This window comes from Callionymus lyra, chromosome 15, assembly GCF_982586985.1.
Source record: "Callionymus lyra chromosome 15, fCalLyr1.hap1.1, whole genome shotgun sequence".
NCBI lineage: Eukaryota > Metazoa > Chordata > Actinopteri > Syngnathiformes > Callionymidae > Callionymus > Callionymus lyra.
This window is the reverse complement of record NC_141832.1, coordinates 23,909,752-24,198,109: the sequence shown is the minus strand read 5'-3', so window position 1 is coordinate 24,198,109 and position 288,358 is coordinate 23,909,752. Positions and strand designations below refer to the sequence as shown.

The window sequence follows — 288,358 nt, the reverse complement described above, 5'->3', positions numbered from 1 at the left end:
ACAACCATGGATAAGACTTGGGAGTGTCCTGTGTTCCTTGCCTCAGGTTTGCCACCAAATACTACCGTATTTTCCGCACTATTAGGCGCACCGGAGTATAAGGTGCAACTTCAATGAATGGCCTGTTTTAGAACTGTTTTCATAAATAGGGTGCACCGGATTATACGATGCATAGAATAAAAGATACAGTCAAACGTTTGACTGGGGTTGTGTTATTCATCCAACAGATAAAGTTGGCTTAAGGGAATGTCAACAAAACAGTCAGATAAAGTCAAACTTTATTAAGCGTTCTGACAACTCTGTTCACTCCCATGGTAACAATGTTCAAATGATGTTTAAAAGGCTTCAAGCAGCAGCGCGTGAGACTGGTGTTGTGAGCAGACAAATGTTGAGAAAGCAGCAGTGAAGTTGAGCGCGTGTATGACGTATTGAACGCACATGTATGACTGGTTGAGTGCCCAATTTTTGCGCAAAAAATGTTTTGAGTGAACAACAACCAAGAAACACTCGCTCAAAACGGTGGCAGTAATCTTACTCCATAGACGTCCGCCTTTGCCAAAGAAGCCCGGGCCTCTCCGGACTTAAGTTGATATTGTGTTATAGACCAAAGCACACTTTCTCCCAGTTAGTCCTAACTTTCCTGTCTCATTCACTCAAGCCCAGATGATGTAATGGACGTGTTGGAATCTTTCTTCTCAGAAACGATTAAGAAGCATTAAGATACATCACAGCATCGCTGCGGTTGTTGTCACTCATCTTTTTATGACCACTCTTCTACTGGCGGCCAAGTGTTGTACCACAATGACCCGCAGAACTCATCTCATGTGGATTGGTTTGTCGATCGTAACCAACGGTGTATTGACGTTCTTTAAGATGATAGACTAATAGATTTCCCAAGAATTGACACAATCTGTTTCACAGCATTTACATTTGTAGTTTCTACAATTCATATTTACAGCTTTTGGTGCAAAGGGTTAGTTTAAGCTCAGGATTGGTCCAGTGACACATTTTATTGACCAGTTAGCGTCTCTAAATTCTTGGCTTACTCAACACTAAATATATCGCGTGCAACTGTATTTAATAAACAAAAACATTTAACTATTAAACCATATTAATGTGAGCATGAATTGTGTGTGTAAATTGTTGAGTGTGTGGGTGTACTTTCATGGAATCGGGTGGTGGCAGATGTCGCTCAAGTTGTTGTGGGAATAAAAGGACCACGGTGTTAAACTGCAAATCAATTGCGCGTCATTAGAGTTGCTGCTAATTCCAGCCCCCTGAGTTAACTGCTAGCTCTGCCTCTATGTTTTCATTAGCTCTGATTAAAATCAGATCTGCTGTGACATATACTTTTAATGAATCTGTTTCTTGAAAATTGATTGTCTTTTACATCTAAACATGTGAAGGGTACTGACTTGTTTACGTAATAAACAAGTTTTATTTAAAAAAAAACTAGCTTCTCACAATCATACCATGTAAAAACATACATATTGTCTTAGTGTGTTTCTTTTTCTCTCTCTTGTTTTCTACCACCTCAATAATTTACTTGCCCCTGACATATTCTTGCTTTCAGTCAGCACATTAGGGAGTCCAGTCTGGCGGGGCAAGGGTCAGTGCAAATCCATTAAGCGATCACTAAACATTGTAACCTTGTGGTGAATTTAATTTTTCTCTGTCTCATGAGGGCCCTTTGGTTTTCACTTTGCTGCACTAGATGCTTTCCCAAATACATTGACGAACTGAAGCCTAAAACAAAGTATTCAAGATAGAAGACAACATGGCTGCCCATGACTATATCATGACGATCATATTTGAATCCCTTTCTACATTATTTAAAAGTACAATTTTTTGTATCAGGAGATAAGACACATTGGTCACCGTAACATACATGCAAATATGTTTTATAATATAAATGTAATTTAAATGTGAGTTAAATGAGATGCAAAATCCTTCAGTTTAATTTTATTCATAGTGTCAAATCACAATGGTCCTAACTAGGCTTAATCAAAAAAGAGAGTTTTAAGATTACTCTAAAAAAGATAGAGAGAGTTTCTGTTCTCCAGACAGAGACCAGCAGATGGTTCTACAGCAGAGGGGCTTGATAACTGAAGGCCCTGGCTCCATATCTTCATTTGAAGATTTGTTGTAAAGCGTTGTTCTCCGTGTTATCTTGACCTTTTAAGTATATATTTTATTGAGTATTGTTTTGATTGTTTAGGCGCTTTGTGACCCTGGTCTGGAAAGCGCTCTATAAATATAAATTACTTACTTACTTACTTAATATAGGTCTGAATCGAGAGGACCAATAAAGCTTACATATTTACATACCATAGCATCCTAGAGCACAGGGTCTTCAACCTCTTATTCTACTGGTTTAATATCAGCATTTTTTCATGGACTGGCCTGAAAATAAATATGGCAAAAATAAGGATCTGCAAAAACAAAACATTAACACCTTTCAAACAGCAATAATCAATGCAACATAAATGAAATAATTAATTTTCTCCTTATTTGTGGCCCGGTATCAACTTCCTTGCTGACCAGTACTGGTCCACAACCCGGTGGTTGGGTACCACTGTCCTAAATGGCTGTTTGGACGAGATCTGAGATATATTGATGGATCAAACTTCATTGATCCTTTGGAAAATTCATTTGGAAAATTATTGTGATGGTGCTCGACCATCTAAGTCAAACTGGTCCAGAAAAGAGAGGGTGCAGGTTTTTGTTCCAACCAGTCAAGCACACATGAGTTACAGAATCAGGTGTGAGTTTAAACAAGCAACAACTGACTGACAATTAATTGATTACTGTCTTCAGATGCCTGATTGGTTCATCTATATTTGCTTGACCGGTTGGGTCCAAAACCTGCACCGTCTCAGCCCTTTTCTTGACCAGTTTGACACCTGTGATCTAAGCCTTTGAAGGTTGAGAGAAGGATTTTAAGTTGTATTCTAAATTGTCCTGGAAGTCTATGTAAAGAGAACTGCAGAGTTGGGAATGAGCTGAAGAGTTCTGAGAGATTTTTTTGATCATTGAGAGTTAGAGTACTCGGCAGCGTCCAAGGAAAGGAAATACCAGATTTCTTTAAATGTTACGATTGTGTAATTAAATAGTTTTTTAACCAAGGAGGTGTGTTGGTAGTCCACCTGTTTTTCCAGTTTACTGTTGAGCATTAATGTAGCACAAAATCTTGTTTATTTATTTTTTTTATTGCTGATATGTATTAATAGAAATATATAGGCTGCATCTGCATTTAGCTTAATAGGATCATTGTGCTAATGGCTACATTCAAACATCAAAGTAATTCAAGTTAATCTCTAATTTGGGTTACTTGTGACATTCTCATCCTGTACTTTTTGGAGGTTACACTTTGTGAACAGCAGGTGCTCAAATGTCACATGCTACATCATTTTCAAAGTGTCTGTTCTGAACTTTGTGTAACAGTAATTCCTGGTAGACACACCAATACATCCCATCTGATGTGAAGGCACGGTGAGTCCTGGTACCATCTGGATTGGCGTCTGCTCTTTGGCAGATTTAGAGCCCAATTGGATTACAACAACCTCCATAAACAACAGAGCGTCGTCCTGTAGATTAAATTACAATAATGATATTCATGAGAATAATAATCCACAGTCGACATCTTGTTTCAGTTTCGGATGAAGTTATGATGCTACAAACTAACCATTTCACAGAGATTTATATGATGAAAAGGGGAAAATATTTCTTCCAGTTAATTTAAAATTGACGTCGGAAGTTATTTTGCGACCGTAAACAATCATGAGGAAAGGCGGGAATTTAATAGAAATGCATCCGTAAAAATGAACTGGATTCTCAGATAGAAATAAAGGTTTTAAATGATTAGATTACTGGATGGTTTGTGAATGAAACGTTTGATGGACATAGCTCATTGGGGAAAATCATTTTAGCTTAGTCATTTAATTAAAGTCAATAAAAGAAAGTTAGTGTCTCTAATGAATATGCCATCAGTCTTTTTTTGGGGTCTAATGGTAGCATCAAATGTCTCTGTGGTTTACCACTGATATCCTGCATTGCTTTTTTAGTGTTGACATTTTTAATCTCTGCTTTCCAGGAAATAATCTTTTAAAACACTTTATGTTGTTAATAAGCTTTTCATTCTTTAGTATATTATTGGTGTTTACAGCTTTTTCGCTTCGCAAAAAATGACTTGAATTTTGCTGCAGTACCTTGGGTCGACCCATGTTTTCTTGCAGACATGTATGTCTGTAGCTGTCTTGCCGCTGTTTCTTCAGCACTCATGCTCTTTAGAAATAGAAACCACTCTATTGCCCAAAAGGCCCCATTATCCTTCAAACCCCCTACAGTGTGTTCAGAAATCTTACCTTTGATGGTCAGTGTGACAGCAGCTGCAGATGCCTGTAAATCACCACAAGTGTTTCGTTCGCCGCACAAACACAAATCAGGAGGTTTGAGGAGGGTTCCAAACAAGCTACATGCTACCGTCCGAGTCCTGGGGAGTAGAAACAGAGATTTGATCATCTGGTTATTGCAGTCATGTTTGTGCATTTCCTGTAACGTTGAGTGAGTCACGCTGCAGAGTCTCAGGTGGTGGAGAGGAGAGTCCATTTATAGTTTCGCTAGGAGATCAAAGCTTCCTCTTCTTAGATGCTGCTACTTGTTCTGCTTTACATTTATTGAAGCTACAAATTAAAACATGCATAACAACCTGCACTAAAATTCGAATACTTTGAATTTTTAGTAGTCTTTATGGGCAGCCGTTTATTCTTCCCCCATGGGATAAGAGGCATGGGACACACTGGACAGCTCACATGTCTATAGCGCTAAACTATGATAATTTCAGAACTTCAATAACACTGGGGTTGCTGGTAAGTTCAATTTTGTTAATGGTGGAAAAGGGCATCAAAGATACTTGTAGTCGTGTGAAATTCTTTTTTTTTTAATGTTCTTATATGCTTCATCTTATCAAACTTTGAAATTAAGGTTTTTATTATTGCAATGAATCTCTTTCTGTGCTCTTGAGGGTTTTGGGCCACACTGCCACATTGGAGGATTTATTCCAGCATCAACCTTCTTTTAAAGGTCATGCCACAGGCATCTCAATGGGACTTTGACAGGGCCACTCCCAAAGCTTTATTAGGACTTTCGTCAGACATTCAGAGGTGGACTTCATGCTGTTTTTTGATGATTGTTCCCTTTCAGACCTTTTGGACATTCTCCTTTAGGATTTTTCAGCACTTAAACCAATTTTACACTTTCAATTCAATTTCTCACGGCAAGTCCTGAAGCAGCAACTCAGTCTAGACCGTCATCACACTTCAACCTTAATATGTTTCTTGTGTGTTACTTTTATGTAAGATGTAATTGGACACACACCTTGTCTTTTCAGACAACAGTATTTTCCTAAAGGTTTTGGGATCATCAAGATGTTTTCTGGGCCTGATGGTTTCCGTCCAGGAACTGCCGTTTTGGCCCAGTGTCTTTTTTATGGTTGAGTCATGGCTGACCGCTTTGGAAAGGTTCAACACTGTTCCATAATTTGGCCATTTGTGGATAATAGCTCTCACTTTGCTGTAGGAAAGGCTTCATACTCCGACCAGAACGATAGATCTCAATTACTTTCTTTCTCATTTGTTCTTGAATCTCTTAAGATATCTCAGCATGATGTGTCACTTTTGAGGATCTTTTGGTCTTTTTCTCATAATAATAAAAATGCATAATTGAAATAAAAAAAATAACATTCAATTTTGCTTGATGATTTCAAACATTCGAGCGTGACAAGTATATAAAGAAATAAGAAATCAGGAAGGGGTCAAGCACTTTGTCACACCACTGTATATACATGACAAATTAAATAGAAATTACCCACATTTGAAAACCCTTTGGCATTTCCTATTATACAGTGGTGAACCTAGATGGTGTCAGAGGTCATTTTATAGTTGATGCTGCTGATGGGAATTGACGTGAAAAGTCTTCAAGCAACATAATAAAGATTGGTTGTTAATGAAAACTGTAACAGGCTGTCATACATTTGAATGCCATATGGTATACATTTGCTTTTCAAAATCATATATAATTGACACTTTGTGTAACACAAATTTACAGTCGAGAGAAGAAGAAAAAACAACCTTCAGGCACTTCAAAGGAGAGAAGAAATCAAAGCTCAACTCAGATTACTGAGCTATAGGCCATCTGTTCCTGGAAACTGCTCTGTGATTGGTCAGATCCATGAGATAGGGATCATTGGATGGTGTGTAGGTCAAGCCATCCAGCACTGTCAACCTCTGTAGGTCAACTGTCCGCATGTGTGTGTTTGTGAGTGAGTAGCAAGTGTGTGAGAGTAGCAGGTTCTCATGTGAAAACTGAATTCAGATTACATCTCACCAGCGGCCACTAATCCTGCTCTGATGAACATACGTTTTAATCTGACACCCGCCCACACTTACACATGTGAACACACGACCAGATGAACTGGTGGAGTTGTGTATGAAACAGAGTTAAGGAAGCAATAAGAAGCAAGAGAGACCTTTTGGCCGCACACACTCGGAGACGCCGGAGAGTGGATTAGTGGGTGGGCTTGTTTGGAGGCAGTCGGTGATTCAGAGTGTGCCCAAGAGTGCGCCTCCTGAGTGAGCGTGTGTCACCATCTCATTAGTAAGAGCAGTAAAGCCAGGTCCGGGGAGGCGACGGAGTCACGGTCTTTAGGAGTTTTCACCCAGCCCCCTGCACTTTGTATATTTGTGCTTGGATGACAGAGTAGATCTCTGCAATGATGGCTGTGAAGCTGCTGCAACAGTTCACAGATGTCACTCCCAGGACTTGTAACACATTCCCATGCTGCACTACAACAGTTGAAATACAAATATAATATAATATAATTCAAATTGTTATCTGTATTAAATTAAAGAAGTGGGGCTGGAGCCTCTCCCAGCTAGTTTGGGTGAGAGGCAGTGTAAGCCCAGAACAGCTCAACCAGCCTGTGCAACAGTTTGGACACGATTAAGCCTTAAGACAATTTAAAATAAGTTCACATATCTTTTGGATTATCGGGGAAAAGTGCCCTGAGCAAACACATGCAACCAAGAAACATCTTAAAACCACAAACATTGAGAGATAAAATGATGTCAACTCTGACAAAATGACAAAAAACTATTTACAATTTACAGTCTCCTGATGCTTCAGAATCATTTCTCTGATTCGGCTCTTGCTGTCTGGGTGACCCTCGGACAACATGTGCTAGCAGGAAGCTCCTCGGCTAATTCCCTGAATCTTCTCGCAGACATGTATGACAGGATGAGTTTTGTCCAGATGGTTTCAAAGCAGAAGGTATTAGTGACGATTGAGAAATGGTGGTGGTGGGGGGGGGGTGGCTGAGATAGAAAACCTTGTCTGGCGAGTGCGGGTGAAAGGGTTAAATCGCTCTGATTGGAATGTGCAGCTGTGCTTATTTGCTCACACGCACACACATACAGACAAATGTACACAAATGCACATGCTTATGATCACACAGCTGAGAATGTGAGCCTGCACAGGGATTCTTGAAAGTGTGACTCAGCGACACGTCCTTCTGGAGATATTTATCACTCGTTTTTATTGGCTTCCTGCCTCCTGCATCTGTGTCACCCTCTGAAGTATATTTGGAGCGAGTATCAAAACACATATTGCATTAATACATTGAATAATAGATGGACATATTAAAGGAAAACAAGGTTTATTAAGGTTTGGTTTATTTAGAAAGAAAAAATAGAAGTTATTTTCAAGTTAATATATAACTAAAGAAAGAAACAATTGTTTGTAACTATTATCTAGGCAGATTAAACGTTTAATAATTTTGTCAGGTTCACATTATAACTTCTCAGTGTGATTCAATTATTGTTATTATTATTAGTTTTTTAAGTGAAAATGTCAGACTTTTTATTTGAATTTATTGTTTCTTTTTTTTAATTTATTTATAATTAGCTCATGAGTAGTTATGCTATTACCATCAGCTGCTAGCATGTCCAGCTATTGTAAAATTAATAAAACAACTAGTTTTGTTGTTGTATTTCAGGATGAAGTGGTGTTTTCTTGATGCATTGTAAACAGATTAAAACTAGAAAGATTGATAAAGGAAAAGAGAGTAACTTGGAAATATTTTGAAAACATTTGATTGTTTGGACATTTTAATCAAAGTTAAAAACATTAGTCTTCCTCTTCTTCGTCTTCATCTCTCACACTCCCCCTCTCCTCTGCTCGGGCTCCTGCCTAAATGCTTCTGTGTGCTGGTTTGAAGTCTGCCAGTAGGAGTGCATGTGGGTGATGACACCCTCTGACCTCTTTGTAACTGAAATGAGTTTTGTATTTTTCAAAAGGCCAGCGTGCAGCCAGCGCCTCTGTATACACAGCTTTTTTTTCCAGGCGAGATGAAAGGCGAGCGGCTTCAGACACAACAGAAACACCCCACTGAAGAAAAGCACCAACCCCTCGTACACGTTCCTATGTGTGGGTTTCTGACATGAGAGAGCTGTTCGAGTGCTGAATGTCTGCACACATTTGACATGACACAAACACACACACACACACTCACAGATTAGGGGCTCTGGTTGAACAGAAAAATCATTTATTGAAATACGGATTAAGCAATGATATGCATGGTTGCGTAATACTAAGATTTAATTGATTTTCTTCATGTGAAATGAGATGAGTTTGTTCACAGGCTACATTAAACTGTGATGTCACAGTCTGGAGTTCAAAGGCACTACAAGAAATGCTCCAGGATTTTTAAGATCCCGGAAAAGGGTGTGTAGACATCTGCCAAGCAGCTCATTTACACTCATGTTTAATAATATCATCAGAGCAAAACAAGTTTATGCGACTGAAAACAAACATGGTAGAATTAATGAAGAAATGGGCTGAGGCCACCAGCAATGTCCATCAATCAGCTTCCTTGTTTCAAGATTTACTGAAAGAACTGAATATATTCAAAGGCATTTTCTGCAAATTTTAATAAATCGATGATTATATTTGTTGTTTTTTTGGAATATCGTATGGATTAGGAAGGTTTGAAGGATATATCTAACTTTTATTGCTTTTAACTAACACTCCCTGACTTTATGAAACAGTAAACAATCCAGTCACATGAATAAATGAACTTTAATTGGCGACAACATGTTTTGTTATTGGTCAATCAATATTGTTTTAGGGTTGCTAGATTAGCTTTAAAGACCTGTGACTGCAGCTAAGCTAGCATCACACAATTGTTTTTCTACCATCAAATACATTTTGGTTGGGTCTTACTAGCCTAGTTTTGAGCATTTCTATATACCCACTGTAAAGTAGAGATTCTACCTGCTGAAATGAGGGAATCTCTTTTTTCTTTTTTATTTGGAAAGGGTTTTGGAATCCTAAAAGTGATGAACTTTTGCTCAGAAGCGATTTCCATCTTGTGGCCCACATTAGCCTTTACCTTCGTGTAAAGGAGCACATAAATCTCAGCAAACGAGAGGTTACAAGAGCAGGATCCATCATGATGTATTAATGGGCTTCATTCCTCTTATAGCCAGTTGTAATCACACCCTGCTTTGTTTATACAATGTGTCGCTTGGAGGCATTTTCTAATATAAATATTTCAATGAAAAGAGAGTTTTGTACAACCAGACACATGCTGATGATACAATAGATGTCCAACATCCGTTTAAGAGACACTTAAATCAACACATTCGATGCCCTTCAAAAATTAAATTTAAACAAATTACCAGACAAAATGAATTCAACATCAAACGTTGTCGCTAACAAAGCAATGGGTCACCATCAGACCCTCATTTATTAAGCTGCCTCTACCTTATTAAAATGTCTCTCCTTTTATTATTTTATAATTTGTGCAGCTTAAAGCGGGAACGGAAGAAAACAGGACAACATGCCGACAGTTGGATATGAGACGGACCTCTTGAACCGCAGCAGAACGATCAAAGGCACGACAATCATCAGGAGAAATGAAGCCTGGATTTGACTTCAACAAACAAAAGCAAGAGCGCCCCGCCGTACGCACACTTGTGATCACGGATAACACGATCAGCAGCGGATGCAGCAGATGAGCACGAATCAAACCCTTCATTTGTGCCTGGAAGCCAGAGCTTTACAGGTGTATACATCTCCACGTGGAGTGTGTTGCAGCTGAGTGCACTGAAGCATGACGGATCTGAAAGTGTCTGATTCTGTTCCATACGATGCAAGTTGTTGTATAATGTCCTTGTTTTTTTTCTAAGCTATATGTTGTTTCCTGCTGAAGATCGAACAATGTTAAATCGAACATGTGTGCTGCATTTTCCTAAAAGCTGAAACCATTCTCTTTTAAGGTATAATTGACACCCAGCAAAAGTTTAAATTCTGTTCAACCATTTTTCAAGCTGACGCCATTTGCACCGTGAGTTCATTTTTAACACTTGTGTTATCTGTGGGTCAACGTGACCCCGTAATCTCCGCCACTGCACAAGTATTTCTGGGAGCCAAGGAGGTTGTTCACCTCAACCAAGAGTCAACGCAGGGGATACCTCAAGCACATTTGTTATCGAGACAGCGGGTCACCTTGACCCAGGGTGACACAAGGGTCAAAGTCAGTGTTTTGAGGAGAAGAAGTGCATTCAAAAGTGTGTAGCACTTCAAATATTGTTTGACAAACAGTAAGTCAAGTTTATTTGATACAAATATTTCATGTGATTCATACACTATTTTATTTTGTTAAAGTTATTTGGTGTCATTTCGAGTTGGTCGCATAAAATGACTTGTTGGGCCAGATCTGGCCCCCAGGCCTTGAGTTTATGCATCTTTACAGTTCTATCCATCTAAATAAAACATGCACACCCTGCATATTTCAGTGGGTTTGTATGGAAACGTGATACACACTTGCTGCACATGTGCTGTGCAGCTCAGGGAAGCCCCCCCCCCCCCCCACACACACACACACACAGACTCATGTACGTCAGAAAGCCTAATGAGAAGTGAGACAGGCCGAAGAAATGAGGTGGGATGTGATGAAATAAGGAAAGAGAATCTATAAAAGTCATCTCTGCTCTTGAAGACGTGTCAGTCCAAACTCTGCAGGAAGCTGTGCAACGTCAAGAAAGATCTTCTGGGTTATTTATAATTGATCACATCTTGGCTGACAATATACATAGAAATAATATAAAAATGTAATGTATTTCCAACTGGTAAACTGAGAACTAAAAGTCAAATCAATCTTTTATAGGGACATCATGAGAGAACTGGTGAAAAAGCAACAACACAGCTGTCGTCTGTATAAGATATTTCAAGACCTAAAAACTAAATGAACATGATATAAATAATGGAAAATAGATTATGTTGATTGAATTGTCTTCCTATTGCATGATAAACAGAATATTGACAGTCCAGACATAAGCAATACATTTTTTTTTATCATGTCACTTTTTTAATCATATCTTATTTTTATGAGATTTTCTTAAAATTGCAACTTCATAGATTTACTTGATTAGCAGTTATTTTTTAAAGTTATTCTAAGTATTCTGTACTTAAAAAAAAATATATTTTTTTAACATTATTACTTCAGTCTTACATAGTTTCATACTTCCATGACTACAATTGCTAGTATTTAAAGATTGTATTTGTTGGTATATAGTTAATATATATATAATACATACATACATACACACATAATGGATGATTGGGTCATAAAAACAAGAACAACAACAAAGTGCAAGGATGAAAAAGTGAAAGTTAAAAGAACAAGGAAAAAAGGAAATAACGCAATATATTTATTTATTTATTCATTTTTATTTATAGTTTATAGTATATTTCTTTACTTATCACACACGAATACTGAAGTGATACATTTGTAGCTCAATGGTGCTAAGAGGAGTTCTTAGCGTGTATTTTAGTGGTTCAATCATTGCAGGAGAATGTTGTTTTTGTTGTGCCTGTGAGCCAGAACCATGTTTCCAAAAATGATGCCTGTTATGTTGGATCTGGACTTTCACTTCTGCAGGCAGGCTAGAGCGATGGTCAGTGGTGGAGAAGTGATGAGGAAAGCAGGAAGCAGGGCTGGAGGACGAGGGCGTAGGAGTGAAGGGGGGATGGGGAAGTTGGGTTGACCGAGGAATGAGATGGAAGGCAGGAGTATTGATCATCTCCTGAATGCACTTGTGATTTACATGTGATTCATGGTCTGCAGGAAGACTGCCTCGCATATCTGAGCAGATCATTTGGAAGAATTGGAACCATTCTGATGGTGTCTGTGACCGGAGCTCCACTCGTAAACGCCTCCAGTGACTCCCGTCCTGGGGAGTGGAGCCAGCATTAGCATGATCCTCCTGGGAGCCATAAGCCTGTGGCAATCAGGCCGCCAGCGACATGTCTGCGTATGACGGAGGGAGGGTCGGTGAGACAGGTGGGGCGGTGAGACAGGTGTCAGAGAGCCTGTGGCGGGGTGAAGTTTAGTCTGTCGGCTGCTCGCTGGCCTTCGGTCACAGCTGAGAATGACGGTGCGCTCGACAACTGCTCACGCACAAACAGATCCTCCGCAGGAGTCACTGCAGACGCTTCTGGGAATCATATCCAGTCAGCGTCGCCGCTTAAGTGGAAATGACCCTCCACTTTGAACACACGAATCAGACACGATTTCGAACAAACCTCCTCTCATTGCACCATCAAATCACTCCCTAATTGGCCTTCCCAAACAAGCCTCAGCTGCCAGGGCCTGCCAGCAAAATGCCATTCTCCAGGCAAATTATTATTTATCAGCTTGTCAGGCGAGAAGGTTTGAGGCAGTTTCCAAGTACTCAAATGAGGCGCAGTTATGAGACCAGAATAAAATCATAATCATCTAGTTATATGGTACTTGTAAAAGATGAAAAAGACAATTATTATCACATTATTATGGATCAATTTGTTTTTTTGTTTATGAATAATTGTATTAATGTATATACCATATTCCCATTTAGCAGAAGCGAGAGAGTCTACGCCAGACCTGGGCAAATTGCGGCCCGGGGGCCACATGCGGCCCTTTGACTGTATTTATGTGGCCCTCGTAATGTCAAAGTATGGTCATGTATAAATGGTTCTAATGCATTTAAAAAGTGTATTTTGTATTTATTATTCATTTACATTTTCACATAACACTTTACTTTTTCTCTCCTTTTTGTGTGTAATTTTTGGAGTATATATATAATCCCTTAAAAAAATGTTTTAAAGCTAGTTGAAGAAATGTTTTGAAAAAACATACAACATACATAACAAACAACATTTATACAAGAATAAAATGGCAGCTTATTTAGCTTAATAAATGTAACAGCCTAATGGCGAATGTCTTTTTTTGGGGGGGATTTTCTCGTCTTTCTTTTGCTCGACGGGCCCTAACAACATTCACAGAATTGGCCCTTGAAGAACTTTAATTGCCCACCCCTGGTCTACGCACATACCGGTACTTAAAATTGTTTAAATGTAAATCAAACAACAAATTAAAATCATAAAACATACATTTTAGAGACGAGATGCTAGCTAAACATCAAAAAGTTGAAAATAGAAGAATTATTTCTTTATTTCAATAATTAAAAAAAACATCTAACCTTGTATAGTTTCGGTTTATATATTTTTTGCACAACCGAAAGTACTTTTTTTGAATAAATGTCTCTATTTGCGCGTCAGACTATTGTTATTTGTCATAGCTGGTGATGAAAGACGAAGTGAGTGAATGATGTTAGGATGTCGCTGCATACGCTGACGATGCAGTGTTGTGTGTCACTCGCCTACTGCTGGAATTCTGCGCCAACACACTGCGAGCCGTCAGCTGAGATTAGCCGCTGACATAGTGGCCGACTGACCGCACTGAATGACCGTAAGTGAGATCCAAAATAGTGCTGCTCAGATCAAGTGTGCCTTTTGTGCCAAACACTTATACAGTCTATTAACCATCTACTCCTCATTTGTCTTTACAGCCGTGAGTTATTGCCATCAAAATACATTTTAGTAAGATCGCTGAGATGCCTGACCATGTTATATACACTACATTCAAATCGCTATTTTGGATCAGAATTTAGCCTTTAGTTTCTAGATTTTTTGATGACATTGATTGATAACCAACTATATAAGATGTTAAAACATTTAAAAAAAGGTCCATGAGTAAATCCTTTCTAATATCTTCAACCACATCTTTTGTTTCTTTTCCTTCGGCCAAACTGTATATTTTGAAATAAATTGTGCTGCTAAAAAAGTGCTTGATCACAGTTGACAACAATTACACATCAATTCACTGTAAGTGGTGCTTATCTAATCCCAGGTAAGGTACTCGTCTACGTGAGGACAGCGAGCAAGCCTATTGACCTGCGAGCCGATTGGCTAGCGCATTTTTTTCTGCAGGCCAGCAATCTTGATTCTGCTGGCCTGTCAAGTGATGTCAGTGACATCACCAGCTAGCTGAAACATGATTGGATAAAAAGAATCCCACTGCTAAATTATCATTACTATTAACATATTCACCTCCTGGTTATTCTGTAGAGTCCCCTCTCAGCCTCATCCTACATAAATGCTATTCATTAAATATAATGTATTTATAATCGATCATCCTGGAGCCGGGTCGTTTAATTGAACGTCAAATCAGATCACCTATAGAGTTGTTGATGTACAACAGAGGCAGCTGCAGCTTGATAGAATACAGAGGGCCGGACACACACCAGAAGATAATGTCCATTATTAAGCATTAATCCAATCCAGGAGGAATCACAGTATGGATTTCAAGAAGAAACCTCGTTAATTTTCTCATCGAGGCCAATCATGCAAAATTGAACGTCATTTTCACTGTCCAAGAGGAATTAGAGGTAGAAAGTGACACGCTGACCTGAAACCACAAGCTTTGTTTGGAAAGTCAATACAACATTCAGCACAACAATCATTACGCATTAAACAGTTTGAGGTAGCGTCCTCCGGTGGACGAAAGAAAAGGAGAAAACGCCCAGTTTACTTCCTTTTTACTGATTTTATCATCGCTTCTATTCCTCAAGGAAGGTCCTGTGGTCGGGTTTCGGTTCAGCTAAAAATAGGCTCGTCTGAAAGTTCCCATCTGGAAGTGAACTGAATGTTGTGTCATCACTACTGAAGTATAGATGCTGAACTTGTTTTCAGAGTTTTTGAGGCATTGGATGCCATCAAAAATAGATAGAAGACATCATTCCATGTGATGGAAACCAACAGTAAAAACTTAGAAATGTTAATTTCTAGATACTGAAAAGTTTTAATTTAACTTTTAGGATAACCTTTAAAATAGATTTTAACTTTGTGACAGAAGGAAATAAGAAGGTAATGATGACTGTATAAATGTACTTTAAGAATTTTAAATGGAAATATAGTGCAAATCAATGTCAGCGTTTACTTTACGTTTACTCCAAAAGCATTTAATTATATTTACTTTTTGTGACTATTAATTAAAAATATATTCCAGAGTTGACATAGTGACCAGGGCTTGATGTAAATGTGAAAGGGTCGAAACAGTGAAACATTTGACACAAACTGTAAATTGAAAAAAGAATAATCAAAACCAAATTACTGTTATTTGAAAGATGTGTTATGACTATTTACATTTTATATTGATATACTCCAGAGGGATTAATAAAGTGTATCTATCCATCTATTATATTGGATTGTACATATCTACGAAGAAAACTGATATTCCATCGATTAAAACAGTTTTAACGCCATTAGATGTTTTGTATTTGTTATGTTTTTAAGGCCAGTGTTAGTCTTTGAACGGTTTTTGAGTGTCAGTGTCTCCAGTGGTTCGTGTCTTCCTCTCTCTCTCTCCCAGCTAATATATTTTTCATCCAGGCTCCATTATCCCTGCATGTGTGTAACCCAGTGTGCGTGCTGCGCGCACTCAACTGGGCGTGTGGGTCTCCTGCTCAGCGCTACGTCTCCATATCCCGGCATCGCGTCACATGTCAGGGCTCCCAAGTTTTTTCTTTTTTTCCTTCCCTTCCTTGGAGTCAGATCATCCACGGAGCTCCAGCCCACACAGTCCAGAGTCTCCAGCGCGCGTCTCCGCTCCGCGCTGCGTAACCAACCTCAGCCATGGACGCGGATAGATGCTCGCGCACAACTCTCAGTCAAAGCCTCGCCAAGTGATCCTTGGACTCGAGATCCAACGGAACCAGGATTGGATTAAGATTCCAGAATTAGGATCATTTTGGGACAAAGCGTGCGGAGAAAGAGAAGGAGCCCCGGGTTGCTGGGAAAAAGGCTGCAAAGTCGCGGATCATGCTTATGGGAACTTTTGATTCCATCTTGATAAGGTTTGCTTATTTCACTTTTGTCGATTATTCCAGTATTTTGTCATCTCGTAGAATACTTTAGAGGCGCAGGTGAGAGGCGCTCCTCTTCCCTCTTCTCCAACTACCTTCACCGTGTTGAGATGTTGTAAGATCTCAATGCTTTGGATCATTTCTGCTTCACATGTTCTTCTGTGTGCTTGTATGACCGTCATGGTGTTTTTTTCCTGCCTGATGTTTTTTTTTGCGCATTCTCCGCCCGCCGTTGCGCCGTGTGGGCAAAAAAAAAAAAAATCCTCTAGTAGAGCAAAGACAGAGCAGACCATCTGTTCCATCACATAGCAACAGGAAGAGAGGGGGAGCCAGAGAGAGACAAATCCTACTGTTCCCATACAACCACACTGGCACTAGTTTACTTACCTGGCTCTTCTTTTTTTCACAAGCTGAGAGTGGATTTCAAACATGAATATATGGACATTTAGTAAATGATGTGGATTCTGAAGCAACACAACAAAAAACAGCTCATAATCACGAGGGAAGAAAGTAGAGCTTGTGATAATGTGACTAGCTTGACCACGTGTTCTATCAAAGAGCTGAGCCAGAAGGTAAACCTCATTAACTAACACCAAATAAATACATCTCAGTATAGCTATTTAAATGCGTTGTCATCTATTAGGTACTCAGTACAGCTCTCATTTATATTTTCAATAAGAATATTATGTGAAATTCAGATTATGAAAATAATATGTGAATCGAACAGTGAAGCTTAAAGCAAATATTTTAGGACATTAGAGTAAAGTGTAGCAACTCTGATGTGATGTAGAGGTTTAATGGTGCTTTAAAACTATGAACGCTTTTAAACCAGACAGTCATTATAACTGCTGTCAACAAATAAACTGTCAGTATTTTATGTAATGTCTTATGTTTCAACAGGTCTTCAAAAAGGTGGCTCCAGAAGCTCTTATCTGCTATTTAAAGGCAAGGTGGTGTTGTTGCCTTCAGAATGAAACTCTGGTTTCACAAAGGATCATTTGGGATGAACATCACCTCTTCTTATGTTGTTGGTCACAGAACACGTGTGATCTTAACGCACCATATTCAATGAATAATACTCCAAAAAGTTCCTGTCCTGATGAAAGTTGTGTGCACGAGGCTGCCCCTTTGACTCCGTCCAATCTTCCTCTCCAGCGGCGGCTTGAGTTCACGCCGACGCTTGCATCCCTGTCCAGCTGCAGATAAGCAGCAGCAGATAAGCCATGATATATTCTCTGCTGCTCAAGTTCCTCTTCAGCAGTTGTTACAATTGGATTCATTTCTAAAGATTAATTCGCTCGGTTGAAAGGTGTTGGAAAGATAAACGATTCTGAAAATCCATTTGTGTTGGAAAACTGAAAGATCCACATTCAGATTGATTGGAATCAAAATTCTTCTGCAGCGAAGGGACCGGATGATGATCAAGCCAGTTTGTTTGGCTCATTGTGTGATTTGGCCTCAGCTAAAATCTCTCCATCACCATCCAGATCCGTCCTGTTCCATGTCCTGTTCTTCCACCGTTATTTTTTTTTTTTGCCTCTCAACTGTTTCTACAATCTTCACACGTCCCACTTATAACCTCTCTCCCTCTGACCTCCTTTCCAGAGTGGCTCTGCCTGATGCTCTATCATGACTGATGGCGAGGGGAGAGTGCGCTTTCACGACGCAGAGTGCCAGGAGGGGCACGAGAAGGAGCAGGAGGAGGTGCTGGAGGAGGTGAGGCTCGCCATTCCAAGGTCCTTCCGGAGGGACGCTTCAGGCTGTGATGCCGACGGCGGAGGTGGGAGCGATGAGGAGGAGAACCACAACATGGAGGAGACGGGACAGGGCGGTCGTGGACCAGCGGAGTGGGATTCTGAGGTCCAAGAGCACGACGGCGGCGAAGAACCAGATCTGGAAGTGGAAGTTGCACCGAGGTTGGGAGTTCGCGTCACGGCGCCGATACGTGATCCTGACTGTGTTTCCGTGGAGGAAGAGCAGCAGCCGTACCCGGCCTTGGCCCCCGTGGCCTTCTTCTGCCTGAAGCAAACAACGAGGCCTCGCAACTGGTGTCTGCGCATCGTATGTAACCCATATCCTTTCACAAATCTGGAATTGTAAAGCTGCCTCAGGTAAGACAAAGTCTTCTCCAAGTTGCTCGCCTATAGACCAAACACACAAGGTTGGTGTAGGTCCAACCATAGCTCCAGTCTAATGACCTCACAGGATGATCTTCAAGAATGGTCAATACATTGTTGTTTTGGATGAGAATCTCAAGTCTGCTAGTGTGTAGTGCTGTTCCAAACCCCTTTCCAACTGGTCTTGAGTTTGCCCATTAACTTTCTTTATCAAAAACTTTCCTCATACTTCCTGCTGGTGCGCAACTATTTATAATCTTATCTGTATTGTGCAGTTAGTTTGTTCTCATGCTCATGTGGGCTTTTATCGGGCACTCACTGAGTGCTTGTCCGACAAGAGAAAATTTGTCAAATTTAGGCTAAATTGGTGCTGCAAAATTGTATTATGTGGACGAAAAGGGATTGATTAACTCTTACCAAAAACAAGGGGCTACAATGTTGGCTCATATTTAGTTTTTTCATTATATTTGATTATTTCCTAAATATATGTTTTACTACCTCTAGGTCTAACGAACACTTTAAGATTCATGGAGTAAAATTACCATCCAGAATCAAAAATACGTAACTGCATACTTTGTCTGCCCATTGACGATGTTGCTGTGAAAAAAAACGTTAAAATAAGATCCTTTAAAGTTCAATAACCTTTACGAGGTCAAACATGTGATATCTCTCGCCAGTTAACAAGCTTTTGTTCGTACTCCTTCAATATTATGCAGCACGTTAATCCAAATATTTAAAGCCTGACATCCATTTCAGAGTTCAAACGCTTCTATTCACGTGTTATGTTTCCTCTCCAGATGAATAATCCAAATCATCTTGTTGCTGCTCATGTCTGGTTTCTTATTATCCCCCCCAAAATGAACATCCTGCAAGGATAATTTTTATCTGTCTGAGCGTTGCAAAGCAGCCGCAGAGGAACATCATACACGTCCAAATCCGCTCTATTAAAAGAACTTGTGGATGAACCCCTGCAGGAGCTTCTTTGGAGGCTGATGAAGCCAAATGGCTGTTTTTAAAAAGCAGAAATTAGGGTTTATTTGTCAAGTGCAATTATCTGGATATGAGTGTTTTTCGGGAGATTATAAAAAGTCAACTGACCGCTGAATGAATTTGAATTTGGTTTAAAGTTATTGAGGTAGCCAGGACATGTAGTCAGATTGACGGCTGTGTAGTCAAGCGGGTAACTGGGAGGAGGTCCTGGAGCAGACCACACAGTTTTTTAGAAGCGATGTATGGGAATCAGCCTCATTCAAAGATCTACATAACTTGTTTCTAAATGCTCTAACTTCACCATGAACCCCTTAATTCACAAATGTTCTCCATCGATCACGCTCATTTGGGAACACACTGTGTAACATCTGCTCTTTGACTACACTGGGCCAACAACAGCAGACTTACACCCCTGACAGAAGCCGAAGGCGCTGAGCGTGTGTTCCTACTTCTTTCATAAGCTCATGGTTGTTTTACGTAACGATCAACAGTGAGGACTGTTTGTTCCCCGAAAAAAAGAAGCTGTGTCATTAATAAGACGCGCCATTACATGCTCCACCTTCATTAGAAGTGCTGCAGTTATGGTCTGTGACGAGGTTACATCAGAGTATTCAGAGCACCATGAGAGCCATTCACTTTCATGATCCTGATTCACAATACTGTAAATCGCCTATGAATTGTCATTTTTATACCTTTTCTCTTCGGCTGTTCTCTGTAACACCGCTTCATAAAAATATACTTTCTGTAGTACTCTTGAGACATGAACTTAACCAAAAGTCTAAGGTGCTCTATATTTCACCTCAGAACCAGACTTTCTTAGTAAAGTTGGCTAACCTGGAAGTGATTTAATTTGAGTGATATTTTGTACTTCCATTAACATTCATTAAGCTAGCATTTACATTGCACTAGCTAGCATGAACATTTTAAGAAAGCACACATAACCAAAATGTGAACATTAAGCCTAAAACTTAATTTAAAAAGCTCTTTACAAACAGAAATATTTTAGTATTCAGGCATTAACTCAACTTTCACTTGAGTGTGGGATAAAAAAAAGTTTTCTTTTCAATTACTTTAATTTATTTTACACTTTCTGGTTCCTGGTAGATTTCAATGTTTTTTGTAGTAAAACAAGTAAAACAATCCAGTTTTCCTATATACAAATAAATAAATAAAATGAATGATAAGGATATTCATAATATATATATTGATACTTTTAAAAAACTCTTTTGCCGGGCACAGGAATACACAACCGTTTACACACACCTACGGATGATTTTAGAGACCTCTGTATGTTTGTTTTTGGACTGTGGCAGGAAACCAGAGTGCCCACGCAGACACAGAAAGGCCGAAGGTTGTCTTCAACTGGGAGCAGACCCGCAACCTTCATGCCGTGAGTCGGTCACGCTTACCACTGCACCAATGTATATCTATATCTATATATATAGATATATATTTTACAATCTAAATAATATTAATTTAAAAACTATTGACGTGTCAAGCAGAATTTATTTTATATTTTTTAAGAATTTTGTAAAATACATTACTTCATATTATTTAAACATTCTTATGTGGGCTAGAGGGGTTTTCCAATTAAAAATACAATCATCAACTCTGACTTTCACCAAAAAGTTGTAACTGATCATCTGTCAAGTTTGTTATCCTGCAGCAACTGTTCCTAAATGTGCTGTTTACCTTCAGGTGTCTCTCAGACTCTTAAGCAGCTCACTGAAAAATGCTCAGTGAGGTTTTGAATCCAATGGTCACACTGTTGTCACTAGAGTTGCGTAGTTTATCATTGAAATGTGAGCTGCTGCTCAGTTGATGTGTCATAATGAGAAGTGAGTTCAGCGTGAGTAAGCAGTCCTGGGTTGGTGGTCATCATGTGTAAATATTATTCTCAGAACCAGCTCTCTGTAACTCTTGTTTAGAACAGAAGCGACAAAAAGATTTATGCACCAGACAAACCTTCGGGAAAAACAGTCAAAACACTCTCCACTTCAAGAGCCAGAGCGTCAGATGGTCCCCCTCCAAAGAAACAGCTGTCCACATTCTAAATTTAAGAAAGACGATCAGTCGGAGAACAACAGTTGTCCACAGTTTATGGCGTTCCAGCACGTTGGCGTTCTTCGTTCATCATGTTTATGGCGCTCATCTTTATCGATCTCCCGTCCGACTCTCTGGTTGGTACATAACATCTGATGATTTCAGGCAGCAGTCAAAGCAGTCGGCCATTACACTTATTCGCTCTTTGTTTAATGCGCTCGTTACTCAAACGTCCGAGTCGCTGCACTGAAACAAAGCAGGAGCACTTTCATTGATTTGTTTGGAAATTTGATTCAGAGGGTTCACGCGGTGCATCCCAGTGGGTCAAGTTTCTTCGTGGAAATATATTCTGTGGAGCCGTGAGTGGCAGGTTTGCTGTCAGGATGGAAATGTAATCTAAGGAACCTTGTTTGTGTGCCAAAGCATTGTCTTCCCTAAACATATGTGACAGTCCTAATGAAGAAATGGTGTATGGCACAAAAGACCACTCCATCACCCCCTTCCTTCATACTACAGGTCCCACAATGCAATTCATATTATTCATAAAACTTTTTTACAATCAGACATTTCCAGCCACAGCAAGTGATGGTTTGTATGTCGTGTTTTCATTTTTTTTTTTTCCTTTTCTAAATTTGCAAATTAAATCTGTACTGTATAACATATTTAGTTGAGTCATAGACAAAATTATTTTTAGTTATTATTAATAATCATTGGCCATGAATGGAATATAAATTAAAAGCAACACACAAAACATATTCTTTTAAAAACAACCCATTTTTGAAAGAAAATTGATATATAATTACAAATATAAAAAAAACTTTTGTATTAAAAAAATGTCGTTTTAAGGATATCACTATTAAAATTAAGTTTTTTAAAACCACAATATGATGTGATCACATTTAGAACCATCAGATCAGACTTTGGGGGGCAGACAAGGTTAATCCATCACAGATGAGTGGATTCTTCGCATCTCTGTTACCGTTAGTCATTCTAAATGACGAGGGGGTCTTTCCCCTCAATAAACAAATATAAATCAACAGTCTCACCGAGGGAAGACTATTGGACTCAAATACAAATCTTGTGTCACTCTTTTTAGGCTTCCCTGCGACATGAGTTCTGCAAAAAGCGTATTAAAACATGGATGAGTGGCAATGTCAGAATGATGACTTGTTATCTCTAATCAACGATCGCGTCTAGACTTTAGAATCATCGCTGTTGTTTGGACGCTTTATTCTTTTTGGCTCTTCGTTCATCTTGCAGTTTAAATGACTTCCCTTCTGGCAGCGTGACAGATAACGGTGGTCCGACTGCCAGCAGGTTGTGATTCCACTCAGACACAAATCCTGATGTGTGCGTGTTTGTGATACACTTTTCTTTCAAGCACTCGAGGGTATTGAGTTCGCTCTGGAGACATTCTTGGCGCTAGTTAGCGGCTCTTAGCGTATAGCATGTCACAAAAAGCTCCTGTAGAAATACATTCATATGGGTTTACATTCCAAAATTCCAGCCCATAGACACTAAGTCCAACAAACACCACCACATTTTTTTATTCTAAGAATTTAAAAGTGTGTAAATAAGTGTAAACTGTCCTGCTATGTCTTGGACATGCTTATGTTACGGCTAAAGCTAATAAGCAACTATTTTGTGATTCTAGATCATTTTATCATTTTTATTATATAAAAATCCTTTAAATTCTATAGATGCATGACTCTATCTATATTCATGTCTTTAGGTCTCACTTAAAATTATGTTTATTATTTTTTATTTTTTTTGTTACACATCTTTATTTGTCTTCAAAATATAATTTGAACTGATATGTTGTTCTAAATAAACTATTACTTGTTAACCATGCAACTACTACTATGTTTTTCTTGTTAAAAAACAGTTAACTAGTACGTAACTAATGTATTCAACATTGAAGTTATGAGCATTTAAACTACTATATACCGTACATAATTGTCTTTTGTGTTTTTCTGTCTCCAGATGGATGTGAGTGAACGTTAAGGTCTGCCTATGGTCACCTTCATTATACAATATTTAAGCTTGACAATCACGTCTCAAACATTTGAGCAGGGTAGTTGAGTAAATGACAACTCTTCCGGCTGCATATATGATAAGCAGACAATCCTCTCAGGTGTTGGCAAAACGTTGTGAGTCCACGTGTGCGTCGAGTCTCCTTGTGTGTGTGATTAAAGTACAGTCATCTCCAGACTCTCTGTTTACAGGCGACTTTGCAAATGATGTGGAACTAATGGCAATGACTTTCATGTGTGCGCTCGCAGGATGTGTGTGTGTGTGTGTGTTTGTAGTCAGTGCAGGAGGTTGTGATCACGCAGACAAGCCTGTGTTTAGGCTGTGACCCCACGATGCCCCCTGGCACAGTCAAGTGTTTGACTCTACACATTACACCAGAGAATTTAGCTCCTTATTCTTTGGTCTTCTGAGCAACTGTTCTGTATTCACGCAATAGAGACGAAGACATCCTGCCCTTCCTGCGATGTTAACACTTTGAATTCAAGATTAAAGCAACATTTCTTCGGGAGGATTCAAAATGAATAATATTTAACACACAGTGTTGGTAACACAGTGACTAAAGTACTAAAGCCAGAAAACTCAGGCACCTTTCTGTGTGCAGTTCTTTTGCTGTCAGGGACTCTGGATGCTCCACCATTGACTATAAATTAAAAAAAATCAGGTTTTAGAACATGGTTCTGATCTTTTCATTTTCAGAAAGTAAAATTCTAGGACTGCCACACCTCTCTAAACCAGTGTCTCATATTCTTGATTTTTAGGTCAACCCCCAAATGTAGTTGGAGGAGCAGATTAAAAATGCATGCCTTCTTTGTTGCGGTCTCGCTAGACGAGTTCAGAAAAGACATGGAAGCTTCTCTGTTCAGCCGATATAAGTTTAAAAAAATGTATTTCGTCAACCATGATCCCTGCAAAAGAGTCAAACATGATAGCAAAGGGGTGGCAGCCCCTTCCTGATTGGCCGTCTGTCGGCTGTGGGAGGATTATGGAGCAGTTGTTTCCATAGTTACGCATGATGTTGATGATGGCTGGGACTGTTTTCACAAACCAACTCAATGAAATCAATGTGTTGGTGTTATCTAACAGGACTTGACTGAGACGATGTCTGGGATACGGGAGTCTGAAACGATGTTTTAAAGAGAGGGAGACGAACCGATGAGAGTAAATAGAGTGATGAGTCTGGGGAGACGTGGAGGGGTGAGGAGGTGATGAGAGATGATGGTTGAACAGAAAGAACAGCAGCACCAGAGGAAGAAACACAAATTTAAATAATTCAGAAGCAATCTATTCCAGTGTGAGTGCGTGTTTGTGTGTGTGTGTGTGTGTGTGTGTGTGTGTGTACTAGCATGGGGCCTAGCTCAGTAAATTGTACTTAGTGATCAGCAATCAAAAGTGTAGTTTATCTGCAAGTTTCTTTGTGTTTGTGTTTTTTGTGTTGCATGATGGTTGCTGCAGTCAAGATGCAGCGAATTTTTCATCCTCAAGAGTCTTTCTCTCCACCCCTTCTCTCCCTCCCTATGAACGTCTCTCTCCCTCCGTTCCTTTCCCTCGCACTCCAAAAAGGGCTGCAGCTGAATAATGTGCGCTCTCTTTGTTTCTGTCCCTCGTGTCTGTGCTGCAGTTGGACTCCTCACTGCAAAGCCCAGACACTTGTGGATTGTTTTTTTTTTGCTATTTTAGTGGATTTTCATGTCGCTGGGTCGGAGGAGGAGCTCAGTTGGGCATGATTTTAAAAATGCTGCAGCATGAAATATGGATTTGCAAACACAAAGACAAACATAAACAATGAAAAGACGAATGTGATTGACAATTGACACATTTTTCGGACTAGTTTGACTAGTAGGTCATTGATCAATGTTAGCGAAGATTGTTAGCTTTGGAGTCAGCCATCTTGTTTTACTGAGTACCTCAGTTAAAAGGTGAGGCAGGTTTTCTCCTAATATGTTACTATATTTTTTTTCTTGTATTTTTTTAAATACAAAAAGCTCCATTAATGTGTTATTATTATTACGATTATAATTATGGTTGTGCTAATAATAATAATAAAAACAATTATAATGATTATGATGATGATGATGATGATGATGATATTATTATTATTATTATCGTTATTATTATTATTATCATTATTATTATTATTATTATTGTTATTATTATTACTATTATTATTATTATTATTATTATTATTATTATTATTATTATTATTATTATTATTATTATTATGTTGTGTTAACAACACTAGAAATACAAGTTTCAGATTCTGATTTATTTTTTCTATTTTCATTTTAATTTTTTTTTTTTTTTCTAAGACAACAGTGATTTTGTTGAATCTAAAGACAACAAAATAATGAAAAATGGTAAATAAAAATGTGGAGGATAAAATATTAAAAACAAATTACAAAGGCAGATGGAAATATCTGCATTACAGTAAAGGACTGCTGAATACAAGAGTCGACTTCATCTCACTCAGTGGAAAACCGAACTCAGTGGGTGCCGTTGAGTTTCAGAGCTGCAGCAGCATGAGGGCATCTTCTCATCACACAGAAACATCCACGGAACGAACAGAAATGGTGATCATTTCTCTTCTGAAAGAAACGCCGTGGAGATCAATGTGTCTGTGGGGATTGTGTTACGTGTCAAATGTTGTAATTGGTGAACCACCCCCCCCCAACACGCCTACGGTTTTTAATATTCAGTTATGTTTTTGGGTCATAATGCCTTTCTGCTGCAATAAATGAGCTTTTGTATGTTTGTAGGTGGTTGATATTGTGTATGTGTGTTTGTGCGCCTGATGTTTTGAGCTTCACATGAATTACACAGCAGCCCTCGCCCCTCTGCTGATCACATTACTGTCTGAAAGATGGTTGGAATGGCAGAAACACACATGAAGCAGGAGAGGCCTGTTGGCTCTGGCCTACTTTGTATGAACAGCCTTTTATTTCCCTCATTGTCCTGGGAGTAATTCCACTTGCTCACAAACAATCTGCATGAACACCCGCAAGGATAATTCCTCTCGCAGGTTTCAGATATCCTGGAGTATGCATATGAGTAAAAATTTTGATGACGGCAGATTGAAAAAGAGCGTTCGGGGAGCACGTCTGTCTCTTCACATCTGTAGGTCTGTGTCTATGAAAGAGCAATGGATGGATAAATACAAGATCTGGGAAAGCCATCATCATCCAGCACCCGGTTGTCATGGCGATGTAGACAGCATAGTGTAAGCATGAGAGCGAGGTATCAGATGACTGCAGTTTTTCAATGTAACTTTGTTCCAGCTCTACTAAAATAATCAGCTTCTGTCTTTCTGTGATTCATCGTGAGGGCCTTCGAGCTCTTTGAAACAAAAGTGTTCGGCTTCAAGTGTAGCGTAATCTTTGGTGTTGGACACGACAACACATCTTCAACCAATGGTGCAAACTTAAGCTTGTGGGCCATGAGTTGTAACTCTGACTTGAAACTCTTTGGTTAGATTACAGGCTAGGATTAGAGGCTGAAGAGATGGAAATTATATCGTATAGTCGTTAAAAAAACAGATGTGACCCCAGCCTCACCGCCACAGTCCGCATGACCTTTTAGAAAACAAAGGAAATGCGCTCGTTGTGACTTCACCAGTCGCAATAAAATAAACCACCATGTCTGACGACACCACCGTAAAGCAGTTTTAGGGTCATGGTGACCAGGCGGGTCGTCCAGGAAAAGTAAAATAGTGAGGAACACTGTTAAAATAATAGCTAGATTGTTCTACTGTTATGACAACACTGTACGTTGAAAACAACATTATAGAAAATGTGCTGACTAAACATGATGTATGGGTCTTAATGTGGATTTTATTTGGTATATTTACTCTGAAATCTAGCATGTTTGTCCATCTTCACCAATGTTTTACTAGACAAAAAGTAATCTAGTTAAAGCATAAACATCCACATGCTTTTCGTCAAATCAATTTGAATCGTTTTTTTATTTTCTGTATTATACTTTTTGTTTATTAGCTTTGCTTTAACACTGACTTTTAACATTATACAATATCAGCATGAATATATCAGCATCAACAAAACATTGTTTACTTTTGAGCCTACCATCTCATAGGCTAAATAAAAAGTGTCTACTACCGGATTCACCACCACTAAAAATACTATAAAAGTGTTAAGATTATGAAAAGAAAAGTGGAAAAATTGGAAAGAGAAACCATTTTAATAAATATTGTATCATGTTAATAACAAGCAAACTTACCCAAAGCACTTTGACACTAGCACTTTATTTTGTCTTCACATCGTAGCTAGGATAGTCAAAGCACAACAACTTGCTAATAAGAACCTTCAGGGTAATACCAGGAAGTCTTTTCATATTTCATGTTCATTGTTTTCGCTTTGATGCAGTTGAAAAAGTTTGTGTTCATCAGTAGATCAACTCATCGTAGCAAACTTCACAGGACGAATGTGCTCTGAGCGATCGAAAATAGTTGTGTGTTTGCAAGTACTAGAGAGGCTTTCACGGATAAAGCCTACCACTTGAATGCATCTCCTCTGAGACCTGGAAACTGCAGCTTCTGTGGTGCAGCACATGTCTCTCCTTTGTCCACGAAATGGGTCTGAAGACAGACGAGAGCGAGGGAGAGAACGAGGGAGATGATGCATGGAAGTGTAGTGTGACCGTTGAATTAAGGCAACCTAGTTCTGCATCCGATGAAGGCTTGATAGTGAAATAAAGTGCGAGGTGACTTAAAAGTGTTCTATATGTGCTTTTCAACTTTAAAAGGTTCAAATCCCTGCTTCAATAAATTGTGAGAGAGAAAGAGCTGGCGGGGAAGAGGACGGCGAGTTTCTCTCTGCAAAGAGGATCCAGGAACTCTACCTGGTTACTAGGCAACAACACATAGTAGCATAGTGTTAAGGGGGGGTTAACGTTGACTGTTGAGTCAATAACTATATTATTTATATGTTTTTCTGTCAAGAGTGTGGTGGGAGCCAGAATTGAACAAGAAGTGACTACACAGATATGCTCAAAGGTTCTGGACGAGCGAGAACAAAATGTTTGTACAGGTACACTCCAGAGACCCACAAGTGAAAACACTGTGTTCAAATGTTATTCCTGAATTAAGTGATCTTAAAATGACAAAAACGTATTCAGAAAACAAATTACAAAAACATTAAAACCATTGCAGGGAAATCATAGAAACTAAAACTAAATAAAAGATATAAAAATAAGTAGAAATTCAAAGGTTGGTTCGGACATGCAGAGGCAAGAAAAAACAGCTGACACAGCTGTTATCCTATACGTTTATTGATACGAAGCTAACATTGAAATGTCTATAACAGGATTGTTACACTCTATTGTCAATAGGACAATATTCTCCAGCCGTCCGTGGCCAACCAAATGTATATTTGCTTTGTGTAAAAGTTAGTATGAGCCTGATTAAGATGTTCTTTTTTTTATTATTTATGAACTTTATTATCTGTGTGTCTGTCACCATCTATCAATCACTAACCAATTAAAATTATTTCCAAATGGTGCCTTAGCACTAGCATTTGTATAGGTTATGAAATCAACCAAAAATGTATCTACCTTGATGTGAGACAAACATCTCGTCGGCCTCATAAAATGACTTTGATGGCCTGATTTGGGCCCCGGTCTATAAGTTTGACACATATGGTCTAGAACTTTCTCCTTACTTTTAGTTATCCTTTCAAAAATGGGTGTGGTCAGCAGGAAGGTTACATGGTCAGATTAACCTGGATGAATGTACTGATGTTGTGCCCTTTAGTGGACTGATAACAGCAGCAATGAAAAAACAAAAGAAGACAAAATAAAAGACGGCTAGGTAGTTTTGTGGTGAGGTTTAAAGCCAGAGAAGCCTACGATGATTCCTGTGAAATCTTCCTAAACCCAGATGAAATTCCAGAACACCAACAAAATCCAGCCATCAACATTTCACTGAGGTTTGATGGAACCATTTCCAATGTTTAATGTACTGTAATGATAGTGACTGGTGTAACTGACGTGAAGATAAAACACAATTTAGTGTTTGAGGTCATAGTGGTCAAGTATACGCTGCACACACCATTGTCCCTCTTCACCCCAAAACGGTGACTCTGACGCCAACAGTTGTTGGATTGTCGCAAACATCCATCAAATTGACACTGATTTGACAAAGCAGCGCGCCGACAACCAGTCGAGACGTCAGTTTTGTTTGCTCTGATGCTTCGACTGAATTAAATAGACAGCGTGATTCACGTTCATTTCCTTTTTTTTTCCGTCAGTGGACTTGTGTGATTTCAGGGATGCAGAAAATGATGATGTTGTGTTTCATCTCTAGATAGAGGAGAAGTTGTTGTTGGGAAATACAGAGCTGTCATGGTGGTAAATGATGCATTGTTGTCTGGCATCGAGCTTGGCATTGTTTCCACAGAGACACACACAATATTAAATACACATCCACTCACTTCAGATGAGAGGTCAGTCTGGATTCATTTGTCTTCGTCGCCCAGTCCAGATAAGAGTGTGTGCCTGATTTGTGCTGGACCTTCATTACAGCCTAATGTCCATTTAGCTGTGATGAAAGTATGCAGCTCTAGCTGGCTTCTGTCTGCCGCCTAATGGACCTCTATTATCTGAGTTCACATGGACGCTGTGCCGCACACGTCATGCACACTCAGACACTTTGCCTCCTAGTCAGATGAAAGGGTATCTGAAGAAGCTCACCAGAATCAAGAGAAGGCAGCTCAGGGTTGGTTAATGGGGCCACCTTCAGCTCAAGTGCATAATGATTCCATGTTGGCAGACACTTGTCACAGTTCAAATCACTCCTATAGAAACATGCTCAACATGTTTCAACCCCTCTTCTCGGTTTCGTTCAGCTCTAGATTGTTCCCTTGTTGATGTCTAATGGACGACCAGGACGTCTGAAACAGACACGAAATTCAATGTTCGGCATCTGTTCGAAAACCGCAGTCGCCATTCTGAGAGGAAGTCATCAGCATGAATCTTCAACACCGGCTCCTGACAGCAACTCTAGTCTGGTTTGTTCACATTAAATCTAGATGCACTTACATCTCCAGGTCAGACTTCACGGCTTTTATTGTAATGTACATTTAAAACCATGTAAGTTATGCTCAAAACTTTGTTTGAATGTAATAATGATTTTCTGCATCATAATGTTATGATGTCAACACAAATTGTACACAAGTATACACATCGGAATGAGGTTATGTGGATTGCTCTTGTATTTCAATATAGGAAAGTCTCACTCACAAGAGAGTCAAACCTTTACGGAATTTCTATTACGTATCTCAGTGTGTTTTGGAATGTAGGTGTTTTTATTAGGCTACTAGATTTTGTGCATTTCCACATGTTACACCTTAAAGAATAATTCCTGAAAGTGGTTGGGAAAATGACCAATTGAAGGCAGAACTACAAACATCATCTTCTATGCTGACTTTTGTTTAGTCCCATTCATGCCCAACTCTAACTGATACGACTCTGCATTGGCAAGCACCTGGCATGCTTCTTGTCCACAACATCCTCACAACACAAACCATACACACACATGTTCTTTGTGTGTGTGAACCAAGGTAAGCCCCGAAGCTTGAATTGAATTTCGCTGGGCGAGGTCCTAGTTGTGTGTCCTCTGGTGCTACTGAAGACATTCTGGACAAGCACACCAGGGTAACCTGTCTTGATAGACGGTGAACCCTAAAACTGGCTATGACCGTGAAATAGTGGTCCCAGCAAGAATGCTCTTCCTGGACGGATGCTTGTTTACTGTGTGGTTTCAACCTTACAAAGGTAAATTGATTGACTCTTAATTACTTGTTGATGCGAGTGTATGTGTGTGTGTGTGTGTGTGTGTGTGTGTGTGCATTCACTGTTACACTGTTGAGGGAATAAATGTCAAAAGATGAATCAATGCATTCATTTAGATTAATCCAATGCCACTACGTCCATAATCTCGATTAACCTTTTCTGTCTTCAAATACGTCTATTTGAACGACCACATCAGTCTACGAATGGTAAGTGAGCAGGTCAGAGGATGTCGATCGAAAACTGCTGAACCAGTTCAACCATGAATTTCTTTTAAGAGACCTTAAGGAAATGCTGCGCTCTCCTGTGAGTAAAACACAGTATTCACAGTATTTCTCTTCCATTGAAATTACTTCAGTTCATAATCTAAACCACTGGCTCCCAAACCTACCATGCAAAGGCACCATAGACCCATGAACCTATGACAAGGGACCCCATCTGAAAACACATTAGATGCTTTCAATCAGTATTATTGTTATTATTGTTAGACATTTTAGGCAATCATGGCCATTTTTCTTTGTGGCTGTACATTTGTAGTTTATGTATGCTGCCTCATATTTTGGAATCCTAGATTACTATGAGACCTTCATTTTTTTAACAGTAGAATCTTCCAAGGCAGTGCTGTTGGTTTTGCTCTTTTGGTGCCATATCCTGCTCACTAGACAGCTACGAGCTACATGATTTACAGAGAATGTGACTTCATCACCGGGGTAGTGTTTAGGTACCATCAGAAACATGAGAATCCAATGTTCAAGGAAGCAAGTGTGTTCTTTGTTATTGACAAATGGCTATAAAATAGTGTATTTAATACAGTATTATATCATACTATATTATCTTTCCTTCTCTCGAATCCCCTTACAGTCATCTGAGTATGTTCGGCACGCTGCTAGAGGTGCTAACATGGTTGTGGTTTAACAAATCCTCCCCAAACATGCACTGGTATGTTCAGGATGAAGCTTCATGTCCTCAGTCTGACCATCTGAAGAGACGCTGAACTAACAAGAAGATTAGAGAGTGGCGGCCTGGACAGTGATATCTGTGCGTGGGTGAGCTGCAGAGCAAGAGGACGTTTTGCTGATATTCGTACACGCGTCAGAGTCATCTGTCAGTGCAGTCCAGGACAGCTGAATCACTTTTCAATTAAAAACACAAAACTAAATCATAGTTTTTTCCAGGTTATGGAGGTCTACAGCACTTCAGTCGACGCCAGTGGCGTTCAAGTGCAATAGAAGGATTCAGTCTTTGAAAGTGATTAGAGAAAAGCATGTCAAAGACTTCAAAGAGCAACTATTTCACAGCACACCAAAATCTCTAACTGTTTTGTGCTCTTTTAAGCCGGCTAAACCTCAACACTCTTGCAGCAGGTCTATTTTACACTGGAGAGCTTTTACCACCATCTTGTGTGAAATCATGCTTTATCGCAATAATGTGCAAAAATAAGACATATTGCTTGAAAAACATTATTTTTACTTTGTTTAAGCAGTTCACTTTATATGTAATAATATAATCTATTGTAGTACTATAGATTTAAATTTGTGTCCTTAACAGTAAAGGGAAAATCCAGTAAGTCCTTAATATCTGAAAGATGTTCTTTGACTCAAAGAAATGAAGATATTACTTGTACTCCTCTTCATTATTTTCATTCTTGTAAGTTTTAGAGAAGCGTTCCCATGTTACATAACTTTATGATAGTTCTGGGACGAGAAAGGTTAACCTAGATCTTGAGAGAGATACAAATAGATCTACTCAATTTCTCTCAGATGATTACTCAGATTTATACATCAGTTCGAGCCAATTTTTGGGGGAAATGACCGATATAACCAATCGTATGGATATACTAAGCAGCCAGAATCTGAAGTCAGTCCAACAGCTGGATATTTTGGGTTCCTTTCCTGTGAATTTCAAGCATTTGTTTCCTGTGTGTGTGTGTTTCCCGAACTAATCAGAACATTGTGTTTGTGCAACCTTGCATATTATTCCCTAATTTGGTAGCTGGCATGGTAAGCCCTGCTGCGTGTGTATCCCAATGTGCGAATGTGTATTTGCCTAAAAGATTTTCTGAATGATACTATCAGGTAGAGCGGATGCTGTGTGAGCGAGTGTCTTAACACGTTCGGGGGTGTTGTTAATAGGAGCCACTGCCGCTTCCTGTGTTGCAGCAGAGTGAGGTGGAAAACATAAAGCCATCTGAGAGTGGGTGGAAAGACTTGTCAAACCAGTGACACAAGGACAGAAATCACACAAGGCTTTTTTTGTTGTTTCCTGTTGAAAAAAAGATGCTAAATGTTGCTGTATCACTTTGGTGCTGAGTGAGTTAGCGTCGCGGGCTGTGACCTCCACCTCATTTGTCTGCCTCTGCTACAGCAGTTGATGCTAACACAGTGAGATGGATAAGACATTGTTGTCCCGTGGGTGGAGATGTGGCATTAAAGCGCTCAGCGTGGATGTCTGCCACCAATTTAACACTTTCCTACCTCCAGTCATGTTTGTTCTTGTTTGAAAAGCTTGTGTCTATGAAGAGGAATCAGACGACCAGGGCTGAAGGATGCATAGAATTCTATAAGGAGAGATCCGTAGGCAATAAAACTGTGATGTCAGTAGATATTAGCCTTAATTTCATCACCTTCACCAGCAATTCAATCAAAGGGTCGTCAAGCCAGAAGAACACATCAATGTTTACAGCTTTAAAAGGACGGTACAGTGTCAGTTGGTTGTCACACAATCAAGATTGGTTTCAAGGTTGCAGTTTATCTTGGTCTTCCCCTTATATTTCTATTTGAATGGCACTGTTTTTACTTTAATAACAATACAATATTCTGGGTTTTATCATCACAAAGACAATAACAATGTTCACTAGTCACCAGTGAGTTAACAGAAGACCAAGGAGCGGAAACAGTAAAAAAAAGTCAAACAGTCTTTAATCACAATCCGATATATGAATCCAAAACGTTTTCAGTCAATAAATCTAAAATGGTTCGAAAGGGACTCACGTGAGTAAACTAAAAACGCTGACAACGTCAGGAACTGCCAAACAGGAAACACAATCCAGAAAGAACGAGATGAAGCCAAACCTCGGTGAGGAGTACTCTATTGCAATACTCTGGCTGATTCTTACGTGTAGAGATCCTCCTTATTATTTAGAAGAACTGAATCATCTCCACCCATGCACACCTGCTTTCGTCTGTCAAGGGATCAACACAACAGAAAACCAAAACGTACAAAGAAAATAAAACCATAACATTGGAAACATGACATAAACTTGCTTTTCCATAAAAGGTTCTAGTGCCGCTCTACTTCTCCTTCAGCCAATTACAGATGAATTCACCACCACTTAAACTAAATAAGCTAGACTATCTGCTAATACAACTTCCACAAAATATAGCATTTATGCTAACAATATCCTGGGTTGCCCGCACATAAAGCTCTTCATAGTAGTGTGGAGGTCACAGTTTAAGCTATGCTGAAAAGTAAGTGTTTCCTTTTCAGATGTATCCTCTCCCGGGCGCACAGTTTAATTTCTTCAGTCACAGCATGAGCTCTTAGCTGTGCAACCTACCTCACAAGTCAAGCCAAGTAGTCTTCCCATTATTGGGTAAAATATTATATGTATAATATATATTAATATAGTCGAGGAATTGTTGGCCAGTGAACCTCTGCAAGTGATCTATAGAGATATTTAAGCACAGTGTGCATCGAAAATGAATCAGGAAGTTCATAAGAGTAACACTCCTGGTCTGACGTTAATACTCGCGTAATGTTTCCAATCAGTCAGTAAATGTGTCGTCTGTTTCACTCTTATAAATTACATTTTAGGCTGGAGAACAGAAGAAAACGGACCAGTTGATTCAAAGCTCTGCAGGGAGAATTCTGACCCTTTATAGTAGAAGAACTCACATTTCTCCAATCCTTAAATCTCTTCACTGGCTTCCAGTTTCTTTCAGGATCAACTTTAAAATTCTCGTTCTTACTTTCAGATCTATTCACTTGGTTCTTCCTTACACCAGCCTTACACCCCAGCTCGGGCTCTGAGATCTGTGGATCAGAATCTACTGATGGTTCCACGCACACGGTTCAGGACCAGAGGAGAGAAATCCTTCCAGGCTGTTGCTCCTAAGCTTTGGAACGAACTTCCTCTCCCTCTGCACTTGATGGATCTACTGACTCCTTCAAGAAACATCTTAAGACTTTCTTATTCATTATCTTGATCTTTTCTAGTATGCATTTTTCAAGTATTTCTTTGATTTTTCAAGCGCTTTTTGACCATGGTCTAGAAAAGTGCTCTATAAATATAAATAACTGACTTACTTACTTACCACTTTTATAAAGGGTTTCCACTTGAGACAGCTTTAATTTTCACTTAAACTTTGGCAGGTAGTCACTGAATCAGTTTGAAAGCTCTTAGACCCTCAATAGGCTGGCGGCCAATTGAAAAGCAGCACCAAGCAGAATACCTTATTAAATGGTTTTCTAAACCGGCTTCTTTAATTCATCCAAGCAGCCCCTTTCAAATCACAGCTAAACAGAAGACATAAGCTTCCAAGACAACGCAAAGTGATCTGGGCGTCTAAGCTGCTGTTGCAGATGATTAACAACTGAGTCACGGCCCTGTGTTCCTGTCGTCCCTTGTTGTCAGATCCCACAGAAATTGAGGGAGTAAAGAGTCATTTAGCAAACATTTAGTGGTATCATAGGTCATCTAGTAGCACTCTTCAACACTGGCATCTGGGAAATAATATGGATTCCCAACCTTAGGTTGAAACGAATCATGGTTGTTAAAGTAAGTCAGAGAGAGAAAGTTGTGTGTGCAGTGGAGGGAGAATAGAAGCCTTAAAATAAGAGACTGAAAGATTTAAGCAGGGGATGAAAACAGAGGCTACGTGAGGTTTTACTTTCCTGCAGTAGAGTCCGACTGTGGCTAAGCAAGCGTGGATTCTATGAGACAAACCCGTTTTTAAAAAGAACCTTCTTAGCTGTGATGAAGCAGAATTTTTTATTGTTACTTATGTTGGACAAATTAGCTGTTTTCTTTAATTGTTTAGTACTTGCTCTTTAATCTTTAAATGCTTTGTTGAACAAAAACACCACAGAAAAGCAGATGAAATGAAAGTTAAAAAGTAAAAACATTTATATGTATATTTGGTATTGGTAGTTATTGAGATAAAAACGGTATCTTAATCAGGCATTTAAAATGTCTTTTCATACTGTAGAGTTAAAGTTAGAACCTTTAGATTTATTTACAATAAGTTTGGATACAAAATAGATTCATTCACTAATATTTTCTTTATCAGATAAATATAGTTAATATTTAAGCGTTTTGTTTTAAATCTACAGCAAATGCTCTTATATTTAAGGATGTAGAAATAAAACTGTTCTTTGTTTATTATGTTATTGCACATTATTTTATGTTGTGATAAAATACTGCAGCGCTCTCAGGCCAATTAGTTTTCTCTGCCTTTGAGGTTGAATAGCTTTTCCAATAGGAATCGATCGGTGGCCAATTGAATACAATAGTGCACTGGTCGGATTGTTCCGTGTCGTGAAACCATTCGGTTCCCCCGCGAGAGAACCTAGTGAGACGGAATTTTGTCGGGTGTTTTGATCCCAAACCAATCTTGTGATCCAACATCAGCCTCATCAAGAATAAATGAGGACGATGGGCTCAAGACATGAAACAATTGATTTAACTTTAGTGTGTTTTTGCTGAGCTGCCTAAGTAAGTGCGTAATGTCATTAGGTGTTTCAGGAATCATTTTGCATAATGACTTCTGTCATGCTCCTGCAGGTATTAACCCAAAGTCTAAAAGTTTCCCTTCGGTGGCTTTGTAACACATCAATATGTAAATTGCTCATTTGTGTGGAGAAGAAGGGGACAAAGTCTGAAGTGTTAAATTGTAAATTCCTAATGTTGCAGAAGAAACCTCAACCTCTGAATTATTTAAGTATACTTTTTAATTGTTCATGCTTGGTTAGTTCCAGAGAATCGGTGTGAGGAAAACACACACTTCCCATGCAAGAGATTCCTGGCATGGCAGGGGAGATAAACAGGAACATAAAAATGCCACCAGCTAGTGAGTCACACACGGGCAAAGATCAGGAGACGGATAGAGAGCAGATAGAGGATGGGTCATGCTGGGAAGGGAAGAAGGCGAGGACGTATGAGATATAATTAAAGACGGAACATAAATAACCCTGTGAGCTCCATGTAGATAAAGAGTCGGTTCATGTGAACAACATGAACACACAGTTGAACAAACAGCAGGGGTCACAAACTCCTTTAACCAGAGGGCAACAACTGCATTTGCTTAAAAACAAGAATTAAGATGTGTGATAAAAGCTATCCCAACAAATAAAGCAGGATCCTATTTCTCCTGTGAATGTCAAAGCTTGTTCTCAACACCAAACGATCACCAAACTCTTCAGATAAATGTTTACATTCTCCAATGTTAGAGATGGAATTCTGCCTTTCCAATACATCATTTTGACCTTACACTAACTTTAGACCCCTCAAATTCGGTGTGAGCACACAGTAAGGGGTCAAGAAAGGGTCAAAACAAATATAAAATGAGATCCAGAGAAGAAGGGCGGAAACAATATTCTTGTGAAAATACTTTGAAGCAGGGAAACAGATTAGAGTATCTTCTGTGCTTTTGTGGTCAAGAACCAACTTGAAATACCTTCTCATCATCTTAAAGTCAAACCGCTAAAAACGCTTTCTCTAAATCCACCGTGTCTGAGTTTCTTATGCTGCCTGTGGAAGAGACACTAAGAGTGACGACAGCGAGGATTTTGGGGATAATAACAGCCGACGAGGTAAAACTGAGGAAGCTGCATATATCGAGGCGGGTATAGGTTCCTACACGCTGACAGGTCCGACTCTAAAAAGGTACCGAGAGGGAATCTGTAATAGATGCAGCCGATTCGCTTTCTCCAGTAATCTGCTGACAGGAAATGCAGAAAGTAAACTTGAATGTACAATATCTTCTTCTGCTCATAATCCAGTATGTGAACTGTTCCAGGGAAAGGAGTTGATGAGGCTTTAAACACTTTAGTGGTCGGGGGGGGGAGGAAGGGGGGTTGTATGACTCCATTATGGATAGATATCATTTTTATTCTTTAATAAGATAAAATGTGAAGTACAAACCTCTTTTTAATGAAAACTGCTTTCTCAATTTTGAGCTATGCAAGACTGAAAACTGCTTTTGCTCTGTGGATTCAATAGACTTTATTAACACAATGCTCTGTGTTGTTGTGAACACAGAGATGTGTCTGCAAGACTCCAGTTCCCTGCACTGATGACGGCAGCGGAACGGCCTTTTCTCGGCTTCACTCATTATAAGTAATGGTCATGTTCTGTAAGTGGAGTTACACACACACACAAACACACCCCCCCCCACACACACACACACACACACATACACACACACACACACACACACACACACACACACACACACACCCCACACACACACATACACACACACACACACACACACACACATGGCTGAGTGGACTGGGCTTAGCTGGATTTGATAACATTTGATTTAAAGACGATTAGGAGCATTTAGAAAGAGGGAGTGGAGGCACAAGTTGACAGTAATGATGATGCAGCTGGAAAACACTTTTCAAAATGTCGACCATGATGTTTCGATCAGGCAGTGTCTGTGGACGCGCATTAGCTTCTCCAGAACGTCTCTGAATCCCTCAAGTCCTGCGAACGGTATTGAGGTAAACACTTGCACTTTGATTGGCTCTTAATGCTCATAATGTTGATTGACAGGAACTCTGGTCTCCAGGTCTGTCGGGTCGTAGCTGGTCGTGTCGGATGTTGTCAGAGGTGGGATGCGAGAGTGAGGCCATCGTGAGAACAACAACCCCATGACTTCCTTAGTGGAAAGTAAAAGATGTGCGTCAGAGAAGGATATCAACCTCTCGGCAAGGATCACGTTCTCCTATATAGACACTTATCTTGTGGTTAAATTCCATTTCCAGCTCTCGGAGAGTATCTCTATGATTCAATAGAAACTATAGTATCTGCTGATCTCTCTGCCAAACCCTCCAGCTCTTCTCTCTTAAAACCACGGAGCAGAGACAGACTCACTGTGGCTAATTAATATTTACTCACATCACAGGAAATTGTTAATAAAAGCTGATGACGAGAAGTTTGACCAGATATGAAACCCCATCCGAGCGTGTTTGTGTGTGTGTGTGTGTGTGTGTGTGTGCACGTGAGCGTTTGGTACGTGACGATGTCCCGGTCGCATGTTGAACAACAGACGCCGCTCAGAGACTTCAGTGTGTGTTTGTGACGCAAGTGTTGGGTTGGGCATGAATACGAACACATGGTGATCTGATGGGAGCTGATTTATCTCCGCAGCAGTGGCAGGTTTGACCATTCACTTCACCGGCGGGCTAGAAAGGAAGGGAGGGGGGGATGTTACCTGCTTTTTGATACGACTCTGTGAGGGTTAGTCATGCATGAACAAATAAGCTGGAGTGAACCATGAGTGGTAACAGGTGTGAGTCTCCAGATGGATATTTCAGCATGAAAATAAGTCATTAATAATTGAATATAGATGAATAATCAAGAGCGATGATTTATACCATCATTCTTCATATTGCATCATAAATCATGCATCAAAACATGTCATATATGACTGTTACAAATAGTTTTCTCATTAATTCAAAAATTTAATAATTTAATAGAATGTATTTATACAATTAAGAAAAACAAAACTAACATTTTTTTGTCTTACATATTTCAAATAATAAATAATTATTGTCAAAAAAATATAAATTCAAACAATAATTACATTTGTACATGTGTTTTATGTTGTTTCCTATTATTTTATTTTTAAATATGCACATATTTTGAGATATGATATAATATTATATTCTATGATTATGTTACTTACTAGAATCAATAATATTATTTATAATATTGCTTGCAATAGTGAAAGAACCTTGAAGGATTTTTTCTCATGGAGGAATACGTCCAATTAGACACACGTACAACATATAATTTGTTTTTAATTGAATGTATTCTTTTACAATGTATATTTTTTTTAAATGAAAGATTAAAGCTGTCAAAATCCAACTGAACTGTTTTTCATCTGGTAGCTGTCAGTGGAAAGTGTGTGTCTGCGGTGAAGAAAAGAGTGTGTTCACGTACAAGATTAAAGCTAATCCTGTTGTACTCAGCTGGATCAAAGTAACTTTCTAAACCTCTTTTGTAAAAAGTGTGATTAGGCTAATGGACTCGACTTATCTGTGTCTCGCTCCTACATTCCTCATCTCATCTCATGGAGGCTTGTTATTTACTGATTAGATTAGATTAATCTTTCATTTTACTTTGTCTATTTATGACTGTAGTATTTTACAGGTACCTGCAATGCTTCTCTATCAAAGTAGATGCCTGAAATGTTCGTACAACAATCTTTTAGCTTTGTTAGCAAAATTAGCTAATTCCTAATTTGAAATGCACTAATTCAGGTTCAGATCTATTGCACATTTGCAAATATAATTAAATACAGTATAAAATTCATGATGTTGCAAAGGGAGTTACGCATTTGAAAATATAATTAAAAACAGTATATACAATTATGCTGTTGCAAATGGAGGTACATTTGCAAATGGAGTTAGAAATGTGCAAATATAATCAATACAATATAAAAATCATGATGTTGCAAATGGAGTTACACATTTGCAAATATAAATACATACAATAGTTATGATGTTGAAAATGGAGTTAAACATTTGCCAAAATAATCAAATACAGTATAAAACTATGCAGTTGCAAATGGAGTAATACATTTTCAAATATAATTAAATACAATTTTATAATGTTGATGTTGCAAATGGAGTTACACATATGTAAATATAAATACATACAATAGTTATGATGTTGAAAATGGAGTTAAACATTTGCCAATATAATCAAATACAGTATAAAACTATGCAGTTGCAAATGGAGTTATACATTTTCAAATATAATTAAATACAGTATATAATTATGTTGTTGCAAATGGAGTTACACATTCTGCTAAGTGTATAATTATCGACATTTCAAAATTAAGTTATAGATATACCTAAGCATTTGTGATTGGAGTTATATTTTAAAATCACATATAATTACACTTTGCAAAGGAGTTACAAACATGTTAAACTACCATTGCCCCTTATGCAATATTTCTGAATGTTAAAACAATAACCGATTTTATGCACATTTCTAATTTTTTTGTCAATAAAAGTGGACAATGATGTCATCCTGTCACAGACTAACTGCATTTTTATAAGGTTAGGTCTTTTTTTTGCTCTTTCTTTCTTACAAACAGTTGAAAATGACATCATAACTAACCAAACTCCAACTTGTCAACGTCAGACTCAACATGGATCTCACTGTTTCAGAGACAAACAGCACAAAGACAATCATCCTCTCTCCAGTTTAATATGATGTCGCGTCATCACTGAGCCACAAACAATAGAGGAAAGCAATTGCGCACACAAAAGATTGGCCCGTGTTTTGTTTCTCATCCCTTGTGCTTGACTGAGAGTCACAAACCAAACTTGTTCTCGGATTATTGCTCTCCATTCCCACCTCATCCATATCTCTCAGCCAATTTAGCCACATTTCTTCTTCTCCTCTTCTTCGCTCCTGCTCCCCAGCAGTACTGCTCGCTGTCCCCTCGCTCTCCCTCCACGATCCATCCTTATCTGCCTCTTCCTGTCTGGGAGCTGTCACATGCTTGAGGAAACTGAACAGAACACCACGGCCCGTACTTGACAGCCTCCTGCTGTACATGTGGCGATGTGCATAAGTGTTTTTCAGTGCAGTGTGTGCGTGTGTGTGTGTGTGTGTGTGTGTGTGTGTGTGTGTGTGTGTGTGTGCGTGTGTGTGTGTGTGTGTGTGAGAGAGATTGGTTGTGTATTCCAAATCATCACACCACACAAGGGCCCGACTCTAAGTGCAGGATGAATAATTTCTTTTGTGATTCTTGCTCATACACGTCACGAGTCAAGTTTTTTCTTATCTAAACACATATTTGGTTAATCACGTGTTCACTTTTTTTTATTTCAGCGTCGCACAAATGTGTATTCTGATTCTGTTTAACTTGTTTTAAAAACACTTTATTGCTGTTTTATTTTGGAATGTTGCCTCAGAACTTGATTGATAGTTACTCTCAGTTATTTGAAGGTACAATTACAATATTTATATTATACTGTTATGAAAGACAGATACTCAACAATTCAACCCCAAAATGACACTGACACAACTGAACAGAAACATTCATTAGGGATGGAAACACATGCAGAGATCAATATGAGTTTAACTGCCAAAAACGGTTTATTAATTCTGTTTTATAAGCTTCAGGAGGACCCAAAGAAAACCCAAAAGATACCCATCCATAATAATGCTAGTTTGTCCTTCGTAGGACAAGATGCTGAGAGTCCCACCTGGAATATTTATTCACAGTCCACTGGACACATGCTATTCCTCACATGAGATGGTGAGAAAATGTATCATTCACTACTGACGTGGGTTGTTAGCATGACATTGGAACTGAAGTCAATGATCAAATACTCGTTTGTGTCCTCTGGTCCAACCAACCGTCATCATGGGAATATTTATAGTCGGTTACTTTCTCTGAGGGTAGAAACGTCCTCTGCTGCACTAGCCACATAAATCAAACATGATGACATGTATGTAGAACCACTTCTCTGCTATTTCCATGGACAGGAGGAGTCACTCTGAGGGTGTGTTGAGTCGTCCAGCTCAAGAACTAATGTACGACTTTGATGCTCCGATGGTAAGAGTAATATAGAGATAATGGAGCTGTTGTGTAGATTCACAAGACATGACTCTTGTTGCATCTATTCTTTAAGAGAAGTGAAGTATATTTAAGGCTGTGTTGACTTATATTTAGACTTCCTAATCCCACTTTCAACACCATTTTTCAAAGAAACCTGCTCCTATATGACCTTGACCTCCAGGTTCCCGTGGGGAAACCTGCTCATTGAACCTTATGATTTTTCTGTTTAGCTTATAGGTAGCTTGTTTATCATTTTTTATGGATTTGCATGAGCTTGTGGGAGAGAGAGTTTATTTTATTGTGTTGCATTTGTGGAACATGGCAGGGTTGGAAAAGAAAAAAGATGAATCTTCTCAGCTCAAATGGTCATCAGAAGACTGTTGACTTGTTCCTAGATCTTATGTTGACTTAATTTTAGTTAATAAAAGAAGTTAAAATTTAAACTCCTGAAGCCGTCGCATTGAAAGACAATAAAGAAGCCAAAAAATGTGAAGGACTCGCTTTTGCATATTTTCACTCACTTTCTGTTTTCCCTTTGAAAATAAAAGCCCTTCAGAAGTGAGTTCAGGGATGTTCACATTTAATGAGCCAAAAGAAAGAAGTTGTTGATGCGTTTGTTTTCAAGTTGCTGTTCTTTTTAAATAAATAACATAAAATGTGTTTCTATTACTGTTATTCTACACATCCCTTCACCTTCATAATGACTTAATAATGACTGCTTCTTAGAGGTAGGCTTGTATTAATGCTGTTGGTAATTTCACACTCACAGACCCACAAACACATTTATATTTATGGAGTTAATCACAAATGATTTCGCTGCTTCTCCAGCCGAACATAATTGTAATTTAATTTAATCCTGCTTCGCAGCATCGTTGCTGTTTTTTCTTCTTCTTCCTTTCTTCCAATTATAGAAGCCAAACGCAGGTTTAATGGACTCACAAGTTGTGGAACATGAAAACATGCTTTTAGAGACACTATAAATATTCAAGGAGAAGAACAGTATCTTAAGAATTCATGAGTTCACGTCACCGATGATTGAATCAGTCTCCCTTCACTCTTGTTCTTTCAGAGCATGAAATTGGTTACCATGGGAGCCATCTGCATTTAGTCTGTTGACCGATGTGTTGATATATGCACAAGCCTGCAATATTGTTTCAATCTTAGTGACACTAGTTAATATTAACCATCAGTGTGTTGTCATGGCGGTTCTATCAAGTACTGGGGGTTTTACTGCGCCTGTGATTAAACACACTGGTGTGTGATGTTCCTGTTGTTGGTGAGCTGATCAGCAACACAATATCGACGAAGAAACAAACAGTCAAATCATGATTTAACTCTTGCCGTCTGCTGCAACATAAATCAATCACATCTTGATCTATCCTCATATTTACCCCGAAAATTGATGATCAATATTTTTGTTATCTCAGGTACACATCTCACATTCGATAAAGCCACACATCGTCCAAATCTTTAGCTATGAGACTCTTTAACGATGGAAACATCATAGGATTTCACTGTTAACATCCAAGAACATGAAGCTTATTGACGATTCAACTTGTTTCACTATGGAGCAGTAATTCAAATTTCACTGTGACCGTTAAGCCATTAAATGTCGGGGGAACAAAAGAAAACAGCTGAAAATGTTATTTGTCACAACGATTAGATATTGTGAAGAGATTATATAAATATGAAGATTGTTAGCTACATATGTGTAAAACATAATAATAAAAGACAGTCATTTTAAGTAGCAAAATAAGAAGAGTATTCACCAATAGGTCAAAAGAAAACCCAAAAAACATCGCTTTTTAAAGAATCTTTTATTAAAAATAAAATTTCAATATTACTGGGAAGAAGTTGGAAATAAAATGATGGCTCGCAAGATTTATCAAAGAAAAATATAGAATTAGGTCAGTAACCAATAACCATATTAAGATTTGCCCATGTTAATTAAAAAATAAACAGCAAGTATGTAAGTTAGTTAGTAGTCAGATTTCCTTAATGGTTTTTTTAAATGTTTGTTTTTAAGTTTTATAGTGTTACTCCGACCATAAATACAGGCTGTTAAAGAGCAAGGGCAGGCAAATTAATATTTAAAGTAACTTTTTGGGGACGTCAAAGACAGAAATAAATCACATGATAATCGTTCCTCGTACACAAGGTCGTTTTTTAATAACATTTTTTATTTGTTCCTCCAACAAACAACCACAATACACCCCCCCTCCCCCCCGCAACAGTCCACATTTGTCCGCAACAGTCGCACACGTTCAGAGTCAACAGGTAATGGAACACAAGGGGAAGCTTGGGAGTTGATTGCGTTAACTGGCCCTAATAAATCACAATTACAAGATACGTGCTGCTGTTTCCTCTCCAGTGTGTGGAAGGCAGAAATGTGTGCTGAAGGATATGCAGCAGAAGTAAATGTGGTTTCTATGGCAACTCCAACATGAAAATATGGACAAATTCAATTGCTCTTTTCACAATTCTTGCCCTCTGCAAGGTTTGATTCTGCGGCTTGTTGACTCTTCCTCGGTGAAGAAGGTGATCTGGAGAGAACCTGGCGAACAGATTCCACCAATCTGTGGATTAACACAATTTGGCTTCATAAGGTTGTGTGGGAGTGTTTACACTTGTGTCTGGGCTCTAGATGAATGAATCCAGTGCTACTGTGGCTATAAGCTAAGAGTTCCAGGGCCAAATGATTGGATTCTGGCACTAGCTCATTTGCCACCTGAAAGCAGGTTCAACTCTGTCCTTCAGTTTAGGAAGCGTTGTCACAAACGTGTTTTGGAGAGAGGAGGAATATCTGAGTAACTGGGAGGTTCGGTTTGTCGACTATTATCTATCCTGTGATTAAGAAAAAAAATTGATGAAATTATAATTTCTTTGGCCGGAGGTGAGAGTGACTTTGGGGTGGTCGGCGGCTGATGAAACTAAAATGAGGTTTCTGGTCCCACATTATCTTGTGATTTGCTCTAATGTGAAAAGTTTTCAATAGTGCTGCTAAAAGCCAGTATGATGACAAGAGAGGTGCTTTTAAATAATTGACCTATTCATAGTGCACATTTTTCTACATAATTCAACACTCACAATTTCTCTCTTCAATACTCGGGGAAAAAAACAACCTCAAATAGATGAAAAATAATAAGGATTTGTGCAGTTTGTTACTTGTTAAAAAGTTCATAATTTAAGTTCTGTATTTTATTAAAACTTTTTTAAAGTTTTGATCATGAGACGCACACCAGCTGTTGACAAAGTTCCATCTGGAACCTTGAATGTTTTGAGGAATTGGAAGGATGTGCTGTTTTTTAATGTTTCGTCCACTGTCACATTAATTCCTGAATCTCTTCATGGGCAAACTGGAGTTTTACATTTTGTTACATTTTCTTCTATAACGTTATTCAAATTGAGCTGCTTGGAAGATGTATTCACTCTCCATGTGCTATTATAGTTTCCTATTCAATCTATGTTATATAAAAGCTCTTTTATTAAGGCTGTTTTTCTGGTTTCTCTGAGACTTTGTCTTGGTTCTAGGTGACTTGAAAATGTAACAGGATTTATCCTATGAAGTTTATCGATTTAAAATGAAGGTTATCCTGTTCTTTTTATTGCGCATGTCTTTGTTATTTACTGTATACTCTATATATATGACTGATTATAAATCTTTTTCCCAAGCAGCTTGTGAATCACCTGTGAAATATGTTTAATGTCGGGTCTGTAGCTTGTGATATTGGAATGATCTTGACTGTTCATGCATGTGAAGGAAGATTTTAAAAATGGCGAGGCGAAGGCTTATGTAATAAAAGCTTGTGATTGTAATTCAACCCTCTCTCCGAGCGTCAGGTGAGCTCAGATAAAGCTGCCAGGTTTCACTGCTCACACTTGGCTTCACACACACACGTGCACACACTGCAGAGATGCACGCTGGGTTCATGCAACGGCTAAACATGGATGTATCGCAGACTCATGGCTCCTTGATACGACACAAATGTTGCATCATAGATGCTTAAAATCAAGTCAATGACGTATGTTGTTGGTCAAATTAAATAAATGTTTGCTTGTTGTGATGCATTCAAAATGTTTTTGTATGTGTGTGTGTGTGAGTGTGTGTGCTTGGCTCATCATTTGGTTGCAGTCCAGATGCCCGTATGCTACCAGGCAGGGCAGGGCAGATGGCCATCTGGTCCAAAACAGAAATACAACTGAAAAACTGTGACCTTTTTATTTCTGCTCGTGTTGTCTATACAAACCCCATAAGACCTAACCGACCCATGATTAATTCATCAATATGTAGTCTGTAGGGACATTTCCATTGTATATATTTTTTGCTCAAATGCCCTTATAAAGAACGCAAGAAACTGTAACTGCGCTAAGAAAGGAAAATCAACGTATATATTCAGAAAAAACTGCGCAAATATATTCACATTATATTTATGAAATATTGATTAGTGCTCATAGTTGACTGTGTTTCATATAGAGTGTAAACAGATGTTTTATTATTTATGAAATAAGCTTTTTTTAAGCTTTTTTTCATTAAGAATATGAATCTAAATAAAATGTCAACAATAAATATCATTAGAAGGTAATCATTCTTTAAAACAACATGACCTATTTATCCTATTTAATGTGCTAGTACATTATGTCATATTTAACTATAACAGAATACTTTATGAAAACCATTTATGTAGGTATATTATAATAATTGATTAACCTTAATTTACATTTCTGAGTTAACATCAAGTTAACATTGATATTGTGTGTTTAAGACACCTTTTATAAGTGTGTTAATTGAAAGTCTTAAAGTAAGAAATGCTCTGATTGGATTTCATTTACAATTCAAATTCACCTTCACAATCGTATTTTATTTTAAGATATTTAAAAAGAAGATTGGGACTAGAGTCTTCTGGAAACAACAACAAAAAATGTGACTGGACTTGTTAATCTAGCTCTTCATCAAATAAAATAAGATTGATTTTATTTTTATAAAAGCTTTCTTCAATTTTTTCAGTGTATTTCCGATCCCCAAAATGTATTGGTGTTTTCTTCTCTGTCTGGCAGTTGTGTGTTTGTGCTTTTCTTTTCTAGCCAGCAGTGCAGTACTTATGAAAACACAGTAAGGCAGTAAATACAATACTGTGGGGTCAGCACTTCAGCCCCCAAGAGAGCCGTGCCCCCCACCCCTAGAACTACCAGAACACAGCAATAAAACCCTGCTGCCATTACTTGAACTGCTACTACTGATTTTGGGGCTTTTGTGAGCCGACTGAGCGTTTTGTTTGGCGAATTGGTGACATTTGTTGTGGACAGATTGCAGCTACACCAGTGCAGGTGGCTTACAAACACTCTACGTGAAGTTCCACAGGACTTCTAACATGCGTGTAACATGAGTGTATGTTGGCTGTTTACATTGTATTGGCCTGGATCATAGAAGGATTACATGTATTTCTGTGCTGGGAGAGGAGTCGGGAACAGAAGGGAGATGAGCCTTTTTTCAGCTTCTCCCATGACAGTTGGAATCGTGAGATTTGTTTAGGGAGAAGAAAAGAGGAGGAAGAGAGGGAGGAGTAGACGGATAGTAGCTCAGCAGAAGCAGTAAATAGAGAGAAAACAGTCCAAATGTAAACATAGAGATTGATTTTTTTAGTTAGACATCTCCACCTTCATTGTTCTCAACTCTCTGCTCGACTGCGTGGACAGTTTGGACCGTGGCTGGTTACTTAGCAACCAGATTTTCTCCCGAAACTGTGTCAGACAGAGAGCTGTGATCGCTCACAGTGTTTAAGTCTCATTTACCTCATCAATGTGTGTAAATAAGACCATAGTTATCCTCATTTAGACATTGAGTTTCTCTAGACTGCAGTTGGAGGGTGTGGTCAGTAGTTGCTCTTTGTTCTTTAAATTAATCTGATCATGTTAACGAAGAAAAATAACATAATATTTACTTGAAATTTAGCTCAACTCAATCAACAATACTGAAAAAAAGATTAAAAATAAAGAATTATAGAAAATCCAGTAAGTGTGTCAGAGCTAGACAAGCGAGAACAGGGAGGTGTCAGCGCAGAGTCACATGTGACGATTATTCACCAGTCGTGATGATGAGTCAAATATGCGCTAATGCTGTTCAAGGGCTTCACCTTATATTGTGATAGTTGTGACTCAGGCTCATACTTGTTCACACAATGTAATGAAAGCAGCTGCAGCTCACTGACGTGTAGGTGGGAACGGCTCAAAGGGATTCCCTACCAGGTTCGGCACGCGAGCGAGCGAGCTTGAAGGTTGTTGAAAGAAATGCTCAAGGTCGAGTCGAGCAGTTTCACTGGAGCCCTACATGTGTGAAGGGGGCCAGACCCCTCCAGATGTGAATGCTCCATTTAGAGTGCCGCACTCTTCTCCCCTCTAATTCGTCCTTTTTCTTTCCTCTATTTGACATCCAGCGACTCACACGCATAAACATGAAGGTGACATGGGTCGTCTTTGAAGTGTGTCTTCAGAGAGGGCACGTTTTTTTAAAAACTACAAATTAAACATAATATAAATGCATAAAAATATGTCAAATATAAAATCGTTCTGACAGGGTGCACCCCTGCCAAGGAGTTCATTTAACATAACAACAGATCAATAACAACAACAAAAACTAAACCCGGTGGCGTAGTGATTCTTGCAATGTTTTGGCGACCTGTGTTGTTTCTTGTGCTCTCCCCCAGGCACTCTGGTTTCCTCCCACATCCAGGTTAAGAATAATCGGTTGATGTGGGTGTGCATGTCCTGTGACCACCTCTTCTCCCATCCATCCATCCATTTTCTGCGGCTTATTCCCTTATCAGGGTCGCTGAGGGGCTGGAGCTTATCCCAGTTTTGCGGGTGAGGTGCGGGGGACACACTGGAGAGGAGTCGAGTCTGTTTCAGGACACACACAGACACACACATACTCATACCAACAATCAATTTCCCCAACTTCCCAACCTCTGTATGTTTATGGGTCTGAAGTTCCACTGGAAACGGGAATGCAATGGAAGATTTACACGCCCATGAAAAACAAGTGGGAGATGAAAGCGCTCGCAGTAATGAAGCCAGAGGACGAGGGAATCCTGGTGTAACTGCGTCACTGGTGCCTCCTCCCCGGAGTGTTGTAGGCGGATGGATGGAGGGATGCGGAGAGAGAAGTGATGAAAGAGAGAATGAGGTGAAATAGAGAAGAGCCAGTTCAGGGACAGGCTGATTTATGAGTTTCTGTTTCTGACGCGTGCTGTCTTTAGGGACTTCTCTAAGATGAGCTGAGCGGGAGTAACACACACGCACAGACACACACACACACACATGCACGCACACACACACACTCCCTCTGTTGGCTCAAACCTGAAAGCTGAGAACGCAGCAGGAGGGATGGGTGGTCTTTCGGTGTTTGAGGTGCTGCTATCCCTGTGGCAGATGGTGAGATAAATGAACAATCGTCCCAATCAAACGGTTCCGGAGTCTGGCATGGAAGCGCTCCACCGCCACGTCAACAGACCGATATGGAGAAGAACCAGGACACAAAATGGAGGAGATTTGAGCTACGACGAGAGTGTACTAGATGAGAGAGGGACTCATTAGCCGGATGGAGTGATGGAGGAAGGAGAAGAAACACTCTTGATGCCAGATCTGACACCGGGAGTGAGGAGGAGGGTGAGAGACGACTGAAGGGTGGAAGAAATTCAATGTCTTTTCGGGTGTTTTCCTAGTCATATAAAACTTCTACATTCCCACCTTTAACAGTTTTGAGCCAACCAAAATCCTAAACCTTCACATGGTGTCCGAGGAGAGAAGCCGAGTCATCCAGGAGAGACTCAGAGAACATCAAGAGGAGTGTCTCGGATAAGCAAAAGAAAATTAAAGAATCTTTTAAGACTTCTCCATCTGATTCCAACCTATTTATTTTAAACCTTCCCGCTAGTTCTTCCCATCCCTCCCGCAGTCTCTCTCTCTTTTGTCCCAATTCTTTCCATTTTTGTCACTTCTAAATGAAAACCGTGGCGCCATCAACGCTGCCACCTCCGACTCTGCTTCCCGTCTCTTTGTCATCCGTCACGACTGACATGTGCGCCGCCACATAAACTTTCCCTTCCATCCTGTCTTCTCTCACTAATCCCTGTGACACTCACAGCTTTTTCCTCCAACACTCAACACGTTTCTGTTCCTCACACTGGATCTGAAATACTCTTTATAATGCACTCATGAATAGATCGCCTTTAATCTGCAACAGAAATACCCGTGAGGGGGTTTGATGTGTTTGCGCTTGCCTTCTATTTCACCAGACCTCTGAGGTCATTTACATTTCATGGCTGTTCAATCGTTAAATATGAGCTACGAGTGTGTGTTGATGTTTTCCCCAAGATATATCACATCTACAATATTTTCTTTTAACATAACTGTTGGTTTGTTGTTTGTAGACACAGCTATTTAACATGTCTGATGTCTGATGATTTTACATTTTTGTATACACACGTATACCGTATTTTCCGCACTATAAGTTGCAATTAAAAGCCTTTAATTTTCTCAAAAAACAACACTTTCATGACTCTGCGCCGATACGCCGTGGGCTGGATTACGTCATTGCGTCATCACGGGGTGGGATTTATGACGCACGTCACATCATGGCGGATGACTATGGAGTAAGATTACTGCCACCATTTTGAGCGAGTGTGCCTTGGTTGTTGTACACTCAAAATCCCACTGCTGCAGGCTCAAACAGTCATACACACGTGTTCAACATGTTAAGCCCGCGCTCTAGCTGTCATACACTCGCTCAACTTCAATGCTGCTTGCTCAACATCCGTCTGCTCACAAAACCAGTCTCGCACGCTGCTGCTTAAAGCCTTTTAAACATGATTTGAACATCGTTACCATGGGAGTGAACTGAGTCATCAGAAAGCTTAATAAAGTTTGTCATTATCTGACTGTTTTGTTGACATTCCCTTTAGCAATGCTTTATCTAGTGGATGCATAACGCAACCCCAGTCAAACGTTTGACTGTATCTTTTATTCCATGCGCCTTATAATCCGGTGCACCTTATTTATGAAAACAGTTCTAAAATAGTCCATTCATCGAAGGTGCATCTTATAATCCGTTGCGCCTAATAGTGCGGAAAATACAGTTCAATGTTGTTAAATTAAGTGAAACAACTGGCTATATCTTCTCACTGGGTTCTCTACACTGCACTGTCTCTTAAGCACATCCCCTCTCATTGAACTCATCAATGCATTTTCCTGAACATAGAAGATTTGACGTACTAGATTGAGTTTTTAAAATGATGCTTCTATTATCTGAATGCTCTTCATAAGGTTAACCTTCAATGAGTCACAGTCATGCTCATGTCATATTTTATTGTCCTTAAAGGAGATTCTTAAAATAGGAAATCCAGTTTCCTGAAAGCAAAACCAATCATGAAGCAAAACACCACTGGTGGTTTTAACCTAATCGAGTTTGTATACATGAAGGTTACTGGTCGTCCTCCAGCATAAAAAAAAACACGTTGATATGCGTGTATGAACTGTCACTCACTCATGTACCTTTCCATGGAAATAAATAACATTATCTCATCAGTTGAGATTGAGTTTACTCTCTCTAATGAAAGAGGGATGGAGTGAGCCTCATGCAAGGAGGGGCAGATTGAAGGAAAGGGAAGGATAGTGGAAGAAAATGAGGGAAGGTGAAGGTGGTCAGGTGAGAGTAAGTAGAAGGTGAAATCGATATTCTGGCCTTTTTCAGAATCATCAGCGTTTCCTGTCAGTGGATTTGATTCCCTAGGAATGTGTTCAGTGGAATGAAGAGTAAAAGAGTCAAATTGTAGGAAACGTGAGAGAGTTTCGATCAATATGTGGCTTGATTTTTGTCGACTTAAATCCAATTTTTACGAATATTTACTTTAAAGTGTCATTATCCTCATATACAGTTCAATATTGTCTTTATTCCTCGACTGAAAGCGCAGAAGAATACTTCTGCTCTGTAGATCATCTCACTCCCTTCATGTGCCCAGAGCGTGACGTGCAGCCTCGGGCAGTGACTCGCGGTGACCAATGGCATCCACGCGGGTCTCACATTTCAAATCTACATCTCCCATAGTGGACTGATACGCCTCGGTACTAAATAAATAGCAAACGTTTAAATCCAGATCTGGCAGCATCGCTCACGGTGCAGCGAAGCTGTTATCGCAAGAGCTTTTCGCCTTCACGTTTGACTCTGCCCGGCTTTGTGTGTGCGTCTGTGTCGCCGCACTTGTGTGAGGCGGATTGAGTGCAATAGTGGCTTTTGGGAATATAGGGGCGTCTGAGCCCGTTGAACAGATAGAGATAAGTTCTGCTTGGGAGGCAAGAGTGAGAATTGTAGCTTCTCTCAAGTGGGGTGTACAGAGACAGGGGGTGGTTGGGGAGAAGAGACGCTCGAACCTTTGGTTCCCCTTACAGTTTGTGATTAATGATGTTCGGTGTGATCACCAACATAAGGAGGTTAGAGTAAACAACTTGAAATTGACTGCAAATAATTTACGTTTTCAAACACCTATAAGACACTGGCTCCGCTGTTCATGAAAACAAAGTTGCACTGTTGAATTATAATGGTGTTCCTTAATCTGCCTTTTAGTACTATCGTTATTCCAAGTTGAAAAAATATATATATTATGATGTCAATTACTCAATTAAAGACATTTCTTGGAAGATATCAACAGGATTTAAATCTAAGATACATGTATTTATAGCAATGATTTGTATGGAAAGAATCACTAGAATCACTCTCCTAAATAAAAAAAAAAGTACTTGGTTTAGAGAGGGATATATCATCACAATTGACTCAAATACTTCAGTTATTTGTATTCACTGATGATGAAGGTCCACTGTGAGTGTGTGTGATGCTACTTTTTCATGTTACAAAACATCACGTATCACATTTCAAGACTAGACAAACCAACAATGAGGAGCGATATCTGCCATGCTTTCCTTGTGTGAGCCTCTTTGCCACTTCAAACATAGTTTTTTGTAGTTGAAGATTCTTGCTGCAACATCCCTCAGTCTGTGTCACACTCGGCTCTGACAGCTCAGCGTGACTTGTCTCTGCGTCTCGGCGCATCCAAATCGAGTGCATCAGTGTGTCAAAATACATCTTTGCATAAAAGTGCGAGGTGTTTGTCGAGCTCGGTCGACCATGTAAAAGCATTTGGTGTCCCTATAAACATTGTGTCCTTGTTGTGCCTCAAGGTGTGGTGTGTGTGCATGTGTCTACGTGAGCTGACTTGTGTTGGCTGTTATCACAGTTAGACTTGGTGTGTAAAGATTTCTTCATGTTGCATGCTGCCAAAATCACTGCAATTCCACTTGAGAAAAATCCATGTTTCATAGAGCAGTTGAATTCCACTTTAGCACAACGTATCAGATTCTCCGAGTCTTTATTGTCAAACATTGTTTCAACTTGATATTAAATCATGGGTTTGTTATTTAATTGAATTTAGACCATACTGCTCTTAATATATGTATTACGGGGTGGAAAAATTTAGCCTGCTTCATTACAGTGGAACAAGATATCTTCTTTATGGAGCTTTCCTGTTTGAGACCTTGGCTCCTGCAGATGTTTGAGTGATGCCTTGTATTTGTTGTTTCATAAAAGACAGTTTATTTCATTTTCATTTCTTAGAGTCAGAAAACATGTTATTGTTACAGGGGGTTTCGTGTTTTGTTCATTTTTTATGTTACTTGTGGCTTCGTTACAGTTCTTAACAGGCTCTCTCGCTCCGTCACCAAACTCCACCATTAGGAGGCGACGAATCCTCTGGTCGCGAGTGTCATCCCACCATCCAGTGTTACCACGGGGCTCTGACCGACTGTGACTTGACACAGAAGTAATTTGATTTGCTGCTACTGCTGAGGCATAAAATGACCTTAACAAGTGAGACCGGGGCCGCCGTGTGCCAGGCCCGGGATCCGTTCCCGCCACCGGGCTCCTAGACCCAGGAAAATAAACAATGTGACACATGTCAAACATTTTTGGAGAAGACACCAGTGTTTTACCAGCGTGTGTGAGCTGTGGAGGTGTCAGAGGAATTAGAGGAGAAGAAGGCTCGGAGCAACGTTCCTTGAATATTCAAATCTCTCATTTTAATTCCACTGCAGATTTCTCTCTCGTCTGTGGAGAGAAAACTCCACCTGCTGCTGTTAATGTTGTTTGTCTTCATGTCGGCTGACAAAACTGGCCTGTGGCTCTTTCTTTCAATTACATTTTCTGGACGATTGCGCGAACAAAAAAACAATGTTGTTGACTCCTTGATGGCCGTGTCAGACGAGATGTAGCGACTAAATACTTCGGGTGATGTCGGTAGGTACGAGCGTTTCAAGAGTATTCTCACCCTAACCTCAGATCTTTAACATTCTGATGCATTCTCTGCCTTTCTGATGTCTCTCATAAGACGTTCTATTCCCTCCTCCCAGAGCTCTTTGTCATGGCCGCTGTTTTCACCTCAGTTCAGGGAACATGAACGTGACTTTGGAGTCACTTGTAAAGAGATGGTTATCAATCTTCTGCTTCATCCTCTCTCAAGATGATCTTGACATTGAAAATATGTAAAGTCAGACCTTGGAAGCATGTGAGTCCCTTCAAATACTATTTATACAGCCCTCATGAGGTCAGATTAGTTAACAAATATTGTTTTTTCTACCTAATTATTATACTAACTACCTTATTATATATTTTAAAGAAGCTCTTTCTCTTCCTTTTATTGTCTGTCTCGATGCCACATCACAACAATCACTATCTGGGTTTCTACTAGATGTTAAAAGTATGTTTTAATACACATTAAAATACTCCTTTCTCACTATGACACTGATCATGGTTTGTTTAAACGTCCAAAGCAGCAATGGACTTTGTTGAAGATGTATAAATGTCCCTTTTTTGGAAACAAACATCTACTGAAATTCCACTTGTGCCTTCTCTCAGATGTCATGGTAGCGTGGAAGCTTCACAGAGAAATAAAGGTTACAGAATGGTTTCACAGCCAATCCGGCGCGAGCGCGGGGTATTTTCGTTGGACTCTCAGATTTGTTTTGCCCTTTCCAAGTTCTGAAGAGGCTTCACAGTGTTCACTCGGTTCTTATCTTCTTCATTTCCGTCAGGATCTTCCGCTTTAACCCCTTCCCTCCTCTTGTTGCTTCGATGGTCCACTTCCTTCCCATCGACCAAGTTCATCACTCATGAATCCGACACGTTCTCATTAACAATGACCTTCCGCCTTCCACGCTACTCTACGAGCTGAAACTGATATGAGCTTTACATCTCTTCCCACACACTTGGACAGATGACTGAAGTACCTGCAGCAGATAAGTGGGTTACATAAAAGATATTTTTAGATGCCCAAACTTTTTTTTTTTTTTTTTTGCTGATGCTCTCTTTTATCTAGGCCTCAGTCACCGCAGAAGGTCTCCCAATAGTGTGTGTGTGTGTTCTGTAATACAATCTCATGAATATCTTGGTCTGCCCGGATGTACATTTGTGTATGTGATAGCGGGATGAGTCATACTGAGCAGTCACAAATGTTTTCTAGACTTAAAGTGTAATTAAAAGGGAAGGAACCACAGGGAACATTCCAGGACCTGAGATTGGTGTGTGAGTGTGTGTGTGTGTGTGTGTGTGTGTGTGTGTGTGTGTGTGTGTGTGTGTGTGTGTGTGTGTGTGTGTGCGTGTGTGTGTGTGTGTGTTTTCATCGGAAGGTGTCACAGCCTCTTTTGTCAAATACTGCAGCATTTTAAAATTGAAATTTGAATCCTGGTCTCATGCTGCGTTCAGGTTCAACCCTGAGTTACCGTTAATGTATGTTTTAGAAAGTTTGTTACTCTGTTAACACTGTGAATTCCTATGTAACATGAATGTAGCATGTTCTAGTGTCTACTGTTTAATAGTGTGTACTAATGGAAATTTGATAAAGAAAGGGTGCCAAACTCAAGGCTGGTGGCAGAAATACATTTTATATCCTGCAGCTACAGTGCTGTTAAAATGACTGAGGTTACAGCTGGATCATCCAGTTCATATCAACACGATACTGTAAAAGTGAAGTTTCATCTTGGATTTGTGGTGACTCACAATGACAAATGTTTGGACCTTGACCTTCTCCCTCACGTGGTTCGAGCATGTGTCCATGCTGGTGATTCTGCTCAACTGTGTGACTCTGGGGATGTTCCGGCCTTGCGAGGACGTGGCCTGTCAGTCAGAGTGGTGTCGCATCCTGCAGGTGAGTGAAGGCGCCTCTCGCTCCGATTCTTGCTGACCCAGCACTTTTTTAGTATCACGAGTTGTGATCTTCTGTGGTAACCTGAAAGCAGACAACACAACCTAGTGAGCAATAATTAAATAAACACATCTCAATTGTTGTAAATACACAGAATGTGAATTTATCACATTTAAAAAATGGATTATACATATGGATTTGTGACATTCAAATTCAAATTTGAATTTGAATGTTACAAATCCATCCAGCTGTATCTAATGTACAATAATAGCTTAAACTTGTTATGTCATCTTTTGCAATATTCATCCAACATTATTTTTCATCTTTTTTCCAGCTCATACCTCAAACATCTTTACTAGAAATCACTACATAATCAGACAACATCATGGTCTATAGAGACTTCTCACTAAACTCACTAAATCGTCAGTCTTACTATCGCCATAGTAACAAGTGGCTGATAGTAGTATAATAACAACATCCTGAAATAATTCAACAATCATTAAGTAAGTAAGTAAGTAATTTATATTTGTATAGAGCTTTTCCAGACCAGGGTCACAAAGCGCTTAAACAATCAAAACAATAAAATATATACTTAAAAGGTCAAGATAACACAGAGAACAACACAGGAGTTCCAGAAAATCAAAGAAAAGCCTGACTTGTAATAATTCATTTTAAAAACTGAACAGGAATAGACACACATATTTTAGATTTTGAAAATATTGTTTTTCAGATATTTCTTTGGGGGTTTTTGACGTTTTTTGTGTGATAATGAGTCAAAATCCCATGATGCATTGGGATGAGACTGAAGCCAGTGAAAATAAGAAAGGTTGACCCAGATTCGATCTGTTGCAGATTCTAGACGACTGTATCTTTGCATTCTTCGCCGTGGAGATGGTGATCAAGATGGTGGCCTTGGGTATTTTCGGCGCCAACTGTTACCTCGGCGATAGGTGGAACCAGCTTGACTTTGTCATCGTCATGGCGGGGTGAGTCTCCCTCCGTCCTCGGCTGTTGTTCCTCCCCGCAACAAAATGATTCAAGTCTCACCGTCATACCCGTCCAGATAAAAGCTGTCGCCTCAGAAAACAACGACACTTCATTTCCTGTGTGTCACGCAGACGACAAACATTTGTGCGCCTGAACAAACATGGGGTCAATTTCCTGTTCTTACGTTGTAGAGTTTCTCCTTTTATTAGTTTGAACTCAAATCATAACAAGGTTTTTATAAAACATCTTTCTGCAGATATTATGTAGAAAAAAAAACAAAAACAATAAACACATATGATAGAAAAGCAGTGAGGTGTCAGTTATTAGTTGTTATATGGTCTCTTGTATATTTGGCTTTTGTTTGTTTATTTATTTCTGATTAATTTGATTTTTGGACCGAAAAAATAGCATTTTTTGGATTTAATATATAAATCTTTCAAGGGAATCTTTGATCTAAGTCAGAAATAACCGACAATATTCAATTCCTAATAGGAATTATATGCCATACTATTCGGCTGCCAGAAAGGCAGATAAGCATAATTATAACCTCCTTGGCAGAGGAAATCAAGAACATGTGTTTTTTAAAATAAAAGTGTGGGTGTCAGTGGGAACTCTTTTCTATCTAAATATCCTGTTTTATCTTTTTTTTTTATTTGGCCAGAAAATCAGGAGACATTCCGAGCAGTAGAACAAATATCACACAATGTAACGTCTGCTGCAGACCTTGTTCAACTACAGCTGAGGTCTGGCTCAGTAACCAAACACACAATTCTAACCATACATAGAGCAGCGAGGCTGTCGGTACTAAACAAACCTGTAAAAGTATTCATTTACTTGAACGTCATTATAATGCTCAATGTTGTGGCTACTTTCTTCGATTGCTGCCTGCCTGGATAAGAAGTCATGGTGTCTCCTCAGGGTTCTTGAGTACTCTCTGGACGGCCACAACGCCAGTCTGTCAGCCATCCGTACAGTCCGAGTGCTGAGACCTCTGCGGGCCATCAACAGAGTGCCAAGTAAGTACGACTACTGCGTCCAATGATTTAATGATTTCAAAATGCAAGCAAAGTGTGGCCCTTCGCTTGCATTTTTTTTGGTCCTGATAACATTTTAAGAACATCTTTCATCCTTAATGTTTAGTAAAGTATGTCAATGTTCAATGAATATGTTTGTTTTTAAATAATTATACTCTAATTTACTGTAAAATGTTTTAAAATTGGAGAATATCTTTGTTAATTTCCTGATCATATGAGTCACAATGAGACACGTACATTTATGAAAAACTGTTATGAATCTACACCGTAATGCCTGGGATAAACGGGCAACACAGTTTAATCTAAGACATGAGCTTAGTACCTTTGATATGCTCCTAAACATCTTTATTGTTGCTGCAATGATAAAGATGAAATACAATAATGAAGTAAACATGCTCCAACTGCTGACAGCTTAGATCCTGCTGTTTGTTTATGTAAATATGTTTTTCTTTACGCGGGAAATGTCATAATGTGTTAAGATTATAAATATATGTTTGTTAAATAGACAGGAGCTTAGTAACTGGAAAACAAATCTGCAAATAAAATGTGATCACACCGTGAAATGTCTAAATTACATTTTTCTAAATTAAAATATTAATTCGACTTCCAGATTCTTAATATAAATAAATACATACATAAAGAGTTTATATTTAAATAGTAGACACTGAAGTAATTGAATTAGATGTAAGGATGTAATAGAAAGGCGATTTATGTTTTTATTGTTTTTGTCGACCAAGTTACATAAAAAGTTGAATTGATGATGAAAAAAAAACGTGTTAAACTTAAACTGTTATTACAGATAATACCAGAAATAACTAAGTATTTTATGAAGAAAAAAAAAAGATATATTGATATTAACAAGGAATCAAAATTATGAACTTAACAATTATTTAAAAGAATGATGAGCAGCACATGAACTCATGATGTGTTTAGTATTTTAACTCTGACTCTATGAGGGCCACATTAATACAGGCCAAGTGACCTTCAAGAAGCTCCAGCTTGACGTCGTAAATAGTGTTTATAAGTGTTCACTTGCTGCTCTGAAGATCACACCATCATAAATCATGCCAGCCTCTCTGTGAGGGTGAAGAGAGACATATTTATTATCTCTCATGGACCCAAAATAACTGGTGTTGTCGCCTCTCTGTGAGGACGTCGGGCGACCAGAGCACCATCACCTCAGACTCACTAAATCAACAGATGTTTTGAGCCCAGAGCTCCTTGTTAGTCTCCCTTCCTTATCTTGTCAGTGGTGATGTGCCGTTCATTTCACCTTCTGTCGTTGTCTATTTGTCTTCGCTGCTAAGTGGTGCGAGCAGCGATCATGAGGCAGATGTTGGACGTGACTCTGCGCTGCTGCTTGGTTACCAGCTGTAGCAGGCGTGTTTGCTCCATGTTTACTGGGCGGCGGCGCGTGTGGAAGCTCTTCTGCTCGCCGTCATCTGTGTGTGTGTCTGTGTGTGCGCTTGTGTAGACCTGGACTCAGTTTGTTCTCTCCAAATAAAAGTGTCATCATTATGAAGAAGATCAGCGCCAAATAAACAGGACTGTATTATTACTGCCCATTCCACTTCATTTTCAAGTTTCAGTTGAAATATAGTGGGTAAAAAATTAATTTAATAATAAATGACAGTTCCACAAAAGACAATATTTGGTTTAATATTTACATAAAGACATTGTAAATAACATATATAATTTCTTATAACATATTTCATGTTATAAAAAAAAGTATTGAAAACAACAATACGATGAAAAGTAGAAAGCGTGAAACTGTTTAAGTAATTCATTTATTATTATAAAGGGTTTTTTTTTTTACGTGAAAGTGTTTATATTAAAACTGATATTTGAAAATAATAAAATGGTAACTGTAATCTGGACAGAATTAAGGCATACATTGAAAAAATTAAATGAGAAATACACATCTAAATAATATTCCATACATAAAATATAGGACAATGAAAGAGTATAATGGCATGGTTCACACAATAATTAAATATTGAAGCACATGTGTAAAATAAAAAAAATAAAAATGTTCTACTAAACTTGAAAGGACTACTGTATTATTAATAAAAAAAGGACATGTGTAGTGTTTAAATATAATAAAAAGAAAAATACATTCAAATTAATCAAGAAAGTAACATTTTATTAAGATAAGTATAAATAATAAATAAGGCAAATAAAGTAAATTATCTGGTCATTATGTTCCGCCTCCTCCTGGTCATAACGATGATAGTATGACTCAGTTCTCCCTACAATAGCAAGTTGACAACATTTCGCCGCTAAATCTACCAAGAACACTTGAAAGTCACTTTGACTGTGGCGAGCGTGAAACATTCATTCTTGCTGCTGGCTGAATGACAAGGGAGGACGAGAATAAATGTTTAAATAGTGATCAGAGCCTGCTGGGGAGATAACAAGGAGCGGTGTGTTGGAAATGTCGTGTGTTTATTGTGGTGAGTGGGCTAGCTTCGAAGAACACAATGATGCGTCTTCAGCTCCTGGAGATGTGAGCAGCTCTGACAAGTGGAGATGTCTTCTGAACACACGTGGTTAGATAACAGAGAAGAGCTCCAGTCCCAGAGGATGATTAATGTCAAAGTGCCACTTCCACTTTCCTCATAATTCGATCCCGGGGCGTTATGAGCTCAGGGTGGAGACCGTCGGTGTGACACCGTGTCTTCCACAGGTATGAGGATCTTGGTGACGCTGCTCCTGGACACCCTGCCCATGTTGGGAAACGTCCTGCTTCTCTGTTTCTTCGTCTTTTTCATCTTCGGCATCGTCGGGGTGCAGCTGTGGGCGGGCCTGCTGAGGAACCGCTGCTTCCTCGGAGAAGATGTCAATATGTAAGTCAAAACATTGTCTTTTTTTCCATTTCTCAGTCATGCTTAGTGGAACAAAAAAAGCCCTGAACAAGTAGTTGACGATCAAGAGAAGGGGAATGAGATAAAAAATAAGAGAGCTGAGCAAAAGGCAACCGGTCAATCACCTAGACATCACCTATGGTCAGATGAGGGGGGGGGGGGAGTTAGGATAAGGGGACCAACCAGATCTGAAAACTCAGATTTACTTACTTGATAATAAAATATATGTTTTTATTTAATATTATGGATCACAAAAGCCCCATATGCACTATGTCTTAAACACAAACACAATGTAATCCAAAAATAATTCTGGCAGAACATTTTGAATTTTGGAAGTGAAACAGTGTTCAGAAAGTTCTCAGATATGATAAGGAGGGACTATGGAAGCTTTGAAGGTGAATAGTCGGATTTTAAAATGAGCTCTGAGATGGAGCTGGTCTGAGGTCTGCAGTGATAGGTTGAATGTGGAAGCGGTGGAAGATCATCAAGAGTTTTGTATACAGGTACACAGGAAACATAGTGGCTGTGAAGACAAAAGTACATTTCTATTAATGTAACGACGGATGCACACAGATTCAACCATCATTTTATCTTCTCAGCTCCATTTCAAAGCTTCACTTGCTCCAAGATCAAAAACCAACATGCAGTAGTTACATCACCCAAGAGAAGCTTCATGGTCTTCTTTCTTGAATCTGTTCCAGATGTCAGGAAGTTTAGTTTCATCCTATTTATTTCCCTCTCTGTTCAGTTTTTTTTAAAACATTTGTTTGTTTCATCAGAAATGTAACACAGCTTCAAGCTGACATATTTATAGTGTTTTTTAAAGGGTAATTCTACATAAGTCCCTTCATTTTTAAATAATTCACTTTCAATGTATTTTTAAGTTGTCTTGTTTTAACACCAAGCACAACATAATTCAAATAATTCTCTATAATTTACCCAACATACAACAAGACTTAATTTTGAGACGAACAAGTTAATCTATTTCAAAACGTAAATAAATGCTAGGTTTTTTATTAAATTAGTTGTTTATGGGATTTTGATAATAACCTTCAAAGTAAAGTAAGATTGAAACTGTTAAATGGTGTTCATCTACCTGAAGCTGGTATGTTATGGTATCTTAATCCAGGTAGAAAGTATATTTATATATTTGTATTTTCATTTCTGCTGTTGTCTTTGTCTCTCCAGCATGTACAACTTGTCTCTGAGTCCCTACTACCAGTCGGAGGAGGGCGAGGACAGTCCCTTCATCTGCTCTGCTCCCCAAGAAAGAGGGGTGCGGCGCTGCCAAGACATCCCGCAGTACACGGAGGACAAGCTCTTGTGCAATCTCACGGCCCCCCACTTCGGCTTCCTCGGCCCCGAGGGGGGCGGCGTGAACGGATGTGTTAATTGGAACCAGTACTACAACATTTGCAAAGCTGGGGAGATGAACCCTCACAAGGGAGCTGTCAACTTTGACAACATCGGCTACGCTTGGATAGCTATATTCCAGGTAGGAGATTAAAATGTGTGAGGAATGTCAAGAAGGTTCCTCCAGCGTGATAGTTTTATTGTGAGTAACCGGCCCCAGTTCACGAGAGAGCGCTCAATCTTCTCTGACATGAAGCTTCTCTGGACGCTCTCGTTGTGAAGATCTATATTTTCGGCTGATAATGGCTCTACAGGAGATCTGGGCCGAGCGGACCGTCACAGCCTGAAGGCCAACGCCGACTGTGCAGTTATGAAATAAGTTCTTATAGTTCTGTCCCCAACATTATAATGGATGTCTCTCTCCGTCCAACTCGTGCTATTGTTAGGAACAGAAGATGATTGTTGTCATCGACAGCTCCGAGCATTAGAGCCGACACAAACACACACTAACACACCCATAGAAACTTTAGTGGCTTTCTAGCTTGATTAAGACACTGTTGTGTTCAGGAGGAGCTCAGGGATTTATCGAGGTAAAGACTCATGATGTTTTACTTTCTCAGGCTTCATAATTTGTACATCAACGGTCCACAACCAACCGGTACCGGTCCACAATGAATTTGATACCGAGTAAGAGATTGTTAGTAAAGAAATTATTTCTGTTGTATTGATTATTATTGTCTTCAAGATGTTTTATTTTGAACAAAAAACCAAAAGGATTTTTTCCAAAGTCATATAACCATGTGACTCTTGACATGTTGAGATACTATTTAGGTCAAGTTTACTAAAGAAAATAAGCAGTGAAACACAAACTCTATATCTTATTGTAGAGATACCAGCCCGAGGCTCTTTCTGACTCAACGTTATGGCGAAAATTGTATTCATGCTCTAAAAGGTTTTTGCAGGTCGTGTCTTTTTATTTATGTTTTATTTGTAAGCCGATCCGTGAAAATAATGCTAACATTAAACCGGTTTGTGCTGCATAAAAGGTTGGGCTAGATCAAGAAAACCCATCTACACCGGAGGCTTCTCAGTTGATAGCAATACATACAATGTGGCTCTTAGTTCACCACAGAGTGGCTTATCTGAAATCTATAAGGTTTTTTTCAGTGGATTTCTGCATGTTAAAGTAACTTAACTCTATTATTTAAGACCTAAAAGAGTTAAGATGGTTGCTCTAATATGAGTTATAACCTCATAACTGGGCATCAACAGTGTTCTAGGTCCTAGAGTTCTATGAATAATGGTCCAGCAGCCACAAAGAGGATCGGAGGAAGTTACAGTTTTGTCTCTGGTCCTCTTCTCCAGTCACACAATTCAGCAGGTCCTTCAGCCTTTGTCTTTTTGCAGAAGAAGACACAATCCACACAGACACAGTTGTTTCCATGGGTTTACATCAGGAGTCTTTTCAACTTTATGGGGGAAGTCCTTTAACCTTTCAAGAAAAGAAAACCCACACAACTCTTCAATTCTTTCTTTTCTTGCCTCCGATATCTGTACAAACCTAGTTACGACAGTTCCAAAAGAAATATACGGGCCTTACCTTCTAATTCAAAAGTGAAGTCCAAAACCATTAATAAATCAAGTCCACAAAAAAAAGCTTTGAAAGATTTCTGCACTTTCTTTGACTCGTTGTCCGACGGAGAAAATTATTCGCGAGAGCTTTTCATCATCTTTAATAACTCCATGAAAGAAACAATTGACCACAAAGAACCTCAGAGTCGCTCAATTCCAAGTAACTAGCCAACAAAAAAAACAACCAACTGTTGCTCAGACCTTATTACGAAGCAATTAAAACTCAAATCAACGAACATTTGAAGCTTGTGTTTGAATCTCAGCTGACCCTGATTCAATGGCGGACCCCCGGGTCTGTTCTGTATGCATGTCATTATCATGAATGACAAGACTGGAGCGCCGTTGATGGATCTAGAGCCAGAAGAGAAGGTGATCTTGCTCCATCTCCCCAAGGTCATGGAAGAAGCACTATTTATCAGTGCATATGTTTAATTGAGTTTTATGGCACAATCTTGACGGCGATCAGGATTTAGAGCCAGATGTGTCCTTGACCAAATGTTCAATGAGAAAATGGTTTTAACTGGTGTTGGTTTTTTAAGTGCTACTATGAAGGTTTCATGGGCTGAAACCCCTGCACGGTTCATTAGGTTAAGAGAGGGTAACTCACTCATTTAACTCTGACTATATAGTGGGTTCATCACCGTCTGGTCATCTGAGGTTACGTTCAGGAGGTCGAACCTGAAATGGATGTCCTTAAAGCCCCCTAAACATCCTTCGACCACAGCTAGCTCGTCCTCACACAACGAGCTGACTCACTTGCAGATCCAATGAGTGCAAGATGACTCTGTGATCCTGCATCTGTGACTCTCAGCCGAAGCTGCTCTCACACTGGCTTCCTTCTCTTCTCAATCGATCGATCGCTGTGGCGCACAAACACATAAACGGTGCTTTAAGGAAACTTTGTTGAATTTGTTTCTAACATATTTTTCTTTCTCTCCATGTGCAGGTCATTACACTGGAGGGATGGGTGGATATCATGTACTATGTCATGGATGCTCACTCCTTCTACAATTTTATATATTTTATACTGCTCATTATTGTAAGTACCATGAAGTTCCATCACTCAGATTGACCGTCTGTTGTTTGATTTACTACCAACACAAACTGTTCAGTTGCTTTTGAAGTAAAATCATCTTTTTAATTTAGATTAATGTGGTTGAGTCCATTATCTCCTAGATCAGTGGTCCCCAACACTCAGTCCAGGTACTGGTACTGGTCCGTGAGACATTGGTGACCAAGCCACAAAGAAAGAAAAATCATGGTCTATGTATTACTACTGCCTAAAAGGTGTTTTATTCAGAAAAAGAAAACTGATTTCATCTAAAATAACATTGGCGTAAACTCTTGACTATTTTAAATGAATAAAACACAAACATAAGAAACAAAACTTTTGTTTCAGAGTCCTCATTCCATATAATAGAGCTTGACCCTTGTGTATCGGGTCACCTTGACCCTGAGATAACACAAGGGTTAAGTACAAACTCGCACATTGGCAGAAAGTCCATAAAAGTTGGAGAGAAAAACATGCAATATACCATCGTCGGAATACAATCAAATATACATAGATGCAAATACACAACCAGTCCAGAGATCTTGCTGATTCAGCGTTTTTTTAAGAGCTTTTTTTCATGCACCTAATTTAAGTTTTTCGCTATTGAATCAAATTATGTAAAAATATTTTTCCTCCAATTTTGCATGGTTTTATAATTCATCACATGTAATAAATAAATTAATATATAAATTCCCTGAAAATATTTTTTTTCTTCTAAATAACTGCTAAAAATCTTTTTTTTTAACTTTTTCAAAAGTCTTGGGTTGATCACGTAACTAAGTTTGAGGCAAAATTCCCAGCGTGACGTGCGCAGGCGTCTTATCGTGTCTGGCTCGGGTCTTGTTGCGCCGCTGTGGAGGTTTTCAAAGACCCAGCAGGGTCCGTGTTTAGCGATGCTCTGTTAAATCCATGCCAGCATGTCGTTTGATCCGAAAGTGCTCATGATGCTTTTCTTTTTTGATAGTGGGAACACAAGTGGGCTAGGAAGAAGTGGATTAAGGACACGACTGAATAGAAAATTTATCTAAAATGTAAATTGTAAGAAATATAAAAATGTCTCACTGAAGCATTGACAGGGTTTTTTAATTTCCTGTCCAGACATCTTGATTAGATGTTTAAATAACGTTCCAAAATTACTTTTTACTCTCACATCTTCTTAACAATCTCTATAGAATTCCAGATCTATTACTCTTTAAAGAGAGAAATAAGATGAATGGAAGAATACTTATTGTTATTATAAAAAAAAGGTTCATTGTTAATACATTATTTTGGACGAAATAATATCTTTTGACGTGCTGATTAATTCAATATCGACAAGAGAGACAGTTGAGAGAATGTTTTGTGAATTGAAAGTTTAGTTTTCACTAATCTTATACATTTGTGAAGAACAAAATTAAATAAAATTAGTTGAACAAAGATTAAATAACTTCCATAATTCATTTCTCAAACCATTTTTCCACATTCATTGATCAATATTTAAACATTATTGCTTTATTTAAGTGTTTAATTCAAAATTACTACTTTGATATATACATTATGTAATAATGAAATTACTATTACTAAAATCAAAATAGGTTCTTTATTCAACGAAGACAATCATGTGTTTTTACCAACTTGTTGACTCAACATTGATGTACTCACGATTATTTAGGATACATATAATGTCTTTTTCCCCGACGTGGAAATCATTGTTATTCCTACAATAATGCTGACTCATCACGGCCACTCCTTCGTCCAGGTGGGCTCTTTCTTCATGATCAACTTGTGCCTCGTGGTCATCGCCACCCAGTTCTCTGAGACCAAGCAGCGGGAGAACGCGCTGATGAGGGAACAGCGAGCTCGATACATGTCCAACGACTCGACGCTCGCCAGCTACAGCGAGCCGGGCTCGTGTTACGAGGAGATGCTTCGCTACATCAGCCACCTTTATCGGAAGTTCACGCGTCGGCTGCAGAGAATATACTCCGGCTGGCACAGGTCGGTCACACACTAGAATATCGGTCTTTGATTCAAGCGATGGCCTTTTAATGTCTTCACTCCCTTCATTTCTGATAACAGAGCTGAGCCAGAAGGCAAATAGATGTCCGATATTTACCTCTCATTTTACTTTCTTCTGTAGTAAGCGGCGTAAAAAGGTGAACCCCAACAGCGGTGGCGGGGGCAACAATGGTGGGGGGAACGGACACGGACACGGGTCCAGCAGGGGCTGTGGGGGAGCGGGCAGCACATTGTGGCTCAGACCGATCCACAACCTCCTGCAGCACCATCAGTACCAGCACTGCCGCCTCTCCAACGGAGGTCAGCACACGCTCGGGGCGGGTCAAGTGGAGGGAGGCGAGGGGGGAGTCGGGGGAGACGTGGAGCTGGAGATGAAGACCATCCCGGTGAGGAGAGGAAGTGCAAATGGAAGCGGTGGCCATCAAGCCGCCGGGACCCCGGGCCCTGGGGGGCTGCTGGGCAGACTGAACGGAGGGATGAACTATCCCACCATTCTCCCGTCGTTCGTGAGCAGCTACAGCAGCAAGACGCCGCCGCCGCACTGCCAGCAGAGTCCAGAGCAACAGGCGACGCACCAGCCGGCATCTGAACACGCAGAGACGCTCAACAAGCTCTACCAGCTCATGGGCCAACACAGTAAGACTCCGTCGCCTACTGGTTTCTTCCTCCAGAAATAAAATGTAGTTTCAATGTTTAACCATGAAATACACACATTTTCTCATTTATCAAATAAAACAACAACCTTGTGACTATTTTCTTTTTCTTTAAAATATATACTTTTGTGCTATTGGCTATTGGTTTGCTTTCCTATTTTCATTATAATTTGATTCAAAACAATGTAGACTATATAATGTGCCACAATGATTTGCAACATGTTTTAATTATATAACAAGAATAATAAGGAGAATTGCAGCAATATCTAATAAAATATACTTACCGGTAATTAATATAAATACTACTGAAAACAAGTAATTATTACTATTACTATTACAAATACTGTTACTGTTACTGTTACTGTTACCGTTACCGTTACCGTTACCGTTACCGTTACCGTTACTTTTACTATAACTATTACTATTACTATTACTATTACTATTACTATTTATATTTATATTTATATTTATATTTATATTTATATTTATATTTATATTTATATTTATATACTGTTACTATTACCATGCTATTATTACATTTTATTAATGAATTTATTTTTTCTTTATTTTCAACTTCAAAAATGGACCTGAAATTGGAAACTTTAAAAGTACAAAATACTATATCCTTTTTTCTCTAATTTGTTTCATAAAATTGAAAGTAAAGTCTTCAATACTAAGTCAAACTTTTATCAGACTAAATCATTACAATTTTAGCAAAAGAAAAAAAAATTAAGCATATACTAAATATGAAAATATATTTGATTTCCTGCAGCTGAAGTCACCAAACCACAATCAATGTAATTTCTTTAAAATACTAATAAAAATATATACTTCAACCATCTTGATTGACAAGTACAGTTGCTAAATTAGCTGAAAATCTAACATCATAGTTAAATCTCCACTCTTTGTTTCAGTGTTGTGTGCCCGGATTATGAGTTAATCCGTCAAATTTGTGTTTTTCTACAAGCTATGTTACACAAGTAAAAAAAACAGTCACTGAGCAGCTTTATTAGCCGCTCATAATAATTTTAATTACGTGTGAAATGACTTTCATCGTTTGCTGTGTTTTTTTTTTCTGGCAAACTGGTACTTTGTTGTTGCCACGGATGATGCGAGAAAGCTTCAGGGAGCGTTTGTTGTGTTTGTGTCTGGAGCTGACAGGAAATCCATGCGGCAATTATACCTGCAGTGGAGCAAACGCAGCGGGAGATTTGGGGGATCATCACTTGGAAGCATGAGCAGCGTTAACTGACAAACACCTGACTTTGTTTACCTTGAAAATAGGGAGTTAAGATGAAGAGAAGAATGAACTGGTTCGTGGTCACATGAACAGGGAATAATGACTGTCTGTTTGGGTAAAAACATCAAACACGCTTTTTTTTTTCCGTCGCTGCAGTTTTTTCTCATAATCAGACAATTTTGTGGCATCAGACACCCCAATTCAATTCAATCCAACTTTTTCAGATGAGATGCTTTGATATAGAGTCCACAACCACTCAGTGCAGGGGGCGCACCAGCCCAGAAAGCAGAGCACTTTTCCATCTCCTTCTTTGTCCTGTCACAACAAGCACTGTTCTTACTACAATCTCATCCCTCAGGTCGTCAGCGGTTGCTCCACCAGTTGGCTGGCATGGTCCCTAGTCCTCTTCTCCTGGAGCTGCTGAGCTGCCCCATGTGTGCCCGAAGTCTGGAGACCTTGGAGCTGGAGATGGGGGAAATGGAAGGAGGACGAGGAGACTTAGATGGGCTTCATCACGACTTCTGCCAGGTCAATGAAAATGTCGTCATGTCACCGCACGTGTCAGAGTGAAAGTATAAAAGTGTAAAATTGTGCATTATGACCTTTTCGAACATTTTTTAACATTATTTAAACTTAATTATCCCTTTTTTCTTTGTTCTGTCATTAAAAAAAAAAAGAATAGTTACAAAATTAGAAAGAAGTAATACAGCATTTAAAGCATTATAATGTTTTTTTTTAATGATTTTTATTATTCAATTATTAATTCATTTATAATGACAATCTTTAAGTAAAATTCATTTAAAATGCAAAACAGCTCATTCATTTTCTCCATCTCTCTTCTCATCTGTCCGTCACTCTTCTGTGTTCACGTGGAAGGTTAATAACTGAAACTGCTCCTCATCCTTACCTCAGGGGGATCTCAGGGGTGCACGAGGTCGCAGCAGGAGACGAGGGGTCGTCGACTACAAGAACGTGGTGGTCCGGGCCTGGATGAGCTTCCGGGAGAAACTCAAGAGAATCGTGGAAAGCAAATACTTCAACAGAGGAATCATGATTGCTATTCTGGTCAACACTCTCAGCATGGGCATAGAGTACCACGAGCAGGTAGGAGTCACGTTCTGTGTTATGCTTTCATTTTTCATTGGCTCCCGAGATCAGAGGTTATCTGGATCTGCTCTTATTGAACGTCCTGCGGGCCAGAATGAGTTTGTTGAGATGGAAGAAAAGACACACCAGACAGATAATCTTCCTCTCCATCATTTTCTCGCTCTTCCTCATCGTCACCTGATGAGTATCAGAGCTTGTGACGCCATCGAAGACGACTTGATATCGTTTTCACACACCTTTAGGTCTTTACAACTTCTTTACTCAACGATGTCTACAATCTTAACCTGTTAAAGGAAGAAAAAGTACTAGTTAAATGCACAATACTAGCTCGCCATCATCCCACCAGCTTTTACTTTATTATCATTATGATGTTTAAAAGAATAAACTACACTATATATTTATTTAAGCATTTACTGATTCATTTATCATTTATTTTTAGCAGTTGTATGGCCCTTTTTCTTAGCAAATACTGACTCATTCCCTATCAGAAATGTTTAGATAATTTATAGATATAATTATTAATTTATCGATTTACACATGGATTTTTTTAGTCTCATATTTCCATTTCTATTTGTTTTATAATTTTCCTTGGTTGAAATGTTTTTGTTTTTGCTCAGAAAATACATTATTTTGTCTAATTTTATTTGACTTTATTATTTATGTTATTTATTGTAATTGTTCCCAAGTGGCATTAATTAATTTCTAAATGTATGCTTTATTTTGGCTGAGAGAAATGTAAATCAAAAATATAATCTCTCATGTATTATTTCATCTATATTTAATAATAGACCGAGGCAGGCAATGAAGAAATAAATGCAACAACTAAAAATATTTTTTTAATCCTAGTTGAGTAGTTACACCGACTTGTTTTATTTATTTGTTTATTGGGATGTTTGAAAAATAATCCTTCTCCAAGCACAGGGAGGAACTCCCTCCCGTGTCCTTTCATGTCCTGTGAAGCTGCTCTAGTGTGTGTGTGTGGGTGTGTGTGGGTGTGTGTTTTAATCTCAGTGCTGTAAACATGAGAGATGACTGGATGAACGGTTGCCTTATTGGGCCAAAAATTCACATGTGTCTCATAATATTTCCTCTTCTCCTGAGTACTTCAAGCTGAAGCTCAGCCATGAGTCCGTTCCATGAGCTAAAATTGAGACTCCTTGAGTCATTAGAAAAGAGAGACTCATGAGCTGCAAGATGGATCTTTATTCATCCGCCAGACATGTGGAACTCTCATAGAAGTTGAGCCACCTCAGAAGTGGTTTTCTTCAAAGCACTTGGAGTCTGTTCCACCTCGGCTTAGCGATCGCCAGGTTCCCATCAGGAGAAGCTTTATGAGTCAGTGATCAGCTGGATCACTGACTGTGACTGTGTCGTAAGTGGGGTAGATCAGTGCTGATAGATCGTCCGATGGATTCACCCCGACTGCAGCTCCCAGCGTGATTGATAACGGCCACGATCACGGCGCAAATAGGATTTTACAGCCAAGGAGTCACAGCAAGAAGATGCAAACTGACTTACTGCTCCCTGCATTTAGCACAAGTCGATCTCTCAACCCCCCCAATCTGCTTCTCCTGCAGCCGGAGGAGCTGACGGACGTCCTGGAGATCAGTAACATCGTCTTCACCAGCATGTTTGTCCTGGAGATGTTCTTCATGCTGCTGGCCTTCGGTTTGTTTGGATACATCAAGAACCCGTACAACATCTTCGACAGCATCATCGTCATCATCAGGTAATCGACTGTGATCCGTCGCATCTCATTCCAGCCCCAAAATAAAGAGCCAAGCAAAGGCTTACACTCAAACAATCAGTCAAATTAAGAGGCATTAAGTTGTCACACTCTTCTAAGCACTTCAGATTTGTCGCTGCCTTCTGCTCATATTCCTCATGTGAAGGATCTAATCTGCAGCAGTGTTGGAATCGTGGTTAATTGAAGCACCCAATACATGCTATTGTAATCTGCACCATGTACCAGTGTGATGAAAAGCTAACACAATCCAATTCAGAATACTTTTATTTTTACATTCTCTGACGTCCTCTTCAAATAGAAATATAAACCAACTACGGAAATGCACACAAGATGGTGTCTCCTGTGGAACATGCAAGAACACCTACCCCTCCTTTAACACAATCCACTATGAGTGCTTCCTGATAAGTTCATGGGTGTTGCTATTGGCTGTGTGTTTTGAACTGAAGTACTTCTCCGACAATGCTTGTGAGACTTCATATTTTGATCACTAAACACTCCAGTCCAGAACTTTTCTTTGTCTCCTGCTGGTCACAAGTACAACAGCTCACTTCTAAACAGGAAGTACATCTTCAAAGTAAATCATAGACTTGTTATCCTGGCCTTTGAAGGCAGTTTGTCAGTCTTGAAAAGTGGAACAGTGCTCTTGATCTAGCTTTGAGGGGTTCATCCGAAGGCGAGGGAATTTAACATTAGGCCAAATAAAACACAGGGTGCGATTCCGGATAAATCCACAGGAAACGGGGAAGAAGGAAAGCCAGACGCACAACCAAACTGTGACCAGAAAAAAGATTGAAAAGTCAAGAAAATAACTCAATTTACCAAGTAATCAGACAAAAATCTCGATTTATATTGACAGTCGTGTATATGTTAGCAATACATTTAAAATATATATAATTGTATATTTTCTCTATTTGCTTATTTTTCGTTATCTATTGTTTTAATTAATAATATTAAACACGCATATAAAAAACAACATCTAATAATTGGATAGGGTTGTTTATGCATTACAACTGTCTTGGCTTCAAACATAATCATCAGATCTAGTAAATAAAAGTTAAAAAGCTGTTTATTCCATCACTATTTGAGTCCAATTTCAGATTGAATCCACATTTTAGTGTCTGTTTCTTACACTGCTCCTCTAATGTTGCATTCTTCAGCTTCGGTGTGTTTGTGATCCTCAGTGTGTGGGAGATAATTGGCCAGGCAGATGGCGGACTGTCAGTCCTGCGTACATTCCGTCTCCTCAGAGTTCTAAAGCTGGTCCGCTTCCTTCCTGCCTTGAGGCGACAACTGGTGGTGCTGATGAAGACCATGGATAATGTGGCTACCTTCTGCATGTTGCTGATGCTCTTCATCTTCACGTTCAGGTGAGTCCATGTGAACCCGTGCAGCCGCCCTGCAGTAGATTAATATCTCCTGACCTCTCTGCAGTATCTTGGGCATGCATCTGTTTGGGTGTAAATTCAGCCTTCGGACGGAGAACAACGACACCATTCCCGACCGTAAGAACTTTGACTCGCTGCTCTGGGCCATCGTCACGGTTTTTCAGGTGAGCTTGATATGTAGACGATCTTTTTGACTCTTCAGCTGGGTTTGGATGACCCACATATTTTACACCTCGAGAGAAATTTTGGTTTTTATTAAAACTGTCTCGCTTAATGCATAAAAGTATGTTTAGAAGAGGATGGGATAAATGATAGGGCCACTGTGGCTCAGAGAAGAAGATTGAAAACCACTTAGTCGGCCCATTAATGCAGGTCCACTTGAGTGGATCCGGCTCATCTAGGTGATTCAGTCTGAAGCTTTCAGTAGAAATTTGTTGCATCTATATAACATCGTTTCGTGATCACAAAATTGAAACAGACTGAGACCAAGATAGACAAAGAGTTCAGGTAGGGTGGAACAGCACTGACTATGTCTAGACAATGTTTCAAAACAAACAACAACAAAACACTGCAGTGGTACGCACCTTAACAGTTGCAATCTACCAACAAAAGAACAAGAAGACACTAAGGTAACAGCTGACAGTGAGAGGGTCGGCGAGAATAACTCCAGTGCATCAGCACATTTCTTTGAGGCTGTTTGAAATGACCTAGGTAAGAACAAAACAGCGTCTTAAATAACAAATAAAAACGATGTTGGATTTAGAAAAGAAAAGGCAGCAGAGAGTGAGACCTTCTGCCAGAAGCTTCCTTGCTAACATCAACCACCACCAGTACGTCAAGTATGGGAGTGCCAGCCCACATCCATGACAGCCGTGATTGAGAGTAAACAGCACTGAGAGAATCCCATGCAATCCACAAGTAAACGTATTTAAATTGTAGAACCAGAGGTTGGTACCTGTTGAACTTAGGTTGTAAGACAACCTGCAAATAAGAGATGTAAAAAAATAATATCATGCTAAATTGCGATCACAATTGTACCTTAAAAAAAGACATTTTAAAAGTATTTTTCTCTAAAATCAGTCCTAGCACTGACTGACAAGTGTGGTCACTGACATCACAATAGAATCTCTAAAGACAGACATGATGTATTGTTCAGAGAACAAATGTCCAAACCCAGGCCGTTGTCTAATTGGATTCATTTGAATCTGCTGCTGATTATCGGTGTTGTTCGATGCACTTTACACCGGCTGTATTTTTGGGAGACGCCTGTGGTGGTTACAAACCTGTTCACCCATGTTAACACTTCCCTGTGAGTTTCCTTCCTGCCACCGGCTCCAATAAGTCGGCAGCAGACAGCTTTTCACACTGCATCATCAACAATGTTCCACTTTAGAAGGATGCTGTTTTGTTTTCATGATTTAATAACCCTCACACACACAAACACACACAGACTTTGTGTCATCTTAAAGTAGTCCCGGGTGGAGGAAGTTATTGCAGCATAATGGCTAAAAATGTGTCTCATGACTGGCTTTTTAGAAAACTTGCTGAACCTTAAAAAATCATTAAAAACTTGTCTTTTTTCATGACAACTTTTTTCTTACTACAAACTTCTTTTAATAGATCCTCACCCAGGAAGACTGGAACGTGGTGCTGTACAATGGCATGGCCTCCACCTCGCCATGGGCGGCGCTCTACTTCGTGGCGCTGATGACTTTTGGCAACTACGTGCTTTTCAACTTGCTGGTGGCCATTTTGGTGGAAGGTTTCCAGGCAGAGGTTGGTTTTTCTTCATGGGCTCGTGTCCTTTCTTTTTTAAGGTTTATTTTTTAACCCTTGTTTCAAGAAAACAAATGTGTGTGGTATCCCTTGTGCTGTCTCTGGGTCGAAGATTATATTGCCACTTTTCACAGCAAGTGTTTTTAAAGATAAAGTAAAAGTGAAAATAATCCAAACCAGATGCTAAACAAAATAGAAATAAATTAAAGCGATTTGATAATAATTATCATCTTAAGTAAGAAAATGTTTATCACGAGAAGAAGGTTAACATAAACAAGAATGAATAGGAAATAAATGGTCAAGTAAGTGATCATCTATTAGATGTTGGATTGCAATCATGTCTCCACTGTCTCTTTTAGATTGTATTTTATTTCCAGTACAATTCCACTGTCGTATTCGGGCAGTCAGTCTTTCCATGAGTGGTGGAGTCGTGTCATGTTAGTCCTGACATCACTCATCCTCCTCTGAGGTTTGAAGGCCTTGCTCTGCTCTTTAATTAAGTCCCGGAAGGGTCATTAAGGGAACAGCAGGAACTCACCAATAAACCACCACATCAGGTGGAAAATTTGTTGCAGAGAGAATCAACCTTTTTTTTACCTGTAGATTAAACCTACCTTGTCCTCATCGTCAAAACCTACCGCTGATTTGAGTTGTGTGTCTAAGTTTGTGGTCTCCTGTTTGTTTCAGGGTGACGCCAACCGATCCGAGTCAGACGATGAGAAGAAATCCGACAACTTTGAGGAGGACGAGAAAGTGGAGGAGCTCCGAGACACTGGTAGATGAAAAGTCTTCCAACATATTGTTGCTTAAAATAACCACTTGTATAACCGACAGAGCTAAAGATGTACTCGCTCATGATGACTGCCAACGGCCACTTGGACACCGGGGCCACGATGGCTCCTCCCATCATCATGCGCACAGCAGCCACGCCTATGCCCACCCCGAAGAGCTCCCTGGGGCCCGATTCGATCCTCGGGGACGAGCTCTTGTACAAAGAAGCGGTGTCACGATGCAGCGAGGGCGGGCTTGGATTTTCCGAAGCGGGGATGAGTCGTGCAGAGTCTCGTCGGGGAAGCTCCGCCTCCATGGAGCCTGTGGCGTTTGACCAGCGCTCGATTGTGAGTGTCCAAAACCTGCCCGCCAAGTCTTTTTATGTGGCCTGCCAGATGGCTGGCTCCAAATGAAAGTAGATGAATGAACATGAATAATGTTAGAGTAAAGAATTTAATGAGATAATTGCTATAGTTCAAGCCTTCAAAATGAAAATACAACATCATATAAAATGTATTCTTCTTGTTTGGTAAATACATTTCCATCTGCCCGCTACCCTACAATATTGGCCCCTCAAGAATGAGTTTGACACCCATGCTCTAAATCCACATTTTGTTGTTGTAAAGTGATGTTGCTGGTGTTCCCACCATCCTCCAGAGCCACTCCAGTCCGGGCCGACGCTCCCCTCTCCCGCCCCGGGGCTCCTGCAGCTCCTGGGGCAGCCGGCGCTCCAGCTGGAACAGCCTGGGACGAGCTCAGAGCCTAAAGAGACGAGACACGAGTGGCGAGAGGGAGAGTTTGCTATCCGGGGAAGGCGGCGAGGAAGAGGAGGGCGGGGAGGAGAACGGAGAGGGATACAACCGTCTACGACCTGCGACCCTGGAGCTGCTGCAGGCGTCCACTCTCTGCCCGGCTATAGTAGCAGAGTACGGCGACTGCAATGGCCGTAGTCTGACTTATGAGCCGGAGCTGACGACCGACAGCAAGGACGACTTGTCACCAGAAGACGACCTGGATGATGATGTAAGTTGTCGTGACTTGTCAGCGCTTGAGAGACGTGCAGACAACAGATTTTATTTTTAGAATCATTGTTCTTCTCTTAAATATTTGAGGTAAATTTGGTAAATTGTATATTTAAAAATCACTACTCAGCATTTCTGTTTTTTCTCACACAAAGAGAATTAAGGTATAGGTTTGATAACAGAAATTAGTTAAATAAATGTGCATTAAATACAAGGGAAAAGACAATAGTCTCATTGAAGGAAGTAACATTATATATATAAAATACTTTTGATTTAAAAGAACATTTATATACTTTGTAATATGCACTATTTGAACAATTAACATTTAGCTTCATAAAAATGTCAATTCATTCTATATTCTATTATCTACTAATCCTGCCCTTCTTAGTGTTTTCCTACCTAACTTTCTCCGTCGGCTCCGAGCTGGATTAACATCGGCGTCACGCTCTAATTAATCACTCCGTGAGCTAATGGGGAACAAAACAATTGTGTATGTACATGCAGCGGGTGCACACTGGTGTATACAAGGATTCAAAAACATTCTCCCCAGACGTTCAGGGCGACCTCAGTGGATTGTTTGTTGCTTCTAAATTGAAAACAAGACTTTCTGCTGGTGCACTGATATTTTATGTAGTGAGTCCGGAAAAAGCTTGATAAATGTCATGTGTACAAATACTACTTAATATATACTTTATTGAATATTGTTTTGATTGTTTAAGCGCTTTGTGACCCTGGTCTGGAAAAGCGCTATAAGATAAAAATGACTTACTTACTTACTAAAGTAAATACACTACTTAATTTATTTCAATCTTTAGATATACCTAAAATACAAACCTGAGATGGCTTTTTATGTAGCTACTCAATATGGTGGACTTTTTTTTTATTAGTATCAAACTTGCTAGTGAGCCTGCTTTTCCATTGTTGTAAATACTTAACAAAGTAGGATTTATTTTTACACTAGTATCAATTGTTTGAATGTATTTTTATTATTTTATTAATCACTATCTTATACACAATTCTTTTTAAATGATTTGAAAGTGTGTATTAAATCAGCCAAGCTTATCGATATATATATATATATATATTGATGTACCAAGATAACTTTGGATTAGTATATTGTTTTCATGACCAAAAAAAAAAGATTTAAAAGTGTGGAATGAAAGCAACCATTCTAATAGATAGCTTGTTAGCTACTTGAGTTGTATGACTGTTTTGTTTATGTGAGAGTGAGAATACAAACCTTTAGTAACTTAAAAGATTAATATTATTTACATTTTAATTATGTTGCTAATATTTCAACTCTTTGCAGAGTTCTTTCTGCTTCTTGTTTAAAAAGGAGCTCTCCAACCTGAAGCCACGCTGGTGTAAAGAGCACGAGGACTGGAATCTCTACCTGTTCTCCCCAGAGAGTCGGTGAGCAGCACATGTTCCACTTAATGCTCGATGGTTTCTCTGCTTTTCTTTGGTCAACGAATTCATCTAAAACGTTTCCAATTTCCGTTTGTTCCTTTGTTCCAGAATCCGAAACTGGTGCCAAAGCGTGATCACTCATAAAATATTTGACCACGTGGTTTTGGTTTTCATCTTCCTCAACTGCATCACGATCGCACTGGAGCGACCAGACATAGCTGAGAAAAAAGTATCCCAAGAGGTGACATTGATCGCAGACCACAGTGTGGAAAGAAAGAAGCAATGTAACATGAGAGTGACTTAAAGTTTGTAAAAACAGGCATTTTCAAATTTAAATCAATACACGTGAATATATTTGATTTATGCAATACTGTTTGTTAATAATTCAATTTAGTTTGTCTCAGTATTTGATTATTACACTTTGCAGTTTTGACTATTGAATCAATTTAAGGGATGTATTCTCTTTTCTAACCTCCGAAAATTGGAAATTAACTTCTCCTTCTGTGTGAATGTGTCCAATTCATGTAGGAAAGACTCTTTCTTCGGATCTCCAACTATGTCTTCACCGCCATCTTTCTTGCAGAAATGGCCATTAAGGTAATATTCCTCCCCTCATGTTGAGAATGTCAAGTACAGTATGTGTTCACTCTATTTTATGTGACTCTATTTTAGGTGATAGCTCTGGGATTCTGCTTTGGGAAGCAGACTTATCTTCAGTCCAGCTGGAATGTTCTGGACGGTTTGTTAGTGTTTGTGTCCATGGTGGACATTTTGGTTAGTCTTAACACGAACGTTAACAAGGGGAACAATAACAGGGGGATCTTCGGAATTCTCAGAGTTCTACGTCTGCTGCGAACATTACGCCCACTGAGGTTTGCTTCTTTTATTTTACTCAAACACGCTCTCAGGGATCACATTTGTTCAATGACATGTGCGTGTTCTAGAGTGATCAGCAGAGCGCCGGGACTTAAACTGGTCGTGGAAACTCTCATCACCTCCTTGAGACCCATTGGGAACATCGTCCTGATCTGCTGCGCCTTCTTCATCGTCTTTGGAATTCTGGGGGTTCAGGTAGTTTTAATATAAGTTCTGAAAATGTATGCTGATCTAAAGATGATAATGTAACTTAAAGCACGGCTTTATCTTCTTTTTAACAAGAAGCTATTATGTGCAGCTGTATAAATTATTTGACAAATAAATTACATTCAATCACAAGAAAAACATTTTATTTCCTCATACTTGTTTAGTCTGTAAAAACAACATCAGGTATTGTAATTCATGATTCCCAGGGCCACTTTAGTCAGCACCTGCTCAGGTATAGTCTAACATCCCCCGGCCGGTGTAGTAATATGCACCGAGAGAGTCTGGAGCGTTGCCTAAATCCCTTTAGTCAGCACTTCTGACACTGAAGCAGCTGTACATATTCTCAGTGAAATCAGGAGCGACGTCAATCCTCTTGCAGTTTGTGATGATTAGCTATGAGCTTTTTATTCATTATGTAATTAATCGATTTATTATTATTTTATTACATGATATGTATTAATGTTTCAGATTTTTTACATCTTATTTTGTAATAAATTCATCTCACCAATATGGGACGAATAAAGAAGTTCCGTATCTTGTACAATACTGATCAAATGTGACACTAATTCTGTTACTGTATTTAATTTAATTTAATTTGGACATCATTTATATTTTCATAACAAAATATGGATCAAATATATGCAGTAATCAACATTGAAAAAAGTGCTAGCTAATTGTGACATTGAATTTTCACTTTGGCTCGCTGATATGATATTTGGACAATTTCATCCGGATTTTCTTTCACTGCGTCTTTTATTTTATTTTATACGTGAGTACTCATGTACATTCAATGTGTCGTATCATGATTACCTGTAAGTTGGTAGTTTCTTAATAACCTTTTGGTTCATTAATCAATACAGCAATAGCTTAAAGTACCAAAACCATATTCAGTTTCACTTTTGAGCCATGAACCGGGAATAAAAATGCTCCCCAAATACACTCTTATATCCCTGGCACTAACAGTTGGATGATGAAGAGTCACGAGCATTGGTGGAATCCAGATAGTGTGTAATAGAGAGCCAAACTGCAAGACTTAATCTTTCTCTCTCTCCCTCTCTCTCCCACTCTTTAGCTCTTCAAAGGGAAATTCTACCACTGCCAGGGCCTGGACATGACAAATATACACAACAAGTCGGACTGTCTGCTGGCCAAGTACCACTGGATCAGACGGAAGTACAACTTTGACAACCTGATTCAGGTAAGACATCCAAAAACGTTGTTACATGAAGAGTTCATTAATAAAGTTATCCGAAAAACTTTGTCTCTGTACTACCATGTAACCTAAGCTCAAAGGCTCTTCAAAATCTCAAATATTCACACCTTGTTGTGTTTCTTTGTTTGTATTAAACCTGGAGATACATCACTGATGCTAGCAACTTATGTCTGTAATTGGTTATGTCCAATTTTCTCAACCTTTTTCACCCCTCAAGAAAGGGCGACTATTATTTATTAGATTTTTTATTTATTATGGCCACTTTAATTCCCTGCCACGGTCCAACATACACAATCTATGGATGATTATTAATTGCTCTTGGGTGTGAGTGTGTTTTTAAATGTTATGCCTTCCTAATCTGTCCTCGGCTCTCCCTGTAAGTAGCTTGGACAGCTCTTTAGAGGATTCATGAATGGCTTAAGGAAGATGGAAAAGAGAGATTTGTCTCAGGTCACATGCTTACCTGCGGTTATAGTATATTTTCAGGGGTGACACTGACTTTAAAGCAGGGATCAAGTTGAGAAGTAAAATGGAAGCCAACATTTGTTTGGACAAAAAACATCTGAATTAATCACATTTTTTGTTTGTTGTCACTCCTACTTTAAATGGTTGTTTTTTTGCCTCCTGTTCACTGTTAGCAAAATTATCTCCAGGTGCTCAATCTTTATTCTGGAAAAGCAGGACTCATGTGAGTCCAAGCAAGTTCTGTTCTGCCAGATGAGTTTAGTTGATATATTAATGAGTTCTGAAGCTGCGTAAACACAGGCTACGACACATGAGCTGCCAAAGGGTGCAGAGGTGAGATAGATGATACATACTGTGTTGATGATGCGCTTGGAAAAAGAATTGAGCTATTCTCCCGAGAGGGGTTTTTAAAGGTTAATTGTTGCTGCGCCGATGAATCCTAGAGGTCATACCATTAACCCTGCTGTGTTCTCGCTCAGGCGCTGATGTCGTTGTTCGTGCTGTCCTGTAAAGACGGCTGGGTCAACATCATGTATGATGGTCTGGATGCAGTCGGAGTGGATCAGCAGGTAATGTATCAAAGACATCAAATCCCTTTTAGAGTCTGTCTGTGATGAAGTAGTTATCATAGATGTGGTAAATTCGGCTCGGAACAAAAACAGCTGTATTTTTCAATTACTTTATTTGGTTTAGTGATATAAAATCTAACATGTCATATATTTTTTATATATTGACCTAAATTTAAGTGTATATTGGAGTGTTAATGAGCAACAGACGTAGAGAACTATATTCCGATAAATAAAAATACCCTGAAATTATACTAAAAAGTAACATTTAAATATAATTTTGAATTTCATGAGCAGTCACTATTAGTTGTATTATATTTCATGTTAGAAGTTATATTAGAAGTTTAAAAGGTACTATCATGGTACTCAAGTGAAGACTAAAAGTGTTTTATAATCATAATCTAATTAATTTAATTATAATGAAAATAATAATAATAATAATAATAATAATAATAATAATAATAATAATAATAATAGTGAAGAAAAAAGAAAGAAAAGGCAAAAGAGTTACTATTTAATCTGAAAAAAAATGTAGCTTTAATAGTGGAAAATTTAATAAAAAACAAACATTTAAAGTAATTGTGGACAAAGTCAACATGGCGAATTTTGTTTGAGATAATACAAATTTTATTTCAAATTAAGATGAATGTCATGTAACTTGCAAATTGCACATGTAATTGTCATTGATTCTTCCAGGCAGAAGTACAGTTTGAATGTAGCTTGAGAAACGACAGAAAGTATAACTTAAACAGTGAAGCAGCAGGTTCAGTTTCTCCTCTCTAGTTAAAAAAAAAGTGAAATATTCCTCTTTCATTACAGTCGGAGCTCCCAAACCATTTCAAGACCAAAGGATCACTATTCCTTCTGTGAAATCTTCTGTAGAAATCCTGTGATCTGAATAATGTGAAATATTAAATTCGCTCTTCCCTGAAGGCAACTTTTTAAACTACTGTTGTATCTGCTGAGTCAGCAGTTTGTGATGTTCACTGGTTCTGATTGCAGCCCATCAGAAACCACAACCCGTGGATGCTGCTTTACTTCATCTCCTTCCTGCTCATCGTCAGCTTCTTCGTCCTCAACATGTTCGTGGGCGTGGTGGTGGAGAACTTTCACAAGTGCCGGCAGGACCAGGAGGAGGAGGAGGCTCGCTTACGGGAGGAGAAGAGGCTGAAGTTGATAGAGAAAAAGCGCAGGAGTAAGGAGAATGGAGGGGCTGGTCGGTAGTCTATTTTTCTGAGCACTGCCTGCTTACAGAGCCTGAGAAAGTGCGAAAGAATGACAAGAATCAAGGGAAATGTTACGGGTCCTCAGACGAGACAATAGAGAACGATGGAGGGAATGGCGAGCTCACACCGACAGTGATTGATCACTGACAGCAGGCGTGGGCTCCTCCATTCTGACGCATGTAACCGCATGTTTGCAGCCCGCCCCCCCGACTATCCCCCTTCTTCAAGCATGCAAACTTTGGACAACCATCATCACCATCACAAACTTACAGCACATCTGAACTATAATCCTCACACCTTTTTTCTCCTCCTAACCCAGCAAACGTTCCTTCTGTGCTGTGCATGAGCAGCTTTAAATTTCAAGCATTAAAGTCCAACAACAGTGACCAACACGCTTTGGCTGGCAGACTAAGAAACATAGCAGATGCTGTCACTGCTGCACCTGCACTGTGGGCTTCATGCTTCTCTAAGCATTTGACTTAATAATGACCTCACGTGTGAGCAGCGCATGCCTCAGGCCGCTCAACCGCTTCGATTTGAAAAGCAAAATGACACCCGAGATATTGAAGATGGCGTCCTCTTAACTGACGAGACTGGAGCAGCAGTTAGGAGTTGAAACGTAATTGCAGAAGAGAGTTGTAGTTTGTGTGTTTAAAAACTGCAAGTATTGAAGTATTTTGTAGGTTGTAAAATAATCACTTTAGGTCAAAATAACATTCTTTTCGATACGACCCCACCCCTTGTTGTTAACATGTTGCTGCTAGCTTTTTGCTGGTATAAAAAATACTCTTCATAAACCTGAATTAATTTTAATATCAATGATTTATTATTACATTCAAACATAAACTTTATTTATGCAACTACAAAAGTAGGCATTTAAAGCAACATGTTAACCCTCTCAGGGTCAAGGTGACCAAGAGGCCTGTAAACCAATGTTTTTGTGGCATCCATGGTGTTGTCTCCGGTTCAAGGTTAACGACCTCCCTGGCTTCCATAAATACATATGCAGTGGTGTAGGCCATTCACAAGCACAAGGGATACCTCAAACGCATTTGTTTTCGGGCCAACGGGTCATCTTGATGCAATGTCCTCATTAACTTTGACCCAAAATAGTTGTTTATAGATTCCATCCTTAGATGCCAATTTAGTGATTTTAATAAAGGTTGTTTCCTAATGCATTGTTGTTGAACATGAACATTTAAGAGCATTTACATTCCAGGCATGTCAGCATGTTGCCTGCTTTAACATGCTTAAACACTCCAATCAGTAATATTAACTTTTGATGACTAACTCCAATAGTACTAGTTACTTTGATACAGGATGCACTTTTTACACTATTTAGAGTCAAATGAGGATTCATTTTCATACATTATAGTTAAGCATCATGTGTTGATGAATAACACACATGGTGTGAGTCGATGAATAGATAGATGTGGGTCGTCTCACTCTTTGTTGCAATTGCTGTGTCTTCATTTCAGAGGCCAAGCAGAGGCCGTACTACGCCGACTACTCTCCCCTGCGACTTACCATCCACACACTGTGTACCAGTCACTACCTGGACCTCTTCATCACCTTCATCATCTGCATCAATGTCTTCACGATGAGCATAGAGCACTACAAGCAGCCTCCGGTAAGATAAAAGCTTTCACATACTCCAGAGAGAGAACATCGAATGCTTCTTTCCACTGACCTATTTTCACAACCAGTGAATTTTGTTTTGAAATATTAGCAACAAAAATGCGTTGAATAACTGCAGTGGTGTGATTTTAGATTCATCAATTACACCGCCTTTAAAATGTAATATCTATGTACAGTATATTGATACAGCTTTTGTTTGTATTTCCAGTATTTAGAGGAAGTCCTGAAATACTGCAACTACGTGTTCACGTGCATCTTTGTCGTCGAAGCTCTGCTCAAACTGGTGGCGTTCGGGATTCACCGCTTCTTCAAAGACAGGTGACATTTTTTATAATCAATATTTAAACAATGTTCAGGGTGTGGAATTCAATTTCCTTTATTTCAATGGAGTCCATTATAACGTATTAATGGCTTCACTCCTCAGCCAATTACGTAATTACGCCCTGCTTTGTTTATAAAACAAGTCCCTTGGAGGTGAAGACATCGGGGATTGATTACCCTGCGTGATAAACCTTGATGCTTGACCAATCACAGCATAGTGTGAGTGGTTATGGTAAACAAGATTTAATCTCTAGTAAAACACATTGTTTTCAGTGGGCAGGGCTTGAAACCAATTCTTAATGTCTATATTGTAAATTAAAAGAGGGTTTTGTACAAACAGACACATACTGATGAGTAAAATAGAGAGACACTTAGATCAACACATTAGTTACCCTTTAAGGTCCAAGATATTTTAGCTAAAATAAACAACATCCTGTTTTAACATCATCACGTTTACAAGACTTAAAAAAGGAAAGCACTTCCTGCGTTCAACAATACTTTATTTGTGTTGTGTTTATTGTTCAGGTGGAACCAGCTGGACATCGCCATCGTGGCGTTGTCAATCGTGGGCATCACACTGGAGGAGCTGAAGATGAACAAAGCACTTCCGATCAATCCGACCATCATTAGAATCATGCGGGTGCTCAGGATAGCGCGAGGTAAGCACAGGCCTGGAGCGCAGGAGCAGCACACACATGTCAATATTTCCCATTTGTCTCTGCAGTGCTTAAACTTCTGAAAATGGCCACTGGGATGAGAGCCCTGCTGGACACCGTCATGCAGGCGTTGCCACAGGTAAACACTGTCCGTCAATTGCAGCGTCGATCTCAAATTAAAAAACAAAGAAATATCAATATAATTCTTGTTTGCTGATTCAACTAAACCAGATTTCTGATTCCAGGTTGGAAACCTCGGGCTTCTCTTCATGCTGCTCTTCTTCATCTACGCAGCGTTGGGGGTCGAACTTTTCGGCAGACTCTGTGAGTCCCCTTCTCTCTTTTTATGACTTATTCATTGAGATTCAGATCTGCAGTGTTTGTGGATTCTACCTGATGCAAATCAATATAATATTAAAAAAGACACTCGGTCTGATCTTATTATTTATCCGTTCACATTTCAGGGAGCCATGGAGCTTATCTCCTCAGTTCATCAAATGATTTTCATTTTCCTCTGTGTTATATTTGTTTTTGTTGCTCTGCTGACAAAGACATTTAAATGTATTCTCCCTCGAGTTCTTCTATCCGCAACAGAGTCATCGACAGCAACACGTAATCACTTTTAAATTCAATTATGAATGGATGGATTGTTCGATTGTTTATTTTGAACTGTTTTTTGATGTTCCTTATCTTCAGTTTAAAAATGAAGAACCAGGTTCTAATCTATTTTTGTCATTGTTATCCTGGAACCGCTCAAATATTAGGGTGTTTATGTCCATTCAAAGTTTTCTTTTTATTTATTTTTTTCTCACAGAATACACATCAAATATACTTAAATATATTATAATATATAATATAATATATAATATAAATTCACTTAAATATTCTCTAGTACAGTGGTCTGTATGTTTTAGAGACTCATAAAAGCAGGAAGAAGAACCAGAGATGAAGTTAACACTGAACCCATGTACCTCAACTTCTGGGGAAAATAAATCTTAATTTAACACAGGTGTCCATGAGGACTGAAAAAAATTAATAAACCCCAGAATGAGTGAGGAAGTTGGACTGTTGTAGCCACTGACAAGGCACCAGGCACCATCCACGCACAGACACATAATGGTGTAAAAATCTCTCTCATAATGAACAAAAAAACATGATTATAAAAATATATGAATGAATATCTGTTAACATATACATCAAAACTACTAGCTCTAAATATATTATGTCATTAGAATGTGAGAAGGGATATAAATAAAGTTAGTGATCAGTGAAGTCTTTCCACCCACGGTTTTCTGCCTCTATGACTCATGTCTGCGGCAGTTTGGGGGAAAACATTCTGAGCGTTTGTACCCACAGTCGCTCTATTTTAACTGCCGTGTCGTTATTTCACCCAGAAATGTTGTTTATGTCTATTCGGGGAGTTGTGTTTATTCACGGTTTCTGTTGATTAGAGATGAAGTCTTCTTTGTGAAGAACAAGCTCCAGAGGCTACTCCTGTCAAATTGACCCTCGGCGCGATAGAGATTTTCCTCTGAACGACAGCTTCGCCTGTTGTCACGTCCGCGGGGACTGGCTGCTCGACAGCTCTTCTGTTTGTGTGTTCTGTCGACTCCGCTCGAGGACAAACGCCTCCAACCTCCCTGACGAACTTTAGTCACTGTGCTGGGTAATCACCATTCCTCACACTCTGTTTCCTCCTAGTATGCGATAAAGATAATCCGTGTGAAGGGCTCAGTACTCACGCCACTTTTGAGAACTTCGGAATGGCCTTCCTCACACTCTTCCGCGTGTCCACTGGAGACAACTGGAATGGAATTATGAAGGTATGGATCTGGTTCACCTCCTGTAATGTTTCTGAACAAAACTGTTTCCCACGATTACAATCATCTTAAAAGGGAAAGTAATGATGTTGATTTAAGTGTGTCTTAAATAGATCTTAGACTCTTTTGTACTCGTCAGTATGTGTCTGTTTGTACAAAACTCTCTTTTCATTTAAATATTTACATTACAAAATGTGCTTAAACCCCGCCCACTGTTTTTTCTTGAGCTAAAATCCAACCAGTCTTCACCTCCAAGGGACTTGTTGTACAAACAAAGTGGGTGTGATTACAGCTGGCTGGAACGAGAATGAAATTCATTATTGCATGAAAATGGACTCCACTCTCCTAACATTTAGTTTGCTGAGATTTCAGCGGGGGAGAACGTTATAAAGTAATAACTTGGTCATGATGAGAGACTCACTGTATCTTTCAGAGGAAGACTTGGACATTTGAAACGTGTCAGTGAGTCTGGACAGTTGGTTTTTCACATTAGTTGACCTTTAATATAATCTAAACAATAAGTGAACGTCATTTGTCAACATTATGAGGTTATTGGCTATAACGTGCCCCTTTTTTTGTTAATCATCCTCCCTTTTTTCTCAACATTCTTCATCTCTCCTCTCCACTATCTGACATTTCCAAATGTGTCTCCACGTCAGCCGCCCCACGTTAAAACAACCACGGTTCAAATCGATAATGAGCATATTTCACTGATAGATTAAAAAAGTGGATTTATTGTAAGCATGTTTTAGTGATTCAAGTAGGATTTTAGCAAATTGAACCGAGCCACTGGAGAGTCATTAAATCACCCATTTGTATATTGGCTTGGAGTAGCTCCGGCCACCCCCCCGCTCAGGGTAAGTGGTTGAAAGACTGAATTAGTTGAGAGTAAAATTGATTCTTGGCAGATTATTTGAGACAAAAGTGTTGTCTAAAATTATCAAGAGGCATGTGCGAAACTTTATTTATGTTATTTAAACACAAAAGTGAAATAAAGAGTTGTTTTTTTTAAGTATCTGAATTTGTGGATCATTTGGAAGTGATTCTCAATGTACAGGGCCAAAGAATCACTTCCCTTTATTGTTGTCTGTTTCCTCAGGACACGTTAAGAGAGTGCACTGACCCCGAGCGCTGCCTCAGCTACCTGCCCTTGGTGTCCCCCATGTACTTTGTCACCTTTGTGCTCATGGCCCAGTTCGTGCTGGTCAACGTGGTGGTGGCTGTGCTCATGAAACATCTGGAGGAGAGCAACAAGGTACTACTCAACTTATCGCCTCGTCACATAATAAATAGTGCATCTCTACCTTAGAAGACCTCGTGTTTCCTCCCAAAGTAAGTAAGTAATTTTTTATTTGTATAGCGCTTTTCTAGACCAGGGTCACAAAGCGCTTAAACAATCAAAACAATATTCAATAAAGTATATACTTTAAAGGTCAAGATAAAACTGATAACAGAACAGGAGTTCCAGAAAATCAAGGAAAAGCCTGAACAAATAGAAATGTCTTAAGATGTTTCTTGAAGGAGTCAGTAGACTCCATCAAGGACAAAGAGAGAGGAAGATCGTTCCAAAGCTTAGGAGCAACAGCCTGAAAAGATTTCTCTCCTCTGGTCCTGAACCGTGTGCGAGGAACCATCAGTAGATTCTGATCCACAGACCTCAGAGCCCGAGCTGGGGTGTAAGGCTGGATCAGATCAGTGATGTAAGGAGGAGCCTGACCATGAATAGCTCTGAAAGTAAGAACCAGAATTTTAAAGTTGATCCTGAAAGAAACTGGAAGCCAGTGAAGAGTTTTAAGGATCGGAGAAATGTAAGTTCTTCTACTTGAGCGGGTTAGAATTCTCGCTGCAGAGTTCTGAATCAACTGCAGTCGAGACAGATCCTTCTTGTTAAGACATGAAAACAAACATTTACAATAGTCCAGACGAGAAGACACAAACGCATGGATTACAAGCTCCAGATCATGTTCCGACAACATTTTCCTAAGTTTAGAGATTTTTCTCAGTTGAAGGAAACAGTTTCTGGTCAGTTTTCTGCAGTGTTGAACAAGGGACAAAGGTGAAATTGTATGTCTCGGATCATTCTGGTGAAGGTCTGAACTCGTAATATTCGATGATGTATTGCAACAATCAATGATACAGTCATATATAGATACTTTTATTGTAATAGCATGTGTTGTATCACAGTAAACATCTGTTCCTAAATGTGTCCCCATTCAAGGAGGCCAAAGAGGACGCAGAGATGGATGCTGAGATCGCCATGGAAATGGCTCTGGAACGCCAACGCAAACTTAGCACAACCTCAAACAACAGCTCAGGAGACGGTACTTTTGTCGGCCCGTGCCCCAACTCGCCGGGAGAGGTACTTTCTCAACAGCAACACGGCGCGGTCGAGCCGGGCGCTGAATCTCTGTGGTCTCTGGCTCCCCCTGCAGGACGAAGAGGAGCACTACGAGGACCGGGATCCACAGTCGCCGCTCAGGATGTCAGTGTCTCGAATGCACTCGCTGCCCAATGACAGCTACATGTTCAGACCCGTGCGGCCCGCCAGCGCCCCCTCGCCTTTGGAAGAGGTGGATACACGTCACCCAGATAGGAATTCTGGTGGGTTTTCATTCATCTGATTTCTCTCACTTACCATATGAAGATGAGATTTAAGTTATTGTTGGGCAACACACAACTCACCATCTACTTTCTCTGAACATCAGCGAAGTTGCCTAAACTGACCAAACTGTTTTATCTGCAGTCAAATTCTAGTGTTGGGACGGGCTGTGGACAGAGCCAGCTCTGTCCAAAGGTACTGACTGCAGCGGATGAACCTGGGAGCATCACTCGGGCTCATCTGCTCAGCTCCTGAATGATCCGCTCTCTTACCTCAATTCATCGCCAAGCTGCAAAGTCAAAAAGAAAAAAGTTGATAAAGAGAGAGATAAATGCTTCCTGGTGCATATTGACTTCACAGCTTGGACTGAAAATATGACTTTTTATTTCTGATGATGCTGAAGTTATCGTGACTTTGCTTTCAAACGATATTCTTTTTTTTAATGATTAGTTTTCAGCTGCGATTTTCTTAATACTGAGAGTTTGAGCTGTTCAGATCCTTGCTACACATGTTCTGCTTTTATTACATGATATATGTACCTTTTAAACAAGATGATGAACAATTTAAAGTTTCGTGATCAGGTTTTTATGAAACTCCTATTAAAAATCATTATTTCAAACATTTTTTATCCGCATGGATTAAAATTAATGTTTTTTTTTCAAATATTTATTATGAGTTAATATATATTTGAGAGAAATTATTCATAATTCAACTACACAATTTATATATAACTTCAATAAGTGAAACGGTTTCTCTCGATACACCTTGTTCTTCGTCCTTATATATTTTAAGTGTAACCAGGATCTGAAGACCTTTCTATTAATGCTGGCTGTAAAACAGATGCACCAATTTAAACCCATTCTCTTAGATGACTTCCTGGTTGGATGAGCCACATTACAACTTTAAATCTATGGACTGTATCCATCCAGCCATTCAACCATCATTCATCCATCCATCTAACCATCGTTCTATCCATTCAACCATCATCAATCCATTTAACCATCCATCCATCCGTCCATTCAACCAGCATCCATCATACTATTTATCCATCCATTCAACCATCATCAATCTATCCATCCATCCATCCATCCATTCAACCACCGTCCATCAATCCATTTTACCATCCATCCATTATACCGTTCATCTAGTCATCTAAATCCTTCCGTCTAACCTTTAACCATCATCAAACCATCATCTATCTATTTAATCATCATCCATCCATCTAATCTTTAACCATCATCAAACCATCATCCTTCAATCCATTTTACCATCCATCCATTATACCGTTCATCTAGTCATCTAAATACTTCCGTCTAACCTTTTACCATCATCAAACCATCATCTATCCATTTAACCATCATCCATCCATCTAACCTTTAACCATCATCAAACCATCATCTATCTATTTAATCATCATCCATCCATCTAACCTTTAACCATCATCAAACCATCATCCTTCAATCCATTTTACCATCCATCCATTATACCGTTCATCTAGTCATCTAAATCCTTCCGTCTAGCCTTTTACCATCATCAAACCATCATCTATCCATTTAACCATCATCCATCCATCTAACCTTTAACCATCATCAAACCATCATCCATCCATCCATTTAACCATCATTCATCCATCTAACCTTTAACCATCATCAAACCATCATCCATCCATTTAACCATCATCCATCCATCTAACCTTTAACCATCATCAAACCATCATCCATCCATTTAACCATCATCCATCCATCTCACCTTAAATCATCATCAAACCATCATCCATCCATCCATTTAACCATCATCCATCCATCTAACCTTTAACCATCATCCATCCATTTAACCATCATCCAACCATCTATCCTCTAACCATCATCAAACCATCATGCATCCCTTTAACCATCAACCATTTAACCATCTAACCATCCATCCATTCAACCATCATCCATCCACCCTTAGGATTTGAATTTGTGCATCCGAGCTGCTACTAAACGACTCGTCACAGGACACTTTATATTAATTTAAAGAGGGAACAACGTAATTGTAAAAGTGCATGTTGCTCTTAAATAAAGTGTTCTGTTAGGGACTTCTGCATAAGGACGTCTGAATATGCAAACATGCATGAGTGCTCATCTCCTCTGCATGTGTGCCGTTTGGGTTTCCAGTGTGTAACTTGACTTGTCGCTAAATCCGCAGGATCACTGACGTCGGTCAACTCCCAACCATGCGAGGGTCGCACTTTACTGCAGGTCCCTGACGTGTCCCCCAGTCACCTCCGCCAACACACTCTTAATTTACCCTGCATCGCCCCGCCCACGGCCAGCCCCTCTCCCCGGGCTCTGCGTAGACAGGTGAGGGTTTCCCCCCATGCTTCCTTCTTTGTCCAACTGCCCAACGCATCCTTCTGGGTGGAGACCATGGGAGGGGCCTGTGACTTGTGTTTGCTTTGTGTCCAGCGTTGAGATTGACTGAGTCTCTCTGTTTCAGGTGGCAGTCAAAGTGGATTCTGTGGAATCTCATAGTTGTGAGCAACAGGAGAGACCAGTCTCTACCCACCTGCCTCCCACCTCACCATTTCGCTCGCACCCACCATCTCCCCTCCCGCCTCCATCTTCGCCACAATCTCTTCCTCCATTATCTCCCTCACCTCTCCACTCTCTACTATCCTCCCCTACATCCCTTCCTCCTCAACCGTCTTCCCCTTCCATTCTGCTGCCCCCACCACCCTCGCCCCGCCTGCCACTGCGACCGGCAAGCCTTCGAAGACAGAGACAGCCCTCAGCCGTGTCCTTCTGCGACCCGGCGGACGAGGAGGTGAGCCACATAAACAACCTGGCTCAGCAAAGGAGTCATAGAAGAGGCGGAGATGAACGGGTGAAGGCGAGTCGCAGTCACTCCCTCTCGCCTTACGCCTCGCCGTATCTTCCGGGCTCCACCTCGCAGCCGCCTCCCGCTCTACAAGCATCGTCCTCCAAGAGCACCCTGAGTCTACTGGAGGCAGAGCTCCAAGAACGAAAGGGCTTAAGGGTGGAAGTCCCGAACAAGCCTTCACTCTTGTCCGCTGGTTACCCCGATGACCAGCGTCGCCACTCCATCGAGGTGTGTCTCCCGCAGGCTCCAATGACGGGCGACGACCAGCAGGGGACGCCTCAGCCTGAGAAAAGTGGGTTTCCAATGAGGGTCCAGTCATTCGGCGGAGGACACCGGAAGAAAAAGATGAGTCCCCCTTGCATCTCCATCCACCCCCCATCTGAGAAGGAGCCACCCCAGATATCACCTCCCATACTGGCTGATTCCAGCACCATGCTACGACGCAGGACGCCGTCTTATGACCTTACCCCGCACACGCCAGACGCCTTCGCCGAAGCGCTTGTCCACTTCCAACATTCGCCCACACACACACTGATGCCGTCACGGGGGGCCACGCCCACCCACGTGTACACGCCCCCACTCTCCTCTACACCAACACACCTTCCCATCAGCCCGAACATCTTCATTCAGCCTCACGCGCCTCTCGTCCCGACCGCTTTGCCTTTCCCAAGCTCTCCATCGCTCCCGCCTGTCGCCAGACACTCCGCCCACAGCGGGGAGTACATCCCGCAACCACAGTTCACCTTCAACCAACCACAGTCCAGATACATGTCGGACACTGAGGCGGCCACTTGCTCTTCCCCTTTTGACGGCAGACTGGGAGGCGGCCCTGGATTCAGCGCCAAAAATCGGCGGACTGCACAGTGACGTCCAGGTGAATCAACACGGATGTTTTTGGTGGAGAAGGATTTTTATTTTTTTATCATACTCTGGATAAACTTGTCCAATCCTGAGATGTAATTTTCCTCACGGACGCCAAACAGAACCCTGCTGGTTTGTTCGGGGACTAACAACATGCCAGGACCGAAGCCACCTAACTCTGTAGCCAAAGTTTTTTTTTTTGACACATTGTCCCCGCCCACGCAAGCCAATCAGGAAGCAGCGTCTGGCTGAAAACCGCTGACCTCATCAGGTGGCGGTTTGCGAATTGCAAGCGTGGCGGGAATTGTGGGATATGCAACTTCAGGTTTTCTACAGAAGTTCCTGCTTGACCCCCCCTTCTCTGCTCCTTGATCACATTGATCCGAGCGGAAGTGCGTGTGTATGTGTGAGTGTGTTTGATTAAGCGAGTGTGTGTTTTGTCAGATTCTTTACAAGCTTCTTGGGATATTACACTTGACGACCTATAGGGGGAGCAGTGCAGAGCTGTAGACTGTATGTTTTCTCAGTGTAAATAAAAGGAAAATACTGTATTTGGTGAGATTTAAATAGCTCTATCATATGCACATATTTTTATAGAGATCTAAAATGTTTTTGCACACAAATTTGAATTTGCTTTTTTTCCCCTCTGTTGTCCTCTTGTGAATGTAGGATTTCTTTAGAGAGCGGCGCGAGGAGGGCAGCCTCTGCTCTTGACAGAGATGGAGGAAGAGGCGGGGTGGGATTCTTATTTTTCTATTTTGGAAAAGATGAAGCAAACAGGGTTGTGTGTTTCTGTAGCTTCGTCTTAAATGTGTATATGGTGTCCGAATTTCAGCGGAGGGATGCGGGCTCAGTGATGCATGTGAACGCACAAAACAGTTTTGGCTCCCCCTAGTGGCCATCCGGCTTCATGCGGATTCAACGTTCTTTTCCCAGAATGACTTTTGAAATGACAAATTAAATACTACCAGTGTCACGAGGGTGTCTCATAAGGGTTTGCCAAAATAAAATGATACAGTGAGATTATTTTTTAGTAATACACCAATACATATGAAAGGAATCTAACACATTGTTTAATTAAAACAATAGTACGACAAGTAATTTGATTTAGTTATAATAAATACAAAACTGAAAACAATGAAGATCAGATCCAAATATGACCATGAGCTGTCTCTGTGAATGCAGAAGATCCACGTGTGAGGAAGCATCACTGAGCTCCCCTTTCTCTGCTGTTTACAACTCTTAAAACCACTAAATGTGTCTGTACATCTGAATTCAACCAAACATGTGTAGCCAGTGTGCAATAATAATGGTTATAAACGTGAAGACTATACTAACATCCACTCTATACTTCAGCAGCCCACTCTTGTTGTGCGTACAGTAGAGCGACTAGACCAGATGTTGAACTGAACTCATGTTTGACAGTTTTTTCTAGTGTTCATAATGCTGTAGGTGCAGGTTTTTTGGGGCGCGGCTGTCGGGATGTCACATGCTGTAGATTTTTTTTTTTAACCTCAGGCCCTTTAAGGTGTGTGTGTCACTTAATAAGCCATCCACTATCACTCGATGACCTCATCACGTTAGCTAATGGAAGAGGGAACTTTGTCACTTTGTTATTTCATGGATACTGTGGTGTAAAGAAGAAGCATGCTTGTGTGATATTAAGGATGATATCCCAGCATGTGTGCACAAGTAAGAAGATTTCTAGAATCATTTTGATCACCCAATTCAAATCCATTTTGTGTAAAAACGGACTAGAAAACATGCTACTTCTTTTTCTGGAACCTTATTCAACCAGTGTGATCATGTTTTTATAACGTAAATATATCTTGGCTAAATCAAATTTTAATCATTTAAATAACCTTTTTATAAATATCTTGTCATTCCACCACATAGTCATCTCAGATGTGACAGTTAATCAGTAGTAACAATAAAGAGAACGTCATGAAAAATATAATAATATATGTTTTGTTTGAATTGAATATGAATGGCATATATTTTATTACCTTTTGGATAATCCATTTTATTTCCCCTCACCTAAGAAAATAGTTTACTTAAATAATTTATGAAGAAATACATTTATAAGGAAAAACTGCTTAAGAAAATCGTTTTAAAAAGGAAAAAGAAAGTCTATAAGTAATATAAAGTAGATTCAAAAACATTTGTCCTCATATATAATACATTTTAAAAACATCACTGAATTTTACTCGATATTTAACTATACAGTATAATATGGTTATAGAAAATTAGTAACTTATGTTGACTTGCCAATTTATTTATTTATTTTTATGGAGCCGTACATAATAACCATTAATCTCTTACAGCAGCTGGTTCCAGACTTAGTATTGAACTTTGAGATATAACCTGAAATAAAAAAAACATATATCACGTTTCCATTTCCCATCGTCTTGATCAAATGTTTTCCCGAGCTAACTGTTAGCTTCAAACGGAGTTGTCCACTCTCATGACACAGAAGCACACATAGCGTTTCCAACATGGCGGCCATCGGTTGGTCTGAGGTACTTTGATACTTTTGCTCGTTCACTTCGTCCCGCCGCACGAGGAGCAATTATTTAGTCAAGCTAACCTTCAGAGCTTAGCGACTGCATTTTCGATCTCACTATTTCCATCCTGTTTTGGAGGAAGCAGTTTTAGACTATTGCATGATTTAGAGGAAAAAAAAATATGGGAACGAATCCAATGTTTTAGAGATTTTTAATATTTGCATTTTCAGCTGTTTCCATTTGTAGATTGATGGACTTGCACTGGGCTCTGATTGGCCGGTGGAGCACTGAGACCCAATTCTTTCTTGTCCAATGCAATAGCGGGTGTTTCTTGCCGTATGAGGTCAGCTCCTCTTTATACACTTTTTATTTGGGGAGGTGGTTCTGTCCGGGGTCAGAACCGTTAAGCCGAACATGACGGAAACTAATTAACTGATGTATATTTGAAGTAGGAGTAGATCAGCCCTGATGTTCTGTAAGTTGAACAACATGTGTTTTATTTCGACACTGAACCCATCAGTGAACTGTGATGAATCAGACGCCAATATCTTCAGTGTTTCGCCGCAGACGCCCCCAAAACCCCCTCCAAAGCCTTATAAGGTGGGGCGGAGGCGTTGTCTGTCCAGAGACTCCAGGTGTCTGCAATAATACGAGCCCCTTTAAGTTCCCTCGCTGAGGGAGAGGAGGGGTCGGGGGGCGGGCAACGAGGTTCCACCAGTTGCTGGACACACAATTAGACTTTGTATTGTTGCTGATAATTGTGTGCCGCCAAACCGTTGTCCTGGAGGATGTTTCCCTGTCCATTCAAAATAAAAGATTTTTTTTGTAATTATTTGTTTCTTCCCAGACTTTGACAGTTTGTTGATGTCACAAAACTTTAAATGTTTCACATTTTCTTTTTTCAGTCCATAAACCAAAATAATGTGGGGTATGGTCGTTTATATTGATATGGCATGCTTTATTTTGACACAAATAAGAATGAATCATTCAGTATAACATTTGTATTTTTGTAGTGTATTAGAACTTTCCAATTGGTATTATATAATAGTATTATTAATTATATTAAAATCAAATAAGTGTCAATTATTAATGATATGTTCTAATACATTGTTGTTTTCGACCTCCTATCAAAACTTTCATTTTTAAATATAATTATCATTACTTTAAAAAAACAATTTTGGGGCGGGATAATAGAGATTGTACTTTATTAAAAGTGCTTATTGACTTTGTGCTACACTATCAAAATAATCATTAAATTAGTTTGATTTATTGTATATCGCCATCAAAAATACAATTGCAGCGACCTGCAGATGTAGTCACAGTAACAAACGATAGATGGCGCTGCTGCTCAATCGCTAAATGTATCGTTTATTTTGCCAAAAAAAAATCGCAAAAACGATGACGTTAAATAAGACGATAATGTTTTTAACTATCAGTATTGATCCATGACAAGTCTTGGCTAGGGTGTTAACTAGGCAGGCGGTCATTAATTGTTACATTTGGTGTATATTTAATTAAATTATACATTGAATTATATACGAGAGTTTATGTATGTAAATGGTACCATGATTTAATATATATAATATATTTATTAATATGTTTTACGTCATCGCTTGTATGAGGAGTCGCTGCATCTCATTGGTCAACCGTGATACGTCATGTGATGACGTGAGTGACGCAGAGCTCCAGAACAATATTCAAAAAGATGTTGGTGATGAAGATCTCAGTCATGGTGGAGAAGGAGAGAAGACGGAGGGAAGAAAACACGCTGGAGAGCTGCTGCAGTGACGTAGACGGTGTGAAATGTACGACATAAGAACGTTTAGAATATCCATTCTTCGAGGTTGCAATTCGTTCATTTTTTTATGTATGTTCTGGATCACACCTGTGGTTGATATCCCCTAATTCAACATGGATCTAATGTTTCACACAGTTATGCTCCTTTCTCAGATCTTTGACAATCCTCTAACCCTGAAGACAAGAATAAGAAGCTTCTGGAAATTAAATTGTGATATTTTAAATAGTGAAGCATTCTGTGAGCAAAGCGACTCTTACTCATTTACAAAAAATGCGAATATTTCTAATTTAAAGCAAGGGAAAGTGCAATAAAAGACATAAAAATAAAGACAATATGATAGAAAATTGTACTATAGAACAAATGAATAACTTTCTTATTAAATACATTCTTACAGACAAAGAAATGGTCAAACTATCTAAGCTGAAAGTGGCTCTAGACCAGATGTACATCAATATGACTAGAGGTGATTTGTTCGCTCCAGAGCAAAGTGGTTGGAAGAAGGAGAGAGAAATACCTGCTACTTGTTTTCTCTTGAAAAAAGGATTATAATTGAAATAATATATCAGCTCACTCAATATGGATGGTAATGTTATTTCAGACGCTGATATTTCCAATTATGTTAATAAATTCTATTCGAAGTTATACTCTAAGTTTAATGCTCTTGGATGTGAACAGTTAATTAAAGAAATAAAGAATGGCATCCCACAGATACCACCACAATTTAAAACAGAATGGGATGAATCAATATCCAATAGAGAAATTCTGGAAACAGCCCTTACAATGAAGAACAAGTCTCCAGGTACAGATGGTCTTACTTTTGAATTTTGTGTATGCTTTCGGTAAGCTATTGAATTACCCCTTTTCAATGTGTTTCAATAATGTATAGAAAGAAAGAAAATGTCTACTTCAATGAAACAAGTTTTAGTCACTTCCTAAACCAGGGAAGGATATCGTTGTACTGGAAAACTGGAAACCTCATTATTATTTGCCAAAAGGAAAAATCTTAACAAAATTATAAACAAGACTCAAACGGGTTTTATGAAAAATCGACATACAAGTGAAGAAAATAAGTATTTGAACACCCTACTATTTTGCAAGTTCTCCCACTTAGAAATCATGGAGGGGTCTGACATTTTCATGGTAGGTGCATGTCCACTGTGTGAGAGATAATCTAAAAAGAAAAATCCAGAAATCAAAATCTATGATTTTTTAACAATTTATTCGTGTGATACAGCTGAAAATAAGTATTTGAACACCAATGTTAATATTTGGTAGAGTAGCCTTTGTTTGCAATTACAGAGGTCAAACGTTTCCTGTAGTTCTTCACCAGGTTTGCACAGACTGCAGGAGGGATTTTGGCCCACTCCTCCACAGAGATCTTCTCTAGATCAGTCAGGTTTCTGGGCTGTCGCTGAGAAACACGGAGTTTCAGCTCCCTCCAAAGATTTTCTATTGGATTTAGGTCTGGAGACTGGCTTTGCCACTCCAGAACCTTGATATGCTTCTTACGAAGCCACTCCTTGGTTTTCCTGGCTGTGTGCTTTGGGTCATTGTCATGTTGGAAGATCCAGCCACGACTCATCTTCAATGATCTGACTGAGGGAAAGAGGTTGTTCCCCAAAATCTCACAATACATGGCTGCAGTCATCCTATCCTTAATACAGTCCAGTCGTCCTGTCCCATGAGCAGAAAAACACCCCCAAAGCATGATGCTACCACCCCCATGCTTCACAGTAGGGATGGTGTTCTTGGGATGGTACGCATCATTCTTCTTCCTCCAAACACGCTTAGTGGAATTATGACCAAAAAGGTCCATTTTGGTCTCATCTGACCACAAAACTTTCTCCCATGACTCCTCTGGATCATCCAAATGGTCATTGGCAAACTTAAGACAGGCCTTAAAATGTGCTGGTTTAAGCAGCGGAACCTTCCGTGCCATGCATGATTTCAAACCATGACGTCTTAGTGTATTACCAACAGTGACTTTCAGGTCTTTTCAGGTCATTGACCAAGTCCTGCCGTGTAGTTCTTGGCTGATTCCTCACCTTTCTTAGCATCATTGAGACCCCACGAGGTGATATCTTGCATGGGGCTCCACTCCGATTGAGATTGACCGTCATGTTTAGCTTCTTCCATTTTCTAATGATTGCTCCAACAGTGGACCTTTTTTCACCAAGCTGCTTGGCAATTTCTCCGTAGCCCTTTCCAGCCTTGTGGAGTTGTACAATTTTGTCTCTGGTGTCTTTGGACAGCTCTTTGCTCTTAGCCATGCTGAATGTTTGGGTCTTACTGATTGTATGGGGTGGACAGGTGTCTTTATGCAGCTCACGACCTCACAAAGGTCCATCTGATTCAGGATAATACAGTGGAGTGGAGGAGGACTTTTAAAGGCGGACGAACAGGTCTTTGAGGGTCAAAATTCTAGCTGATAGACAGGTGTTCAAATACTTATTTTCAGCTGTATCACACAAATAAATTGTTAAAAAATCATAGATTGTGATTTCTGGATTTTTTTTAGATTATCTCTCACACAGTGGACATGCACCTACCATGAACATTTCAGACCCCTCCATGATTTCTAAGTGGGAGAACTTGCAAAATAGCAGGGTGTTCAAATACTTATTTTCTTCACTGTATATATGCCAAAATACTAGATTAATTTCTTATATTCTAGATTATTCAGATTATATTGAAAAGGAATCTCTTTATAAAGCGTTTGATACATTCGAACATGATTTGTTATTTCAAGTCGTTCATACTTACAGAAACATTTATTTCATACATTAGAATGCTTTAAACTAACTTGAGCTTGATCTGTTTGTTGGTTGTATGGTTTGCATATTTTCCAGAGAAAATATAAGATAACACAATTGACAGATGACACTGTAATATTCTTAAAAAAAACAAGAATGAATACAGTTGGTACCTTCTCATCTGCTTCCGGATTAACCCTTAATATGAACAAATGTGAAATTTGAATGATTCCTAATTCTATATGCAACATCCCTGTGAGAAATAGCATAACATATCTTGGCATTAATATTACTAAAAATATAAGAGAACGCCAAAGATTATATTTCCAACCAAAAATTGAAAGACGAAATAAATTCTAAATATCTGGCTGCAAAGAGATCTTTCTATTTTAGGTACAGATCTTTTAAGTAAAGCAGAAGGCATATCAAGATATGTTCTTTCCCTGAATGTTCAACAGTCTACAATATAACACATTAACAAGATTTTGGTTAACTTTGTTTGGAAAAATAAACATCATCACCTTAGAAAATAAATGTTGGCGCGTCTTTAGAGTTGAGAAACTAAAATATTGTTTTCCTGTCTGACTTACAAAATGAAAATTCTAATACGAGTTACTCTCAATTTCCGATAAAGAAGAAAGAATTGGTTATTAAATCCATCCCGGCTGAAATATTACAACAGTAATGATCCTACGAATAACATTGAAGACGAGATATAAAAGATTAAAAATGCTCAAACAAACATATTAGAAATTATTTTTATAACAAAAGAAAAATTACTCCTAAGTGTAAATCATTTTGCAATATAATAATAGAAAATATAAATTGGAAAAAGACATGGTCTCTTACTAATAAATGTGAAATCTCAAATAAAATTAAAGAAATGCAATTTAAAATAATTTATAACATTCATCCCACTAATGTTTACATATCACGTTTTTCTGAAGTTGACGCAAAATGCCAATTCTGTAGAGATGAACAGGAAAATATCAAACACCTGTTTCTTGATTGCGTTAAAACAAGAAATAGTGGAGGATTTAGAACTATTTATTAAAATAAACATTAGCATCACCCTGAATTTGAAAGACATATTATTATATTATCCACATAGTGATAACAATATTTAGCACTTAATAAACATTTGAAGAAGTACTCATTTTCAAACTAAAAAAATATATTAAATGTGTTAAAATGATTAAGGGTACAATGGCTAATTATTCATTTGACTTACTCAGGGATTTATATAGAAAAGTGTTATTTTTGTTTTATCTATTTATTTTTTGTGGATTTCTTAGATTGGTGTTGTAGAACTTTAAGCCAATGTTTATGTTTTATTGTATGTTTTGTTACTGTCTCATTATGTGGTGCTTTGTTAAAGTGTACATTTTGAATTTCAGTACATAGAGGAAATAAAAAAAAAAAAAATTGGAATCCGACTTGAAAAGTAAAAAAAGTAAAAAATGAGGAAAGGTTAGGGAGTTGATCGCCCACGAACACAATCGGTGACGCTGAGGGAGGAGCTTCATTCTCCTCCAGAGGTGTTTGTTCATTTCTCTGTTGCAATAAACTCACACAGTCATTAAGTCCTTTGAAGCTAAATGAACGTTCAAATCCCGCAAGATCCCATGAGTGTGAGGGACTTGTTGGAATCTTCTCTCCTCACTGCAGAACAGTCGACAAACTTAACCGCTTTAGGTTTTCGTCGAGGCATCTGCCCAAATATAGTTAGAACAGATCCAAGGATCGGAGCTTTTTCATTGATACCTGATCCAACTTTGAGAGGCTGGATCGGCGCAATACCTGATAGCAGTATCGGATCGTGCATTCCCATTAAAAATGTTTTGTTGTAGTCCAAAGAAGTACAAAATAGTAAACTTTTAGTTCACTAGAAGTACATTCTGTATATCTAAGAAGACTTTCTTTACTTGATTAAACTACTTGAGGAAATTAAACTGAAGTACAGTTTACAGTTTACTTTTTGCCAAAGGGTTAAATAAATTTTGGAATTATATATATATATATATATATATATATATATTCAGTGGGTACAGAAAGTTATTATAACCCTTTCGATTTGTCACTGTTTGTTTCATTGCAACCATTCGCTAAAATCATGAGTTGTTTTTTTCTCATTAATGTTCACTCAGCACCAAATCTTGACAGAAAAAACAGAAATTCAGGCATTTTTGCACATTTTTTAAAAAAACAACTGAAATATCACATGGTCATAAGTATTCAGACCCCTTGCTCAGTATTGAGTAGAAGCAGCTTTTTGAGCTCGTACAGTCATGAGTCTTCTTGGGAATGATGCAACAAGTTTTTCACTCCTGTATTTGTGGATCCTCTGCCATTCTTCCTTGCAGAACCTCTCCAGTTCTGTTAGGTTGGATGGTGAACGTTGATGGACAGACATTTTCAGGTCTCTCCAGAGATGCTCGATTGGGTTTAGGTCAGGGCTCTGGCTGGTCCATTCAAGAATGGTCAGAGTTGTTCTGAAGCCACTCATTTGTTATTTTAACTGTGTTTGCTTAGTGTCATTGTCTTGATGGAAAGTGAACCTTTGGCCCAGTCTGAGGTGCTGATCACTCTGGAAAAGGTTTTCTTCCAGGATATCTCAGTACTTCATTCATCTTTCCTTCGATTGCAACCAGTCGTCCTGTTCCTGAAGCTGAAAAACACCATCATAGCATGAAGCTGTCGCCACCATGTTCACTGTTGAATAGTATTGAGCAGGTCATGAGCAGTGCCTGGTTTTCTCCACACATGCCTCTTAAAATTGAGGCCAAAGAGTTCAATCTTGGTCTCATCAGACCAGAGAATCTTATTTCTCAAAGTCTGGGAGTCCTTCACGTGTTTTTTGACAAACTATGTGCAGGCTTTCGTATGTCTTACACTGAGCACTGTGAGCTGTAAGGTGTTCTATAGACAGGTGTGTTTCCTAATCTAGTCCAATCACTTTAATGAACACAGCTGGACTCAATGAAGGAGTAGAACCATCTCAAGGACGATCAGAAGAAATGAACACGTGAGTTAAATTGTGTTTGTCTCTGTGTTGTCTTGACCTTTTAAGTATTTATTTTATTGGGTATTTTTTGATTGTTTAAGCGCTTTTTGACTCTGGTCTAGAAAAGTGCTCTATAAATACTAATTACTTACTTAAATATAAGTGTCACAGCAAAGGGTCTGAATACTTATGACCATGTGATATTTCAGTTTTCCTTTTTTAATACTGTACATTTGCAAGCATTTCTACATTTCTTTTTTTTTCTGTCAAGATGTGGTGCTGAGTGAACATTAATGAAGAAAAAAAATTAACTTAAATTATTTTAGTGAATGGCTGCAATGAAACAAAGAAAGACAAATCGAAAGTGGTCTGGTTACTTTCTGACCCTCTGTATATATAGTTTCTTTAGAAAAGTCAGGCCCGTCCTGGTTGACCGAATGCCCTCCTTCTAATCTTGTTCTGAAGCCCCCCATATTCCTTCCTTTTATCTTCCTCTTTCACTTCATATTCCTCGCTATCTTCCTCTTTATCTTTCCTCTTTTCATTTTGTTTCATCTTCCTCTTACTCTTCATCTTGCTTTTTTTTTCTTCCTCTTTCTCCTCTTTCTCCTCATCTCTGTGGTTCTCGTTCCCCATCCTCTTCTCCTCCTCTTCATCGACCGTCTCTGCAGCTTCACTTCATGTCTCAGAGCAATTGTACATCAGATCAGCTCTCGTCGAGCTCAGCGAGCGCCGAAGACGTCGGCCTCAGTGGAGAACTGTCAGTCTGGATGAGTGACTTCTCCTGATGGAGGATGAAGACCTGTCTTACTTGAACTGAAGTGAATTGGGAGAGACGTGAGCGATTTCATCTGATGTATAAACAGCCAAAAACACGTGGAGCTCCCGAGGACGGCGCTTGATGAACCCGCTGTTAGCAAACCGCTAATGTTGGCAACAAGTCAAACTAACAACTTCTCAAAGTACTTTGGTTAAGAAATTGAAATCAGGTGAAAGCACAGTGCATGTTCAAAAAAATGTGCTTATTAATTTCTGACATCAAAGATATCAATCAGAAAAAGTGTGGGGTTGTTTCAGAGATTTTTTATTTTATAATTGTCAGAGATGGTGTTTTCAGGATGTATGGGGCTAAATTAGTATCACAATATCAGAGAAAAATATTTTTAGTTTTTAATCAAAATAAAAAGCATACTATAATGCAACATATAAATGTCTTATTATTGTTGATTTATTTTTGAAAAATGTTATCTATTGTCCAATATGCCACTTAAAGACACAGTGACTTTGAACTAGCCAAATCTTAAAAGTGAGATGGGTGTTGGAGAATTTTTAAGAGTTCATGAAATGGAGAAAATCTGTAGATATTAAAAATGTAAAACCCTTGATCTTTCATCAGAAGTTAGGGTTAAAGTATGATGTGATTTTCCTTCTTTAAAGGGCAACTAATGTAACTCTCCTGATCTACCCGTTTCAAATGTTGACGTCTTCCTCTCCAGGATGCAGTAACTTTCCATCATGACCATGTTTTGATCTTATTACTTTATAAAGTTCTCCACCTTCTCACAGAACGAACCCCATTATTACATAATAATGGGCTTTACTCCTACAGCAGCTAAAAAAAGGCCCAGCTTCTTTCTGTTTACACGTCTCTTGGAAGTGGAGACTTTTGGCATTGATGACGCTGAGTTGACAAACCTCAACATTTGACCAATAACAAGGGGGTTGGGCGTGGTTATTGTAGACAATTTTAGCTTGAGAAAAAAAAACAAGCGTTTTCAGTTGATTTTGTAATGTCAATACTTAATTAAAAGAGAGTTTTGTACAACCACACACATACTGAACAATTAAGATCAATTTAAGACACATTAGTTGCCCTTTTAAAGTATCCAAACATACTTTCACCATAAAATGTTGTGGATGTGTGTGTATGTGTGTGTGTGTGTTCAGGAGTGTGTGCAGATTTCCTGCTGTCCACCACACTGTATGTGACGGAGAGTTGATGTGGGTGTGTTGTTCACCCCTTGCGGCCATTCAGTCTCCCAGACAGCTGTTAGGTGACCTGGTAACCCCCCCCCCCCCCACATCAACACAAACACACACACATTGACTGACATGCTGGTGTCCCTGAGCTGTCTCACACACGCACGCGCACATGCACACAATCACACCACACACAAACACATCCACACACAAGTCCAGTGCCTTCACTGTTGCAGTGCATTACGGGACATAATCGTCTTCTATCTGATCTCAAAATAAACTATGTTCAACAACTCTCTCGCCATGACGCCACTGATTGTAAAAAAAACACATAAAACCCTAACCACACCCACTGTGCTGTAATTGGTCAAAGATTTTTCACACAGCGTCTTCCAAGGAGTGGACTCTGCACTTGTAACCTCTCATTCGCTGAGATTTTAAAACGGAGGATAACTTTATAAAGTAATAAGTTGCAAGTCAGGAAAGTTGGACTTTCATTTAATTTGACCTTAAATATCATCTAGTGAAAAGTTATTGTTGACCATGATGTCAGTTTATAGGAAAACATGCCGTGAGCTGCACAGTTTTGAGTTTGTGACGATGATTGTAAAGAGTTTGTCGAGCAAACAGTGGTTCTTCTTTGCAGATGTTTGATTCAATTAATTGCAAATATTAAAAGAGAATACCTTTTGTGTTTTAGAGTAATTGTCTTTCTTAAAAAACGATGCTTTGAGACTCGTCAAAATATTAAAATATTTCGTTTTTTAATGTATGCACATGATTTGAGGAAGATGCACATCTGGATCCCTCATCTCCCAGATCGTGCACCAACACTAATATACAGTACTAATATGTACTTTTGTCATATAAAAGAATATGTACTTTATGTCATATGAACTAATATGTACTTTTAGTCATATAAACCAATATGTACTTTTGTCATATAAAAGAATATGTACTTTATGTCATATGAACTAATATGTACTTTTAGTCATATGAACTAATAGTACTTTATGTCATACTTTTTATCATATAAAAGAATATGTACTTTATGTCTTATGAACTAATATTTACTTTTTGTCATATAAACTAATATGTACCTTATGTCATATGAACTAATATGTACTTTTAGTCAAATAAACTAATATGTACTTTATGTCATACTTTTTTCATATAAAAGAATATGTACTTTATGTCATATGAACTAATATGTACTTTTTGTCATATAAACTAATATGTACTTTTGTCATATAAACTAATATGTACTTTATGTCATATAAAGTAATATGTACTTTTGTCATAAACTAATATGTACTTTATGTCATAAACTAATATGTACTTTATGTCATATAAAGTAATATTTACTTTTTGTCATATAAACTAATATGTGCTTTATGTCATATGAACTATTGTGTACTTTATGTCATATGAACTAATATGTACTTTATGTCAAATAAATAATATGTACTTTATGTCATATAAATAATATGTACTTTTTGTCATACAAACTAATATGTTCTTTTTGTCATATAAACAAACATATACTTTTTGTCATATAAACTAACATGTACTTTTTGACATATAAACTAATATGTACTTTATGTCATATAAACTAATATGTACTTTTTGTCATACAAACTAATATGTTCTTTTTGTCATATGAACTAAGTTGTACTTTTTGACACATAAACTAATATGTACTTTTTGTCATATGAACTAATATCTACTTTTTGTCATATATACTAATATCTACTTTTTGTCATATAAACTAATATGTACTTTTTGTCACATAGACTAATATGTACTTTATGTCATATAAACTAATATGTACTTTATGTCATATAAACTAATATGTACTTTTTGTCATACAAACTAATATGTTCTTTTTGTCATATGAACTAAGTTGTACTTTTTGTCACATAAACTAATATGTACTTTTTGTCATATGAACTAATATCTACTTTTTGTCATATATACTAATATCTACTTTTTGTCATATAAACTAATTTGTACTTTTTGTCACATAGACTAATATGTACTTTATGTCATATAAACGAATATGTACTTTATTTCATATAAACTAATATGTACTTATTTCTATAAATATGGTGAACCGTAACACCTGCTTGTGCAGTCTTTATGGATCGAGTACTGCTAGAATGCTGGCATGCTAGCTTCTCAATTCAAGTTAGTTGGAGTTATTTTGGTTTAAAACCTTCTTAATAGTGAATGATGCTTCATGAAGCAGTGTCATGTTCAGGGATCAGTAGGTGGCGCTCTTAGCTTATTCAAGAATTGTCTCACTGCCAAACATTGTGCGAAGAGGGCCATCTAGGAGCTATCACACTATTCCATGAGGCTAGACCAGGGCATCAAGGTTCAACAGGACTCACTGGTGACATTTGGTGGAGAAAGTGTTTCACTGCAGATAATCCGAACCTTCTCTGGGATGTTTTTTTTTTTCTCCAAAAAACACTAAATTAGAATATTGCAACACAACCTCCCTCTTGTCTTGAGTTTGTCTTAGCAAGGCTTTTAGCTTTTTTATTTTACATTATGTGTTTATTTTATCGACCTCTTTTCTCTTCTGTCTGAAGCCAGATCATTTAATGGTGCCAGCTAGAGTTAAACATGCGTAAAACTCTAAATTAAATCTGTTTTATTTGCTTCTCTAGTCGTGTTCATGGAGTCTGTCTGTCCAAAAGGAAACACTGTGAGTCAACCCATCTGGTCAAAGTCAGTATTGGAAGGTGCACTTAGTAAGTGCTGTTTAGATTTCCCAGCTGACTTAAAGTGAGTCATTAGAGCAGTAACATGTTCCGAAGATGATGAGAAACTGTGTTAATGAGGGAAGGAAGGCAAAGGGTTAAATGTGATGAGCTAACTTGTTATTCCTGAAGGGTAGGGAAATGCTGACTCGGTACTAACCCGGACTGAGGAGATTGTTGAGCAACTTTCATTAAATGAAAACACTGTAAGGGTTGTATAAAGCATGTTTCCCATTGAATTGCAATTAAAGAAAAAGAAAGATTTACAAATCGCAAACGTTGTGATTTAATTTAATTTGACTTTCAGCCCATCCCATAGTCATGTGGATCTACTTACGCTTTGACCTGTTGCTTAATGACGTCATGCTTGACAGAAGCTGACAAAGAGCAGCAGGATATGACAAATGCTATCAGTGTCTCAACATCATGTAGCACCAGCCCTGCAAAGAAAAAAAAAGTCATATTTATAATATTATTTAGTTTGTTGTAAGTATTAATTATGACAGGAAATACAGAATGTAAAAACAAAATTGAGAAAAAGACCTTAATAAATTGCATTATAGAAAAAGAAAATCCAATATTGTCCACAGCCCTATGTAGTGCTGGATATCCACAGTTACACCGAAAGACAATGCTTTGGTTGACCCGAGGTTGACAGGCTTCATCTTTCGGTGACAGAAGACTAAAGGTTTTTTTCCACTCTTTTTTTTGTCCAATCCTGTTTCTTCTCACCTTGAGTGACACAGGAAGCACTGTTCTGGTGAGTGTTCGGGTCAGAGCAGCCAGTCACCATGGAGCGTGAAACAGTGTGATATTGTCACGACACCGGACCAACAGATAACGCACACAAGCATCAACTGTGTGTGTTTGACGTGCTTGATTGACATATTGTCACATATCAACAATCAATTCTCGAATTACTTTTGCTATAGTCAAAGGGCAACTAATGTGTTGATTTAAGTGTCTCTTTAATAGATCTTGGACCTCTATTGTACTCATCAGTATGTGTCTGTTTTTAAAAAACTTTTAATTGAAATATTTACATTAGAAAATGAGATTAAGCCCCGCCCACTTTTCTGGAGATTAAATCTTGTTTACTATACCATACTCTGCTGTCATTGGTCAAGCATCAAGGTTTGTCACCGCATGTCATCTATCCTGAATGTCTCCACCTCCAAGGGACTCGAGGAAGAGCGGAGCCCATTGTTAAATCATACTGGGCTCCGCTCTCATAACCTCTTGTTCGCCTTGATTTCAGAAGAAGGAGAACTTTATAAAGTCATCGTCAATGATCATTATACAATCTTCTTGATATTTTTATGATTTCTGCTTGCTACACAACAGACCGATTAACACAAATACACCGATGTTTTTGACTGTCGATCAACACATGATTTTAATTCAATTCTATTACTGAGCGTTTGCGGTAGTGAAAAAAAATAAATTGTTTGGCAAACCCAGCCTTGAGTTTTTGCACACGGCAGTGAATTTTCGATTAATTTCTAGGGACCTTGTAGATCCGGCTGCTCAAGGCTAACTCTTTGGAAACGGAACATTACCACTCTTGCAGGGTAAGAACTGGTTGAAAGGGGTTTGTTCCAGCAATGGGGGGGATCACTCCCCGATGTCTCTCTGGCAAGATCTATTTAGTTTTGTCTCTTCTAACATAACTGAAATGTTCAATAAGACAAAATACTAGAGATAGTCATTCAGAGTGGATTGGTAGCAAGACCCACTCACCACTAAAGGAAGGGAAAAAAGGAGAATAGTCAATAATCAAATTAAAATCAACAATCATACGAGGGAGATCTGTGAACGTGCTGATTCTGGTCTTTGGGAAGTCCAGCATACATGAAGAGATCCTCATAGACACATTTCCAGCAGCCGTGTGTCCTGTCATAAACCATCTAGATTCGCCCCCATTAACTGCCAACAGACAAAGGGGAAGAAAAGAACAGAACACGAAGTGTTCTGACAAAATAGAAGGAGGAGATAGGAAATAGTTACGCCGTGTTGACTGTAATAAATGTATCTATGACAAGTATAAATATATTTTCTTGTGACATAGATAAATATAGACATATGTTACCTTAATAATGAAAAAAATACCAAGAATTAAATCTGAATTATAATATTGGGTTCAGTACAATAGAAAAGGGGCAGAAATAAGACTGGTTCTCTGGTCCTTTTCAATCACAATAAATATAAATATATAATATTAGATGAAAATACCTTTTTTTACTTCTGTTTGTAATTTGTTTGACTATGGGAGAAACTGCAATTTGTACGTACATGAACGATGTATCTTAAACAAAGATTGTTTTTAACTGGAAGTGTAATGTTTAAGAAAAGTTACTACATGTAAAAAAAAAGGCTTAAGTGAAGGAGGTACTTTGTCTTTTTTCACCATGATCACGTAGAAGTGCATGTTTGCTCATAAATTCTGATGACCCATTAAAGAGGGCGCAGTGGGCGATTCCAGCTCTGTGACAAATAACCGAATATGGCAATCAGGTCAAATTCTGGTCAGTTATGTGTCAAATCAATACTGAACGAGGTTGCGGCCGATTTCTCTACGTGTCACACTGAAAGTTGTCGCCTCTCAGTGTAATCAGTTTCATCCAATAAAATCGTTGTCGTCCACAGACTGTTAAAAATAAAGTAATTGTCACCTCAGACTCCTCACAGTGATTTCATGTAATGGTATCAGCCCTGACATACCATAATGTGTTTGCCATATGCTGTAATGAGCTGCGGGTGACCTGACAGAGCCTTACGGCATTTATAATGACACAATGGCATTCTGTGACATTTTTATCGCCGCCGTGCGCCGTCCAGGTGCACGCACTTGTTTATTGTTACGACCTGTGTGCTGTGACGAAAATATTTCACGACCAATTTTGAGATTTCTCTTGAGTTCATCGAGAGCGGGGGTGTATATGAGTTAACTCAGCGTTTTTTTTTCTACCAGCCCCAACTTTGGCACACCACGTATTTTTATGCAGCCAACAAGACAGTAAAGTATAGACATTATGGAAAATGTAATAATGATATTAAGTAACACTTGGATCAGGTTGATATAGTGCATGACAAAGTCAAAGTACAGTCACTTGTTATTTCTCATTTTAGGTTAGGTAGATCCTGGTGTAGTTGGGAGCACATCAAGCTTTGAACCTTATTAACAGTTTGAAGAAGACAAAAATAAATATTTCCCTTCTTTAATGACGCACTTCTCCAATCTGGACAGACAACAGAAGTGACCAGAAATGTTCATAGCATGGTGTTCAGGATCTACTGTCAACACGTTACATAGTTTGAACTGGTGACGTAACTAGTCATGCTCTGTGACGTGTAATTGTGGGGAAATATGTTTTGGAAAAATCCAAACATCTGAATGAAAGGAGTAAAATGAATAGATAATATTACTTCATGATTTTTGCGTATTTGCAAGTGTAATCGAAATTTAATCTGATTTAACCGTTTTCGATTTCAAATAGGAAATCTAAGAATATAAATTTGGTTTCCCTTAAGCGAGTGGGTGCTGGGTTACATTCCCTGTTTTCAGATTGAATAAAAAAATAAATTATAATGAATTCAAATTGAGATTGCTGCTACACACACGGACGATTCCATTTCTGTTCCACAATTTGGGGTTGTACAATTTTCCCTCCACGCACAGGTGGGATGCTCCACGCTACACACAGACACTACACATTTTTTTTGTCTTAATGTTTTTATACGAAAAAGTAAGATCCCAAAAACGGTAACTCGAGAAAACCTTTTATTCGCGCGAAAGGACATTTTTTTCAGGCTCCAATTTCACAGACAGGACTTGTTTTTTTTTAGCGCAGACGAGCGTCGCACCGGCGGTCCGTCCATCCATCCAGCTGCTCCAGCCTCTGCAGAACTCTCTCACACACGCGCGCGTGAGAGAGAGAAAGGGAGGAAGAGAGAGAGAGAGAGAGTGAAAGAGAGAGAGAGAGAGAGAGAGAGAGAGAGAGAGAGACGCGGGTCCCACGCGGTTCTGCTGTAGAAGTCAATGAATGTGCGCCTCCTGCCTTCTCCTCCATCCACCCGGGACAGGAATAACGGGGTACCGGGAGCACTGAAGCACCGCGGCGGGTCTGCGCCCCCAGGATGTGTGGGTCCGGCAGAGGCAGCAGTGGAGAATCCGTGGGCGCGATCAAGACTGGATTACTGTGATTCAAGTAGTAGAAGAGGGGGGATTCTGAGCCGTTACTGTGGACACTGTGGGAATTATCCATCGCCCGAGGTCCAGGGGTTCGAGTGTGGGCACCCTCCATGCTTCTACACGGGAGACAGGAGACTGTTGCAATGTCATCTCGCACCACTGTTTTGGATCTCCGTGGAAGGAAGATGCTGTAAGTACATGTCATCTTCTTCCATTCCTCACCAGCACCATCCCCGCTCGTCGCCTTCATGCGCTCTGCGGTGTTTTTTTTTTCTCTCTCCCTGCCATCCCCCCCCCAAAAAATGAAAAGTGATGAGTGAAACAATGGGCTTTTAAACTGCAGCAATGTGGCAATAAGATTAAATACTTGCAGTTCTTTTATTTCCACACGCCAGGAGTCTTACATTGATAATTCATAATTCATACCGCTGGCGCAGTGAGAGGAGCGCAGGGCGCTTCAAAGCGCACATCAACACACTACACCCCAAAAAAACAACAAAAAAAACCTCGTATGAACGTCACATCGAGACACTTTTCTTCTCGTCCCTCACACGAGTCACTTACTCATCGTTTTTTTCTGCGCAAGTGCATCGATGGAGAAGCGGGTTTTGGAGAAGAGGCTGGACACCACACTGCGTCTTTTGATCACTCTTCTGGCACAACTTCCTCTCGTCTCCAGCGGACCCGCCTGCGCTATATTTAGACGCGCATAGTGTTGAGTCAACAAAGAAACCAGGTCAAAATATTGGTCTGTCACTTCCTCAAAGGTGTTTCAAAGTGACCCCCCCACCCCCCCAACACTTCACTCTTGTGTAGTAGACTTAGCGACAGCGACGCGTTCCACCAGCAGGGGGAGCAGTTGCATTGTGCTCCACGTTGAAAAAGGGGGGAGATCCAAATGAATTTACATTTCCTCTGCCTCTCGACTGTTCTCGGGAATCAGTCACGTTGTTGAAGCGCAGTTCTCTCATTACACACTAGCTCTCTCTCTCTCTCTCTCTCTCTCTCATGGCCGTCTATTGCAAAGGCGGCAGCCCGTGGAGGGCAATCCATATTTTTTTGACAGCAAAAAGAAATAATGTATTAACCTACTACAACCCCCCATGCAGATTACAACATCACTCCAGCGTTTCTTCATGGAGGGGAAAGTGGGGAGAGTGAGCAGCTGGATGATTGGAAAGCACAAAACAATTAAAAAAAATGATCATCCTGTGTATGCTTCCATCTTAAAATCAGATTTAATTGGCTTTTTGACTTCTGTATTTCTTGGTTTACGTCAGCACTTCATTGGCATAGTTATCTGCGAGAGCATATCTGTTCTTGGCTTAAAACTACAATGACATTACATATAGAGAAGAAGATGTCTCGTAACTCCTCAAATGAAGCAACACCAAAGAGATTAAAACAAGTTCCACGAATTAGGAACTATGTTGCCTTACAAAAAAAATAAAAAAATAAAATGAAGATGCATGACTTGGAAATCAAAGCTCGCCTCAGGCTGGTACACATCCATCATCATCAACCAACTTGTATCATATTTTTCATTACATTTCTTTGAAATCTAGTGCTTTTTGATTTAATTTTTAAGATACATTTACACTGTATAAGAGAAGAGAAATAGTGGTCCTGGCCTAACACATTGATCATAATGATAAAAATGATGACTTGGAAACTTTTTTTGTGCCACAGTCTAATCTCGGCAACAATCAGCTCACAGATCAGACACATGGAAATTGTTGGATAAATTCCTACCAGTTAAAATTCCTTTTGAAATAGCCCTTTTGAATTGACTCAGAGATGAGTGAGCATGTCATAGTTTCAGCATTAACTAACTGTACAGAAACTTAAATAGGTTAGAAAATACTCATTCAATTACAATATTAATTGTATAAAGCAGTTTATTCAACAGTTTATAAGAATAAAGTACGGTAAGACTGAAATACAACACAGTTTCTCTTCTAAGGACTTTGTAGTCCTACATTATTGCTTCTTGTTTCCCATTAATCTCTCATATATGTCTACATGCAGTTCAATTAGAGATTCAAAATTGTCTGTAGGTGTGATGATGAATCACAGTCTATCACACAGACCATTTATTCAACCGTTTTCTTTCCAAATTCAGACGCTACAAAAAGGCTTTACGGATGGAAATTGTCACACTGCACTGAACTCCCTGAAAATCTCTCCACCTCTGCCCTTCTGTGTTGACCAGAGCAGTTCCCTGACCTAAAAGACATTTGACTGAAACATCAGGCCAAAGGTGTCAAACTCTGGGCTCAGGTGTCAAATTTTTTGTGGCCTGCGGTGGCTGAACATTAAATTCATGACGTACATAAAGATACGAAAGTTCTAAGCTTCCAATCTTACCAACTTCTCTCAGCCCTGATATAAAGTAATCTAGCTTTATCGATATGTTCAAACACCCCAATGGGTTAGAATGGTTAACTGGTTAGCTATTGATAGTCACCTGGGTTACAATAAAAAGAGCTTGTCAGAAGCAGGAACATTTATTTTTGACTGTCTTATTTGTTTATATAATGGCTTAAAATTGGCTCTACCAGAGAGGTCCTGTACACGCTGGGTCAATCTTGTGAGAAGCAAACGCGAGGCCTACGGTGATGTAAGATGTGTTTAGAAATAAAGTTGCACAACTGATGAGACACTGCCGAGTTTGAATTTAGCACATGAGCGGTAGGTGTGTGTGGGGTTCGTGGAAGGAGGGAAACATGGCCAAGAAACAAAGAGGGCAACATTCACCATCCGTTATATAAGAACACTAGTGATCCCACTACCTCGCTGGTCGCGCATTCTCTTCAAGCACACGGCTTGAGATATGTGCAGTGGGCAGACAACATGTTGAAGCTTGAGTGCTAACAGACGATTACTTCCACTGGGCTTCTCATGGGTGCTCATGCACACGTCAGGGCACATGCAGCAGATGGCACGGGCCACCGAGGCAGTGGGCGAGAGAGACTGACAGACACGAGGGAATGAAGAGGTGAAAGAGGCAGCGATGTCTGTCGTAAAGGCATGTGTTTAGGTAGCCCAGTGACTTAGTCTTGTACCTTCTTGACCATCAATAATGTACGAGTGAAAAGTGCTTCAGAAGCCAAAGACGGATGTTATCAAGATTCACTCAGTTAGTTTGGGTCAACTCTCAGTCCATGCTAAGGTTTAGCTTAAAGACCCTTGGCTTACGTGTGTTTGTGGTTTCCTTGAGCGTCGCTTATTACCCTCTTTAAAAAGATCTATCTCCACATGAGGTATGTCCAGGGGGGGGGGTTGTTCTGGGTAGGTTCTGGACAGGGCCAGATGGAGAGCTCTTCACTATCGAGTCTTTGAAGTCAAGTCAACAGAAAGAGCACAGTCTGGAGGAAGTCCCTGATGACACTTTGTGGTTCTTGTTGTCATGACCGCTGTGTAAACTCTTAATAGTGAAGATTGGGAAAGAAAAATGCATATAACTTTTAAGGCCTTTTCTCAAATGGACCTTCTTTTCTTCATTCAACCTTCTGAGCCCATGTTGTCAGTGCTCTTGAGAGAATGCAGAGGTACACAAAAATGTTCTTAAAAAAATTACTTTTTAACTTTCAACTTTTTATATTAATACTCCATGCAGGAAGAAATCTGCACTGGATTTTGCACACAATCTGGAGAAACTGGGTCATTTTCCAACACAAACCTTTTCAGTAACTGACATTTTAAATTATGTATATCTGAATTATGTTAAATGTTGTCTTATTTAAAGGGTTAACTCATGTAAAGCAACTAATGGGAAAATTAAACTTTTTTGACTCACTCACATTTTTCAATAAGTGTTCCTCTCCAAGATGCAGTATGTCCCTCATCATGACCATGTTTTGAATTTATAATTTAAAATAAAGTTCTTCCCCGTCGGAAAAAAACAGGTCCTGAGAGTGAAGCCCATTGTGACATACTAATGGGCTGTTAATAAAATGAGGTTGGTGATTGACGTCGCACTGTGACCAATCACAGCATATCAGGTGTGGTTATGGTAAACAAGATTTTATTTCCAGAAAAACTAAAATCTTAATCAGATTCTCTCAATGAATCTCAGTTTCCATTTATTCCATTCCAGACACTCAAATCAACACATTATTTTCCAATTTTCGGAATCTTATTAGAGTAATGTAAGAATAGAAAGTTTGGGATTTTTTTTAGATATAGAGATTTAGTTGCTGCTCAATTGCTAGTAGTATTTTAATGACTATATTGACACATAGACCTCTTTAAAAGTATTTTATAATTTATTTAATCTTGAACCACAGCACACGAATACATCAGATCAAAATTTGGATTAGGAATAAAAATAAAAATAAACTAATAAAGAAATCATAAAACATTTAGAATTCTATCATTCAAGAAACGGCCTGGGTCATCAAAAGCTGCTTGGAATCAGTCTAACTAGACTATACAAGACACAAGAACACTCATAATCAAAGAACTAAACCTTCAAACAAGGCTTCAAATGACAGCAAGTAGGAGGGTGATTGTAATGGTGCCCAGGACAGTTTGTCATTCTTGTCTCTCTAATTGATTGCTATTAAACAAATATTGTTTTTGTGATAACATCTGCATTTGAAGAAACTTGAAGTAAAATGAACACTTCACTTTACTTTATTAGACCCTCAAAATATTTATGACTTAATTGGACATAATTTATTTAAGGACTTCTGCGTAGAATTCCTATAATCAGTCTCTTCACTTCTATAGTTTAGGTGTTGCAATCTAAGTTTGTCTTAATATGTCCTTACTGGTTCATTAAATAGTAATACTAATATAAAAGGGAGTTTTTATTCATCCCTAACTTAGAATACAAGATTACATATATTTGTAGTTATTTCTGATTATGTGGCATTTGAATGCAGCATCATGGATATAAAGGGAAACCGGTGCTATTTTCCAGTCACAACACGTGATTGAATTCCTGATCACTTTCTCGTACGAACACACTGAGAGCCTCATGGACACAGCGCTGGAGTGCAGTATCCAGATGGGATTGAACGAGTCATACAATATTAAGGTGACTGTGCTTCAACCCAGAAAGTATGTGTGTACACAGCCACACATGTGTCCTCCAGGTTATTGCATAGTAAAACATACATCCTTGACTATTCGCGCTCATACCGAATAAATAAGTCATCTACATTTCAAGTAATGCAGGGAAAAAGACCGCAGTGGTAAATTAAATGCTATTGGTCGTCGTGTAAAGATAATGCAGCTCAATTATTGATGCGTGTGAAACCTAGTTAGGATGTTTGGTGAAAGTGACGATGGGAGATGAGACGCCCGATACATGTGTTTCAGAACGTAGGACTATGTTGAAAAAGTAAAGTAGTTTGCCTAAATAAAAGTTACTTTAGTGATGTATTTCGTCACATACCGGACTGATGGTCTGTGATCTTCTTTCTAGCTTCTGCCATGACAACTCTATCAAAAACAAACTTGTTTATGAACGCTCCAGCTGATCCACATTCATGTGAAGCTCTCAGAGATCACAGAGGCTGATCTTTACTGCTTAAACAGTTTCAAAAAAGACAATAATATGAGAATCTGTCAAAGACTTTCTTCATCCAGATCACATTGAAAGCACTTGAAAATGCCTTTATGTTAAACACTTTTTTAGTTTTTTCTCACATATCTACTAAGTTGTGATTCATTGATTGATATAATGACACCAAAACCAGTCAAACACACACAAGTGAAGTGGAGTTTTCACTAGACTAGGGTCAGCTTTGCTAACAGAATCTCAGCTTTATTTAATGGCGGTCAAATGCACGATTCATGCACGTTGAGCAACATAGCATACTGAGAATAGATCCTTCGCTATCATATATTTTGTGTTTTTCATCCTGGACTTTCATGTTCAGGAGTTGGATTTTCTGTCCTGCAGAATCAACCTTTAGCTTATGTTCTTATATTCAATTAACCGAAGGGAATCAATTTGACAAAGAGGGCAACTTTCATAGCTCTCTAGATGTAGTAAGATGACAGCATCTTGACAGGGACACTAAGAATCCATTAGACGTCGGCGCTCTCTGAGCACTGGATAGAAGGAGATTTGGGTGAATCATCCCCAGGTCTGCTTCTGAATTTACGCTCAGGGGTGACGAGTGTTTCTTCACAGCGTAGAACTCACGTGCATCGCTCGGATGGCAATTCTCTCAATTTCATCACAAAATGTGACTAATCATGTTTGGCAGAAAATGATCTAAAAGTCTCTTCGTCTCTGGAAATAAAGCAGTTTATTTTTGATTCTCTGCTCAGACAGGCCTTGGCAGCGATGCCAGAGACGATGATGAAAATGGTAATCTTGTCTACCTAATTTGCATGTCCCTTTTTGTCTGCACTGAATATTCAGGAATTTTTGGCAACAACATCCAAGTATTGTGCAACTGTATGTTAATAAGAAATGTGAATGAAACGCGGCGACCTAGTGAGCGACTAGAACACTTGTCCGAATGAACTCAGTTGAATCAGTTAAATCGACTTTTTGTTCTGGCTTCCTCCGTGATCGTGTTTTTTTATAATTTATAAAGTTATAAGCAAATGTCTAGTCGACATATTTCATATTCATTGGAACACTTTTACCTTCAAGCACCAGTTCTATTTACGACCTTTGATCTACTTTTGAGGAACTGCTATAAAATTGAAAATATTTTATTAAAAAAAAAATGTTAATTTTCCATGACAATCAAATTGAATTTCGATCATATACAGGTTTATCTTATCTAACTGTATCTTATATACACCTCAAATCCTTCATTTGTGTATAAAATAAGCATGAGATTGAAAACATTGTTTTTGGCTTCCCCCAGTGTCAGAACAGGGTAATTACAATGTCGTGGAACGTCTGTTGCACCCTCACTGCATGTGTATTGATTTACAAAACAGACTAGTTTTCTGTCGGTTTCTGGTTTTCTCTTCATGATTGAGTCTCTCAGTACTCTGACTCAATGTTGGAAGGAGTTTGATGGTCACATGACACTCACTGCATGTTCACAGAGTTCTACTTAGTTCTGCCAAAATTAAAACAATACTTTTAATTAACAAACTATCTTCAAATGTTACTTAGTGCTTCAAAGACCAAACATCTCAAGGCAGATCTTCCCAAAATGCTATAAAGACTTCATATTGAATATGTTTTCAGACTTCGTTTACATAATGCAACATGCATTAAAATATATATTTTATTCATCAACATACAATCTCGCCACAGAGAGCTGATGTTCTTTCACCAGTTTGTGCTGCAATTGGTTTTCCCACATGGTTTACTTTGTAGACCATTCTATATCTTTCTAAAGTAAGATTTAAAGTTTAGGACAGACAGTTTTTAACTCTTGTGTTGTCTTTGGGTCAAGGTGGACGACCTCTCTGGCTTCCGGAATTACATATACAGTGTTGGAAGCCGTTCACCTCGACCACGATACAACAAAAACATGTATTCGGACCACCGGGTCCCCTTGACCCAGATATAAGAGATATAGATCCAAGGGTTAAATACTTAAAAATGTCTCGCTTGTCTTCCATTTCTTTTTCCATATAGTTCCTTATTATCTTTCGTTAATATGTATGTTTTGGCTCGCTCGTGGTTCTTTACCAACAACATATGTTACACTTTTGTTGACAAGTTGACCCTGTGTCCCACAAACGTCTGGACTAAAGTTTGATAAATGGCCAAAATCGTCGCATTAATCACCCACCAATGGGCTTTAAGGGGGACACAGAGACCTGCGGATGTGTCGACCACATCCATAAATCATTCCAGTGGAGATTGACACACATGTGGCCATATGTTTCATGCATCTCTCATTTTCTCCTGCTAGTCACCATCCAGAACTATGTTTTATACATGACACACACATACACACATGCATCCTCACACACACACATACACTTGGAGTGCAGATCCAAATCTGGACATATCTGCCCCCAAACAAAGTCACACAGAATCTCTTTGTAGACATCAGAGGGATGTTGAAATGACAGAAACGAGAAATAATAGAAGGCGTTAGCATTAGCATTTTAATAACTATGTGTCCGGAGGCTTCAGATGCTTCACAGGAATGAGCCTTTACACCATTAAATAAGATTATATTCTGTGATCTTCTCACCTCCCACATCCTGGACAGATCAGAGAGAACAACACGGACGCTTTTTTTCTCACAAATGAATCAAGAGAGACACAATTCAAGCCGAGGCCGGACTCGTAACAACATGCTATTAACTCGAGAGGAGGATAAATATGACGTGAGAAGAATGAGGGGAATGTGTGTGTTTACGGATGAATTCTCAATTATTATTTTCTTTACTGCTCATCCAGGTCAACCCATCACTCACACATTTGTGCCACTTATGGTCACACAAATGCTTGTATTATTGAAGTCAGTGTTTAAGTGATTGTGATATTTAAATGTGAAGTACAAGACTTAATAATCGAGCGTCTCATCTGTAATTTGGAAAATCTAAACCTGTTTTCATTCTTAATGATAACTTGAAGTCGTTACCAACGGTGTAGAAGCGTAAACCTGTGGTTCGCTCTTCCTGCTATTACCTTAAGTGTTTTTGCTGAAAAAAAACAGATATTGTTTTTGAGTGCTCTCACCGACTGGGTTTCCATGACTGAAAGTTTTCAGTGAAGGTTTTTCTGTGTATCTTATTTTCTCACATGTATTTTAACATTGAAAAAAAATCCAAAGAGCCTCTTCTTGAAAGCGTCGACCATTTCTTAAGGATATTTGTAAAGTAAAAGAGTGTAATTTGGTAGCAGCTTCTTCTTTGATGAAACATTCATGCAAACCTTTCAGTGTGCTGTGTCTTGTTTACACTTGCAGCAGGAACAGTTCTGAGTTCTCCATTAGATCATCTTCACTTTCATTAGGTGTGAAATTATGTGGAACTGAGGCACTAATTAGAAACCTCTGTTTATAAAAGATCTGCTGTTTTTCTTTTCCCTCTGTATCACTCAGTCTCTGCAGTCGTGACCAAAAGTGTGCACTTGTTAGTCATCTTCCATTTTCCTCCCTCACCGCATCTCCCTCTCAAGGCCATCTCCCTCCCTCAAGTTTGATGTACTTAAAATGCGACGAAGAGGAAATTGAATAAAAGTGGAATAAGCAGAATGTGTGGGCTTTCTAAAGCTGTGAAATAATTTGTCCTCGTGTCTCTCTCTCTTCTCCGGTCTCACATTGTTTCTCTTCTCTTGCTTCACTCTGTCTTCTTACAGGGGATGAAGTGGTTTTGCAGAATGTCCCTCATCGACAAGAGAAGTAAGAGGAGAAGGAGCTGCAGTCGCTTCGACAACGGGGTGCTGCTCTCCGTGGCTCTCCTGACGGTGGTGACCCTCATCGCCAAGCCGGCGTCGGCCCAGAAGCAGCGGGCCGGCGGGGGGTCGGAAAAAGTCCCGGTCCTGAACATTGCCGTGATCCTCGGACGCACGCGGTACATCTCGGACCGAGACATCCGGGCACTGTGGAGCAAAGATGAACCCATCGACGTCAACATAGTCTCGCTGCTGGTGAACGAGACCGACCCCAAGAGCATCATCACTCACATGTGCGACCTGATGTCCGGAACCAAGATCCATGGTGTGGTGTTTGGGGATGGCACGGACCAGGAGGCCATCGCCCAGATTTTGGATTTTATTTCCTCGCAGACGCTAATACCCATCCTGGGGATCCACGGTGGCTCGTCGATGATCATGGCCGACAAGGTATGTGGACTTTATTTCCCCCGAGCATGTCTACTAGTGATGGGCTGATGAAGCTTCATGAAGCAGTGTCATGTTGTTTAGAGGTCAGTAGGTGGCGCCATAGCTTTAAAAAGGATGTGATGTTTTATTAGAACAGTTGTTCAAAACAAAGAGAAATAGTTCAGAGACTGCCATCTAGTGGGCTCTGTGATAATGACACTGTTTCATGAAGCTTCATCAGACCATCACCAATATCTACATATGTAAAAAATAGCTATAGATTAACAGTTAAAGACGCACACTTCTAAACAAAAACTGGCTGTTGGTTGGGAAATCACGTTTTGTTAAAAGTATGTCAAAACAGCCAGTTTAACAAAACTTAGATTATCTCAAGCCTTTTGAATCACAGACAGAAAGAAACTGTATGTGCTTCCCATGCTTGATTGGTTTCATTGATATTAACATTTGACTAATATACAAATATATCCATCTACACTGGAAAAGGTGTCTTGATGATTTCGAAGACAAAGCCACTGCTTTTGCCAAGTATTTTGCGAGCCTAAATAGGCCATATTCACCAGCCCCCCCGACCAGCTGGACACTTGTGTTCAAAGCAGGTCTAGTTAACTGGCCCCGAGCATTTTCTGGTTCTCAAGCCGGTGATGAGTAAAAACCTGCAAACCAGCCTGACCCGGTCTTTTATGTTCCCAAACCTGAATACGTTTTTTGAAGGTGAAGTTTTTGAATAAAGTGATGTAGAACCATGATAACTCTTATGCTATACGGGGTGTCTTATTATCTGGTTCTTGGTGGAATGTCATATCTTCTTTAGAATGAAGACATTCTGTTGTTCACCAGAAAATAAGTTTTATGTTTATTTCACATATTTACCGTACATCAAGGTAATAATGACACTGCTAAATGCACCGCCGCCGGAATGCTTAATCAGAAATAACAATAATAACTAAATGTTTAGAAATAACCATTGTGAGTTTGTAATCTTAAAACAGCGTTGAGTCCTCTGTGCCCCAACATTCTCTGTATCTTGTACATTTTTGAATAAACCCTTTTAATCTAAAACTAAAAGTGAATCCAAAATGGGTTTTGAATTTAAAAAAATAATATAATAAGTTAGAAATAGAAAATAAAGAGACCTAGAATATACAGTATGGACCAAAAGTTTGGACACAACTACTCCATTAAACAATCATTCGTTTCATGAATTCATTAAGAAAAGGGTAAAAGCAGTAATTAGAAAACAGTTGGTACTTTGAATAAAATAGAATATAAGACATGTTTTCACTTATTTCAAATGTATTTGTTAAGTAAATAATTCCACATGTATTAATTCATATTTTTGATGCCTGTAGTGATAATCTAAAATCAAAAATACTTATGAAATTAAACAAAACAGATTGAATAATAGGGTGTGTCCAAACATTTGGCCTTTACTGTATATTCAATAATTTGAGGACGATTATTATTATTTCTGTCACCTTCACTGCTGCTGTTTAGAGGGGTGAGGAGAGGGGGGAGGCGTGAGGACGGGCAGGAGTGAGCTGTCATCACTATTGTGGAGTATTTCCTCTCTGAATCATGATCGGCCATCAGGTTTACAAAGGAAGTGCCCTTTATCTGACAGTGATTCCGAAGTGTGAATGGGAGTGAGAGTGTGCGATAACGTGGATTCATTGCCACACGAGGCAGCGCTTGGCTCCGGGGGACTCATCAGATTCACAATGGGATTATCAGTGTTATTTCTCCGAAAGATCAAAGCCAACACAGCAGGCACTGTGTTATCCAGGCTCAAGTTAAAGATGCATGAAAGGCTTTACAGCACCAGCAGGTGCTGAGGGTTCGCTCGGGAAACTCTTGCTGGCAACACTCAGCCAATAACAGGCTGATCAGACACATTCCTGGGACATTGTTTAGAAGTTTATCTTCTTTGCAGATTTTAGTGAACATCTTCTTCGCACTCTGATTTCCTCCCCAAGCCCAACAGGTCAAATGATTCCTCTATACTGTACATAGATGTGTGTGGTTGTCTATCTCTAAACATACAGCACTAAGAAGTACTGGCTTTCCAGGGTGTCCCGTGCCTCCTGCAGATTGACTTCAAGACTCAGTAAAAAAATGCATTAAAAAATACTAAAACAGAAGACATCATAAATATACACATGTATTATAATTGTTATACAATTGTTTTAATATCTTTTTTCGTGTTTTTCCTTTCGCTAAATTATTTTGAACCGTTTTAAGATGTTGAGGTTGGGATTTTTTCATTAAAATGAATCAGTAAGTCGATATTTATATGTATCATTTACAAACCTTCCTTGCGTTTCAAAGCCATTTTTCCGACCAACTTTGAAAGTGAATTCAGCGCGGACAATATCGACGCTCCTCAGCCTCGTGGCAATTATCTGATGTGATTGTCGTCTGTAAAACGTCTCAAGTCTTGTATTGATTCTGCTGCACATGGATGATTTTAATGTTTGGCGAGAGAAGCAGGTGAGGAGATGAAGGAGGAAGGAAGGAGGCGGAGAGGCTCATGAGAGAATAGATGATGGTGGAGTGCAGGGGTGAGGGATAATCCCAGAGTTTGACCAGAGCGCGCCTGAGTGGAGGGGGAATTACAGAATCTTCTGACTGGCACCTGACACACACAGAAACACACGCTGAGCTTGCAAATCCCTTGTGTCACCAAAACAGCTTTTGGAGTCAAGAAAAGAATAATCCACTGAAATAATCCCCAATCAAAATATGCTTGTTTAGACTTCTATTTCTCCAGTCACCCTTGTTCTCCTCTCAGCTCACGCTGAGTCACTCTCTCGCGACCCCACTTTGTCACACGTGAACCTTCTACTTGTTAAAATGTCATTGGTGTTGCACAAAAACTCATGACTCATGTGTTGTGTGTTGGCACTGCTATCATGGCAGGTGACACATCAACTCCCACAGCCATTCAAACATGTCGAGACCACAGTGACACTCGGAAATGTGTGATGTGCATCACTGCGTTTGTAACCTGAATCACTCTCATTATAAAACACCAAGAATGTGCAGCTGTTTATTGACGATGACAACAGGAGTAGCTCAGGGAGAATTCAGACAACATCTGAAAGCAAAGATCGAGGTCTCATGTGACATAATTTTGCAGCAAAACCACCTTAACACAGACCAGATTCACCTTTACCAATAGTTAAGCAAAATTCCTGGTGCAACTCCTGAAAAGACTGTGATTATTGAATTACACAGTGATATTTTTTTGAGTCAGTTCATCAGGTCTTTTTACTTTTTTCAATGATAAAGTTGCCACTTTCAGGTAAGAAATCGGACTTCTGTGCACTCAAACAGAAATGGTTCAAACAAGCCTTAGGAGAGATACAACAAACTTGCAAAAAGAAATACACTTGTTTTTTTTATTTGTTCCTGTCAAGAACTTTATGTTGAAGGATATGTTGAATAACTGCCTATATAAAATATATTTCAACTTGCAGAACGCGAAAAACACACCAATTAAACAGTCCGAAAGGGTTTCTGCTGTTCTAGTAATGATAGTCAATGAAATATCAAATACTAGTTTCCACGGATGTGTACCTGGAGGGAACTTATCATACCATGTTTCATAGTTTGTTCCACTAAATAGTTAACGCTGCATCAGTCTTTCTACGTCTGTTGTTAGGATTAGCAGCAGATCCTCACAACCTTTCATAGTCTTCCACCCGACTTAAACTTTACACAGCACTGTGTAAGTAGATGTTTATACAGTCGCCATCCGAGGCGTAAGTAGCGGAGCCTTGACGGCTTCTTCTTCCACACAGATTTCCTCTAATCCTCCTGTGAAGAGGCGCTTCCACGATTAGGCCTCGTGTGCATTTGACTTCACGATATTGTCAACATTTGCTGTGTTATTTTGCATTCATGAGATTAAATGTTTGCGCGTCCTCTTGAGTCTCCAGTATCTCGACTGACCTCCCACTGATCCGGTCTTCTCATCACTTATTCCCTGTTGCTAATGACTTCATCTGTGCCGGCCCATACGTTGCTTGAATTAAATATATTCTTCATTATCTTCAATTCTGCTTGAAGCTTCCAGGTCTTTCAAGAAATAACAAACGCGTTTTCTTTAAGACAGACAGCGCTCATGTTTATTTCACCTCATGCAAACTAAACAGAGGCACGAAGATGCTGCAGACGACTTAAACGCGTTTGAATGAACAAAACCTGTCATACCATTTTCTCAGTTCAGTCATGTGATCTGCTTTTTTTTGTTTTATCATGGTTCAATCAAGGGCGAGATAGCTGTGAGCCGTGACCCCTGACCTCCAGCAGTTGCGTGTTAGGTGTGATGCCAAATCAAAAGCTGCATCCGGCTTTAATTAGAATCGACCCTCTAGGCAGAGGTACCTCCGAATCTGCTCCGGCTCTAAACTCTTGTGATACGATGGGCCCACATCTTTAAAAAATAAGCGATGGTTCTGTTCCGTCAGCGTTTGGCGATGACCTCACCGCGTCCACTGTGTCATGATTCATTGATGCCGCTGGTCATGTTTAGGCGGGTGAAAAGGGGAAACCCTCTTCCAACCTTCGTAACTCGATGTTCCCATTTAACTAGTTAAACAAGCACACATGTACGCGAGCCGGTGGACAGCAAGTGTATTTATGTAATGCATCGATTCATAATGGAACAGCTCGTCGATGAATCCCAGTGTAATGACCGGCGTTTTCTGCCCATGCGTATTGACGGACACTGGCATGTGCTGGTAGGATTGTGTGTGTCTCACACTTATGAGGTCAGAGTTTCCCATGATGCTCTGCTAAGGGTTTATTGAAGGGTTCTTTTGGAAATTTTCTTTTATGGCAAGAGACAGCAGGAATAGAGGACACACAATTGTAAGTCTTCCTCTCCAAGATGTAGGAAGTCCCTCATCATGATGATGTTTTGAACTTATTACATTATAAAGTTCTCCCCTGTTTGAAATCTCAGCAAACAAGAGGTTACAAGAGTGGAGTCCATAAGAATTGTGATGTAATAATGGCTTCACTCCTCCTCCAGCCTTCTGTAATCAGACCTGCTTTGTATATACAACAAGTCCTGGAGGTGGAGACTTCTGGGATTGATGAAACGCGGTGACAAACATTGATGCTTTACCAATCACAGCAGAGTGGGCGTGGTTACAATATTTTATCTTCAGAAAAAAAAGTGTTTTCAGTGGGCGGAGCTTAAGCACATTTTCTAATGTCAATATCTTTATTGTAATAGAGCTTTGTACAAACAGACATACTGATGAGTACAATAGATGTCCAATATCAATTTAAGACACACTTAAATCAACACATTAGTTGCCCTTTAAGGACTTGATCTTTGAGATATGAGAAAAATAATATATTTAGATTCAACAACACATTTTAGACACAAATACATCAAGTTTAACGGCAAAATTATAAAAGGGTAACAAGAAACGAAGAAACATATATAGAGCATTTGGTATCTCCAAACATATAGTAACTTTTGTGAGGGACAACAAGCTAGAAATAGAAGGACAGAAGCTAAAATATGATGAAATAGCAAACAAATCTAAAGTTATCTAAATCTCAGTTATCTTATATTATTTCTTTATTTTCAATCACGCAAAACTTAAAGTCATAATAAAGTAAAGTACACTTGAGTGGTTGGATGATTCAGGGCGAGCGAGTAAAATTTACGTTAACTTCACATTATCTTAGCCACAGCAAAGGAATTCACACAAACCCTGTTAAGATCTGCATCCCTTCATTGAAGGCATCGTCAGTGATACACAAACACCATCAGGTATAAACAAACAAATGCCAATTTGAGCTGAAAAAAACAAAAACAAACAGTGAGACACCCTCGTGGCAGGAAGCTAGTGGGGGGAAAAAGTTTGGTTGTTCGAACTGGGGGCATAAACTCAGTGTTGCAGCTGGCGGGCGTATAGTAAATATGTGTGTGTGTATGTGTGTGTGTGTGTGTGTGTGTTATTGTGATCAAAGGACATTATTCATCTATCCCTGTTGCTGCCTACCCTCGGGTGGTATAATCACGCACACACACTCCTATGTTTCCTGCTTCCTGCATGTGTCAAATCGCAAAACAGAGAGGAAAAGAAGTGGGGAGCGAAAGAAGAGACATATTTTTCTAATTACTTGTTGAGTCATTTGTTTAATGTTGATCAAATAACAAAAAACAATAACAAACGCACTTATCTCACATGGTTTTATTCTTTTATCATTTATCCACTGTGGGAGAGTCACTTTGGTTGTTAGCTCGCTTATTTAGAGGATCTTGCTGGGATGAATTTTTGAACCCAGATTGAGTAATTGTGAATCTTACTGACACAGTTAATTTGTTTTGTTCAGAAATAATTGTAAATAAACTTCTAACTGTCAACTTAATCCAGTAAAACCTCAGTTCACGACAGACTCTGGCACCGAAAATATTGGGGCACAAATCTTTCTTTAGATACAGTAGTGCTCTTAGTGAAAACATTAGCTACACAAGCACAACGTAACATTTTGATGTTACAATGATGATTTTTCATTAATTGTTTTGTACAACTTTAATTCCTATTACGACTGCTAATTTGTATTTATTGTCTATAATGCATACAAAGATCCTTTTATTGTCAACTCTTCTCCAGGTTTGTATTATTCAACAGGGTTCATTTTAATTTGAACGGCCATCTTTGTGCGACTCATCTACACTTGAAACTTACTTTTAGAATAAGGCATGTAGCTTTAACTAGTACAACAATAGTATAATTCATTTCCCAGACTATTACAAATCTCTTTTTCTTCGTCTTCTGTGTTGTGTCTTCTCAGAGATATTTCCATTTTAATGTTATCAAGTTGTCTGAAGTGGAGTGGAAACTAATTATGCTGTTTGGCTTCAGCGCCACTGTCATCAAACAATGTTTTCCCGTCTGAACGTCTGTCTGATTCATCCTTTTGTAGAGTTAAAACAAGCTTGAGCAAACAGCAGGCCGGCCAACAACAGACTAATCCGCCTCACGGTTTGAGTTCTGTTTTGTTTTAACGATTGCTTGTCGGAATATTCCAGCCCCTAGTTCTCTTATCTGCTCTTTTTCTGACCCATTTCGATGAAGTATCTTACTGGTAAATTGAATTTCTCATCTTTTAGACTCAACGCTTGTCGGCAGCCATAAGCTGACAGAGATACCTCACAATGCATGCATTACAGCCCGGAGAGAAACGCAGCTATCGCAGCTTTGGAAGACAAATGTTGTCATCTCAGCTTACACTGACTAATATACAGATAACACGTAGGAAGTTGCCGGCTGAAAATCTATCTGTTCGTCTTCGTGGGGATGAACTCAAAGCTCCCGAAAGACTTTTTTTCTTCCTTTGATAAAATTGTCTCATTGAATTTCCGGCTGCCAAAGTCGGTGCATGCTTAATTTTTCTGGACACTCACTGCCGACCACTTCATTCAGAGCGACAGCTACTTATTAGCCGGACATTTTCCTCAGCAGGCGCAGTCGAGTCATTTTTGAGTGAGAGGTTGATTTCTCTGACTGTATTAGTACGACTGCTGCTGTCACTGGTGCAAGGCGAACACATAAATATCAATATCTCTGCGTGTGGTGTTATCCTCCGCCGCCAGGTTAGGGGCTCTATGTAGCCAAGACGAATGTGTGGCACCGAACGTAATCACATGAAGTCAAGGCCTCTTGGAGATGATTCCATGATGATTCATGAAGTTTTTATGGGTTGAAAATACCCATGTGGAAATCTTTCAAGTGTCTCGAGTGATTGAAACCCTGGACACGCATTACAAATTAACAATGATAGATTTGTCGCCTAAATCCCTCTGACCATGTGGCTTTTGGGAACTCGTATCTGGAAAACTTTATATCTGGAAGATTGTTTGTTGGGAAATTCTCATACCCTGTACGACATGACCCGCCCACTCAAGTTGACAGGCCTGTCGCAGCAACAAGGGGTGAAGATACAAGACATGCTTATGACAATAAATAAATAAATTCAGAATGAAAATACAGCATAAAACTGCATCTGTAACTGTGTGTATTTATAATTGCAACAACTGCTCTTTTCTAAACTCAAAGTTTGTTGAACTCTCAGTGGTAACAATCGATGGGAAGTAAAAATAGACCGTGTCAAGAGTCCTGAAGCAGTTTACAAAGTTCCCCTCGATTATGATTCCAACTTGTACATAACATTTTTTTTCTCTCCTTCATTCAGTTGTTGCAGGTCAATTAGTTGTGCACTGTTGCCATGGTAACGCAGTCTCAGACTTTCAGACGGGAACGGTAGCTCTGCAGTGATGCACCACGCCAACTCTGGACAACTACTGTTTTCAGAGCATCGTTTTAGGCTCAACTTCAGAATCCTTTATTTTTTAATAATTACTACCCCATCCCTGGAAATTTCTCTACTCTCTACCCTCTACTTCCTTTTCTCTGCTCCTCTTCCCTCCTGCAAGTGGCCTGCTGGGATTATCCATTCACTCTATTCTCCACGACTGTGAGTTTACTTAACTTCCACGTTCCACTCAGCCATCGCCAGGTCAAAACAAAAATGGAGAAAAGATTGAAACTCTCTTATCTTGAGAACCTGAAGAGCTGTGAAGAGGTCTTAAGCAAGTCCCAACATCATTTAAGATATTTTTTGTTAAGGGTATCATCCTATATATTTGCATTTTATGAAGAATATAATTGAAATTCTTCAAGAATATTCAATAAAATAACTATTCTGAAATACATTTGTGAATAATGTCTCATATTGAGTGCTTCTTATCTGTGGGTGCATTGTTAAAAAAAAAACATATTATGATACACAAGTAGATCGTGTTAATATAGATTTAGGCTTTAGTGCAAATATATTTTTTGCAGCTCATACTGTATAAATAACTGCTAACTCAGCTCATATCTGAGTGGGAATATGTTTGGTTGGCAATTCTTCAAAATAAAAGATGTGCCTAATTCAAATGATTATTAAAAATAAAGTCACGTTCTAGGTTTTGCAACATAAAATAATCAGGTTGAAATGATTGAAAAAGATTGCTGAGTAGAATGAAATGTTAAACCTCGGCCACAGATAGGGAGTTTGTAAGTTATTCTTGTAAGTCCATCTGATCTCTTCTGGGGTCCAATTGAATTTAGAGTCTCTTTTGATTTCCTCTGATTCTTCACACTGGTGCAATAGTTTAGACAGTTGAGAGTGAGTGAACAAGATGGTTTTCAAACCAGGGTGTTCCCATCTCTCACTCACAAAACACGCAGGACCAGTTTTAGTAATAGGAGCTGTTAGGATGTGTATTAACTTGGATTTTCTTCCGGTTTTGTTTCCTCTTATCCTTCATCCATCTTATCTGGAACATCTCTTGCTCCAGTCCGATCACTGGAGTTCTTTGAAGCTGCGTCAGATTCAGAGCCGTGGCCAAAGCAGTTGACACGGACTGAGTCAACACTGCAGCACTTTTTTTTTTCTTTCTAAATTGATCCTTACATCGAGTAGGAAAACTGCCATCTACATATATACCACGGCTTCAGAACAACAGCGCCTGCAGTCAGGGCGCATGTTAGAGCAGGCCTGGCTGGCTCCTCTCGCCTCCTCGCTTGTGAGGCTACTCCAGCATCACAACACATTAAAACTGGCCTATTGTTTCTCCCCCGGCCTTGCCCAGCGCTGAGCCATGTGTGGGGCAGTGAGCTGTGCTAAAAGACAGGGAAAGTGCAGCAGTGAGAGTGACATGAATTAAATATCCCTCCCGATGAGCCTCTTCCTTGTTTCACTCGTCTTTCCATTATGATGGAAAGCCCCGTGGAGCATGAAGCCAACCTTAATTGTTCTGAAGTGGTGTGCTCGATGGGCTCAAGGATGGATGGATGGATGGAATAGCAAGAAGGGGGTGACTTGTAAGAATGTCCCAGGGTGACAAGCAGTGAACAAGCTGCGAGCACCGCAGGGGGCTCTCAGGGAAATAGCATTATTCATGTTTTATTGGCACACTCGGGTTATTCTCCTCCCTCATTTCATCTCCAGCGCACACAGCCGAGTGGCACGCTGTGTTTAGCACATAAAAATGATGCCGCACAACATCCGGTGACATGGAAGACGACTTAACAAGGCTTGTTGTGTGTTGTTGTGTCAGGCTTGTGAAATCTAAAAAGAAAAAAAAAACATGCTGCACACATACCTATAAACCTCTGTAGATGAACACACTCAGGTTGTCAGTGGAGGGACAAGGTCAGAAGTCAGAACATCAGCTCGGATGGAAGAGTTTGGAGGAAAAGTTCAAGAGGACAAATGCTTTAAAATGTGTAGAGAGGGGAGATTGAAGAATATTAACACCAACATTTCAGAAAGCATTTAAAATATGAGTGAGTGAGTGAATGTAAGTTTGGGCATCCATCTTTCTGGATGAGATTTTACCAAGAGGTTTCTGGTGATCTGGACAACCTTACTAAAAAAAAAAAAAACATCATATCTCAACCCTTCGTTTAACCTGAAATCGTCACTTCTAAAAGGAGAAAATAATGTGAAAACTCAACTCTCCTGACTCACTCTCATGTTTCAGATGTTGAAGTCTTTCTCTTCAAGACGCAGTAAGTCCCTCACTATGACTTTATTTTAAGTTATTACTTTATGTTCTCCCCCATCAGAAGTCTTGGCGAACGAGAACTTACGAGAGTGAAGACAATTATGATGTAATAATGTAATAATTTCGCTCCTCCTGCAGCAGCGAAGAACACCCTGCTTCTTTCATTATACAACAAGACCCTTGGAGGAAGTCTTTCTGGATTAATTACATTTCATGACAAACCTCGATGTTTGACCAACCACAGCAGAGATGGGCGTGGTTAAGGTGAAAAAATGGTGGGGATTAAGGGCATTCTTTTATGTAAATATCTTTATCAAAAGAGAGTTTTGTACAAACACACACATATTGATAAGTACAATAGAGGTCCGAGATCAATTAAAGAGACACCTAAATCAACATATTAGAACTTGAAAGAGAGAATTTGAATAAGCTTCTTTAAGACCCTTATGATTGATTCAGTTTTGAGGCTCAAGAAACAAAAACATTTTTCTCAGAAAGCCAAACAGCCCCAACTGAGCAGATATTTAGCAAAATATCTGTAAACCTCAAATGTTTCTATGCTTGTTTGTCTAATAAGTCAATGCAGCAAACAAGATTTAGAGGCAACTATTTTTAGTTATCAGGTCGCTCTCAATTTGCTTCAGCACTCTCGCTTCTTGAACCGCAGCCTCTCTAATACCAAGCCCTTAAAGTGTCACATCATGTAAGTGACGTGGCGCAGTGAGCCCTTTGCTCTTACAGTGTTGTGGAATTCAACAGAGTTCCGGGATGGAGGGAGGAAAATGGGGACGTGAAAGAGAGAAAGAAAAGAAAGAGTGACTCAACAGCTTTCTCACACAAAAGTCAACAGAGTGGAAGGAGGGAGAAAGAGCTGAGGGGTTCTTAGAGAGTCTTTAATTAACTTTATAGTTGTGGTTATTAGTGATAAGGTTTTTTTTTTGATGAGGGAAGACAGTGGGCATCTTATAAGCTCCCCCACTCTGCATACTGTAATTACTGTACGCTCCGTGTGACCCTTTAATCCGCGCTCCACACTCTTAGGTCATTAGGCTGCAGATTCTAACATGTAAACAACTGACATGTTTAGTACACAAAACTATATTAGCTTCACGGTCCATTTGTTTTAGTTGAGAGGCTAAAACCACAAACGGAAATAGAATGGTTACTTAACATTGATTTACGTTGGTAATTCAAGTGTATTTTATGGATTCCAAACTTATCTTTCTTTTTCAAAAAAACCTACTTTTTAACCCTGGTTAAACCATGACTAAAAACATTGTCTTTTTTGACGGCTTCCGTATTTTTGTAAGATTAAGACAATTTGAAAGGAACTGCTTTAACTTTCGAGGCAGTAATTTCTTATTTTATATATATATATATATCAGGCGTCGTTCCAGTTAAATATGCAAGTATTTATAGTATTTTTTATACCATTTGAAATACATTTAATACCAACTAGACAACTAGGAAAAACAAGGAAAAATCAAGTCATGTATTATTGACAGCATGAGTTTGAGAAAGTTCAAAATATGTTGTACACTTTGCCTAATACCGCTTTCAGCTATGAAGAGAAGTTTTGGTTTGACAGCCAACTCTATTGAATTAACACCTTCCCATGTTGCCCAAAGCAAACATCTCTTTTAGAAGTTACTACATGAACGACTTTTTAGTAGAACCACGTCGTGCATCTTAAATAAATTACCAGATATTTTGAGATTTAAAACTATAAAAAAAATCGTACTTATCCTGTTATCACTTTTTGAGTACATTTTTGAGACATTTAAATGCCGATTAAGGCCTTATTTTTCCATTCATGATTGGAATGCCTTTTAGGAATTTCTAAGAATCTGTAGGAACACTGGTTTTGAAATCGGCATCCTACCTGTGACACCAGTTGCAATAACAGTATCTGAATCTGGTTCTGATACAGTTTTGAGACACCTGACAGATGACACAATATCACACATACCTCGCTGTAACACTAGTACCCAGTTCAAATTGGAGTTTAGGCTTTTCCCTCTTCCTCTCCTCCCTTCTACCCTATCTTTGTTTCTGTCCACCTCCTCCGGCCATCAGTGCTTTCATAGTGCGTGCCGGACGACAGACAAACAAGGGAGCATTTTAAAAATAGAAGAGGTTCTGGGATAACAGACATTGGGCCAAGAGAGACTATGGACGGAGAGGGATGGCACGAGGGAGGGGTTTAGGGTTAGCATTGACAAATGGGTCTGCCGGGCAAGCCGGGGCTCAGGGGAACACCAGCTGTTAGGTCAGCATTCCCTGAGGGGAAGAGGGAAATTGGGTTTTTACCTGGCGGAACACCTGAGAGAGAAATAAAAGAGCCGAAGCAAATAAGGCAAAGCAGAAAACCCATAGTCTTCTGGGGGATTGAAAGAGTGAAACCTCACAGGTATTTAAGGTTTTGGCGACAGAACATTCATGAGTGAAAGCTACACATGGCAATTTATGGTTGCGTTATCGTACAAGATCCAACATGAATTCTAATTCGAACCCTTTTTTAAACCACCAACAGGATTTAACGTGTATGTGTTATGATAGTCTAAACGGTAGTCCAAACCCAGACCAGATTCCTCTGCACATGCATCAAAAGTTAGGCAGGCTTTTTGGCAAAATAACTCCTGAACAATCAAGCGTGATACTACTGTTTTACAGGTTGGAAAAGTTAAGCTTGCCAAATGTGAGGAATGCGCAACTGAAAGATTGTCCAGCCAGCTATAGTGATGAGTTCAATGGGAGGGACTTAGATGAAAAGAGGGCAGTGGCTTATTGAGGCAGTTCTGTTTCACTGAGGTAAAGATCTTTAGTCTAGTTCGTAGGCCTTTATTGTACTCAACAGTACATTTATTTATGTGTCAACTCCAGATAGCTTCTTAGCTAAGCTAATACAATCTAACTCTAGTACCATGTACCAAAGCCACTCTTGAAGATACATCAATGAGTTCATGTCAACTGGCAGCTGAGACACCTTCTTCAGTATCAGTCCAAGCTCACCCGTGAACACGGATCAATGCTCTCACTGGTTGCTTGCATGCGCCAGAGGAAAGTGTATTTGCTTATATGAGTCTAAAGTCTCATTATTACCTACGACTCACTTCCTGGCAACACGATCTGCAGGGAAACCAACATTTCATGTGAGCTTAGGTGATGTATCCTTGAGAGAAGCAGCCCTTTCTTCTCCTTCTGCCGCAGCAAGCCCACGCTTGGTCTGACCCTGGCTCTGCGAGCTCCATCTTGAATGGAGACTGAAGATTGTTATTACGGCTTGCATAAATCATATTACAGACTTTTCAATAGTTTATTGAAACATCCGATCATGATGGCTCAAGCATGTGTGTGGACAGCGTGGGAGTTCTGTTAATGAGTTATGTGTCTGACCACTGAAGGAAGTAAGAATTGCTGTCCAGCTCGTCGTGTCAGTAAAGATAAACACTTTGTTGATGTATAATTAATTGATTCAAATTGATCCTGAAAGGAACTGGCAGCCAGTGAAAAGTGTTAAGGATCGGAGAAATGTGAGTTATTTTACTAGAACGGGTCATAATTCTGGCCGCAGAGTTTTGTATCAACTGCAGGCGACACAGCTCCTTCTTGTTAAGACATGAAAACAAACTGTTACAATAGTCTAAACGAGAAGAAACAAACGCATGGATTATAAACTCCAGATTGTGTTGTGACATTATTTTCCTAAAATAAGATTTTTCTCAGCTAGTGGTCAATGTTCTGCAGTGTGGAATTAAGGACATGTCTTTTTCCAATACAAAATAACACTAGGATATTCAAAATATAATGAATGTGTGCCTTTTTGAATAAGGAAACTGTCTTTTTTAAAATAATTGAAGTGTCTGTTTATATTTAAAGTATAAATAATAAATAATAATATAAATGTATTTGTAACCTCGAATTTCTTAAACAAAGAAAGAAATATGTTGGTAAACTAAAAGTAATCTGTAGCGCTTGGACTAATATTTTGATTTAAGTGTCTCCTAAATGGATCTTGGACCTCTATTGTATTCATCAGTATTTGTTTGTTTGTACAAAAGTATCTTTTCTTTGAAATATTTACATTAGAAAATGTGCTTAAGCCCCGCCCACTAAAAACGCTTTATTTTTCTGAAGATCTGAAAATTGAAAAGCTGTGATTGGTTAAACATTGAGGTTTGTCACTGCACATCATCAATCCAGGAAGGCTCCACCTCCAAGGGACTGGTTGGATAAACATATATGCATATACTGCATCTTGCAGAGGAAGACTTGAACATTTGAAACTTGTGAGACAAACAAGACAAACAAAAACAAACCTGTTCATGTCACTGTCTTAAACACTAAAATAAACTTGAAATGCTCAAACATGCTGAATTATAGAAACTTGGAGTTCAGGTGGGTCATGAAAATTTCATTGGGTCAGTGTGGTGGTCCAGGGGATCTATGTATAGATGATTGATGCATTATTGACGCACATAAAGAAAGTTGCCATCTCCTCTTTTTGTGTCATTAGCTACGAAAGTCTCAGCAAACCTCTATTCCTGTCTGCCTCTGAAAGTCTCCACACTCTCCCACTCTTCACACCATGACGCCTCCGTTCATCAGGCAGGAAGTGAGTTAGCGAAGAATGTTTCCTGAAGTCTTTTTAAAGCAGATTGACGCCACACGTATACACCGAGCTCCACTTTAACTGAGTGAAGATTGCGGTACATTCATGTGTTCCCGGAGTAAACTTCCTCTCCAGCTGCCACTGAGTAATCTGCGCCTGACGTGCTGCATCTGAGGCGACGCGTCCGGCTCACCAGAGCTTGATAATTTTGCATTGTATGGCCGCACCACTGGGACACGGATCAATTCCACAGCATCGCGGCTGCAGGGATAATGAGGCTTTTTCATTGATTAGAATTTAATTGAGAGCCAGTGATGGGCTGAGGGGGAACGGAAAGGCTATTGAAGTCACTCTCTGCGGTGAGACACTCACAGACAGACCTCCTTTTTATTCTTTCTATCTTTCCCACTCCTGCGCCCCCGATGTCCCCCGTCCTCGTCCGCGCCCCCACCTTGTCCGCCGCTTTGGTATCGACGGTATATAAACACAATAGAATTAGGCCTGTCGTTGGTCCTCGCCGGATCTCTGACTGAGCGCTCAAGCTGCCGGGGACGATGCAGCTGAATGATTATCAAGTCTCGCGGCGCCCGGTGCAATCGCAACCTTCCAATTTACGGCTTAATTCAGCTCAGCGCACTCACAAATCACAAATTCTCCCGTGTGACACTCGGAGAGAGACAAAGCAATATCACCGTCTGTGTTCTGAGAAGCTAATTGATAAACTTCAGTCAAACTTCGATTTCACCGTCATTCTGACTTCATCACAAAATCACTTTAAAGTGTTAGTTCATCCAAAATTCAAATTTCACTGGTTTTCTACTCACCCTCATGTCGACTAAGGGCTAGGATTATTTTTAGAGTAATCTGTGTCTTTTTGGAGTCTTAGGCAAAAATTCAAGTCGTTAAGACGGTTTCAATACCCTTTTCTTTGTCCAAAAAATCTCACTTAAAAACATTGAAATAGCTTCATAATGCTAAAAAAAAGACAGAAGGGCAAATAATTTGTTGAATTAAGTCCCTCTTAAATTGATCTTGGACCTCTATTGTACTCATCAGTATGTGTCAAAACTCTCTTTTAATTGAAATATTTACATTAGAAAATGGGTTAAAGTCCCATCCAATGAAAATACTTGTTTTTTTCTCAAGATAAAATCTTGTTTTCCATTTATCACGCTGACTCTGATGTGATTGGTCACATGGTGATTGATGACACACGGTGATTCATCACCGTGTGTCATCAATTCCGGAAGTCTTTACCTCCAAGTTACTTGTTGTATAAACACAGCAGGGCATGATTACAGCTGGCTGGGGAACGAGTGAAGACCATTATTATGTCGTAATGGACGCCTTGTTTGCTGAGATTTCATACGGGGGACAACTTTCTAAAGTAATAACTACTTACCACTCTTTATTTTTGGACAAATGTTCTGATAAAAATTAAATATTCATATTCTAATGTTGTTTGTAGTAGATGCTAAAAGGCTAACATGCTACAAAGAAGTGAAAAACCCAGTGTAGACAGTATACATTAAAACAAGATTTATGGGTGAACTGTCACAAGATTTGTACCTCAATCTGTGGCCTTAATCTTTATGCTCTATTATGCTCTTAATATGCTTCTACTTAGGTTCACACATACGAGACACTAGTAACTGTCCTAAGGACGATTCATGTTAACACTCACAATCTAGAGGGTCGGTAAAATATTTTTTTTCTAGTTTAACATCATAACAAGAGTCGAAAGTGGATCTTATATAAAAATAAAATGAATAAATCGCTGACTAATTGGAAATTAAACCAGAATTAAGAAGAGCGTTCTTCAAGATGATTTGAGGGTTAGTGAGTTTCACCCCAACAATCCGTTGACTTCTCTTCAGAATGTTTGAAACAAACCAGGAACTCTTTAGCCTCTAAGAACTGAGCTCCGCTACAATACATCATGCTGTCATAATTCATAACCCGCTCTTGAGCAGTAAAAGTTCTTCTGAGTTCAGATGAAATATGGAGAGCAGAGGACGAGCGTCTGTGGCTGCTCTGTGAGCTTGTGTCCTCGTTCTAGATCTTTCTCGAAATCTCATGGATCTGTTCCTCGACGTTTATCTCCTGCTGTCGCTGCTTGTCCTGTGATCTACGTCGTCTCTCCTCAGAGGGATTGACCCTCAGAGGTCGCACTCCTCAGGTAATGGTCCGATTACAAAGACAAAGTGCTGCCCTCTCGTCGCAACGATCCTGTCTCACTAGTGTCTCTCACCTCATCAACAAGCACCCCCCCCCTCGATCACAGTGCAGGTGTGACATGTGTCACGTGACTAAACGTCCAGATCAGACTTTACATGTACGTGTTGCGTCTCCGACAACCTAGGTTAACCTCTCTGGTCCAGCATTGGAGGCCGTCATTAACCCTTTCACCCTCACTCATTATCCCTCCCACCATCATCATCTCTGAGCCAGAGTGTGTGTGTGTGTGTGTCTGTGTGCGGGTGTGTTTGTCCGCGCTCCACATTTATCTCAATAAATCAGCAGTCTGCTTCAATTTCAGAGCCACTGGTTTGGGACTTGAACCAATATTAAATGGAAATTAGCGCCGATCTGGCAGGAGGCGTTTTCAAGAGGACATTTTGATATTGTGATTGAGCATTTCACACATTTGGCTCGTCACGGGAGCCTCCACCGCTCCGGATTTTACCTCGAAATCCCAAATAAATCCCATATCTTTAAAAAATGCTGAACAATGAATTCAATCCCTCTGACTTTTAAATATTCATTTTGGGTTTACAAGCAGAAAACTTAATGACTATCTTTTTATTATTTTCTAAAATGATTAAAAACATCAATCTCGTTTTCATGACGTTTTTCCTTCTTATTAAAATGTTATTCTAAGTGATTTTATTTACTACTAGGGATACAATGTATGATCTTTCATCCATACATAATGAATGAAAGATTTAGATTTCCTGGTATTCAAAATACATGTTTTATTCAATGATATATTGTGAAATTAACTGCTGCAGCAATGTTTGTGTTTTGTTATTGTCTCTCTAAACACAGGCAGTTAACTTCGCGCCACCATATCTAATGTGCTTCCGATAGCCACTAATGTCAAACATTATAAGCATTCATGGCTCATTTCCATGTAGCGCACCCCAATAAAACATCAGCATCAATCATCTGTATCCCCGCGATGAGGCATCCGTCTTCGGCGCCGGGTTGGAATGTGACTTAATGAGCTCCGAGATCAGCAACAGCTGACTTCGTCGCTGAGGCTCCTCCACTTGTGTGGTGGCGACACGTTCATCCAGGCAGGAGGAGTGCTCAGAGGTTCTCAGCTTGCTCGCCCAGCTCTGAACAATTGCCACCATTTTGTCTGCCTCCAAACTCAATCCAAAAGCAGCGACTATCGAGTGTGTAAATCCAGGTCCAGGTGATGACAGACGAGCAAGTGGGACAAGAAGAGACATTTTCAAGACTGAACAATGGGCGGGCTAATGATTCATCGACGCACAATGTTCTCCGCTTGTGTTTACTGGCCTGAATAAATAACCAAAGCTGCTTGAATTATACACTTATCTGCTGGAGAAGTGGGTCACCCGTCTTGTTCCGATATCATTCCTCTTTTTATTTAGCAATTAGATAGATGTTCGTTGTTTCTTCCAGGCTCAACAGAGACCAAACATGACCGCACACGTCTGGCTTGTGCTGCGTTAGAGGGCAGAGAGGAGTTAGTCAGAGGAAGTGAGTAAGATGGTTGAAGAGGAGTTGTGTGTGTGTGTGTGTGTGTGTGTGTGTGCGTGTGCACGCGCATGCTCCACATAACCCCAGCTGCCATCTTGGACAGTTGTGCTGACTCGTCATTCTAAGTAGGAATATTTGATGTGTGCGTCAGTGAGCGAGTGAATGAAAAATAAGGAAAAAGAGCTATTTATAAATACTACGGGCTGCTAATCTCGCTATCCACGACAGTGTGTAGATCTTTATGCACACGTGTCAGTTTGGGGCTCTTTTGGATTTAGACTGTCGCTACGTTCTACGCTTAAGTCTGTCGGAGCGACGTGGATGACATCATGCAGCTTTTCCTCGGGCTACTGGGAGGCCCAGTTTGTCCATCAATGAGGAGGAGATTGAGTTTGACGTGAGGGAACGACAATGAAGCAACATGAACCTTCGATAACCACACAGTCGAAAATTCTTCTCAGTCTTCTTCATCTTTTGCTGTTTCTGTTAGCGGTTTGCCAGAGCATGTTGTTCACGTTAATTCTTCTTCATCATCCTTCCTCGTCAATCCTGTTCCTTCACCATGATCCTCGTCGTCCTCTTCTTTAACACTCTTGTGTCGTCTCACCTTTTGTCCTTTTACAGGAAAACTTGAAATATAAAATTTAATTTTTCAAACCTTTTTTTTTTTACGTTGTATTATCCATTTATAGTAAATATTAAATATTTAAATATTTGGAAAAACTTTAAAGGTGACTGCAAAATACTTCAATAATAAATGAAAAAAATATAAGAATACTTATGTGTGTATGAAATGTTTCATCCTGTTAAAATTGCAGAACTATTTCATTAGAGTAAAATAAGACAAAGAATGTTTGTGGGGAAGAGATTTGAGGCCTCCGGCCTGCAGCTTAGTCTGGTACAACATCCAAACATGGTGGTGGAAGGACATGCAGGTATTGATCTAATACGGACTACGATCGAGCGGCTCACCACTAGATAAAACACACGAGGAAGCCAACAACTGATTTGAGTTTTTGGGGAGCCGTTAAAGATAATTGGAGGGACGTATTTGGTCCATAGACCTTGAGTTTGACACGTTGAAATACTTCAAAATGTGTTCAGCAGCAGCACTGTGAGCAGAAATAGAAAATCCAATATCTACGATCTAATAACAACTCATCTCTCTCTCCTTCTCTTCATCTCCCCATTTGCAGCATCAACTCACTTTTCCAGGCGAGAGTATGAGTAAACGTCTGAACAAGTCCGGCATGGAACAATTATCATCATCGGGGGAAATAAAAACAAGACTTATTTCTTCTGTTTGTGTTGGGAGTAACAATTTACAAGAGCCTCTAAACAACGCACCTTTTTAATAATCTTTTAAAGTAACCCATAAACTCCATGATGTGAATGAAAATGATAATTTCTCAATCTGTGAGATGAAAAACTCATAAACATATGACATGATATGAGTTTGTAGCAAAACTGTAACTATATAAATGTAATTTATTCATTTTCTTACTGGAAACTGGTGAGAATCTATCACATTATATATGACTACAACTATATAACACTATATTAGAATCACTTTTAGAGATTTTTTTGTAAAATACATTTTGATATTTTATCTGTTTTTATGGTATCCGATTAATAAGAGATTTTTTTTTTCAAGGCAAAAGGTTTAGATTTAAATAAACCTATTTAGAAATATACCATAAAATGTGTTCAGATTACTCAGAAGATGATACATTTAATTCCATTAGTGTATTTGAGTGCAATTTCCTAATTTGAGTTCATTTCTTATCATTTCTGCACCTCTTACTTTGGTGTTTGTTTATTTATTACATTTAGCCAGATTAATATTATATTTTTATATTATTACTTTTATTGTCCAGTGATACAATTTTGTCGCCAATTGTTGAAGTCCAACCCCCAATACTGCTGGCTTGTCTGGTTCCTAAATTATTTTTTTCTCCAACTGGGCTTTTTCTATGGAAAAAAAATGCTTAAAATATTTGACTCTCAGACCTTAACTGGACATTGTGTAGAAGATATTAGAGTGTTTCCCATTTGAACTTGTGCTGAGTATTTAGCTGAACACTGTGACACTAGAGAGCAACACAGGAGGGTGTGATGACACACACTGTAACAAACTTTGTGCACCTCACAAAGTAGATGTGTAAGCAGGTTTGAGTCATCACCAGCAAACACAACAATATAATCACCGGAGAAAAACACACTTTACAGTTTTCCTAATTTGAGTCAGGAAGATGATGACGCACATCGGATTGTATTTCTTGGAGGCTTTTTGAAAGCATGCACACAAATCCAGAGCAAAAACTAGGTTGTGTTACGTCATGGCATGAACGCAGATAGAGAATAGATGATGTTGTCACCATCATAGCCAATCACGCTCAAGAAGAGAAATCGCCTTTGTCACCAAACACTTGCGTACACACAATTTTTCTTGAGGGTGACACAGCGTCATTAACCCTGACAGCTCTGTAGTCCTTGTTTTTCAACAACACAATCAAATGCTAGTCTGCGTCTCTTTGTGTCATATATGCGGCACAGCGGGAACTCAAAGCGGAGACTGTCGCTCGCTGACACAGTGGAGGGAAGGAGAGATTAGCAAAGACTGAGGAAAACCACATAAAAGTAGAAGCCATTGTGGAAAAATAATGTAAATATTATAAACATGTTATTGTTCATTCAAATAAAAACATGTCTAACTTCATCTTATCTTCACCTGATTGTTGTTTCGCCTTCATGGTCATATACGGTTTTGGAAAAGGTTTCTATTTTTACCGCTGTGGGACTCCTGATTATTCAAACTTCTCTTGTAATCGCTTGCGCAAACATACCTTAATCGGAGGACGGTGACAAATTTTGTTGTTGACGCGGGTCACTGCATCCTCGAAAAACAAACACATTTACAAACACCCAGGAGAGCAACACTGACAGATGACTTCACCAAAATGTGTGGAGCACTTCACACTTCAGGTTCAGGAGTCACTGGGGCAGCATCTGATGGGCTTATTTAAACTTCTCTTATTTAAAAAACAAACAAAATACATATACTATGGGGTATTTAAGCAGGTTAGGAGGAAGAGCTGATTTATTACCATTAGTTTGACATGCAAAGTTTGTGTTATTCTGGTAAGATTATAGTTGCAGAAAGAGGAAATTGGAAATTAAAATAATAGAAAACATTCCAAATGCATTTTTTTTTTGATTCATTGATTTGTATTAATGATGTGATTTTTTTTAACATTAACATTCAGCAAGAACAGTTCAGTACCATGGACAGCTATACGATTAGTTGTTGCTGTCCATGGTGCTGAACCTTACAAAAAAACGTCACATTGACCTCACTAACCACACGATCAGTAAAAAAGTACAGAGATCACATGTTTGCTTATTTGTTCCTCCTTTCGTTAACCTGAAACAATAAGACAATGATCCCTTGACACAGACACACACACACACACACACAAACACACACACACGCAGTCTAACAGATCAATGCCGAGTAATTTATTCATCAGAGATCAGAGCGGCAGAGCCAAGGGGTTCAGGTGTCTTCCCAACTATTGGCATGTGGTGGATTTAAAGTGCATTGGAGTCAGCACTCCTCCCTCCTCGGCCTCTTGCATTAACACACATAATGCTAAATCAACAGCTCTCTGAAAGCCCACTAAAGTCCTATAACCCCACGGAGACACAGAGTGTCTCATGAGCTGCTCCGAGGACAACACACACACACAAAACCATTTTTTTTGAAGTGTGTGATATTTAAAGAGGACAGTGGAGGATAAGACTCTCTGGACAAGTGTTGGTTAGAGACCTTAAGGAAGAAAAATCTGTCCTCTTCTGCCTAATCCCTCTTTATTTCTGTCTCTTTCTCTTAACCTCCTCTTCTTACTTATTTCTTGCTAAATTTAGAGTCTCCGCGGCTCAGAGCTGGCAAGAGGATCATGCAGGGGGGAACAATAGTGGCTTGAGATTGTCTTGAAGACTGTGACATCACAGGATAGTAGCCAGCTGGTCATACAAGCTATTGTTTATACATTATGGAGGAAATATCCGAGGCTGTTGAAGCTCAACTGTGGTTGATATTTTAACATCTGGTCATACAAACAGACATATGTACAGTATGCATTCAAATCATCATCATTATTGAATTTTTTTAGATCAAACTTAAAGTCTAACATAATTTTAAAGTAATCCATTGCATTTTTTAATGTAATAATCTGTTTGAATCTTGTTTATAGCATTACAAACAATCATTTTCTAACTTGTTTTTTTTTTGTGTTGAAGGGAAACTAATGTGGAAACCAAACTCTCCTGACCTACTCATATGTTTCAAACATGATACACATGTTTCATCTGAAATCTTAACGAAGGAAGGGCTACAAGAGCAAAGTCCATTATCACATTATAATGGTCTTCACTCCTCCTGGATTGATGACGTGATGTGACAAATCTCAATGCTTTTTAAAGCAGAGTGGGTGTTGTTATAGTAAGCAAGATTTATTCTCATTTTCAGTGGGCGGGGCTTAAGCACATTTTCTAATGTAAATATTTTGATGAAAAGAGAGTTTTGTATGAACACAAACATACTGATGAGTACAATAGAGGTCCAATATCTATTTAAGACACACTTAAATCAACACATTAGTGGCCCTTTAAACATTATGGTTTCTATGTAAATTGTATTGTTATTTTTTCCATTCATTTTATTCAAACGTGTAGGAACTTTCCAATCCTCGAAACTTTCAGTAACGCAGTAAAACATTTTCTATTTAATCACATATTGTTATTGTCCAACATTAAATATTTAAGATTTAATTGTTCAATATCTACTTAGATTTGCTTTGTCATACTTGGACTGTTTCCTTTTGTCTCTGTGTTTGTTCCAAATGTGTGAGAGAAAGTTACTGTTACTGGTGTTAATGGATTCACAGACACAAGCAGTGGAGTCCATGATGTCAGCAGGGGTGTGAAGCAGCACATTAGATGTGTGTGTGTGTGTGTCACGGTGTGAACACTGTTGAGTCGAGGGAATCACAATGTGAGCACTTTCATCAATGCAAACCAGCAGGAGTGAGAATGAGAGCGGGGAGTGATTAAAACAAAAGAGGGAACGAAGGAGGTAGAGGGATAGAAAGAGACAGCAGAAGAACATAAAAGGGCTAATGAGGATGTGAACTGGGGACACAGACTTCCCAAGGCAAAAAGCAGAATGTGGGGAAGGTGCTGGAGGAAGCCAAATGAAATATTAAAGAGGAAGATGAAAGTCACAGGTTAACAATACGACAAAGAGAGTGACGTGTGCAAGCATGGGTTTGAACGGAGGGTAACGAGAGGATGAATGGGACAGTAAAATGACTTGCTAAGCTGATGTGTTGAAGGTGCAGGGAAGATCAGACGAAGGGAGATTGAAGAATGAGATAATGTGCCAGTGAGATGAAGGTTTGAGGATAATGAACAAATGATAGCGATGGGAAGAGATAACCGACCCGCCCCCCCCTTCCTGTTTGACAACACAAGATTTCAGAGCGAGGAGTCAAGGAGGAACGAGTGCTATCAAGCCTGAGATAAAGTGGAATTAGATGGAGGCTTTTTTTTTCCCGTCTGCAGGTTAGAGCTGGATAGGAGCTTCATCAAAGTGTCCAGAGAGAGTTCAGTTCTCACCTGCCGACGGCTCTGCTGAGGTGTTCAACTGAATACACCCTTAAACAAGATGAACGAGTCATGGGAGCCTTGGAGCACTGTTTCCTGACCTTTGTTTTTCTTTGTGTTATTTCAGTAGTTTTTAAACTACAAGAACAAACAAGAAAATAACTGGAAAATTATAGTCATGTAAAGGTCATGAGAAGATCTATTAAAGTAAGTTACCAACACAGTTAAAGGTTCTATTATTGCCGTTACTTTTTCTGTTGAAAATCCCCTTGTTTAATTCCTGTTTTTCTCCACTTACTCCCACCTTTCCTCATGCCATCTAGTGCGAGAAAAGTTTGGCGCTTCGGAAATGGCTGCCTCTGTGATCTCGCTTTTTCCACTTCACCACGAACAATTCGTGCTTTGTTCGTACAGAACTGGCAAGAAAGCTGTTTCAGAATCTGATTGTGTTTTTCTAGTGAGTCACTTTCTGTGGCAGGGCAGCATGATCTACTGTCCTAATTGAGGTCACATGTTGACCTTGTTTTATCGGCTTGTTAGTGAGGAAGCTCTGTATTGATGACAAATAGTTGCATTTAAAGTGACGTTATAGTTATACATGTGCTGTCAAACCTTTTCCATTTGTAACCCAATCAATCATAAGGTCACTGTGCATTAGCTCTGATTAATAACATGAACTTAAATCTATTTGAATCACATTTTACCTTCATCATCATCAGATTTAAGAAAAAAAGACTTCATATAAATGCATATATATGAAGTTTATTTAAGACTTAATTCATCCACATTATATATAACTTCTTTTTCAACCATCTTCTGAGACCAACTAATTAACTAAGATCCACCAGAAGCATTTTTACTTTCAATGTTTCTGAATTTATAAATATTTATATTATCCTGAGTATAAACTAATGTATATTTCCATAATTTATCCATTAAACATTGTAACATTGAAAAATTTCCGCTCCAAATGTCAAAATTCAATGTGCAATAACCGTGAATTATTGCATTATATTGTAACAAAACCCTGTAGTAAATGACCTATTTATCTATTTTTTATCGGTTTTGCATTAAACGTATTGTTTTTTTTGCCTCGGCGGCTGCTATAATTTTGTTGTACATTGTGCAATGACAAAAAGGTATTCTGATTCTGATTCTGACATCCAAATAGTCGATTTTGCCTCTAAACTGGAACTAAAGTTTTAATTCAGATGAAATATGACCCTGTATCTGAACGCATGGAAGCAAGCGGGACAGAGAATAAACCTGAACTGTAATATTTGACACCATAAATAACCTTCCCCTTTATGAACAATGATGGTGTGTGTAACTTTGTGTGTACTATAATTAATTAACAGCATCTACAATATGCTTTATTTTTCAGACTTACTTGCTGGAAAATAATTGATGTAGAAATCTGCTCTGCTTCAACAATCTTAGCTATTTATGAACATATTTCTGTCGCTGCACAATGTCCCTCATTTCTTCATGAGATGCAAATGAAAGTGTAATTTCTTTGTATTTCCAACTCCTGTATCGGCTTTCCACATAAGTGGGTTATGGGTTCCATGCAGAGCTGATTGTAGCGTTCGCGAGAATCCCGAGCAGCGACTCGGTCGGTCACTCATTTTCTTCCACATGTAATCACTGGGATTGACAATTCCCTGGGAAGTGTTTACACGAGCGCTGGATATGATGATGGGATGTGATGTGTGCGCGAGAGGAGGAGGTGCTCGACCAGAACAGAGAGTTAGTGTCGGTGAGAGTCAACACACAACAATATAGTCTTTGCATGTTACAGACCTTTTCTGGTTTTCTTTCTACATCAATTCAGTCTTTTACAAACTGACCATCCTCGTCAGTAGATTCAGAGTTTTATTATTATTTGTATTATTATCATTAATCAACCATAGTTCAAGTGCCTGATGTGACTTAAAGGTAGTGCTCCTCCAAGGACCACTAGTTGCATTTACAGGTTTCCCCAACTTGAAATAGAATATTTTAGTGATTTGTCAGACGTTAACCTTTAATATGTTATTATCCATTAGTTTCATACATAGCAGTCCCTTATTATGTCCACGTCAACTATTTGCTCGTGTTCTTCTCATGTGTGCTCTAAGATTTATGACAAAGATTCAAGCTAGATCTGGAACTCACTTGGAGAACATAGTGCATGCGAGGGCATAAACAGCTTGTTTGCACAAAATCAACAAGCATTTGAGGATCCAGATGGTATAAATGCAGATGATCACTTAACCTAACCTATATTTTTAAATATGTTCTCATCAGTGGCCAACAGTCACATTAATGCCATTCTTTTTTTTATCTGTCCATTGAGCTTTCCCTCTGCAGTCCATAATATTCATTGCATCTCCAGTATGCATAAAAATCAACATTATTTGCACCACAATGTCATAATCCATAAAACTGCCCGTTCGGGAGAAAGCAACATATGCAATTTAGAGATCGTCGTCATGGCAACTGGTGAAATATTATTGAGAGTCATCGACACAGTTGGAATGGCTCCGTGTCCAATCTGATTGCTCAGCATAAACTACCCATTGTGCAGTTTTACTATGAATTCTGCTGCGCCCTGCGGTCGTGCCAGGTTTACTTGGCACGTTGGAGACTGTGTGGCACGAATCCCTGCAGAAGCTGAGATGAGTTTCTATCTCTGGTCCTGAGCAAGAAACGATGACGCCTCTTGTTTCCGCCCGCATGTGAGCGAGTCCCTGCCCGCCCGTCACAGTAAATAAAAGCACCTTCTCTCGCCGTGAGGGGAAGCGTGCAGGTAATGTGAGGCGAGCGGAGCCGCAGCCAGCGTTTACATGCACCTTTATTACGAGAGGATGACAAATGTGTACACGGAACAATGAAAAGGCTGCGTCTTTACAGGCTGCTCGTGCTTCTGTGAGGCCTGTCAACTTGCACCATCTATCACTGGGATGTTGAGTCGTAGCGAAAACGCATTAACCAGCTGCAGAGTTTTAAAGGAAGATTGCGATGCATCATGGATGGAATAAATACAAGGAAGCCATTTTTCTTTGTGCCTGTTGTTACGTCACTCGCTTCTCCCTTTTGGGACAATCAATCATTGTTATAAAGAGACTTTCTCTCTCATCATTCCTGTTGTAATGTTCTGAAAATACATGCTTCCAGTTGCATATTATTGAATAGGCTCCATTATAGGCTAGCATTATTTATTAGACAATCATATGAAGATTAACTCTCAACCTATCTTGAAAACTATCATGATGCTTACTGGTTGTCTTCTTCTTCTCCTTTGGTATCTCCAATAGTCTTCCCCTACTGTCTCTGCGCTCCACGGGTCAAACCTCTGACCTTCCTAACTGCGTCTCAAAACAGAATGGATGAGCAATAAATGTAACACAAGCCAACATACATGTCCAAAACCATTTTTTTTGGTTTCATTTTCCTCCACTTACCCCGGGTTTCCAGCGTATCCTAGGGCTGCCTTGTGGTCTCCTACCAGTGAGACATGCCCTAAACACCTCACCTGAAGGCATCCTTATCCAGTGCCCAAGCCACCTCAACTGACTCCTCTTAACGCAGAGGAGCAGCGGTTCTACTCCGAGCCTCCTCCGGATGACCTTGCTTCTCACCCTATGTCTAAGAGAGAGCCCAGCCACCCTACGGGGGAATCTCAGAAACAAATAAATGTACAACATTTTAAGCTCCTCAAAAAAAACCCTGTCCAACAAAATGTAGTAAAAAAAAATGAATCAAAGTAATAAAAGAATAATGGAATTTAAGTGGAGTTTGAACCAGAGAGAAAACAGGTGAAACAAAAGTGCCACCAAGTGTGTAGACTGGTTTGAAATAGGATGAGGATTTATAAATAAAAGACGAACGAGATAAAACAAGCTCAACGTTTTAATTATACAAGGAGACACAGAACATAAAACATGTTTGGTCCCAGAGCTCTGTTGAATCAATCCTTCTGTCATGTTCGCAACTGGGTTAGACGCAATCTCGGAGACCAGAGGTTCTTAATGGAATGAAAAAAAAGAAAGAGAATTCAAATGGGAATATACTGGAGAAAAGCAGCGAGGAGAAATGATAGAGCTTCAATGAAGGAGGAGGCAGGACACTGTACTCGTGATCACTATGATGAGCCAGGATATTAAAACAACAAATGGAATTGAAACAAAGACAAAAAAAAGAGTGACATAAACAGCATTTAGAAGATTAACACAGAGTATATAAGCAATGCATTGTGACAAAACTAGTGTCAGTGGAGACAGCAAAATAAAACATAATAAGGAATCAGCCTGAACAAAAATCTAAAAGAGAAAACACATTTTTTGTCGAATAAATAATTTATTTTCATAATCTTTTTTCATGTCGCTCCGCAAGTCTGGTCACAGTTGCCTGACTTCCACGATTGAGTCCAGATAATAATTCTGCTGGTAAAATTCAATTTTTCAAAAGTCACTTCTTAAGCTCTGCACTACAAAAGCGTTCTGCAACTCGGTCCAGGCTCGGCTCGGCTGCGTCAGAGTGATGTGTGCTGTGTGTGGCTGCGAGTCTATAATTCATAGACATCCTTTGAAATGTATCCATAATTGATCGAGCTGTGGAGATGGTTAGAGGACGATCGCTCTCCGCTCTTAAACACGTGTGTTTGTGATGCGTTCACGAGCATCTGGGTGGGTACTGTCGTGGGGAAAAGGCGACTAAAAGGGCTCAGTGGTTGACTTGTGGTTGTGTCAAAGGAGTGTGGTGCAGTGCAGCGACGTCGCTCTTCAAATATCTCCTGGTTTGGTCGTAGAGGAAAACAAAGGAGCGTCACTCAACTCTCTACCAACTCTACTGTTTTTCTTTGTCCCAGCATGCTCTGTGTTTCACTTGATGGCTCAGGTAGAACCGTCAGTGACTATCAAAACGCCTTTATGCTCATTTTATGTATTTATACATATCACTTTCACCGAGGAGCACAGTGTGTTTGCTGACTACCACAAAAGTGAGTCTGATGTAACGTTGTGGTGAAATTTGGGGGTTCAGAGAGTGACGAGTGTCGTGTGGCGAGTGGTAAGGGGAGGCTTGTGGAATGTGGTTGACAGAATGTAGGTCAGAAACAAGTTTCTTTGCTTAAAAGTGTTTGCGATAGTAAGATGGAAAGTGGAAGAACAATCCTCCCATGAGGAGTTAGTAGTTGAAAGTCGACACAGGCGTCGTGGAAGGTCAAACTTAGTTTAAGAACAGCATGAACTTGTAAACACCAGAAATCTTGGAACATGAGTAAAATGTTAATTCAGATAAAAAAACAAACAACTACTTGAGATTATAATAGACTTATATTTAATAGCATACCATATACGTTCCACTTGCATGTTAAGCTTTCTTTTCCAAACAATTTTAAATACTAATGTTTAATGTGTTAAATAATCAGTTTACATTAGTTACTGATATTACCAACGACCAAGGGTTGGGATTATTTTCAAAGTAATCTGTTACTTTTTAGAGTCATAGGCAGAAATATATGTCTATATGACAGTGGCGAAACGGGGCACACTTTTCTTCTTTCAAAAAGCCTCATTAAAAAAGATACAAATACCTCCATACTGCTCGTCTGTGACGTCCATCTTCAATTGAAGCCTTGACCATAAGAATTGTTCGGAGATGAATTGAACAAGTCTTTATTTTGACCTTGTTTGTAGCAGAAGCTAAAAGGCTAACATGCTACACAGACAGGAAACACTAAATACATATCGCACGTGCTCCCAGTGTCTACACTCCAAACAATTTCTCTTGTCATTACAAGATGGACATTACAGACGAGCAGTATGGAGGTATTTATTATTTATAATTGTGTCTTTGGAAGGAGAAAAGTGAGCAACATTTACTACCATTATATTGACATACATTTTTGCCTATAAGAGACAGGTTCCTATAAAATGAATCATAACGCTCTGTTGTTGTGTGAGAAGTTGACACCCAGTTATTGATGAACTGTCAAAAAGTGTAAATAAAAGGAACATGGATGGAGACAAACTGGGATTATTTAGCATTTCAATTAACAGCTGGAGTCTCATGTGTAGCACTAGCGTTAGTGAAACACTGGTGCGGACAGGTCTGTCACATTATAGTGTTTAATGGTTCTCATTAAAGAAATACTGATTTTCTGCTGCCATGGTTGCATCTGTTGACTGGAAATATTGTGATACGTCGTCATCGAGACATGTATCCAGCACACACACACACACACACACACACACACACACACACACACACACACACACACACACACACACACACACACACACACACACACACACACACACACACACACACACACACACCAGCTGACCTGCGGCGCTCTCCTGCACCCCTTTGCAAATGGGACAATGGGGAGATTTCATTACCCTCTGTAAAACACATGACAGTTTAACAGTCTCTCAGTACATCAATCCTTCCGTCCCCTCCCCTTCCTCTTCCTCTCCCTCCCAGACTCCTCATTTATCTTCATTGGAAGTTAATTACCTACGAGTTTCCGGTTGCGCCGGCTTTGTGTTTCTCTACATCTGTGTATGTCACCGTGTTTACATTGTGTGTTTGACGTGTAATCAGTTGAACGTTCAAGTGATACCAGATGTCCTCGGCTTCATAAGCTCGGCTGTTATGATTACTCTGCAGCAGAAAATAATTGAACCATTTGTGTACATGCATCTCTGCAGAAAACATTGATGGTGTAATGACTGTGTGTGTGTTAAATGGAAGTGACATCTGCTGCAAATCCATATTCCAATGAGGGCAAATACGCTATCTACCTATTGATCCAGCGAGTTTAAATATGTTGACATTCAATATGTTTGTTTACATTTTTTATTAACCACTGTTTTCTTTTTTCAATTAATTACATTGTTTTTCTAACTAACCTATAATTGAATAGTGCTTACATTGACTTTAGGGAACAACAAAGCCAGCTATCCACAAAAGGAACAATTATAATTAAAGTCAAAATCAACATAAAAAAATAATTCAGATTGAAATTGATTAAAGTTTTCTGCTATTTTATTGCTTTATTAAGTCTAAGAGGAACCTTGGTACGTGATCTTTAGTGACAGATCTGGCATGTAGATTACTTGTGATTAATAATGAATCATGTTAAAGTAAGATTTTGAATGATGCCCTGAAACTTTGCCTACTAAAGTGCTTTGGATGTCAAACAGATCCCAGGATTCACCTAAAGTCACACAAGATAATAACATATAGCTACAATAAATAAACACAGTCAAAATAAAACATTCCCCTCCATGTAGGTAGAGCATGTGTTATTATCAGACAGATATTGTAAAGAAGATTCCAGTGATATAAGTAGACATTTCCTGTGATAAATATCAAGATTAATGTTGATTGTTAAATACGGTGAAAATGCACTAATTTCTAGTCAACCTCAATAATAAAAAGTCAATGGGCTTCAATATTTTAGACCTTTTTCTAAAATCCCACTTAAAATATGTCATAACTTGCTTAATATTAAACATTTTTAAAAGGTTGGTATTTTTGGAAAGGGTGCTAAACAAAGAAGTTCAATATGTAATAAGGATGTTTAAAGTAAAACAATTAAAGTTAAATTTGAAAGAATGGCTGTAAAAATATGCATAGGAGAAGCAAATTAATAGCTCAGATTTAACCATTACACAACAAGTTGTTTAAATTTACAGTAAAGGAAACATAGTCACAGTGTATTTTTAATTAATTAAATTTGTGACAGTAGAGTTCGAAGTGACACAAAATTTCCTGAAACATGGCTGTTCGGACGCCTCCAATTTGGTCTCCAAACTACTGAACATGAGCTCTGATGGACCAGTCCAGGGATAGTTAGACGTTGCACTGCACTGTACAACCTTTTGAAAATGATGATGATGTACACATTTTGGTCACAGCAACACGACTGCCAGACCTGCTGCAGACTCCAGCTTGGAATGAAATTGAAGAATTGGATGATCATTTTAAGTGCTGCCTCCGGTTCAGATCTGATCAAATGAATCAATAAGATCTTATTCCGTGAAGCAGTTTTAGAAGATGAATATTCTCTGTCTGGCTTAGCCATTAATGTTAACCAATTCATCACAGTAGTTGACTTATTTAGTCATTTCCATTTCATAAACTTTCTTCCTGTCGGACTGACAGGAATAATGATCCCCACTCCGGCTCCTTGTAACTGTTGTTCAATTCTCCGCATCAGTCTGAATGTGTTCCAAATGAAATTGCTGGAGCAGCAGCGTACGATAGGCTCAGCAGCCTTACAGGAGTAAAGAGCGCTTCTTATTAAATCACATTAGCTCCATCGATCCAACTGTTGGCTCGCTCCACATTTTGTCTCTTTCACCAAATGAGCTTTTAACTCCTGGCTCGCCACAGAATCACTTAATGTATGGCCCGACAATAATGCTGCTGCGCTGTCGAGCCTGATTGACAGGTACTAATGGCTTTCTTCTCAACCATATACTTTTATTATAAGCACCTGATTTTTATCTTTTGCTGCGTTTGATTGTTGCTCCTAAGGCCAAACTTGAATCACTTTGATGATGGTAGCTAGAACTAGTGGTGGAGTCAGGCCTGAAAACTTCCAGCATAACTTCAGGCCTTCCAACTTCTGTCAAAACTGTGATTTGGAAAAGCACCTCAAACATTTCTTTAAAGTGATAGTTCATTCAAAATAAACTCATTTTCTACTCACCCTCATGTCGACTTAGGGTTAGGATTACTTTTACTTTTTGCTCTTTGTCATTTTCTTCTTGGTAAAAAAAACAAACACATTTAAAAACATACAAATACCTCTATGATGCTAGTCTGTAACGTCCATCTTGTATTGAAGCCTCAACAAGCGGAATTGTGTAAAAAACAAAAACAAGTATATTTTAAGCTTGTTTGTAGCGGAAGTTTAAAGAATGACAAGAGATACAGACCAGATGTACTCTGGTTAAATATCACAAGCATTTCCAGAGCGCGGATACAATGTCTACACTGGAAGTTTCGCGATAATAACCCGTAACACTTCCTGTTTGTCTCGCTTGATATTCTTTAAACCTTGGGTTCTTACATGTGCTTGAAACAAGCATAAAATACAGACTTATATAAGTTTTATTTTTGCCTATAACTCTAAAAAGAATCCCTTAGTCGACCTGAGGGTGAGTAGATATTGTATGAACCTTGAATTTTTGGTGAACTATCACTTTAATTTCTGCTGGTCCAATATGTGTTTGTCTGTACTGTAATGAACAATTTAATGTTTTTTATTATTATTATTATTATTATTATTTTATTATGTTTGATACAAATTAGGTTTAAATGGCATCATTTATGCATATGATATTGTATAAAACAGCAATTTAATAATAATTATATATTAGCATTTTTAGTGTAAGATAATCTCTATTTTGGAAAGTATGTACATACTAGATAGATCGAGGGATAGATGAATAGATAGATATATAGATAGATGGATAGATGGATAGATAGATAGATAGATAGATAGATAGATAGATAGATAGATAGACAGACAGACAGACAGACAGACAGACAGACAGACAGACAGACAGACAGACAGACAGACAGACAGACAGACAGACAGACAGACAGAAAGATGGTTGGATAGAATTATAAACTGTATATATTTCAAATCTCTGAAAACAAAATTTCATAAATGAATCTGTCTTGACTCTAGAGTATTAAATACAACAGATGCATGACGTTTTTCTTGACTGCTACATATTATTTCATATGATCCTGTTTGAATTCTTGATTTATTGCTAACTTCCAAACATTACTGGTGGTGCATGTAATTACAAAGCGGCGGCGTGTCATGTTCATATGCTACATGACGGAAACATTGTTGTTTTGGTAAACTCAGCAGATCCTGCGTGGGGTGATTTAAGTGTTTAAATAATGGCTCGTGCACCAGGAGCATCTTAGCTGCCTCCAGGGGTCAGAGCTTTCTTCTCCGTGCGACGGCTGAGTGAATAATCGATTGTTTAATGTTGATCTTTGGGTTATATCATGTTTTGAGGACTCGTGTCTGAGCCTGATCGGACTCGGTGTGGCCACTGTCTCTGTGTGTGACTCATCTGTGTGTTTCCAAACATGTGTCTGCACATGTGACTCTGTTGACAGATGCACACTTCCTCCTCTATTGTCAGGTACATCACCGAACAACCTGTCTGCACCGTTCCCTATGATGCACAAATCGAAGGCTTTGTAATCGATACGTGTTCTGTATTGATGGACCAGCCGGGCCGGCAGTCCCCAGCTGACCCATTTGACGCAGCGCCGCCCAGAAAAAAACAAACATTTTAAGAAGTTATCACAGGAATCTTGACGACACTACTTGTCTGTTTTTAAATTGTCAGCCTTTATGTAACAACTCTCTCTGGTCCTCCTTCACGCTGTGTTCAACATTCACTGGCAGCTGTCGGTGACACCGTCAGGAATGCTGCGGTTTAGAAGTCTGTGGATGGATGTCATAACATTGTTGAGCGGCAGGATCATGTGAGTTGTAAACGTTGTGGATGACCAGTAGACACCGAGAGGGTGGATCAGAGCGTTTGAGATGGAGACATGAGGGCCTGAGCAAGTCTCTGTGGCAACCCTTTGGTCTCCAGCGATCAGATATGTACGTTTATTCAGCACCTGCATGACAACAAGGTTTAATGAGTGTGCAAGGAATTATTTAAACAACACATTTTGCTTGTCCAGGCAGTTTACTGGCAAGCATACGAACATCATGGCCATCTTGTCATATACTGTGTATAAATATCTATGCGCACACACCTCATCGACTCTGATAACCACATATTTTTCATGTATCAGGCAATCATGTTAAAGTAACAACCAGTTATCAGAAGGTTTTCAGGTTTTGATCACGCTTGGGTCCAAAACTTGGCACCAAATACTTTGTTTCTATTGAGGCATTACGGTCTGAAGGCGTCTTTAATATTAATTTTTTACCTGAGAGGTTTTTACAATCACAATAACTCATTTTAGCAGCAGGAGATAAGTTTGTCTTATCACATTAACCTTATTAATGTTAAGAAACCACTCACTAAATCAATGTCGACAACATTTTATTTTGTTAAAGATTCCAACTTATATTGTTAACCCATGAGTCACAGTGACTGTTCCAAGTCAGCAGGGGTCACTCACAGTGTTGGCCAGGTTTAACCTCCATGACACCAGTTAAAAATAAATAATGTGTGTCAACTTTATGGATAACTTTTGATCGTCGACAACTGAACGATGAAACCACTGTGAGCTTCATTACGAGGTCATGCAAGCGATGGATTGGCTCCAATGGGCAAGCGTGTGACTCAAAAAACACTCAAATCGGAGTTCCTTAATCGGCCGTCTTTTATCCCTCAGGGCTGAAAATGAAAATGAACGCACAATTCCAGCTGAACAAAGAAACACAACAGTGGGTGGGAGCCGCTCATAAACTGAAGTCGGATGATCTTATGCAATCACGTTCCTGCAGCGATGACGCCGAGGCTACTCGGAGCATCGTTTGCAATAATTCAAAGGTTCTATCTGAGCATTTGCATAGTAAGCCATTAAATTCACATGCCAGCGAGACTGTAAGTAGGCTGATTCGTGTGCACATGCATGAGCTGCTCGTGTGTTGGCATCAACGTTTAGGAGAAGAAAGCGAGTTCCAGTGACATGTATGTTCTTCCACTGGTTGGGTCATGGATATCGACTCATGGGTCTCTACAGCCCCTCCCCCATTTCTATTTCTCCACCGTCGTTATCTTTCCTCTTTCATTTGATCATCTCCCCACTATCATTATTTCTCCACCATCCCTTCATCAACAACCCCCTCTCCCTGCCTGGATTCCCATCCCCTCCCTCACCCTCCTCCCTCCCACAGTCCTCACCAAACTTTACCTGCCATCTGCCGGCTCTTCCTTCATGGCAGGACACTTGGGGGAGTGGGCCAGTTGGATTGGATTATTACAACCTCAACGTTAGCAGATGTGTTCATTTTTAAGACAATTTCTATCCCAAAATTGAGTTTATATTCAGTTTTTGAGTGTTGTGACAGAACTAGGTCAAATATTCTGCTTCCTTTGTGGAGCTCCTGAAGATTAAGGTAACAGGGACAGAATACAACACAGAGAATACAAACATATATCAATATTAAGTGAATTCAATAGATAAATGTAAGTATTTGTATTTGTTTGAGGTGATAAGGGGTGTTAATATAAGTGTATTGAACCAGACAGCCACATTCCTCATGTATTTCTTATTCTATAAATCATGTTTTTAGGGGGAAGAGTTCCTTAATTGTCAAAGCGGCAACAAGGCTCTATGATGATATTAACAATTGTTGAAAAATAAAATAAAATAAAATAAAATAAAATAAAATAAAATAAAATAAAATAAAATAAAATAAAATAAAACATGCTGAAAACTCCAACCTTTCCCATTTTCTCCTTTGTCTGATTGTGACAATCCAGTGACAGCAGCTTTAAAAGCGTGACGCCACCATCTCTCTGAGCCGTTTGTGTCATGGTTTCTCTTCACAAAGCGTAGAAATAGGCTCCATGTGTGTTTAGTATTTTTCCAGTCAACCTCATTTCAAAATGTTCCTCATCAGTCACCATCTAATTACGCTGAAAATGTGGCAAAGCCCCTTTTACACGAGGAATTACGAGGTGAATCTGCAGCAGATATAACTCAAGTGGAAACTAAAAGCCTTCGCAAACAATGATGAAAAGATCGCTGATCATCTGCTCCATTTTTCATGGCTTGCTGCTACTTCCACACCTCTGAAATTTAGGCTACCTGCACACAGACCAACAGTCTGCCACTTCAGACTGCACACTCCATTGTTCTGCGATCAAACGCTGGCCCATTTTTCCTCGCTGTGATTACAATGGAAAGATCCCCCCTGTCTTCTGTTAAAAATAGGCCACGGATATTTTTGTATATTCACATTAACATCACAAAAACTAATGCTGCCAACATGAAATAATAACAAGAACAGCGCCGGCTGACGCATGGGATGTTTTTCTTTGCTTTCTCTCTTTTGAGAATTATAATAGTTTACATTTCTAATAATTTATTTTCATTATATCCTGAAATGTTGTAATACACCACGATGACCAATAGAGGCTCTCTGACACACACTGAACTCACAGGCTCACAGGGAAGACATTAGTTCTATAAAACAATCAACAGAAGGAAATGATTCTTGTAATTTACGACGTTTTATAAGAAAACTCTTTCTAGAGTCTCAGAGGGACCACAATAAATCCAGATTATTACACTAAATTAAAGCTTAAATCAAAGTTCCTGGTGCTCCAGTTCATTCCAGAGTCCAATATAACTGATGACTTCAAATTTTACTTTTTTTGTGAGTTGCTTGCTTGGCTGTGGAGAACATTTACTTGCTTTTAATCCAGAGTAGCTGGGATCCAGCACCTAGCAGCCCTATGTTAAAAAAATGTGTGTTTAAAAAAATAAAAAAAAGACACACATTTTGTGCTCAAATAAGATAACAATTAAAAAGTCAAGAAATGTCATTAGAACAAAAAAGGTTTATTTTAGAAAAAAATGTTTAGCGTTTAAACTCTGACCTACGTGTATTCCCTATAATTGAATTACTGAGGTTAAGCTGGAATCATCTTAAAATAACAATTAGCAACTTTAGCATCCTTAGCATTGCAACCTTGTGCTTGCATAATACTGTCGTCTGGTCTCTCTAAATTAAACTTTTTTTTACCAATTTGTTTATTGTATAAATAAGTACAAAATAAGTAAGTCATTTTATTTTAACGGCGTGTGTAGCATACTATCTTCAATGTCTTAACATATTGTGTTGTCTTGTTGGATTAGTTTACTACGATATAATAACTTACGTAACTTTTCTACTCACCCTGACTAAGGGTTGATCACTGAGCACTAGACACATTAAAATGGACTTTGTTTGCCTATAACTCCAATAAGGAACATTATAAATGGTAACTCTTAGTCGACATTGAGTAGAGAATGAGTGAAATTTGAATCACTTTAATTCTCCTTACTGTTTGAAGAATGTCGAACAATCCTGGGATGAAGCAGAAGAGGAAGACAAACAATATGAATTCATGGGTGTGGTGACAGAAAAAAATGTACTTTGGAGGATCATCAAGAAAGATGATGGGGGAGGAATTGATCATGTGACCCGTAAATAAGATACATATACAAAAAAAAAATGTCTGGAACTTAAGTTCTCGGGTTCAATCATTCTTACCAGTGGTGCGAATACATGTGTTTGATTGAAATAACTTCAAACCTGAAATCATACAAGATTCTCATTTGCCACAGATTTTTCAAATTTGGACCTAAATGATCTTGTTAAAACTATATTCCGCCCAAAGTTAATAGTCAATGAATAAAGGTTGCGCATTAAGGAAAATTGAATTAAGTTACCTGCCAGAAAGTAGTGAGGTGCGACACGAGCTTTCATTGACAGCATCAGCAGCATTTGCATTTTTTTTTTCTTCTACCTGTCATGATTTTAATAATTGAATCCAATATCCATTTATTCATGAACATGAAGATTTATTTCAGCATATTTAAGGTTAATTGAACTCGAGCCAAACATTTTCAACATCTCCTTCTATTGCGGGATGTATTTGGTTCTGTTCAAAAACGTACACTTTCTGAAATGATCCAAAAATGTATCTTTTTGTTATCTTGGAAGTGTGACGTTATCAATAGATTAATAGCTAAAGTGGCTGCAGATTTGACCTAGAAGAGTCATGTGGTCATAATTTAAAAGCTCATCTCTCTTTAAGTCAATCGTCATTGATTTATATTTAAAGCACTTGTTTTAACACATGGTATTATTCTGGGTTTATTATTCAGTTACATCATTGCCCCTGTTTTCTGCACTCAGAATAATTATTTACATAAACCTTCAATAAAACCCCGTCGATGTTTTCTGCATCATTCCTGCTTCATATGTGAGAACCATCGCCTCGCTAAGACGAACGCGAGTCCTTGAATCGATATCCGTGGGTGAGCTGATGAGCAGGAGCCTCCTCGCAGTACGTCAGCATCCGTCAGTGGGAACTCCGAGTATCTGCAGTGCTCCTTTCATCTGCGAGTTTGTTTTTGGCTGGTGGGAGCATCATGCACCACATAGAGGTTTCTTTTTTTTTCAACTGATCCCCAGATTTGTGTGCCGCTCGACGCTATAATGTCTGCGCTGTTGGCTCCCACAGGCAGCCCTCGACATGTCTGCGGCTCGCATGTGTGAGAAGGAGCGAGATTCTGGGAGCTGCTGCGTTCATTGTGCTGCTCTCTGCCGCTGTGCTCGGAATGCTGATGTGTCACGCTGCAGCACTGCCCCACTTATCCATCTAACCTCTCTCCCTCCCTCCTTCTTATGCTCCCCTCATCATCCCCTCTCCTCTGCTTTACCTCGCTCCTCATCCTTCATCTTTCATCCAAGTTGGAGTAGAGAACCCCACCTCGTTATTTCCCTCTTTTATTGTGTTTTTCTGCGACGTAAACGCTGATGATTCATCAAATAAATAAAGAAAAAAATGTCAGCTTTCACCAATCCATCCATCCCTGTGCTCTTAGACACACACGCGCTCACACGGTTCTTATCAACCAATCACATTGACCCCATCCGCTTACATCAGCTAGCACTGAGAAAAGCTACTGCCTGTGACAGCCGCAGCCCCCGGCCATGCACATATGTCCATGCCAGGAAGAGAAGGCTCGTGCTACAAAGCTGTCTCTATGTTGGCAGCATCTGCCCTTCTGCTGAGCAAAGCCAGGTCTCCGATAATGAAATCTGACCACACCATCGTGTTGTAAATGCTGCAAAATAACCTGATAATGACGATTGAGCTGCACGCCGCCAGATTTGTGGGCCGAGATCTCGCCCCTGGTCGCTCGCACCACACGCCTGATAATGAATTTATTAGGATGGATAATGATGAAATTGATGGGATTCCATGTGATTTACTCTCCAGGGCAGACAGCAGTCGTGGAAAATAAAAGGATCAGAAGAGAGATAAATGACAGTCTTTAAATTGTATCCATCCACACGACTGACGGCTTTCCACACGTCATACTGAAATATGGATTTTTTCTAATAACTGCTCATACTATCTTTTGTATTTTATGACATCATGATGCTGTCAAAAAAAACGCTTTGTATCACAGTTGACTTTTCTTTCCAATTAAGTATGAAAACATTTATCAGATTCATCATTTTATCATGAGATTCTTCCATCTTCAAAAACCTTGTTTTCATTTAATTTACGAGGCACATTGTTGGTCAATAGCTGAGATTTATACATATATCTAAATTATTTTGTGAATTGTTTCTTGCTGATCTGCACAAAGAAGACAAGAATCACAAAAGACCTCACACAGTTTTTCGTTGCAGAATTATGTCGTAGAAGATAGAATTCTTTGACATGAGAACTTGTGAAACTTTGGAAATTCTTTATATACAAGGAAAAAATGTTGCCAGAATGTACAAGAAAAGTAAAAGGGACAGTGCAATCTTATCCGCATCATTTATTTTGACAAGACAAAACAAAATCATCATGTTAAAAATAATTTGTTTTCAGCTAAATTCAACTTGGACACATCAGATCGCTTGCTCAGTTACATTCCTGTTCCTCAAACAATTGACCTGCCAGTTGCCGAACCTGAAAGTTGATTTTTTTCAGTGAGTGAGTCAATCTCTGATATCTCTAAATCCAGAATCTTTAAATACATGTATATACTACAACACTGACTTAAAACAATGTTTTCCGGACCCTCTTATTTAATATTGTTCAAAAATATATCACTGACTTCTTCTTACAAACGTTTTTCATGACTTGTCTGCCCAAAACTCTCCATTAAAAAGTTTCCAAAATGTCCGCCTCCATGTGTGTCCCAGCTAAGATTATACGTAATCCCCAGGTTATGCTCGGGATCTTCCCCAGGGTCCCGGAAAACCTCTCCAGGGTTGTGTCTTGATCAGATACCTGATTCAACCCACGCTGCGGATTTGAAATATTTAGCAAAAGGTCAGTTCAGGCCCGGCTTCGACCGTCCACTTTAGAGCTAAAACGACAGAACGTCATATGACTCGATATCACTGGTTTAAACTGGCCGGCTTCTTTCAAAATGAAAATGTACCCCCGCAGAGTTTGACACCTTTAAAGAAGAAATTGAAGTTTTAAAAGTCATGTTAATATTTAATCACAGTTTCCATAATTGGCAACCCAAGAGTCGATATTCACTCTGGATGTAGACTGGCAGCTGTGTTCATTGAAACCATCTTGTCGTCCCTCTTGTTTTCGATTGAATAGTTTACCAAAATAGGCTAAAATGAGCCGCAGACAAAGACCGTTATCCGTTACCTATCAAGGATGTGTAATTCAAATGCAGCACAGTGGCACTTCCTTATCATTCAGAGCACACTTTTAATCCATCAAAGATTCTTTTTGAGGTTTGGGATGTAGCGCTTCTCTTTCATCTCTTTTGACTTGCAGCCGCATCTCGACATCGCTCCACCAAGAGTCGCCCTGACGCCGCCGGGCTGCATTACTGCGGATCATAGTCTCCCAGATAAGGGTGTTAGATATGCCTGCGAGTGCGTGCGCGTCGAGCTGAACTAGAACACGGGTGGAATGCGGGAACATCTAAAGTTGAAAGAGGAGTGGTTACCGCCGTCACCCACACACGTGAACACATGCGTGAACAAAGAGCAGCGCTCCATTGTTTTCCTTCCTGGTGGCGAAAAGAAGCATGACGCTGTTCAGCATCCACGAGGGAGGGATATGTAATCCACTCTCAAGTGTGTGTTTATGGTTCCATAGAGTTCCCTTTGTGCTCCTTCCAGGGAGAGTGTTGCGTGTAAAGTAATTATTCAGACCATGAAGCTCGACGCTTTTGTTTCAGGACTGCGCACAAGAAGCTTTGTGTTTGCTCCTGACGAGTCTTTCCTCGTTTTAATTTAGAATGTAGATGAACTTCAGTGGTTTTCAATGACCTTCAAATCCGACACTTGTTTGGCTTCCACCTGCAGGGGGCAGCAGTGACAACACCAGCTTTTGACTGGAGCCATTTGACAATGAAAAGGCGAAAAAGAGAAAAGGTGTCTGTGGAAGGTCAAGATGGGAGAATATCACAGGCGTTGCCTCGCTCTGTAACTGCTCAGTGGGGCCAACTGGGATGATCTGCCTTCAGGCAACGCATCCAAGGTTGTGCTGCAGCTCCACACTTGTATTTAACCAACACATCGCTACCACAGAACTCAAATATCTCCCTCGACAACCTTACTTTTCCCTCCTGACCTCCTGATCTTGTCTCAGAGGTCGTGGGTTGACAAGACGCACTAACACTTACCTTAATAATAATAATAATAATGTCCTTCCTCAGTAATGACTCCCTCTTCTTCCTCTTCACCTCCTCTGCCTCGCTGCCGCCCCTGGCTCTCCTCGGCCCAGGACCAATTAGCCCAGCGCAGCTAACCAACGTCTGAGTGTGGGAGTAACAAGCATGAAACAAGATTTGTCTATCCAGCATATCAGCTCCAGTCTTTGCCTCCGTCGAGCAGAAATAAAGGGTCAGCGATGAGCATAGTCCAAAACGAAAGGAATCATGTCTGGATTGACTCCTAATCACGGCTCGTACAAGAGTTGAAGCTGTTTATCAGAGAAGTGGACTTGTGAGGCGCCAGACTTTGATGTTTCTCCACATGGGTCGCGGGATTTTAACAAGGGAAAGAAAAGTGAAGAGCTGCGTTTAAGTGGCTTTTCTATTCCTCTCAGATTTATGACAAAAGAGGGTGAAGGGTGAGGGAGGGAGGGTGTGAGGAGGAGTGGGAGGAACTCATTAGTGCGAGAGTTTAAGTGCAATGATGAGAATCAGAATCAGCTGAAAGAAGCTGGAGGGAAAGAATGAAGGGATAAGGAAGGATTTTAAGAAGACGGGAAGGAGCCACTTTACCCTTAAACATTCCTGCTTTGTCAGATACATTCTCTTGACGTCAAGAGCCAAAATGTTAAGTTTTTACCAGTGTTTAATTCAATCATAACTATATCTATGAGCACAAATCAAATAGGTTGTTGGTTTATGGGATACTCAGCCTATCAGCAGTCAGACACAAAGTTGGGGAGAAAGTGAGATGATACTTAACTATGATAGGATGCTGATTTCAAATGACTTAATGAATAAAATAAACAAAAACTGAACATCAATCCTAAGAAATAGGCCAGTAGAGATTTTAGCCTTGTGTAATTCTACCATTCCGTCAAAACTGTAGTAACCCCTAAGTACAATAGAATACAAACAATGCGAAGGCAATTTGTCACTTTAGTCACAAGGACTTGTATTCATTTTAAAGCATGAATTTAGTGCTTTTTTTTCCTTTTTTTTTCTTTAAATTAAGTTAATTTTGTTATATTAACATATCCTTTGAATGTTATTATTCTACTAGTGTAAAATTATCATATAAACTCTAGAGCAACTTAGTCGAGACACAGCAGCCAGGGACAGAGAAAGTAAATGCTCAGTGCCACTAAAAAAAAACATGGGAAATTGTGAGTAAAGTTATGCCCACTAGGGGCGCCCCGCTTCAACAAAACTTTTATTATGTCAAGCCACCTCTTAAAAACGTACTCGGCTGGGTTCCCAAACTTCATGACAAACAGTGACTTCAATTTTTTTCCCTTAAAAAATCTAAACTTACTAGTCTGGCAGTTTTTTTTACCCTCTACAAAAATGTAGCATGTATTCAGAAAGATATATATATATATGATTAAGCGGACTTAACCAATATGTTTTACTCACTTCAACTCGCCCTAAACATTATTCATACATATTACATAAATGGATATTTTTATATATTGAAAAAAACGACACATTTGAAAATAAAAATAAAAATAATTTAAACTTGATAATTGCAGACAGACATACTTCTTATTAATAATGTGGATTGTCAAAGGGGGTGGGGAGGGGTAAATAGAAGACGCTAGGACCGAAAACGGTCACAGGAGTCTGGGGAAAAGTTAAACAGTTTTAATAACAATTGTCAGACTAAAAAATCATATCCAGTAAGTAACACGAAAAGTATTCGGTCAATAAATCAAAAATGTATCCAGACAAAACTCTACAGTAACGCTGACGACGTCAGGAACTGTAAATCAGGAATCTCAGAATGATCCAGGGAAACACTCTGAGAAAAACGAGGGGAAGTCAAACTTTGGTCAGGAGACGTAATACTCCAATAACAATATAGTCTGGTTCTGCTTAAGGTTTCTGCCTTCTAAAAGGAAGTTTTTCCTCGAGATTCACTCATTGTTGATTTGCTGGGATCTGGGATCCAATTTAGTCTTACTTAAACTGTAAAGTGTCTTGAGATAACTTTGTTATTATTTCACACTTTAAATATAATTGAGTTGACGGTTAAACTGTAATTGAGAGGTGACAGTTTCGGCTAGGACTACGCCCATGTAAATTTGCTTGCCTTAACATTCTTCCTGTCAGCATCTTCCTGAGGTGAAGGACTTTCCCGACAGATAATATTTCACTATGTGATCTGTGCATTTATCCCTAGATCACACTCAGGTGTTGTAAACACATCACACCTCCCTCTCAGCTACAATTTATGAATTCCATTTCCAAGTGTGTGTAAATTCACAACCTCCTGGTTCCTCTACTGTCTTGAATGAGGCGTACTTCGCCTGCAGCCATAAATCACAACTTTCATATTTCTGTTTCATCTGAAGCTCCTGCACGTCCTCAGTAAACATCTCCGTGACTGAGGTTCAATCACTATCCACTCGGCGCCTGAGGGCCTGAGAGACGTAAATGTCATTTAAAAAAAAACCCACCTCTTAAATACGCCTCATTGTTGGCATGCGAGTTGATGTCGTGTGTGGATGTTGACTTCTACGCTTCTGTGAGTCCATAGTTTATCCCTTCAGCGGTAGGATTGCTCTGGAATGTAATCAAAGCGTTGTTGTCCTACATTTAGTTAGTCTATGTACTCTTTGTATTATTTTACATAATGTTGATAGTTACAAGCCCAGTGTGTTGAAGTCAATCATACGAGTGTCTGTAACAAGTTGTACAAAATGTGAAGTTTACAGAAGTGTCAACAGGAGTCATACAAGACCATATTTTTTAATTCATGGTGTTTCAATCTAGTATGCTTCTAACAAAGTCCCATGTCCCCACATCAAGTGTATTTTTTTTTTTTGATTGCTGACGTCAGTCATCTCAGTAATCTTAGCACCTAAACTGCTCTTAAAGAGTAACTAATGTGAAAACCCTCTCACGTGGTTCAAATGTTGAAGTCTTCCTCTCCAAGATGCAGTAAGTCCCTCATCATGACTATGTTTTGAAGTTTTTTACCTTATTAAGTTGCTCTGAAATCTCGGCGAACGAGAGGTTACGAAAGTGGAGTCCATTATGACGTAATAATGGTAATAAAGGCTGCACGCCTTCCATGTGTATACAATGAGTCCCTTTGGATGTGGAGACTTCCAGGATTGATGATGCGCTGTGACAAACCTCAATGCTTGACCAATCACAGCAGAGTGAGTGTGGTTAAGGTAAACAAGATTTTATCTCCAGAAAAACGGCATTTTCAGAGGGCGAGTTTTGCACAAACAGACAAATACAAATGAGTGCAATAGAGGTCTAAGATCTATTTAAAACACACTTAAATAATCACATTAGTTGTCCTTTAAACATTAGTAGCTTTAGATCAACATATCAACTTGAACATGAATCTGTTTTGACTTAAATTTTTAGTAATAATAAGTATTTGATCTCACCGCCTTGAGTTTGACATATGTGCTATGGACTATCCAGAGATTGACACATGATTAACCTCTCAAAATGTCATCAGCTTGTCATTGGACAGACTGATGGAAAACATTGAAGGAGGTAATCACAAAAAAGTACAAAATCTTAACTCACGAAGAACAACATCTTTAAAGTATCATCAGAGCCGCTCCCCTTTATCTCCGCAGTAACATCTTCTATAGTGACAATAAGGTTGGGCTCTCAGTACCTTCAGCTCTAGACTGATGCCAATAAAACACAGAATGCAGGGAGAGAAGATTCTGCCAAGAATAAATGAAGGGTGGGCAAATCACTGAACGACAACCCCACCAGCTGCAAACACACACAAACATCTACGTAGTACCCAGTATCCACATGTGCCTGGTCCGTACAGAACTGCACTGCTGCAGTGACTCTTAACCAGTATCGAGATCAGCAGGGGGCGTCAATCCTCATGAGTGTGTGTGTGGTGTGTGAGCGTGGCTGGAGCAGATTGACACCATTATGTCTCCTCTACCTCCCTCCACTTCATAAGCTAATTCATCCTCATCACTTTGCTATTAAGCAGCTTTGCTCTGCTGCAGTAACTGGAGGTGTGCGAGACAGACGAGTGGTGGGTGAGAGTTTCTATAAGCATCCTTGAATATCTCTCCTCCATCTTGAACTTGCCTTTTAAAACAGCTTAATGCTTGAATTAAACCTTTTGTTACCCTTTAACCTGCTTATATTTACACATCTAGGGGGCGCCATGCTTCTCATCTTTAATCAACCTACTGTCAGTTTTACGAAAAATGCTGCAGTACTAGCTGTTTAATTTGTAGTATTTTAAACCAGAATCATGTTTGTGTCATGATTTGTCAATGTGATTTGTAGTAAAAGTCCCATCTATTTACCCTGACTAGCCGGGACAGATGTCTTGTTTTGTGTACAGCTGAGTCAGTTCTTTAGCTGCACAGCTTGATCCGTACGAGAGTCAACAGTTATTCATCTTGAGGTCAGAGTTAACAAGAAATACTGATTAAATAACACAATTATAATTTCACTTTGCCTTTTAATTAACGCAGCAATCATTGAAACAGCCGTCCCTAATTGTTTTAATTTCATTTCGCTCCAGATGCCGACTGATAGAATACTCCTGCTGAATGTTTATTAAACTATTGTAAACATTTATCTCAAGTTTTCTCCTTTATGGCATTCTCTTGATATTCCCGTCTTTCCCAGCTTATTCCCCCACTTCTACCCTTCTCTTCTCCCTCTTCGGTTCCTCGTTCAATGTCCCCTTTTTGCGGTCCCTACAGCCACTGCAGTGGAGTCAGTGAGTGTGTGTTGGTGCGGTCAGGTTCAAGAGCTCAGCAGCAATCAATAAGTATTTGGGCAGCGGCTCAACATAATTATAGAGGGATACTGAGAATCCTGCCTATTGTGTGTGTGTGTGTGTGTGTGTGTGTGTGTGTGTGTGTGTGTGTGTGTGTGTGTGTGTGTGTGTGTGTGTGTGTGTGTGTGTGTGTGTGTGCGTGTGCGTGTGCGTGTGCATCAATGTTCACTCCCTCTGGCTTACTTTTCCTGCAGGCATCAGCGCTCTAAAGTTATCTCGTTCCGTTGCAAAATTGGTTCAAAATACATAAATATCTGGAAGCTCCATGTCGACAAAAACTGGAGCAAACTGTAGAATGGCCTGAATGAAAAAAGTGATTTGTTTCTTCAGCTCTTACTTTTGCCTTCCTTACTCGGATATGACATTTCAATGATGTGTTAATGTGTAACAATGTTCACACAAGTACTCTATGTCTAATACATACATTTATTTATTTATTTATTTCTCTACGAGCAAGACAAGGTACCAAGTTGCAGGAGCTGATCCCAGATGATTAGAAATGTTACAGAATGTTACAGAAATGTTACTTGATGTTTACCAGGGGTGGTCAACTCAACCTGCAGTGGGGCCACATTATATACTGGCACTACAACAGGGGCCGGCTCAGTCTTATAAAAATCAGATGTAAAGTCTTTGAATTTGTTTTAAAGTTGAATAAATATACACAGATGGTATTAAATAGTTGTGTTATTGTTAAAAAATCCTGTCAGGCTAGGAATCGGATTTAAAATTGTGAACTTGGACAAAAAAGAGACCTCAGAGATCAGAATTTTACTTGCAAGGAGAGATTAATATAGAACCTTCATATATACTGTTCCATTTTCACTCTGAAGTAGGAGCTGTTACGGTTACAGCTTTATACTCTTTATTGTCCTTGTCATGTGTTTTTTTTTTTAGACTTCCTCAGACATTCCAAAGCCAGATAAAAACTCAGCAGTGCCTTGAAACACAAGCAATGATTAACATAAATAGCACTTGCCTAGTATTTTCCCATCAATATCACAACAGGAACTCGGTTTGGGTCTTGTGAGCCTGATAATTACAGGCAGCAGGGCCCCATTTCTTTTGTGTATGTGAAATCCCATCCCATATAACATTGATAACCTAACCAATAACAGATTTAAAACCTAGTTTGGGTTACAATCTGATGATTGACGTCGCTTTCCTATGGGAACTCCTGACTCTGACGTGTCAGCGTGATTGTCAACACAGCGACATATCTGAGGTGTTTTCCCCTTCTCACCTCAACACACTGGAATAAGTGCCACACCATCATGACCTCCCATTTGAACTTTGTCTTCTATCGGTATCAAACACATTGAGTTCTGTCCACCCAGCATCTTCTCAAATGCCTATTTCAGTGGTGTGGGGTAATTCGAACAGGAAGTGGACAGAAGAAAGAGAGGGGGGAGGCAGCGGGAGGGCAGGAGGGAGTGTGAAGCTTAGTAAAAGCTGCTCTCATCCCTGAATGGAGGGTGTGATGGAAGGTGATACTCTAATAGGATACAGGATGGACAGATAAAGTGATCTCTTCCCGGGTGCGTAGCTGTAGACCATCAGGTCCCTGTGCGCTGCTTGTCAAATAAAATCTGTAGTTAATACGGAGCGCTGAGTGATTCTTCGCCAACCCACCTTGTACACCTGACAGAGATACACTGTAGGACGTTTGCCCTTGACTTACCTCTTGTTTCACCAGGATGTGCTAATTACAAAAGAATCATTTTATAAGCCACTTCAAGAACAAGACCACATGATAATAAATCATTCATCAGCCTAGAATGCTGCATCAAGGACAACACTGAGCCTCAATTTGCTCTCCCTACTTAACTCGCAAACCACGATCAACACTGTGGCTGGCTCCATTCTTGCAGGTTCTGTCATATTGTGTTGACGCTAATGGACGACCTATGATGGCGTATCTGATTTTAAGGTGGTTCCGTTGATTTAAGTGGGAAAATGAGTGTCGTTCCTTAGTTTTTAGGGGCTAGCTTTGAGGATAGAGCTGGAGGAAAGGTGGAAGTCCACTAAGGAGATAAATGTGATTGGGCCAAACCCTCTCCAGGTTCTCTGAAGAAACACAAATGTTTTTTCAGGACAAATAAACATGGCATTCCCTTAACCCTGTCCTGGGTCGGTCCAACAATTGTTCACATCATCAGGGATTCTTCTTCCAGGAAAGCTTATTTTAGTATTGCAAAGGTAGGGATGCTCTTCAGCCTAGAAATCAAACTAGAGTTCTGCATTTGTATTGTTATCTTGTTCTTTCATAAAGGTTCTACCAGTAAATAGTTTGACTTCTTTCTCCAGGACTTCATTAAAACATACAGTATGTACCTTGTGGGAATCAGGAACTAAATACCTACGTTCAAGATAAGGCACTTGCTTACATAGAAGGTGTAAACTGTCCTTGTAGAAGTCAGAGGTTTCTGTTTAATCAGGCCAAATGCAACATAAACCTTCATCATGGAATCGTTCCTTAGCTAAGTTAGCTACATTTGGACAAAGTACATCCACAGCCACATGTGTTAAAACATGACAAGGAAGACGAGCCCATGCTTCACTGTTCAATGTTTGTTTGGATGTTTAAATCCCTAAAAAAAAAGGGAAATTTGCTATTTTTTTGCAATAGATTCAAAAATTGAAAAACTACTTTTAGTCAGCGGTTTACACAGCAGAACACAGCTAACACCAGTGCTACGTAGGCGTTCGTGCAGAACGCCACGGTTTGGCCAGAAGTCGTTGGCAAAACTAAAAGGGAAGTTAAGAAAGCAAGAATACTAATCTTAAAAGAGGAAATCTGGGACGAGACAAAAGCGAAGGGGGTTGAAATGAGGAGTTAAATTGGTGTGATGAAAAAAAAAAACTATTCATCGCGGAGTGAAAAGAGGTTGAGCAACGACTGGAGGGTGAAGCGGAGAGAGGGTGGGAGGACTGCGATGCTAAGTAATGTATCCTGCCAGTTTTCATTGTGTCTACAACTGAGACTGCACCACAGAAGCAAGTCGGCTGTAATAGGATAAAGACTGTGCTGCAGAGGGAGAACAAGGAGCAAGAGGAAGGGGTGCAAAGTGGGAAAAGTGGAAAAAAGGAAGACGGAGAGGACGTAGCAAATGGCAGAGCAGTCACGCTTGAACACAAATAGAAAGAAATCAATTATTGGTTGTGCAACCAGGTTTCAACACTCCACCGATCAGTGGTGTGACCAGTACAGCTGCTGTAATTCTGTGACGGCCAGAAAGATGTTCTACTCCTATTATGACACTCGTGGAAGCTGTCAGGTTCAGTTAGTCGGGCCGAAGTTAACGGCAGTTGCGAGCTGGAGAGCATGGCTGGTGTGCACCATGTTTTCTGGCACCATGGTGGTGGAAACTGCCTTGTTGGCAGATTATAATATGAATATATATGAGCTAACGACAAATAAACAAACCCAACATTAACTTTGTCTTTACAATTCAATACATTTTGAGCAGAAGCCAAATTCAATGATTTGCAGAATTCCAGATGTTTATTAAAATATCAAACCAAATTGAATTACCTTTTTTGTCTTTGATTACATTTTACATTTAAGTTTCAAGCTATAGCGATGTTATTGTGAAGGCACAACAGTTTAACCCTTGTGTTATCTCTGGGTCAAGGTGACCCAAAGGCATGAAAACAAATGTGTTATTGCTTGTGTTGCTTCTGGGTCAAGGTGAACAACCTCCCTGGCTTCCATACATACATCTGCAGTGGTGGAGGTCGTCGTTAAATAACACTAAATAAGAGAAAAACGGTCCTTCAGAATCATGACAATGGCGAAAAAATCCTTTTAACAGACAGAACCCTTGTCATACAGTCAACATTTTCTGAGACTTTAATGGAAACATTTTTGATTCTCTCGATTGCAATGTAAAAGTCAAATGCAGATTATCAAATATATGTTTCATGCTAAGACATTTTAAGAAATATGTATATAAATATTCATTTGTAAGCGTTTTGGATAAGCGTCACCAGGGAATGAATCTGTGTTTTAAAGACTTACTTCTCTCGCTGGGCGAGTTTATATCTTCTGAGAAGGTTGATGAGGTCAGTGATTTAGAATGGCGGCATTTTGAATTGTTAATTCTAAGGCAAATGCAGACAAATTGAAAAACACAACAGTCGTGTGCAGGTGCTGCTAGGTGATTCAAAAATGAGCTGGAAGTAAAAGAGTATAATGCCGACCATTAATCACTTCTTTCCCTTCACTAAATAACTTTTATTGGATACAACCGTCTCTTGGCATTTGGCTTTAGGGTTTGCCGCAGTCAATCCTCCATCTCCATGATCTTAATATACAAGATAAATATGTTTATCTGATGTTGGATCGACCACTGCGAGAATGCCCTTTGTTGTGACACTGTGTGACAATTCCTCATCAGATTGATCAGATAAACTGATACGCTGTTTGTTATCGAGACAATTATCTTCCTCTAATGTGTTTGTTTGGAAACAAAACTTCTAGATCGTATAAGGTACTTGGCTTGCACATTCACGGAGGATCTCAATCTCATTCCAGCGATGTTTCAGCATTGTCGGTGAAGTGGCAGTTTGACGGAGCTAAATTGAGAAGCGAGAGACAATCCAATCATTGCCGATAAGATTCTTGTCATTTAATTGTTTTGACAGTCATTAGCATGTGGGCGTCGCCCCCCCCTTCGCATGTTGAGACACGCTCGCATGTGAAGAGGGATCCGCCGCCAGCATCTCACAAAATTGATGCAGTCATTTAATAAGCAAGAAGGTGGACGCTCTAATGTGTATTGTGTGTGTGTGCTGGCGCTGCGCTGTTTTTTGCCGTAATGGCTGCGCCACAGGGTGATTATGCAGGCGTGCTACTTTCTTAGCTCACCCACAACTTACCTCTTCACTGGCACAGAATTGCACAGATTTGGTTGCTTTCTCACTGTTACTGGCTGAGTAATAACTAAGTAATAGCTAACCCCTGAGTTGGGCAAATATGCTTTAGTTGCGTTTGCGTGTCCATTTTTGTGTCCCTCACATTTGTCTCTGTGGCACAAAATCTTGTAACATGAGTCACACCTATTACACCAGAAGTCTATCATTTCATTGTATTCTACTGAAGGGTCAAAAATGCTTGTTATCAGATTAAAAATTGACTTAACGTTTTAAACAATGATGTGAAAGCAGATCTTGGTTCAGAGACACATTTCAATAGAGTATCCAGTTCTGTGTCCCAATTCCTTTTGAAACAATGATACATATATAATACTGTTATATGTAGTTAAGTAATTTTGATAAATATCCTTCTACTCCAACATTTTTATTCATTCATATTTGTGTGCCTCTTAAACTCTGCTGAGCTGAATGTATCTGTCTAGGCTGTGGCTTTAGCAAAAATGCTAAATATATTTGGCAATTAATGTACAAAACATTTCAATACCAAGCACACTCGGTCATTTTCTTTGTCCATTTTCTATTGAGAATAGGCCTCTAGAGTCTATCCCAGCTACACAGGACAAGACCTGAAAAGAAGTCTTGCCAGAAAAAAGGGTCAAATGTTAAACTGGGTCTTCCCCATGGCTTCACCTAGTTGCCAAGAATACCTAAAACGTTCTAACAATATGAAAAAGCACTGGTTCTACTTTGAGTCTTTCATAGACCGCCAAGCTCCAGACGTCCTACAGAAACTAATTTTGCTTATGCTTCTATCTGCAATGTTTTAAACGATTCATGCATGGCAAATGCTTAAAGAAGAAGTTAAGGAAAGTGAAGAGGAAAGAGGGGGTATGGAGAGATATTCCCCCTCTGGCTGTTTCAGCTATAAATATTCCTCTCATAATTTCTTTGAGTTGCAAATTAATGCTGTTTTTACACAAGCATCGCTCTTTTCCCTGAAGTTCCCTCCTGTTTTTCCCCCCCAACGCAAAATAAGTTTGGGATCAGTGTGTGTGCGTGACCCTGATCAGCAATATTATCACAGCAGTGGGTCCGATGAGAAGGAAAAGCTCCTAAACTAATATAGTCTTATCTCTTATCTAGTGGTGCCGATCACACGCTGATGGTATCACCGACATCCACAACACTCTTCGGGTGAGAGAGAGGGAGAGATGTACCATCTAGAATACGGGGCGAGCAGAGAAAAACAAGCGCAAACGCGGATAAACAGAAGTAGAAAAAAGAGCTGAGATGAAAGAAATGGAGGTAAGATGAGAGAGGGATGAGGAAGAAGGTTCAGCAATAGTTCCAGTCAAATGAGAAGAATTCAGGAATATTAAGCGAGTTTGTGGTGCTGTGCCAACGTCATAGTTAGAGACTTACAAAAACGAATGTGATGTTAAATAAAAAGCAGCAGCTGCTTTATTATTCATCATATCCCGGGTCATCTCAGCTTGTGTGCCTTCCTGGATTCTTGGCCACCACTCGCTCGCTCTGTAAAGAGGATTTGAAACTTTGAGAGCTAGAAAGTGGGTCAGCAACTTTGTCTTCTCTCATCTTGTGTTGCTGATAGAAAATAATTGAGACTTTAATCAGACTTAAATTAAAATATTGTGGGGTTAATTATACCCAGCCGCCACAGTCTATTTTCATTGTCAGGGTTTTGAATGAATTAAGCATTATGGTGTGTTACTTCTGTGAATTTAATTATGTCAAAATCAATCACAAAATGAGCGATTTTTTTTCAATATATTCTTTATTTTGAATTTGTAAATAAAATAGTTGTAGTTATTAATTACATGTGTTTAGTTGTTTTTGATAAGTGGATATTTATTTTTAATGAATAATAGAGTGGGTCAAGAGTCAACTGTAAAAAGTTTATTTTCATGCTTGAAGGTGAATAGAGAAATTGTAGGAGTATGTCATGGTTTGTTTTGTTTATGTAGCTTTTGGCACCACAAATAAAGACCAAGCACCTATAAGAATTCATGTTCATCAAAAACAGTCCACCTGGGATTGTATAAGTAAGTAAGTAAGTTATTTTTATTTGTATAGCGCTTTTCCAGACCAGGGTCACAAAGCGCTTAAACAATCAAAACAATATTCAATAAAATATATATTTTAAAGGTCAAGATAAAACTGATAACACAACAGGAGTTCCAGAAAATCAAGGAAAAGCCTGAACAAATATAAATGTCTTAAGATGTTTCTTAAAGGAGTCAGAGGAAGTAGTCTTTACTGGACACAATTGATAATCTAAACTCTTTAGAAAATGAATGAAAAAGTAAAATCATCAACGGTCATGATGTTGACATGTTATACTGTCAAGGGGAAGCTTGTGTTGGTGTTTTAAAATACATCAGTGTCCAGATTTCTCCTTCTCAAATGAGCTCAAGCGGTTTTTCTGTCTCTTTTTTCTCCATAAAATCCAGCAGTTATCCAGTGTCTGTCAATTAACATGGATCCTAATTAGTTTGTGCACAAAGAATCCATTAAAATCCCATCTAATCTAAATTCATTTATTCAAGTCGGCTGATTATGAAAGCTGTATACAAGATTGTGATGACGTGTCGGATGCTGACGGAGCAGCTCAATTTCAAGCCTGCGATTATTTGCCCAGAGTAGGAAACCATGTTTCGGCAGTCTGGCGGTACAATCATGTTTGTGACCCAGTTGAGTCTGTCCTCCTCTTTTGTGAGAGTGATGATCCACAGATGCTTCTCTCCACTCACGAATCAAGTCAGATATTATTACTGTCCTTAAGCCTTATGAGAGTCCACAGTCAGGCCCCATCCACACGACCCTGATACTCAGAGATGTTTATTGTTTCAGCCACGTGTCACTGATGACTCAGTTTGGGCTGGCTGTTATGTGACCGCCTGCACTTGTTTTACCCATTATTTGGGCTTTAAATTGAAGCTTATTTCATCCTTCAAAATAATCAAGAAGCCACGAGAAATCCATTCTTTTTTAATGTTGTGGGTTTGCTGTTAATAACTATTTCAAGCAGCATTTTTCCTTCTATTTCTTCTATGTTTTCTCCTTGAATGTCTTAATGTGAGAAGCTTTCACTTTAAATTCGGTAGAAGCAGTAATGCACTGAGCACCGACTTGCTCAAGGATGAAATGATGGAACGAACCTACAGCTTGAGCTACTGTTGATCCAGGCTGTAGTGTTGTTGCTGGATTTAAACGTCTGACCGCTGAACTTACTGGCCCCAAAATAATTCAATTAAATACATTTTCTGGTCCCTTACAACTCGTGGGGAAGACTCATCTTCCCATTGTTTTAGACGGTTCGCATTTGACGGCTGATTAGGTTCACTTTCAACGAGTCACAGTGGTGCTGGTATATGCTTCTTCATGGACTTCCATGGGAATCATTTCCAGGACCTGATCTTTCCTGACAAGATGCCCCACCAGGGTTGGTCTCCATTATCTCAACCTTTCTGCCGTCACCCAAAAAATCTGACCAGAGAATACAGATGAAGATGCTTCTAGTCTTAAATCTATCAATGACGGAAAAAGAAAGAAGGAAGACCTTTTCTTACGTTCCTTAAAAAAAATGATCCGTGATGAGAATTTAAATTAATTATTCAATTGTCATTTATTTTGTCATGTTGTTTAATTATTTATTTACTCCTAAGTGATGTTATACGAGCTCCTTGGCGGAGGTATTTGCCGTCTCTGTGTTTCCACCTTCCTTCTTAGTTCTGATCCCCTCCTCGACTTATATCTGCTGACACTGCTTTAGTCATCCTTCTCCTCTGCTCGCCCTCTCTCTCTCCTCCTGTCAGTGTCTGTCTATCAGGGCCGGAGCTGATGAATCACTGGTCCAGCCACCATAGTTAGTGATGACCATAAGAGCTGACTGATGCAACTCTGTGGAGGAAACTATCGGCACATTATGCAGTATTGATTTACCCCACGTCCTTGTGTGCCAGACTTGGGGAGAAATGATGGAGGGCGGCATGTCTATTGTGACCTAATGTGTCTCTGCGTCGGACGAAAACTTCAAATGAATGATAAACTTTTAAAGAAAACAAGGATGAATGACGACATGCTTGACCAAAATTCACCTTTGTCTGAGTTTGTGTTAAAGTATTTGTCACATATATTTGTTGTGTGTTCAATATTACTCCTAAAACTAACCCTCAAACCTACAGTTAACCAACTTGTTGTATTAATATGGATTTCAAATCAGTTTTCAGTTTATATAAATCATCTAATTTAATCCAAATGCTTTTTATTTGTGGACTATTGTAGGTGATTTTCCGCAGTGCAGAGGTCCTGATGCTGGTGTTCTGGCAATTCTCTCTGCTTCAGACTGCAGCAGCACAAACTTGTACCTGGAAATATGTTATTAAAATCAGATTGAGTCCACAGCAGTAGTCGACTCTGTCCCCCGAGAAACCGGACCCTTCATCACGGCTCCTCTCTAACATCATAAATCTGGGTTTTGCTGTTTTGTTCCTTCCCAAATCTGAGCTCTGAGGCCAGTTATCTTGTCTGTGCTGAGGTTTGTGATTCGTCAGACTGAGCCACAAAGAACAAAAATTGTTGTTGTTTTTCTGGATAACTACAGATGTGTAGCAGTGTCTTACTTTTATTTTTTTAATTCCAATAAAAACACAGCAAAATTAAGGGGATGATTTACAAACAGATTTCATAGCATATAGTTCGAATTGATTAGATAAAAATAATACCAATTAAAAAAGATTAAGAATAAATGGAAATCAAATAAAGCTAAAGCTTAGTAAAGAAGACACAGTACAGTTGTGTGAACAGTTTATACGAAATTAGTCTATGAAAGTCGAATTTCATTTATTTAGTTTTGATTTAAGGTAATTGACATTTTAATGATGGAACATTCTTTCAAAACGTAAAAGGGGCCCTGGCAAGAAAAAAAAACACTTTTGCATACGGTGCAAAAAACAAAAAAAGGATTAAGGCTTGGCACGTAATTCAATTTTTATTTATCTTTATGTGCTCATGAAATCTAATTCAGCAGAAATTCTAGTGTCCTGACATGTTGGGAACAAAACTCCTTCAGCCTCAACCCAAGAAGTGTTTCCTTTGACGAAAGTACAAGCATAAACAGACAGAAGAGCAACATTTGCTTGATCAAACTAAGATAAATAATGGTTGATCTTTTATACTGGAGCTGCTCTGTACTCACATTCTGTCATTATAAATCATCACACCTTTTGTAATTAGGTAATTGTCCCGGGGGATTTGTTCAGCTAACTGAGAAGCATGAAAAACATGATCCTCTCAAAAATATAAATGGCCCTCTGTGAGACGAATAAAAGGGAACACAAAAAGGAGCAAAATACAAAAGGAGGTATGACGTTAGTTCCCACAGGAGTGTAGCAGAATATTGGCCTTATTAGAGGAGATGGGAGTGGGTGGGAGAGGGCGAGATGGATCGAGGGAGAAAAGACAGAGCCCCTGGACAGAACGTTAACACAAAGAAAGGAAGACTCATAGAGGAAGTTATTGGACTTATTAAAGAAGAGAGTGAGTGGGAGAGGAGGGCAGACACACACACACACAACACAGAAAGAGAGGGAGAGGAGATGTGATGTTATTCTGTCAGTGTTTTCCCTGTGGGGGCTCGAGTGCTTGTTAAAAAGTCCTGACAGAGAAACCACAGCACAGCACACACGCACGCACACACACTGACAAACTGACACTGCACCAGTGTGATTAACTTGAATAGCATTCTTCTTCCTCCTCCTGTGTTTGTGTTCATCCCCAAAAATCAACTGTGTTCACGTCAAAGATGTTGCAGCAGAAGTCCAAGAGCAGGTTAGACCACCGCTTCTGTTTTCACTACAATTAGCATTCACCGTATGAAAGGATTCCCTCCTGCTCACACCAGCTTACACTAGTCTGACTGAACACACACACACACGCACACACACACATAACATCGTCTTATTCCTGCTTGGTTGAATGATTAATTGAAATTAAAAACATGGCTTAACTAAATACCTTACAATCCAAAACACATGTGGCCCTGGGGTCAAATCCAACAGATCTTATGAGGCCCTCAAGAGACACTTAAAATTTAACAACGATTTAACAGGTTGTTAAGACTTCCTGTGGAGGAGGGATTGTGGTCCAGAGTCAAAGTTGTGACACACATGGTTAGTTGAAGTGGTCAACGTGAGCGAGATCGGCTGTTAAGCAGGTTCATTACGGCTGGAATTGTGCGACGTGACGGGAAACAAATCTCTTTGTAGGTCAGATGTTGTCGATTCTAATCAAACACTTTGGCTGTGAACAATTTTCACCGTCTGTTCCTCACGGAATCCTGGAGAGATGTTATTGGGTCAAAGGAACGTCAGTGATTTCTTTTTGGTCACTGTGTTGTTTACTTGGCTCGTGTCCACAGACGTTTCCCTCTCTTTTTGTTTGGCCGCAGCTATTTCTGTGTCCGTCCTTTTATATTTAGCAGCGGCGTGGAGGGATTTTTGTCACTCCACTGCGCTTCCCTCGGGCGGACACACAAGGCTGTAAAAGCCAGCAGATAACAGGCTGTTGGTTTAAGATTGGGACAAAGTTTACTGTCTCATTTCATACGAATACGTGTGGCCTTTATTTTGAAAGGTGAGAGGAGATAAGTGCGAGCACAAAAGTTTGTCCGTGATATTTCAGGGTGTGTTTGTGTCAGCGCACCAGATACTGCATGATCCTATCAGCACTAAGGGATATGAAGACAGCTATTTATAACGCTTCCTTATCTCCTCTTGATTCACTGTCCTGTCCTGTGAGGCAAGTGTGTGTTTTCGTCAGCTTGTGTGACCGTGTGTGTGTGTGTGCAACAGACCGGGGAATTTAAAAGTCAAAGACTGTGAACGTGATAGACGGAGCATGAGCGAAGGTGTGCGTGTGTGTGTGTGTTAAGGTGCGTGTGGACCACAGAGACATGTCACACTTGACAAGGATGAAATGAGAAGATACCTTTGGCAGTTTTCCGATGTCACGCTTTGCCAGTTGTTTCAATTAGAGACAATCACATGCTTCTTATTCAGCGGGTCACATTGGTCCTCACTGCTCAGTACACCAGTTCTTCTTCTGCTGCTCTCTGGGTCGTCTAAGATCACAGCTTCTTACCTTCTCTAAAACAACAGGGGATAGTTGTCTATTTGTGTTTCAAGAAACCCCATTTTCTACTTGCAGAGAACCACCAGTCCAGTTGATCTCCAGAGGTTCCCCCATGCAAAAAACAATGTGTTGCTGCTCCCACTGCTTCCTGCACCTTCATCTAAATATCAATTGGGGCCGTGTTATGAACTCTCCAATGTCATGAGAGGTTAATAAGTTGGTTACTATTATTTAAGATAAATTAAAACATTTTTAAATTAAATAAAGTTCATAAAATACACCCAAGTCCTCCTGGGACTAGGACATGTACTGGGACAAGTTCATGGACGGGTGCCACTGTGACCTTCGTCTTCCTTATATATACAGGTTGTTTAAAGCTATTCTTCTTAAAAAAAAAAAAAAAATTAACATACAATTTAAATGTTTAGTTATACGGCCCATCCCCACATTTGGCCCGGCCCCCTAAACAATACCAGACGCATTTTGATTTTTTTTTTTTCATATACAGTGCCTGACCACCCATGTTCAAGGGGTGAATTATTTTGTAACCTAGCTAAATCAACATCAAGCATGTTTTTTTTTGTTATATTCTGTATCAAAAGGGTCTCAGATTTATTTCCTGCCTTTAATTGTGAATAACACAGAATGGGTTATTTTGGTTATGTGTGGCTTTATGGAATAAATCAAACAATTCATAACGTTAAGACAACCCTGCGATCGTCACACTTTTTATGTTACAAACTGACACTGGCCCCCCATCAGAGAAGGGAAAAATGATGTGGCCCTCACAGGAAAAGGTTTGGGGACCCTTATTTTAAATGAGCGTAACTGTGGTTATTCCTTCTTTGTCTCTTGGTTTTCTCAATGGTTTCCTTTAGCGTCCCTCCCTTGTGCATTATTTCCAGTCAGAACTATCCCGCTTTGAGTACTCATTCACCACATTAATTCTGTAGCCTGTCGCCCCCTTTTCCACCGTCCAACATCCCTTCTAGAGTGGTCGTAATGGTTTACATTCGGAAGAACAGTTGCATATAAAGAAGACTAAATATCCTGATAGATATATTTCAATAATCCGTAGCCGCCTCCTTCACCACGATGCCTCGTCCATGATCGCGGAGCAATTCAAAGTTAAGATCATTTTAAGATAAGAAGACAGCTATGTTGCAGACTCCTTCTTATCATTAGAACGCCAAATAAAGAGGAAACTCTTTTATCCGCCGCACTGTTAAGGTACATGCATCCGCTGACTCGTATCAGCTCAGCCGGCTCTTCTCCTGTGGGTTCCGTGGAGTGTGGGAGTACCGTCCGTGACGAAGACGGGGACTGACATGTCTTGTAGCATGACCTCCCGCCTGTCCCACCATGCTCTAGCGTCGCTTCACTTTCTATCCCATTAACACACACTCACACACTATCTCTCGCACACACACAGGGACTGAAACAGTCATTAAAAGTAAACAATGGTGAATTTGTGTGTCACCTTAAACATTTGATGATTCTTCAAGGAGACGTTGTTCTAAAATATGTTGTAGCTCTTTCTTACTTAAAGCAACACAGTTTTGTTTTTAACTGTACTTTACACAGACGCTGCAGGTGTGTGAATGGGAGGTGTGTGCGAGAGCGCTGTGATCTTACAAAGTGACACCCAACAGAATCTCTTTTTCTTCATTTGTCTCTTGTCATCGCGGTAACCTTTTGCTTTGTGTCTTGTCGCTCCCGTGTGCGTTTGTTCCCGTCTGTCGGCTCGTGGATTCACACACACAGACACACACTAGTCTGTCATAATTATGGTGCCAAAGACAAGTGGTGTCAAGACAAACCGTGTGTGAACTCCTTGACATTTGGAGGCAGCAGACGAGCACATTTGTTCTTCTGGTTTCTCATCATGTGGGTTTTAAAATTCATTCAAACTCTTGCACGCACCTGCGCTGCAGACGTCTGAATTAGGCGATTGAGTCGGGTTTAATGGAGTGAGTAGGAGAGAATGTTAGCCACATTCCGAAGAGCCATAAGAGTCCAGTCTTTAGTGCACCAATCCAATTTGGGCTTAATAGAATTGTTCCTCTCATCCATTTATTCATTCGTGCGCTGGTTTTAGTGTCTCTGCCAGGTCCAAGACGGACGACAACGAGACACAATCATTCAAAGTATCTTTTCTGTTTTTTTCTCAGGATGTGAAGTCGACATTCTTCCAGTTCGGTGCCTCCATCCAGCAGGAGGCGCTGCTCATGCTGAACATCATGGAGGAATATGACTGGCACATCTTCTCCATCGTCACGTCCAAGTTCCCTGGCTACCAGGAGTTCATCAACATCCTCAAGACCACTGTGGACAACAGGTGCGTTCATGTCTGCTCAGTATTCACCACACAAGACTTTCGTCTAAATGCCTGCATCATCGAGGCAGTAAAAAAGATCCCGTCGGTGCTGTTCTTCATCCCCTCTTCTGCCTTCATTCCGCACCAGAGCACAGATCCAAAGAAACAGCCATTATGCTTCTTATCGTAAACAAAAACCTGTGTTGCACTTTGTAGCAGGTCCCTGAGCACAACTACGACGCAACCAATAGATTTACTGAAGCTCTTGTTTTATTCAACTTTTCACTTGTAAACATTCCAACAACATTTAGAAAAGTGAGCTTCTGAATAAATCAAACATTTCAGTTCATTTTGAAGTCATCTCTTTTTTTTTTAATCTCAGACATTTGACATTTTTCATATTATCTGGGATTTTTTGATTTTGTAATTACAAAAAAGGCAAGACAAACACCAGACAATAGTATATGAAAATGATTTATAACTATACGAAAATAATTATACTACAATTTTGCCTGTATTGCAGTTTACAGTCGGTCAACAAATCTCAAAGTGCTACAGGTTTCAAATAAGACAGAGACATTAAAACACGACAGTAAAATATAATTTAAAAACAATATTAAAAATGGTGTTCTAGTGTACATCAACTTCCTATGTGTGCATTGAAATATGTTAAACAACACCTCAGAACTACTATAATGAACCAACACTAATAAGTAAACCAATACGTTTAAAATATCCTTTAATTTATAAACAGCTATGAGTTGTTGAGGTTTACCTTGGTGATACCACTTAAAGAACAGAATAATAGATTAAAAATAAGACTTTGAATAAATATCTTTGGTGCCAGGACTTTTTTCCAGACATGAAGAAATTGTCCATGGTTTTAAAAAAACACATTTTGAGGGGTCAAGGAAACAACACGAAAGGTGCTGTTGTTGTACAAAGATCCAAATGCCAAAACAGTTTCATGGCTGACTGATGTCATGACAGAGGGGCGTCGTGTACATTCCAGAGTCTGACCTTTCCTCGTCCTCCATCGGCTGACTTGGTCCACGGGCAGCAGGAACCACGGCCAGCAACAGTCACTGAGCCAATATTTTATCTCATAAATGTCATTAAATATCTGCTGATGACGCAGATAAGCGTTGGATTGAACATGCACGAAGTGGCGTGCGAGGCAGAGCTTGACAGTGAGCAGAGGAGAGCATATTTCCTCTGCCCCCTCGGGACGATCCAGGTGTGTTTAGTGCGCTAACAACCCGCACATTTAAACAGCCACCTGTGTGATCCCGAGTGTAACACGCAGCCTCGTTTGTTTCTCTTTCCCCTACGTTTTTGCTGCCACCAGAGTGCTGAAGGGCACACTTAATTATAAATCACACAATTGGCTAATGTCTTATTCAACACCAAAGTTTGGGGAAGTAAACAACTGCTGTGTGTGGTTTGGAAGATTCTTTTGTTGAATTTTCTCTCAACAAATATGTCTTTGACATTTTTTAATCTGCTCAAAGATGAAAATGTTCACCTTCATAAATAATGTGTTTTACATCTGAATGACTCATGATATTCTACCCTAGTAAATCCATGATCTCTTAGATTATATTCATCTATCAGATTGGAAAACATTCACACCATCCAAACACAGGGACACACGCACAGACCATCCCAACACAACACAACACAACACCACCACAAGAAAAACATCAAAACCACCTATACCCACCAATAAAACAAAAACATACACACACCATCTCAACACAGAAACTAATGTATGCACATACATGTATCATCCCAAAGACACATGCACACACAGACACACATCACTCCAACAGACATACAAAAACATACACACAGCATCCCAACACATTAACACAAACAGAGACACACCACTCCAACAAGAGACAAACATATACCATCACAACACAGAAACACACACAAGCCAAACAGAGAAACATAAAAACTTACATACAACAAAAAAAAGTACAAACACACACCACCCCAACAAAGAAACAATAACATACACATACCATTCCACACATAAACAAAAACATACACATATCCTCCCAACACAGAAACACACATAGACATACACCAATGTAACACAGACACAAAAGCATACACATACCACCCATACAATGTCATGACACAGAAACAGAAACAGAACTCAACACAAATCCAACATAGACACACACCCCCTGAAACAGAAAACATGTCAATGTTTGAAGGTTCAATTCAATTCAATTCAATTCAATTTTATTTGAAGTGTCTTATCATAACAAAGTTATCTCAAGACACTTTACAGTTAAAGTAAGACTGTAAAGTAAGTATAGTTGATTAAGGAAAAACAGATCCCAGCGATTCAACAATCGAGTTGAGTGACAGAATGTGGGCTCAACATTTCCAGCATTAACTAGTTAAGGTTAACTAAACTCAATTTATTTTATCCTTGTGTTTCAGTTTCGTGGGCTGGGACCTGCAGAATATCATCACTCTGGATGCAGTAGAGGAGGACAGTCGATCTCAGATCATGCTCAAGAAGGTCCAGTCCCCGGTGGTCCTGCTCTACTGCTCCAAAGATGAGGCGGTGTACATCCTGGAGGAGGCTCGCTCACTCGGACTCACTGGATTCGGATACATATGGATCGTACCGTCCGTCACCACGGGCAACCCCGAAATCACACCCGAGGAATTCCCGTCGGGAATGATATCCGTTTCTTATGACGACTGGGACTACCCGCTAGAAGCTCGGGTTCGCGACGGTCTGGGTATCATTACGTCAGCAGCCGCCGCCATGTTGGAAGAATATGGTGACATTCCCGAAGCCAAGACATCCTGCTACGGTCCGTTTGAGAAGACGTCCAAGCTGCCGCCCAGTGCCCTCCACAAGTAAGACTCTTTATTTTCCTCCCTGTGCAAGATTTCCAGATCAGCCCCTTATCTTAAGTTTCCTCCAGATACTCAGGTTAAAGTGAGAGTTCACCAGAAATTCAAACTTCACTCATAATCTACTCACCCTCATGTCAAGGGTTGCGATTATTTTTGCGACTAAACTGTTCTTTTTTAGAGTTATAGGCAAAAAGTCAATTTGAATGAAGCAACTGAAGCTCAGGGTTATCTTCCCTCCAAATGACACACTTAGACACATCCAAATACCTCCATGGTGCTCGTCTTTAACGTCAAGTCTATATTTTAAGCTTCTTTTTAGCGAACGTTACAAAGCTAGATGCTGGGCAAGCTTCATCTTTGTCCAAAAAGACGCACTTAAAAACATCCAAATACTTCCTTTGTTCTCATCTGTAACGTCCATCTTGTAACAAAGCCTCGACGTTTAGCAGACGTTGCTAGGCTACAGCCTAAATCTTGTGCATGCGCACTGACAGAATGTTTTTGGTTGAGGAAAGACATACGGCAGGCACTGAGAGACTTATAACTTCCGCTACAAACAAACTAGTTTATACTTAAAATATAGACTTATTTAATTTTTTTTCAAAACAATTCCTTATGTCAAAGCTTCAATACAAAATGGACGTCAAAGACTGATTTTTTTTTTCTTAAGTGATTCTTTTTTGGACGAAGATGATGACTACTGAGCTCCAGTCACTACATTAAATCAAATTTTGCTGTTAAACTCTAAAAAGGACACTGAAATTAACCCTTAGTCGACATAAGGGGGGGGTACAAAATGCGTGAAATTTAACTTTTGCGTGAATTAACCTTTAAAGTAAGAGAAAATCAGTTCAACTTTTGAAATATTTGCAATCAATACAACGGAAATCTAAAACTTCTGTAGTCTGATAAAGGGACATACATGGCACCCCAGACCTTATATGGGGGAGCCTAAACTTGGAAGTAAACAACTAAGACAATCCATTCACAGTAGAGTTAAGAATTGAATAAAACTCTCACAACATCATCTTTCATTCGTCTGTTGTTCTCGCGTGTCGGCGAGTAATTACAGAATTTCTCATGTTTAAGTTTCCGCCGTCCCTGGATGATGAAAGGATTCAATTCGGTTTGAAAGAGCAAAGAAGAGGCGTGGGAGGCCGATGAAAGAGGTGAACAGAAGTAGAGAAGCAGTTGGTAAAGTCAGAGGGAAAAAAGACAAAATCTCCAAAATTGAAGAGCGACTCGATGAGTCCTTCTGTTGCTCTTCTCATCCATTTCTCATTCACTCGGTTTCTGATCTGCCTCTTCTGTTCACTCTCCAACCGCCGGGGGTAGAGGGGGGGTGCAGGTCTTGCCAGTTCTGTCTGGCTCGTCGTCGCCTGGCACATTTTCCGCGCTCACCTCGCTGATGCAGTGTAAAATTACACGTTATAGGATCTGAATGAAGCGCAGCATTTCGGGTTTCCGCATCAGTGACACACTTTCACGACAACCTGAACAATACAAAAACAAGAAACAAGCGAGGGAATGTTTTATTCGAGGAAGCTGGGAGAGATAATTCAGATAAAAGTGTCGACCAAATGTGATTAAAATTGTTTGCTTTTCCAGCGAATCTGCCCGTACAAGCTCAGGCTGATAAGGTGACGACTGCTCGCCGCCGCAGCACGCTCCACCGCCTCGGGTTGTTACCCAGGTGATGATGTAGCACAGATGGCATTGTTGTGGGTGACAGAGCTCAGCCAATCAGGCCGGACTGCCAGGACTTGAGGGACATGATTGGTCAAGATCGGGTCGGGGCGGCGGGCCAGGGTGGATGTAGCCCATCATGTCCAGGGAGGAGTGGTTCTGAAGTAGATCAGACAGATGGGCAGAAATGTACCAAATAAAAGTGTGAAGATTTGTTTACTGTGTTTGATAAAGTCATAAAAAAAGAGAAAAGTAGATGAAACCAGCAGTGGTCAGGACAGGAATCAAACCTCAACCTTTATTCTGTATGAATATGAAACATGTATGTGTCTCTGTGAGCACATGTGTGTTGGAAAGATGATACAATAACACCGGCCCTGAAGAGAAGGTTCTGTCATGACAGATTTACAACGCGGAGCTCACCTTCCTGTGGTGAACAGTGCGGCTTAAACAGACCCGTGCACTTGCGTGTCACTGTGTGTGGACGTGCACGCTGATGTGAGAGTACAAGACAAGGTGGTAGTTGTTTGTCCTGACAGGTAATTTTAGGCTCTGGAAGTGATGTATGAGGCCACAACACTCACATACATAGGAATTTGTTCAGAACCAGATAAGAAAGAAATATTTGCTGAATCGTTCCCTGGAGATATATTAGGAGGCCACTTTAAACCTTCTTCCAACCATCACGTCTCATCTGGAGTTTTTGAAGCGCTCATCCAGCTCTGATCATCGTCAAATACGGAACTAAAAAAGCACTGAGAAAGTGTTCACCTCGCCATATGCTTCTATGTGTGTGTAAAAAAAAAAGTCTGGGTGTGTTTCCACCCATATAAGAAAACTATGTTTGTGCACGAAAAAAAAATCGGAATCAAAAATGTTCAAATGAAAAAATATATATTGATCAAAAACAGTAATGCATTAATGTTCAATGTGAACTACACTTACATTTTATTAAATTTTTTACTTTTTTTAATAACCAAATTATGTTGTTTTCTTTTGCAACTGATCAATGACTTGATACAGAGTCAAGTGAGATTTGAGTGAGTCTTTAGATTTGACTGGATTTTTTGTCATGTGATAAAGTCTGGATTAGATCATTTGATTCTCATTACAATTGATGACGTTTTTTTTTAACTCACAGGGCCTTTTTAAATCTTTTGGTAAAAAATCTGATAAAAAAAATATCACCTCAAGTCTTCACAAAGTCTATTCTGAAGGATGAACTAAAAAAAAAATTGTTTTCCTATCAGTCTCAAAGATTCAATTCTATTGTGTTTTATTCAATTTTTATCAGCTTTAAAGAGACAGAGACATGTGAAAGATAAAATCTTAAAAACATTTTTATATCTAGATGGAACTCCAGAATCTCAGCAAAATGTAATCCACTTTTAAATTAGTCTACTTCGGACCAAACCTGAAAACTTTATTAAGACCCAACCGACAAACAAACCATCGCCAAAGTAAATGTGTTGACTAGTAATACATTTAATAACCTGAATTTAATTACTTTATTGTTCCCACAATTGTTGCTAAAGCTTTCCAGGTGTATTTGAAAATAAAACATCACAATAGATTATTTGCTGAGTGAGCCACATTTTCTATTTGCATTCACCTTATAATAATATTTTGGTCCAACAGTTTATGGATCATTACTGGTGTTTTAAATTAAGAAATTGCAGTCATAAATTCAGTCATTTTCCTCCTCACTTCTCTTTTGGCAGCGTGAACATTATTAACTTTCCTTGCATGTGGCAGAGCGAGTGAAAAGAACAGTGACGTGAAATATAAAGTATATTCATCTTATTAATCGTGTCATATACAAATGATTCAAACATACGATAATATTCAATGGTTGTCTTTATAAGACGTAATCTCTGAAATCATACATTTATATTATTCATCTTCTTGTCAATCTCACTAATAAAACTTCTCTTTATTGCTACTTTTCATTTCCTGGTGCAAGAATCATGAAGACCTTCACATTATCAGAGACACATATACCTGCATGAACTTGCCTGGATGCCTTATAAGATTTTCCTTTTCATTTTGACCAGGTTTCATTTGTCACCGAGCACATGGATTCATCTTAACCAGCCTTTATCAGACAAAAATGCACTGTAACAAAGCATTAGATTAACAGAAAGAAACAGATGTACAGGTGGTTAATTTCACCTCACATTGACAGCTGGTTCTGTTGTTCTCTGTCCTTTTGTTCAGTACACGATTCAATTTTAAAGGTCTGCACTTTCCATTGATGTTGAAAAAAATAAAAGAATAAAAGTGATAAAGTATATGTTGGTAAAAGTACAACTTGACAGTTAATTGAATAAATGTAGAATCAAGTGTAGAAATGTATATACAGTATAAAGTCGCAAATGATTCTTATACAGTACAGTGATGAATAATAGTTTCCATAACTCAAGGACCTAGATTATAAAATCTGTAAATCATCATTTTAACCAAAATATTGAGGTCTCAATTTACTTATAAAGTATTATCTTGAAGTCTTTAAATTGTTCATTAAGTTGTTAGTGAAAGTGACGATGTATATTTACATGAAAATGTAAAATCTGAATAATTTAATTGCTAACATTTATTCATATGTATACTATTAAACACATTTACCATCCCATAATGTTAAGCAACATTGTATTGTCTGTTTTTCCGCAAAGTCTCCGATACAGGTGCCATGTTGGTTAGAACATGGCTTGTATCTTCATCTAAATGTATCCTGTTTCTTGTCACAATTACATTGAATGGCACTTTAACTCCCTCCTCAGACAACAAAAACTATCATTAGACTCTCAGTTTAAGCAAAATGAGATCCAGGACGCTTAAGTGAGCTCGCACTCCTGGACGCCACCTCAGCCCTTGAAATAATCTGATCAAGCTGCTTTCAAACATCTCTCTTGATGAACCTACAAGGACTCTGTGTGTGTGTGTGTGTGGGGGTGTGTGTGTGTGTGTGTGTGTGTGTGTGTCTGTGTGTGTGTGTGGAGTTGGCATTTATGCTCTCATGCGGCGCTCGCTCTAATTTGCTTTCTGCAGTGTGTGTAAGTTGTCGACTAACTCTGGCGCAGTACCCCGCCCCTGCACCCCCCTTTTTTTTTTACTCCAGAAATAAGAAGAAGAGAAGAAAAAATAACACAGAAGATATTTTTATCCTATCTCCAAGGCTTACTCGCCTTTCTCTCGTCATAGTTCCCCCCCAATCTCTCTGTTCATTGCCGGCAGTTCTTGTGGGTGCATCAGAAGCCCTCGCCCCCCTAATGAATAGAGAGATTACTGATATAATGGAGGAAAGTCGGAGGCATGTGATCTCACTGCAACAGCGGAGCGAGAATGATGGCGGAGGACTGGAGAGGTGGACAATGTAATTGTCTGTATTTTGTGAGCGGGGACGTTCGCTCACTCTGGGTTGTTTAGGGTCATTTTTTCCGCCTGTGTCCGTCTCCTAGCAACATCCTACCAGGTCCACCTGGTTAATGGGCGTCGGCCCAGAGAGCACACACTGTCCTGCACGATAGCTCCGTTATTTCCAGCTGAACACACACATTTACTGCCATGGCTGTCAATATAGAAGAAGCTGAGGTCAAGTGTTCAATTAAATTAAACCTTAGGTAAGTTATGAATGGATTTTTACAGCCGGAAGAAATTGACGACATCCTGGTGGCTTCTAAAAGCCAATTAAGTTTTAACAACTAACTTGGATGTTGCTCTGGAGAGTTGAAGTCGCGGGGATTCTTATTCTCCACAGGAAGTAATTAAATCAAACCACAAGTGTAATCGACCCAGACTGAAGATTCATTGAAGAGTTTCACTCTACTACTTTTTTTTATTGGATTCCTGAGCTGCCAGTAAGAAAAAAGAAAAAAACACATTAGCAACATTAACAATGTTCATTTAAAGATACAGTGTATTTATTGTTTTGTTTTAAAAGTATCAGGCAGTACATCTGTTCTTTTATCTAAATAATTCTACTTTATTTTGAATCAAAACAAGAGAATGAAAAGTCAAAACAAACAAATACATTTTTCTTAAATCATTATTTATTCACCACAAAAGTAAAGAAACTGTAGGATTTTTGGGTTAGTGTATATTATTTACGGTTGAGATTCATGGCATCATCTTAAATTAAAATAGATATACTGAAGTTTAAATTTGATGTGATAATGTTTTGGTTTTTTTTAATTATTGTAATTATTTTTTTTTAAGGCAGCTAATTAAAGCTGTGAAGAGGTGGTCAGTGCCTGTCACTGCAGTAATGCTAGAACCTGATGATGGACCCAAGCAGTGAAGGAACAGTAGCTGAAGCAAATAGTGTGGGAGGAGATTGGTAAGGCCATGGAGAATTACCTTATTACAGCTTCGAAAAAGTTCTGGAAAACCATTGGACGTCTCAGAAAAGGGAGGCAATGACCTGTCAACAGTGTGTATAGTGAAGATGGCCGGCTGTTGACCTTGACTAGAATGTTTCAAAAACCTCCTTATTAATAAGGTTTATCTACCTATCTATCTATTCCCACCATCATGCCTTTCAACGAGGAAACAGGGTCAGGGCTCCATTATCTCTGGGCCTGAAGTTTCCAGGGTGGTTTAAAAGCTCCTGGGTGGCAAATCCCCTAGGGTGGTTGAGATCGACCCGAGATTCTCAAGGCCGTAGATTTTATAGGCTTGTCATGGATGACACACAGCCTCAACATTGCATAGACAACACAGGCAGTACCTTTGAATTGGCAGACTGGGGTGGGGGTAAACCTGTTTAAGAAATCAGATTGGAGGGTTTGTTCCATTTATAGGAGGATCACACTCCTCAGCTTTCCTGGTAAGGTCTATTCAGGATTCCTAGAAAGGAGGGTCGGTAGTCGAAAGTCGAACCTTGGTTACAAGAGAGTAGAGTTGTTTTTGTCTGTGGATTAGCTCTACACCCTTGGCAGGATCCTTTAGGTGAATGGGAGTTGCCCCAACTTTTAACGTGTTTTTCAGATCTAGTAAAACATTTTATTTGTGTCCTTCTGGGAGTCAAGTTGGGGGGGATCTCTGGCAATATGGCCAAACAGATCCCCTAATAAAGACTGCCTGTTCTCTGAACAATGGTGTCAGAGATAGGTCCACATAGTAGTAACCAGTAGTAGATTGGACTCATCTCCTAAGCAAGATGAGTACAACAATTGGTGACATAGACATCGTGAAGTAGACGAAGACGAAACAGTAAAATAATTAAAAACTAACAACTAAAAAGAAAATCACTTTTCATTTAGAAAATAAAATCATTGTTGAAATTTCTTTTTTATAAATCACAACAGTAGTAAATGAGAATTTAATATTTGGGTGACTTTTTTGCATTAAAAATATCCATAAAAGCTTTATTGAGTTTATGATAATAGGATTCAATGTAATCAAAAGTCAAGCATAGGTCGAATGAAACTTGTCATTTAAAATTAAATGAAAGACTTGACTATAGATACCACTTTTATTAACAAGGTGAAAAGAAAACGTCTTTGAAATGAGCAACAAAGAAAAGTCTTAGAAGCAGACATTGTGTGTGTTGTGTTGCTGCAGATCTATAGTTGTGCTGTTTTGAATGGTCTATGTCTATATATATGTATGGAAAAAATACATACCTGACTTGTGTTCTGCTATAGTTGCACATAATTGGGTTCAGAGCTGCATCCTGTGTCCAATCAAACGGCCTAATACTGTTTCACGGGCTGGTCGGCTGATTTTAATCACAAAACCATTGAATGCTTTTATCTGCGGCTGATTTCGCCTCCGCATGGAGCAATCATGTGTATGTGTGTGGTGAAATCTATAGAGGTACACACATATCACTGTGCTACACAACACTGTCCTATATTCCACGATGTAGTAATAAGGACTGCGTATATACAAGGTTGCAGGTTCAGATACTGGAAGGATAACCATGTTGTCAACAACAAGAAAATCAATACGAGATAAATAATAGAATATAGCAAGCATACCATGAAGAGGCAATGGTTTTTTTTTTATCTTATTATAACTGTCTAGATGAGGAAAGGCCGCCACCAATTCCACATTTTCTTAATATTATTAAACGACTAATGGATTGAGAAATCGACCAGTTTTAACAAATCAAGGAAAAAACGTTGTTTTATTTTTTTGTTTTTTTTTGTTGTTATTTTGATGACAGACGATCATATATAATCAATGGTCTGGGGGCAGAAATTGATGTCAAGAGTTATATTAACCCATCTTAATAAACTACTACTTTCACTTTCTCTTTATTGATAAAACAACACCTCGTGTGCCCTAAGGGCTCCTCCCAACTTGCTTAGCTTTACAAGAATCTCAACTTCGAGTGCCTAGGTGACTCAGTTTCTCCTGCCTTCTCTATTATAAGAGAGGTAAGCTCTTTAAAGTAGATATGTTCAGCACTATATCTCACATACGAGTCGCTGTTTTGCAATTAAAAAAAGGGTTAGTTATTAATTAGAGATATTCAAGTAACTATTTTTACCACCACAGAAAAAAAGAACATTAATCATTAAAACCAACAGACAAGTGTGCTATCAGTCCTGGCCCTCTGGGTTCCCATGTGTGGCACCTGACTCGGGAGGCGGCAGCATGGCGGCGGGCGGAGAATGAAAAAGTGATTCACCTGATAGGAGTGACCGAGAGGGCCTGGACAGCCGTGATAAATGTGGTGGCTGTGTGGACCCAAGAATATCTCCCTAAAGCCTTCCATCTCTGCTAATGTGACCTGCCATTTGGGTCACTTAATAAAGTGTGTGCGGTCCATTCTGGAGCGGCCCAAATCCTCGTCTCTCTTCCTGTGAGATGTATAACCTGGTCTTCACATATCATCACCACCTCTTCATATCAATTCAAGAGATTCACACTTTCATCTCTGAGTGATGGGCGTCAAAATAATCTAGGTCATGAAGCCCAGATTTAAACATGACTTTCGTACAGAATGATTGCGTTGCTTTGTTCCTTCTTTCATTGTCTTCTTTTTATTTCAGATACATGATGAACGTGACGTGGGAAGGCAGAGACTTGTCCTTCACGGAAGATGGCTACCAAGAGTTTCCTAAACTGGTGGTGATCGTGCTCAACAAAGAAAGAGAGTGGGAGAAGGTAAGGAGAGACAAGTGTGGTAACAGTTCCAAGTTTAACTTTCACGTGGATTCCCACTAAACGACATATATAAGTCAAAAGAGAAAGATTTAAAAGTTTAGCAGATGGTGGAGAGATGGGAATGTGGCATCAAAGTCTTCTATGGGTTTCTTTTGACACGTTTCAGGCCACATTATTCTTTCAAGAAGAAAACTCTTTGGAAATTTGCTGTGTGTCATCAAAAAGAGCCAACGTTTACAATGACTTATAGAAGAATCAACACAAATATAGTGTTTTAAGATATCTAATGGCCATGACATACCTCTAGTCAACAGCAGACTACGTTAAATATCGATGCACCACTCACTTGAGATGAGAACATCAAGTCTCATAAGGTGTAAACACACGTTTACAGACAACTGTTGTGTAGTTGTTTTGCAATCCACAACATTTTCCTACTTTTTTCGTGAGAGGATTTGGCCAGAGATTCAGCAGGAGGTCACAGTTCTCGATCACAGAAGGTCATCCGTTTATTAAACACCATCCAAGCATAATAAAAGTAACAATAGTTCATCACATCATCAACATACGTGTTTACAGTGGGCTGTCTCTGTGCGGTGATTATACAATAAATAATGCGACCTACTCACTGTAAATTGGGTCCTATCTCAATTCACGGGAAAGAAACAGATGTAAGGCATTAATTTATCATTGATCAAGTTCTCATGACACACCAACCCATCTGGCAATCTACACTTATTGTTATCAATTTAATGTTGGTCCTTAATGGAGAATAATTCATTAGAGCCAGCAAATTGCTTAGACCTGATCTGTTCGACACGCTTGGATCTAAATCCAAGGTCAACTGTATTTCACCCAAGTAATCTATCTGGATGGACGAGTCAGAGTACACTTGAATCATCTTCTATTCAAACTTTTCCTGAGCTAGTTCATGTGCAGAATGCCTTGAATAATCTGTGTTCCCGTGTTTATAATGGACTTTAAATGGCAGCCATGTGTCTTGATACTCACATCAGGTTGCTTCTGGACGACTTAAATGCCGCAAACGTAATGTCCCAATAGCTCATAGTTCTGAGTGGGTACGGTCGAGAGGAAAGGTGTAGGAGAAGAACGGAAATGAAGGTGGAGGGATTCAGATAAAGAAGGATGGATGGCTGTGTTCGCCATTAAAGTCACTTTCTCTTACTACTTGGATTTTTAAGGTTTTATTTTCTCCTTCCCTTCACACCACTTTCTCAGGCCAAAGTATCAGTGCTCTTTGTCTGTTTATAGCCATGATTGCTTTTGTGGTCTGTGATAGCTCCTCAAACCACAGTTAATCAAAACCCATAACCTTTGAGATTGAAGTGTCAAAGGTCCGCGACTTTCATATGTGAGCGCCGGTCCAACCATCTTCACTGTTGATCTACACAGAGTGTTTAAGAGACTTGCTGAGCGGATGGCTTTTGATGCCGTCCACGTCCCACATGCAGTCACATGTTGGTCAGTGTTTTTGTCTCAAACCAGAGTTTTCTATTTTACTTCTTGATTTTTTCTGATTTCATAGATCAAGCTAACTGGTAGCAACACAATCAAGTTTAATTTAAAATGCTACAACAACTGAGAAATAAAAGGATTTAAACCATGTGTTTTGTTAAGCTTTATACTCAAGGCTTGACATTAAACCATTTAAAAAATACATTGTTTGTATTAAAGAATATAATTATCTAGTAAATATTAATCATTTCACAAACTGTTGCACAGTGTGAGCGAGTGAAGGTGTCGGATGAAGCCTAATTGGAAGCCACTCTCTCACCGTGCACACAGAGACACTCAGCTTTGTGATGAACAGCTAGAAATCCAGGAGATGTGCAAAGAAGTCTGGATTTGTACTAAAAATACTAACGTGTCCCCTGAAGGCACACGAGGCAGGGGCCGATGTGCCATGAGAGACAGATGGGATGAGATAGAGACAAATGAGAAAAAGATGGTCATGAAGAAGTGAAAATGAAGCAAGATCGATTTCAGCGTCATCTTTACCTCTGTTACTCATCGTGCCCAAATCAATTCTGAATTGATTCTCACTGATGGCTTTGTTTCAATGAATTGTTTAATATTTTTCCCTGAAATTTGCTAAATAGACAACCTCAAAAAAATGTATAAAGATGTAGAGAAAATATGTTGTCAATATTATTATTCTCACAGCTATCCATAGGTTTTTTAAGTTCTACAAAGTTTGTAGTTTATATCTCACTGTGTTTAAACAAAAACGAAAATGTTAATTTGATTGTACGTGGTATTTGACATGGTCAAGATTTCCCTCTTTGGCAAGTGCAGCAGCCTTTAGAGGTTTAGCAAAAAACAGGTGGAGCCAGCTGTAAGTAAAGTGTCATGAAGTAATCCCTGTCATGAAGTAAACCCTGTCAACATCCCTGTCAAAATCACAGAAAGAAACACCAACACCATGGTGTGTCTTCTTGTGATTTTGATAAACATGAATCAATAACTCAGCATCAGTCACACGCCACACATCCTGGTTCGTCAAGTGAAGCAAGTTAAGTGGGGTGTTTTATGAGTGAGGTTTCTAAATAACATTTTGTGCGATATGACCTGTTGTTTATCTATTTTTTATTTATATTGGTCAATTGTGATAAGAAAGTAGTTTATTAGTTCATTAATATATTGTATGAATGGGGGTCAGTCAGTCTCAGGCTGTGTTAGGAAGCACATCTTCATCTCAGGGTGAAGCACATTAATAACTGTGCTACATGTACAAGTTAAGAAGTTCTCTTCCGGTTTCCTTTTTTAAATTTAAATTGGTTGGTTTATTCATATTAGTTTGGGTTTTAAAGTCTACAAAAAATGGAAAATAAATAAACAAGCATTTTCCCTTCGGCCTCATTTGCCAAACCCTTTGCTGACTGTGATGTCACAGTGTTAACCCTTTCACAAGGGATACCACAGACATATTTGTTTCCAGGACTTCCGGTCAAGTTGACCCTGAGATAAGGGTATCAATGACACAGCAGCAACACAGTGAAGATCACGTGATCACAGTTGCATCGACAAATCCTCTGCATTAGTTCTACCTTCAAGTTCGTCTTATAATAAATATTCTTGCTGTGGGGGAATTGTGATCATCAACAGTGCATACACTCTTTATGCCTCTTGAATGTAATTTTCTCCACCGTTTCTTCCAATTTATCCACTTTTCATTGTTACTTATTAATGACTTTGTTGTTTTTATTTGTGCTGTATTAATGTACCTGAACGAAAGGCACATTCAATTAAAATGTATTTGTCATCTTATGACAAAATCTTTTCATGGCTTGTGACCATCTGCAGTCGCGACCTATCTCCTTCACATTCTCATTTTCCATATTAAAAGTCATCCCTTAGTGACCCGGGAAAGAGATAATTGTTGTCTAATGTTTCCGGAATAAGACACTTGAATTCTGGAGCTTTGAAATCAAATTATCATCCGACGTGTCTTTAAAGAGCACTGAGGACGAAGCTAACCAGTCTCTTAATTTGAAGCTTTTAAGATAAATCAGAGTAGAAAATTTCATTTGTGAAATAATAAAAAGAAGTTTGTGTGTCATTTAAAGTGTAAAATTGCATCTAAATCTGGATTCTGTGGATAAAAAGTCTTTTAAAGCAGCTGAAAAGTCACTTTGCAAAATAATTATTTCCAACGGTTTGAGGTTTACGTTGGAAGAATCACACATGACGAGGAACAGCCACATGACTCTGAACCAGGCCACTTTTCTGCATTGCAATAAAACTTCCATAACATGTTGTTACATCTGAATAGAAGGTTGGATTCCCTCGTTCGTGTGGTTGTGCATGTGTGTCTTCATGCGTGCACACACGTACAGTGGACGAAGGAGTGAGAGAACTCAAGCTAAATCCATTTTCCTGACGTGATTTCGTCTGACAGGAATGACAGATACTGTTTTATGACTGAGTGGTTTTATCCACGCTATTAGGAACTCACTCTCCCATAATGCAACTCGCCAGAGCGATAACTCTTCCAGTGGCACCGAGAAGGTGCTGGTTGTAAAACCTACGACCCTTGTTCTCTGTCCTTATATCTTCTCCCCTCACCTGTCCGGCTGAGCGTCGCTCGACTGCACATGACCGTGAAGGAACTTTTGAGAAGAGGTTTACAATTTATGTCTGCAAAAGTTTAGGGATTTGAGAGGAATAAACATCCGTATTATGATCAAAATTATAAAAATGTCAAAAATAAATTCTTATTGGCTCAAGTATATCTCTGTGAATGTTATCAAGGATAAGAGATTGAATTTATTTTACCTTCCAATGCCTTGAATTGAGGATGTCGAGACTGAACACATCAAAAGCACTGAGACAGCTAGTATCTCCACCAAGGAGAACATTTATCAAGACTTTTTAAAAACAGTCTGCAATCAAATATTGAAACAAACTTTTTCATTAAATCTGTTTCTTTTATTTTACTATTTATCTTTTTTGTTCTCCTTCAAGCATATTTCTTTCCGATTTATTCATTAATGTATATCACCTATAATGTAATGAGATATCAAATATTATCTGATATTATTACACCGATAAAGAGCACTATTTGCACTGAAATTCCCATAATGTACTGCAACAGTAATAGCTAAAATAAAAAAGCATTTTTTTAACCCATTTTTGTCTATGGGTCAAAGATGAACTTTGACCCAGAGGCAACACAAGGGATACCACAAACCCTTTTTTTTTCAGCCTTCGGGTCACCTTGACCATGAAATAAACACAATGCTTGATCAAATTCAAGTTCCTTAAAAAGCATCAATCTATTTTATACAACAACATTCTCTCCAGGGTCTGCCTCCAGACTTCCCCCCAAGATGCCCAGAACACCTCACTACACATCCTGACAAGACCAGACTCAAATAGCTTCAATAGCAGCAGCAGCTCTACTCTGAGACTCTCCCAGATGATGATCTTTTTTTGGGTAATCTCAATTCAATTCAATATGATTTGAAGTTTCAACAGTTATCTCTAGACACTGTACCGTTTGAGTAAAGCTTTATAAGAGAAAGGAAAACATAGCCAATCACAATGAACCAATGTGGCCAGGAAAAACTTCCCTTTTAACAGGCAGCCACAGGTCGAGCAGAACCAGACCCAGTCACCAGTGGGAATATCTTAAAGACAGTTGGAGAGGAAACTGGATCATTTGACATTGTTGTGTAGGAGATCCTGGGTCCAGCAGCAGCTCTGGAAGTGCTGTGAAAGGAGGTGAAGAACTGGAGCCTAAGGGGAGATGGTGACGAAGAGGTCATCAGACTTAAATATAGTCTTTATCAAAGGGGAGAGTTTAAAGATTACTCTTAAACATAGAGGATAGAGGAGTTGTCTGCCCTCCAGACTGAAGACGGTATTTGGTTCCACAGCAAAGGAGCTTGAAAACTGAGGACCCTGGCTCCAAATCTACATTTAGAGATTTGTGGTCTAACTAATAAATCTAAGTTTAAGGAACGTATCATCCTAGAAGGTTGATAAGTTTGGATTAGATCTGTGTTGTATGTTGGTGTTAGACCATGTTAAACTTTGTAGAACAGAAGAAATGTCTTCACGCCTCTTGTTCTTGGTCAGGACACGAGCTTCAGATTTCTGAATGAGCTGAAGAAGAGTTCTTAGAGACTTTTACTTGAACACCCTGAGTTATGAAATAATAAGATTCTAATAGGAAGTGGCATCTCATTGGATTGTGAAATCAGTCGTTGGCTGATGACGCAGCAACAGCCATGCGAATTGAAGCCGCTAATCTTCATCATCACCGCGTCCCCCCGGCGTGACTGTCGCTCCACTCTGCCATCCCTCCGGACCGCGTCTGCCTCGTGTCTTCTCTTTCTCCGGGCATAGATTCGGAGATGTGCCGCCTGGCTGGCGGATGAAGAGAACCCTCGCTGCTGTGAAGACATTAATTTATAACCTCTTTCTTTAATGAGAGGCGAGAGGCGAGAGCAGGCGGAGAGAAAGAATATCACAAGCTGACGTCAGCTCTCCCTTTCTCTCTCTCCTTTCTCTCTCTCTCTCTTTCTTTCTGTCCCTCTCTCTCTCCAGTGAGTATCGATTCATCCAATGAGAGTCGCCGCTCGATTGCCGATTTCGATGACGAGCGGGATGAAAAGATTTGGGGATGGGTCCCTTTGCCAGGTTTTTTGAGGAGTGATGTTGAACACAGGTTTCTGTTGACGCAACAGTCTAATGAGATCCTCGCAGGAGCAGGAATCCGCACTGAAGCTGCTCCCTCCATCATAATGAAGAGCACGAAGTCTGCCCTTTCTTTCAAAGATGTGTGAGATGTGTGGATCATTACTGCACTCTGCTTGGATCTGTCTTATAATTATTGCTGCTTCTTCACAAGATAAGAAAAATAAACATGTCTCCGGAGGAATTATACAAACGACGATCCTTGAAAAGCAAATACATACTTTTTTTTTTTCATTGACTGAAAACACATATTAGTGTTGAACATGTGTTGGTATTTTTAGACCCACCACTAAAAACTTCCAGTGGTGTTTCTAAATTAGGGGCAGGTGGTCACGTGCCCCACTAGACGGCGCTGTGGAGCACTATAAAGGCTATATGAAAATAATTCTTCTTCTTTATAAAGCAATAATCTATACATTATTTTTTTCAAGATTAAACATTTTTAACTAATCACAAGGTATGTAACCTAGACAATTTCGTTCTAAACATCCTCCAAAGGCTTTGCTCTCAGTGCACATTAAAAGAAGTTGTTCCCTCAGTTCCTGTTTACACACTATGCTGCTAAAATGATAGTGTGCATGTCAACAACCGCTCTCAATAAATATCCGTAGGGCACCGATATTTCCGGACCATTAGTTAATCAAAATATTGGCATGAGAAACTTCAAGATGTAATTAACAGCTAGTTCTAGTTAACTTGACTTAACACATTAGGTCAATTTTTATTTAAAATAAATTGAAACTCAACTTAACTTGTCATTCATCAAAACCAAACCAAGAAAATCATCGATATGGATTCTCACCGGCTTTTCCACTTGAGCAAAAATGACAAGTTAAACGTTTGGAGCAGCCGGTGGACTTTAACAGATTTTGACAGGCGGTATTGACAAGTGCGCTCAGATGAAAGATCGGGATGCATACTTAATATTCAAGAAACAAACAACACGGGTAAGTGGCATTTTCTGGGAATCTTTTAAAAGATTTATTACATATAATAAAAGTGGAATTAAATTGCAGTGCAGTGCAGGTGACAGGTATTTCCAGGGATTTTTTTTTTTTGTGATTATGAAAGACAACCTTTATTTAAAGTAATAAAAGCAACCTGATTGAAAGTCTAAAAATAATTGATATTTTTACTGATTGAAAATTAAATGTATTCTGCACACATCTCTACACTTTAACTTGTTTTCAGCAAATATGAATAAGACACAAAAAGAGCTCTATACAATTCTAATTAAGAAACGTTCTCTGTAGGACGATTGCTTGGATCAACTCTTGGATCAATCGTAAATAAGATGCTATTTTTACTACATTTTAATTTGTATGGACATCTATTGAGAAGTTCTCTACCACTGGAAAAAAAAGATATATCATTTATGTTGTATTGATTATAACTGTCAAAAAGGTGTGTAAAAAGATTATTCCATACGAGTTTGACTTAACAGTACAATTATTTGTTCTGGTCAAGTTTTTAAAATAAGCTGCTAAACAAGCAAAAGAAGAGTAACCCAATAACTATCTATATGGGACTGGTTATCTGGTTTTGGAGAAACGTGCCCAGTGTTATGGTGAGATGTACTTTCCTCGCACGTAACATTTGTCTTTTTCAGATCATACTTAATTATTTCCCTCTTTTTATCAAATAATAACATCATCAAACTGATTTGTGGTGCAAAAGCTTGTGGAGATCTGATCTAGTGTATCTACAGTATCTTCAGTCAACAACCCTTTCCACCGAAACTGAAGAAAAAATGTATTCATGTTGAGTTTCATCTGTTGTCTCACTCTGTTGGCTGCCTTTACTTAGTATATGGCAACTTTGACATAGCGCTTAAAACCCCAATATCACGTCGATATTTGAGGATTCACCCTCAGATCACACAGTCGGAGTTAAAAAAGAAAAGCAGAAAACTTTGTTTTGCCCCAACATAAAAAAATTGTGTTGCAAATCAACAACCAGTTAAATGAATAAATGTAAGAGCTAATGTTAAATATGTATCTGTTCCATACCAGGAGTCGTCAGGCGCTGTACATTAAAAGAAGATTTCCTTTTTACCTTAGTAATCATATTTTTCATAAACTGGCGACCGCTCAACATATTCTCACTCAGTCGAGTGTGAAATGCAAAACAGCTGTTCCAAGACAGATAGACAAATGTGGCCGTTCCCTGGAGAGTGAAGGTGACGCACAAAAACCATCCTCAACACACCTACACACACTCACACACACACACATCAGGTGATGACTTTGGTGCAGTTCTTAATCCCTGACCCGGGAAAACCACTCGTATCAAAACAATTAAAATGCAAATTTCTACTTTCTTTGCTGGTTAATGACTTTGCCAGGAACTCGTGTACGCGTGTGTAACAACCTCCGTCCTGTGGCTGCTCGGGTGAGAGAGGTGAAAGATTAGCGTCGTTCTAATAAGCTTCCATTCTGTTCCTGGAGCTCTTAGATTTGCATGTGAAGCATTTTCCTTTAAGGTTCAGCGGCAGGTTAATGTCAGCAAACACACCTGGAGGGATGTCACTTGTGTTGGAGACAAGATAAACCAAATATATTCATCAATGACACAGTGTTTTATGCCTTAAATACAATCATTATTCAATTCACAGCAGAAACTGAGTAGGCGAGAAGTCTCTGGGTCGTCCTACGTGAAGCTTGTGGGTCAAATTTGTGAAAAGAGTTGAATAAAATTCCAACATAAATGCTGAGTTGAACATTGGGTGTTGCAGCCAAACTAAAGCATGTGAGCATAATTACTGTGGTAATTATTCAAGGTTCTGAAGTGAAGAAAGGCTTGAGCGCGCATCGACAAAAACACACCTCAGCGTATGTGTGTGATTATCATGCAACGAACACAACAAATGAATCCACAGACATCTCTCTTAAAGCGAGCTATAGAAGGAGCTCTGCTGCCTCCTAACATGAATTATTGAGAGTCGAGCACAAACCTGCAGCATTCCCATCCCATGACTGACACCAACATGAGTAAATTACACACACACAAACACACTCATATGCCTGCATGACACACAGAGACACGTGTTGGTGGATGGGGACCATCTATAGGAGGGGGAGTGACGTCCCTGTCAAGAAAAGTTTTAAATAATTTACTTTGTCACTGTGAAATCATGCTGTCGTTACACAGGAGTGCCACGTGCCAGACAACAATCTGACAGTTCACTGTAATTCAAGTGTGTTATTTCACCTTTGCTGCCCCTTTAACTCATGGAAAGCAACTTTTTTTGTGTATCAACTGGGTGAGTCGAGCTCTAACAATCGGATTCTTCCTCCACAGATGGGCAAACTGGAGAACCGCAGTCTGAGCCTGAAGTACCCGGTGTGGCCGCGCTTCAACTCCTTCGGTGACGCCGAGATGGACGACAACCATCTGTCCATCGTCACCTTGGAGGAGAAGCCGTTTGTAATCGTGGAGGACGTGGAGAGGCTCACCGGAACCTGCATGAGGAACTCGGTGCCCTGCAGGAAGCACATTAAAGAGTGAGTTTCATTCACCTTAACTTGTCAGGATTATGTTAAAGGACATTATCAGTGAAGGGTTCCACCACTGAGGAATAAGGGCCAAATGTGGCCCATGAACCACACTTTACAATAGTTAGATCCAACTGATGATAAGGGTTCTGTGGGGTCTCAAGCTGCATGAACTTTCAGAGCCTTGGATAGACTGTATGCCTGGACAATAATTATTCATTTGAATGAATTAGTAGTTTAATTCCAAATACCTTCATTATAAATCTCTTACATTAGAAATGAAAACGAGTGTAAACTACAACTCACTGTCCTTTCGTCTGAATTATTGAGTTGTTAACTGCTTTAATCGCTGACTAGTAACGGAGAAACAAGTGAAGCTCTTCTCTTCATAAAGTGGCTCCAAGAAGTCTTCTGTGCAGGCAGCTGATTAGACAAGACTCCAGTCAAAAGTTCACTGCGTGGTAGGATGAAGCGTCTCCAAGGAAAAATGAAAACACACACTCGTTGCATGGGCGAAAGGACGCACACAACTAGGCCATCGAAGCGTCTTCCACCATCCTGCAGAGCGATTCCAGCTCATGCATCCCAGTGTCCATTTGAGAGGATGTGGGGAAGGACGAAGGGAAGGAGCGAGGCTCGGTCTATCCATGCATGTAGAAAGAACCACAAGTTTACTCATCCAGGCTGAGACCAACTCAAACACACAGTGCTCTCCAGAGACCCCTCAGGCCTCTACAGTGGTTCTATATCTCCACTGGTCTACAAACAGCGCTTACATTCTCCCCAGTGTCGTGCCCTGATGGGAACAACGTTTTCATAAATGCTGCTATTAACATTTTGGCCTATAAGCTGCTTTATCATAGTCACTGTGAGAGGATCCTGCCAGCAAGTTGACTTGCAAATGTTATCGCCACAAATCCCACTCTTCCCTGATTCATCCCTCCTCCGAGTGCAAGAATAAACTCACGACGCAGCAGTTTTTTTATTGGCTCGCACTCGCTTCTCTTGGATTGAGTCTTCTCTGTTCTTCTTTATTCCTAATTCATGTCCTTTAATTTGAGTCTTGTTCGTCCAGGATTCTTATATGAGTGCAACGTTTGTCAAAACAAGAGAATGTAACCCTTGTGTTAGCTCTGGGTCATGGTGACCTGAAAGTCCGAAAACAAATGTGTTTTTTGTATCGCTTGTGTTGTCTCTGGGTCAACAGTTAAACAAACTTTCAATTGATATTCCACTTCCTGCTATATGATAAAGTTCACTGATGATTCGTAATATCCCATTTTTAATACATGTCCATGTTTATTTGATGTTGTCCCTCCAAAGTATAAATGAGGAAATACATTTTATAATAACATTTTAAATTAAATGATAAACATTCAACTCAAACTAAAGTTTTGAAAAATTGAAACATAGGAGATTATTTGAAGATCAATGTCATACAATTTTTTTTTCAAATTATTATAATATTGTATATACTATATAATACTGTATTATTTGACTCTTTACTTTTTCAAGTTTTTTATTATATAAAACATAATAAATCTGAAGAAACAAAGGTAACTTTATACAATTTAATTTTAAATCCTATTAAGAAAGAAAGAAAATCCAGATTTATAATTGGATATGTAGCTTTAAAGTTTAGTTAAAACAAAGGTGCAAAAATTATTTTAGTTCAGAAAATGTGGTTGTATAGGAGTACCAACCTAGCTAACTTATACTAAGTTCTAATCTTACTGAAAAAACAATTGAGCATTTATATTAAAACAAGTCAACTTCTGACGCTCAGAGGACTAAGAGTCAAATGAGTGTGGATAAAAAACAATCTTGCCCTTTTTATAAAACATTTCTCGATAATATTGTACGTTTAGGACTAGAATTATCGCCTTGTAATGGGCCTGTGTGAAGTTAATACACAATAAAAACACTTCCTGTCTCAGTGGTGGGACCGAGGGGAAGGTTGGGGGATCCATTCGTGATGAGGTTTGTTTGACAGATCGATGCTGAAGAGTGAGTGTAGTTTGCACTGGAGCGGCTAAACTGCGAAGTGCAGCTCGAGAAGCAACTGTTGTGTCCTTCTCCATCAAGTTTGTGTTGACGTGCTGCTAAGATAAAGGACGAGGTTATCCCGTCCTAATTATCACACATCTGAAAGGGAAATTAGGAATCCCAGGTGGCGCTGAATTGACGTGTGTGTCCGTGTGTGTGTGGTGCAGGAGTGTCTTAACTCTTCTGCTCTCAAATTCATTTACACAGATGGTGGGAAGCTCAAGGATATAACGTTGCCTTAAACTGTAATGAGACAAAGTTATGGTAGGAGAGGAGGAGGAGGAGGAGGAGCTGTTTTTAAAGGTTGCTAATGAGGATTTACAGTCTCTTAAAAATGTTGAGACACTTTGCAAGACAAATTACATCGACCCTGTTGTGTAGTTTTCTAACTTGATTCATACTCTTAAAAACATTTTCATAATTTCCAGACTAACTGCAGAGGACCACGGACTATATACAATATTTCTAAAACTGTGTAATCAATCATTATTAATCACAGGTTTTAATATATATTTCTTGTATTTTTGCCGCCACTTCCTTGAGTTGCCTTCTGTACTTATGGTGTGTTATGGTTACTGACTGATGATCTACCAACTGCCTCATTTCTGATATATGTTTATATATTTTAGCTGCGACTATGAGCAGGTCTAATAGAAACACGTGTTTCATTCTCCAGCAACACAACAGAAGGTGGTGGAACTACCATCAAGAAATGCTGCAAAGGATTCTGCATCGACATTCTGAAGAAGATAGCCAAGTATGTGAAGTTCACCTATGACCTGTACCTGGTAACCAATGGCAAACATGGAAAGAAGATAAACAATGTCTGGAATGGGATGGTGGGAGAGGTAAGAAGCACACCGACGCCTCATATTGAGACACTATTGTTTGTAAAGTATGTTTGTGGAAACGCTCAGCTGCTGAAACTATCAATTTCTCGGTCTATTTCTTGATGATTCTTGCCGAGGGCGACCAGATGTCTCGTGCCAGCTCTGACGAGAACAACAGCACCAGCGGCATGTTTTAAGATTCTCACTAAATATTTGAGATCTTCTCTACTGTCCATCTTGATCTTTTTCTGCTCCAAGTTCCCAGAAATGCTGACTCTGGAATAAGAATTGAGATAACAAAGTTGGAATAATGGAAAAGAGAGAGTTACATTATATATACACATGATACAACCATTTTATACATATGTACATAGTGTGTGATATAAAGATGTGGAAGAAGTAATTCAAATATCATGTTGAATTACTAACTGTGAACCGTTGGCATCATTGACACTATTAATGGAAACGCTGCTTAAATCTAAATATATAATTTTAAAAAAAAAGTTTATGGTGAATAAATGAGTAGAAATTTATATTTAAATTAGACTTAGTTTTAATGGACTCTAAATGGTCTCTGATTGAGAATATATTATGTTGTCTCACGTGAAAATAAACTAACTTCCTGCTCTTTGGAGAAGTTCTAGGTCAGTCTGAAATGAATGCCAACACTAAACCAGTTTGTTGGGACCCCTGCTTTACTAGGCTGTCACCTGACCAAGGTGTCTCCTGCCACTAAACCCAACTAGCTGGGACATTCTTCGTTCAGAAGGAGCGGAATATAATGTCAGGAAAGATCATCCGTGGGAAGCAGCAAAACAAAAACGACTAACTGATCCCTGGTCGCACTCGGAAAGCACACGTTGTAAATGATTAATTATGTCTGGCTTTTCCCATTAGAGAGTAATCTGATTAAAACAACACTCGTTAAAGAGGTTTTGTTTTTCTGCTTCTACTTCTAGTCAGGACTCCTCGTTCTGCATGAAGCCTTAGGTGTTGTAAAAGTTTAATAAAAAATATTCTCAGTTGTTAAGGTTTGGCAACTGTTTGAAGTTAATCCTCTGAAGCTAAATTCAGTCCTGCAGCACATCCCCAGTGTTTCTTTAACTACAAGCATTAATTTCATGTTCAAGAGTTCATTTAAAGACCAAAACTATCTCTATTTTTAGCACATTACTCAACTTAAGTCAGACATGGTCGACTTATTGGATTTTTTCCTTTTCAGCAACTCATGCTGGTCATAATGTTTTTGCTCTGACATTTAATTTGTTTACATTTCGTTCACTACTTTCCTCAACATTATTAACGTCTTCCAATCTTCTTTACTTCCACTCCATTTTTTCTATAATTTTCCTTTCTTTAAATTTCCCCACTCCTCCATCCTTCCTTTTCCCAACCCTGTCTTCCTCCAGGTGGTCTATAAGAAAGCCGTCATGGCCGTCGGATCTCTGACGATCAATGAGGAGCGTTCTGAGGTCATCGATTTCTCCGTCCCGTTCGTGGAAACCGGGATCAGCGTCATGGTCTCTCGTAGTAATGGAACAGTGTCCCCTTCAGCTTTTCTCGGTAACTACCGCTCGGTCCAGTTTCAATAAGCATTGCTGCAACTTCTGTGTGTGCATGAAACAGCTAAGGAGAATAACCAGCCGCCATTACTTGAAGATTCTGTTGGCGTCATTTTAGCGGTTATCGCTCACTATCCCAGAAGGACCTGTTGTCTCTGTACTGACCACACGCACCAGGAGTGATGTGTCCTTAGCATGCGGCTATGAACATGGCAATTATAATAGCTTAGCAGGAGAATTCTGGTAATGGCCGCTCGCCAACACACATGTGTGCGCACACACTGTGGCCGAGCGCCAGCAGCACTCTCCCATACATTAGTGCAGAGTCTAATCTCTGCAGTAGTCTTGTGAGAGAGGACAGGACTGCTGACACCAGGCCTTCCTGTGCGCCTCCTCATACTGTCAAACAGGAGGCGAGCGCGTATCTCTGCATACTGTGGCGTGAAGGTGTGAATATGTAGGAGTCAGCTTATTAGCATGAGCCGATCGACGCTCCGTCGTCCATGTGATTAATTTATGAACTCTGATTGTCAAAGTTCCACTAACCGGGTGTTTCTTTGTGCTTCTTCTTCAGAGCCATTCAGTGCATCAGTGTGGGTGATGATGTTTGTAATGCTCCTACTGGTGACTGCAATGGCTGTTTTCATGTTTGAGTTCATAAGTCCTCTTGGCTTCAACCGGAATTTGGCCCAAGGAAAAGGTAGGAACCTGAACTCATCCTTTGACTTCTAGCGAAAAATCTCACTAACCACGATCGTCTTCCTCTCTTAGACCCCCACGGGCCGTCTTTTACAATGGGCAAGGCAGTCTGGCTCTTGTGGGGTCTGGTCTTCAACAACTCTGTACCAGTCCAAAATCCAAAAGGAACCACGAGTAAGTTCATCGTGTCGGTGTGGGCCTTCTTCGCTGTCATCTTCCTGGCCTCCTATACTGCCAACCTGGCCGCCTTCATGATCCAGGAAGAGTTTGTGGACCAAGTAACTGGACTTTCCGACAACAAAGTGAGTTTTCTATTAACAGGAAGTCCATTGCTAAATTCATTGTAGTTTTCTCTTGGTGTTTGTTGTGAAGGGTTAGTTATGGATGATCAGAAGAAGTTATATGAACATGGTCAGCAGGAAGAAATTAGGTTTCTATCCTGGATGGAGGATGTCTCAGTCAGGCTGAGGTGGGCAGAAAATATATACCTTGTGATGTAATAAACTTTAAAGTATGAGCTTAGTTAAGGTAAAGGGAAGAAAGTCGGGAAGTTCAAAGCTATTATTGAAGTCAGTCTTCTCTCACTATGCACTTGCCTTGATTTCTCCCTGCAAGGTGTTTCTGACGTATGTTCCATATTGTGATTGGATTTTTAACCAGCCAACAGTGTCACGATGATAAATGAAGCATTCTACAATCACCAAATGAGGCTTGAGTGTTGAAGTGGTCGTACATCAAAAGTTGTTTTTTTGTCCAAACAGGCTCTAAATAAAGTCGATTGAGTTTACGGATCTTCCTGTGATACATGACACCGTTTAGAAGTTTGCAGCTGTTCCCCATAAGTAACATTCGAATCGTTGCATTGTGGGAGTTTTGCTTTAGCAGACACACACATTCATTTGTGAGGATTAGCAGATTGGAAACCAAGTTTATTTAAAGAAGCCTAATCAAATCTGGGTATTGGTTAAAAGGTGAACGTGTGCATTTATGTGTTTTTTAATCACTAACTAATGCAGTTAAGCAGTTGTCAGAAAAGAAAGTCCTATAAGATAGATGTGAGTGATGAATGAGACAAAGGGGGAGACAGAGGGAGGGATGGAATACTGGTAAAGCAACTGGCAGCATGCTGACTATGGAATAGCAAGAGGCCAGGACACACAAGATGGTACAAGACAACGCTTGACGGCTGAGGTAAGGAGAAAGGAATGGGAAGGACACAGGGAGTGTAAATAAGAAGGACACAGAGAGGCGGTCAGGAAAAAGGGTAAATGGCCATTTAGACAGAAATGCTGAGAGGGACACTTGTCTGTCTTCAGAAGGCAGAGAGATGTTTGACCTACTTTGATGCAGCTAGCACATGTAAACATGCTTAACTACAGTGGAGATGCATTAATAGCTGATTATTAACTTGTTAAAACTTGTTATTTTTAGGTTTCTGGTCCAGGTATCTTTTTCTAATGACAGAAAAGAAAGTGACACATAGTGTCTTACCTTATAAATACATGAAATCTCAATAACACAACTAAAAAACTTTAAATGGGAATGAGGGGATTGCCGAAAAAATGTTTAATTTATGCAAAAGGTTGTGACGCTGAACAGACATTTGGATATTAAGATATATCGATAATGTGTAATTAGACATAAAATAATGTCATATGACCAATTACCCTGATGTCATGATATGTCTGGACATCTATTTCGCTATAAAACAGTTATATAAAGTCATAACTATAGTCAGAATGGTTGACTGAAGGTCCAACTCCCACAGACTATGATAGAGAGGGTCAAAGGTTGAACAGGAAGCTTTCAGTTTCTCCCTTCTGTGTCAGATTCCACATCCTCCGTCAGCTTGCTTAGCCTTCATGCCCCCAAAACACAAACTAAAGGGGGGTTGAAAGAGCCGAGTCCATCTGTGAGTCCTGCACAGTATGACCTACTGTAATCCAGGGATGTCGCAGCCAGACTCACTCTCGCAAATATTCAGGAACAAATTTTTCTTCACCTTTATCATTTGTAATTTGATGAAGTGGTTGAGGATCCTCTCTAGGGTCTGTTAAGGATGTGGGTGACTGATCAAGGACACTCATGTGGTCTTGTGGTTAGATAGAGGTACGTGTGCCAGAAAACCCGTCTGTTGGTAGAACGGTACACAGTACAAGTACGACACCACAACCAGGATGAGGTGAAGTTCTGCTTCATTGCTGCAGTCATCACTTCTGTGGAGAGCGTTTGAGCTCCAGCACTTTATCGACCATCTTCTGCTGCTATTGATTTCTTCCTCAAGGCCACTTCTTGTTCAATATCTTCTCCTCGCCATCCTGAGAATCAAGCTCATTTGATCTGACTCTAAAGCAGTTTTGAGAAGGAACACCTCCACGTGTGCCCGACTTGAGGCGCCAGGAGTAGATTTAGATGTGAAAAGGCCAAACAAAATGGAAACAGTTGGAGTGACTGCGTGAGGCAAGCGACTCCCCAGGCGCTCGCTGACACAGCAATACTTATCCACAAGTACACTCTTGTGTTCGTGCAGAGATACACAACACAACTTCACGCTGACCTGGCTACACAACATCAGTGAGAGTGGCTCATACTACTCCGATGACATTATGAATTCTCTGATTGAATGAATGAGGAGAATATTTTTACTACTCTCTAGATATGATGAATATTCACCAGCGACCTAAATATTTAACCATGCAAAGCCTATTTCAAGCCACATTATGGCCATGACTAGAACTAATTAGTCCTGGAAGACCAAGAGAATGAGCTTTGATTTGAAAAAAGAAAAATTAAAAGTAAATATATATTGTGTAAATTAAGTTATTAAACAAATACTATCCAACACAGCAGAAACAAAAACTGGACCAGCATATGTTAACAAAATAAAATAAAATAAATAACAATATAGTAAATAAATAGTAGAACAATAAATAGTGTATTTTCATCATTACCACATATTTACTTTCATAGCTTCACATGGATCAGATGAAGCAGGAAAATGGTTGTTCAAGGCCCGTGGGCTCTTAAACCATGAGTGTGACAAAAACACATTTTACTGATGTTCAGTGTGGTAATATTTTCTTGTTGTCATTTCGTTATATTAATCAAAGAAATACTTGTTGTTTTCCCATCTCAGTTTCAGAACCCATATGCTTACTCGCCCCCATTCCGTTTCGGGACTGTTCCAAATGGATCGACGGAGAGGAACATTAGGAAGAACTACCCTGCCATGCACCAGTATATGGTCAAGTATCACCAAACCGGAGTCGTGGACGCACTTGTCAGCCTAAAAACGGGGTATGGCGATACCATGTGCGTGCTAGCTTGCAAGTCTGCCGTCGTTTGTGTAGATATTTTGACGTTTCTGTCTGCCAAAAAAAACCATCATAGTGATATTGTGGGTGTTTGTATGTGTTCGTGCATGTGTGTTGACAGCTCCACTGAGACTGGGGGATGAATGGGCTACCTCACTGGGAACAGCAGCAGCTATTTTTAGCACTGGTCTCTATAATAAGCCTGTGGAGGGTGTGTGGGGAGGTCGGGTGGATATAACACCTCTAACCAAGGACACATTGAAGGAGGGGAATCTTTAAAGGTAGTTAAATGGATTGAAAAGTGTGTGAAGGGGCGATGAAAATGAAAGGAGGTGAGTCAAACTTAACGTCACACTGGGAAAAGAGGAAATGGGGCGAGGTAATTGTCCAAGGGCAAAACGTACGACTGGAGAATTTGGGGACGGAATGCCGGATAGCAGGTTAAGGCCGAGGGAAATGTGAGAAGGACAAACGCGAGTGAGCAGTAATAGAAAGATGCAATGGTGGCAGCAATGACATTTGAGACATTAATGATATTGCAGCATAAACATTACGTGACTGTACATGTTAAAAATATCACTTTTCTTTACCTCAGCGCGGTGGCAGGTGTGCTCTGGCAGTAATTCCCTCATTGATAATTCTATTTTCTGGTATTAGCAGATGAGCAACACTGCAACGTTCAGCTGTTTAAGGCTCGATGGCTGGATTAGCGCTGATCGCACATAATGCTAACAGGCTTTACATGCTGTTACAGAACCAAAATCATGCTCTGGAGAATTGAACTGATTTGATTTGCAGCATGAATCGATCTGTCATTTCTCTCAGTCTGTCAATTTTAAGAAGCAAAGATTCATAGTTTTATAGGCCGTCTGAGTGAAACATCAAGAAATGAAGTCGCATAATTACGGTTTCCGTTCAGTAGAAAGTCATAGGTGTAACCATTGTCAGTGAAATCTGGGTCGTCTAGCTGAGATGAGACCATGAGGCGCGTCGGGAATGACTGAAAGAATAATCTGTGCATCTCTCTCCTCTTCATGATGCAGTCCCTTTTAAATTTGTTTAATTTAGATCCACACAATTTAGATTCTAAAAAGGTCATCAGGTGAGTTTTCTGTCTTTTCTGTCTATCCCCTCGTCTGTTTGAAAGATGTTCATGGTAACCTCTTTATTTCTTCTTTGTGTTTTCTGGCGTCTGCCTCATCTTTGTTGTGTTTACTAACGAGAAACAACAGTAGTTTAAAGGGTTGATCAGAAAGTGTAAATACTTTATGAACTCTCAGGTAAGTTACTGATGATCGTGACTAGAGTGTCCAAACTGAAGCTCCTTTCTAACGAATGACCTTGCATGTCCATCCTCCCCAGGTATAAACTGAGGCACCCACAACTTTCTCTGATTTCTTCATCACTGTTTTTCAAAATAAAAGCGAACTCATTTTTCATACCAATTTGAGCATTCCCAAACGTAGTAAAAGTTTTTAATGCACAGATCGTTGACTGCACAGCTGCTAATGAACTGATCTCCTAGAGGTCCCCGAAAAGTACAATAATTCAAACAATTATTTAAATATCCAGACTTTTTAAAAATGGGACCTTAGGCCCTCAGGCTTCTGGCTGCGTCAGTCATCGACCAGTCTACGCAGAGTTAAACTGTTTTGTTCTCGATTGGTACGGAAGAATTTTCGCTTTTATTTATGAATTGGGACATGAAGTCAATCAAAAATGTATCATCCACTTCCAGAGAGAGAGAGTGAGGAACAATTTTAATAATAGAATGAGATTATAGACAGTATCGCTGAAGAGCACCACCTTTATAATGATTATAATGCAGTGCAACTTGAGAATGTGTATTATTATTTATTGGGTTATATAAATATAAAAGAGATGGGATTTAATTAAATCCAGGTATAATAAAATAGGTGTTGAACTGGGTACAGGTCAGTAACAGAGGGAGAGTTCATGAAAGACAACTAGTGTAATGTAACTGGGGATTTTTTCCTTAATAATCTCAACATCCTGAGTTCATTGGAGACAAATGCACTATTTAACCCACAAAATGTTTAACAAAAACATGCCAGACCTGTAAGGTTTTAATGTCTTCCCAAAAAGAAAGGTGTAGAAGCAAGTGTGTTACATGTTTGCATGCTCCTTAAAAACCACAGAAGAAGAACAAAACCAAGCTACATCAACGTGTTTGTCTTTACATTTCCAACAGCTGTTGCAGAGAGAGCACTACTGTGTTTCTCTGCCAGCGTTGTTGTGAAGTGACAGGTTGGATAGATGGTGCAATGACATCATCGTGGGATCGTGCAGATGACGTCCACTCTGGGACTTGGTTTCAGGAGGTTTGCTTGCAGTCACAGGAAAGATTGGAAGGCCTTCAAGACACATAAGTTGTGAAGAATGAGTTGTGTGGAAGGTCTTCCTGTCGGGTCAGATGTTGTTCTGGGTCGAGGCTGGTTGATAGAAGGCTCTGTAGTGCAGAAATGTCAGAAATTCCCTCCCCAACAGTCTGAAAAGAGCACACACTTGCAGTCATGCCTGGTTCTCCGCATGCTCGGACGTGTGAGTGGAACCAGCGCTGGGTTAAGCTAATTACACAGAAAAGCTAACGGCAGTGGGCCACTGTCAGAGCTCTCGATCTGACAATCAGTAAATGCCAACCGGTAACTGCACTATTAGCAAAGTCCTGTGTGTGCGGACGAGTGTGTGTTGTGAGTCGCCTTTAGTTATGGCAGGATCAGTTGAAAATGTCAGCCTGGAATCTCGCTTGTGTGTGTGTGTAAATGTGTGTGTGCGGGCCAAGGCAACAGAGAGATGGTTAATGTGTGTGTCTCTCTGAAGTTTGTTTGGGTTGCCCATGTGCCTCGAAGGATCTATCACCAGTGAAGTGTGCGGTATTGAACCATCACCACTCCCAACTGTGTCCTCTCCGTGTATGGTTACGCTTGGATTGCACTTCTATTGGAGATGATTTAACACTTCACAATTGATCCGCAAGCAACACATTGTGACAAATAAGGCTAGTTTTCTCTCTGTCTCTCTCTCTCTGTTTCTCTCTGTCTCCGTCAGCTGCTGCACGACTCAACAACCCTCTTTATTCAATTTTAAACATCAATCTCTTTTTTATCTGTCTCCTCTCTTTGTCTGTTTTCCTCTCTGTCTCCTCTTGTTTAAAGCAAACTGGACGCCTTCATCTATGACGCTGCAGTGTTGAACTACATGGCTGGCAGAGATGAAGGGTGTAAGCTGGTGACCATTGGCAGCGGGTAACTAGACCTCTCGTTCTTTTGAAAACACTTCCTGCGTAAACATGCTCGGTGGGTGAATCTGTTTGTGTAGCTCATGAGAACAGGAAATTGTGGAAACCCTCCGGACAAGAACACGGCAAACTTTTTCAACATGTCCCTGTTTTTTTTGTTGTCGGGAACATTCTTTTCATGTGCTGATGAAAAATGAAGATATTTCACTTAAACCACATGAACTGAAACAACAACAAAATGAATATTCATGTAAAATACATTGGCAAAAAAATCCCTTTCTTCTAATCGTACGGAAATTGCTTTTGAATCAAACAAAAGTGACATGAAAATGGTCTTCCCTGTTTTAAATCCTTATTTTCTGTCTTTTGGATCTGGATCAAAGGTACATCTACACTTCCTTTGTCTTTGAATGCAAAAAATGAATTTATTATTATGAGTATAATTTATTATAGTGTTATCCAAGGGTCTCTGTGACTCGAAGGCTTGTGTAGCTTTTGGGTCAAGATGAACAACCACCACTGCCTTTGTATTTGTGGAAACCAGGGAGGTCGTTCACTTGACCCAGAGACAACACAAGAGATAAAACAATTACATTTGTTTTTGGGCCTTCGTGTCACATTGACCTTGAGATAACCAAAGGTAAGTAATAAGTAGGACGTATTTTTTCCGTAACATTTGTTTAAAGTCAACTCAGTTTTTGGTTGACCTTAAGAAATTTAAGATAAAATATAATTTGTATGCACATTTTTATATCATACCAGAAGTATAATGTATAATGAGGTTAAAAAAAAACATGATTGTTCTCACTGAGTTCTAAAAAAAAACACTTGCGATAAGGTTCATGTTTTGTTGACAACATATTTCCTGGCACGTTTCGGTAAAAGAAAGAACAGTTAGTCTATCCTCTCAATTAGCAAAACAGAAATGTACTGTTTTGTCTTCGCAGGCTGATCTTTTTTTTGCAGATGAGTTCTTAGCTTAAGTCTGCAGAAAGTGTGTCAGCTTCCTCTGCTCGAGAGCTTTTAGAAGTTATTACTCGCTATCACCATGATTGCAAAAAGCGACTCTAAGGACAGAGTCGTGAAACAATGTGACGATAATGCTCATTCTAACAGTGTTAATCTTTCCTATGTAGCCAAGAATGGACTGCTCGTCCAGTTGGTGGCAACGCACATAAATTAATACTTATCTGGTTTTGCAGTCTTCTAGCTAGCATTTTTGCTAACATTGTTCTTTCTTTGTGGTTGTTTACAGCTATATTTTTGCCACCACTGGTTATGGAATCGCACTCCAGAAAGGCTCCTACTGGAAGCGACAGGTGGATCTGGCTATTTTAGCCATCATTGGAGATGGTGAGTGATGCAGAATTACAGATGTGGATGAGGAAGGTAACTTGGAATTGGAAGCACCATATTTATAGATACTGAACCAACATTGAAATAATTGCAATGAAAGGGTTGAAAATATGATCAATGAAAAGATCAAGGCCTGTATGATTTCTGATCAGTGGCCTAAAATAGACCATAGGAGCCCACAGATGCAACCATGACTAACAACAGGTAGAATCATGGCTGTTAAAATAATGATTAAAAATATAGAATGTAAGTCCCTACAATCTTGAGAAACTTCCACAACATTCCCATCTGCAATTTAGCCTGCGTAGATTTTTCAAGACCAAACAGAGCTTCCTTGCCAGCGCCGTTACTCATCCACAAATCTCCCTCGTCTGTGGACTAAAAGCACGAGAGTGGAGCAGCACAATAAATAGCTCTTTGATGTTATTCTGGTACCGAATAAAATTTGTCTCTTAACAGAGCCATAATAATATGTCCGGCACCTCTGTGTGCACGCTCGGCCCGCTGTCGTCAGCGCAGCATCTCTTTATTACAGTATCCTCAGTAGTCGCTGCATAAATAACCAGCTCTGGCAGAATCAGGAAGTCAGACGGCTGCAGCTTTTACATTCATTTACATTTTGCATTTTGCTGACGTGACCTTTCGCAGCCACTCACAATAAGTGCACTGAAGTTGATTAAAAGAGCATCAAACGATCCAAATAAATCCATTCATTCAAAGCCCTGATCAGTCCACTGCACCAGATCAGCCTGGTATGTTACAGCAGAGAGTGTCGATGCTACATGGAGCCTGTAGGTGGAGGATTAAGTGATGATAAAGACGTGCAGGAGACAAATGACGAGTGAGAGGAGAGGAGGTTCTGATAGATGGCAGTTCTTGTCTGTTCTGGCGGCTGATAGTTTGTCAGAGAGATGTGGAGCAAAAAGAAGACACAAGGAAGTGTGTTAGGTGGCAACAGAAGATAGGGGATTATAGATTTGGGCTGTAAGACCCACCGAAAGCGACCCACATTTGGGTCACCAAGCCGCCAGCTTCAGGATCTTGTTGTTAATGAGAGTTTTATTTGGTATTATTGATTTCAGAGAGCTCTGTTTTCAAAGACGACAATAGCTTAATGAAACCATTATTGACTATGTAAACAAAGTTCTTTAATTGGTTGCAACACGAGGCACCTAACAACGTACTTCAAGGCTCCCACAACCTTAAGACTTCTTTTAAAAACCAACAGGAAGGACTTACGGTGGCAACTAGTAATGTGATGAGTCCATCGAAATGTTTGAAGACACATAATGATTTCACCGGTTTACCAACTGTGCAAAAGATGTCAAAGGAAATCAATAATTAAGAAGCCTATTTTATTTCTCTAAAAATGTATTTGTTTAATGGACTTTCATTATTTAAACCAAAACATCATAGGAAAACCCATGAGTACATTTTTTTTCAAGACACATTATAATGCTTCAATATTTAGCAATAATTATTTCCATTTATATTTTTAATTATTCCCTTTTTTAATCACACTGGGTCTTTACAAAACAGAGGCTCGCTTGAGAGACGGAGGCAGCATTTGAGAGCTTTTGTCACTTGTTTTTAAATAGAATGTTCAGTTTTTATCAAATACAAAACGAGTCACGGAGCCTGAGTTAAATTACAAACATGAATGCCTTTATTCTCGGAGGATTGATGTGATTGAATGGCAGGGATCAGTGGGAGGCAGTCTCACTCAGATATTTATACAGAGACGGCTATTCAAGATGTCCTCTTCCTCATTGTTATGGAAACAGTTCGGCCATTGGGGAATAGTGGAGGCTCCAGATGTTTGGTAGGTGTTATCTCGCCAACAGTTTTCAACATGGGTGGGAAGTGAATAAGGAATCATGAGGCGCTGCTGTTGAAGATAAAACTTGTGATCAGTTGAAGAGGAGAAAAAATGCGGAACAGCTATAATGTAAGTCCTATCTGGGGCTTTAATGGTTTAATGAGGCAAAGCCAGGGGAGATGTCTCCATTTAAAAGCAACATAAAACAATTGGATATGAAATAATGAAGTGAATAACTATGAAATATCTTCCTTTTTTCCCTTGACCTGCCCTCAAAGGACTATGATATATAGAGCATTATAAACAAATGATATGGATTAACTCATTACTAATAAGAAGAAAAAGAAAGAAACATATTATGAGAAACAAGCATCAGCATCTACATTAACACATGATCCTCAAGAGTAAATAGAATCCAAGTTAAAGTGGTTCCGTGATATTTGTCTTCCCCCACCAGTGAGCGTGGTTATCCAGCTCTGAATGACACAGATTCGATTAGCTGCACGACAAATGTCACAGCGAAGGTAGAGAAGGAGCACAGGACAGAGGGAAGCCGAGAAGATAAGGTCTCTCATGCTTCCTCCCTTCTTTGTTATCACAGCAGCTTTTCTGCCTAGACAACAAAGAGCAAGTGTGTGTGTGGTGATACCATGTGGGGAGGTTTTTGGTATTTAATTTTAGGTTGACAATCTTTAGTTTGTAATGGTATAAATAAACAAAGATACAAAGATTTATGGTGTAGTAGATTTCACGTCAGAATCTCTGTTGGAAATAGCTAAGCTTAAAAAATATTAAAATAAAATAATAATAATCATGGTGTTTATTTTTTTTTCTCACTACAAGCAAGTCTATTACTTATTAGGCACTACAATGGAAGTTCTCCCTGTAAATAAACATGAATCCATATTAGGCGTATGTTTAATGGTTTGTTTATCTCCATTAGTCTGCTAATAACACACCACAGCAAACACCAGGCTGTCATCAGCCTCTACACAACCCTGACACTGAGCTTAATTACTGTTATTACCTACAAGAATTGAACGCGAGGACATGTGAAGTTGTATAAGTGCCAGCAGGTCAGTGAGCTCCTTTAACAATCCAAAAGTTATCTCCTGTATAAGCAAACAAACATGTTTCTACGCTGAGGTGAGAAGCCAAGTGGGACATATTTTTTTAAGTTTATTTTTTTTATTTTTTTTTAGAATGATGCTAGCTGACCCTCTCGAGGATTCAAGTAACATCATGTTCTTTCGCCTCAGGTGAAATGGAGGAACTGGAAGCTCAGTGGCTCACCGGAATTTGCCATAATGAGAAGAATGAAGTGATGTCCAGCCAGCTGGACGTGGACAACATGGCTGGGGTTTTCTACATGCTGGCCACCGCCATGGGGCTCTCGCTCATCACCTTCGTTTCCGAGCATCTCTTCTACTGGAGGCTCAGATACTGCTTCACCGGGGTCTGCTCTGGCCGCCCGGGTCTGCTTTTCACCATCAGTCGGGTAAGAGCGCAATTCCAAAACTACTCTATCTGTACTGGAATCACTTACTTTTCAGTTCTTAAGGTCCTGTTTTACTCAGCCCTAGAAAGAAGCCTCTGATCCAAGGGAATTAATTGATCTTTTGGGGAAAAAAATTGGTAAAATGAGTAAAGAAAAATATGTGGGATTGTGAGAAAAGATTAAGCATAATGCAAATTTAGAAGTGGTATGACACAAGCCCAGACTGGATCAGTCCATTCTCTCTCATTGTTTCAAAAAGGTCAGCACTCTCTCGTGTTGTGTAAGAAGAGAAGACATGGACTTGCATCTTGAAAAGCACTGCAGTGTTTCTGCGCACTTCTGATGCCAGTTTTAGGACTTAATAGAGAGAACTTTGAATGGAAGAATATAATGGAGTTCCGGAGTTCAAAACTTTTTCCCTGGTTTACTAAATTAATCGCTGAACAGTTCTCTTCAAATGTTTCATGGAAATAAAGAGTAAATATTGTGTGTGTCATGGTGAAAAAAATATATATATAACTGGCCTATGTAACACAGCACAACATCTTGGTTAAACAACATCATTGATGGTTGCTTCATTGTCATCATGACAAAAACGTAAATATTTTTCCTTTTACAACCCCCTGTGTGACGGGTTGCAGTTTAAATAAAATGTTTATTTAAAAAAAAAAAAACATTTGACATTTTTCTGTCAAAATAATTCTCAGTTCTATCAGGAATAATAGTTTTGTTAGGTAAGGTAGCTAATGTAAGGTAAATGGGATCAGATTTTTTTTTTTTAAATATCGAACATAAAACATTTTTACATTGTGGTCTATGAAATGGAACAAAATTAAACAGCAAAAATTGTCAATGACTTCATAATGTATTTGGTCAAGGCCCGCTTTATGCATGTATGAACTGAAATAAACTCTCTTTTGAGTCAATTGAGTCCTCTAGGTCTGTTATCAAACATCTATAATATGTTTCTAAAGAATCTATTTTATTTCTGCAGAAGATCTTAAATAACGGTTCCTCTTTATTTCTCTCCATCTTCCCATGGGCCATCCCTCATGTCCATCCTCACACCGTACATGTCTCCTCCCACATTGTTTTGTGCGTTTCTCACCTCTCTCGTCCATTCGACTCGCACATTTGTGTAATCACGCAGGGTATCTGGAGTTGCATCCATGGAGTCCATATTGACATGAAGAAAAAGTCAGACTTGGACTTCAGCCCGCAGGACAAAATGCTAAAGCTCATAAAATCTGCCAAACATATGACCAACATGTCGAATCTGGGAGGCTCTCACATGAACTCCCCGAAACGTGAGTTCATGCACTCGGCTGGTCCAATGATCATGGACATGATGGCGGAAAAGGGCAACTTTATTTATGCCGATAACAGAAGCTATGCGCCCAAAGATATGATCTACGGTGACACAGGTGAGCTCCAGGCCTACTTGGCAAACCGCCACAAAGACCACCTCAACAACTACATCTTCCAAGGAGGGCAACATCCCCTTACTTTAAACGACGCCAACCCTAACTCAGTGGAGGTGGCAGTGAGTGCTGATTCTGTCCAAGGCAACAGTAAAATCCCTCGGACACTGTGGAAGAAGTCTGTGGACACGTTGCGTTCGGTGCCGCCCGGGCCTGCTCCTATGCCTGACATGCTAATGCCAGATCCCAGATTATCCATGAAGACCCAGCGGTACCTCCCAGAGGACACGGCACACTCGGACATCTCGGACTGTTCCAGCAGGGCGGCGTCCTACAAGGACCCGGAAAACAACAAGCATCTGAAACCCAAGGACAACTTAAAAAAAAGATCAGTGACGTCTAAATTCCCAAGAGACTGCAGTGAGGTAGAGCTGTCCTACTTGAAGACTAAACAGGTCACCGGTGGAACCAACCAGAGCGGGAGAGTGGGAGAGAAAATCTACACCATCGACTCAGACCGTGAAATGAGCCTGCACTCGGATCCCATGCACTACCGCGAGAGCCGGGGACTAGCAGCAGATGATTTGGATTACCCAGAACTATATTCTGACCACAGTGAAAACTATAGAAAATGTGAGCAGCCCATCATTCACCTGAACTCGTCCCCACTGCATCACGCAGACTCAGATCTCCTGCCAGACCCCAATTACTCCAAACATTACAACATAAAGGATAAAAACCTCTCCCCTCATGAATCCATTGATCGATACAAACAGACACACTGCCGCTCCTGCTTGTCAAAAGTGTCTTCTAGCTACCCACCCACAGGGTCGTACAACACCGCTGTTTCTGCCTCGACCTCTGCTACACGCTCGCCCTACAACAGATGTGAAGCATGCCTCCACACAGCCAATTTGTACGATATAAGCGAGGACCAGCTTCTTGCCGACCCTCTGGTGAGTCCGACTCTGCACCACCAGCAGCAGCAACAGGCGGATGAGATGTTTGGGCTCTACTGGCCTCAGACAGACGGGCCGCACGTCCAAAAAAGAAACCGCTTAAGGCTCAGTCGTCAGCACTCCTTTGATAACATAATGCTTGAAAAGCCCAAAGATTCAGATCAGGGCCGACCGGCTCGCAGCGTCAGTCTCAAGGAGAAGGATCGCTTCCTGGACTCCAAGTCTGATTCGCACTACGCGAACCTCTTTGGCATGCGTCCCTATTCCGGAAAACTCTTTGGAACCGGATCAAGATCCATGGGGTTTAGCCACAATTTGGAGGAGAGCAAAAGGAGCAAGTCCTTGTATCCATCCCATGGCTCGGATAACCCTTTCCTCTCTCACTCTCTGAGGGACGACACCAGCAGCAGACTGGTCCACGGGCGTAGCTCCTCTGATATTTACAAACAGCTGGTGGTTGCCTCACCAGCGTCCCTGCTCGGATCAGCACCAGTCAAAACACGCAATGAAGCGAACAATCTCCGATCTTCTGTTAAATCAACCACCTCTTACTGCTCACGAGACGGACGGATAGCTAATGACATGTATAATAAAGAGCATGTAATGCCTTACTCAGCCAATAAGACTAGTGCTTACCAAGCCCCTCGTGGTGTCCTAAACTCAGCCCAGTTCAGCAATAGACGGGTGTATAAAAAGATCCCCAGTTTGGAGTCAGATGTTTAATTGAAACTGTTTTCTTCTCTTTACTCCACTCTGGGTTTGTATTATAATTTATCAGCTACTTACTTCATTTGCTCTCTGACATCATAATCCAAAAGAACATGCACACTTTCTGTGCGGCACTACTTCTCCCACTTCTGATTTGCAGATGATATCACCATGTCCTTCCGCTATCGTCATGTACCAAGTTGGTCGCATGATTGACACTTGTGTTCAGATGGAGACTTTTAACCTTATGATAAGACAACTGAACTTGGAAGAACACATGGACTTGGACAGAAACAATGTGAAATTGGGCTGCAATCTGAAGGTATAATGAGGTGTTAATAGACGGAGGATCTTTTTGTATTCATCCTCCACCTTTCCTGTCAGGTTTTGAGGGCTGGTTGTTGAGGGGAAGGGGTCTGACGGGGTGACCAGATGGGCATGTTTGATGTCGCAGCCAGGCTCCGATGTGTCCCTGGAGGGCAGGGCGTCACAGTGAGCTAGTCCAACGGTCTGTTGCTTGTTACTCTGACAAATGTGGTCACAGAGACACCTGGCACTGCAAGAGGAGAGACAGGAAGAAAGAAAAGGTGATATCGCTGTGCCCCACGCTGAGTGAAGATGCCGAATACAAATAAAGAGCTAAGTGGTTACTGTGTTTACAGACCAGAGCAGAGCAACTTAACTATGTTTTCGAGTGTCACATAAAAAAAAATGCTTTTTGTATTCTAGTAGGCCATAAGAAAAGAGATTCTGGCATTCGATGCTGCTGAATTCTAGCATTTTTTTCTAGCACAATAGTCATGAGTCTGAAAGTCTATTTTCTTGAATACTTTTTAAAGGAACCATAGCTTTGTTAACAAAGAAGAAAAGAGAGAAGTATTACTTTTGCATGTTGCTTTGTGTTGAAAAGAGACAAAAAGTATTTACATAATTAAAAAAGGATCCTGTTAAAAAGTGTTACAATCGAGTTCATCTTAAACCTTAGTAAAGAGACTCATGCTGAAGTGGCTCCTGCGTAAAAAAAAAAAGAAAAAAAAAAAAGGTAAATAAGATGCTCAGAGTCGCTCGACTGTTTTGTCAGTTAGAAACAGGGTAATAACCCAACCATCCCTGCCATATTTTTTTTCTGGGCATTGTTTATCAACATGCGTGTGTCACTTCTTTTTTTTATGAATCTTTTATGTTAAGATGGTTGACTAAAGAGTCCAGACAGGTGAGAAGAAGAGTTGCTGATCCACAGTCAACCAGGGTACTCTAGAGAATGCTCATAGGGTTGTTGACGATGGTGGATGGATCACAACGAAGAGTAAAGAAGCTTGTCATGCTAGGAGTTTTTTGTCTTTAACAATCACAGAAACTCATCCAGGTTTGTAGTGTGTCTCGTGTTCGCATGGCAGGACTTGGGTGAGCTTGAGGTCTGACACTCACGCATTTTTAAGTCCTTCTGTTTCCAGACACATGCATGCCCGTCACACTTTTAGTAGCGTCACAGCTGTACAGATGTGAACAGTCAGAAGAAAAAAAGCATATTTGATTTCCTCGAATGATTGGATTCTAAAAGCCAAATTTTTTTCTCCAATGAAATACCTCAGGATGATTCTGTGCATTTTGGGGACATAAAATTTTTATAGGAAAAACAAATGAAAAGACAAAAAAATCTCACATGTTTACCAGTCCAAGGTCTTCCAGTTCAGCTCACAACCCATGCAAGGAATATGGCAGTTAGGGTGCATGTATGAAGCGGGGGCGCCCCTGTGCACCCACCCAGTGCCGACCGAGCGGCTTCCCGGGAATCTCTCTTTAAATCCGTCAAGTTTTTAGCCACTGTGTTTCAAACAAAGCTCCACAGTCATATCACCTTTTGTACTCTTGTAATACTTCAGCCAAACATCGCCCCGCTTCCCGATCAGCTCACCTGAAAGATGACTGACACAGCTACATTTGTCCCCCTTTTTTTTTTCTTATTATTGACATATTAACCTCCACATGCTGCTTGTGTGAGCTGACAAGTGAACAATATGCACATGTAAAAATATCAAACGCACCCTCGCATTTCATTTGTTTGGTTCTTTCTACTTTTACAAGATGTTGACTGACTGATGCTGTCTCTTTTGTTTTGTTCACACACGACCCTTGTGATGACAACCCTGCTCTTTTTAATGGCAAAATGTATTTTAATTACATTTAATGATAAATAATGAGGTGATGGCATGCAACCCCAGATGTAACAATTTTACTGTTTTATGTTTCTATTTGGTTTGTTATTCTGTTATGATGTTATGATCACTAATGCTTTGTAACCAGGTGTGAGTATATACATATTTGAGAGAAAAAAATATCTGTTAAATCAATGAAGATGCTGCTGCTGTTTTGGGGGAGAAGAATAAGGACCTGACCCTTTTTTGCAACTTCCTCATTGGCTGATGGGTCGTTATCAGTCACATTTTGACCAATGGGGTCGCAGGTCAGAGGTTAGGGCTTGGATTGATAAGGTGGGACATCCTTGCTCTTCCTCCGATGGCAGGTGAGAATTATTGTATCACCAGCTCTGCTTCTCTCTTCCCTCCTTCACCTGTAGACAGGACTTCAAGTGTAAAGAAGATGAAAAAAAGCAACCTTCTACTTTTGAGTCTGCTATCCCTCCAAAGATACAGGACTTTTTACTTTATGGTTTGCTGTAAGAATAGAGCTTTTTTTAAGCTAATACTTCCTCAAAGACTTTTAAGGAACTATTTTGAATATATTTAGAAAACCACACCTGTATACATCACTTGTAAATTCATTCTGGAATACATCATCGAGAAGAATTATAAATGATAAAGAGTCAAAACAATATTTTTTGTGTGAATTTCACAGGAGCCCTTCTGTACAGTGGCACTATTTCTCTAACGCTCAATCTTTTTTCCTTTTCTTTCTCTCTTTCTCTCGCTCTCTCTCTCTCTCACTCTATCTCCCTCTCTCTTTCTCTCTGTAGAGCAAATAGAATTAAACTTCACATTCACAAGGTTTTCTGTTCTGTCCGAGGTGCAATTATTGATGTCTGCAATATTGTTCTGAAGAAAACGGTTTTTGCTTAAGCCATGTGACAAAATCATCCAATCAACTGACATTTAAGGTGTTCTTCCTTAATAACTGTTTATTTAGTATTAGTTTAACTAATATTATGTATTCATTTTTTAAACTTGTTATGAACAGTTATCCCTTATCTGGTCACAATTATTATATATATATATATATATATATATATATATATATATATATATATATATATATATATATATTATATTGTGTTATTCTCCCAAAAAAATAATGGTTATAAGTTATGGTGTATTGGATTTTTTAGTTTGTAAATAACCATTTTTAGGCTGAAAATCGAATACACTATAATCAATTGTTTTGTTCCATGGTTCCTGTGCTCACTATTCAAGCCAATGAACACAGGTGCTGCGTCTTCTGAGGGTTCTGGTGCTGAAGCTAAGCTACAGATGATGAAGCCAACTATCGTGTTATAGAAATGACAAAATACTTCACCTGTTTAAGTAAGGTAGTGCAGACTCTGATGAAAACCTTTACAATGTTTACATTAATACTGCTTCCCTTGTTCCTTACTGCAAAATTACTTTTTCATCTTTGAATAGTAAAAAAAAACTTTAGTCATCGATTGGATTCCTGCCTTCCACTGCCACTTGAATTCTGAAAAAAGGAAAATAGTAGCTTTAAATTCTTCCAATTGGAAAATGGTTACAATATAAAATATGTCTAGATCTTTCGCAATATCTCAGTCTAAGATACAAACTTCATAATAGTTGGTTTTATTCTGATTGTTGTGCTTTGTGATTGTGACCCACAGATTTGGTTTTATTATTATTCCTTGATTAATCGTGCAACAACTGTTTATGAAGGTTTTCCGTCACAGTCTATATGATCCCATTCATTCATTTTCTACCGCTTTATCCTTTTATGGGGGTCTTGGGGGACTGGAGCCTATCCCAGTTTCATCGGGCAAAGGTGGGGGACATCCTGGAGAGGACGCCAGTCTGTTGCAGGGCACAAAGAGACATACAACCATTCACACACACCCGAGTTCCCAATCAACCTCTGTTTTGTGTGCCCCTCGTCTATATGGCCTGATTGATATATTCAGGAAGTACAGATTTGCTACTGTTATGAGGATTCAATGCTATTTTTGCCATGTCTGCTTGTGGCACCGATGCAGACAGGATCGTTCAGGCAGGAAACAAGTTATGTATAAAAGTATAAAGTAGTCGTTAAATCAAACGTAGACTGTAGCATAAACATTACGTCGTACCATGAGACGAATCACAAACTGCTGTATTTGTTCTCTGTGACAGTGCAAACACAACATCCTCAAGGAGTGGAGTTCAGTCCCGCTGACGCGACTAGATAGGATGAATGTTTCGGCGACAAAGACATGATCAGACGTAAATAATGGTTCTTAAAAGTAACTTTGTCATCATGTGATATTCAATGAACTGAAGCAGCGGAGTGATAATGTGTAATCACACCCCAAATGAACAAAAGCGCGATCAACATAAAAGAAAAATCTGTGATCAAAGTTAATTATTTCGGTGTCGAACTTAAGTTGAAACTAAATAGCGATCACGGGACAAGTTTATTAAATCCCACACAAAATACTCCAAAAAGGTAGCGATGAAACTCAGCATTAAAAAATGAATGAAGTTTGGTATTAATCAGAGCGTTCAGATATGATCAATTCAAGTTCTTTAAGGAGGAATATTATTCCACACTATGATCACGTCTCCACAACAGTTCTCCTGCATCCTCTCATCATATTCATCTTTTACACTCATTCATGATTATTAGAGCTTCAAAAATACAAGTTGCATTGTTTCCTTTGAGTGCATTAAAGATCTCTAGTCAATGTTCAACAAGTGCCGTTTCCATTATGTAAATGGCTGAGACGCAAATAAGCAATTACGCTAAAAATGAAGGGAATTTCTGGAAAGCAAAATAAGCCGATAATGATCAGATGTACGTGCCACAAATTGACTTGGTCATAACAAGATTAGATCTAGACTTATAAGTCCTATAGGAGCATCATAAATGCTTTTAAAAGGGAAACAGTTTCATAAGAGTTAATCAGAACAAATAATCTTTTTCAGGACTCTGGTGGACCGACCTCAATAACCTGACGACGCAGAGCTCATTTGTATACGTCTACAATTCCCCACATCTCTGTTCTATATGTTATCCGAAGACAATCTTGTGATCCGCCTGTCTTGACGCCCGCATCTCATTATTTTAAATGAACTCATCAAGTCGTCTTATTATGAATCGAGTGAGATTACTGTGCAATCCAACACTAACATGTCAATCAAAACCTGAGAAACGAAACACTTCATTAAGATTGTCATGGCAACTCGGTATTTTCCTGTCTTGGTGTGAACGAAATAAATATGCATAAAAATCCTTCTTAACAACAATCATTTTAAGATGATTATGTTTGGATTCTGAACTAGCCATTTGTGGAGTTCCACAGGGCTCAACTTTAGGTCCTTCAATAAAGTGCAACTAATGTAAAATCTCAACTTTCCTGACATACTAACATGTTTCAAATGTTGAAGTCTTCCTCTCCAAGATTACAGTAAGTCACTCATCATGACCATGTTTTGAAGTTATTACTTTATAAAGTTCTCCTTGGTCTGAAATCTCAGCGAACGAGAGGTTGCGAGAGCAGAGTCCATTATGATGTAATAATGGTTTTCCTCCTCCAGCCAGCTGTAATCATGTCCCACTTTGTTTATACAATGAGTCCCATGAAGGTGGAGACATCCAAAATTGATGACGCTGCCTAACAAACCTTGATCCTTGACTAATCACAGCAGAGTGGGTGTGGTTTTGGTAAACACGATTTTAGCTCAGAAAAACTAAGCATTTTCAGTGGGAAGGGCTTTAGCACATTTTCTAAAAATGAAAATAGAGTTTTCTAAAAACTTAAACATACTGATTAGTACAATATAGGTCTAAGATCAACTTAAGATACACTTAAATCAACACATTGGTTGCTCTTTAAAGCTTAATTTACATCAAGTACTTTTTTGGCTGTTTAAGCATCAGTCAACAGGTTTTTGATAAAAGCTTGATTTAAAGATAAGACCAGTTTCCTGGGTATCTATGAGAGACAGGCTAGCAATGATTGGAATTTCGTCATCGCCCTGGTCCCTTCAATATCGTTCCCCACTGGAGTACCTGGATCACACTAGAAATGTTCCTCTGTAAACAAACGTTAACCTTCAGTACTATGTAAGTGAACAACGCCTGTGTAACATTGTCTTAAGCATTCCAGTCACATCTCAGAGCTCTTAGAGCATAATCCCTCCGCTCATCCATCCTCGGCCCTTAACTTTCGACCTCTATACTCCTCACTCTTGAAACCCCTGTGATTAAGAAAAAATGCTGACTCATGACAAATTCAAAAGGCAAAGAATGAAGCCTATACATTTCTTTAAGGTTTGAGCGGAGACATCCCAGCGATCATGGGAATGGGTGTTCTGTTAATTAGACAGGATTGCACTGTCGACAGAGCTAAAAATAGTGGAGCTGCTTTGAGAGTTGGCAACTCTGTTATGCAGTTTGAAATGTGCTGGACGGATCAGTGGTCAGGGAGATTTCCAGGGGCAGAAATAGGTAACTGTCGTTGGCCAGCATGGTATACAAAGTACTCAGTCACAGGCTCCAAAAGGTTTCCTACTTAATCTGTTTTTTTGGAGGAGAAGAATATATGTTGTGTATTAAAATGTTGTTTAACTTAAAGTGCAACTAATGTGTTGATTTAAGTGTGACTTAAATAGATCTTGACCTCTATTGTACTCATCAGTATGTGTCTGTTTGTACAAAACACTATTTACATTGAAATATTTACATTACAAAATGTACTTGAGCTCTGCCCACTGAAAACTTTTTTTTTTTCTGGAGATTAAATCTTGTTAGCATAATCGCGCCCACTCTTCTGTGATTGGTCAAGCATAAAAGTTTGTCACAGCGAGTCATTATTCGCAGAAGACAGCACCTCCATGGGGCTCGTTGTATAAACCTAGCTGGAGGATGGAGTGAAGCCATTATTACATCATAATGGACGTTGCCATCCTAACCTCTCATTCGCCAAGATTTCAGACAGGGGAGAACTTTATAAAGTGATAGCTTCTAAACATCATCATGATGAGAGACTTACTGCATCTTGGAGAGGAAGACTACAACATTTGAGTTGGGTTTTCACATAGTTTGCCCTCAGAGTTCCCTTCAACACATCTTATCATCATGAGAGATGGATTGTAGCCACGTTTATGTCATAGCAGGCTAACCAGAAATGTTTGTTTCAAAGCACATAGATTATCCCTGTACTCTTCTAATCCCTAACAATTCAATATCCGTACAAGTTTTGTCGGAGACGTCACTGACTGATATGTGAGGGAATCCAGGGACAAATTCTCCTTCAGCTGCTAATAAAGTTAATTGGGTCTTTGGTCCCCTCAGCACAATAGATTTTAAAAGAGTCTGACAGCTGCTTCCAAATAATGTCATGACTCTCAATCACCGCCGGGGAATTCTGGCCTGTCTGTGAGTCAAGGAGCTTACCTTGTGATTTGCGGGTTTAAAACTTTCTCTGATAGAACCTAAATCATTTCAAACCACTCCAGAATGATTCACTGTTGCTCAGTGTGAAGAAGAATAACTTCATGTATATTATTCATCAAAAGCTGTTTGTTCAAAAGTTTAAAATGAATGTTCTCCACTTAAATTAAATTGACTCTTAAATTGTCCAGATGCGAATACACTCCACTGGAGCGATGACACATTAAGATGGTCCAGCGTTGTCATCTAAATAAGATTAAAATAAGCGTTTGCATCAAGTCGTCTGGCTCGCGTCCTAAAAAAAAGCTGCTCCGGCGATTGCTTAACTTAAAAAAGTTCATCCGCGGCGTTCAAACCCAGTGTCATTAAGTGCTGTCTCATATATTTGGTCGATGTGATCGCATCGATCTGCTCCGGCGGCGCGATCACAAAGCCTCCCGGCTGTAATATCCTTAAGAGCTTCAGAGCCAAACAGATTGACTTTAACCTTCCAACCGTCACCTCCAACACAGTTACAGACCTTTTCATTTGTCATACATCTGCGCTCGTACAATTCAAATCGCATTAGCGTTAAAGCATGTGGAGTGTGCTGTCTGTTAGCTTCTTGCTCTAGATTCATTTAACCTTTATTCAATCTGTTTAGCCTCAACTCAATTACATTCAGCCTCAGAAATGTTTTTTCTTGGTATTTGAAAAGAGAAAAGTTGTCACAGGGAGAAGATGTTGTGGGGTTTGTGGCGTCGGCAGGAGAGGAGACTTGAGAATGAAAGGTTTCATGTTTCATTTTCATGTTTAAAGCAACCTTACAGTGACCCAGACAAGAGACTTTCAATCATTCATTCATTTTCTTTACCGCTTATTCTCTTATGGGGATCGCAGGGGGCTCGAGCCTATCCAAGTTTGTTCGGGCGAGAGACGTGGGACACCCTGGACATGACACCAGTCTGCCAGGACACACAAATACAGTACATACAACCATTCACACACACACTCGTATCTATGGACAATTTCCCCAAGTTCCCAATCAGCCTCTGTACGTTTTTGGGCTGGGAAGAAACCGGAGTGCCCGGAGTAAACCCACGCAACACAGGGAGAACGTTGCCTCCCTCCCAACCTGGAAGCAAACCTGCAACCTTCTTTCAGTCAGGCGATCGTGATAACCACTGAGAATTTCAATGCTTCAACCATCTGATTCAGGAATTCTTGGGGATCCTGGAGTGATCAAGGTGAAAAGAAAAGTTTAGGAGATGCTCATCTCCGTTTGCTTTGAGTTCGGCAGGTTTTCTCCTCGTCACGCGCATTCTCATCCGGGATTTTGGGAAAGAGAATTGAAGATTGTCTGCTTATATAAGGCCTTCTCTTGCGTAAGAAAAAATGGCCAAGGGCTGAAAGTGTTTGCTGAACAGAGTGGCGTCCGGAACACTTGCCCAGCCAAATATATTTCACGAGTACCAAACATGTTACCAAAAATGTGGTTGGCACACTTTTTTTCTGTTGGCACCTTGAAAAAAAAAGTGTTTCCTCGCCACTTTTGCGTGTCCTTGAGCAACACACCGCCGAGGCGCTATGTGCTCCACTTTCTCTGCGGAGGACAGTGTGAGAGAAAACTTGTAGAAGCTGAAGTGAGTGCATGTTTTTGAAGCTACAGCCACTCCTGCATGTGTTGTCGTTATAGCAGCTTTACTCAACATTAAAAATAATGAGTTTTTTTTTTCCTCTTTCACTCTGCTGGGACCGAAGAGGGAGAGCAGAGCCGGCGGGCTTGAGCAGAAAAAACATGCAACAACATCGCCATGAAGAGTGGCATCTGTTTGTTTGTGGGCCGCTTTGAAGCCCCTCTGCAGCTGCTCAATGGTTTGGGAAGGATTATTTAGTTCAGAAACCTCATGTGAAAAACCTTTATTGTTTTAGCTTTTCCATCAATATCCACCCGTTATTCTTTTGAAATTAGGATTTAAAATTTGTTCTTTTGGCTCACACTGTCATCATCTTCATTTCATCATCGATCGATCACCATGATTTACGTAAATCCTAGTTTAACTTCTTCTTGATATGCCTCTCACTGAATACTTCAGATAAGAAAATCACTTTCCAAACTTAAGTGTTAAGTCAAAGAGGAGGTGTTGGACTCGCAGCCAAACTTGTAACAACAGTAAACAACAGAAAAGGAACTATTTTTTTTTATCAGGGGTTTTCAGATCCTCCATGATCATTGTCTGTAGTCACACATTTCTCCATCTCACCAGTTGTCTTCCTCGTCTCAGTGGCCCTTTTGTTTAAAAATTAAAAAGAAAAATGACTATTTAATAGCCATCTTAAATAACTCTTTTGTAATTTTAGGTCAAATAATTTATCAGCAGTTTTTCAAAGCTGAGCATTGCATTACCAAAGAAACTGTCTAAATTTCAATTTACCATATGTGTAAGTTCCCATTTTCCTGTTCGATTTTAAATGAATACCAATATTAATTTTATATTTTACCTTTTCAAGTGTCCATGTTTAAATTGAATATTTCTATACTTCAGTATAAGTTTGACTTATAACATTTTAAAGAAACAATTTTTAATCTTTATTTAAAAAATCATTTAAAATCAACACTTATTTTTCCCTTGTTTTTCTTTATTTTTTGACAGAACATTTTCACAACAAAGAAAATGTTCTCATCTTAGCCAAACTTTTTCATCCAGAAAAATCTGTTACCAATGATTGTTCCGATTTAAAATGAATTTTCATATTATAAACGTTAAATCAAGCTTTTATCAACAACCTTTTGACTGATGCTTAAACAGTCAAAAAGGGAACTTTTAAATTAAGATTTAAATTGCACTTTATGTGTTGATTTAAGTGTGTTGTAACTCTTTATTCATTCTTCATTTTCTTTCACATTTTTGTAATTTTCCTAACTTCCCAATTGTTTCTGTAAAGTCTGTCCACGTCTGCTTTAATCATTTCCCGACAAAGAAAAACTGTCAGGGAGTGAGATATGCTGGTAAAGCTATTTTCATTGTTTTCCCTGGAGACGTGACGTTGCTTTTCTAAACGTCAAAACAAGTGTGACAGCACCGTGAGGCCAGAACGCGTCACGCATGTCTAACACGTAAAACTTGAGCTTTAATTTCCTTGAATATTATCAATGGCGCGTTCATCGTGTGTGTTCTCCCACCTGTGTGAGCGAGTGCTGTGGTGTGATCATGAGCTGGAAAGGATTTGATTACAGATAGTTTCATAATTGGTTCGCAGGAGGGAGGCGGCAGTGTTAATTGCTTTGGTGTGTGTTTGTGTGTGTGTTGCTCTAATTATCTGTAGGTGTGTTTGAACACACGTCAGGCTTTAAACTGTGGGAATCAATCGGCTCAGATAACATGATCACAAAAGTGGATCAATTTCTCTTAATAGGACTCCTGATGTTAATGTTAAACGCACACACACACATGCGAACACACGCACATGCTGCGTGTCTCATTTAATGGTGGAATAAAGGTTTATGTGGGAGTTTTTGTCACACACTCCACACACACACTAAAAAGGCACATACAAACACACATGCACATGCAAAAACACACACTCACAAAGACACGCGCATTTCATCAAAATGGTGAAGTAGACATTTCAATGCCTCCTCATGAGTCAGTCATGCTTAATGGATCCATGAAGCATTTAAACAGCCGTTTCTTTCCTTCGGCACCTCCTGGAGCAGATCCCATGTCTGAGCACCAGGCCAATAAAACGATGCTCCATCTGTCAGACATGACCTGAAGACATACTCAAGATCGTCTTTGTTTCCCCCACGTCTGTGATCGTATAGATCGACACCAGCCCACCTGGTTCTCCGTCCTCTCAGGGCCCACAGGTGTTGGTACCAGTTTAGTCGGCTCTACTACTTCGGTCTGGGCACTTGATTACCACATGATGATTTCACACGTCGCAAACGCTAACGCCTTTTTATGAGTGAACCAAACTTCAACTAAGTTATTAGACAATGAGACGGTGCCTCTGATTGGCTGAATCGTGTCCCATGCCACCTTTTGAACTTAGGAGTATTTAATACTTTTCAACAGTTTTCCTTTTGTACTTATTGCTTGGTCATCACTGTTGGTCACTTGAATGTTTATGTTACATTGTACAGTTCCGAACACGGTTAATGAACGGAAAATCATCTGATTGACAAAGATGTAAATGTTAACATAATGTGTGGTCGAGAGTTCTCCAATCACTCAGTTCTGAAGTGAATTCCACTCTTTAAAAAAGATCTTCGCGTTTACAACATGTGATGTCATCAAGTAGGAAGTGCCCGCACTGAGTTAGAGATGGTACTTACTAACTTTATCCATCTATCTATCCTAATGGACCAGACCTGGGCAAAGTGCCACATGCGGCCCCTGGACTGTATTTATGCGCCCCTTTTGAGGCCAAATTATGATCATGTACAAATGGTTCTAATAGCTTACTGACAAATGTATTTTGTTTTGATTCATTATTTACATTTCAACATAAAACAACACTTTTAACTTTTTCTAGTCTTTTTAAGCATATTTGTTGCAAGTATATATTAATCCCTCAAATTAGATTAGATCCATCTTGTATTTTTTTTTTTTTTTTAAGGTTTTGTTCCATTTCTTTGCTTCACAGAATCTAATGTGGCCCTTGAGGAATTTAAATTGCCCACCCCTGTACTAAACCTTTAGGCTTCAAACTGTCTTCAAGTCAATCGTCATGCTAATTGATGTAGACTGGAACATTAACCCGTGTGCTGTCTCTGGGTCAAGGTGACCCAAAGGCCCGAATACAAATGTGTCTAAGGTATCCCTTGTGTTATCTCTGGGTCAATGTGACCCGAAGGCCCCAAAAACAAAGGTTTTTGAGGTATTATCCCTTGTGTTGACCCGTAGATAACACAAGGTTTAACATACACAGAAATTGACTCGTGTGGGCCCCTGAAAACTGAAGGACTTTTAATATTGTGTAATATAGGTATTCATTTCTTAATATATGTTCTCTGTTACCTTTATTTTTGATTATACCTTCTGAATTTTATATTGTTATTTGAATTTCATTTACGACAGTTTTGAACCAATTTCATATATAGATAGACTTTATTCATATATTAATATCTCAACCAGGAAGTTATCGTTGCTGTGCAGCTACTTCAGATTTTTTTCCTCATTATTATGGTCAATGTTTCCTCGTCTAAAAGTCTGATTCAATCAATGTAACCTTCCATAGCTCTGGTTTTAGAAACATTTACGTTGAAAATGTCAGGATCCCCCAAGAGCCGAACACATTCAATCTTTCACTCCTTTGAGTTCTGCGGCCAAGAATCAGAAAATGCACTCAGGATCAAAAATGTATGATGTTTTGCAGCTTCACAACATGAAAACAAGGCTTGTTTACTTCCTACTAAATCATCCTAAATCATCTCTGATACATGAAATAGTTTCACCAGCTCCTCTTAATAGATCCACCACGTGTGGACAGAGAGGATGATGAAGTTGTGGCATTAGGACACAAACACAAGCGTCCTTTCTTCACTGTATATTAGCGTTGGAAGATGGTGGTCAGCAGTTATGTTATGGATGCTGCAGGGTGCTGCTGCAGAATAAATGGGCCGTATTGATCACCAGCAAACTCAGGGATAAATCTTCTCTCCCTGATCTAATTCTAATTCGCAGCCTCCTCACTCGTAGAAATGGACCATATCTCAGCGTTTAAATGAAGATACCAGCAGAACAGGCGAGGGTCTAGAGGAAGGAGACAAGAAGATGTTGACACAGATATGATCAGTTCAAGTGATTGTTGGAGATGATTTTCACTCGATTATGCAGGAGTTTGTTCTTCATACTTCTTGACCTTCTCGTGTAAGGCGAGAAATTAGGGAATTTGAAGGAAAGGGATCGTGTGAGCTGGTGTTCTGCTCCTGAGACGAACCAGAACACCACACGGTGAAATCACATTTCACACTGTCTTATCCATGTTCCTTGGACACACGTACAGACACACATGGATAAACACACACACAGAGACAGAAAAACACAATACACATGCACCTACATAAACATAAACAACTAGATAGATACACACACAGATACAAACACACCTCCATAAACATAAACAACTAGATAGATACACACACAGATACAAACACACCTCCATAAACATAAACAACTAGATAGATACACACACAGATACAAACACACCTCCATAAACATAAACAACTAGATAGATACACACAGATACACACACACCTACATCAACATAAACAACTAGATAGATACACACACAGATACACACACATGTACATAAACAAAAACAACTAGATAGATACACACACACCTACATAAACATAAACAACTAGATAGATACACACACAGATACAAACACACCACATTAACATAAACAACTAGATAGATACACACAGATACACACACCTACATAAACATAAACAACTAGATAGATACACACACAGATACACACACATGTACATAAACAAAAGCAACTAGATAGATACACACACACCTACATAAACATAAACAACTAGATAGATACACACACAGATACAAACACACCTCCATAAACATAAACAACAAGATAGATACACACAGATACACACACACCTACATAAACATAAACAACTAGATAGATACACACACAGATACACACACATGTACATAAACAAAAACAACTAGAAAGATACACACACACCTACATAAACATAAACAACTAGATAGATACACACACAGATACTCACCTACATAAACATAAACAACTAGATAGATACACACACTGATAAACACACACCTGCATAATCATAAACAACTAGATAGATACACACAGATACACACACACCTACTCACATAATCACATGCATCTCATACACAGATACACACAAACAAGGATACACAGACGGAACCACACACAGCGCTTTACAAATAGTATAACTTACTTACCTACACACACACACTAACACCTAGACAGTCACACACAAAAACACATACAAATACGCACACACATATACACACACACACATGCACACACAGACACACACACACATGACAAATCAAAACATTTATTATATTTATTTATTATAACATTTTTTTATGACTTTCACGACTCTTCATCACAACAGGATTTGAGAAACATGCAGAACAAACCTAAAACTCGATAAACAATTGCACATTTTGTCCCTCGTCTCGTTTTTTTTTTCTCCATGATTCGAATTGAATGAAAGTGCAGAACACCACCTATTAGACCTGTCATCCACATTTCATGTGGATTTTGTTCAGAAATGTTAAAGTTATTTTGCTGTCAGACAGAGAAAAACAAACCCTACATTATTCAGCTGTGCAGCTTCTCTGATCTGCATCTCTCTTCAGTGAAAACAAAGTATAGCAAGTGTTGACTCTCGGAAAATGAATGACTTTCTTAAGCGTAAACTCGTCTTCCACTGCAACACTGAAGGCGTTTTTTTAACCCCCTCTCAGATCAGTGTGTGTTTGTGCGTGTATGGGTTGGTGGTGTGTGTTTATGAATGCGATTAGTCTCGCCCTTGACCCTGCAAGGAAATCCGTAGAAAATTAAGGAAGTCCTAGAAAATCTAAGGAAAATATGAAAAACAATATTTAATAACATTTCAGAAATTTCAATAAATGGAGATTGAAATTAAAACTGTATCTTCCAGTGAGATCAAATAGTTTTGAGGCAGTATAAAATATATTTGAATGTTATTAGAAATGTAATTTCTTCTTCATGACGCCATAAATGACTCTCGCAGGCGACCACTTTTTTTATGACGCCGGAGTTTGATCATGGGAGAGCGGGAGGAAGGAAGCGGGAAAGTGGAGCAGGATCCAGCTGAGAAATCTTCATGAAAGGTGGTCCCATGCGGCTCCACACAGTCAGGGAGACTTTGAAAAAGGCACTTTTTACAGCTAAAACGAGAGACAAAAATTTCCTTTAATCTTAGCTACTACCTTTTTTTTCCTTCGAGAGCTATTTTTGGATTTTGGGGAATTCACTCTTTTATTCCTTAAAACTCAACTATAGATGTTCAAATTAAAGACTCTTCCCCCCAACTTATGTGAAACTATCTTGGAGCAGTTAAAAAGCACATTACAGTCTCTTTTTTGAGGAATGAATCGGCTCTTTTGAGTCCCAAAGTAATTCAGATTTACAGATTTATTACCTTTATACCTAAAAAGGTACATTTACGATACTAAATAGGAAATATACCTATTATACCTTTTCATCTACATTTTGTTATTGTCACCACGTGAACACTACCTTCCACTGTAAGACTCTCAGTTCAGAAGTTGATTGTAGTTTTCAATCAAGTTTGTGTATCCGTGATCTTCCTGAGTAATGAAATGTTCCTAACAATCTGCTTCTGAGAAAGACATGAGAGAGAAGAAACTATTTTCTGCTTCTCTTCTTGAATGACGTCAGGAGTCCGGAGACTCTTGAGTGCACTGGAGCGTCGTAATGGATGCAACGTCTCGTTTGAAGTATCTCGTGATGAAAGAGCTGTTGAAATAACATCAGTGCGTTACCATAAATTGTACAGCTTCTTCTTTGACCTCATTTTAAAGCTGTCGGATCACTTGTCCATTGTGTTTCACCCGACCATTAAAACAGGCTGAACCAAATCGAGGCTTTTACAAACAGTACACAAATGTTGTACTGAAAAGAAAGTTTAATAAAAATCTCTCTGTTAATATGGCATTCTATGAGATATGTCCGAATTTATATTTCTTTCTCAATATTCAAGTGCCAGCTATTTCTTTTTTTTAAATTCCACCTGAGGCATAAATACCACAAACAAATAAAGGGAACCTAACGTGTTGATTTAAGTGTTTCTTAAATAGATGTTGGACTTCTTTTGTACTCATAAGTGTGTGTCTGTTGGTACAAAACTCTCTTTTCATTGAAATATTTACAGTAGAAAATGTTCTCTAAGGGACTCATTGCATTTTTTCTCTTTTCCCTCTCCAGCTCCGCCAGCTTCTCAGATCTATGATTCATGGTTCCAGCAGTATGACTGACACATGAATATTTCACAATAATCAAAGACAGTTTTTAGAAAGAAAGGAAGGTCGAGTGGGGGCAGTGAAGGTCAGCGGATGAATGAACGTGTGATATGATAATAGGACTCTTGTACGTGACGATAACATAAGTGGATCAAGCAAAAGGATTCAAACAAGGGTCTTTGAACTCATCACACAATGGTTCAAATATTGTTGGATAATAAATACACAATCATGGGACTGAGATAAAAATCTCTCTGTTAATATGGCATTCTATGAGATATGTCCGAATTTATATTTCTTTCTCAATATTCAAGTGCCAGCTATTTCTTTTTTTTAAATTCCACCTGAGGCATAAATACCACAAACAAATAAAGGGAACCTAACGTGTTGATTTAAGTGTTTCTTAAATAGATGTTGGACTTCTTTTGTACTCATAAGTGTGTGTCTGTTGGTACAAAACTCTCTTTTCATTGAAATATTTACAGTAGAAAATGTTCTCTAAGGGACTCATTGCATTTTTTTTTTTTTTTTTTTTTTTTTTTTTGACTTACTCGTCATGGAGTACTGCACGTCTCTAACGTCCATCTTGTATTAAAGCCTTGACTTGAGAAATTGTTCTGGAAATAATAAAACAAGTCTAAGCTTGTTATAGCGAACGTTGCTAAGCTAGCTGCTAGGCCAGCCTCACCTTTGTTTCAAAATGACACACCAAAAAAAACCCATCCAAATACCTCCGTGGTGCTCGTCTATAACATCCATCTAGTATTGAAGCCTAGAAAAGAGAACTTTTTAATGAAAAATTTTTGGTTTATATTTTAAGCTTGTTTTTGCAGATGCTGCAGAGACTGATAACTGCTACAAACAAACTTAAAATAAACATAATTTAAATTATTTAATTTTACTGAACATTTCTCTTGTTGTGGCTTTAATACAAGATGGACATTACAGATGAAAATAATCTCAACTCTTAGTCGAGGGTAGAAAATAAGTGTTGAATTGTTTGAACCTTGGGTGAACTTTCACCTTAATTCAATGTGTGAACGCTTCCATAATATTGATCAATAGATTAGATTAGATTGACTTACATTTTTTATTAATATATAAAATCACATTACAGCACATATAAGTAACACGACACTTCCATTACAACACTTTTGGTCTTTTTAAAATACAAATAAATGTAAAATTTTGGAGAGCTTGTGAAGGACCAGACAAGGTATTTTTGAGTGACCCAAATTCCAGCTGAAGCTCCGCCTTGTGTAACGATATAAAAAAAGTCTTCATCTACACATACATACCAGACTGCCGCGGGCGAGTTGCTATAGATGCTCGACTCCCAGGATACAATCGTTTACCCTGTGGACAGACACGTTTAATGTTGCTGATGTATGTGTGTTAGCGAGCGTTGTCTCTGATCCGCCTGAACTTCTCATTTAGAAGCAGGCCAGAGTAAGAACATAGCTGCCAGCTACTGCATGTCAACGCTAATAAGCGAGGAGGAGAGGAGAAACACACTCGCTCAGATACCTTGTCTAATGTTGGAGATGATCAACCCTCGTAGGGTTGAGTGAAGGATGCGTGCTGACCTGGATCCACCTGTCCTCCCCTCGTCCTCCTCGTCTCCTCCCACCGGAGACGAGCCTCACGAATCTTCTCTAGCACTTGAGGGATTCTTGCTGCTGTCAATTAGCCAAAAACTCTGCTCTGAAGCTGAATTTTTTACCAGCAACAAAATTGCTTTGGAGACAGAAAATGCTGCTTCACAGCTTGCGCTAATGTTTGGCAGGCTGCAGACCGGCAAAATCCTCCTGAGCGGCACTGAGAGTTTGTCCACTTTGTCAACTCACAGGCGTGAAGTCGCATGTTGTGTGACGGGCTTTTGGTTACGACACCGTGATGACAGAAACTTCACTTATTTTCTACTCACCCTCACGTCAACTAAGGGTTGGGATTATTTCGGGAGTAATCTTTTCAATTTCAGAGTTGTAGGCAAAAATGTATTTTCATTTTAATGTCGCAACTAGAGCCCAGTGGTCTTCGTCTATATCTTCGTCCAAAAAAGACACTTAAAAACATCCAAATACCTCCATGGTGATCGTCTGTAACTTCTATCTTGCATTGAATCCTAGACATGAGGAATTGTTATGGAACCAAATAAATGAGTCTATATTTTACAGCGGCTTGGGGTAGACGTTAAAAGAATAGCAAACGATGAAACAGGAAGTACTCATGGAAGTAAATATGGCGAGCGTTATTGGTAGACTGTACGAGCCCGCAATATTTATCCGGGGTAACTGTTGGAAAAATGCATTAAAATAAAAATAATTAAACACAATAATTTAAACATGAATGGTTGTCTGTCTTTGTGTGCCCTGCGACAGACTGGCGTCCTGTCCGGGGCGTCCCCTGCCTCTCGCCCTATGATACTGGGATAGGCTCCAGTCTCCCTGCAACCCCAACCCCGGGATAAAGCGGTAGACAATGAATGAATAATTGAAACAAAAAGCTTTTATCTAATTATTGTCTAATCTAATTATATATAAAATTGCTATAACATGTGATTATTCATGATAGTAGAGTGCGAGTGTGTCGAAACACGTATAGTCCGCAGAGACACAGCTTGAGTTGGACAGATAATCATATAAGCATATGGTATCTTTTCACTTAATTCAATCTACATACTTCACCACGCCCTCCACTTGTCCCTGCACCCCTCCCCCTGTTACATCCGCTTGCATCGCTTTCCCTTGTCTTCTCTTTTCCCTCTCCAGCTCCGCCAGCTTCTCAGATCTATGATTCATGGTTCCAGCAGTATGACTGACACATGAATATTTCACAATAATCAAAGACAGTTTTTAGAAAGAAAGGAAGGTCGAGTGGGGGCAGTGAAGGTCAGCGGATGAATGAACGTGTGATATGATAATAGGACTCTTGTACGTGACGATAACATAAGTGGATCAAGCAAAAGGATTCAAACAAGGGTCTTTGAACTCATCACACAATGGTTCAAATATTGTTGGATAATAAATACACAATCATGGGACTGATATCTTGAAGCCCTGGGTCTTAATAGTGTTTGATAATAAATCATATTTTTTTTCTAAATGATTCATTTCAGTTAAAGCATAACGTAAAAATTGCAAGTGTATCATGTAGATATTTATTTTAGGATAAGCCTATTTACAGAAGTGTTCAATAAAAATTAAAAACACTTTTTATGTTAACAACAAACCTTGGCCAAAAACATCTTGTATAAAGTAGGTGGAAAAAAATACTTTTATTTTAAAACTATTAATAAATCAGTTATTTTCTATTTAAAATCATAAAATGTATTATAAGAAGAATATTTATAAGTTTAGAATCTATTGTTTCATAGATCAAAAACTAGCATGGTTAGCATTTAGCATTGTCACTTGCTAACGCTGTGGTATTTTCAATCGACACTGAATTATTTATGTTGATCACATTGTACCTTAAAACAATAATTTCATCATTCATTTAAAACATTTAAGGACATGCTGATGTAAATAAAGATTCATTTTTTCTCCTTTTTTTGGACTCACTTTGACTTCTTCAAGCTTGTAAGAAATGTTTCATCTAAGTTAAGAGAGTTAAGTTAAGAACAAGAACACAAAAGACGTTGTTTATTTGAATGAATCCACTCTTTTAATATTAGACGTCGAGGCTGAACAATGAAAGAATGAAGAGCGTCAAAAGCCAGAGAGCAAAGAAGGCGAAAGAGTCACTTAAGTGCAATGAAGGTTATTTGAAGGAAGCGTTTACAGTGTTCATTTCTCTGTGTGGAGGCTGTGAAGCTGATGCGATGAAGCTTCAGCTCCTCTTTCCTGTCCTCACTTTGACAACGATTACTTCTTGGACCTCCCGTCCAACTGATGGTTCCTCTCAAGGCAGGAGATCAATGTGCGGCTCAGAAGAGGCTCTTCGGTGTCATCTGCCCGTGAAGAGGTCTGAACCGCGTCTTGTCTTCGAGTGTCGCAGCTTTGCTATCGACTCTGGACAACGATGGGGTTTTTAAGTGTTTGTTTCCTTCACTACATGTTTACAAAAGCCACGTGCAGAATAAACACCAAACCTTTCCTGAACACAAACTTGGTGTTTGCATTCCTCCTCTGGTTGAAACGACAGTTTCTCTGTCCCGAAGCAGTCTTGTACCTCAGTGAAGTACAACTAGCATGTCGCATGAGGACATCAAATCATTAGAACATTTTTTATTATTTTCCTTCTGTTGTGGTTAAAATCAACCAAGTCATTTAATTATTATAATCAAGATGAAAAGCACTTGACAACGTGAAATTAAAAAAAAATCCTATTCCTTTAAGGTGAAGTCTATTTCATGAGCTCTGGAATTTTTTTAATGACTTTTAGTATTTTCTATTTAGTATTATTAAAAAGTAATGTAACACTTTACTTGTCTCTCTAGGATTTTAATAGGAATTTTAAAAGACAGGTACAAAAAATGCATTATATAAAAATGGTCAATAAAATAATACAAACAAAGCTTTTATCTAATTATTTTATATGTGAAAACACCACAAAATGTTTTTACTAATGAATAAATACACAATTCAGTCTTAAAATAATTAAATTAATTCATGGTCATGGAAATGTTGAAATATCCCAGTACAAAATATGTAAATGTTTACACCTAATAAAGGAAGTTGAACATGTAGTCATCAGCTGCTATATTGTACTCCTTCAGCCAACTCTAGTCACGCCTGGATTTCTATAGCTCTGGACACTTCTGGACATTTTATTGTATCTGGTGAGTAAGTCAAGCTTGGCCTGTCTCCACGTTTGTAGTTACATTTGGGGTTATTTGTCTAAACGTTGTCTTTTTATCCATATTTGTCTTCAAGATGTGTATCCATGCCTTTCATCATGTTTGTGTTCATGTTTTTTGTTATATTTGTCCTCATGTATGACTCAATTTTGTCTTTATGTTTGTCTTCATATTTGTTTTCATGTTCGTCTCAATGTTTGTCTCAATTTTGTCTTTATGTTTGTCTTCATATTTGTTTTCATGTTTGTCTCAATTTTGTCTTTTTTATGTTTGTTTTCATATGTGTTTTTATGTTTGTATTCATGTTTATCTCAATTTTGTCTTTATGGTTGATTTCATATTTGTTTTCATGATCGTCTTCATGTTTGTCTCAATGTTGTCTTTATGGTTGTGTTCATTCTCGTTTTCATGTTCATCTTCATGTTTGTCTCAATTTTGTCTTATGTTTGTCTTCATATTTGTTTTCATGTTTGTCTCAATTTTGTCTTTATGTTTGTCTTCATATGTGTTTTCATGTTCGTCTTCATGGTTGTCTTCATTTTGTCTTTGTTTGTTCCATATGTGTTTTCATGTTCGTCTTCATGGCTGTTTCAATTTTGTCTATGTTTGTCTCCATATGTGTTTTCATGTTCGTCTTCATGGTTGTTTCAATTTTGTCTATGTTTGTCTTCATATGTGTTTTCATGTTCGTCTTCATGGCTGTTTCAATTTTGTCTATGTTTGTCTTCATATGTGTTTTCATGTTCGTCTTCATGTATGTCTCAATGTTGTCTTTATGGTTGTTTTCATACTCATTTTCATGTTCATCTTCATGTTTGTCTAATGTTTGTCTTCATATTTGTTTTCATGTTTGTCTTCATGGTTGTCTCAATTTTGTTTTTGTGTTTGTCTTCATATATGTTTTCATGTTTGTCCTAATTTTTGTCTCCATGTTTGTCTTCATGTTTGTCTTCCTGTTTTGTCATTGTTTGTCATCGTTTCTGTATTTATATTATTCTTCATATTTGTAAGAAGTAAGTAAATAAGTAAGAATTATTTGTGAAGTGCCTTTCACAGACCAGGGTCTTCACGTTTGTCTCAATGTTTGTCTTCATGTTTGTTATGATGTTTGTCTTAATGATTGTGTCCATTTGGATGTTTCATTGTATCTGGTGAGTAAGTCCAGCTTAGCTTCTCTCCTTTGTAGTTACAATTGGGTTTTTTAGATGGTGTTTGTCATAATGTTGGTCATTATGTGTTATTTGTCTACACGTGTGTGTGTGTTCATGTTTGTCTAAACTTTGTCTTTTTGTTTTTATCCATATTTGTTTTCAAGATGTATCTCCATGCCTGTCATCATGCTTGTCTTCATATTTGTTTTCATGTTCGTCTCCATGTTTGTCGTAATTGTGTCTTTATGGTTGTCTTCATATTTGTTTTCATTTTTGTCTCAATTTTGTCTTTCTATGTTTGTTTTCATATGTGTTTTTATGTTCGTCTTCATGTTTGTCTTCAAGATTGTCTTAATGTTTGTCTTCATATTTGTCTTAATGATTGTGTCCATTTTTCTCATCATGTTGTTCTTTATGTTTGTTTTCATGTTTGTCTTAATGTTTGTGTTTACGTTTGTCATCATGTTTGTCTTAATGATTCTTTTCATGTTTGTCAACATGTTTGTGTTCATGTTTGTCATAATGTTTACGTATATGTTTGTCATCATGTTTGTATTCATGTTTGCGTTTATGTTTGTCTTCATGTTTGTTATTATGTTTCACTTTAGGTGTGCGTCAATATATGATGTGTACCTGCTGTGATTACCTAAAGACATATGCATGAAAATTAAGTTTGTGTTGAGCGTCTTGCTCTGTAACCGAGAGACAATTCTGCAGTCGCTGCACAAACACTGACAAAAGAGAGACGTCAACAGAAGAGGGGGTGACTGACAGGTAATGGGGGAGATGGATGATTGCTGGCCTACAGAGAACAGATGGAGGCTGAGAGATAACTACACACCCGTAAATGTGGCTGAGATGATTAATCCACGAAGGGCACCTTGTGTACCAAGATATCTGAATATAGGATTGTACACATGCTGAACATGTTGAGTCTCTCACAGCTGTCAATCAAAAATATGAGCCTGTATAAAACAAAGTTGCTCATCAGTGAGTTTCTGAGCTTCATCTTGAGCAACGAACCTGTCAGCCTGACCCTTAGTTTGACCTTGTTTTCTCTGTGCTTCTTTGATGCTACAGACCCTCGGTTTATCCAAGCGAAGGTTATTTTCAGGATATGTTGGCTCAGCTGGGCTCTGCTGGGCCCGCTTGCCGTTTCAAAGTGGGTCAAAGGGTGTTTATAATTTCATTGTTTCTCTTTCTGGTTGAGATGGACGACATGACAGCTACATTCTCCGAGCTCTTAGGCACCTAAAATCTTTAACAGCCTGCGACTGTGTCAGAGTTTATTATAAAGGAAACTTGGAATAGATGTGGGGATACAAAAGACAGAACACTGGGAGAAATAGAATGCACAAATATTTCCTTCATGTTTCCCAACATATTATATTGAAATTGTTCCTTGGTTTGTGCAGTAAATTGCAATTTTTAGTGCATTAAATCCTAATAAAATTGGAACAATATGCCAGTCACACAACTTCTTTCCTCTCTGTTGATCCTTGTTAATACTTTTTTTTTACTTTTTAACATATTTTCTAAGAGCTGATAAAGTGGGACTGGACACAAAAGTAATCCATTTTACAAGCTGATCCACATCCCAACACGTGTGTTCTTCTGATTTTAAATCAAAAGTTTCATTCTTTCTTCTACCCTCAACCGTTGATAATCAACGTGTTGCTTTGAGTGTCGCTCTGGTATATTGGATCTAAATAACAAGTCATTACCATCAACATATGAATGCAGCTCAGACGATGAATATCTGTATTTAGTCAAACTAATATTAACAGGAGCAGATGGTAATCTGGCTTGTGTTTCTCGTCTAGCACACAAAAACATTGCTGCACAGCTACTCCCTGACAACAAATGAGCACTTTGAGTGCTTTAAAACATTATTTTGTTCCAGTTCTGATAAAGGTGTGAGTCAAAAACCTTTCTTAGGTTTTACTTTAGTCAAAGGACAAACTTGTCACGTGTACAAAAAACTGATGAAATCAAATTACTGCCAAAGACTAAGATCTGACTTCAACATATGCATAGAAACACTCAGTAATGTAATTTGACCATGTTTCTGATTTTTCTTTTTTTCTTTTATATCATTTTTCATTATCAAGAAAGTATCAATAAAAAGTATCAAATGAAATTATATTTAAATGTTGGATCTTTTAAAATTCACAAAAATGTAAAGTCGGGTTCAAATCTAACTTGCCAACACAGGTTTTGGCAAACTAAAATTAAAGTTTTTAAGATTAGGATAAAGTATAACATTGTGTTAATTTGCGATCTTTTTCTTTAATTTTATATTAAGTCATATATTTATCTATAATGAAGCTAATAACAGTATCAGCCTTTACAGTCCATCGTGAAGAACTGTTCATGTGACTGGTTATGTTTCTGTGATTTATAATAACCTCTTGATATTCAAGATGTTTCTTGAGCCTCCAGTGTTTCCATAAACAGTTTGTTAACGTGTCCTCCAGTGATTCTTTACTTCTCTCTTGTTGTCTGGCAACAGAGGAGTGTGTCAGTTTGTGCTTATCCACAGAACAGCACTGTTAATCCAGCTCTGACATCTCTTGAACTACACACACTTTCACAGGAGCTGCTTCAGCAGTTTTAGTTTGAATCCAACGTGAAATGCAATTTGTTACAGTTCAAATGTTGTTGTTGTTGTTATTTTTATTATAATTATTATTATTTTTGTTTTTAAAATGTGTTTTTGTGCATGTATTTGATATAACCCTAAGATTAATATAAGTTGGTGTTTGTATTTGTCTCATTAAATCATTAAATGCTGTCTCTCATACTGTATTTATTGATTTTTAAATTAAAATCGTAAAAAAAATGAAAAACTTATATAAATATCTAAAAATGGTCAAAATGCAAATCCATTATAAGTTTGTCTCATTTTAGGTTAAAATAGTATAAAAGGTAGTTCGTTTTTTGTGATTTTTAAAATGTAATTCATTAATTAAATGTATATAACAGTCAAGAACGCTGATAAAAGTTGAAAACTGGCCTGATATTAAAAAATATCTTGGAATAAGGACAATATTGCTCAACAATACTGCAGACATGAAAACAGCATAAACTCTCTCTGAGGAAAACACACAACTACAATTAGTGTTTTAGCTTCTAAGGGTCAGAGCTGAAACATTTTTAAGATCTAAATCTCAAAAGGACATTGACGTTTGTTCTGCCGTTTGAAAAAACGGATGAGACACCAAAGTACCTCAACGGCTTCCAATATCCCTGTCCAACATTCTGACCTTCAAATACATCATCTCCCCCCGAAACTTCTGCCTGGGCCCAGCCGATGGCGTGAGAAACAAATTGGGTGGTGAAAGAGTGGAGGTGACTTGATAGAAATGGACAGATTGATGATAAGACCTGAAGTGAAAACAGGGTGTCAGTGATGGATGGCAGGTTTAGGGAAGTTGGAGGAACGCAGAGGTCACAGAGGAGAGAGAAGCAATAATATTAATAAGTTGTAAATATGAATCAATAGAGGGAGCAGTTTTGCGCCAATCACAGCGTAGTTAATCATCTGTTCTCAGGGTTTCACTTTAGCGAACATTTGTTCATCAGCTGCCAGGAAAGTGCCAATCCTGCTTCTCTTCCTTTCATCCAGAGGACAGACTTGAAAATGTAAATGATGTTTGTTCCACAGAACATAGTTGGAGGTGAAATCTTCCAATCTGATGGAATATTTTCTGAAACTGTCGTCACAGAAACATCTAAGGAAGCATAAGACCATGTTGACAAACCATCCGTCATTTTATACGGACTGACGCCGCCAACAAGGATGGAGCCCGACCTCCCAGCATCCACGTTTTCTCTCTTTCCTCCTCTCTCTCTCCACAGCAAGACTCCTTTCCTCTGACACCTGACAGGAACCGTCAGGGGTCCAAGGCAGGTTTGAGTGGAAGGTTATCGGACATGAAGGTTTTCTTTGAAGGAGAAGCAGAGGACACGCTTGTCATGTGGACAAATCAAATGAATGCCTTAGTCTAATATCTGACTTTAACATATGCATAGAAACACTCTAGTGCAGCCTGGGGCCACATGTTGTATCATTTTTCTCAATAAAGATAATAATTATTAATAACCTCTTGATATTCAAGATGTTTCTTGAGCCTCCAGTGTTTCCATAAACAGTTTGTAAACCTGTCCTCGAGTGTGAGTCTTTACCTCTCACTTGTTGTCTGGCAACAGAGGAGTTTTGTTTGTGCTTATCCACAGAACAGCACTGTTAATCCAGCTCTGACATCTCTTGAACTACACGCACTTTCACAGGAGCTGCTTCAGCAGTTTTAGTCAAGTTTGAAGAGACCAGAACTGCTTACAGACACGCAAACGTGATCGAAGTTTTGCTGTAAACCATCACACACAAACAGCTTCCACAGCGCTTCAGATGCTCCACACGGTCGTCGTCGTGATGTCCATCGCTGTGTTGAACTGAGATGCTCCGTGTCTACGTCTGCGCGTGTGGAGATAAAGGTCTGATCTTGTGTGTCTCTGATTTGCATCTACATGACGTTATCTTTGGTTTACAGTCGCCGACCTGTTGTCCTTATTGGTGGCTAAAAACCATTCGCTGCCAACTGACTTTTGGCTCCAACTCTCAGCTCCTCCCACTGCTGCACCAGCGAGCCTCTCTCCACTGCTTTATTCCTCTCCACTCCCTCCATCTTCCCATCCTTACCTCGGATTTGCCTCTGTTCTACTTCTCACACCATCTTTCTTCTAACCCAGCAGGAGTGCCAGGCCTCGGAGCACGTGAGCTGAAGCCCAGATGTCTGCGTTTGCTGTTTCTAGAAACTGGGTCATGTTAGGAGAGAGGAGGAGAGAGACGTGGAGAAGAAAGGGACGCCGAGGAGATAGCAGACAGAAGCTCCTCAGATTTTACTGCAGAATTAAGTCTTTTTAAAATGAACAACCCAATGTTTGCATCATAATAACAGTATAAAGCAGCGTTAGTGTATCCTTAGGTGATCAGAGCCTGGTATGGAGGTAACTCTGGCAAGTGTTAACAGGCAGGATTTATCAGGCAAGACATTTAAGAGAACATTAAATATCAATATATAACATCTTAGTTCTTTTGGACAGTGTGTGTCAGTCAAACCCCATTATTTAAATAAAAACTGTAGGAATATTTTTTATAACAAATTGGAAAATAACATTTAAACGTTGTATTCATTTAATTTAAATATGAATAATATTGGAAAACAAATTGAAACTATAGACACAAAGAATCTTAGAAGGATGTTTAAGGTCAACCCGAGCATTCATGTGAAGTCCACACATGACATCACTGATGTGAAAGAAAAAAACCAAACTGCACCTAAAAAGCTTTTTTTTTTCTCTCTCTCTGAATGTCTACCTTTTTTTTTTTTAAAGGAGAACACGTAACAGATGTGACCCAATTTCATTCCAGGAGATACAAAAGCAAACACCCATCTGTCCCAATTAAATTGCCTAGTTTGCCTCTAACAAGTGTTGCATCATTATTTTCATATGCTCTTACCAGAAATAGAGGGTAGTAGCCGCAGGACAGAAAACTTATTCCTGGAGGCCAGAATGAAGACCTCCAGGATAGTTTCTTTTTGTTTAGTGTTTTTCAAGCAATAATCTCATGTATCTAAAGATTCTACAACCGCATTTTCCGCACTATATTTCCGCATTTTCCTCATCCACAAATCCTTCAAATTCTTCATCTTCACTGTCTGCGTTTAAAAGTTGTTGTGTAAGTCACCCGGCGCTGTCTCTCTCTCTTGGTGAATGTCTGTTCACCTTCTGTCATCTACTGTTCCCACGAAGCTCGCAGTTTAACTTTGAACGTCCTGTTGACACCAATATCTAGAGGCAGGAGTTCTTTAGTTAATCCACCCAGAATAATAGTCCAGAAAATACGGTACTTTTAATGAATGTGTTTTCATGTTTTGAGCTGGACATAATCCAGTGATGCATGGATGTGTGCAACAGTCCAAAAGTGAGAAGGTGTGGTTTGATCTTCTTGCCCTAATTGGTGAGGTCAGTCACATGACTCTCTAAAAAAGGTGTAAAGTGAGAGATGGAAAAGCCCACCAGCACCTGTACTTTCTCCGCAGACCGAGGAGAGCAATAGCCCCACCACCCATGATGCTCACCTTCTACAGAGGCACCATCGAGAGCATCCTGTCAAGCTGCATCACCGTGTCCTGCCGCAAGACCCTGCAGTGCATCTTGAGAGCAGCTGAGAGGATCATTGGTGTCTCTCTCCACCCCCTCCTGGATTTGACTGAAACTGCACTACCTGTGCCTTAACTTTGTTAATCATGTTGATATTCTGTCTATTAGTTAATTATTTAAGTATTGTTGAATATTGATTTCATTTTGCTGTTTTGTTTTTTTCGTTTTTTTGTTTTTTTCGAATGTCTCAATTGTCACCTTCATATTTTGCATCGTGGGTCTGAGAGGACTACAATTTCATCAATGATGTATGTCTTGCATACATGTATATTTGACAATAAAAGAACTTGAACTTGAACTTGACCATGAAGCTGAGACACAGACCTGGTCGACCTCAAGGATCTTGAGGAGGGAGAACATGTGTTGACCAACATGCTTGCACTTTATTGTGAGATTCATCCAAAAACCTGAACCCATAGAGGTCAGGTTCCGGTGTCAGACCTGGTTACTTCAGGTGTGCTGGCTTCACAGTTTGAACATTCAACCCCTGACAGCCACGTTTAAGATCGTGTTCTTAAGATTGCACAGCAGCTGAAGCAGAAGTCTGAAGGAGACAGACTGTCACTCCGGACAAGCAGCGGGTCTGAACGCTGGGATGGATCTGTGGCAACAAACTGCACAACATCGACCAGACAAAGTGGACTATCAAGACCTAAATGTTTGATTTTGGATGAAGAGCTTCCTAGACTTCAAAGTGACACTTACAACCTCTCTGGACAAGCTGACGTGGCATTTTTCCTTTGGAACCGTCACCTTCCTCTTTACCCACAGACATGATGATTTAGTGATGGAGAAGAGATCGTTCTCATAAATCATGGGAAAGTTGGGAAATAAAAAAGTTTCTCTTTAGTGCCTCTTGATGTCTTGATCAACTGTGGAGATGAGATGGCGTGATTGTGGAATCAAAACTTACTAATAAACAAACATTTGGGAATCTGAAGTAACAGCAACAATGACTGAAGGAAACTTCTCTATAAATTTAAGCAAACTCGTGAAATGCTGTTTCTACCATTTTTTTCAATAACATTTATAATCTCTTCCTCTGTAAAAACAGCCTGCGTTGCAAACATTTAAAAGTTTAACTTTAAAATATGGACAAACATTGAAGGAGGTGTAGTTCTTGCTCATTGTACCCTAGTAATAGCATATATGTGTATTTTAAGCTAAATGATTTGGTTGTAAATATCAAGCCGACTCCTTTGAGTTTGACCCGTGTTGTTGGATATCAAATGTCAACATTAACACAAATTTGTGTAACGCAGTCTGTGGGTGAGGAGGAACTTCGGAGATGTTTCCTGGGATTGATGCAGGTGTATCTCTTCTCCTGGCTTCTTTAGCTCAAGCTAACTAGGAAGTTACAAAAACAGAGGTAATACATCTGGTCGTATTTTAAGGTTTGGATGGAGATTGTTGCATGAATCCACCTTGTGTCACTGTGAGAACTAAAAGAAAAATATATTGTAACATGATTTTTTAAAAGCGCCAAGATCACAACAGTGTTTTCAACATTGTTTTCAACTGTTTTTAGAAAAGTGGTTTGTTAGGTAAGAAATAATGCATTATCTAATATACAGTAAAGCCATTATGTAAGTTTAATTCAAAAGATGCAGACATTATCGTAATTTAACTGCAGTGCAGAAGTGGTTATTACACTCCAAATAAAACTCCAAATATGTGTTTTATTTGCAATTGTCTTCAATTAATGGTGTAACAAATAACAGAGAGTTGACTTTCTCTTGTTCAAAACCTTGTTTCTCTGGCTTCGGGCAAATGAGATAGTTAACAGGAATGATATTAACGGGTGATGAGCAATGCAAACACAGCTGTTCAGTATTTTCCTGGAGGGAATCAAAGGATTTTGAAAAAGCATGTTGTTTACGTTATTTATGCTGTTTACATAAAAATAAATAATCAATTGTGGAGTTCAGTAGACTCTTGAGACTTTCTTTAATGTAATGAAGATTGTGAAATATTCACTGATAGCAGAAGGTGAACTGTATAGAACATACAGTAAGCGCTCAGCTTCAATCTCCTCCAGAAACAGAGCGAGCTGGTAACTATCCTCTGGATAACGCATGTTACGGTCATCGGGCAATACTTAGTTGAGTCTCATGATTCATGAAGGGTGTTAATGGTGTTGAGAATCTCTCTCACTCCAGTGGAAGTTCACACTGGACTTGACATAATATTAGAAGTCATATCTTATCAGCTGTTTCATGTTATTCTTGATGGTGATGGAGATGTTGTCATTTACCGCCGCTGTCACCTCTGCTTTAATAATCAAACAGAAGTTCAGTGGAACATTCTTTGTTCTCTATTCCAAGTTTAGGTTAAGCTTGTATACTAGATGTGTTGATTTGATTGTTATTTTAGCAGAGGATGTCTTTATTTTGTCTGCGTAAAGTGTCTTGAGATAATTAGATGTGATTTTAATAACAATGTAATTTAATGGTTTATTTACTGTTTATGCTAATGAACTGTTGAAAATTCCTGTGCGGAAACAAGAGAACATTAAACTTCATTGTATTTTATCAAAACATGATTCAACTAAATGTGTCGTCACCTCCTGGGTGTGTGCTTAGAACATCATTCATCAAGATTACATTTTTGTTAAAAAAAAACAGATTCTTGACAAGATTCTTATTTATATATGGTTATAAGTGGTTCCGCTGGATATCTTTTCCATCATTATCACAATTTGTTTCATCAACATCGACTCATAAGATGTGAAAAAGATCATTAAGATCTAAATGTATTTTTTATTTATATTTTTACTTGTATTTATAATGAAAAACCATGGAGATGAAGCTCAAAACTTCGCCCATTGATGACAACCATAACCTTGCAAATGTCAGAACAGGGGGCTGAAAAAACACACTATAACTTTTAGCAGAATTCAAATATTGTGTATATTTCTATTAAAAAAACAACAATATTAAAAATAAATAATTAAATAATAAAATACTCCAAACACTTCACCGGCTTTTACCAAGAAAGTTGATCAAGCTTCCTGTTTTTCTCAATTCAACCCAGAACTTTGCAATATACTCCATTTAATTCTGTTTCTTTAAAGCATTCTTCTAATACATCAAAAAAAAAAAAAATCATATTGTCCTCCTGCATTCGACTTGATAGTTTACTCACCCGCTTCAGCTTGATGTCCCCAGCTGCCACTCTTTGATTGATGTCGCTCCGCCTCTAAACCAGCAACTTTAGCTTTTAGTGATATGACTTGTGTCATTTCATTCCCAGCTGTTGATTTTGGAAGAAAAATTGTCGGAATATCTGAATGGAGTAGGAAATAAAAACATCACAGACCAGTGGCTTTTTTCTGCTTTTCTGGGATGTGACACCTCCGAGGGTTTCTTAATATACTTACGCCAAGCTTTACAAATGCAAAAGAGGATATTAATATGCTACAGTCCAGAGGAGAGCCTGAGGAAACAGAGGAGAATAGACTAGTCAATGTCTTTGACGTGCACTTCATGAATGAACAGTGATCGATTTCTTTATTTGATAAATGGAGGTTTAACATAAAAAATATCAGCAATTAAATATTAACATTATTGTTACAATATTAACTGTGTTTATCTTTGATATAAAAATGTGTTTTAATTGATACACATATTAGTTAAAGTACTTTTTTTTCACGTTATATTCATCTAAATGTCCAACTCTATCTATCCGTTGCTTTCATTTTACCACCTTTTAAATTCATCATTATGAAGAGCAGCACAGCATGGCCTGATGGTTGCACCTCGGTGTGACTGTGAAGGTGCACACGTGCCCAGAGGCCAGTTCACTAAACTCATTTATCAGCACATCTGCTCACTTGCATGTTCAATCGCACATGTAGCCGACACAGCACCTCCCTCATCCTCTCATGATTAACTTCTCATCCCTAAATGCCTCCTACATTAGAAAAACATGCCTCGGGGGTAGAGTTACAAATGAGAAGCAAATGGAGACAGAATAAGCTGCTTCTTAACTTATGCAGGTGGTTATTGATGTGAACCTACTTAAAGATTACTTCTTCAGTACTCCTTATATACTGAGAGTACATGTTTTAAATTCACTTTGCAGCTCGTGCTGCAGTTTTTTGCCACTGTTTGATTCACCTCTGAGTCGCTGGTGTGTGAAGAATTATATAGCAAAGAAAGAAAAGTTGCGGGAGTTCACTCTTGACTTCACTCAACTCTAAAGTCAATTTTTGTAATTTCAACCAAGATTTCATTTTCAAGATATGTGACTTTACATTGTAACAACTCAGCTAACAATAGCCTTAATCCACATAATACCAGTCAAAAGTCATCTTGTTGTTACAGTTCGAAGGATGTCTGTCCAAGCAGCAGCAGATTCAAAATGTTTACATAGGCATTCATAGACATTGAAATTCAACAAACATATATTTTAACTTCAAATGTGTTGTTGGCTTGTTAGTGTGTGCATGCATGTTTGAAGAATGCTCAGAATAAATGGCTTTCTTTTTACAGATAAATCACTTTTTACTCATTTCTCCTTCCATGTAATTGATGTATTGACATAAAGGGACTGCACATGTACTGTATGTGTGTGTGTGTGAGTGTGTGTGTGTGAGTGTGTGTGTTCACCACAAAACCCTCTTGTCGTTGACTGTGGGTGTTTGTGCAGTTCATTAACAGTTATTGTGTTATAGTAAGATCAACTGCAACTCGAGTTTTTATGAATACATTTAAAGATTGCAGAGAATTCAACTTAAGAGAGAAAACGTATTTATATGTGTCTGTGTCTCTTGTGTATGTGTGTTGTCATTGTGTGGAACTAATAATGTGTGTTTGTGTTGACTGATATGGATCAAGATGAAGACCTCATTCATTGCTGCCTCCAACTTTGACATGTGCCTTGATCCCCTATCGATTTCCCCTCTCGCTCTCTGTCACACACACACACACACACCCCTACACACACACCTAAACACACCTCCACGCATACACACACCCACAGCTCATGACATGTCAAAAGAGAAAACAAATGTCATCACGTCCGTGAAAATTCACCACACACTAAGACATAAATAATCATTGACACGTTTACACACACATGATTCAACTCAGTGCTCGGGTGAATGCTGTAGGCCACGGTCACACACACACGCACGCACACACACACGCACACATGCACACACACGCATACACACACACAAAAACAGATTTTGGTCTGAGTAATCTTTCAAATCCTTTTTTTATTGACCATGGGTATCATCGCAGCAGCAGGCCTGAGGGTGCATGTGTGTGAGTAGGTCTGTGCACGTGTCTGTTCTATAAATATATTCTAATTTACACCCACACTGTCTGCTTATGTTATTATTGTTACAAAGCAGGTCAACAATGATGTGACTTCATGACATGATAGTGATCTCTTTATCATGTTTTCTTTGTTGTCGACTCACCGCCAAACCAATGTATGTTTTTATTTATTTGATTTCTGTCAAAATGTAAATAGAATACTGTGAATAAAAGAAATGTGTGAGTTTACTCCAAGCATTCCGGTTTACTGCAATGTGTACAGATACGTTCAGAGGTTTTTACTATTAGTACTCTAATTGTAGAGTACCCTGCAATCTCAGTCAGGGAATGAGAGGAAGAAAATGAATGAATGAAAAAAGGGTGATAAATAACTCAAAGTTTTCATCAACGCAAGCATCAAAAAGGTATACTGTTTTTATATTAAGGATGTTTCTCAATATATTGCTAACATGATGCTTGTTTAAACAAAGATTTATTTGAATGATTCATATCCTCAAAAGATACACAACATCAGTCTTTGTTTAACGCTGTCCTGACCATTTGGCCTCAATCATTTCAATAATTAATCTTTATCAAGGCGACGCTGAAAAACCAAGACGGGTTGTGTGTAAAACGGAGCTAAAAATCACATTTTTCATTCTGTCACGTCTACGAAATTACCCTTTTATATCCAAACACATCTGCTCCGTCTAATTGCGGCATCTGGAAACAGCCTGTGTGTCTACTATTTGTTTTTCTGTTATTTTCCTGATGCCTGAAGCAACTTGTCAATATCTACCCTGAGGATTCCTAATCTTGTTCCTCCAAAAATCCCCTTCCCCTCTTATCGCCACACTTGCTCACCTTCTCTTCCATCCCTGATCCTGCTCGTGGTTTTTTATTTCCTGTGCTGGCTTCACTCGAGCATACCTGTGCGTTTTCACATCCATATTCAGCAAATAGAGTATTTATAGTCAGATTTTTACTGAAGAGCGACTGAAATATTCAGGGAACAGAGCGGTTTGGAAAGTGACTCAGACTTCAACTAACAGTTATTGAGACTTCTTGTATTATTTCACTTATAATTGGAAGCAATATCTTTTTTCTTAAATTAATAATTATTAAATCTTCATATATTTAGAAAATGTAATAATGAAATATATATTTTTTTTTTCATTAAAGATAATGGGGTGAGCATTGTGACAGTGAATACCTCAGCCTAGGAGCTCACTTGGATTCAGATAAACTAAATCAAGGCATTTTTTTGTCAATCAAAACCATCCATATACCTCTAAGGTGATCGACCGTAATGTCATTCTTGTATTGAACCTTGACGTGAGGAATTGTTCTGAGAAAAAAGTAAATTTAAAGTTTGTTTTTTTTAAAGTCTCCCCTCATTCAATCCTATTACAAGCGTCTGCTAAAAACAAGTGTAATATATAGACTTGTTTAAGTTTTTTCAGAAAAACTCCTAATGTCGAGGCTTCAATACAAGATGGACGTTACAGACGAGGACCATTGATGTTTTGGACGAAGATGAACGTAAACTCCAGTCGCTATGTTAAAATGCACATACAGTATTGTCTATAACTCTAGAAAAGAACAGATTACTCTGATAAGAATCCATACCCTTAATCGGCATGACGGTGAGAAATAAGTGAAGTTTTAATTTGGTGAACTATCACTTTAAATTGATCTTGAACCTCTAATGTACTCAACAGTATGTGTCTGACACAGCTTGACGACATGATGTGTAATAGAAGTGTCATTTTAGAGGTAAATGTACAGAATCATCCTCAGTTTATCAACAGTTCATAAACAAACTTGCGTGTATTTCACTAACTGACTTGTCGTTCCTGTTCTCTGATGTTGTTGAAGCTCAACAAGAAGGTTAAACGCGTGACATCCAGAATTACAGACTGTTTTCTCACTCCCACACGTCTCTAATCCTGACGCTGTTTCCACCTTTCCTGAAGTAAAAAGCTTTTTGGAAGCAAGGACACGGATTACACGGCAGGATTTCACCTCCTTTTTCTCCGCTGATCATAATTGAATTGATCCTCGCTGTTCTTTTAATGAGAAGAAGAAACCCAATGAATATTCCATGAGTCAGAAGACGTGGCTTTTGGGGATTATTCCGGCATGTAGCTCAAAGTGAACTGAGAAGTACATTCGAAAATAAATGGAATCTTCTTGTAGTTTCTGACAAGATTTGCTATCCAAAGTGCACAAGTGTCAAGTTAATGGATGCGATCTCACACGGTGAACAGAGAAATGTAACATTGAGCATGTTTTAAGATGAAGAACTGAGAAAAGTTTCTTAATTAATAAATAAAACGTTTATTTCTCACAAAAACTGCTGACTTTGCTTTATTTATTGACTATGTTCCAGGGAGAAAGCTGCATCAGCATGAAGTATTAACCTGTCTCACTTCCTCTACCTCCCAAGTGTGTTTGGAGTGTGTTGAAAATACACAATCAGGTCTGTGGTTGGCATGAGGGCGGAGCAAAACGTTGCGATGCCAAGTGGTGGGAAACAAAGGCAAAACTCTGCTCGCGATCTTTCAATTAGATGGAGAAGATCAATAATGGGATGTTTAACGATCGCTGGCTCAATGTGCTGATCCATATAGTCGTGAATGTGACCTCTGGGCGAAGACGGATCCTCAAAACATGTTTTAAACATGCAGGGCTGATGTGAAGGTGAAGATACAAACTAAAGTTCATTTATCTTGTTCAACTCCTTGTCTTACATATATATGATCATGTAGTTAGATTATTAGCACTTTAGCTTACTTGGCTAACATCACTCGTAGGGGTTCTTTAAGGGTTTCCAATCAGGGGTGGTCCCATGTCCTCCACCTTAACCAATGTAGATCCCAACTCTCACCTCTCTTAACATATTCATATCCTAATGGTTTGTCTTCCTCCACACCTTTAACCTGGTAACTTCATACAATGTTTATGTCAACTGTCTCCTTTCCATGTGTCCAAATGATCGAGACTCCATGACTTGGTCTCTGATGATTTGAGTGTCACGACACGTTTGACAATAATAATGATGTCATTACCTCCATGCCATCTATAACGTCAAAGACCTTTCACCTTTGACCAGTTTATTTCGTCAAAAGGGTTAAAATATTCTGGTTAAATTATTATTTTTATACAGAATTCTACAATAAAATGTTATGATATTTTTTGGGGATAGTAGTCTTCTAAATCTTCTAGAAGAGATCTGAGGTAGTCGTTGGGTCAAGGGTCAAAGTCAGCTTTTTTGTTAGTTTTTCATTACATTTAACAGCCATACAAATAAAACCGACAAACCGTTGATCATAACTTGGTATAGTTACTGATTTATAGCATCATAAACATTTTTTACAATGACATATGTGAGTCACAGCTTAAATATTATGTTTTAAGTATCAATTTCTCTAAGATTCTTTATTCAAATGTTATGATATTTGTTATTTAACATCTTTAACTTGTCATTTTTAACCAGCTAACTACTCTAAATTCTACATTTATTTTGGTTTGTTGGTTTGTACCAAAGTATATGAAATAAATACATGTAGAGTATTGAATAGGTAAATATAAGATGAGGATAGGTTGAACTGCTTGACTGTAACTCTCAAAGCGCGACACCTGATAACGCTTACCTTTCTATTCTGTTGCCACATTCACCTGATCCACCTGGCCTGCGCTCTCCTCTTCACCTCATATTACCTTCCATGCAGGTAGCAATTCTCGTCTCCGTCTCCTGTCCATTTCTGAGCGACGTTGGATTTAACAAGCTGTTCACTCATAGTTTCTTGGCGCGAGTTCGAGTTCATCTGAGTCCACTGGACGGAACCACCGGGACAACAGCCAGTAAGATGAGAGCGAGGAAGATCATAATAAAGCCGTCTAATCAACTTGGTGATGAAGAACCTCAAGTTATCAGAGGTTGGATCATGAAAAGAAAACTGATCAGAACTGATCAGCAAGTGAACTGTTTTGTTTAGTTGGTAAATATTCTGTTGGCCAAAATAATTCAGGTAAATAAATAACATAAAGAATCAGGAGCTTTCTCTTAAGTCACCTTGATGTTTGATAAAAGTTTTGTATTCCCTTCGACGCGGTTTTTAAATCAGAGGTCCTTCAATTTTAAGCAGCCTTTTTTGGAAAGTGTGCATAATAAAACACAAGTGAAAATGCTTAGAAAAAAAAGAGCACTTTAGCCTCACCCTCCTCTCTTTCGCTCTCTCCTTTTATTCCATCAGTAACTTACTCAGGGCGGACTCTCCCACTCGCTCTCTTTAATGGAGGTACTTTGCATGTGAAGCGTGTGAGCAGTGCGGAGAAGCGTTGATTCTGTATTCAATTAGCCATGTCTGCCCGGGAACAAGCCAACCACCTTCTGCCTCCGTGGGTCCACCCGAGGGGGAAGAAAAAGAGAAGGCATCTCCAGCCAGAGGGTTTCGGGGTTAATGAGCAAATCTTTCAATGGCATCGATTTTAATGTCGTCATTTTAAGGGTTTCTTTTGCACCTCTCTCTTGGAAAGGTGCGACCAGTGTTCGTGCTGGTGACGTCAAAGCCAGGACGGGAAACAGATAAGTTGTCGAAATGAGCATTGGCTGTGATTAATTACACCGCAACTCTGCTCAATGCGTACAAGCAACACTTTACCTTTCCTTCTCCCTCTGCTCCTGTTTCATCCCCCTGTACTCTTATTTGCTTTTCTCTTTCTCCCCTCTGTCGACTGTGTTTACCAGCTATCGATATCTCTCCTTTGTGCCACTTTCTCCTTCTCCGTCTCTATAGCTGTTTGATTTCACTCCCTTCAGTTCTCCTTTCATTGCTTTTCCAAATATGCTGATGTTTCATTATGGATTAGTGTACTCTGTGTTTCCAAGGCTGCATTACAGCGCCGCGGGCCCTCAGGCTTTGATTTTTGGCCAAAGCCCCTCTGCAAGCAACATCCTTGCTCAAATACTCCCCCCTTAAGCCTACACAGTCATTAATTTGTGCACAAAAACACGATAAATAATCTCTCATGACTGTGGTGAAGCTGGGGAAGATGCAGGTCTAGCAGATTTGTAATTGTTATTTAATATCTACTTGGCAATAGAGAGTTATTGTAATAATAAAATAAGCCTCGCAAACACTATATTTGATTCACTTCAATGTTATTTACAGTTTAAATGACACTATATTAGAGAGGAAAACAAAAAGTCCCATTGAATAATAATGAGCATATCTCAAGTTGCGTCGAAGAAATGCTCTAAGGTGAATAAAAAGTCAAAATGACGGATTGGACAGGCACTGTAACATCTGGTCTTTGATTGGTTAGGGCAACTTGTCGCCAATCCTGAAGTGTAAAACATGTTTCTCACTCCTCATTGTCTGCGATGTAGAAACCTCCACTGAAGAAGAATCAGACCTGTATGGATGAGATTGAGGTTGAGGAAATGGACATGATGGACATTGTTTGTGTCTGAGGGTATTTTAAGAACAGCGCCTCTGGGTGGGCGCATAACACTGAACTTCACGAGTGAAGAGTCTCTTCTGTGACGTGTTCCTGCTCCAAATGAACCCGAGTGACAATGTGCTGCCTGAGATTAACAACGTTTATGCTGCGACTGAACCCAGCAAGAACATTGCGTCACACTCTCGTTCAAGCATCCTGCGAGCTCCGGGTGTGACGGGGTTTTGTCGAGAGTTGGGTGTCCAAGAAGAAACCGTCAGCCCAGAGGCGGATTTGGAATTCAGAGTATTGGACTGTACAATATAAATAACACTTACTTGACTTGACTTGTGTGAAAAACATTTGTTTATCCAGGTCAGAGAACTTCCAGAAGGGATTTGTCAAGGAAACTTCTTAACCTCTCTGTCAGAATCTTCTAATTACAGCTGTTGGTTTTAGCTCTTTCCAAGATGTTTGTTTTTTGTGCTTAATGATATTCTAAAACATATTCTCGGAGCATTTTGAGTTTAATATCAAAGTGTCCTTTGAAGCTGTGTTAGCGCAGCATCATTCAAATACCCCTCTTTGGTGGCCAGTTTGTTTTCCTGCCAATCTAGAGCCGGACCAAATCTACTCTCCTCTTTACACACCTGCCAAAAATGTCTTTAACATAGAAGTGAGTGTCGGGGTTTTATAATGTTTCCTCTCCCATTGGTTTATTTATTTGTTTCCAAACAGGAAGATTAAAAAAGAGTATGGATTTTGCTTTTGCTTTTTTATTTACGTGTATGGCTTCTCACAAGTTCAAAACTAGCAAAGAACCTTCATGCGACTGAGTTGACAAAATGCATCAGTATTTTTCATTCAATGCAAGTTAGGAGCCTCAGTAGACTTAGATTTAGGGTTGGAAGGACAAAGCTAACTGGTGGGGAAGTGGTTAAGACACCCCCAATGTTGAACCTCGAGGCGCTAGTTTAGATCCCTGTGTGAGAATCCGTTTTCATTTACATTGCCAACACAAATAATTAATCATCAAAGCTTTTTTGTTGGTTTGTTTTGTTTTTTTTATGGGGGGGGGGGGTTATAAAAGTATTAAAAAGCTACTTATGTACATGTGTATTAACAGTAAATTAGTCACATGTTAACCATCATAAAGTACTAACTCACACCTTGTTTATTGGGACTATATTCTACCCTTGATAACATGATTATTAGGAGTACTATCTGAACTACACAGCTATTACTGATTATTCACAGGAAATAAAAAAGGATTAAACATTAACTTTGGTAAAAACTTTCCCTTCTCTATTGAACCTCTTATTTGGTGTAAAAATCATGAGAGAAGTAATTTACTATTAATAATACTCTCTCTTTTAAAAGAAAAAGCACAGCTATTAAAGTATTAATCGCGTCCTAAATACTAAAAAATAAGTATTTGTAATTGTAAATATGTTCCCTATTCTAAAGTGGTAGCTCATTCATACTTGATACACAACTATTTAACAGTTATAATGTCAACAATGTTTAACAATTAACAGTCTACTGGGGGAAAACACTTATCTACACCATCCTAATACATACATATATATTAAAAAAAAAATTGAGTAGTAAGGATGCTAATAATACTAGTATACAATAGTGTTTTCTATAAAAAAGAAAGTTTTAATCAGTAATTAAGGTGTTTTTTAGCTTGTACTAAATATCATACTAATAATGGTAGAATATAGAAACAATAAACAATGTAGGAGTACTTTATAATGGTTAAAAAAGTGACTAATTTGCTGTTAATACATATGCTAATATATATCTTATTAATAGTTAATATGTGTTCCTCACCCTAAAGTGTTACACCTTTTGTAGAGCTTGAAATAATTCAATAAACCTATTTACAATGTTATTTTCGGGATTCATAGCTCAACAAATGTCTCAAGGATTTAAGTAGTCGTATCTTTTGGCGACTACATTCGACTTTTAGCTTCATACTCTGTCTTTACTTTCTCTCTCAGTATCTATACACAGCAGTTCAAGACAACCATTTCAAACCTAACATTTCCTAAACATGTTGGCCTCAGTGCTTCTTATTTTCCGTCTCTCTTGTTTCCAATTATCTTTTTGCTCCCCTTGTGCAGATTACAAAGGCTTGGACAATGTACAGAAGCAGAATGATTAGAGGCTCGCCGGAACAAGAGCGCCGATGTTTGAGTAAGCATAAACCAAGAGGGAACAGCTCGCACTGGAAACAAATCTTCTCTTAGTGAGATAAAACATCAAATAGAGGAAACGTTTTTTTTTAACAATATGATCCGTTGAAACTTATATTAAAACACCAGAGGCGGTATCAGTTTGTATTGAATGAGGGGTCGTGTTCTTCAAACAACTTGAGCCAGGGTGGAGGAAAGGACAAATGGTAGTTACGTTTATTAGTTAAATAACGTTTCCATCTGGCTGGCCCATAGAGGGTGCTTGGGCGCCGCCCTCCAACTGATTTGGCTTGTTTTTTTATTTCTTTATCTTTTAATATGTTATTAAATTTAAAACTTATATTATAATTGATTCTTTTTTAGTTTTTCAGTAATCATCAACATTGCTCATTTTGTATGTTTGAGTCTTCACATTGATAAACTATATTGACATTGATAAACGTTCTGATTTTAATCTTGGTTTTTGTCGACTTTCGACATATCAGGTCTATCAGTGGCGTCATTTTCTGTAGTCCGTAGTAACAGAGAAGTGTTGTATCTGAATAAGATTTCAGGGAACTGGAAAAAGCGACCATGGTAGTTGCAATACATAAAAGTAAACTTACACATTGTGTCAATAGTTCTGTTAGCTCACAATGTAACACACACTATTTTATTAACTTTGAAGACGCGGGCTTTCGACTTTAAAATGTTACTAGTTTAAAAAAAAAAAGATTAGTTATTTGTAGTGTCTTTGTGTCTATTTGTGATGAGTGTGTAGAATATATCTCTGATTTCCTAGTACAGAGCACAGGTTGTTATTGGTTTTCCTTTAGTTTTTAAATAATTTAGTTTGTTCTGTATGACATGTAATGGTATAATGAAAATGTGTTTTCATTTGTATCCAAAACAGGAGCACAATAAACATTTATTATTCCTCGTTAGCTGTCAATGTGTTGATTTCCACATGTAATTAATTTTGTCTAAGTTTAAGATAAGACTATTTCCGTACAGTAATGATACAGTAAAGAGGAATTGTGGGAAAGACTTGCCGCGAGTTAAAAATAGAGTCGCTCACGTCACGTCTTCACTGGAGCTGCGCATCCAAGCAGGATATTGTGACAGTCCGGTGACACGCGGCTCTGTGTGTACATGTCTCCGCCCTCTCTCCCTGTTTTTGTTTGTTTGACGTGATTGCCAACGACACATTAAGCTGTGGGGAAGTGGCAGATTCATGATGTGCACACTGGTGTGGTATGTAGGTGATGTGATGGATCAGCGCGCTCACGCACACCACACATGTGCGCGAACATGGAGTCATAGGAACTCCACACGCCTGAACATACAGACTGGTTATTTTGGTGGATTTCCTCCGACACTGACCAGATGATGATTGAAAACTTAGAACCATCAGTGATGCTTCCGATTATCCGTAAAATTCAAAGATGTTTATTTAAAAAAAAAAGAGAAATAATATTTGTTTGTACCTTTGTTTTTATTCATCACAAGGCCTTTATTTTCTTTCTTTTTTCTTTTAATTTCGTCTTCTTGTTCTTCTTGTTATCACTTGTGTTGTCTCTGGGTCGAGATGATCGACCTCTACCACTGCATATGTATTTCTGGAAGCCAGGGAGGTCGTTCACCTTGACTCGGTGGACATTTTCGACAAAGTTAGCAAAGATAAGATGTATAAAAAAAATCCAGTTCATCTGATACAGTCGATATATGTGGGAAGAAGAACAACCACACACCTAAAGTCCTGCTTATTAAAATACATGAATCCAATTGACCTTCAGTTCCGTGTCCCGTCACCGCCCTCAATAAACTGTCTTTCCTGGTCAATGAAAGACAGACGACAATGGCTTCGAACACACCAACACCAGGACGAAGAAGGAGAATCAATAGATACTTAACCTATGATGACATTTCATGCGGGAACGTTTGGTTTCCTGAACACTGGCAGGGTAAACAATCGTACACCATTAGATGCTAATTGAAAAAAACAGACGCAGCTGCGATCATCTTTCTCCGCCTGATTCCTGTTCCCCGCCTCCTTCTGTGAACAAGGTGAAAATACATCCCTTTCACTGCGCACGTCAGTCTGCAGAGATCATGTGCACGTGCTGATGGCGAGACGAAGCAGCTGCATCTTTTGTCTGGCTCCAAATCAAAGTGTCTTGTTCTGTTTCTCCTCAGGAGCCAGACAGGCAGCGGCGGTGACTGACAGATGAAGCAGTGCTGGATCTTCAAGTGATGCAAACAAATATGATGAAGAAAACAAGTCAATCAATCTGTTAATGGAACAAAAACATCATAGATGTTAACATGTAATTGCAAACAAATAGTGTGTATTTCCCTGAGTGTGTAGCAGGAATTGAACAAGGTAAGTAAAAATGCAAAGCAAGTGTGTGCATGCAGGCAGTTTTTTGCTCCCCTGTTGTGTGACTTCTGTGAGTTCTTTTGTACATTTGTTTCTTCCGTATCGTACAAAACATGCGGGTATTGGCTTTTCGGGAAAAAAAAAAAAACGATGAGAAATGTTTGTGTTCCTGCTCGTCTGTCACAGCTGCACTACAAAATACTGCAGGACCAACAAGTGAGACTTTTATAAACTGCTGTTTCAAATTCAGCTGACATTTTCAAAAGCACTGCACTCACTTTAACAGCTTGTTTAAAAAGAACGGGGAAGAGACGAGCTGCGCTTAATGGCCTGAATAGATAACACAGATATAGAATAATGACTTATAAAGAGTCCAGGATTGTGAGAGTACAGAAAGGAGCATGAAGGGAAAGAATGATGAAGACGATGTAGATGTGTTGTTGAAAGGAGAGGGAGGATATTGCTTTCTGTCAGTCATATTGATGTTGTTGTACAAAGTCCTGCTGAGCTGCCGCTTCTCTTCCCTCATCTTTTGGAAGTCAAATGATTGTTTACTGAGCGAGTGTCACAATTGTGTGTTTCCTCAGCATTTTGTCCACATCAGCAGATAATTGATTTGTAGTTTCTCAACTTAAATATTGAGTAGATTGAGTTTTGCATTTTTCCTCTCCAAGATGCAGTGAGTCTTTTGAAGTTATTACTTTATAAACTTCTCAACCGTCTGAAATCTCGGCGAATGAGAGGTTACGAGAGCGGAGTCCATTATGACGTGATAATGGCTTCAATCCTCCTCCAGCCAGCTATAATCACGCCCCGCTGGGTGGAGACTTCCGGGCTTGATGTCGCACGTTGACAAGCCTTGATGCTTAACCAATCAAAACAGAGTGTGAATGGTTATGGTAAACAACATTTTTGTTGAGCTTAATGGACGGTATTTAACTACTAAAAGGATTTTTTTTTTTTTAAATCACGTCAAATTGTGCTGAAACTTTCCTGCTTGAGACCTTGGCCCCTACATAGACTTGAGTCAGCTGGTGTTAATTAAATAATTAAATTCATGAAAATGGGGTTAAAAATTAGAATTTGTCATTTCTTGGACAGTTTTTCATACATCATTTTCATGGTAAAAATTACTAAAACGTTTATGTCAACATTTGTATAGCGACAATGAAACATGCTTTACTAAGTTCACACTATTAATAAAGTAAATTTTGACCGGTTTTTTTTTCCAGACCAAATCGTCCTCTTTATAGTTCTCTAATTAATTCTCCGATTCATTAAGTAAGGAGATGAAAAGAGGCGAGAACGAGCAGAGGAAGAGGACGAGGGAAGAGTGGAGCATCATGCCATCTGCATTTCTTCCCTGAGGGGCAAAGAGCCGACGCTGTCTCTCCAAACTGCCGAAAAAAGATGTCGAAATAATAAAGGAGGGGAATTAAAAACAAGGCGAATCAAGGGAGGGAAATAACGGGATTGAACTTCGCTCAAGGCGCTGTGACCTTGTCTTGCTTGTTAATCCTTTTAAGACTTTTTTAACTTGAAAAAAATGTCCCGCGTCTCTGTCGGATGTTGAGCAGAGAGCAGGACGAGTTATTTCCAAGAGAGTCTGAGAGGCGTGAAGGGACTGATAGCGACGTCATCCGCAGACAACATTTGGGAGTGTTGGGCCCAAGGGAAGCCATTCCTTTTTTAGGAATCGCTTATCTGCTGAGTACCACTGAGTGTGACCAGGGCGGAAAAATGTGCGAGTGAAAAACCAGACACACATCCTCCTCGGGTCAAGAGGGTACATCCTGCATCACACTCGGAAGCTTCGGAGCTTAAAAGTTACTTTGGTGCAGTTTCCTGTACACACAGAGATCATTGCACTTATGTTTATATTTTGTTTAAAACAATTATACAGTAGGACTGCATGAATACAGGCCCCCAGGCCACACTTGACCATGTATGTTAAGTGTATATAGAGATGGTTAAATACATTTGTTCAGATGTTCAGTTAGCTTAGCTAACATAAGATTCTAACTCCATGTGTCCTGTCTGTGAACGAGCTGAGACAAAAGTCAAAATTTCTGATTCACTAAAAGATCAATGAAGATCACAGCAAGAAGGTTGCTGGTTCGCTTCCCAGTTGGGAGGGACTTTGCTGCCTTTCTGTGTGGACTGGGACTGCAAATTGAGATTTTATATTTTTAAATATTAATTACTTCTGGTTTGAAAAGAAGCTTTTAATTGAACACTCTTTGCTAAACTGCATATTTTACCAGGAACAAGGTGACCCTCGTCCATCGGGGTCGAACTATCTGCATGGAAAAATCAAGTCCCATTTTGCTGCAATCAGAAGTTTTTTGGGGAAATCATTCTGCCGCGGGAACTTTCGTTGCACAAGGGCGTAGAAGGGGAACGACACAAAGAACAGATCGCTTCGCACCAATTGATATTCCAGGTGCTTTAATACCCTCTGAGAGTGGACACGAATGACATCGAAGCACAAGTTTGGAGGATGATCCGGTCGACGGGTTTAAGTAAATAACTCTCAGGATATGTGACGCACTGTCTTCACTGTTGTCCAGTTAGACTGCTGATCTCTGCTCCGTGTGCTCATCTAAAAATACACTCTTCATCAAGTCCATTTACATATTTACATATATTAAGGGATGCATATGTATGTGTGTGACCGGCGGTGACAGCAGTGACCGTGATAATCGGCGCCTGTGAGAGCAGAGACCATCTGTGATCCCTGCTTTCTACCAAAACTCTGTTTAAGATTCCAAAGGGTTTTGTCTTCAGGAAGGTCACCGCTCTCCGCTGAGCTAATGTGACAAACCGCTCTTGATGCCTGGTGACGTAGAAATGATTGGAAGTGTGGCTGCTAGACACGGAGGCCGGGAGAGGAGGAAGGCGAGAAGGTACGAAATAAGGGCTTTTTTTTCTTCTCCTGAAGACGCGGAAAACAAATGTAACGGTTACGCATCCTCGGGTTAGTTTCCTGTGTGAGGGCCACGAATGCAAGTGCACATGCTCACTGCTGATGTCTCATCAGCCTCTGAAGAGGAGACACTGACCTGGAAAGTGATGATCTGACTGGCCTCTAACTCCCATGTGACGCGCCTCTGTTTGCTCATGTGTGTCTGTGACTCGCTTTTTAATAGTCGCCACTCATTCACAACACAACAGTGCATCTCAGAGGTTCTTTTTTCTGGCCGTTTGGAAGGTCAGAGGTTTGATTCCGGTGACCTCCGGTAATCTTCTGTTGATGTCTTTAAACACAACGATGCCAGCTCCCTCAGCAGCAGCACATGAGTGATTCATATACATGGAATGTTCCTCACTTATTGGGTCAATATCTCAAGAATCTTAGAGTCAGATTTCCCTTATTAAACTAGATTTCCAACTCTAAACAAAGGGGGGGAGAAAGTTCAATCATGTAGTTTCCAACTTGAACTCAAGAGTATGGAAGCTACGGGCCTAACACTTGTTCCTCATCCCTCAACTTACGAATATAACAACAGCCCTCACTCGCCGCAGGAGCACGGATTTTGAGCTTGAGGAACAAGTTTTCCTCGGGCTATTAGATTGTACAATTCTGAGTTTGGGGGCAGGAGTGGAGCGAAAGTATCATGATGTTCTCTTCTATGTTAGTCTTTGTATCCTTTGTCTTTGTTATTTTTCTTTGATCTATGTTCTTTATCTTTAGACTTAGATTGTATCATCTTGTTCTTTCTCTTTATTTCTCTTTGTTCTTCTTCTTATTTTTATTTTTATTTTTATGAATAACTGCTGTAATTCTGTGTCTAATTGGAAAAAAATCATTTCCTGAAGGAGACCTCCTGAGGGATCAATAAAGTCCTACCTAACCTAAGTTAAAAAGGAAAAGGAGAATAATGGGACAGAGCCTTGTGCTGAGTCTCAAATTGTGCAGTGTGTGTGTGCACTGCTTTTCAGTACACTCTAAGACATTGCACTTGCGCACATTTCATGTTTACAAGAGTTAATTTGGATTTATTATGTATGTCTTTCTGAGACTTGGCAGAGAGAGGAAGAGTTTATTCATCTGAACGAACTCTGTCCAGTAGGGAGCGCTGTCCTGGGGAAGCCTCGCCTCTCTGGTCGTGGGGGAGGTCTTGCTACTGTTTTTAGGGAGAGTTGTTCTTGCAAAGTGATTCAGACACAGGAATTCACTTCTTTTGAGTCTCAGATGATCTTGGTTGGTTCTACAAGACCTTTCTATTGTGTGTCAATCTACCGCCCGCCTGGTCCTGCGGCGGTGTTCTTGAAAGACTTTAGTGACTTCTTATCTTCGATTATTCAGATGGAATCTGTTCTTATTCTTGGAGACTTTAATCTTCATGTTGATGACGTCACATCGTGTTCTGCTAAAGAACTTTTAACTTTAACTGAAGCCTTTAATTTTGAGCAACATGTTTCTGAACCCACTCATCAAAAAGGCCACATTTTAGACTTAGTTTTTACTCTTGGCCTGAACATTTCTAATGTATCTGTACATGATGTCCATCTGAGTGATCATTCTCTTGTCTTGTTCAACCTGGACTTCATCCCCGAACCTAAGCCTTTGAAAGTTAGGTCTCAGAGGCGTGTCATCTCAGCCGATACTGCAGACAGTTTTTCTGCTATGTTTGACCGTCTTTCCTTTGATGACTGTTCAGATGTGGACAGTTTGATTCACTGTTACACTGATCATTGTGTTGAAATACTGGATCAAGTGGCACCTGTTAAATCGAACTTGAAAATTCATAAAAAACGGTGCCCTTGGACAAATGAAGATCTCCTGAGTCTGAAGAGACTTTGTCGAAAGACTGAGCGTCTCTGGAAGTCTACTAAACTTGAGGTGCACAGACTTCACCTCAGGGATCTGTTGACTTCTTACAATGAGATGGTAGAAACTGCTAGATCTGATTACATCAGAAAACTGGTAGCAGCAAATAGGAAAAACCCCAAAGTTTTGTTTGACACGATTAATTCTCTCGTGTCTCCTGCTCCTCAAATCACGCCGGTCTTCTGTGAAGCTGACAGCAATGCATTGTTGAGATTTTTCATTGACAAAATTAAATTGATCAAAGAGAAAATCTCTCCCCCTTTGTTGGGACCCCCTACTGTCTCTGAGCCCATCTCCTCCTCTTGGTCATCCTTCACTGCTGTATCTTTGGGTGATATTTCAGCACTAGTGAACAAGATGAAACCCTCCTCTTGCTCAGATGACGTCCTTCCTTGTAGGCTTTTTATCAAAGTATTTGATGTAATTGGCCCCTGGGTTACCAATATGGTGAACCTCTCCCTTTCCACAGGGGTTTTTCCCAATGCATTTAAACATGCCATTGTGGAGCCTCTGCTCAAAAAACCAGGCTTAGACCCAACTGACCTCAGTAATTTCAGGCCTATTTCTAAGCTTCCTTTCTTGTCCAAGATCTTGGAGAAGGTGGTGTCCGAGCAGCTGTCTTTGTTCCTGGATCAGAGCGACATCCATGAGAAGTTTCAGTCTGGCTTCCGTAAACATCACTCTACGGAGACAGCTTTATTGAAAGTGTCCAGTGACATCATGATGTCGGCTGACTCTGGTAAATTCACTGTTCTGGTTCTCTTGGATCTGTCGTCAGCCTTTGACACAGTTGATCACCAGATCCTGCTGAGAAGACTAAGGGATGAAGTGGGACTGTCTGGGTCTGTGTTAGAATGGTTCTCATCTTACCTTTCTGGGCGCAGTTTTAGTGTATCTGCCAATCAAATGAGGTCTGAATCGGCAGATCTGTTGTGTGGAGTCCCTCAAGGTTCTGTTCTGGGTCCTTTATTGTTTTTGCTGTACTTGATTCCCCTTGGTAAAATCATTCAGAGATTTCCAGATGTGTCTTATCACATTTTTGCTGATGACATCCAGCTCTACTGCTCTTTTGACCCAACTGAGCCCCAAAGGCTGAACAGCTTAGTCAATTGTTTGCTAGAAATCAAACAATGGCTGAGTGAAAACACTCTACAGCTAAATGTGGACAAAACTGAAACTCTGGTGATTGCTCCTGATGATAAGATTCCAGGGTTGAGTCAGTACTTGGGTGACTTAGGTCAGTCTGTCAAACTGAGCCTGAGAAACCTGGGTGTTGTATTTGATAAAGACATGTCTCTTGTTCAACACTGCAGAAAACTGACCAGAAACTGTTTCCTTCAACTGAGAAAAATCTCTAAATTTAGGAAAATGTTGTCACAACATGATCTGGAGCTTGTAATCCATGCGTTTGTTTCTTCTCGTCTGGACTATTGTAACAGTTTGTTTTCATGTCTTAACAAGAAGGAGCTGTCTCGTCTGCAGTTGATTCAGAACTCTGCAGCGAGAATTCTGACCCGCTCAAGTAGGAGAACTCACATTTCTCCGATCCTTAAAACTCTTCACTGGCTTCCAGTTTCTTTCAGGATCAACTTTAAAATTCTGGTTCTTACTTTCAGAGCTATTCATGGTCAGGCTCCTCCTTACATCACTGATCTGATCCAGCCTTACACCCCAGCTCGGTCTCTGAGGTCTGTGGATCAGAATCTACTGATGGTTCCAAGCACACGGCTCAGGACCAGAGGAGAGAAATCTTTTCAGGCTGTTGCTCCTAAGCTTTGGAACAATCTTCCTCTCTCTTTGCGCTTGATGGAGTCTACTGACTCCTTTAAGAAACATCTTAAGACGTTTCTATTTGTTCAGGCTTTTCCTTGAATTTCTCGAACTCCTGTGTTGTTCTCGGTGTTATCTTGATCTTTGAAGTATGTACTGTTTTGAGTATTGTTTTGATTGTTAAAGCGCTTTGTGACCCTGGTCTCGAAAAGCGCTATATAAATAAATATTACTTACTTACTTACATTTCGACAGGGTAGTTCAGTCTCAAATCAAACACTGTGGCTAAAAACTTACCAGAAATGATTAGACAGCAACAAACATTATCAGGTTGTTTCACATTGTGTTATTATTGTTGTTGTATTGTTTTGAGGTAAAAATAGTGATTTCATGAGACATTTGCGCCGGTATCTTTCCTTTAGCATCATACATTCATTCATCTAAGGTGGCGGCCACTGAGGGTGGAACATTTTCTGGCTGTTCGAGTGCACATAACGCACTACATTTTTCGCACACTGCTCAGTGTGAACGCACTTGTGTACTGTTTAAAAGCAGAAGTGCGCGATTTGGGACACGACTTTGGTGTTTGTGTACACAACTGGTGTTGTGAGTAGCTGTCGTTTGGCACTAGGTTGAACAATTGGCAATTCATGAAGCACATGCTAAAATGTTCCCCGGGTTTTCTGACATATCTGACAAATTTATCTTTTTGATACTTTTTCACATTTTTCATAGTTGTCTGATTTGTTTGTAAAGATGTACAAAAGTCCACCCTCCGTCTAAACCCGTACATGTTTTTCTCATGTGTGTTGACAGCGGGGAATCTTGCGGTGTGGTGGCGACCCTTCTGAGCTCAGACAAGAGCGTGATTGGTGATAACCAGAGTGAATGACTAATTAGAGCTGGTGGCAGCCAGCGAGGCTGACTCTGCCACTTCACTGTGAATAGGCCTTTGAAGCTCAATCCAAGCCCTCAGTGTTCTCTCCACACACACTGGGAGATGGAGGGTGTGTGTCAAGAGTTTGCATATTCAGCCTCACAAATCAGTCATATTATCAAATGTGTTGTCAGACAAATATGAGTCAAGAACATTGTAGATGTAAATAAAACTTGAATACATTTTTAAACCATTTATAAATGTCCTCCACTTCAATCATAGCTTTATCTCAACTGTTGTTGTGTTGTCAGTGATAGCTGCTGCCCCCCCACCCCCTCTAGTCGGCCCTTTAGCTCACTCCAACAGCAGAGACTTGGAGCAGAGCCATGAGTCAGAGGAGTCCGACGGATGGCGCCACGGTGAAGACCCGGGACCAGATGGGTTGATAATATTTCAACTTTGGCTTGGGTTGTTTCCAAATACATCGACATGGACTGGAGTGGCTTGTAACATTTGTTTAACATGGTAATGGAAACTCAAACTGTTAGCAACCATTGACCCATTAATGGATGGACAACTGATGATTATTTTATTCCAAGATTCCATTTTTACCTTTACTCCCCAAATGTATTTATCTGATTCTTTCTCTTTTTTACATTTAAATGTGGTTGATAATGGGACAGCAGGCGGGCAGCTGTGAGCAAGAACAGGAGTCCGCGCGGTCAGCTCCCTTAGAACAGAGTGACAAATCTTTGAAGTTCGGTGGATCCAGGAATCTATGAAACATCTTTATTGATGTTTTTCTACAGTAAGGAAATTGGTTTGAAAAGGTAAAGTATTTGCCAATTGTAAAATGTGTTTTGGTCGGACAAAGTAAAAAAAACAAAACAAGACAAAACCAAAATCTTATTTGGGAGTCCTATTTACTATCATATTTTATTTTATATTCAACACAGAAATATTCTTGCTTCTTTTTTGTTCTGTATCTTTTTACGTCCTCTTTTAATATAAATGTTTAGTTAGAAACGGCCAAGTAAACATGTAATGTTAGAATATTTTGAAAGTGCTGTGGACAGTGAAGGCAACAACTTTTTACAAAACTGTATTTTTAATGAGTAGTTTTATATCAAGTAGAAGCACTCAATATGTTTACTTAGAGCTGCAGCAGTTGTTTTTCAGGAGTCATCTTACACTTGAATAGATGTCAAAAGGGAACTCTTTTCATGACTATGTCTCTGACCTCAAGATTGCCACCACCATGTTTGCTTCACATCTGCAACTCAGTTTCCCCTCAACTCAGCTGACTGAGTTGAGGGGAAATGACAGCAAATTGGCAGATCATTATATTATCATGGTTAGTTTGTGACCCGGGGCTGCTATAATGTTGTTTTTACCAACATTCTTGTCGTCCCTGATCATTCACATCCTGGTTGTTTGTGACTTTTAAGTGATACATTCTGGCTGATGTTTTGTGAGGCATCATTACATCACTTTGAGAATCAGGTCATGTATCATGAGCACATTAAGATTTAATACACACACGAAGAAAGAAGGAAATACAGCCCTCTTCATAAGAGTGGCCCACACTGCCTTCTGTAGGCGTTAAGGAGCACTGCAGGCCAGTTGCGGCAGCAGCAGCCGCAGCACTCGTGACTCCCCTGCTGTGAGATGATGTAAGGGTCAGTGTTGTGTGAATGTAGGACATGTGATGTGCTCTTTAAATGATGTTGTGTGTGTCTTAACGCTAATATTGTACCGAAACAAAAACCCTTTTCATGGCGGAGAAATTCAGCCTCATTATAAGAAATCTAGAAATCGATGCAGCTTAATAAAGCATACAGAGGAGCAATGAATCCTGGGAAGTTATGTACACACACAGTGAGTTAATAGAAACATAAAACACTTTTAATACACAATGAAGATGCAGATTGAAATAACACCGACATTTGAATCATTCTTCATTGTCTCAGATTTCATTCATTCACTTAGCTGTGTGTGTGCATTTGTGTTTATATAAAGTTCAGTCCAGGTCATTGTTAAGTGTTTCCAGCAGGTTAGACCAGATTGTGGCACCATTATGTGATTCAGGGACTTGTGAAGGAAGTGTTTCAGTCATCAGTGAGCAGCGACATGCAGAAGGCCAGGGTTGATCTGACCAGAGAGTCTTTCTCCTGTTCCATCTGTCTGGATCTACTAAATAATCCAGTCTCTCTTTCTTGTGGACACATCTGTGTTGAAGGTCACTTGGATCAAGAAGAGAGGAGCATATACGAGTGTCCTCAGTGCAGAGAGACCTTCAGACCCAGACATCTCCTGCAGAAGAGGACACTGTTAGCAGAGTTAGTGGAGGAGCTGAAGAAGACTGGAGCAGCGTATGACCTCTGCATTGCTGGACCTGAAGATGTGGCCTGTGACGTCTGCACTGGGAGGAAGATGAAAGCCCTCAAATCCTGTCTGGTGTGTCTGGTCTCCTACTGTGACCTTCACCTCCAGACTCATTTTGAAACTCAGGCCCCTAGGAGACACAATCTGGTCCACCTGTACAAACAGCTCCAGGAGATCATCTGCCCTTAACACAATATGGACAAGAAAATGTTCTGTTGTACTGATCAGCAGCTCATCTGTCATCTCTGTGCTATGGACCAACACAAAGATCATGACATTGTCTCGCAGCAGCAGAGAGGACGGAGCGAGAGAAAGACGTGGATCAGAGTCGAGGAAGGATCCAGGAGAGGATCCAAAAGAGAGAGGTAGAGGTGGACAGTGCCTCTGCTGATGAAGCAGTGAAGACCAGTAAGGAGACCGTCAAGCAGCTGATCCAGATCCTACAGAGAAGAATGACTGTGACGTGGAGCAGCAGGAGCACGTGGAGCAGCAGGTCAGATCTCGGCAGCAGACTGAAGTTGCTCCAGTTCAAGGTCTTCGTCAGCATCTAGAGCAGGAGATCTCTGAGCTGAAGTAGAAAGATGCTGAGCTACAGCAGCTGTTATTCATTGAGAGTCACACAGTCCAGTAGTAACAGCAGCCATGTTAGCCAGCAGAGACCAACTCCAGGACCTTCTGAGGGACACTTTTACCAACATCTCACTGATATTCCATCCAGAGCCTAAGCCCAGACAACGGTTCCTCACATACTCATGGAACATCACAATAGATCCAAACAAATTATGCAGGTCTTCAGGTCTTCTACAGCGTCTCTGAGACCATGATCCTCCTGCACAGAGTCCAGACCACCTTCTCTCAACCTCTACACGCCGGAGTCAGTGTTGTGTCCGGGTGTGAGTTTGTGAAGCTGAAGTAGACGACAGTGAGATTGTGTTTCTCCAGGACATCATCAAAAGAGGCTTTTATGTTTGATGTCATCCATGTGATTTATTCCACTTTATTTTCCTGCATCTCATTGAGGACTAACTTCTGATTTCAGCTTTAATGCATTTCATTTCTGATTGTGAAACAAGAATCATGATCAGAATGGTGTTTTATTTTCTTCTGATGTGTCAAATGTTCAAATAATAAGAGAGAAAATAATGTTATCAAAAATGTGCACTTTGACCTTTGGACCTCTTTTTGATAAATCATGTCACTTTAATCATTTTGAATAGTACTGTAAATATTATTTTCACAAAGTTTTATTTCTTCACTGTACAGTATGTGTTTATATGTTCTACGTCATTGGGTGCCCTGTTTCGATCCAAGCGGCCAGTATCTCGCTTTCAGCTTGACATCCTCCCGTGCCTCTTCACCGCAATGGAGGTCAAGCTCCCCCCAGCACTCTCAGTCACGCCAGCTTGTTTCACATGCGGACTGAGAGTCGGGAAGGAAGAGGCTCGCAGAACTGCAAATCCGGGTCTGGTCTGCCTTAAGATGGATGAGATCTGGGACTGCGTGCTGAGAGGGTCTGCCCCTCCCTTACTGCCGTGTGGATGGGGTGGACTGGAGGTGCAGGGTCCCGGAACCCTCAGACGCAGTGCGAATCGCCCTCGATCCTGGAGCTCTGCTCCGGCCAGGCAGCCCTGTAGCTCAGCCTAGAGCTGAAGACAGGTTGAGGGCGATGTTGTACAATAGAGCATATATGGGTGGTACGCAGGTCGGGTCCCTCGCAAACAACATGGCTCTCCTATGCAGTGCGCTTGACAGGTTCACATTCCAACATGATGAGCTGGCAGCAGCAGGAGCTGGAGAGCCAGCAGCTGCAGGTTCAGCGACCGCCGCATCATCAGCAGCGATCGTGCAGCAGAGCCAGCAAGGCATTTTCCAGGGGGCTTCCTTCACCCACCTACTCCTACAAAATATGGGAATAAAAAACAAAGAACGCATAACGTTTCTTTGGTTCGTTCTTAGAGTGATGTAAGTAGCATGCATGTGTTTCCGCCTGTGAGAGTAAAATATTCTCAGGCGTCATTAGAAGTTTTCGCTGTCAGGGTTAGCTAACATGTTCTGCCGTTCACAGACGGCAAGAGCTTCCTCTCCTCACAGGTTTCGAAGGTGGTTTTAAACGCCTTTGTCCAGGTCATGCCGAGACTGCACTAACGAAGTCTGTCCACACTGATGAGGGACAGACTTCAACCACATATGTTTTATTTCCAAACAAACAGATGTCCACAAGGCAAGCTCAGTCAGCTGTGTTTACTTCGGCTTCCGCGTTGATAAAGAGTTTGACAACTGATGACGTGAGTGAAAATAGACGGTACATGCTTATGTTGACCGGACACCGGAAACAGCTTTGTAAACAAAGACCACTGTCACGTTTGGCGACAGAGAAACGGACGCACCATGGCACCTTTACACATGGGTTTTCTCGCAGTTCCGAGACCAGAGGGCTTGGAGCTACCACTCCTGGTCAGCAGCTGGAGAAAAGTGTGGCAGTCGGATCTCATGAGAGACAAACTGTTCAGGACCGTCAATGGAGAATGACGGGACGGGGTGAGTGATGCGTGCCGACGCGAGCGCAATCTGTTCTCAACTCAGCTCCTTAAAAATTCTACAGCACATTCCTCCTCATATCTTCAGGTTTCGTCAGCTCCTGTGACACTAAGGATGGCTCAGTGAGCTGGGGAGGCTTCAGGGTGGAAGAGGGTTTTACGCACAACGCGTATCTGAGGTTCCTCACGCGCGCTCACACGTTTTTCCCACAGAGCTGGATTATATGTACGAGAGTGGGGGTTCTAGTGAAACCGGCTCGAGTACATGCTCTGTTGAGAGACGTGGCTCATGTGATGCCCTTTCGTCATCGGCCAATCCCAGGACATTCACGGTGGTGGGCCGAGGGACAACCCAACGTTCATCAGAGCTTTCGTTCTGATAGAAAAATGTTCGGTTGGAGTTGCCTGGTTTTACTTAATTGCAGATGGCAGAGGGAATTAATCAGTGTGGCAAAGAAGATTTGGTTGTGCACTGACCGTCACCTGCTCTCTCTCAGGGCTCAGCATGTGCCGGGTGGGCTGAATGTAGTAGCAGACAGACTGTCAATGGGGGCTGTCCAGGATGAATGGGGTCTGTCTGAGTTGGTGGCAGCAGAGATGTGGTCATGGTTCGGTCACCAGGTGGCGGACTTCTTTGCCAAAAAAAGACTTCAAGGGCTTCTGATTGCCCCCCAGTAGGCGTGGACGCTGTGGCCCACTCGAGTTGGCCGGCCGGCTACTGTTTGCCTTCTCTCCTCCGCGACTCCTCCTCCCCTTGGTTCGGGGAGCAAAGCAGGAGAGTCTGAGGTTAATAGTGGTGGCGCCGTACTCCCCGGCCAGGGGGGACTACAACAGCACCATCGGTGCTGATTCTGCCTCTCAAAGTGTGGCACTTACACTGGACGAGCTGAGCTGGACACTGGACCCAGACATTTTACACACGCCTGAGAAAGCCCAGGCCCCAGTCTACATGTAGGCTCTATCCCTCCAAATGAGGGATGTTTTCTCGCTGGTGTGCAGCCTCCTGGACCTTTTTGGACCTGATTGGTCTCTGCTGTCCTGTCTTTCCTGCAACATTTGCTGGATAATGGACGGACTGTGGCATCAGCCATAGGAACAAGGCATGTTGGGCGCGTATCCACCCTCTGGTGGTCCGTTTTCTTTCTGGGGGCCTACAGACTTCGACCTCCTGTGAGGCCTTCCAGCCCTCAGTGTGATCTCCAGCTGTTGCTGGATTCTCTCGCAGGCCTGACCTTTGAGCCTCCTGACCAAGTCCCACTTAACATTTTGTCCTTTGAGGTCTCGCTCCTTCCGGTGCTGACATCCACGGTGAGAGCGAGCAAGCTTGTGCTCTCTCCATTAGTCTGGCTGACAACACAGTTGCTAGAAGCTTGACGTCATGTGACATCAGCAGGTGCTGTTGTGTCCCTCCTGGGGCTCATGGCAGCAGCTAACACGGCGGTTGGGCTGGGCTTGCTAAAAATGAGTGATATTTTGTCTGTTAAGGTTGCACTCCTCCTGGTCCTGACATCCACAAAGAGAGTGAGTGAGCTTTGTGCTCTTCCCATTAGCCCTGAGTGTCTTTCGTTTTGAGTCGAGGAGTCATCAGTGTCATTGCGTCCAAACCCAGTGTTCCGTCAGAAGGTTCTCAACTCATCCTCAACTCATACTCGACAATTCTCACGCTGCGGGCCCTCCAACCACCGCCTCACTTGGACCCGGGTCAAGATCGCCTTACCTGTTTTCCTGTTCAGCCGCGCTGATGCCTTATACCAGGCCGTGGGAAGATCTGCTCCTAGCAAATTAGGGACACATTCCACCTGTGGTGTTGCAGCTTCAGTGGCCCTTTCGCGGGCTGTTGCAGCAGAAGACATCTGCTCAGTCGCTTCTTGTGCATCCACCTCAACCTTCGCTAGAGCCTATTTCCTCGACGTGGCGTCAGGATCAGTAGCTCATACTGATTTTGAGCTATGCCATCCCCTGAGGGCCGCAGCTCCAGTGGTTTTGGATCCTGGTCCAGCGGGGGCCCTAGTGATGCTGCTGTCAGGAGAAGCGTCCAGCTGGGGGAACATTGATCCAGTCAGGCTTTGCCTTGTTTTAAACCAGTAGCAAAGCAGTTAGAGGGCGGAGCACCAAATGACATAGAACCCCTGAGTTATACGTTTCATAACTTAAGAGTCTACGAATTGGTGCGAAGCCCTCTAACTACATCGCCCAGCTGCCGCCTTTTCTCAGCTTTGTTTTCAGTAGGAGGAAGTGCAGGGGGGATTCCCTACCTCTTACAAGAAGTGGGCTGCACCCAGCTGGGTGTCGAGTTCATTAAGCTTTCTCAGAGATAAGGCAGGGCCTCAAGGATAAACCAATAGTGAAGCAGTTAGAGGGCTTCCACCAATTCGTAGAACCTGTAGTTATGAAACAAATAACTCAGGGGTGCATCAGTGTGTGTGTTTGCATGTAAGTAAGTAAGTAAGTCATTTTTATTTGTATAGCGCTTTTCGTACGTATGTGTTTACGTGTGTATGTGTTTACATGTGTTTACATATGTGCATGTTATTTCATGTGTGTATGTATTTACATGTGTGTTTACATGTGTCTTTTTGTGTGTTTGTAGATCTGTGTGTAGCTGTGTCAGTACATGTTTTTTTGCGTATATATGTATAGATATGTGTGTGCATGTGGTAATCAAAGCCAGCCTAGTCATATCACACACACACCTAACCACACACGCGCACACACACACACACTCACCTGCCATCTCCATCTGAGTGAGATCCAGGAAAGGTTGCCAGAAGGAAAGGTCGAACTGCAATCACCGGCGAGACGTTCATACTTGTGCACACATAATGGTGCACCTGCTCCTCACCATGCTGGCTAAATCACACTTGAGTGTGTTTGTTTCTGGAAGGAAACCCACTGCCCCAGTTATCATACTCCACAAACATCCCAGCATCTCTCAGATGGACAGTTTGTTTTTTCAGTCCAGAGAGATAAGAAAGTCCTTCATGACATGATCGCGGATGATCAGTGGCTGATATTTGGATCCGCTCTCAGTCTGAGAACAGAAATTAGAATAAACTTTAATACATTTTCCAGCATCATGGATGGTGTTGAATCCTTGAGTTTGTTGCGTGTCCATTTGTCTGCTGGTCCATGTGGCTGTGCGACTGTTGCTGACTCCTAAGAGTGTGACACAATGAGAGCACAGCTGAGGTGCACATCAGTGTTCACACAAGATGTTTTTCACACACAACAATGCACAATAAGTAGTGATCGTTTATGTTGGACTGATCAGTGTAGCGACTGCAGCCTTGCTTTAATATTGGGTAGAGGCCCTGGAGACGACCCAGGAAGAGATTAAATGATTAATTTAGGAAAAAAGACGCCTCAGCTTCAGCATAAAAAAACCTAAACCGTTTTTTAATTTAATATTCTGCTTCAGAGTTGTGAGAGAAACAAGCTGCAGCCATTTTTGTAGTGCCATGAATGTATGCATGAGTCGTGTGAAACTAAAACATTTCCACTTCCTATTGTCACGTACAAACTCAGCTCTGATTGTTTAAAAAAAAGTCATTACTTATTCATTTCTTCTCTCTTTGTCTCCTCCTTTTCACTTCACCTGCATAAGCTGCCTCCTCCGATCACTTGTCATCCCGTTATTCTCCCCTGGGAGCAACATTTATCCTCTATGCCCCCCAAACCTGTTCTCTTCAAATCTTTCTCCCACAATTCACACTCCCCACATCCCCTCCTCCTCCTGCACGGTTCTGTCCACCGCTCGTCTCAGTCAGTCCAGCTAACAGCCTGTCCTCCTATATTACGCTGAGGAATGAATAAAGAATCAAATTTGTGTTCTTTCTCTGGATTTGTCCGCTTTCATTCCATTTCTCCCGTCTCATTTTCCCTTCCTTCTCCCCTCCCTTTCCCCACTTATGTAAAGGTCAGTGCAGAGTGTGAAGTTCAAACTCAGTTTAAACCCTGCAGTAAGTGGATGTGGTGTGTTGGAGAGATTCTCAACATGCGATGTAAAAGTAAGAAGGAGACACATCCTGCACTGACGGATACGAAAAAAGCATAATTTTGTCTTTTTGTTATTATTACACAAATAAATAGATGATGGAAAAAAGACTTTCATCTGAAATAACCAGTGAGCGTCAGTCAAACTAAGACGATAGAAATCAATGTATTCTTTGCCATCATTATATATTGACACAACATCTTTTAAAAGAAATAAATGTGGTTTGCTACAACAATCTAATGTTGATTCCACATGTGTTTATTGAAAAAGAATAACACTTTTTGGGGGGAATTAATGGACTTCTTTTGTGTTTTATTTCTTGAATGTTATCTTGATTTTAAAATATTATTAAGATAGTTCAGACAACTAGATAATAAAGTAACATATTACATTTTTTTGTGTGTGTGTGTTTTTATAGGCACTTTTTTTTTGCTCAAAACTAAAATCCTGTTTTAGATCACTGTTATTGTAACCTATTTGTTGTGAAAATTGGAAAAGAAATGAACTGTAGGAAATTTCAAAAACCCACTTCAGTTCAAGGTTAACATCATATCATCAGGTTAGTTCAACTTTATTTTCTTGGAGTTTTTCAAAAGCTGTGGAGGCACGTGTCTCTCAGCGCCACAGAAGGATGTATAGATTTGAGCTGCCTGGCTGCCTAAGTGGGACACTCAAAATAGCTCCTCCAGTCTCACAACTAGAACACTGTAAACTACACGAGAGAGTGTGCGCGTGTGTGAGGATACGTGGAGGTATAGATGCGAGGAATTGTTCATCACCTGATAGGATTCTACATCAGGTGCGACTTCGTCTCACAGTGAAGTAACCTTCGGGTTTTAACAAGCCCATGCAGCTGACCCAGCACCTAACAACGTGATGTTTGTTTGTGTTTCGTCGTATTCTTCGTTAACACTCATATTCTACACATGTGTTCAGTTATTTGTTCAGTTCTGGTGAAACTTTGTATGCACTGCTGAGCATCTCCCTACATCTTTATTCCAACATACACGAGTCCTGGCGTCAAATGTTCAGCTGTGTTGATGTTTGCGCTCTGAACTGTGAGATATTCCCACCGTCCCACAAGGCCACATGCATCATGGGATGGATTTGCTGACGTGTCTGATTTGACTGAGACTCAGTTCACACAGACGAGTGAAACATCACTTAGCTTTGTTTGATCTGCAGAGGTGGACATGGGATGTTAATGTGGCATGATTGTTATGACACACACCATGTGAAAAGTATAAAAAGTGTAAAAACAAGATAATGATTATAACAGAAAACACATAGCAGTGATGGTTGACTTTCGGGAAATTTCTGCAATCTTGGCTGCAATGAAACAAAGAGGGAAAAATCGAAAGAGGTCTGATTACTTTCCGTACCCACTGTAAATCATCAGGAAAGTAAAACTAACGTTAGCACCGTTTTATTACTTATTAAACAAACAGAGCATTAGAGTAAAATGTAACTT

The 288,358-nt window shown here is 39.5% G+C and overlaps 2 protein-coding genes across 3 annotated transcripts; both read left to right on the top strand.

Annotated features, from left to right (window-relative positions):
- The first annotated feature begins 15,950 nt into the window (after nt 1-15,950).
- cacna1ha (calcium channel, voltage-dependent, T type, alpha 1H subunit a) lies at nt 15,951-97,994 on the top strand. Of its 2 annotated transcripts, none has more exons than XM_087809052.1 (38): nt 15,951-16,292; nt 17,907-18,373; nt 57,218-57,329; nt 58,179-58,312; nt 59,232-59,329; nt 62,034-62,193; nt 63,400-63,706; nt 66,143-66,235; nt 67,986-68,224; nt 68,367-68,881; nt 70,497-70,666; nt 71,051-71,242; nt 72,823-72,974; nt 74,174-74,359; nt 74,424-74,541; nt 75,998-76,153; nt 76,841-76,928; nt 76,988-77,271; nt 77,582-77,947; nt 79,256-79,359; nt 79,465-79,597; nt 79,885-79,953; nt 80,029-80,228; nt 80,301-80,427; nt 81,512-81,637; nt 82,597-82,686; nt 83,686-83,878; nt 85,388-85,539; nt 85,756-85,865; nt 86,394-86,527; nt 86,593-86,663; nt 86,770-86,848; nt 88,226-88,347; nt 89,444-89,599; nt 90,563-90,703; nt 90,777-90,945; nt 93,131-93,285; nt 93,422-97,994. In XM_087809052.1, exons 2-38 carry the CDS (start codon nt 17,931-17,933, stop codon nt 94,670-94,672), a joined length of 7,395 nt encoding a protein of 2,464 aa, XP_087665178.1. In that variant the 5' UTR covers nt 15,951-16,292; nt 17,907-17,930; the 3' UTR covers nt 94,673-97,994. The 2 variants fall into 2 exon arrangements, with proteins under 2 accessions (XP_087665178.1, XP_087665177.1); XM_087809051.1 differs by having other exon boundaries at nt 83,686-83,899.
- A 15,521-nt stretch (nt 97,995-113,515) lies between these two features.
- grin2aa (glutamate receptor, ionotropic, N-methyl D-aspartate 2A, a) lies at nt 113,516-229,406 on the top strand. The gene is made up of 15 exons (XM_087810147.1): nt 113,516-113,855; nt 122,913-123,398; nt 185,387-185,553; nt 187,990-188,418; nt 197,106-197,220; nt 206,743-206,945; nt 209,659-209,830; nt 211,222-211,375; nt 211,949-212,074; nt 212,146-212,375; nt 215,210-215,370; nt 218,564-218,653; nt 219,902-219,999; nt 223,081-223,319; nt 224,470-229,406. The coding sequence occupies exons 2-15, from the start codon at nt 122,916-122,918 to the stop codon at nt 226,420-226,422; spliced, it is 4,620 nt and encodes a 1,539-aa protein (XP_087666273.1). The 5' UTR covers nt 113,516-113,855; nt 122,913-122,915; the 3' UTR covers nt 226,423-229,406.
- Nucleotides 229,407-288,358: the final 58,952 nt, after the last annotated feature.

Coding starts and splice junctions, on each gene's coding strand:
- cacna1ha (XM_087809051.1), top strand. CDS start 17,931: ATGACTGATGGCGAGGGGAGAGTGCGCTTTCACGACGCAGAGTGCCAG. Junction 74,542..75,997: donor CCATCGTCACGGTTTTTCAG/GTGAGCTTGATA, acceptor TTCTTTTAATAG/ATCCTCACCCAGGAAGACTG. Junction 85,540..85,755: donor AGCACTACAAGCAGCCTCCG/GTAAGATAAAAG, acceptor TTGTATTTCCAG/TATTTAGAGGAAGTCCTGAA.
- grin2aa (XM_087810147.1), top strand. CDS start 122,916: ATGAAGTGGTTTTGCAGAATGTCCCTCATCGACAAGAGAAGTAAGAGG. Junction 209,831..211,221: donor GGAATGGGATGGTGGGAGAG/GTAAGAAGCACA, acceptor GTCTTCCTCCAG/GTGGTCTATAAGAAAGCCGT. Junction 212,376..215,209: donor CTGGACTTTCCGACAACAAA/GTGAGTTTTCTA, acceptor TTCCCATCTCAG/TTTCAGAACCCATATGCTTA.